The sequence below is a fragment of the Paroedura picta genome, chromosome 7 (genome assembly GCF_049243985.1).
Source record: "Paroedura picta isolate Pp20150507F chromosome 7, Ppicta_v3.0, whole genome shotgun sequence".
Lineage (NCBI taxonomy): Eukaryota > Metazoa > Chordata > Lepidosauria > Squamata > Gekkonidae > Paroedura > Paroedura picta.
The window spans coordinates 47,425,325-47,713,682 of NC_135375.1; the positions used below are offsets into that span (position 1 = coordinate 47,425,325).

General features: G+C 41.0%; 1 long non-coding RNA gene and 1 pseudogene across 1 annotated transcript; one reads left to right on the forward strand and one right to left on the reverse strand.

Annotated features, from left to right (window-relative positions):
* Positions 1-11,646: 11,646 nt before the first annotated feature.
* On the forward strand, positions 11,647-11,818 carry LOC143842507 (U2 spliceosomal RNA; annotated as a pseudogene).
* A 28,132-nt stretch (positions 11,819-39,950) lies between these two features.
* On the reverse strand, positions 39,951-241,012 carry LOC143841782 (uncharacterized). Its single transcript, XR_013232823.1, has 6 exons — positions 240,872-241,012; positions 212,867-212,973; positions 198,240-198,373; positions 180,545-180,571; positions 42,240-42,313; positions 39,951-40,922 (listed from the first exon to the last, which is right to left on the reverse strand). It is a non-coding gene; the product is annotated as an uncharacterized LOC143841782 (long non-coding RNA).
* Between the last annotated feature and the right edge of the window lie 47,346 nt (positions 241,013-288,358).

The window sequence follows — 288,358 nt, forward strand, 5'->3', positions numbered from 1 at the left end:
GGCCGGTCTCCTTAACAAGACCCCCTACTCCAGGGAGTCCTGTACGCAGACGGGCTCCCCGCCAACAGGCTCCCTACCTTGCATGACACGCCCCGTGACTGCAACGAACAAGAAAACAACAGGGAGGGACGGGAGGGTAGCTGTCCAGGCGTGAGGTCCGAGGGGAAAAAGGGCGGGCCCGCCTGCTCGCGGCCTCTTAAGGCCAGCAGCCCCGCCCTTCCCCAGTGCGCCACAGCGCGGCCCACTGACGCAGGTGGGTTGCCGTCGCTCCCGGGCACCCCCGCCGCGTCAACGGCAGCCGCACTCAATCGCGGCCGCTATCTATCAGAAATGGAGTATATTTTTTCTACTTTGTATTTTACTTTTTTTGGAAGTGTTAGTAGACTATTTCCCTACAAACACAGTGCATTTTCTGGTGCCAGGGTATGGATGCCCAATAGGAAGGCAGTTTTGGGCCAGCAAGGAGGACACAGATACACAAGCCCCTTATTAACACCCCAGCAGGAGCATCGACACAGCCTGGGAAGAAACCTGTGCCACCTCACCATCAGCAGATCATGAGGAAGCGCAGACCCCAGTGGCGTGACAGGAGTTGCTGAACACTTGGCTCCCCAAAACAACTGGGACCAGAATAGGGGAAAGCAACCTTATACAGGGGGACCCAATGGGCCTGGGCCTCTGTTTGCTTCCCCCCAGTTGCCCAGTAATGTGAGCTTGCATCTATGCATCCTCTTATGGAAGCCCCCACCCAGCCCCGCTGATGGAGAGTCTGGTTTGCAGATGCGTACTCCTCCAAAAAGGAACCTCTATGGGCCAAAATCACAATCTGTGACAAAATTATAGCAAGTAATAACAATACACAAAAAATGGTAACAATTTGGTATCCATCAACACTAACATAGACCACTAATTTTGCATTGCATATATAGTAACAGTTTAAGAATGAATGACTTTAACAAACTGAACACTTGCAACAGGATGGGTGGCTTAACCTCACACTAGCTGGTCGAGGGGCAGAGAGGCCAGCCAACAGGTGGTCCACCTCTTTAAAGAGTCGGCCCTGCCCCTGTACAGCACGTGCAGCAATGCTCCTTGCAAGTCATGCCAATAGTTGTGGTTCTTATCACCTTCTATCTCTGAGCATGTGAGAACATTATCAGTGCACATTGTTATGTGTAGTGGACATTGTTCATCTGACCATGGTGGCACGGTCTGTCAATGTTGCTTCATTCTTTTGTATTTCATCTGGCATTGTTTCCCTTCTCTTCTGATAATGCTTCTTCTCAAAGCAAGCCATGTACCAGGAATACAGCCATGTCAACGATTTGGTAGTGTTAAAAACAGGAGGGTTAAAATGTTAATCCCAGTTGGGAAACTGTTAGGGCCTTTTTGCACGGCTTCAAAATAGCACAATGGTTGCTAATTGAAAACGCTACTGATTTGGAATAACGCACGACGTCGTAGACAATCTGCAACACTCCTGAAACCGATCAGCAAAAAGCGCTTCGTTGTAGCGCTTTCAGGGGAATCCCAAAAAGTGGATTCACCCTCCGGAAAGCGCTACACTCTTGCAAACAATCTGCAACACTAGCGATAAAGACCTGTGCGTTAACTTTGTTGCGGTTTCTTCAAAGTCCCTCCTCCTGAGCCTGTCCTCCAAACTTCCGGCAAAGCGATCGCCATTTTTTTTTCTCCGAGCGAGCGGGGATAAACGCACCAGCAAGCCTCTTTCTGTTTAGAGGCTTCCCTGGCTTCAGTCCTTCACCTTTAGTCACTAAGCACAAACCACATAAAAGCCCGTTTGCTGAAATAAAGTCCCTTTATTTTTTACACATTAATTCAGCCGAAAATCGGGCCCGTGAGAGGGGGGGGGGATTTTTTTTTTATCACTCGAGGCAGCGTGGCAACGATCATACGATCAAACGACAGCTCACATTAGGCAGCTGGATGGGTCTCTCCGTTGCAACGAATCTACCCAGATTCGTTGCTATGGGTCTGTTTTTTTTTAAAAAAACTTTTCTTAAAGGGAAAGGGGCTGTTTGGGAGCATGCTAACGGCTGCCCATTGGCTGCTTGATGGCCAGGGGCGGGACGAGCTTGGCAATAGCGCTTCCTTTTCTGCCGAGACCGGAAGCTGTGGGAAACGCTACAAAACGCAACTGGATTCCACTACAAAGGCAGGTATGCATAACGACGAATTCCACTATTTTAAATGGCGATTTTTCATTCAGTGACCAATTTGCAACAAAGATCCTGGTGCGTAAAGCCCCTTAGTGTGTTGCCACAAGATTAAACAGAAGCCCTTGGTACCTTTAAAGACTTTCAGAATTTTAACAGATCAAAAGAGGTTTCATAATCAGCTCACTTCATCACATCCAGTAAATGTACATCATTAGACAAAAATATTTATGCATGGTTACACTCTTGATTGGATATTACTTTAAACTGGCGTCTCTGTAACATCCTGCTATCATACCGTCTGCAGCTTTGAAGAAAAATACTTTTTTATGGTTAATACGGTATTGGTCATAACAGTAATCTTTCACATCGCCATGACTTGACGGCATATAAGACAGCCACATGACATGTTTTAAGTGTTCAGAATTCTTCAGACACATTTCAGTAAGTCTTATGAAGCCCTGCAGTGCCAGTTGATAATACGGACTCAAGCTAAATGAACTGTGGCTTTCCTAACATCCTCTAGAATGAGATGAGAGTTGAACTGAGGACATTCTTGGCCCTACCCTGAGCTACCATCCTATACCAGTTCTCACTTAATGGATGACAACCACTTTAGAGCAGCCTGCTGAATCTGATTCTGACTTATCTCCACTGACATAAAGAGTCAATAGCTGTGATCCGCAAGCCACCTGGACCATAATATTTGTATTTCAGCTACTTTAAATACCGTTCGAGCATATCAGCTTAAGCAGGCTTGCGGATCTCACTGAATAAAACTGTATAGATCAATTATCAGTCCTCCGTGTAATGTGGTCTACCGTATTTACTTAGCAAGTTCTACCACATAAGAAATGCTTGAGGGGTTTTATCTGTAGGCTGGAGAAGTGGAGCATTAACTCTGTTGGACAATTTAAAGTATTTTAAAGATACCTTCAAGGCAGAATATTCTAACTGTGTCAATTCAGTGTTCATTTGCCTTTCAGTGACATCCTGAGCAAAGCTATGTTTTCTGGTAAAATTCCCTAGCAATTACTGTATATTTATGATAGCATAAGAGTTACTTATATTTTGACAGCTCTTATAAGAATCATCATTTTGAAAGCTACAGCTAGGAGAAAAAGTGATGCATGTAACTTTGGCTACTTGCTATATTTCTTTATGGCTTTGTGAAAGCATGATAACAAATAATTGTAATAATTTTAAGTGCCAGCAGTGCTAGGTTGTTGTTGTTGTTTTTTTTGGGGGGGGGGGGGAAGTAATCAACAGCATGTCTCCAGCATCCAGTCCTACTCACATGAGGGCACTTGTCCATTTGGAGCACTGGAACAGGTTGATGCAGAAACCACTGAGTAGATCAGAGATTTCTAGTAACCTGTTCTGCTTACCACCATCTCCATTGCCATAGTACAGATGAATAATTGGTATTATTCATACAGCTCAGATCTTCAGTTTTCTTGTTCTAAACATCAGTGCTCAGGCTGAGTTCAAAAAATGGGTTTCATCCTGTGATCCATCAACAGAAGATGCATTTGTCATTGGTAGCTCCTATTACTGCAATTTCATGAAGAAGAAAATCAAACTGAACAAGAAACATCAGAAGGTAGTTGAGCTGGTCTGCAGTTGAGCTAGATTCCAGTGCAGGAGCACCATAAGAGAACAAGAATATTTTGGAGCTGAGAGAGGCTTTTGAAGTCAAAGGTGACATCAGGTATCTGAAAAGGGAGATTTGACTTGAAAGCTTATATTCCCCGCCCCAAGTCTTGTTGGTCTCTTAAGGTGCTGGTAGGATGCTGTTTTTCCCCTAGGCCCATTACAAAGGGAAGATGAATTGCTAATTAAGGGTGAGCAATTGGACAATTGTCTCATGCAGACTGTTAAAGAAAAATTTCAGAAAATGGGGAAAATGTCTATTTTTGATCTGGCCCCTTGGAGTCAGTTCTCTCCCCCCCCTCCATAAAGTAATAAAGTTTATTTAGGAATTTCTATCTTGCACCTTTACCCAAAGATCCCAGGGTGGGACGTAACAATACAGAATGAAATACAGAATTTATAAAATCTAAACTCCTTTCCTCACACCCTGGCAGGACAGTATCAAAAGGAAAAGATCTAGATAAAGAGGTGCTTCACCAAGAAAAACCAAATAATGTAGGCAACTGGCATATCACCATAGGACAGTTGTTCTTAAGTCTTGAAGCCACCACAGAGAAGAACCTCCTGCACAAGATTCTGTGAACTAAGGCAGATGGTGAGTAGGTGGGCAGAAGGGATTGTATTGGTACTTGGCTCTTGTGGCCCTTTCTTGCATGCCCAGGGAAATGCCAACCACCACTTCGGGATTGGGAAGCAAATTTCTTTCAGGTCAAAGTGGCCAGGGATTCTAGTAGTGGGGGGAGGGCATCATCTGGGCATGGAATTGGGATCATTGTTGGTGGTAGGTAGTGAATTTCCTACATTCTGCAAGGGGTTGGACTAGATGACCCTGAAAGTACCTTGAACCTCTAAGAGAAGCAGAACTACAAGAAGGCTATTCTGTCAGTCTTATCGAGACCAAGGAAAAATTGGAGGTCCTTCTCAAATTGGCTCACAGTCCCTTTTACAGGTCCTGCACACTTGCTGCCTGATTGGCCCTCTGGAATGTCACTCACACAGGAGAACCAATTAGGTAAGGGACACCCTGTCCCAACTGCCTTTGCCTTCCCTGTCCATCAGCAGGTCTACCTGCAGGAAGAGCCAGCAGGAGTGGTACCTATGGTAAGACAGGTGAGCAGGGTGGCAGCAGGGGAGGAGGGAGAGGCTGCAGGGTGACTGGGGGTGGGAGAAAGGCTGCATCACCCACTGGCAGGACAGGGCCCTCAGCCCTTCAGTACCTCTGCCACCCTTGTGCCTGAGATGAGGTGGGGGAAAGGGTTGGGGGAAGGGGGTGGAGGGAAGGAGAAAATGCCTGATCCACAGCACAGCAAAGCCAGCAGGCCTGCCACATCTGCCTTTCCTATCTGGGAAGGGGGCAAATTGAGGGCATACATGCCCGATTCTCTATGTGGCAAGGCCAGCAGGCCTGCTGTGCCTGACTTTCCATATTCCCGGAAGACCGGGAGTCAAAGGGGGCTGTGAAAGGGCCTGGAAAGGCTTCTCCTGTGGCACCTATTGTCCCAGGAGTGGCCTGGGCAGGCATCAGCATAGCATCCCCAGGCCATTGTGCAGGGCCTGGAAAACCATCTCCCCAGGGACCTATGGCCTCCCTCCCTTCCTCCCCTTTTCTTTCTGTCTGTGTGTCTTTTGTTCTTCCTGCCTTTTTTTGTCTTTCTTTTTTGTCTTTCTTGTTGCCTGCCTGCCTGCCTCTCTACCTCCCGCCCTTCCTCCCTCCCTCCCTCCTGGGTACAACCGGTTTTGTATTCCTGGGTACCACAGTCTTTGCCCCTAGTGAATAATATTTTAGGATGGCCTTTCAAAAACTGTTTGTTTGAATGTGTGCAAATGAGATTTCTACCAGCATACCCTTAAAAACTCAGACAAATAAATCAATACAGTTGATAATGCAAAGCACTAGAATCTTCTAGTCTCATAGTATGCGGTATTCCAGTACCAAGGATGCAATTTGAAATCAGGTGGTTCTGAAGTTAATAATGTATTTATAGGACTCTGTATTTTAATAAAAGTCCCAGAATACCAAATCCTTTAAGCAAGCTAGCACTAGCTGAAGGACAGGGTTCATAGGCAACTCAGATTCCTTTTGAGACAAATGTGACATTTTCTGTTGATTATTGTTCCCCTTTTGCAATGTCCTTAGGACCATACTTAGAATATTCTATTCCTGCTAGCTTAACAGCTCAACAGAACTAGGGACAAGGTCATCTCTGACAGTCTCTTTGTTATATACCAAGATTGTTTAAAGTTTTTAAAGGGCTTTCTGACCAAGAGCTATGGATATTACATGACTCAACAGAGACTTTAGTGAAATGATAGCTGAGATTCAAGAGCTATTTTAATGGGATTTAAAAGGGGGGGTGAAACCCCTTTATTTAACTTTAACTACTATTTTAAATGCTTTGGAAAGTCCTTTACATTTTCAAAAGAGATTTGCCAGATTACATGTGAAAGTACTGTTGGAGAAATATAGCACTGAAGACCCCTTGGTTACATGGAGCAAACTGTTTTGAAACCCAAAATGTTACACTAGTAAATTCAGAGTCTTTAGATTAGCCATCATTTCACTTTGTCAAAACTGGCAACTTGGTCACTATGATCTATGCATTCTAAATAAGAACATTGGGATTGAATAAAAATTCTCCTGAAAGTCTGACTCTCAAAGGCTATGTGGGACACATACCTGCTCTGGGGCTACTTGGTCAGGGCCCCTTCCCTCCCTCACAGATACACATGCACACACATGCAGACTCCATTCTCTTCCTCCCTCCAACCTTACCTGTTGGTTTCCTAACTTCTTCCTTGGTTCCTCCTCTCTCCCTCACAAATACACATATACACAGACACACAAACATATTGAGACCCCTTTCTTTGCCCTCCCATTTCCCACCTTACCTGTTGATTGCTCAAGTTCCCCTTCCCCCTCCCTCCTCCCACCATCCCTCCCTCCAAGCAAACATACACATATAGAGACACACAGAGATTCCCTTCCCTTCTCCTGTTTCCACCTTACCTGCTGGCTTCCCACATCAATAAAATATACAACACCTATTGTATCATATATTTTAGGTCACAATCCATAACCATAACGAAGTGAAATAATAAAAAGAAAATGGAATTTATTTATTTAATTATGCTGCTGCTAAGTTCCCATCAAGAGCCATATCGCGTGACAGATGCATGGTGTCAGTTTTCCTAAAGACTACAAACGTCCAGAGCTCCTGGCTTACTGTACTTAATGCTTGTTTATAATTGCATTAGCAAACATGAACATCAAAGGCTTCTGCTGTTTTCTAATTGCTAATTTGCAGACAGCATCAAGTTTATACATATGATTTAATAGCAGCAATATATTAAGTGATGGCACTTTAAATGTACAGTTTTGAAAGATTAACAGTGAATTATAACACAGCTTGTACATTAAACAACAGGTTGTGCAGCAAATGTTACAGACAATCTGCAACCTGAAATATTAATATCTTGATGCTTTGGAGAATATATTAATTACAGTCACTTGATGAATGCAATAATTATGCTGTTTTACAGGAACCATGGAGGTCAGTTTATAACACAGGCACACTCACCTGCTACAAAGCTTCAGAAAGACATTAACACATCATCACGCTGTGTTCTCTTTTCAAAGCAGTATGTTGTGAATGGGAAGCAGTAGGGACTATAGCCCTAGATTACCTGGCATCGAATTTTATCAGGTGACAGATCTGAAGACCTGCATACAAATGGAGTTGCCTTGTGGCTATAAAGTCAGCCTTGTATGCCCAAGAGCTACTGTGCTAACAGCATTACTGGAAGGCATCCAGATATAGATGGAATGTTGTTAGCAAGCTGCAAAGTGCCTCTGCATGTACTATAAAAGCTTGGTTATGCATTCAAACAGCAGAAGGAGATCAAGTTAACCAAGCAGCTGTATTGACATGGTTGTTAATAGCCAGAGACAAACAAGGAAGCAACAAAAGAATCAGGGTCAGGGTGCTTTGGAATAGGAGAGTCAGGTATCAGATCACAGTGCTTTGCTCTTGCATCCTGGAATGAAGATACAAAATGCCAAGGCATGAGTTAAACCAGGCTAATGAATGGCTTATTAGCACTTCACTCCATTTTAGTGTTGCTTGCTATGTGCAAGAAGCTACTGATGGTCAACCAGCACTGGATCAATCCCACCATTACCCTCAAAACAGCTGGCATTGCTTCTTCTCTTGCTTATTCTAGACTACATGAAAACCTGTGACAAAAGGTCCCAAATTCTTCCCCCATGCCATACAGCGATTATGATTTGGCTGAGGTTTCTTGTATTCTGTCCAACTACTAGAAACACAACCAAGGTGTCTGCCTTGAGAAAACCTCTCTTCATCCTTACTTGCTCTGGGTTTTTTTCCCAATTATTTTTACCTATTACAGGTGGGACCTTGAGATCTGAAGTTACAACTAATCTCCAGTTTATTTATCTGTTCCTCTTTATAAAACAGTAAGGCCACTGGAGGCCGTCACTGTCTGGGATCGGGGCCATCAGCAATTGGCCCCTCACCCAGACTGACAGCCATTCCAGCCAGCCAGTCAAGTTAGGGACCTATCGGCAGCCGCAAAGCGCCTGCCGATGGGTCCCTCACTTGAGTGGCAGGAGCTCCAGCCAGTCTCCAACCCACTAAGGAGATCCAACCCACTAAGTCCCACCCCTCCTCAAACTCTACCTCCCCCAGGGCCTAACCCCAAATCTCTAGCATATTTCCAATCCAGTTTGACACCCTTATTACCTATGTCCCAGCAACCTCCACTACATTATGTCCATGGTATACCTGGATGTCTTCTTCAGGACTACTCTGGGTTTGAGCTTTGGTGTTGACAAGACAGGACAGACCCTTCTTGAGTTCTTATCAGGGATCTCAGAATCTGTATGTTCTGTTCAGTGTGTGACAATTGTTTTTTAGCTAGCAACTGAACTTCATTTGAGATAAACCTTAAAGTCTTGCTTGCCTGCATTAAAGATTTCTGATACTCTGTTTCTGAAAGAGAGACAGAGAGAAACAGACAGCCACAGACACCCATACACACATACGGAGAGGGAGAGGGAGAGGGAGAGGGAGAGGGAGAGGGAGAGGGAGAGGGAGAGGGAGAGGGAGAGGGAGAGGGAGAGGGAGAGGGAGAGGGAGAGGGAGAGGGAGAGGGAGAGGGAGAGGGAGATGCTTTGCTTTCTTCAAAAGAAAAAGCCAGTGAAGCTAAGGTGGCTCCACTTTGGACAAAGAAAAGGTCTAGGAAATAGCAGGGCAGATTAGAAGAGTCTTTCCGCATGCCATAAATTTAGTGTCATGCCCCCCCACAGGCACTATATTCTGGGTGCTCCGCATGACATCGCCAGCCTCTCCCATCCAACAAACTACTCATGATATCCATCATTTTAAAGCGCAAATTAGTGAATTCCAAAAAGTGGATTCACCAACATAAAAAGCACTTTCCCCCAGCAAACAACCAGCAGACTACATGCAAAAGAAATACATGGAGGCGAATAAGTGCTCTCTCCACCTCCAACATGCTGGAAAATTGGGCAAATGAGAACAAGATTCAATTCAATAAGAAGAGCAAAGCTCTACATCTGGGTCACAAAAATGAAAAGCATGCATATTGGAGGAGAGATAAACTTCTGGGTAGCAGTGTATGTGAATATGATCTTAGGGTGTTTGTGAATTGTAAGCTAAATTTGAGGAGACAGTGTGACTCAATAGCAAAGAAGGCAAATGCAGTCTTGGTCTGTATCAACAGAGACATAACATAAGAATCACAAGATGCCGTAGTCCCACTGTATACTGCATTGGTCAGACACCACTTGGAGTACTGTATGCACTTCTGGAGGCCTTACTTCAAAAAGGACATGGACAAAATTGAGAGAGTTCAGAGGAGAGAAATGAGAATTATAAGTGATCTGGGGACCAAGCCCTATGAGGAAAGGCTAAGGGATTTGGGAATGTTCAGTCTGGAAAATAGGAGGTTGAGAGGGGACATGATTGCTGTCTTTATTTATTTATTTATTTATCACCCTCCCTGAAGTCTCAGGGCGGTTCACATAAAACAGAACAGAAATCATACAGATAACTTAGATTAACAATAATGAATGAAGTGAAACAACAAGCATCATGGAACAGTAGCAAAATGTGGGAAACATTAAATTAATTCATACTGATAGTCCAGTGGGTTGGGTGGAGTTATGGTGGGTGCCATAGGAGAAAGCTCAGGAGGAGGGCCCTTGGGAAGTGATGGCATGGGTCGACCTCAACCAAATGTCTGGTGGAGGAGCTCCCGTTTGCAGGCCCTGCAGAACTGTAAGTTCCGTTAGGGCCCTGATCTCCTCTGGGAGCTCATTCCACCAGGTGTGGGCCAGGATGGACAAAGCTCTGGCCCTGGTTGAGGCCAAGCGAACTTCCCTGGGGCCAGGGATCACCAGAAAGTTGGAAGTGCTTGAGTGTAAGGCTCTTTGGGGGATGTAAGCAGAGAGGCGCTCCCTCAGGTACACTGAGCCCAGACCGCGTGTGGCCTTAAAGGTGATAACCAGAACTTTATGTCTGATCTGGAACTCAACTGGAAGCCAGCACAGCTGCTGGAAGATGAGCTGAATGTGAGACCTCTGAGGTGTTGCTGGGAGGACCCTTGCCGCATTCTGGACTAGTTGCAGTTTCCGGATTAAAGTCAAGGGCAGGCCTCTGTAGATCGAGTTTGAGAAGTCCAGACTAGAGTTGCATGGATCACTATGGCTAGGTGTTCCGTAGCCAAGTAGGGCACTAGTACTTTGGCTTGGCAAAGGGGGTAGAATGCCAGCCATGCTACCATTGCAACATGAGCCTCCATTGAGAGGGAGGCATCAAGAATCATGCCCAGATTCCTGTTGGAGTGAGTTATTGATAGCTGCACTCCATCTAGGGTGGGTAAGTGCACTTCATTGCTTGGGCCCTTCCTGCCCAGCCACAGGACCTCCGTCTTTGAAGGGTTGAGCTTCAGATGACTCTACTTGAGCCATCTCATCACTGCTTCCAGGCAGCTGACTAATGTTTCTGGGGGAGAGTCAGGGCAGCCATCCATCAGGAGGAAGAGCTGGGTGTCATCCACATATTGGTGGCAACCCAGCCCATACCTCCATACCAGTTGAGCAAGAGGGTGCATAAAGGTAAAAGAATTGGAGAGAGAACTGCCCCTTGAGGGACTTCACATGCCAGTTGGTGATGGTTTGATGTGCTCTCTCCTAGTGCTACCCTCTGCCCGTGATCCCAGAGGAAGGAGATCAGCCATTGAAGGGCAATTCCTCTGATTCTGGCACCAGCAAGGTGGTGAGCTAGAAGCTCATGATCAACCATGTTGAACGCTGCTGAGAGGTCTAATAATACAAGCAGCGCCGACCCGCCCTGGTCCAACTGGAGGCAGAGGTCGTCCGTCAGAGCAACTAGCACTGTCTCTATCCCATGGCCAGGCTGGAAGGGAGTTTGTGGCAGAGTGTCGAGATTTTGTCTGCAAAGTGACTTGCAAAAGCCTCACAGCTGATGTACAATTGGTTGTTATTTTGGCACCCTTCCTCTAGGGTGGTAAGAGATCAAACTATCCTAAATAATTGGGCCGGGCATGAGTTAGCAGACATGATTTCGGTCAAGTAAAATTTGCATCTTACTGACTTCGACTGCATAGAAGAAGAAGAAGAAGAAGAAGAAGAAGAAGAAGAAGAAGAAGAAGAAGAAGAAGAAGAAGAAGAAGAAGAAGAAGAAGAAGAAGAAGAAGAAGAAGAAGAGTTGGTTCTTATATGCTGCTTTTCTCTATCCAAAGGAGGCTCAAAGCTTCTCGGCCTTTTGGCTAAGATCAAGTGTAGTATCAGAACCCTGATATCACTGCTCGGTCAGAACAGTTTTATCAGCGCTGTAGTGAGCCCAAGGTCACCCAGCTGGCTGCATGTGAGGGAGTGCAGAATTGAACCTGGCATGCCAGATTAGAAGTCTGCACTCCTAACCACTACACCAAACTGGGTCTCTATAAGATGTTCTTGGAACTTCGTCCCGAATCTTCCTCCAAACTTGCTCTAGTCGTTTCAGTTCCTATTTATTTTCATGGAGCTTCTCAGTGTACCAAGGAACCCACTTGAGATAGGGGCAGAAAGGACATTGAGGGGCTATCTTGTCAATGGTGGCCAGCATTCTGTCATGCCAGTCACTAACCAGACCATTTAGAGAAGTGCCGGGAAGCTTTGGGTCCTGCAGAGCGTTCAGGAATCCAGTCAGATCCATAATTCTCTGCCGGTGAGCTAAAATGTACTCGGCACCCAACTGAGCAGGGGGTGGAAACCTTAGCCAGGCCTTTAGGGCATAGTGGTCTGATGATGGTACAGGCTCAGCTGAAACCAGATCCACATTCAAACCCGTGCTGGAAATAAGGTCCAGGTTGTGGCTTGCCTGATGGGTAGGACCAACAAAAAACTTTTAGTATTTGAAAGGTTGTCACTTAGAGGAGGACAGTGAATGGGTCATCCTCTTGGTAGCAGAGGATAGGACCTGCAGTAATGAGTTTAAACTATGTGGAGAATGATATCAGCTAGATATCAGGAAAACAATTTCACAGTCAGAGTAGTTCATCAATGGAATTGACTGCCTAAGGAGGTGGGCTCCCCCTCACTGACAGTCTAAGTGGCAGCTGGACAGATATCCTGGATGCTTTAGGCTGATCCTGCATTGAGCAGAGGTCAGACTCAATGGCCCCCTTCCAACTATGATTCTATGAAGCCAATGGACAAGCAGAAGTTCCCCAGCACCACTTTCTGATACATACTTTCCAGAAAAGACTGGGCTGAAAGTCAGACTACTGATGTTTTGTCCAGAAATATGTGGAACTGCAAGGTTATCACTTTCAAAACCTTGATCAAAAAGATCAGACTCAGTTCTGGCCTATAGCTAGTCAAGTCAACTGGTTCAAAAATTGCTGCCCCCCCTCCCAGTAAAGGTCTGTTTTAATTGAGTTTTCAAATCTTTTTCAGGAAGGACCTGGAGTGTCCGTTTAGGGTTGTACATCAACACTATCGTCTCAAGATGTCAAAGCATTTGCAATTAGTTTACTCTGGTAAGTATAAGTACTTGATATTGCCCTTTAATTTATATGTAGGTATCATTGTGTTCAATGCAATTTTTTTTGCTGGTATTTATAGTGATGTTGACATCTGTTGCCATTTACCAATAAAAATCCAATCCCCTAGGCATATTGGTATTACATCTTTTCTTTAATAAAGGACAGTGTGACACCTGATCGATAGGACAATTGAGTAACTGCCCATCACTATGAGTAAACGCTTTATAATTTGGCCCTAGACACTTATTCTATACTACATGTGCTTTTTAAAAAGAGTACAGAATTCTCCCCTAATGGTACCATTTGGGTCAGTTTTTCTATCATGCTCTCATTATGGGTCTACAGAAATCTATGTATCACCAGGATAAAACAAAAACCTTCGTTTTCAAACTACAAACCTTTTGAATTAAGGGTAAAGCAGCTGTCCTAGTTTTACTTTCTTAAGCTATTATTTTATTTCCTTATGGTGTTATAGGACCCTGATCAGTACAGAATAAAAACTAAAGACCCAGGCATATACTCACAGTGTACACGGATAAGCTCACAGAACAGGGCTTTGGAACTAGGATTGCCAGATCCCTCCTGGGGATAGGGTTGCCAGATACAGGCTAGGGAACTCCTGGAGATTTGTGGATGGAACCTGGGGAGGACAGGGGCTTCAGTGGCATATAATGTTCCCACAAGCTTTAATTTACCCCAGGGGGACTTGTCTCTGTGTCTGGAGATGAGCTGTAATTCCAGGGCTTCCTCAGGTCCTGGCTGGAGGCTGTTATCCCTATTTGGAATTTTGGGATGGAGCAGTTCTCTTTAGGTTGTTTACCTGAAGCAGAATCTCTCTCAATGCTTGTAAGATAAAAGTTCATCCTTGATACTGTAGATTAATGCCACAGTGGGAGGGGATCCAGCCATGTATCAGTTATAGACCTTCTGCTTTGCATACTGAAGATCTTGGTTCAATCCTCACCATCTCAATTTAGAAAAAAAAATAAGGTGACAAGAAATACCTTTATTTGAAACTTAGAAAGATGCTGCGAGTCAGGCAGACAGGAATAACACTGACAAAGGGTCCAACTTAGCAGAAAACAATATAATTTGTTTAGGAAATGAACATCTTGACTTGTCCCTGTTTCAGAATGAGGACACCTACAGGCCCAGAGACACCTCAGCAAAACTAATAAAACAACAGTCCCATGAATGCTTAATCCTGAAGATATTTTAACATATGTCTGTCTAATTCTAAGGGCACAAAACATAATTTTTACCACAGAAAAAGTAACTCACCTATCATTACCAGCAAAAAGAAACCAAGATAAAAATCATTTGAACAATGAAGAAACCTGCTAAATAACGGTAAAGGCTAGACCACTAGAGAAAATGACCTGCAGTCTGACAATTACTGTAGCATCCATCAGCTAGCTGGTTTGGCTGTACAATATTTTCAGCAAGTTTGCTTCAGTCTGGAGCAAGGGAAGTCTTGCTTATCCTAGTATGCTTTTTTCTGTGTTGGGAGTTCCCTGCGCCCCTACTGGCTGCAGCTACAACTGTACCTTGAAAATTAGAGGAAAGTTATTCAGCTGGACCATGCATGACACTGGCTGCAAGGGCCCCTTCAAAGGCCTTCCTCAAGCTGCACTTACGGTGGAACCCCAACACATCCCACCTTTGGTATGTAATTGCTTTACTTCATTTTGCATTCAGTGGTTTTGTATTAATCTATAAAAGCTAAATATGTATTCTTCCCCCCCCCTTTCCTTGCACCCAGCTCAGCCAGGTCTTGCAAATCAGTAGTAAGTGTGTTGCAGTAAGATAAACCTTTCTCTCTCTTAATTTCTCTCCATCTTTTCCACATGTTTCTCATTCCTTTCTGTTTCCCTTCACCTAATTTTTCTGTGTCCCTTCCCTTTGTTATCCTTTATTGGCCTCATCCCTCTCCGTCTAATCCCTGTGCCCCACCTGGTGGAGTGAGTTCCCAAAGGAGATCAGGGCCTGACGGAACTTGAGCAGTTCCGGAGGGCCTACAAAAGGGAGCTCCTCCTCCAGGCACTTGGTTGAGGTCAACCTAAACCACCGCTTCCCATTGCCCCCCAAGTCCTATGACGACTATGCCTACTGGATGGGGGATACGCTTCTAGGTAACACTGTGTGTGAACAAGATCTTGGGGTACTTGTGGGTTGTAAACTAAACATGAGCAGGCAGTGTGATGCAGTGGTAAAAAAGGCAAATGCCAAGTTGGGCTGTATCAACAGGGGCATCACATCAAAATCACAAGATGTCATAGTCCCATTGTATATGGCATGGGTCAGACCACACCTGGAGTACTGTGTGCAGTTCTGGAGGCCTCACTTCAAGAAGGACGTAGATAAAATTGAAAGGGTACAGAGGAGAGCGACAAAGATGATCTGGGGCCAAGGGACCAAGCCCCATGAAGATCGGTTGAGGGATTTGGGAATGTTCAGCCTAGAGAAAAGGAAGTTGAGAGGGGACATGATAGCCCTCTTTAAGTATTTGAAAGGTTGTCACTTGGAGGAGGGCAGGATGCTGTTTCTGTTGGCTGCAGGGGAAAGGACATGCAGTAATGGGTTTACAAGTACAACGATATTACCTTTTTTGAACTGTTCCTAACCTGTGTGCATACAAGTTTTATCTCTCCTTCCAAAGAACAAGAATAATTTTACTGTCCATTTGCCTGGATTTTAATGAGCTATGTTCTGCTTCCAAAGTTTAAAATATCCAGTGGATAGAAATTTCAGTGCTCATACGTGCCTACTTTTCTAGATAGATATCCTTTATGCACTGCAGACTATTGATTCTGTAAAAGAACAACATCTCCTATATCAAAAGCAGTCTCTTCTAAAGCAATTTCAGTTCTTGTTTGGAGTTACACTATTAGCATTTTGTTCGGTTTTCTTTGACAGAAAGGTTAGATTAGCATTAACATAACCCTGAAACTCTGCAAATAATTATTTCGTGCTTAGCTGAAGCAATGAATATGCAGCAGTCAATTACTGTAATCTTTATTTATTCCCAATCTCAAGAGAAGTGTGATGTGGCAGGGTTAGTCTGAATGACAAGTCAATAAAGAATGAACTTGATACTTGTGCAGCCTGATCCACAACCCTGTTAAGCCCATGTACTTGGATTTTAATTGCTTTAGCCCTGTGAATGCCAATCAACTAAAATCACCTAAACAGTTTTTCTTCATTCCAAGTACATTCCAAATGGGTCTACCTGTGAGGATCATGTGTCTTTCAGAAGATGCTTAGGACTGTGTTTATAATGTGCGTGCACCCAGCTTTACACTTTGTCATTTTAGAACACTAAATGGACCTTTACCAAACTCAGTCGTCCATATAAATTTGCCTTTAATCCACATCCAAGTTACTGCATTTATGCTTGTTATTAAAATGTAACCAAGTATTATTCTGCTGTCAACCACAACAAAGATTTGTTACTCTTTTAAAAATCCTTGGCTGTGTTATGGAAGCTATAAAATGGCTAATAGGAAAGCAATAACCAGAATACATCTTGCTCAGGACACATTGCTATTTCCAAGTATAATTTACTTTACAAAGAAACATTAGAAAAATGATGAAATACTGAAACTTCTGTAATAGTTTCCAAGCTTTTCTTCATGCATTAATCCAGTCATTTGAAACCAATAAGTCTGATGACATTGTTGAATTTTTGATATCTGAAATATCCCATATCCAATAAAATCTAGCTTTCATCAGGTAGTTCAGATTTTCTCCACAGCAGTACTTCTGTGATTTTAATATATTAGTGGATGAGCAAGTAATTCACAATGCAGTCTTAGGCAGGGTTCTAGTCATGCTCAATGCTTCTCCTACTGGCTGTTTAGACATGTAATCAAAATTCTACCACTCACTGGCTACCCTATCAACTTTCTTTCTTTAAATGCAAGTCCAGTGATGTTTCTTCAGTAGAGGGTGACAGTTCTTCAGACTGTCTGGGAATGCCTCAGTGATAAGGGACTAAATTATCATCTCCTGGAGTGGTCCTCCCATCCTCTCATCACCTGTTTTAAGAAACCAGTAATCTTCATTCTTCTAGATCAATGCTCTTATTCTAGACCCCAAAACCTCCACCCTCAAATCAGGAGTGGCTTCATAACCATGGTATTTTTCCCAAGAACCTTTTCAAAACCACCCTCTTCCCCACCAAGTTTCCTTTGAAATCTCATTCAAAAGTACTCAAATTACACAAAAGGAACAGCAGCAAATCCTCATCAGCCAGGACACAGGCCTCTAAATGAAGGTGACAAGATTGTCCCACTTTTGGAGAATCACAAATTGTTGGAAGGACCATGTACTTTTCATGTGGTGTGATTAAGTCAGTTGCAAGCCCACTTGATTAAAGTCCAGAAAATGAAGTAATTAAATTTGCTAATAACAACAAAAACTAGAATGCAGAACTCATGACACTTCAACCACACACAATAACTCCTAATTTAAAGAGATAAACAAACCATGAGGAAATTTGAAGTTTCCTCTGCCACAAAGCCATGGGAGGGATTATCTCCTTTATCATAAATAAAAAAAACCTTCTCATGACACTTCACTGACTCTTCAGCCCCAATTCCCCTTGAACTCAAAATTCAAATGTATTCTGTAAACCCCAATGTTGCCCTTTCAGCTGGTCTAATTGAAAACACCATATCTGATAGTCAATTATAATATTCTTACAATAATATGAAAATAATAAATTGGAATACATCTGACTGTAAGACTAAATGCCTCTCTCTAGAGGTCAATCTCTTCTTATCCACATTTGATATTAGGTTATTACAAGAGACTTGGCTAAGCAACATAAGAATTTTCCCAGGACAATTGATTGAATTTTGTTTTACAGTAACATCAGCTTATATCCCCCCCCCCAACTGAAAATCAACATGCTTTAATCTGTTACTCATCTTCCCTCTTATAAATGTATTATAACTTGACTTGCCAGTTCCCTAACTTTCTAATCTTTATTGCAGATGATCTCAATGCTAGAACTGGTCAAGTGATGAGCACTTGATTAGAAATGGTTAAGCTGTGAGCAAAAGGAAAATATCTTCTCCTATACTTGTATAACTGATTCTCAAAACATAAAACAGTTAATGCTGCAGGCCTTAAACTGTCTGACCTCTCTACGCAAAGAGGGCTGCTTATGAAAGTAAACAGCAGCACATTATCCAAAATGATGGAAAGGTATGGACATGACCTACCGGACAGTACAACTGAACTACAGTGATGTGTGTGAGAGCACTAAATGAAAATGAGTCACAGCACTGCAGAAAAAACAGACCTAACTGCATTCTTCAAGTGATAGCACCTCTCTTGCAATTGGGCTCTCACTTATATAACCTGCTGATGGCAGAGCGAGAGGAAGAGATATCATAAATGGAGCTTTTAAGTAACAAAATTGTCTTTTGGTGTCTTGCTTAGCGCATAAGTAGGGAACTAACTGCTGTTAGCAACATCTGCAGAACTTGTGTCTCCACAACCATGAATTATACACTTTGCAAGCTTTTCCTTCTATCAAGCATATTTTGAAATGTAAGTTAAAGCATATTGTATAATTCTGTGGGTGTATGCCATGGGAAACAGCAATAAAGTGACAGTATGTGACAGAAAATGATCATGTAACGATAAAATACAGGGAAAGAGGCAAATTATCCAAACACAGAAACAACCAGTGTTAATGTACAGAGGTTATCAGTTTAGCAAAATGTTCCATGTGGTTCTAGGAAATTTCCTGGTGCAAAACATGTTGAATGTGGGTGTGGCCAAATTTCCTATGTATTTTCCTGAAAACCAATTATTTAAGGATTAGTTCTTCAAAAATAATTGCAATTTCACTTATCCTTTAAAGCAGGAGTAGTCAACCTGTGGTCCTCCAGATGTCCATGGGCTACAATTCCCATGAGCCCCTGCCAGCATTTGCTACTCCTGCTTTAAACTATTATCTGAATCAATATCACACATGCCTCCCTAAAGACCAGGGATCCTTCATGATCAACCTGAAACATTTTTAAATCCTTTCATGTCCCCCCAAATAGAAAACTATCCATAAATAGAAAACTAAACACAACATACTAAGAGGTAGCTAGAAGATTTCCCTCTGAAACTTCCTAATGATGTGCTAAGCAGTTTTATCAGCTGGACTACAGCATTAAGCAGAAGGGACACCTTTATTTTGTTACCATTTTGACTATCTTAAACAAGGTTTTGATGGATGAGGACTGCCAGAAGGAAACTGACAGATTATAGACCCAGATACTGAGCAACAAGGATCTTTGTCTGGCTCTGTGTTACCATGAAGGTTATAATGACAGTGTGGGCTGCTTCCTTTCAGCCACACATAATATCCTGATTAGCATCACCAGAATACCTGATCCATAAAGGAAGAAGAGTAAACTGGCAAAAATGCTAAGGGTGATGGATCCTCTGAGCTTAATATTAAATTTTGAATCTGGAATTAAATAGTTGTGTCTACGCAAGAGTCATATGTCCATAAACTGATGTAATGTATGAATTTAGTCCATTTTGGATAGTCCATATATATTACTATAGTTATGTGATCAAATGTCATAGGGATATAATCATTCATTCATGAGAATTGAACTTTGACTGTTTGGTGGAACTATGTTTCAGGGATTCTAGCCCTGATAAGCTAATTGATACCAGAAAATTGTGCTGAGGAACATGTGCTTGACCATGTCGCAACTTTGCTGTGGTTTACAGTAAGTTTCAGCCTTTTTCCATGTTATCTAACATCTACATGGAACCGCTAGAAGAATCTGTCTGTGCTTGCAAGGATAGAAGTTCTATCCATATGCCAATGATGACACCCAGAGCTACAAATGTTAAACAGAAACTGGAAGTTTGATGGATGTCAGGAGGCAGTGGGCCAATTAACTGAATCTTATGCTTTTGGTCAGGAACGGTTCAAAACAAAACAAAAAATAGTACTTTGTAGTATATAGCAGTTTTTACCAATTTCAGTTGGTGAGCCAGCTGTGGTCTTTCCTTTAAAAGTGAGATTTGCCACAGCTTGGTTCGATGCTCTCATCACAGCTTGGTTAGATTATCCTAATACATTACAAATGGGGCTTCTTTTGAAAACTGTCCAGAAATTTTAATTAGTACTGAAAGTAGCAGTCAGATCAGAAAACTTGCTACATCATGTGCATTTCCATAAACCAGGTCTATGATTTTCAGTCCAATGCAATCATTGAAAGTTATTGTTTGCTTGCAAACAGGAATGACTTAATAAAGCAGATCTATTCTTATTAGGAATGCTAACAAAACTCTACTATCAATCTGAGTACAATGTCATTTTTTTAAACAAAAAATTATTCAAGGTGTAGGCTTTTGTGTGCACAGCACACTCTATTTTCTTACAAAAAACTTCACTTCTCCCTTGTGCCTATTTAATTAATTAATCACAAGAAAACTGGAATTTGGAGTCTAGAGTCACAAATTTTATCACTGGTGCGGGCAATGAAGGAAAGGGAGGATAAGACAAACAGAAAGAAGATGACAATAAAGAGGGTAAAAGGATGGTTCGCAGCTCTGGTGATACTCTAAGTCCCACCATGATTGACTGGTTCTATTTACAAGATCCCAGATCTTTCTTCCATAAGCAGTGGGGTGGATCCAAGTTAAAAATCCCTTTATTTGTATGAAGGCAGTCTGTAATTGGCAGTCTGCAAGGTCATATTGACCTTGCCTACTTTGCTGATGTGTATGGTGGGTGTCTAAGGGCATTATTGGTAGCATGTTGACCAAGCTTGCTTTAGCAGACTTCCTTCAGTCCTGGGAAAATGAAATGTGTGAATCTGTTAAGGGTGTGTGTTCTACAGAACAGTATAATAATCAATATGGAGAAAATAACTCTGTAGATTCTCTCTGTTTTCTGTAAAAGAGAGAAAGCCATTCTGCTGATGTGTTTAATACCTTCTCTTGCCCCTCTAATTGTAACAGAAGTTCAGACACAATACTGAAAATCTTTTTAGGAGCTTTTTGTTTGTTTTTACCACAGCTGGGCACTTTGCATACTGCAGCAAGCAGCTGCAGGTATATGTCCCTTTAAAAACAGCTAGCCCAGACTTACTGAATTGCCATTCTGCATCAGTCACATAACTCATTAAGCTCTGTGAACTGTTCAGAGATGACTGTTCCAGTGGTGTTTCAAATCATTTTAACAGCCCTCCCACCCTTGATTTGAGAGATTATTTATTATTTATATTTGTACTTGTTGACCACCACTCCCAGGGCTAACCTTCTCATGGCAGTTTACATAAAAATCTAAAAAACCCACATAAAAACAATACACAACAAGATTATAATCTTGCCTCTTGAGTAGGCAGATCTGAATCACTCTCAATGTTCTCTTAGCAGTTCTGTCAGCTTCTTATTTTTACCCCCTCCAGCTCCACAGAGAAGAAAGGAGTCCTTCCAACACTTGATATTATTCATATCCTGTTTTTTTATTGCATAGAGGATGGTATATATTGTAGCACTGCCTGCTACTGCTGATATATTTAGGGCCGTGTCAGTATTTCCATTATAACCCCCTATTTTCATGGGTTTATGACTTAGCTGTAAAATTTTATACTAGGTTTAAACTTGGAAGACAAGGTTTCAGCCTTGAAGTGTATTTTTTTTTACAAGTTTTATATTTTTAAAAAACCCATTTGGTAATTTTTAAGATAGAGAAAAGAACAAAACATATAAAAGTTGAAGTTCACTGTGACATATTTTAAAGTTCTTCTAGATTAAAAAAGGAAAGCTTTCCTGCACACACACCCTGCCTATATGTATATCTTTACTTGTCTAAATATATGGACAAAATGCGTGTTAAAAGTATGCGTGTTTATTATGAGGGCATCTATGAAATAAATACTATGGGTTTATGCAATTTTTAAAAGATTATATAATATTGTTTGACTACTTAATTTGATCTGTGTAAGTTTCTCTGGAGGAACTATAGCCAGCAGTCCAAATTTCTGGAAAGCCTCAAACAAAATTCCATTTTGTACAAACCACCACATTAAAAAATCAATGTTTTCCCTTTTCTGTATATCTCCCCTAGGGTGATATTTTGCCAAAATATTAGGTTGCTGTGAGCCTGATATCCCAGGTAACCATATGTGCTAGCAAGGGGAGCTTTGTACATGTGGAAAATATGTATTTTCCTGAAACTAAAACCCTTGTCCATATTTGCTGCTCTCATCACAATATTTGAACTGGCTGAGGTAATTTCAAACTGCTTCTAAAAATGACACTGTGCTTTTTTCTTCCTTTAAACTCTTGGTTTATAGACTTACAGAGCTCTTTTTTTGCAAGGCAGGGAATACAATCAAGGCTCATTATCATAAAAATAGTATTGAGATAGACAGTGCAGTCAGAGAAGAAAAAGGCTCTTTTGCCAGAAGACAATTTCAACCCATGTCAGAGCCTTGTCAATACCTCCTGTCCAAAATCTGCCTATTTGTTGATTCTCTTGTTTGAAAAAAATCCAACTGAAACAAGCAGGTGCTTGCCTAAGGGCTGGTTTGTGTATACATATACATTGGTTGATATCTCTAATCACTCAGCTGACAGCAAAATGGATTAACAGCCTCTCCTTAGAGAGCTGCATTTGAAGTGATATAGAAATTCTGTTGTTGTTGGGGTTTTTTTTTAGTAGACTGAGATTTATATACTCTGTTTAAATTCCCTAGCTGGGAACCTGCATATAGCAATTTTTATCTATCTAGATAATACATTTTTATCCTTCGCTTCTCTCTAAGGAGCTCAGGGAGGTGGGCATGGGTCCCTCCTACATTTTAACCTCACAACAGCACTGCTAGGTATATTACAATGAAAGAAAGTGACTAGGCCAAGCTTTGGCGGAGAAAAAATAAATTGAACTCTGAATTTCATAATCCATGTCTGATACAATTACAGCACACTGGTTCTCCAGCTGGGCTTGCAAATGCTTAACTTGATTTCTAACTCTGGATCCAACACAGGATACGGTTGCTGTGCAGATTACATGTGCATGCAAATCTGGCACATGTAATCTGCACTGGTAGAAGAGCACTAGAGTTTGGGCCAGGGGGCCATTTGCCATGGTGGGGGGGACATGGCAAAGAAAAACGCTGCGGGGTGAGCCAGGACTACATTTCCCAGCTTCCCTAGTGCTGTGTGGCAGCGACAGCAGCGAGGGGAGGAGCTGGGAGCAGCTGTGTAAGAAGAGCCGCGTGAAGTGCCCAGCCTCTTTTCCCTCTCGGAGCCTGAAGCGGCACCCTCCCTCCCTCCCTCCCTTGATGTTATGTTACAAAAGTTACTGTTATTTGATTGTTGGATTTAGTATTTTAAAAACTGTCACAGCCGGCGGATGGTGCGCTGAAAGCAGAGTTTTCAGAAGGGGTCAAGCTTGCACGCTGACCTACTGGTTTAATGGGGACCCCCATAAGGGGCCGTGTGGATGCGGAGCTGGTTAAAGGGCTCGCATTTCTGGGTGGCAGGCAAAACCCACCAGAGGCAAAACGCCCAGCGGGTTTCACACTAAGAGGCTACCTCCCGCAGGTTAGCAGGATGTCCAGGTGAAGGTGTTTTTAGCCAGAATCACCTGTTGAGGGATCTGCTATCAATTGGGGCTGCTTTGTGGTCGCTTCCATGTTTCCATGCTTGGTCACCTCTCACAACGGATAAATGGCTGTGGCCATTTTCCATGCCAAAGAAATAAAGTTTCAACGTTTTATTGAGGTGTGTCTATTTCCCCCTGCAAGGCAAATGAAACAATATAAATAAGGGTATTATGGTAAAGGAAAGTATAGCACTACTTGCTGCTGTGAGGATCTGCTATGCATGATTCCTATCCCATAACGTATTGTGCACAAATATAGAACTCACGCATGAGGGAAGGGGAACGGATACATTTTATTGATATCTATGAGAGGCTTGGCCCAGGCTGCAACCCCATTATTCTTATGTTGTCTGTTTACATCATTTTTCCATCATGATTCATAAGACTATATGTATGGGTTCCTGTTATAAATTGGTATGAGGGTCCCAGAATAATTATGTTTCAGCCTATATTATTGTGTCAGAAGGATTAGGGCATCAAGGATACAACAGTTGTGGAAATTTTAACAACTTTAATTTGAGAGTCATTTTGCTGTAGTGGTTAAGAGTGCCAGCCTCTAATCTGGAGAACCAGGTTTGATTACCCACTCCTCCACATGCAGCTGGTTGGTGACCTTGGCCCAGTCACAGTTCTCTCAAAGTTCTGTCAACCTCACCTACCTCAAAGGGTATCTATTGTGGGGAGAGGAACGTGTAAACTGCTTTGAGATATCTTTGGGAAGAGAAAAGTGGGGGTACAAAAGGCAGCTCTTCTTCATTAGAAAGATGCAATACTAGGATTCAGTATCTGGTATATCTCAGCTATCTTTTTACAGAGCAACAAATTATTTTGAGGTAAGCCCTATGCAATATGGTAATTTTGTATCTTTCATATATTTCATAGGATTGCCAGCCTCCAAGTGTGTTTGGAGAACTCCTGAAATTACAGCTCCGTAGCAGACTTCTTCCTTTCCTGGAAAGTTAGTGGGCAAAAATAGCGCCAGCACTATGTGTGTGTGAATCAAGCAATAAAATAATCATATCCAGATAAGAACAAAGCATGTTCTCAGTTGCTTTCAGTTCATTTATCCAATGATCATTTCAACTGGTTACAGCTACTAATATATATTTGCATCACATTTTTTGTTGTTGTATGTAATGAAATTCTGGGAAAGACATATTAATCATCAAGACAATAAATTATCAAGATGATCATCACAAAGATAAATCTTTCCAGGATCATCTTTAAAATGGTGCCTATTAGAAAATTCTATATAAATAATTTGCAAATGTTAGTATTAATGGATGCCATCAATGAACTATTAGAAAACTGGATTAGTAATAATTTAATCTTATTCTTATTTTATCCTAATTTCAAAATATCGTTTTTATTGGATTTCTGGTTAGCAAATGTCTTAAATATCATAAGCATCAACAAAGTTTGCTTTAGCCAGTACTGACTTAATTAATTCTTCAATGAAAAGCTTTTTGTGTGTGTGTGTGTGATGGTATTCACAGGAAGTGAGTTTCAATGCCTTGCGGGGGGGGGGGAGGCTCTTTCAGGTCCTGTGGTAGGGCTGGGGAAATGGTTGGAAATTGATGCAATTTTATATAAGTTCTTTTTTGGAGGGGGGAATCACTGATTTGATATATAAACTGTGTAGTGTATAATCTTTGTTCTGTGTATGACCACATACATAGTCTTCCTCCTATTTCCACGTGTAGGTAGTCCCCAAAACAATTGACCAATTCCTCCCAGAGGGATCATCACTGATGGTGGTCTGTTGGCACATGTTGCCCAGACAGACTCTCTATTACTCCTACTAACATCTCCAGAACAGAGTATATTATGGAAGCTGCTATTTAAAAAAACACCACCACAACATCAGCTCTCACATTAACTTCTAGATATATGTAAAAGTGTTAACAGTCAATAGACTGAAGTCTTGAACTTGCTGTACTTGAAGACATAAAGCAAGAAGTTCTCTTTTAATGAGATGCATTCAGGAGTCTGCAAAGAATAAAAATGAATATTGCAGCCCACAGAGCCTTCAGGCAGTCTAGAAAATGAAGAATCATGTTTTGATGCTCCTCATTTATGATTACTATTCCAGGGTTGCTTTTCAGAAGAAATCTGCCTGTAACAAAAACTACATTTGTGTCATGGATTTGCTGGGAGTTATATTGATTTTAAAGTGTGTCTGCTTCTTCCTTGTTAGCCTGATAAATATTCTTCAAGTAGGTTCCAGTATTTGGTACACTTACGGGCATTTCTTTACCCTAATCAGTCAGAAAGCTGCCGACAATATGATTTGAGATGTCTCCCGTTCTTAGATAATCTTCAGAAAATATGCTGTATAGCAAGAAAATATATTTCTTCTTAAGCAGCAGTCCAAGTACAATATAGAGAATTTAGAGCATGTCAAGTACAATTTCTCAAGTTCAGTTGTTTTAAAATGAATGCAACTTAACCTAGATCATAGATGTAACCAAGCCTAGTAGAGGTATTTACAGAATGCTTTTTGGAATTCAGAAAGTCGGCAATAGCTCAGAATGTCAGGTGGTGGCCTACTACTTTTACCACATCAGCCACAAACATACTGAACCAGTTTTGACATCAATGTTATTCTCATTCCCACACACTTTCTGTGTTTGAAGTAATTTTCTTTTCTCGTTTAAAGAGAAGTAAACGTACTCAACCACATTATAGCTTTGGGTTGTTTGTTTACTGGCTGATTTTTCAGCCAGGAACATATTATCAGTGCTTTGTTGCTAATAAGCAAAACAAGGGACATGGGAAAATATACCAATAAATGAGAGGAAAACACAAATAACAAATAAATCCATGACTGTTTTAGAATAATCTCTTGGTCTTTGATTTAATTTGTTGATGTGCTTAGAATTAACTTGCTTGATGGTTGCATTACTATAATAATGCTTAGCATTTATATAGCAGATTTCAAACATCTAAAAAGATTTGCATATATTTATAGCCCATTTTTCCTGTAAGGTAAGCCAGTATAGAGACTTATTGCAGATCTATCTTGTATTATGAGTTTAGTGTTTTATTTTAGAAATATCTTCTCTGTTTGTCAGAAGAGCCTCTGCATATCACATTTCAACCTATTAGGAAACATTATAATTTATTCTAATGAAGACTTAATGCAGCACCATGCATAACTGGCTTTTTATTTTTAGTGGTATCTTCTCCAATAAATCAGCATTTTCATGCAATTACTGACTTCTGTTTTTTGATGACTGTGAGGGAAACCTAATTATTAGACTTCATGTTAGCATGTGAGTTATACAAACTTACCGGTGGGCACCTATGCTGTTCATACCTATGTCATGAACTATGGAAATCATAGCTCATACTTTAAAGGGTCAAGATGTGTATTATGTGAAAAGTCATTAAAAAAGATGAAAAAGTACTTTTGTGAAGGTAGAAAATGTTGAGAAATGGTACTGAGAAGAAAATATTTTAACTCATACCTACATTACTTTCCTGGTTTAAATTGCCCTATGGGAGAAGTCACATAGATGCCATATTAGCATGGGTATGCTTCGTTTTGCAAGGCCAATATCAACCCCGATATTAAACATTATAATATTTTCAGGCAAACCTGTTTATGGTTGAATTTTCAACAGCATTTTGTGGTAGTTATAAAATAGTATTTGCCAATTTATGAGCACATCTGCCCCAAAAAAGGACAGGCATAAATCTGAGGTTTATTAACACTGCAGAATGATATATCAGCAGTAAGAATGAGATGGTATTCCCATCTTAAAGAGATGGGAGTACCAGAGCATCTTATCTGTCTCTTGAGAAACCTATATACAGGTCAAGAAGCAACCGGACATGAAATCACTGATTGATTCAAAATTGAGAAAGGAGTTTGGCAAGACTGTATACTGTCGCCTTGCCTATTTAAGAAAGGCAGGGTTAGATGAGTTGCAAATTGGGATCAAGATTGCAGGGAGAAATACCAACAATATCAACCTCAGATATGCAGATGATACCACTCTAATGGCAGAAAGCGAAGAGGAACTAAAGAGCCTTTTTATGCGGGTGAAGGAGGAGAGTGCAAAAGTTGGCTTGAAACTCAACATCAAGAAAACATCCGGCCCTCTCAATTCCTGGCAAATAGATGGGGAAGAAATGGAGGTAGTGACAGATTGTATTTTCCTGGGCTGCAAGATCACTGCAGATGGGGACTGCAGCAAAGAAATTAAAAGACCTTTGCTCCTGGGGAGGAAAGCTATGGCAAATCTAGACAGCATCCTAAAAAGCAGAGACATCACCCTGCCAACGAAAGTGCGTCTAGTCAAGGCTATGGTCTTCCCGTTGCAATGTATGGCTGTGAAATTTGGACCATGGGGAAGGCCGAGCGTCAAAGAATTGAGGATTTGAACTCTGGTGTTGGAGAAGACTCTTGCGAGTCCCTTGGACTGCAAGGCAAACAAACCGGTCAGTCCTAGAGGAGATCAGCCCTGACTGCTCCTTAGAAGGCCAGATCCTGAAGATGAAACTTCAGCCACCTCATGAGAAGGAAGGACTCCCTGGAGAAGAGCCTAATGCTGGGAGCGATTGAGGGCAAAAGAAGAAGGGGATGACAGAGAATGAGGTGGCTGAATGGAGTCACTGAAACAGTCGGTGCAAACTTAAATGAATTTGGCGGAATGGTAGAGGACAGGAAGGCCTGGAGGATCATTGTCCATGGGTTCACGATTGGGTTGGACATGACTTCGTACCTAAGAACAACAACAAAGTAAGAATGAGTAAGAACAACAACAAAGTAAGACTCTGTGTGATTTTCTTCCTCATCAATATGGATGGTAAAAGAAACTTCAGGAAAAAAACCCATCTGAAATACATTTACCACATGAAATGTAATGTACAGTATATCATAGATAACCATATGGGGTGACTTGCCAGGGTCCTAGATAATAAGGGAGTTAACTGGTACACAGTTGAGGGAGGTTAATTTTCTTAAAATTCTTCTTAAACAATTTTGACCATCCTGTGAAAGAGGTAAATTTTGCTTCACCACCTTTTTGAAAAATCAATATATAACAATCAACATTGTAAAAAAGAGACAATGAAAAAGCCTTATGGTGTGTATCATCTTTTTAAGTTGCTATCATCTTTTTAAGTTGGTCTCTGTTCCACAATAACTTCAGATCCCAAATGGTCACCAAAATAGTTCTAATTGTCCTCTTTGGAGCTCCCAAAACATTGGCACAATAATAATGTAAGCAATATGCAGAAAAGGAGTTAGCAAATGTCTATGTGACAAAGTATATCATATCACAGATGGCAAATAAAATTGCAGTCACGTGCCACTAAAGGAAGATAAATGAAGAAATATCTCCTGCTATTTCCCTCCCCTTTTCTCCTGAGGTATTTTCCTAGAGTCAGAGTACTTAAATTATTTGCCTTCATGGTTGACATGACTTGGAAATTTTCACTGTTAAAACCTGTTTTCAGGAAGGATAACATCTATTTTCTATTCCAGCCTTTAGACTGTTCCCATTTTCCTTTTTATCTGGAGTGACTCAGCATTAATTTTCACGCATATAAGAACATAGAACCGAAATGACCTCTAATGTCATCTAGTACAATCACCTGCACAATGCAGGAAGTGCAAAACTACCTTTTCTACCTTCCCTCCAGTGTATGGTTTTCTGGCCATTCTGGCCTTGAGGAAAACTCCTGGGGTCCCAAACTCATGCACTGTGCTAGACACTATGTCCCATAAAGTAGACCATTATATTCCTGTTCGTCTCAGCCAACAGATGGCAATGTGGTCTCCAAGGTCAAGATGCAGTGTCCAACCAGAACTGGCAGCCTAACGGCTTACCCAGAAAACAAAGCTGTGAGCCACGATCATCACTGGATGGACTGGTGAAAATGGCCCTGAAACAAGTTAGAGGTTACTTTCCGAGAAATGGATGCACATAACCTTTGTAAGCATGTGAACGCCACCCGCCCAATCATAATCTGCTGTGGTGATGCACCTTGCTGATAAGTATGCATGGCAGCCCTAATCCAAAATGAATGAGAGCTGTATGAGCTCACATCCATGCCCAACCTGTGTAAGCAAGCATGTAAAATTTCTGTAAATTGATAGTGGGATAAACTGGACCCATCCCTATGGATCAAAAAGTGGCCAGGCAGTTGGGGGCGAATTGCCAAGTAAGCTCTAGTGCTCCACACAGGGCAAAGCTCCTTGACCCAGGACCTGAACAAGGTAATATGCATACCCTCACCCAGCTGATCCATCTTGGACCAGCACAGTGGAATACATAAAAGGCCCTTGGAGGCTTGTATGTCCAAAATGTCTAGGGCTGGGCCCTTTACAGCTGCCCTGGTATGCACAAGGTGTTCGCCACTTCTAAATGCCCCCAAAAGGCCAATGCAAATGCCTCAAACTTGTCATGGTATACTGCAGGAAGTTGCCTAACTAATAGAAACAACAGCTTGAACGTGATGGGGTGCCTGGAATCAATCCTGGCAGGGGCCATATGCTTCCAACCTTCTACTGCTCTGCAGGCCAAGAATGGTCCCATTTTCCAAAGGCCCTGCTATAAAATGAAAGATTGGCTAAATGAACTCGCATAGGACAATGTCCACCATTCAATCAAAGGAGGCACAGATTTCAGTGGCAATGTGATCATTGACAGATGACCCTTTGGGGTATGGCAGGTTGTGGATGAGCCTGAATTGTCCAGCTGCCTTTTTTGGCACAACACCCAAAGGGGAAACCTGCAAATTACACAGAGGGTGACATGATGCTGCCTGCGCCATAAATTGGTACCACATGCTCGCGTCTGTTGCATTCTGCCCATGCACACAATCCCTCCACCCACTCCCTTCCCATGAGTGGCAACAGCGTGCGTCCTTCTCCAGCCCACCCAGAAGCTTCATCAATAGTGGCCTGGGGGAGGTAAGTCCCCAGCCACATTTATTTCTATTGAAATTCATTGTTAGTTTTGCCCAGTTTACAGGCCTGTCAAGGTCATTATGTATCTTGATATTGTTTTTTGATGTATTAGTAACCTCTTGCTATTTAGTATCATCTGCAAGATGAATGAGTTTCCTCTTTATTCCTTCATCCAAGTCATGCTCTCATGCTCTCAATGCCTCTAGTTGGGATGGGAAAGTAGGTTGGGAAATTATCCACCATGTTATGGGTTTTTAAGTCTATGTTACCCACCACAAGCCCATTGGGGAGTGACGGGATACAAATGGAATAAATAAATAAATAAATAAATAAATTTATAATGATGTTGAACAACACAGGACCCAGGATTGAGGTTCTCTAATTGTCATTCTTCTTAATGGAGTCCAGACATCTCAATGGTGCCACAATAACACTTAAATGCTATATTGGCTTAGCACTATAGGGCTCAGCTTAGAATGGGGAAAGAAAGTTTGCAAAAAACTGCACTGTGAAAAAGGCCAGAAAGCAGCATTGTAGGGAGCACTTGGGATATTCTAAACAGCACATCATAACAATTCAGAAGCACAATGAAGGGGCAGAAAACAGAAGTAATAAGTTTACCTCAAAAGCAACTCAACCTTGTTAACCTAATGCAAGTTGGTTTCTATGAACAGGTAAATAAATTCCACTAGCAGCTGGTTACTAAAATGGATCTATCTGAAATGACAGGGAAAACTCCATTAGTAACCAATTACTAAAATGGAATACAGTTTAAAAATGGCCAGATTTAAAACAGAGTCATTTGCCAGTTAAGAAATAAATGCTTCTCTGAATTTTCTTTTTATCTGGCATATCCTGACAGCTTTCATTTGTACAGACTTTTCATCAGAAATTTAAAATTGCTTTATTGTTCTAATTTTCTGTTGTTTCTTGTTTATAGTTGAATTTTGAAACGCGAGAGGGCTTTTTAAGATTCAGAAATGTTTAAATATTTTATTCATCCATATAACATGAGCACTCAACAAACCAGAAACAGCTGTTCAGTAAAGACCAAGCAATTAACACCAAAAACCCAAACAAAGGCAATGTAACATTCCTCAGTGAAAGAGCACCATTTCACTGTTCCTTTTGTGTGTTTTTTAATTGTATTCCTTTATTACATTCTCTGCCAGAAAGATGTCCGGATATAACAGTCATTTTCTCTTGCACTTTTGTCAGTGGCAAAGAGTACTTCCTCTCAAGACGTTGTGCTCCCTTTTCACTTGCATACAACATGAATTCATGAAATTCAAATGGTTTTGTTATTTTTTTAAAAAAACACTGTTCCCTGAGGTAACCAAGCCTTCATGATGGCCATACCTATTTTGATGCACAACATCCTCACTTGAAAATAGGTGTCATCATGAAGGCTTGGTTCAAAATGCTTTTACCATTCAAAAATGTCTAACTTCAAGCAGTTTGTGGTTGTTGTTTGTTGTCAAGTCGCAGCTGAATTATGGCCACCCCATAGGGCTTTCAAGGCAAGACACATGCAGAGATGGTTTTGTCGTTGCCTGGCTCTGCATCACAAACCTGGTATTCCTTGGAGGTCCAAATGCTCGCATCCAAATACTAGCCAGGATCAATCTTCTTGACTTCTGAGATCTGAGGAGATCAAGCCAGCCTGGGTTATCTAGATCAGGGGCAGTCAAACAGCAGCCTCCAGATGTCCATGGACTACAATTCCCATGAGCCCCTGCCAGCGAATGCTACAGTTTGACTACCCCTGATTTAGATTATGGTCAAGTGGCACTACTGAAAAAGTAATTTTAATTAATTGATTTTATTTGTAATTGACTGTGACGTAAACAATCCTGAGGTGTTTCTTTTTTAGCTGACAACAGTCTATACATTGTTGTCGTTGTTAGGTGCGAAGTCGTGTCTGACCCATCGCGACCCCATGGACAATGATCCTTCAGGCCTTCCTGTCCTTTACCATTGCCCGGAGTCCATTTAAGTTTGCACCTACTGCTTCAGTGACTCTATCCAGCCACCTCATTCTCTGTCATCCCCTTCTTCTTTTGCCCTCGATCGCTCCCAGCATTAGGCTCTTCTCCAGGGAGTCCTTCCTTCTCATGAGGTGGCCAAAGTATTTGAGTTTCATCTTCAGGATCTGGCCTTCTAAAGAGCAGTCAGGGCTGATCTCCTCTAGGACTGACCGGTTTGTTCGCCTTGCAGTCCAAGGGACTTGCAAGAGTCTTCTCCAGCACCAGAGTTCAAAAGCCTCAATTCTTTGACGCTCGGCCTTCCTTATGGTCCAATTTTTGCAGCCATACATTGCAATTGGGAATACCATAGCCTTGACTAAACGCACTTTTGTTGGCAGGGTGATGTCTCTGCTTTTTAGGATACTGTCTAGATTTGCCATAGCTTTCCTCCCCAGGAGCAAGCGTCTTTTAATTTCTTTGCTGCAGTCCCCATCTGCAGTGATCTTGGAGCCCAGGAAAATAAAATCTGTCACTATCTCCATTTCTTCCCCATCTATTTGCCAGGAATTAAGAGGGCCAGATGCCATGATCTTTGTTTTCTTGATGTTGAGTTTCAAGCCAACTTTTGCACTCTCCTCCTTCACTCCCATCAACAGGCTCTTTAGTTCCTCTTCACTTTCTGCCATTAGAGTGGTATCATCTGCACATCTGAGGTTGTTGATATTTCTCCCTGCAATCTTGATCCCAATTTGTGACTCCTCTAATCCCGCCTTTCTCATGGTATGCTCCGCATACAAGTTAAATAGGCAAGGCGACAGTATACAGCCTTGCCAAACTCCTTTCTCGATTCTGAACCAATCAGTGATTCCATGTTCAGTTCTCACTGTTGCTTCTTGACCTGCATATAAATTTCTCAAAAGACAAATAAGATGCTCTGGTATTCCCATCTCTTTAAGAACTTGCCACAATTTGTTGTGCTCCACACAATAAAAGGCTTTAGCATAGTCAATGAAGCAGAAGTAGATGTTCTTCTGGAACTCCCCAGCTTTCTCCATGATCCAGCATATGTTGGCAATTTGATCTCTAGTTCCTCTGCCTCTTCGAAATCCTGACTGTACTTCTGGAAGTTCTCGGTCCACATATTGCTGGAGCCTAGCTTGTAGGATTTTGAGCATAACTTTGCTAGCATGAGAAATGAGTGCAATGGTGCGGTAGTTTGAACATTCTTTGGCATTGCCTTTCTTTGGGATTGGAATGTAAACTGACCTTTTCCAATCCTGTGGCCATTGTTGAGTTTTCCAAATTTGCTGGCATATTGAGTGTAGCACTTTTACTGCATCGTCCTTTAAGATTTTGAATAGTTCAACTGGAATGCTGTCACCACCACTAGCTTTATTGTTGCTCAGACTTCCTAAGGCCCATTTGACTTCACATTCCAGGATGTCTGGCTCCAGGTCAGTAACTACCCCATTGTGGTCATCAGGGATGTTAAGCTCGCTCTTGTATAGTTCTTCTGTATAATTTTGCCACCTTTGTTTAATCTCTTCTGCTTCTGTGAGGTCCCTACCATTTTGGTCCCTTATCATACCCACCTTTGCATGAAATGTTCTATACATACATAATGATAATATGGTAAGCTCTGGAAACCTAAGCATTTAGATGCTCATTGTTTTTCACATGAAGTCCAAATGAATATGTAATGTGGTGCTGGGAAAATGTTAGCATACAGTGAGAAGGGTTATGTTGCCATTTCTCTTTTTACATATGTATGTATATTTTTGCTCAATATACATTTTAACTTGAAATGTATTCAATATTTATGGATATGGTGCAAGCATGTAAAATATACTGTACATATTGTGGCTTGAGAACAAAGAATCCTAGGATTGAATGGAAAATGGACAAGCATAAGTAAAATATGTTTTTTTCCCCCACAGGGATGAGGAATTTTTAAAATATGCACCTATGCTACATTCATATTATCCAAATCAGTCCCCATGTCAGGATATGCATGCTATATCTTCTCTACATACAACTAGACACAAGTTCCAGAGGATCATTTGAGTTTATTGTATATACTATTCCCTGACTGTCTTAATAAGCAACTCAAGGAAAGAAGACAAGTGCAGAACAGATGCTTAACCAGAAAGTAACTTTACTGACCTAACTGATGCAAAAAGGATGCTGCCTCTCCAGGGAACCTACTCAAGTGTGATACCTTGCAGTATGCTCTATAATTTCTAGCACGGCTCTCCTTATAAAGAGAACAATGACATAGCAACAAGCTGAAATATTTACAGTTGCATTATACTCATATATATGTATATCTCTCATATATTTCTCATTTTTATTTAATTGCAATGGAGATAAAAACATAAACATAATAAAAATCAATGTTATAAGGAGGGGAAAACCTCAGTAAGCCCATGCCCTTAGCTTTCCCAGCTGGATCGGTCAGATCTAGACAGCACCAACAGAAAATGGCAGCAAGGAGCTGGAACACAAGCTTGCACTGAGTGGTCCGGTTGATCCAGCAAGGTAGCCTTTTCAAGCCTCAGTCTAAATAGACTGGGAAGTAATCAGACTCAGCAGTCCTGTTGGCAGGTGCTGAGCTCCTGCAGCCACACTGCTTTGGACAGGCTCCTGTGAAAAATTATCATTTTCATGCCTGGCTCTGAGATGGAGTTCTGTGTAGCCAGTTAACCACCTTGCTTCCTTTGAGCCACCTTGGCCTGGGCCTTCTTCCATCACTGTTCTAGTAGATGAAGAGTAACCCTTTGGGGGGGGGGGGCTATGGGCTAGGTTTGCCAGCTCTGGGAAAACCTGGAAACTTTGGGGCTGGAGACAACAAAGGGCAAAGTTTTGAGAGGGGAGGGACTTCAGTTGGGTATAATCTACTTTCTAAGCAGCCACTTTACCCAGGGGAAGTGATCTCTGTTGCCTGGAGATGAGCTGTAATGCCAGGGGAATCCCAGGTCCCACCTAGGGACTGGAATCCCTACTATGGGCCTGGGTTCACATCCTACCCAGTAGGGGCCTGGTGATTATTTCAGGGGCTGGTGGCATGGCCTCCCTTGCAAGTTCTAACAGGATGGCCTCTGGTGTTGCTGGACCATTGTCAGCTGGTATCTCAGTGGTGCTGGTCCTTCTCCTATCTCCCCTGATCTTCCTATTCATCCCTTGAAGACTCCAAGCTTGAGTTACGGGACTAGTCAGAGGGGAACACGACAACCCATTAGTTTTCAGCTTTGTGGCATTGCAAGTATAAGGCAGGCAGTGAAGATAATGCCCAAGTAGTGCCTTCATTATTATAAAGACTAATATACAGCCATGCAGCTACAACAGTCCAGGAGAATTCCAGGATCTGGTCTGGGTAGTCCTTTTTGCAAATACCATTATAAATAAGTAGCAGTAGAAAAAGCTGAAAAGGGACATGCTATGCCTTTCTCTTGACAACAAAATATCTGGGTTCATTAACACCCTGCCTGAGATAGTGAAGGTGACCTTGGATGTTCAGTACACAAGAGACAGCTGAGCCCATTTTAGCTCAACTTTTGTGGGCAGTATTCTTTTAATGCCCATATGTGGTAACACCAGCCCCACCCTCAAACTTTCCTGGGCTGGTGGAGAGGGATCTGGGCAGGCAGCACAGGCCTCACTGGAGAGCCCTCAGTAGAATCCCCCCCCCTCAGACCATGCTAAGAAAGTTTTGGTGGGTAAAGTGCAGAGGAGAAACAATGCTCTGCAGCTGAGTCATGCCTGCAAGTAATTACACAGATTGGGCCAGCACAGGCCAAAGAAAAGTAGCAGAGGAAGACCAAGTCATCAAAGAAAGACCTAGGCTGAAAATCCCAACCGCCTGTCATTCAAATCCAGCTGGACTGCACCCTTTTTCATTGAGCTTTAAGGAAACCCAGGGCTGCCACATCCACATGAAATCCTTTAAAAGGCAGGAATCAGGGCAGGTAGAGAGAATGAGCGGTACCTCTGTACAGGAGATGAGGTCACACACACCGATAGGGTGGAGTTTAAGGAAATGATAACCTTCTTATTTCCAGTTTGGTGAAGTCGTTAGGAGTGCCAACCTCTAATCTGGTAAACTGGCTTTGATTCCCTGCTCCTCCTCCACATGCAACCAGCTGGGTGACCTTGGCCTTGCCACAGCACTGATAAAGCTGTTCTGATCAAGCAGTAATATCAGGGATCTTTCAGCCTCACCTACCTTACAGGGTGTCTGTTGTGGGGAGAGGAAAGGAAAGGTGAATGAAAGGTGCTTTGACCCCCCTGGTAAAGAAAAGCAGCATATACGAACCAACTCTTCTTCTTCATATTGATCATTCAGTTATTGGAAATTGGTTTCAATTCCATATTGGAGACCAAGAGCTGATCTTTCTTTCTCTGTGTGTATTAAGAACATTTTCTGTTTGTTATGTGCAACCTTTTACACTACTGCTGATACACCAGAAGATAGTCCAAATTGCAGCATATTACTTGTATGCCACAAAAAATTTTCTGTCTAAACTCCTGTGGTTAATTTAATGCTAATGTAAAAGGATTTCTCATAAAACCATTGCCAACTATCAATAAAATGGCATAATTCAATTAGATCCTCCCACTCAAGGCCATCAAGGTCAGTGAGTTGTTTCAGGGATACTGGAATCCATTTTGTACACTCAGACCCTGAATTGTGAGCTGTGCATTTGCTGTTTGTTACAAGGTTAGTCACATTTCTAATACATTATAGTTAGATATTACGAATGATCAACCAATTACAAAGCATCCAAAGGTTTTAGAATTGAAATTGTTCTTTCATTCCATTATTCCCAGATCCTTCACTATACCCCTTCAATTTCCCATATTCAACATGATAATAGAATGTGGCAGCCAGGCTACTGTTGTATCACCCATGTTACGCACCTGACCCTCCTCAACTCAGATCCATAACATACTATGGAGTAGGAGGAAAAAGCCTCATTTGGAAATGTAATATGGAATGTTGCTGGATAATTTAGAAGATGGTGCATCTCTCTGAACATAAAATTTAAATGATCCAGTTATGAAAATTTAAATCTTGATTTTAGCAAAACACCAGGAAATTCTATGGAAAAGTTCTCATGAGCTAGCATAAATCAGAATAATCTTTCAGAAGAACTCCAGGAATAAATTCTTGGCTGCCTAATCTCCATATACTTTGTTTTATTTTATTGTATGGCGTATGTAATATAGCCAGGAGATCCTAAGATGCCAGGAAAGAGACAGTTGGAGGTGGCTTGCCATTGCCTGCCCCCTTGCCATGACCCTGATACTCCTGGCATCCCCTCCAAGTGCTAGCTAGGGCCAACCCTCATTATCTGACAGGATCAGGTTTATCTAGGTAATCCAGAGTTTGTAACTTTATAAAGCACCCTGAAGGAACACAAAAAGTAATATTCTCAAACAATGAAGAAAGCATCATCTATACATCTGCAGAGTTGTTCAAGATTGTCATCTCTTAGCCCCTGAAATCCCAAGGCCAGAAATGGTGCATGCAGAAAAATATCCATTCCAGACTGGTCTTGGTTTCCATTCCTGCCCCTCTCAGAAACTTGCCAGACTACTGGAAGATCATCTTTTTCCCCGAGAGTCATGCAAAGTATGCCCTCTTGTTTTCCTGTCTCCACTTTACCCTTTCTTTAATACCCCCACATACTTACAAACTAAGACCACTCCCTCCTATTCACCCCCTCCTCCAACTCTGAACTTTTACAAATACAGCTGGTTTTGTCCACTATCTCCTCAAGGCCCAGAACTCTTTCTCATGCACTATACACATGTGCATAGGTGAGTTCTTTCTAAAACCAACTGAATAATACACTTAGAACATAAACCAAGACAGGCGTGTACATAGTACATAATACATAGTGGCCTTTGTAAAAAGATATTGTTTTTACAAATCGCTTTTTAGGAATAAAGTCTTTTAAATAAGACCCTTGCCTTTTCATCTCCTTTTATTGTCTTCTCCTTTTTTGTGTTTCTGCTTTTTGGTAGTTGAATAAAAAATCTAATTTCTTTATGAAAAGAGCTGTCTTATTTATATTACACCAAGAATACATTTTTAAAATATACAGACATAAAGGATCCCTCATCCAGGAGAGGGGTGGTTTAGATGGTAAATGCCTGTACCTGTCACCTCAGTTCCCTGGATAGCATCCTTGTGCTGAAAGATCTCTACTGGCTGCTTGTCTATTTCTGGGTGTATTGGTTCTTGCATTTCAAGGCCCTAAATGGCTTCAGGCCACAGTACTCAAAAGGTATCCTTCTCCCATGCTTTCCATCCCCTCAGTGAAGATTCTACTCACCCCACCTGTAGAAGTGGAGAAAGGACTTTGTCAGTTGTGGTGGTGCCTTGCCTATGGAATGCCCTTACTCTTGAGGTTTTACTGGCATCTACCCTACTGTCATTTGAATGATAGACAGAATTGCCTGGTGCATGCCTGGAATCCTTAGAAGACCTGGAGGGGGGGGTCACGGGGAAAAGATGTGATACTCCTTATGTTGATGACATCTTTCCCCACATTTCCTCCTAGGATGTCCCTGAGTGGCATTCAAGCAGCACTGGGAGATAGGTGGAGGCAGTGGTGGGATAGCCCGTTCTAGTGGGTAAGTTGGCAGCTCTAGTGCCAGATGAAATAAGGCTTTTAATTATGGTGTTTCATCTTCATAGTAGTAATAAAGGAATAGAAAGAAACTTACATTAGCTGACAATAACAACAGTATTTTATTGCTGTTTGGTGCTTTGTTCCCCTAGCCGCTGTTGCTTCTCCTGTAATTTTCCTTCATTTTCCCCTATCATTTAACCAGATGGTTGAAGTGACTTACATGAAGCTGGAATATTATAATATCAGAGTTAGTGACATAATGTCATTTGTAAAATCATGTGACTTTCCACAGCTAACAATTCCAGTGTAAACAGAATTAAGAACATAAAAACTTAAAAGCCCTGCTGGATCAGACCTTTGGTCCATGTAGTCCAGCATCCTGTCTCACACAGTGGCCAACCACGTCCTCTGGATGGCCAGCAACAGAGCATAGAGCTCAAGGCCTTCCCATATTTTTGCTTCCTGGCTCTGGGATTCAAAGGTTTAGTTCCTCTGAACATGGGGTTCCCCTCCATTGCAATGGCTAGTAGCCACAGATAGACCTACCTTCCCTGTACCTATCTAAAGTTTTAAAACTGTTTATTCCTGTTGCTTTCACTACATACTCTGGCAGCAAATTCCACATTTTAATCACTCTCTGTATAGAGAAGTATTTTTGGTCTGCCCTAAAGAGTTACACCTTTCTATCCTTATTGTATCCAGTGGATCGACAAGGGTGTAACTCGGTTTAGGAGGGTCCTGTAAATTGCAAATAAGGCTGAGGTCAAAAAAATAAAGAAATAATTTCCACAAAATAGTATCAAAGAAATATTAATGTGTTCACAATGAGTGAATAAAACCACCAACAAAGGGAAGCACTTTTTCACATTTAATAGAAACTAAATGATGTACTTTTAGCTCTAGTCTGCAAGAAACATTTCTCTAGAGAATGCTGGGACTATGCCATTTAATCTATCAGAATGTGATCTCTATTCTAAAGGAATTTATATCTTGAACATTTAATTTCTCTATTTAATTTCTCAAAATATTAAAAAAAAACAAATTTCCCAGTTACATGAGGTTATTTATCTGGATTAAGAGTGGGTGGTTGGTGGGATGTGCTGTACAAGACTAAAATGTATTATTTATGCCAAGTGAAGAATACTGATAGAGGTATAAGTATATCCATGAAAGAAAGAGATTCTCTTCAGCCCCCTTAGGGGTGTCAGAATAAGTAGACAACCCACTTTAAATAAGAATGCAGAAATGATAAGAAGCCATTGTTGAAGAAAATAATGCTGATTTGCCTTTTTCCCTTTCATAGATAACCATTTTACAACCTCAGCTAGGCAGGCAATATTGCATATAGTTTTACATGCTGAAATGATTATATCAATTGTATCTGTCTGGATGGAAAATTGCAACTTTTCCAGCAACCAGACGAGAATCAAATGAAGAAAAATAGAAGTTCACTTATTGGAGAAAAATGTTGTAAATTAGATAGAGGAGAGTCAAATATATAGAGAGGTAATAAAAAATTGGAGATACTTAGTTGAAACTCTTGGCATTATTTTACTGTACCAAGCCCAGGTATAAGCAGTCTTCCCTTCCATAAAACATGAACATTCTATCATTCCTTTTCCTAAGATACATTTATGTTTTCTGAAAATTTAATGTACTCAACTTTTAAGCAAATCAACCTTTTTTTCAATGTAAAAAGGAAAGATTTTAAAATAAGGCTATCCAAGGGTGGGGTGGGCAGATTTCTTCCCAATCCAGTTTGAGAGATGGAGCCAGATAGAGTCCTCTTCCATGCATTGATTTTTCTATCCCAAACTCTGCCTCTTTCTGCAAAAAGAAAGACAGAAAGTTTGGCTGGTATTAATTAATCTGACTTATATGTGGTTAAGATTTTCATAGTAGATCAAGTTAAGATTTTAAGGAGGCTCATTTAGTCACACGTTAATGGATAAACAGGCTGATACCATTACTAGGGGCACCTTCTTTCCATTATGTCTAGTACATAAACTGCCTAGATTCTGCTGACACAGCTTTGTGGATGATATCAACCCCAGATTGGACTATGGCAACAAGCTGTATGTGGAACTGCCTTTGAAGATGTCTCAGAAGCTCCATTTGGTACAATGTGCAGAAGTTTCCTCTCTGGGACAAGTCATTAGGGATACAGTCCCATGACTAGGAAAGAAAAAAGATGGAAATCCTACAGATGTTAATACATTTGCCCTTACGTTCTTTAGTCCCCTGTGCATAAAACTGTTTTAATTTCCTAGAAATAATCACCATGAAGTCAAGCATCAATACTATTTGAATGTGCATTTTTTGCAAACAAAATCCAGGCAAGTGTCATCACCTTATATCCATCTATTGGCATGGTTTGGTTGTCATACGCCTTCCTTAGCTGCCCGGCTGATAGTTGGGGTTGTTAAGAGATATTATTATTTGATTTCTGTGGTTTTTGTAATTTACAAGGGTTTTAATTGAGGTTTTAATTGGGATTGTTTTGAATCTGTTATGTATTCTACCAGGAGCCAGCATGCCAAGAGTGGTGGGTAATAAATCAAACAACAACAATATTCTGTGATAGCAAATTGTCTAGCAGCAGAAATAGATGTTTTACAGAATTTAGGCAACAGAGAATAATGGAACTATGGAGAACATACAATATGAGTCTGGGGAAAAACATGTCAGACCCCCTTTATTTTTTGCAATTCAGAAATCAGGGTGTGAAACTGGTGTATGACATGGTCACTTATGAAATCTTATTTGGACTAATGAATGGAAATGGACTTGAATAGGTTTCATCATTTGATATGCCTTTTCCATCCAGGTTAATAAGGAAAGACCAGTTATGAATATTTGTTCAGAGACATGTAGAGTTATCAGAGCCCATCATGTTTTCCTCTAACAAAACATGTCAAGGTGGGGGTGATACCTGCAGCAGTCGAAAGCCAAAAGTTGATCCTAGAAGCCCAGCCAGCATTGGTGTCACTATAGTAGATGTACAAAACCATTTTGGGCACTTATTTGTGTACTTCTTATCAGTACTGATGAGTAACATATTTCCTTGTCCATTATATCTAGAACAATTTATTCATACATCCATACAAATAATAAGGAATATGTGTTTGGACAAGATAAACTTACTTCAAGAAATATGACATTAGGTTTTTTTCAGTACTCCCAGTGGTGAGTTGCATTATATTAGTTGTGGTGCAGTCCTGAAAAAGAAAAGGAAATAAATTCAGCCAAAGTGGGATGCATTTAATGAAGAAGAAAGAAATAGGGTCTCCTTTATGGTACTATCTGTCTTGCAGAAAAAATAAGAAGCATAGACCCTGGACTTACCCAGGGTCCTGCTGGGAGGCACTGTGGGGAGAAGCTGGAGGTGTGGCAATTTTTCTATCAAAGCTTCAGGAAATTGCCATGATATTATGGCTTCCTTTCTTCCCCCTGGGTTCGCAAGGCCAATCAGGCAAGACATGAGATGGCCAGGGGCCCAGCCAGTATCTGGGATATAGCAGCTTCTGCCATGCCACACAACCCCTCCTTTTCTGTATGACTTTCTACCACCTTTAGGGAACCCCCTTAATGTATTTTGGGGAGATTGCTTAAAGGTGATGCATCCAGCTTAAGGGCTGTCAAGGTGCTCTCACTACAAGTGGCCTCTGCTCAGACCAAATCCTACAAAAAACTGCGCAGGCACCTTTATAAAGCACCTTTAATAGTGAAAATAATGATGTACACGTTCATTTTAACCAATAAATACATGGTGACAGCATGTTTTGGAGCACTTCTTCACATGGTTTGAGATACAAGATGACCATGAAATAAGAAACTGAGTTTTCATGAACTTCAATGATCTAGAACCAGAGTGGTATGTGCTCTAAAAATAATCTTATTGATTGCAAGAATGTAGAGTTGCTTTTGCACTACTACAGTATAATAGATCAGGTCAATATGAATTTACTAACACAGACATATTATGATCTCAGGATTTTTTTTTCACATGCTGACCCATTTTATCTAATCAGCCCAAAAGAGGTTTACTGTTTCATAGGTACCTGGTCCTGAAAGGAGCTTTCAGAATATCAGTCTTAAAAGCTTTTTTTAACAGATGTATAGTGACATCCTAAGCAGAGCAAAATTGAGTCCAATAGCACCTTTAAGACCAACAAAGATTTACTCAAGGTTTGAGCTTTCGAGTGCATTGAATCCTTTGAACCCACTTGAATCCTAAGCACAGTTATACCTTCTGGTTCTATTAAGTTCAATTGACACAAATAGGTATAACTCTGCTTCAAATTGTATGTGCAAATCTAGCAAAAAACAAAACAAAACCCACTTTAAAAGTTAAAGTATCCTCAAACTGTTGCTGTCTTTTTATAACATTTCTGACTTTTGAGAGGGTTTAAAAAAATAGACAACATGACAGAAGCAGCACAACAGTGATGCCTTCAGCAGTGGAGGAATCACTTCTTAACAGATATTGGTCCCCAATGAGTGTTGGTGAAGCATAGGCATATCTATTGTCTGAGATTGGAAAGACATTTTTGGTGAGGCAATAGAAGCAGGAGTAACGTCTGGTGTATTAAATATGTCCATCATTCATTTGCCCCCTAAATATATTGTTTATATGCTAAGAAGTGAAGATGTGAAGCTGGTGAAACGTGTCATCCAATGAATATAACTTCAAGCTGTCTTTGTCCCTTTTCTCTTAAGGTGACTTGTATTCTCAGAAGCAATTCTGAAACTCTTGGCTGTTTCTTGAGCAGTTTGGATATACTTTTGTACCACAGAGTGACTATGAATTAATGATGAATATTTTGAAAATTCAAGATTAAACATTGCATGTACGAAAACAAGTTTTGAACAGTGTTTATGTGGAAATCAAAGCATTCATGTTTTTCTTCTCTGCATATATATTTATTCATCCAGAGTACAGGATCATGTAGTGTATTTTTACTATTACTGTACCAAGAAAATTAGATTTATTACACAATTAAGCAGATCAATATTTTTGAACATTGACAGCTGCTGAAAAGCAATTTTTTTACAAGGTGACCATTTTATGTCTTATTTCCTTTACAGATAATTTTACCTGAGGTTTCTGAGAGTATTTTAATCACTTAATATATTATCTTAAAGAAACTATGGATTAACCATTAAGGAAAACTTTTCAATCCCTACTTTTAAAATCTATATGAGCACTCAAGTTTTCAAAACTAGATTTATCTGATGCCTTAAACACAATAGACCATGGTATCTTGATGAAGAGCCTGGCAACAGAAATAGGCACCAGGAGTTGTGCATTCGACGGGTTCAATACATTCTTCATGGAGCAGACCCAAAGAATTGCCATGAGAAACTACAGAGTGAAAACTTCCTCATGTTCTTCAATGCTTATATAACTTCTTAGGTCAAATCATTCATAATTTTGGGATTGGCTGTCATCAATATGTTGATGATAGCAGTCTCTCACTTACTCTTCTTATCCAATCTCTTTCTAGTGCTGTAGAGATCCTAAACCACTACTTTGTTACTGTGATTAATTGCTAAGAGTAAGGGTGTCCATAGGGTGGCAAGGGAGGGGACTTGCTACCCCAGAATCTTAATTTTGGTATTTAATTTACATTTAAACACACTTTAACTACAGACCTATTGAGAGTAATCTCTGAGAATACTCTTGGTGAAAGACTTGTAGGCTTCAGCTTTGAGACCAAAAGACACTTTTGAGAGCAGTGTGGACCAATAGGAAGCTTAGTCCTGATCAAATGATGTTACTGGTTCTGCAAGCTTCACAAGATATAGTCTATAAATATTAAAGTTACTCAAGTCCCATTGGTATCATGTAAAGGCTTTGTTCCCCCTCCCTCCCTCCCTCCCTCCCTCCCTCCCACCCAAATTAATTTCTAGGGGTGCCTATGACTAAAAGTGAACAAACTGAAACACAACTCTGGAAGGACTGAAGTAATGTTGGTGGGAAAGGTGGAGGTCTTGAAGGATATTATGCTCCCCACTTTCAATGGTGTTCAGCTGACCCTTGACACTTAGCCTTTGGTTTGTACTGGGCCCAGCATTATTGCAGGAGAGGCAAGTTAATGCTGTTGCAAAAAAGGTTTTTTCCACTCAAGCCAGCAAGTAAAATAATGACCCCTTACCTTAATATGAGTGACACCTGGATACAATGAATGAAGACTATCACAATCCATTGTACATTGTTCTTCCTTCATAATCAGTTTGAAAACTTCAGTTAATATAGAATGCTACTGTTTGCTAGATGGAGCATTGGCTGCATATTAGTTACTAGTTAGTTACTAGGCTCAACATAAAGTACTAGCTGTCACTAAGCATGATAAAATTGAAGTTCCATGCAGCCATCTAACTACTTATTTCATTGGTCCTGGGGTGTGTGGTGCCAATGGGGAGATACCACTGCCAATTACAGCAAAGCAGGGCAAATTGGACTCTGTTAACGAGGGCCAATCAGTTCAAATTATATGGAGACAACTCAATCCCTACCTGATTGGCCCTCCCTGGGAGTGTGCACCCATTAGGGAGATACTACTTTGCAAGTGAGGGCCAATCAGTTCAAATTACACTCTGTCAATTAGGGCCAAGCAGTTCAAATCTGCCAGTGAGAGCCAATTAGTTTAAGTTGTAAATGGACAATGATCTCCCTACCTGATTGCCCTTTTGTGGTGGTGTGCTGCCAATCATGGGGTTTATCTGGGTGGAAGTGGTGCTGGCTCCTCTGAAAGGCCCTGCTGTTGGTAAGTTCCTTCATTCTCAGCCTCTTCTTGCTATGGGTTGGATCCTGTTGTGAAATTTTGTATCATCTAATGTGCTACGTTAATGCTTATGCTTTGTTTCTGTTTTGATAATTCTGGTTGGTTCTACACCCTAAATCCTATTTCATTGTTTATTGAATATGCCATCCTGTTAATTATACTGACTTACTCTGTGTAATCTACCTTAAGTCCGATCGAGAATGGGGGACCATAAATAACATAAATAAATCACAATATAACAAAATGTTAAAAAATGGAGCAAAAATGCATTGCCATTAGGTTTCAAAGCCATGAGGACTTGAATTCCAAACTAGGGCTAGCTGCTCTGTAAGGATGCTCTGAACACCTATTAAGTATCATTATTATTTTTACTTGCCTTCACAGAGATCTTCTGGCTCACCCCCTATTGTGTTACAGCACTCTTCTAAAGATGGTTAGTAGAAGTACGCTGTGTCTGGAGAAATTCAATGAATGCTGCCTAGACTATCTGAATAATTAAATATAGCCTAGCTTTCTGCTATAAAGGGCTGGTAGGTTCTTCGGTCTGAGCAATATGTCCTTACTTAGAATGTGCTAGCTCTGGCCGATTTGTGAATATTTGGCCTTGTTTATTTATTTTATTTATTATTTGATTTCTATACCACCACTTGCAGTAGCCTCATGGCGGTTTACACATAGAATTCTAAAATAATAAAACTCCAATAAAATCCCCATTAAAATAACAATCACAATAATGACCATAGTCTCTAGTGATCCCTCCTTGTTCAGGGTGGGGCACTAGATGTAATCTAATGTAGTAAGAGCTGTGGCTGAGATGAATTTGGGAACCAGTTGGAAAACCCCTCCCCCAGGTTTCTGCCCTGGCCTCAACCGTATGCTTGGTGGAAGAGCTCCATCTTGCAGGCCCTGCGGAAAGCTGGTAACTCTGGCAGGGCCCTTAGTTCTTCCGGGAGCTCATTCCACCTGGTTGGGGCCAGGACCAAAAAGGCTCTGGCCCTGGTTGAGGCCAGGCATACATCCTGTGGGCCTGGGACAACCAGTAAATTCATACCTGCAGAGCAAAGGGCCCTGCAGGGGGCATGAGCAAGCAGTCCCACAGGTAGGCAGGGCCCAGACCATGTATGGCCTTAAAGGTTAAAACCAATACCTTGAACCTTACCCGGAAACAGACAAGTAACTAGTGCAGTTGACGAAGCACCGACTGAATATGGGCCCTCCAAGATGCCCCAGTGAGGACCCTCGCAGCCGCATTTTGTACAAGCTGTAACTTCTGGCTCAAGGACAAGGTTAGGCCAGTGTAGAACAAGTTACAGTAGTCTAATCTGGAAGTGACCATTGCATGGATCACAGTGCCTCATCTCTGGCACGGATTGCCATTGGGTACATCCCCTCATCCTAACCTACTCCAAAGGGGTGTTGTGAAGGTAAAATGGAAACAAAGAAGTGTGTACACAGTTCTGAAGTTCTTGAAAGAAGGGTGGGTTAAAAATGCTAACTTGACAGATGGGTACATATTGTGCAGCTGGTTTGATAATTGGTTTCCTGAGTGATATTTGAAGTGCAAGAAAATAATATCATTGATACACAAATAGAGAAACCCACAACATCTTAATACCAAGCTTTTAGGCTTCTGTATTTTGAATGTGATTTTTTACTTTTAGGTTTTATGATTGTGTCTTGTATTATATATTATAAGTTTCCTTGAGCCTAGGAAGTGGTAGGCTCTTGGCTTATGGAAGTGGTAGGCTCTTGGCTCTTGGAAGTGGTATGCCATGGCTTATTCTTCCAGGTTAATCTAGAAAACAGGAAAAGAGCATGCCCAGCTGGCTTCACTGATGCAATTCCTCTGGAAATCCCATATGGCGCCACAGTCGGATCATGTGCAGTGTTGCCAGTCCTGGGTTCAGGAAATCCGTGGATATTTTGGAGGTAGAGATGGAGAGGGTGGGGTTGGAGAGGGACCTCAGCTGTGTACAGTACATTCTACCCTTCAAAGCAGCCATTTTCTCTGTTGTTTGACCAGCTGTAAGAGTGGGAGATCTCCAGGTGCCACCTGCAGGCTGGCAATCCTTGTCCTACTTTAGTTTTACTTTTCTCTGATGAAGTTAGTATTACCAATCCAATGGGTTGTACTCCAAAGCTGGGGACAACTAAAGTAAATATAGCAATTTCTAAAATACGTTAAAGCTATAATTTCTACAAACTAATAAAATAAATTGTGAGGCTTCAAGAACATGGAGTCATTTTCAAGCTGGCAGACATTTCTGACTGTTCAGGTAGTAGAGTTATAAGCTGAATGGATTATTGTTTATGCCTCTTTGGAACAGTGCAAAACTAATGGATAGCAACTGGGTACATACAAATGTATTTAAGGCACAGATTTTATTGTGGTAAGAAGGCATATGAAGAACTGAATTATACTGCTTTTTCAAAGGCATTTGTAAGTCATTGTGTGCTTGCACATATACCAAATGGAGGCCCCTGAAGTTGATGTGTCTAGAATATTTATTTTGAAAATAATTCTCCATTATCTTCAGAGTCAACCAGTTTTCTTACAAACTTGCTAAGGTTAATAAAGTTTATGGCAATGCTTTACTTTGCAAAGAGTGCTCCAAGCTACCATCTATAGCAATTTATTCTTAATGGAGCACTTATTCTCACTTAGTTCCCAAATAATTCAGTTTAATAAGTATTTGATAGGATTAATGTAAGTGTTTTCTAAGTAAAAATAATTTCAGAAAACACCACAATGCACTAGGGAATCTTTCTCAATTGGATGAATTAGCAGAATGTGTATGGATGGATAATGTATAGTAAATCGTTCCATATGAATAACAATTGGGCAGTATAATATTTTGAACATGGAGGTCCAGCCCATAGTGGCTTTTCCTCATAGATAGCATTACTGCATGATTTAACATATTACCTAGAGTCATTTCAAATATCACAGGGGATCTGGTGTACTGTTCTGGTACTGTATACTATACCTACCCTACTTGTAAGGGTTCCTTAAGCAGCCAAACCACCCATGAAAATAAACTACACTAAATTATTCATCTCAAATAATTGCAGTAAAATAGCTTGGAAATATTCCTAAGTATGTCTACTTAGAAGTAATATCCCTATAGTTCAATGGAGTTACTTCCAAAAAAGTGTCCTTAACATTAGAAAAAAAATTGTTCATTATACTGCTTCCTAGTCTTTTCTAAACCAAATGCAAGGACTTCTGCAAACATGCATATCCCTGAAAGATATACGTTTATGCTTTGTTCAAGCCATATTTAGGCACATCAAGGTTGATATGGGAGAACCTTGTAAACTATATTCCTCTGTTGTCTAAGTCACAAACTGGCATAAAGAATAGCATATTTTTGAAAATCTTATATACATTTGTTTGCCCAGAATAAAACTTTGTCTTAAAGATGTCACTGGACTCAAACTTTGCATATACTCAGTTTATTTTTGGAATAGTGATTGTCTCCAAAAGGCAGGTAATTTGCAAAAACAAAAAATCTATGCTTTCTCTGGAGGAGGACTATAGATGTAAATAGGAGTCCTTCAACATTAAACTATTCTGTATTATACCCTTCTCAATTTTAAGACTGAAACCTATTGCTAATTTAAAGGCATTTTTTAAATCTCCATAGTAAAGCCCAATGGTTGGCTTCAATATTGTGCCTAGGATTGCCAACTCCAGCTTCATGTAATTTTGGGGAAGGTGCCTATGGAGGAGAGGGTGATCAGTGGGCGCTTTGGGAAGGAGATGGTGACCAGCAGGGAAATGCTGTCATGGTGCCCATCTTCTGAAGCTGCCATATCCTGCAGAGGAACTGCTCTCAATTGTCTAGAGATCAGTTGTAAATCCAGGAGAACTCCAGGCCCCACATATCCAGGAAGCCTAATTCTGTTAAATTTTGTTGTTGTCATTTTTTCAATAATGTATTTGTGGTGTTGGCTATAAGTACAATAGGTGACTGTGCTATCTTTTAAAAAAAAACTAGTTATAGAGTGAAATTGCATGAGACAAAAGCTGACGGGTATTCTTTGATTCTGCCCCCCCCCCTTACTTCAGGGTCACACATTTAAATCATAATATTGAGAATGCCAAACACTTATCTTCATGTATATAGACAAAACAACAGCTATTTCCGCTACTTTAATAAGGTACTACCAGCAGAAAAGATGTATTGGATAAAATATATAATGATTAAAGAAATAACAAATGGAGCAAGAAGACAGTAGAATATTAGTGCCACCCCCATACCTCCATTCAATATCTAATGTGTATTGTTAGGTCATTTAATTGGCAATATGACTTAGTGTTGTCAGGGGCAGGTGGTCCATTCTTGTGAAAGGGCAGTCCCCTACCAACCTCAATCCTTGTTCCCTTTACAGTCTTATGAAATTATACCAGACCAGGGCTTGCAGACTGGCAGCACTCTCCTTGATCAGTCAGTCTTCTTGCCTTTCTGTACCACAATCAAAGACTCACAGGGGCAAAGTAATCAGATACTTGACATCTAATACATGCAGTGGATAGAACCTAAAGGCTAAGTTATTGGCCAGTTATTTCTCTCAAAATGAATTGACCAAGGTCAGTCTTTTTAAAAAAAACATAGCTTGCCTTCTCTTTCCATATTTTTCTGCATAGGCAGCCATAAAAGGAAGTGGCAGGATATTCCCTTAAGACTCCACCCTTCCCAGCCACTGCCCTCCCTGTTGGGCACCCTAATAATCTCCATGGAGCCCAACAGGACCTACCTGTGAGTCAACAACCTGATTAGGATTAGACTACAAATCTCCCCCTCCCACCCCCATGCCTGAGAGCTACTCCACTTCTTTCTACCTTCCAGTCTGATGGAGAAATCTAAAGATCTTAAAAGCTTGCATAACATCCAGCATGATTTTAGTTGGCATTACAAATATTCATAAAATATATTGCATGGCTTTCTTTTTTATTGTTTTAAAAACCCAATATTTTTCTCACGCAAACATTGAAATCTGAACTCTTTTCCATATGCTATTGAGTCCCTATTCAAGACTCCATATTTCTGAAAATGCATCTGAGGGTGCTTTATTGTAATATAATATTTGGCAATAGTTTTGATGCAACAGTTTAATTGCATCCAAAAAGCCCATGAACAGGAGCTCAGGTTTCAAGAAAAGCCAAGAATTACTAATCTAAAATCCTAAATATTAATTGGCTCATACTGTTGCTCAGATTATAAGGGTTTTTGGAGGGCATGATTTTTTCCCCAGTATAGCCCTCCCTGTAGCTTTTTTTGTTGTTCTCTTTTTCACTGCCTAAGCTTAAATCTTAAGCTTCTTGGGGCAGAGACCTTTAAGTTTTTCTGTTGATATTTGCTCTGCAAAGTGCCCTCTATGTTTATGGTGCAGTAGTCATAGTTTATTATCAGGAAGGTAAAGGTATCCCCTGTGCAAGCACTGGGTCATGTCTGACCCTTGGGGTGATGCCCTCTAGCGTTTTCATGGCAGACTCAATACAGGGTGGTTTGCCAGTGCCTTCCCCAGTCATTACTGTTTACCCCCCAGCAAGCTGGGTACTCATTTTACCGACCTCGGAAGGATGGAAGGCTGAGTCAACCTTGAGCCGGCTGCTGGGATTGAACTCCCAGCTTTCAGACTGCATATCTGCTGCATTACGACTCTGCACAACAAGAGGCTCTTATTTGCAGGAAACATGTACACAAAACTGCAGTCTGCAGTTTTATCAACAAAGCTTATTTTGAGTCCAGTAGCACCTTTAAGAAAACAAAGCTTTCGTGTACATGCACACTTCTTCATATACAATGAAATAAACTTTCCTCAAGCCACTAGACTCAAAGTTTAAGAAGATGCATAATGAAGAATTCCAGTGACTGGAAAGTAGTTGGAAAAGAAGCGAAGGCCATGCCATTTTCCCCTTAAGAGAATCAAGTGTGAAGCCTACTGAATCAAGGTAAGTGGTGCTTCTTACGTTCATTTAGATGCTGTCTGCTAAGAAACCAATCACTGTGGTTGAGTGTTCTTAATGTTTCAAGGGGCAAAGATGGGGACAAAATCAGAGTTAATTTGCTCTAAAGTCTGCCTGTCACTTGCTCTGGCTCTGCTCACTGTTTGCTGCCCTCTTGTCTGCCCTAAGTGTTTCACTGGGGACCAGTCACCACTTAATGTTGCCAGCTTTCAGGCCATTTTTTGAGGCAATGGAATTTAATCCTGAAGTTGAAGAAGATACACTGTTTGCTAAGCCTACTGTCAAATATTTATTTACCTCATTTATAGTCTGCCTTTCTTGCATAGACTCAATGTGGATTACAAAGTTTAAATCAAAAGACGCCTACTGATTGGTGTTTCTATACACAATGCTTTCACTTTCCACCAATTGTTACAGTATCCTAGTGGCTTGGAAGGACTCCCTTTCTGATTGTCTAAAAGCAGTGGGCAGTATTAGTGGGAGCCATTTTGTTTTCTGTGGCTCTGCATGCTTAGCAGGAACAAAGACTGTACATTTCCTTGCACACAAGGCAGGTTAGAAGGGGACAAAGAAAGAGGCTATGCCTCATCTTAAACAGCTCATCTGCAGACTGAGGGTGATTACGGCAGAGGCTGAGGTTCTCTCACAGTTATCTGTCTGTCTATCATCGTTGCAAGGAATAGAGTAAAGGTTTTGCTTGCAGACAGGCAGGACTGCAGAGAAGGCAACAGAATGGTACTCTGTGGCTCAGAGAGAACTGCATTCTCAATTGCTATCAAATAAAAGAGAAATACTACTATATAATTTGTGCACCATCCAAATGCACACATAGAGTGGTATAAAGATATCATTATTTAAAATACAAGTATAATCTTTTTAATTGCTAGAGTTTATCTGAGCTTGCAAGATGGTAACTGCCTACCACTGTTGAATCTTAGTGATCTCTTTTCTTCCTGTCCCTACAATGTTGGCTATTTCAAGGTGGCAACCATCTGCTGACCATAAGTTCTACCAGGCAATGGCCTTGCTGATTTTTCCTGGAACTTGGAATGGGTGTCATAATGGGGTAATGTGATGAAGGCCACCCTGGAGGAGGTGTAAAGTCTGGGAACAGGCCCAGTTGGTCAGGAGTGGACTAAATCCTTTGCCAGGGTATGGCTAGAGGAACATTGTCTAGTCTGAGAGACTGGTTAATAGGACTAGTAGCAACCCTAACAGGGGAAGGCACTTCAATGGGATAAAGAGAATGCTGGGGGCAGAAGAGGTTGGGACCCCTTCCACAATCCACTGGACAATGGTTGTACTTGGGGGAGGATTTAAGAGGGGAGCTGAAAATAGGAAGAGTGGGCACACAGAAGTTGAGGGAACAAGCCAGCTAATGAGGTAAGTAGTACAACTTTTATTCTAGCAAAGGACTAGGTGTGCATGCCATTAAAGTTTCTGAGTGGAAACTACTTACCTGCCTCATGTTCTTTGAAGGGTGCCATGGACAGGAGTCCATTGTTAGCGACCATACCCCCTCCCCTCACACTGAGGGGTAGTTTATGGGAAGCCATCAAGAAATGCTACTATTTGATACTGTATGCTAAATATTAACTTGCAGCACATTCCTGGCTGAAGTTGACATTGGAATAAATGTCAGTTGCATCTCAAACACTGTCTGCTCTGAAGCAGAAATAGAAGCATGGACAACAGCCAGATGTCAATTCTCAGGACATACCTGGAGACATAGATTAGATTTTGTAGGAATGTAGGGGCTGAGTCACTAATAGGATCCTCCCCACTCAAAAGTGATGCATACCTTTGAAAATATAGGCTCTCCGAGAATGGTCACTAATCTTGTTAATTACTCATTTTCTCCTTTCCTTCATACCCACAAACCTCAATTAGCAATTCTTAACAAATCTCCACCTTAACTGCCTCTCATCCAGTACTCAAAGGCTCATCAGGAAACATTAGCACCTTTAGTTCTACTCAGATAGAACAACCATCATTATAACTTGTGGGACCACAACAAGGTTTCTCCAAGAACATTGTCCATACTTGGGCATGCCATCACATGTCTTCTATGGCAGTGGTCCCAACCTTTTTATCACCGGGGGACCACTCAACGCCTTTTACTGAGGCCCGGTTTGTGGGGGGTAGTTTACTCCTCTACTCTCAACCACTGCCCTAACGCTCTCTGATCACTATGGTAATGTTTAAACATCCCTTCAAAATAAGATACGGACACGCCACAACAATGAACATAAGGAACAATTTATTTTCATGGAAATTTTAACTCATGACAATGACAAATCAATGGGAACCCTGAGCTTGTTTCTCTGCAACGAGATAGTCCCATCTGGGAGTGATGGGAGACAACGACAATGTTGTAAAGGGTCGGGGGGGGGGGAGAAGGCGTCCTTCGGGGCCCACCTCCAATTAGTCTACGGACCACATGTGGTCCACAGTCCACAGGTTGGGGATCGCTATTCTGTGGTCATTGTCACATACAGGAAATCTTAGTAGTGCATTGCTTTAAGGGCGAGCATATCAGTATAACCCAAGGTATCATTTTTCCCCCTATAAAATAGAACACCCAGCACTAATCTGTGTGTGTTCTGGGACTCTCCATGTCCTCACTTGTGTGTGGGTCTTCTGTCCTTTTTTGTTTATTATTGGATCCAATAAACACATCACTACTTGCATGTAGGTCTTTTCTTTTTTCCCTACAAAACACTGGATGTTTTGCTGAATCTATGGGCTTCCCTTTTCACATTGTGATGGTAAATATTACCTTTTCCCCCCAAATGCTATTCCTTTTCACCCCTTGTTTTCCTTCGATAATCATATATTTATGCTTTATGTGTTTTTTGTGTGTTTGCTTTTACCACTTTAACTCTCCCTAATAAACTTCCAGTTCACCCCAACTGGTTTATTTGGAGTTTTTTAAGGGAACATCCTGGTAGACATAGGTGGAGATCCTGTAGTTACTCCTCAGTAAGTCTCCAATAAAAATGCTAATTTCCCCAATTAAATTCAAGAGACCTCCAATTTTGGCAACACCACTCTCCAGCATACTATGTACCTCTACCCTGCTCCCCCTGTTCCTTATGGGCCCCAGAAAGACCTGTTGACTACAGGGAATATTATTCTAAAGAGATATAGGTGGCATGTCTGAGAGCACCGTGTGGCTCTCAGGACACCTGACAAATATCATTGGTATAGGCAATAGATGAAAAGAGCCAACAATAGTTAGGTCGTCTGTCTTATTGAAAGAGAGTGAGAACAGCTCTTTCCCATGGTTGATGTTCTGTTTCATACTGGTGTTTTTAGTAAGTTGAAAGTCACAAATTGGAAGACAGAGTATGGGAGAAGAAATTAATCATTCCTGCACTATGTCAAAACCATGTTAATCACAGCTTTTGCCATGTCTTTTCATCCCTGCCTAGTTGGCCCTTTGATCTGGGCCTGCCATTTGTTTACATGTCTTCCTGATAATGTCTCTTGCTTTGTTGTGATTGATTGGTGAGGTGTTAATGTAGCTAGCTTTCGGGCCTCCAGCTTTCCAGCCTCTGATGTTGTGGGAATATGTTATCTCTCACTTGTCCTTGGGATGCTGGGAAGGAGACAACTTTCAGTTTTGCAGGAAAGGGTATGCCACCTGGAATTTCATGTCCAACCCAGCATCCATGGAGAGTTATGGGTCGATAAGGTGTCAGTTTTAGCAAAAATGTAGATATGTGAGATCTGTTGCACATTTAATAAAGGATTTTCTACAAGAAAAATTGGTTTATTGAAGACAGTCATCTGGACTCTCAAACATGTGCTATAGCCCTTATCCCTCTCAGTTTCATTTAATTAAAATAAGTTTTAAAAGGCTGGTCATGGATCTCCAGCAGGACATTTAGTTATGCATGAGGATAGGCTCTCCCAACAAAATATGCAGACATGACTTATATATTATGCAGCATGACCCATGTTAAAGATTGTTTGATAATTCTTATTCTATTTTTTTCTGAATCTCACTGTTTAGTTTTACTGTCTTGCATATTATATCTGTCATTTATAAGCAAAGGAAAGACCCGAGAACATAAATTCCCTTTTCCCAGTCCTGACTAAAAAGCATTCAATTTATTTCGCAGCAAATCTTCAGTTTAACTAATAGAGATATACAAATGTAGAGAGGGGGCTGTTGTTGTCATGTAAATTTATAAATAGCTCACAAATGCATTTTAGATAGCTATTTGACCTGTTATAATCTCCCTTCCTATTTTGAAATAGCATATTACTTCATATTCAATATCCTGACACTTTCCCCCATCATACTGTGGTGGTTTTTTTTAACCACAAAGAGTGAGTGTGTGTGTGTGTGAGGGAGAGAGTATAAAAATGACAAATTGTCTTCTTGAGAGCAGAATGCATACTAACGGCTAAAGTTGAAAAATGAACGAAAATGAGTTCACTAGTCAAGGCTGCCTCCTGCTGCAATGCAGCTTTAGTTTTGTATGAAGAGGATATAAGAGAGTAAGAAGTGACAGGAATCAATTTTACTTCAGACAACTTGAAATATTTATGCTAACAAATATTACTAGTATCTTAGAATCTAAATAAGGCCTAAATACAAATGTAATGTTCATTTTAAACTTTTGGTATGGAGATATGTCCCTCGTTCCATAGGAATGAGGGGTGTTATTTGAAAATGATTACTCTATATCTCACTTTTCCTCTTGACTCACAACGACACTTACTGATTACAATGCGTTCTCCCCAAGAAGAATGAAGTGCAAATCTCTGGGTGAAAGAGTGAGCCAGACTAGGAACAGCTACTTAAGCCTTTTCAGCTTCCAGACACAAGCCTTTGGCATGGCTGTTGTTTTCATCAGCCCTCTCTTCAACCGACTGTATGAGACCAAGTAACAATATGGGGAGGATGCATTCAATTAACTTAGAAAGTAATCTTTTGGGGTCTCTCCTATATTTTTTTGAAGGGTAGAAAATGTTGAGTAGTCCTGGCTCTTAGGACAAATTTGTAACCCACCATGAGCCAGAAATGAGAGTTGCGGGCAACAAGCCCAACATAATAATAATAATAATAATAATAATAATAATAATAATAATAATAATAATAATAATAATAATAATAATAATAATAATAATAATAATAATAATAAACCAGAAATATTTCTAGACAAAAGCCTCACCTGGCCCCACCCACTTTCTAAAAACACTTGGTGAGGGCCAGGAAAGGTCTCGGGGGCGCCATGTAAGAATCCCCTGTTGAAAAGCAAGGAGGGAGAGAGATAAGATTTGACATGGTTCAGGCTTGCATGTAGGCTTGGATTGTTGTTGTTGTTGTTATGTGCGAAGTCGTGTCCGACCAATCGCGACCCCATGGACAATGATCCTCCAGGCCTTCCTGTCCTCTACCATTCCCTGGAGTCCATTTAAGTTTGCACCTACTGCTTCAGTGACTCCATCCAGCCACCTCATTCTCTGTCGTCCCCTTCTTCTTTTGCCCTCGATCGCTCCCAGCATTAGGCTCTTCTCCAGGGAGTCCTTCCTTCTCATGAGGTGGCCAAAGTATTTGAGTTTCATCTTCAGGATCTGGCCTTCTAAAGAGCAGTCAGGGCTGATCTCCTCTAGGACTGACCGGTTTGTTCGCCTTGCAGTCCAAGGGACTCGCAAGAGTCTTCTCCAGCACCAGAGTTCAAAAGCCTCAATTCTTTGACGCTCTGCCTTCCTTATGGTCCAACTTTCGCAGCCATACATTGCAACTGGGAAGACCATAGCCTTGACTAAACGCACTTTTGTTGGCAGGGTGATGTCTCTGCTTTTTAGGATGCTGTCTAGATTTGCCATAGCTTTCCTCCCCAGGAGCAAGCGTCTTTTAATTTCTTTGCTGCAGTCCCCATCTGCAGTGATCTTGGAGCCCAGGAAAATAAAATCTGTCACTATCTCCATTTCTTCCCCATCTATTTGCCAGGAATTGAGAGGGCCGGATAAACAAAGCCAATTGAGCTTAGTTTGAAATTAGGGTTTTTCCAAATAAAGGCAACCAGATGAAGCTGTCCAGAAGTGATAACATATTAAGGGAACAGAAGTATTTCAGATAGTTAGGCAGACATGTTCTGGTACTTCCTGGCTCCAATCTGGGGTGTCAAGACAATTGCTAGAATAAACAGCTAATTAATGCCAGATATTTAAAATAACTCAGTTCCAAGGGACCTACAAAATGGAGCTCTTCCATCAGGTGTTTGGTTGAGACCAGTGAGCTGCTACAACAACCTCAAAAGGGCTCTCCTCCATGACTCTCATCCTTGACCAAGAAGGTAGTAATTGTTGTTATTGATTAGATTTCTTATCCACAGCTGCCAGCAAGCTGGCTCGTGGCAGGTTAGAGCATTAAAACTCCACAATAAAATATAAACAATACTTGCATTAAAACCCATTCTTTCTTCCATGACAACATTAACCCTCCCCCCAACTGCTCTAAAATCTCCCCCTCCAGTGACTCAGGGGTATTAAGGTGTAATAAGGGGAAGAGGCCTGATGTTCCAGTCAATCTGAAGAGGGGCCCCTGATCTTAGCTGTCACCTGGGCTCAGCCAAATGCCCAGTGGAAGAGCTGCAGGCCCTGTGGAACTGTGCAAGTTCCATCAAGACCCTTGGCTCTTCTGGAAGCTCATTCCAAAGGCCCTGGCTCTGGTCAAGGCCAGGCATACTTGTCTTGGGCCAGGGTCTACCAGCAGATTTGTACACACTGAGAGCAAGACCCTGAGGGGGGGGTATAGAGCAATAGGCATTCCCTCAGTTATGTGGGGCCCAATCTATGGATGCCACTAAAGGTTAATACCAAAACTTTGAACCTGATCTGGAATCCAACTATCAACCAATGCAGTTGTCTCAGCACCAACAGTTTTTTAATCTAACAACCTGGCAGCTACAGTGATCAGGTATATTTTAATGGTGAAGTTGTTAGGAGTGCCGACTTCTAATCTGGCGAGCCAGGTTTGATTCCCCAGTCCTCCACATGCAGCCAGCTGGGTGACCTTGGGCTCACCACAGCACTGAGAAAGCTGTTCTGACTGAGTAGTAATATCAAGGCTCTTTCAGCCTCACCTACCTTGTCTGTTGTGGGGAGAGGAAAGGAAAGGTGATTGTAAGCCACTTTGAGACTCTTTCTGGTAGAGAAAAGTGGCATATAAGCTTCAACTCTTCTTATTCTAAATGTTAAATACTGCAGTGGCCAAAAGGCTGCAGTGGCCACTGAGGGGAGAGCAGGGGTGTCCAGAGCACAGTGGGAGTGCATGCTCTGGGCTGGGGATCACACATGGCACACACTGGTTGAATAGCCAAAAGTGGGCAGGGCATGCAGCAGCAGGTAAAAGGGAGCCATCACACACACATGGCCTCTTGCTGCGATGCTTTCTGGCATTTGTCACACCCTTCCGCCCTTGTTTTATATATCCCATACCAGAAAACATGTACATATGTATGTTTTCTGGTATGGGATCCTTCCTTATTGTGTCCTGTTTTGGTTTTCACAGCTGGTGGTTACTTTGAGGGGCAGATCTGAGAACATGTGTCTGCGAGCTGGGTTGAGGCCCATTTGTGGGAGCCTCTTTAGAGAGGCTGCTCATGTGAACAGGGCAACTTCCCAGTCAGGGAGTTGGCCTCTGTACATGGTGGGGCAGCTTGAGAAGCTTCAATCAAGGTTGACGTCCATGGGACATCCATAGGCTAGCTTTCCCAGGGGCCTAGATAGCCTTATGGTTAGGGGATCTGACAAAAGGTCACTAAGTCCTGCTGGCAGACCTGGTATGTCTGCCATGAGATAAATAGCATATGGGCTTCATATGCATAGGGAAACTGCAGTTGTTATTTCAAAAAGCTGAAAATGCCAGGAGAGAGGATAAATATAAGATGGAAATTAGGGTGCACAGAAAATTCATAGGACACTGTCATTAACTATTAAACCTAAATTCAGGATTTAACAGTAATTAATCTGAGCATAATATGCATTTTTTAAAAGGAAACAGAATGGTTTTGTTCATCATTTCCAAAGCTCTTCAAAAATGAGAAACATATGTGTCAGTTATATCTTTTTATCTATTAGATAGTAACCACAGAATGTTACATGTGATTCCATTGTGTAGGGGGAAGATTAAAACTAATTAAAATAGTAAAACAGTTTGACATTTAATTTCAATCTGAGGATTTCGCTCAAGTACCTCAACCCCAAGGGCCAAACTGTAATCAGTTTGTTCACAGGAAGAGTCAAGAAAGGTGATCTCTGTAGGGATACAAGCATTTTACCCCCATTGTTTCAGCTAATAGGGCTGTGAATTGCTTTGCTAGCCCAGAGAGGAATAAATACAAAATGGGAGAAAGGAGATCATGAGCAGAGGTGGTGCACAAAGAACAAATCATATTTATTTAGCAATCACTTTAAATTGATATTTAAATAAATACATCTTTCTAACTCTACACATTTAAACTTTTATTCAGTACAATGTGGTGTGGGTGGAAATTAAGGAAATTAAGGAAGGATCTGTTAAAAATACATCAGCGAGAAATGTATGTGTGGGTCCTATATTATAAATGTACATTGACGCTGCTGATTATTATCCCTCTGTGACCCTTATATTATATTGGAGGTGTTAAATTGTTTTGGGGGATCAAACGAGAAAAACATTTTTTACATTTCTTGGGGTCCCAGTCTCCTTACTGATTAGTTTGAACAACTGATTCCCATTACAGTCCGCAAACTCCTTTTATACACATTGCTGACTTTCAACACTCTTTTGCCATGGACCATTAGGTCCTGCTCAAAACAGGGCCTGCACATGGAAGTCTTAAGTGGATTTATTTTATTTTTTGGAGGGGGGTAATCTGGCTGTAACATCTAATTTGTTCTTATTTGCTTAAGTCTGTTTTTGCAATTAAATATTTACTATTTATTATATGTTTGCCTTGCTTTTCAGTTCAATATACTCTCATTTATGATCCCCTATACCTATTCCTTTGACTCTTGGTGCATCCCAGTAACACAAGAAGCTAGTGGAAGCAACATTATTAAGCAAAATGCTCTTAATTCATTTTTTTTTTAAATATGTCTTCATGAAACCCAACAACCAATTTCTTCTCTTTAGAGGTTTAGAATGTGTTTTGAATCAATTCTGTTTTGATTAAAAGGGAGAAGGGAGCAGGAAGGGAGGTTCCACGAGATCACTGAATTTCATTCTACAGGTGCTCAAGCAATGTCTTTTTAAACGTTCCTGCTAGAGAACCCCTTTATATGTAAGATAAGAAAAGGGGAGAAAAGCAGCCTTCCAAGGTCTGAAGGTATTCAGAACTTAATTCCACAGTACCTGAAAATCTGATTTAGATTGGTAAGCAGGGAAAGGGATACAGATATATCCCAGAGAGCAAAATCACTCATCCAGACAAGACCATGGTGCTAATCTGAAAGCCCTTTCCAAACCAATCGAGACTGGTCAATCTTATTCGAGTGAAGAAGATAGGCTTCTGAAGAAGGTTGTGGGAAGAAAGGAACATGAAAATGCACAACCAGATTGAACTCTCTGGTATTGTACTTAAATATAGCCATTGAGTTCTCTTACTCTGTTTTTTTTCTCTTTCAAAAGAGGGAATCCCCTTTCATTTTTTTTTCACAGAACAATCAATATACTTTTTGTAATTTCAGCCCTTGCACTTGTTTTCAGACTATACAGCACAGAGTTGTGCTCTGACACAAGAAAAGGGAAGATCCAGGAAGATACTGCGCAATTCTCAGCACCCCCAGAACAAAATTGTGAAATTTTGCATAGCTTCTCTTCTTGCCCTTACTTGGTCTGAATTTCAATTTGAACAAAAGAGAATTTATTAGAAACTTCCAAATTCCTCAAATAGAAAGAGATGAATTATTGGAGTTCAGGGAGAAATTAGATAAAGTGGAATTAAAACAATTTCTCTCAACAATGTAATTTCTATAATAGAAGCAGTGCAATTATCCCATAGTCCTTAATCCCCTAGTATTGCAGTCACAGGGCAAGTAGCAATTGGATCACAGTTGTTTCTGGCAAAATCAGGCTTCCACACTACCCCTTTTCCTAGTGTACTTTATCTAATGTGCTGATATCAAATGTATGTATATTCGCTTCATGCTGTCATGAACATTAGTGATGGTTCCCCCTTTTGCCTTAAAGTTGGTAGATAAGGAAGAAGATAATTTTAATTTGTACTGGGTCTAAACTTTTTCAGGTAAAAATAGCATTTTGTAAATTGCTCAGAAGATAACTGGGAATCAACCAAATGAAATGTTGGAACACTGGAGCCGACTAGCTGACAAACTACAGCAGCCTTTTTCTATAACTTCTTAAACAGCACTGTTCTTTCCAAAACAACCATTTTTCTCTCGTAACTTTTGATATCTGATGTTACATTGATTGCATGAATTTGTGAGGGATGCTTAGAGTTTCTTAAACGTAGCCAAGCATAAAATACTTCCAGTAATTATAGAGATGTCTGACTATAAACTTGTACACATGGATTTCTGGGACCAAGACTATTTATTCCAACAAATATCATGAGAGCAATATTACTGGGAGCACAAGCCTGGTGACACAAAGCCATTAGGTAGCATAATGCTTTTTCTGTCTTTGATTTTACTTAATGGAATAATTAATATAGTGCTGTATAGCCTTCCTTTAACTTGACCTATTTTTTTTATGGAAAAGACTGACTAATTTTGCAAGCAAATACTTTCTGTGTGGGGAAGGAAAGAACAGTTAACTAAGTGACGTAAAATGTAACTACTCATTCTTTCATCTGAGTAAGTAGACACCATTTTTGTATAGATTCAAATCATTAAGGATCCTTTGGCCATTCCAAATATACTAAAATATGATATAAAACAAAGTCTCTTCAGCAGGTCTTACTTTAGAATGCTCTAGTCACATTTCAACTGCCTTAGACTAACTAGTGAAATCATTGGTCTATGTAGCTCAGTATTGTCTGCCATAACGGGCAGAAGTTCTCCAGGACCTCAAAGGAAAGAAAAGACTTTCTCCAAACTTGATTTAAGATTCTATGATGCATTCTATGATGACGGATGCCGGGAAAAAAATCTCTTTCACTTGGCATGTGAGCATGTTTAAATCTCCCCCTCACATCCACTAAAGTCAGAAATTGCTATGTTCTGGCAGCCATAAAAAGTCTTGCAATATTGTATATTTTTGTTGGTGCCATCCTATATATTTTAGAGTGGTGGTGGTTTGGAGTGCTTTTTACCCAGCTTTGGCACTTGTGATCATTCATGGTTCAGTCAGATCTTGCCTCAGTGATCTATGTTTTAGTTACATCTTACATGGACTATTTTATTGTGCTGTACTTGGGGCCACCTTTGAAGAATGATTGTACACTGCCCCAAGTGAAGAACCACTGAGCCAGCTTGCTGGGAGGGCAGTTTAAAAACCTAGACTGATGGTCCCGGCCAGCTGTTGAAAGTTTGTGACCCCAATATTATAGCAATTACACTGGCTGGTTATCTGCTCCCAACCCCAATTCAATCCCAATGAAAGTCCTACATGCCATTTGTTCCTTTCTGAAGAGGCCCCCTCCCTACTGCCCTTTCATCAGTAACAGCAATAACAAAGGGCCATTTGATTGGGGACATAAGAGAATTATGGAATATTCTCCATCGTGAGGTGTACTGCCCTCCTCTCAGTATTTAGGAGGCAGTTTTATTGAAGATAGATAGTTTTATTGAGGACTGAATTTAATTAAATTGGTGACACTCTTAAATTTTTGTTTTACATTCTGGTTTATATTATTTTTATATTGTAAGCTATCTTGAGTTCCATAATGTGGAAAGGCAGATGATAAATATTTTAAATACATTTAACAATAAACATTCTGGCTGCAATGGGTTTTAGTTATCAAGATTTGATTAAATAGAAGCTAATCCAGAAGAAATTCTCTGAACTGGACATTTCTATAAGGAATCTACCTACCTGGTAAAATTGCCACAAGAAAACTGTATTTGCTGAAAAAACAGTAAGAAAAAATATGTTCTAACGAAGAAAGAGAAAAAATATCTAACCTGCACTGTAATAAGCAAAGCAATTACAACTCCTCCAAAGCTCAACTTTTCACAGGACAGATTCATCCCAGCAGAGGGAATCACTTTTCACATGTTGTTCTGTCCCACCAAACCACCCAGATAATCCAGTTCTGTAGTGACCAAGAAGTCTTTCTCCACCAACTATACTTAATGGAGTACTTTCAAAACACCCAAGAACAGGGCAAGAAAGACATATTTACAACATACCAAAACACAATTTACAGGAAAACCATTACCACCCCTTCAACCCACCAATGAACAAGATACTAACCATCAACTGCCAACAAACAACACTACCAAAAAGAGTCTCCCTAGGGTCCCGTCCTGATAGTTGCAATACCACTCTGAATCGCAGCATATCTTTTTGCCGTAGAGTCCAGATCGATGTGATTAACAAACACCAATATATACAACCAAATTTCAACAATGCTGAAAGGAAGGCCGGTAGACATTCTCAGAAACAACCCATAATTAAGGAAACAGACAAATGCAGAGCCACTGTCATCAGGGATAGATTGGACTGCATCCACGAGGTTCAAAGGCAACTTACAAATAGCGTTTTACAAACAACTAACCTCAGATCCCACACAGAAATACAAAAACTAACATAACAAGATTATGAAGGACGCATATCCCATCTTAGATAAGCAAGAGGAGCCAGCTTGCAACCTCCCTGTCAACAGCACAGCTGGTCTGTCTCATGCCTCCAAAGCCCAGATGGTAAAGCAGTTCAGTACCTCTGCTTAAAATGGCACTATAAATCTTACAACAATAGCTAATATGCTATGGCAGTGTATGGACCGAGAGCAGTTACAGGAGTTATGAAATTGGATGGATGGAGTAGAATTGTTTGTATGTGTGTGGTGATAATTTGGTATCAGGTTCCTATTAATGATGTCTGAGCTATACATTTAATAGAAAGGTAATTAGAACACAAATAATTAAAATCTATAAACTGTGTAATGATAATAGACCTTATAAAATTTTAAATGTAATAATCTAAACTTTTATAATAAAATTAAAATGTATAGTAGTTTTAATAATAAAAATGAAATCATTGCAGTGTACCATTTCCTGCACATATTTGCTCATGTCATGTCTAGGTTTGTGTGCTGAAATAAAACATTTGTTTCTGTGTTGATGGTGGGTTTTTTAAAAACATTGTCTGGAAATATACTGCTTACACTAACCCTCTCCGAATACCAGTTTGCTGCCCTTCAGCTTTTTTCAGTCAAGGTTTCCTGTAAGATTCTCATTGAAAGGGCAAATCCAAACTTTATCTCATGGCTGACAACACAAATTAATAGGACCATAACTAGCAAGGAGAATGAACAGCTTAATTTGTTTACTTGGAGATCATTTGCTGTGCAAAATCACAGTTTACCAAACCACTTAGAACGCATAAACAGCTCTATAAAGCATTCTGTAAGCAAAACACAACTTATTTTTAAAATGTTTCAACAAATAAATTCCTTTCATTGAGTGAAGGAGATGGGATCTGAATGAGTCCATCTTCCATGTAAGCATTTAGAGATATTAGAAATAAAAGTAAGCAGATGAAGGATAAAGAAAAGTGAAAGGAAAGAGATGACAGACCAACATGTGGAGTATAGTTCTAAAACTCATTTATGAAACCTGCTAGACAGCATCCTTCAACACAATGATGGTTGCAATTGACTTGTCATATAACAATGTAAAACTGAAATGAAGACTTTCATGACCAGATTTTGAAGGGCACTATCATAAATAAGTCAGGATTAAGGTGGCAAGTAATATGGTTTTTAAAATGTTGTCTTATTTTGCAATAGAATACTTCCCTTTTCCTGTTCCTACTCATAACTATCCCTGTTGTACATCCAGTAAATTAAAACTGGATGTAAGGTATTTCTGATGAGATCACATGAATAGTATTGGGGGAGAGGGGGAGAGAGAAGAAACATGAGCAATATCTAAAGAGAGAAAAGTAATAGCAATAAAAGTTCAGGCAGCTGCAATCCAACAGAAAGGATATGAATAAGAAAAAGAAAAAGAACCTTACTTTCTTTTTATCTAGGGCTTGTTAAAGCTCTGGCAGGTGTAATCCAACAGAAAGGAATGGATGAGGAAAAAGAAATCTTGCCCTTGGTTTATATCTAGATTTGTAAATGGGCTATCTAGTTTAGAATCAGGGAAATATGGTTGTATCTATCTGTCCTCCGATTTCACCTTTAGGTTCTCACATTAAATATGTCATTCAAAATCACAGAAATGTTGTTAATAAAATCAACTGAATAATCAAGCTAGTAATCATAAACTTAAGGAGGTTCATTGACTTCAATTGCATTTCAGTAGGAGTACAGCAATCCAGGTAGTCAGGAAATGGATATGCATCCTTAACACGCCCGCGGCGCCGCGGGACTCGCAGACTAAATAATTCGTTAAGCCCTTGGGGGGAGGGCTTTGTCCGTGATGAGGAAGGGGTCTGATTGGCCCCTTCCTCTGGACAGACGATCGGTCGGGCCAATCGGCAGCTTTGCGCCTGCCGATTGGCCTGGCCGATTCCCACCCTGCCGACAAGGAAGCAACTGCGAGCCGCACAGAGTGTGGCTTGCAGTTGCTCCCTTGATGGTGGCCTGACGCGTTGGGAGGCGCAAAGCGCCTCTGACGCATCAGGCCGCCGGCAAGGGAGCCCCCGGCAGCCACGCTCTGCGCGGCTGCCGGGGGCTCCCTGCCCGGCGGCCTGGTGTGGTGAGAGGCACAAAGCGCCTCTCGCCGCATCAGTCTGCTGCCTCCGAGAGAGCCGCTGCTGCGAGCATGCAGCCCGGGGAGGCCCCGCCGCCCGACAGAGCCCCCGCCATCAGGACGCCGCGACAAACAGAAAATGTAAGCATCTAGCGCCCGCTGTATTCGAGATACAGCGGGCTTGATTACTAGTCCAGATATAAAGACAAAATACTCTCCAAATTAGTCATTTTGGCTTGTCTTGGGTATGTCTGGATAAAAACAAATACTCCAGTAGTAAAGAAAAGGTATCTCCCAGAACTTTGGGATTCTGGGGGATTTCAGGGAATAAAGAACAGCCGCGAGTTAACGGAGGCCACAGTTGGCATGGCAGGGGGATGGGCCAGGAAGACATGGCAGCATCAGGCCCGGCAGGAATATAGGCATGCACCAGCAGTGGCATAAGGTGCAGGGCTCCAGGGTGCTTATTATAAGCTCTGTGTGTTGAAGCTTGCCCCTTTGTCTGCTGCGGAGAGCCCCTTTGTCTCCTGCCCTGTTGGAATGTTCTGGGGGTTGTTAATTTAATCTTACACCTGCAGAATAGGGGCACAAGTTGGAGTATTTTGGTCAGGGACCAGTCTGCATACTGGGACCCTGGGGTTGGGATTCTCAATAAGTGACCGGCTAACACTGAGCATGGCCTTGCCCAGCTGGGAAGGTCAGGGGCTTGGAGCCAGGAGGTAGGGATGGTTGGATGAAGTGGATGCCTGACAACCATTTAACCCTGAGGAGGGTATCAAGGGGCAAGGGATCTCCCTCCTGGCTAGGAGGGAGGGGGACCGAGGGTGCCCCTTGAGCTCATGTTAGCAGCTGGACAGCTGAGCAGGGGGTTACTCTACACCTCGTACCAGGCCAACCCTCAGTTTTGATTAGTTAATAAAGTTGTGGCCTTTTTGATGCCAAAGAAACTGACTTGTGTCTTGATTGACCATATACCACCCCAATGGCAGTTTAATTTTTGAAAGATAAAGAAGGAAGGAATGATTTACTAGGGCTGATTCTGCACTTACTTTGTTTATTCCTGTTGAATACAGATCGATTTGAGCTCTGGTCTTCCTGATTACTTTCCCCTGACTTGAAACAGAGAAAGTGCTCTGCGCTTGATTCGGGGAGAGTGGAGGATTTCTCCTCCTTTTGACTGCTGGTGGAGAATCAGCAGGAGGCTCTGCATCGAGGAAGGGTTAAATGCCAGGGAGGGGGGAAAGGCCAGGATTAATGACTTACAGTCATTTAAACCTAGAAACTGATGAATAGACCCGCCCTGCTGTTAGGCTGAAATGGGTGGCAGCCATTACAGACTAACAATACAATCACAGAATCATAGAGTTGGAAGGGGCCATACAGGCCATCTAGTCCAACCCCCTGCTCAATGCAGGATCAGCCCAAACCATCCTAAAGCATCCAAGAAAAGACTGCCAGTGAGGGGGAGCTCACCACCTCCTTAGGCAGCCTATTCCACTGCTGAACTACTCTGACTGTGAAATTTTTTCCCATGATATCTAGCCTATAGACTATGACATCTTGTGATTTTGATGTGATGCCCCTGTTGATACAGTCCAAAATGGCATTTGCCTTTTTTACCGCTGCATCACACTGCTTGCTCATGTTTAGCGTACAATCCACAAGTACCCCAAGGTCTGGTTCACACACAGTGTTACCCAGAAGTGTATCCCCCATCCAGTAGGCATGCTTTTCATTTGTCTGACCCAGATGCAGAACTTTACACTTATCTTTATTAAATTGCATCTTGTTCTCATTTGCCCATTTTTCCATTGTGTTCAGATCTCGTTGAACTCTGTTTCTATCTTCTGGAGTATTTTCCAGTCCTCCCAAATTGGTGTCATCTGCAAACTTGATGAGTAGTCCTTCCACCCCCTCATCTAGATCATTAATAAATATGTTAAAAAGTACCAGACCGGGCACCGAGCCTTGAGGTACCCCACTACTCACCTCCCTCCAGTCTGATGAAACACCATTGACAACAACTCTTTGAATGCGGTTCTCTAACCAATTTCCTATCCACCTAGCTATCTGAAAATCCAGTCCTTCAATTTATCCATCAGAACATCATAGAGAATCTTATCAAAAGCTTTACTAAAATCCAAGTAAACGACATCAACTGAATAGGTTGAGTGTGGCCATCAGCTGTTATGCTGATAGACATTTCATCAGTCTGTTTTGTTTCCCCTGCTTGGAAAATAAATATGAACAAATAAAACACATTAAAATGAGGCAGTTAAAAGAGAATTTGCTTGACAACCCTTCTGCGAACTGACTTGTTGTGGGGAGAGGGAAGGTGACTGTAAGCCACTTTGAGCCTCATTCAGGTAGAGAAAAATGGCATATAAGAACCAACTCCACTTCCACCTGATCTTTGGACTTAACCTTTATCTCACTGACTCTGGAATATTTAGTAGACTGTGTTCTTGCATTCAATCTTGTTACATCTTGTTGCATTAATACATCCTGGAAAGTCTGGATAGAGTAAAAGCACCAGGCTCTGCCCTGAACATGACAACAGTCATCCTGTTAATGATTAAGTAAGTAGTTTAACCTAATTAAATACAACAATTATTATAATAGGTAGATTGTGCAGGAAAGGAAGCTTTTCCAGTTGCAGGTACTCCTAAAATATCCAGCCTCCTGCACAGTCTCTGTGAATAGCTAATGTGCTTTTAGTGACAGAGAGCATATTTTGCTTTCATTGAAGCACTAGCCCAAGTGACTTGCTTTACATTGTCCTGTAGGACTGAATGCAGATTCTTGTAACGAAAGTGGAACACTTGGGAGTACAAACAGTTCAGGGATTAATCCTGCTTTACTTTAATGATTTTTCCAGCTCCTGAAAATCAAGCCTCCTCTTATCTATAGTAGTCCCACGCTGGTTTCTCTTTCAGGTAGCACTAGAATATGATAGATTGTTGAGAAATGGATGCTATATACTGATATATTACATAGAATACATGCTCTAATTGTTTGTATTCCCTACAGGCCTATCAAACTACGATCTTTAAAGTACTGGGGATAAATAATGAAACCGTGCATGCTATAAACGTAACCATTGTATTCAGTTGCACATTACACAGAACTGTCATGCAACCCCAAAAGTAGGTATAAAATAAGCAATAGAGAACACTTCTTCATACAGTTCACAGTTACCCAATAGGATTTACTGCTGCATATCCGATGATACATGCTTGGCTGTAAAATAAATACATTATTAGTGATTTGGTATTGACTAGCAGGTGGCGACTGTTCCAGAAATGACGCGACCCAGCTTTTTTGGCAACAAATTTGGCTGTAGCCGTTTATTAACCAAGACCCCCCCCCCCAGCAGAGGGTTGGCCCGAATGCTGGTAAGGGAGCCTATCCTCATCAGCCATCTGACTGATCACCAAAACTCACGGCGCTCCGGCTCCACGCCTCGCTCCCAGCCGGGAGGATGGGACGCCTTCCGCTGCGGGATCCCTGGGAAGCAACATTGGAGGACTCAACAGGCGTCCGCCTCCATTAGGCCCCCTATCCGCTTGGCCCCGGGCCCCTGGCCTCCCAGCCGGGTAGGCCGCACCCAGTTAACGGCCGGTCTCATTAGTGAGACCCCCTACTCCGGGGAGTCCCGTGCGCAGACGGGCTCCCCGCCAACAAGCTCCCTACCTGGCATAACCTGACTGCGACAAACTTTAACCAAATAACACATTCAGGGTGGGATGGGAGGGTAGCTGTCCGGGCGGCGTCGCGGGAACAAAAGGGGGCTGGCTGCCTGCTCCAGGCCTATTTAAGGCCGGTAGCCCCGCCCCTCGCGCACCGCGCCTAGGCCGATGACGCAGCTGGTTTGCGCCATTCGCAGGCGCCCCTGCTGCGTCAATGGCGGCCACGCTTATTTGCGGCCGCTCTTTATTCATCACAGGAAGCAACAATCACATGTCTATAAGACTACTAGCTGATGAATATAAGGATATAAACAAAACCATTTCTTGATAAGCTAACCTTCAAAAAAAGGCATATTCAGCCCTATTGGCCATTGATCTGAATTAACACTGTAGTCTTTATGCATAACTATTTTCAGTATCTGAGTAGATTTTGTCTCTGCAGATTAAGTGATAGGCAGACAGAAGAACTCCAAAAATGCTGAGAGAGTTGTGCAATACTTTTGCAATGCAGGATAGACAAAGGGTTTAGGGTAGTAGTTCTAAGGAAAGTTGAGGGCAGCAGGAAAAGAACAAGACCCAACATGAGATGGATTGAGTCAATAAAGGAAGTCATGGCCCACAATCTCAGGTCTTACAGCTTGTGGGCTGCTAATGTTGGGACATTTTGGAAGACACTAACTCATAGGGTCTCTGTAAGTTGGAAGCAACTTGACAGCATTAGCACACACATGTATTTGTTTAAACCCATAGGTTATAGCAAACATAAAACAAAATCCACTTGTCTTTCTATGGTGCTCTCAGTGCTCCCACAAGCCATGGCACTACTGTTGAAGCCCACTAGAAAAGCCAAAGAAGCTCCATGTGATGGTAAATTATAGGGAATGTGTGTAGAAGGGTCAAAACCATTTTTGGAGTTCAGCAACCCACTCTGTTGTTTTAATATAGTTGCTTTCAATGTATTTCATTCCTGAAATGTGAATGTGTGCCCCATTAGGGGGTTGTAGTCTGTGGCTGGGCAAATGAGGCCCCTCTATACTGAAAGAGAAAGCAGAGAAAGGAGGGGGAAATGGAGGAACAGAATCTAGTAAGAATCCTTCTGTTATCACCTTGCCCGCAATAAGCTACAAAACATTCCTTAGTCTCTTGCCCTGAGGCAGCCTTACATTTGGTAAAGATATAGCAAAAATGAGATTGTCTTACATTTATGGACCACTGTGGCAGAACTGTCCAACTTTTTGCCATTAAGTCACACATGCAGAGGTGATATAATCACTGCAGTTCAATCCTGCTAGGGATAAGATTGGTCTCATCTCACCCCAATTATTCAATAAAGTTTTTTAAAAGATTGTTTAAATAATATTGATTCTTCAGTATTTGTTTATCTCTTTTGCCTGCAGTGCAAGATAATGAAAAGACACAAAAATGTCAGCAAGGTCCATATTTTGTTTTCTTCTATTAAGAGTACTCAGTATTATTAATTGCTCAAGGACATAACCTTTGCAATTTCAACCTCTACTTCAGCCAAGAGTATTCTAATTTCATCCCCAGGTGTGCATTTTTTTCTGGTAACTTTGAAAGCTGTTTGATGTTATTTATGTTAAATCTTGAGATTTTCTGTGCAATAATTTTCTACTTTATATCATCGATGCAACTATAAATTGTGTAGGTTTGCCTGCTGCCAAAAAGAACATTGTGTATTTAAAACACATTCCAGTTCCAGATTTTTGTGCAGTAACCCAGACAAAAATTTTAGTGATATTAGATGCTGTAATCTGGGTGGGTTATTAAACATGCCCATGCTTTATGCATTTATGTTTGGTATGTCTAACTTGCATAATTTGTGCCCTGTAGGATAAGATCCCTAATGGTGGCTTGGATATAAAAGTTACCGCTTATTGGTGAAGGTTCAACACTTCACCCATAAAGCATGTGGGCGGTAACTCAGTAGAGATGTGCTAATGCAGGAGAATTATTCTGTAAACCATAATTTCTCTCAGTGAATGTTATATTTTGAAACGATAATTTATTTTCCAATATAACTTAACAAAAGCAGTTAACATCTAACTTGTGCATAAAGACAGAGGTCTCATTAAAATCATTCCGAACTAAACTCCAACGACTAGAATAAAAGGTTATGACTATTTTCCATTAGTTGTTTCATTGTTATTCACGCAACCATCCCTCTGAAGGTCTTTACTTTGTATCAGTACTGCTGACCACAGGGGTCAGCCTGAGATCAAGAGCAATTAAATTATCTGACACAGTCACTGCAATTTGAATTGACCCTTTTCTCTTACCCTTATGAACCGCTAGCCTTATGAACCACTGAAGGTTTGAAATGCCACTGGGCAAGAAACTGCTGTTTCTGATCCTGATGTTCTAACTCCTTTCTATCTGACTTTGAGTATAGAAAGCTATATCAGATAACATTGGCTAACATAGAATTATAGTTGAGCTTAATTTTTTTCCTCAAAGGAGGAGGGAATTATCATATCAGAATCTATCCTATCTCTGTTTCACTATATAGCTTCAACTATATAGAGGAAGCACCATTAGACCTGTTTTGCAGGATGGGGCAGATATCCCTGCTACTTCCCAGGTCCAGACAGGGGAAGATTTCCTCCACTAGACGCGGTCTGCCCCAGACCAATCCATCTGCATGAGGCAGCTGGGATGGAAGGGTTCTGCTGTGCTTTGTGGAGGCAGTGGAGTTATTTTCATAATAAAATTTTAAAATATATCCCAGTTGGCTCTGCACTACCATGAAGCACTGCAGATCTTACTGGGACATTTTTGTCCTTTCCGGGATGCCATAGGTGGAGGAGGAGCCCGGCCTGGAAGGCCAAACTCTTTTCCTCCCACACAGGCATGGCCTGGGATAGGCCCCATTGTTGCCTATGGCAGCAAAAGGAACATGCTGCAGGCCGGGGCTCAGCCAAGGCCAAATGGAAATCCAGAGGATGGTGGAAGGAACAGAACATTTTGATGGTAAATTGATGGTTGAGACAGTGTTCTCAGACTTTGCTTTGTTTTTTGAAATTGTTGATTTAAATTTCTTGAGGATGGTTTACTTGCACTTGATGGGCTCCATCTTACAAGAATGTGTTTGGTTGGAGTTTGGCTAGATTCATTGAGAGGGCTTTGAATTGACATTCAAGAGGAATGGAGATGTGTCTGCTGGGGCTTTTGTACTTAACGGGGGATTTCATAATAGGGAGGAATTGGGAAATGGATGGAGACTTCAAAGTAATGAGATGTCACCAATATGCGGATGACACCCAGCTCTTCTTCCCTGAGTCTCCCCCAGAATCCTTAACCAGATGCCTGGAAGCAGTGATGAAATGTATAAAGCAGAGTCGTCTGAAGCTGCAGGGAAGGGCGGTATAGAAATATAAATAAATAAATAAGAAGGAAGTTAAGCCCCGGGATGTTATGCTTGCAATGTTTGTCCACTAATGTCAAAAGTAAGGGGAATAAGCAAAGAGGAGCTTGAATTTGTAATCTTGATGGAGGGGATATGATTTAATAGGATTTAAAGTTGGTGGATGATTGTCATTATTGGTGTGTAGCAGTTGAGAGATATTTAAAAAGAACCACAAGGGTCAGTGAGGAGGAAGTGTGATGTGGCTTTGCACATTAGGAAAGGGTATCATAGGAAATATTGGATGATGAATGTGATGGTCCTGTGGAAAAAATATAGGTGAGAACAAGGAATGGATAGACCAGTGGTATTGTGCTTGCAGTTTCTTACAGACTGCCTAATTGGAGAGAAAATGAGGGTGCTCTTTTCTTGAGACAACTGCCCAATGTGTCCAAATAGTGTGCTGTAGTGTCTACAGATTATTTTAATTTCCATTGTATGTATTGGGAGACTTATTCTGTCAAGACCCTAGGGTCATAATATCTTGTTTTGTTTGCAGGATAACTTCTAATTCCCAAAGGTAGAAGAGGCAACCGGAGGACAGCCACAATTTTAGATTTGATTATAACCAATAGGGAAGAGCTGGTAGATATTATAAGAGTGATGGGCACATTAGGGAGAAGCATAATATGAGATAGTAAATGTATTTGTAGCTGGACACATGTTGGATTTTAGTAGGGCAGATTTTAATAAATTCAAAGAGAAAATTGGTAAGATTTCATGGGTTTGGAATGGAAAGAGGCAAGTGAAATTGCATGAGTTGTCACAGACTCTAGTTATTGCGGTTCTGACAAGAAGGAAACATGGCAGGGGATCTAAGAACACAGTGTGGATGGAGAGATCTGTGGTGAGGAGAAGAAAAAAGGATTATGTTTAAGAAATGAAAGAAAGGGCAAATGACCAAGGAACATTTTCTAAGGCTTGCTGAATACTGTAGGATAATTGTTAGGAGAGACAAAGCTCAGAATATGCTAACATTGGCCAGAGAAGCTCATAGTAATAAGGTGTTTTTTTTAACGTTATGTGACAAGAAAGCAGAAGGTTTGCCATTGAGTGAAAATAGAAATATAAAACAAAGAGTCTGTCTATTTTACTTCAGCATTCTCTCTGAAGGAGAGTAAAGGCCCATTTGAAGACAGGGCATTATTTCCAGGCCATACCTGTATTTGCAAAAGGACTCTTTTGAATCACACTCTAAGAATAACACTTCCAGGAAAGGAAGAACTTGGACACCAGTTCATAAATTGTATGGAATGTTATTAGTGAATAAATTTAAACAATGGTTTTCTCTTTTAATCACATTCAGAATTTCCAGACCATACCCCAACATTGGAAAATATTGAGAGCATGTAGCGTAACTTTATCTGAGTTATCCCTACCTAGAACAAAGCATAACTTCTCTGGAAACAGCATAATGCATAAACAGCATGGAGCATATCAAGCAGAATATAAATCTCACCAGTCCTCCAGAGAAAAGAGTAATGGAGTACGTTCAAAGCTGACCCCAATCTAGATAATGGTGTTAAGGGACAACTTATTAAATTTGCAAATGACACCAAAGTAGCTGGGAGAGCAAACATTCCAGAAAATATAGATCAAATATAATCAGGCTTGAATACATTGGAGAAATGGGCAGATGTGAACAAGATGTGATTTAATAGAGGTTTTGCATTTGAGTAGCAAAAATGTTATAGTCACATACCAGATAGGGGATACTTTTCTGGGTACTGGTGTGTGTGGATGATATTGGAGAACTGGGTTGCAGTTCAATAAAATATAAAAAAATAGCCAGTGTGAAGTGGCAGCAAAGAAGGCAAATTCAACTTTAAGGCGTATCAACAGGTGCATAGTGTCTAGGACACATGATGTGATAGTACCGCTGTATATTGCACTGGTCAGACCAGTGCATCTTGTTCTGGAGGCCCGTTATCTTCACGCAAAGTGGCTGCAGAGGAGAGTGATAAGGATGTTTATTGGGTGGAGTCTAAACCTCATGAAGAAAAACTGCCGGAACTGAGAAGAGCAGTTGGTGGGGATAGGGTTACTCTTTTTAAGTATTTGAAGAGATTGGGTGATAGGATTCATAACAATGGGTTTAAATTATGGATGGGGAGATATCAACAGGATATTAGGGGGGAAAGCTTTTAAATAATAAGAACAGTTCACTGATGGAATCAGTTATCAGATGAAACGTGTTCTTTTAAGCAGGGATTGGATGATTATTTGTCAGAGATGCTTTAGATCATCTTGCATAATGCAGGGATTTGGGCTAGATGGTCTTTGGGCCCTTCCAACTTTTTGATTGTATGGTTCTATGATTCAGTGGTATTTCTTGGAGCTAGAAAAAAACATACTAAATGCTATTGCAGATTATTCATCAAGATAAGTCATATATTTCACAGGTTTTGCAAATTTTTGAATACTTTTGAATGTAAACCAAATGCTTGTGCTGATTTAAAAGACTATTCACACATCTATAGAATATTTGGAAAATATGCATCATCAGAATTAGGAGCTGAGAATGTTTTAAGAAAAAGTTGCTTCCATTGCTTTTCAAAATGGCACCTAGTTGGTAAAATAGTGTGAACAATTATGACATACGTTTGTATTCTGATCTCCCATCTCCTTCTCCCCACCATTATGTATCATTAAAAGCTGTAGAGAAAACACAACATGAGAATGTTAGGGTGTGAGGGCAATTTTGTTGTTTAGATTTGCACTAGTTCTGTTGTCAGGGGAAAGGTAGGACAATTAAATGATCTTATCACTTTCTATACTGCTTAGATTTTCTTCCTTTTGTTGGTGATACTTATCTTTAGCTAAACATTATATTAAAACTACTTAGGTAAAGGTAAAGGTATCCCCTGTGCAAGCACCGAGTCATGTCTGACCCTTGGGGTGACACCCTCCAGCGTTTTCATGGCAGACTCAATACGGGGTGGTTTGCCAGTGCCTTCCCCAGTCATTACCGTTTACCCCCCAGCAAGCTGGGTACTCATTTTACCGACCTCGGAAGGATGGAAGGCTGAGTCAACCTTGAGCCGGCTGCTGGGATTGAACTCCCAGCCTCATGGGCAAAGCTTTCAGACGGCTGCCTTATCACTCTGCGCCACAAGAGGCTCATTAAAACTACTTAGATGTGCATAATAAGAATAATCAAAATTTAATATCTGGCATGTACAGAATACATCACAAAAGTTAGTGCTTACAGGCTGAAGAAAAAATTAGATATCTGGCAAACATTTGTGTTCATTAGTTCAGGTTACTTTGTACAGAAAACATAGCTGGTGGCCACATAATTCCACAAAGATTATTTAATTACAGTCAAAGAGCACTACAGGGCAAAGATTAACTTGGGGCTCACCTCAAGGGCTTTCTTATTTACAGTGGCTATTTGTTTATTCCCTAGTACACACCTCTAAATCCCTCATTAATTATCTGTAAGCTTCAATTTGAAGTAGAGTTCCAAGAGCCCTAGAGTCATCACAAGTTCTTCTCTGCCTAAGGGGGCACTGCAATTTTAATATCTTATACAGTACCCCAAGGCTATACGCCACTATTATTCTGCACATTATACAATACAGCTAAAACACATGATAAAGCAAGTTAGACACTAATCAAATATTTAAATAATTGCATTTCTGTGCTCTGCAAGGAAGCCACTATGTTTGCTTAGCTAGGGAAAGTGTTGAGTAAATCAACACATTATTTTAATAGAATTGTTTGATGGCTGTACTAATTCCAAGACAATTTCCTAAATGGTCCATTTTAGACAGTACAAACAATCGTAAAGTAGAAGGAGGGCTTTCCGATGGGATTATCAAAAAAGTTTGCTTACTGAGAACTTTTAAAGGGAAACAGTGACTCATAGTAACACCTGAATAAAGCAACTGTGACAGCTGTTAAAGTATTAACACAGCTGATTTAGACAGGAGGTGATGCGACATTGCTAGCAATTAATGTCCCTACATTTTCAAGGGATACCACTCACTATGTCTGTTTTCTTGTTTGTGCACATCATACACACAGTCATAGTATTTGCTTTCCATATGAAAAGATAAGGAATTTGAATTTATTTGCATTTTCTTAGCTGTAGCAGTCATAGAGATCAGGGGTAGTCAAACTGCGGCCTACCAGATGTCCATGGACTACAATTCCCATGAGCCCCTGCCAGCGAATACAAATTGTAGTCCATGGACAGCTGGAGGGCCGCAGTTTGACTATAGACAGTTGGCCAATGGTCAGTCCTTATAGACTTGCTGGGGTTGCAGTTCAATAAAATATAAAACTAGCCAGCTGGGGGCAGTGGTGAAGAGTGGTAAACTCTGATATGGAGAACCAGGTTTGATTCCCCACTCCTCCACATGAAGTATTTGGCTAATCACAGTTCTCTTATACCAGTTCTCATAAAGCTCTCTCAGCCCAGCTTACCTCACAAGGTGTCTATTGTAGGCAGATGAAAGGACAGATGTTTGTAAGCTGTTTTGGAACTCCTTTGGGTAGTGAAAAGTGGAGTCTTAGGTCCATTCCGCATGAGTTAAAAGTAGCAGAAGTCTTACAAATGGTAAAAGCTACAAATTTGATGTTCCGCATGACGTCACACAAAATCTGCAACACTCCTACAACACTAGCGCTAAAATCGCTTCATTGTAGCAATTTTCAGGGAATCCAGAAAAGTGTATTCACCCTCAGAAAATCGCTACACTCCTGACAACAACCTGCAACACTTGCGAAAAATACCTGTGCGTTCTCAATGTGGCGTTTGCAACAAAGTCCCTCCCCCTGGCTCTCTCCTCCAAACTTCCGATGAAGCGATCGCCATTTTTTTTTCCTCGGAGTGAGCGGGGAAAGCAAAGAACCAGCGAGGCTTGATTCACCCAGCGAGGCTTCTCCAGCTGCAGTCCCTAAACAGAAGTGCTTTAAAGCTTCCCTAAGTCACCAAGCACAACACAGCTCCCTGTTAGCCAGTTCCCTTTAATTTTGGCCGAAAATCGTGCCCGTGCGGGGGGGGGGGGATTTTTTTTCACTCGGGGGAGCATGGTATCGATGACTCGCCAGCTAGATGGGTCTCTACATTAGTAAGAATCAAGGCATATTGGTGTGTTTGTTTGTTTTTAACCTGTGCTTAAAGGGAAAGGGGCTTTTTGGGAGCATGATAATAACTGCCCATTGGCTGTTCATTTGATTGACGTCCAGGGGTGGGAACAAGCACAGAAAAAAATTGCTTCCTTTCTAGCGATTCCTGCGAGACCGGAAACCTGTGGGGAACGAATGAAACGCTACTGGATTCCACTACAAATGCAGGTATGCGGAACGCCGAGATTCCACTATTTAAAATACCGTTATTGCTTTGTGAAAGCAATTGGCAACATTGGTCCTTGTGCGGAATAAGCCTTATTCTTCTACTACTTCTTTTCTTCTATTCTACTTCCTCCTTCTAAATGTGATGTCACTTTAGGACTTCTGTTTCTCCTGGGCATATCTACTATAGTATACCATAAAGTCCACCCTCTCGAACTGCCATTTAACCCTAAAGAATCAATTTCTGTAATCTCTATACTGTGGTTGTCACTTGTAATTACTGGGAAACTGAAGACTCCATCTTGAGGCTAGTCATTCTTATTGAAACCTGTCTTCTCCATTCTCTTCAGAATGACAAGGTTTGACCCTTGAGAGAACATTGAATTGGCAGAGAAGGAACTATGCGAGGTTTAGATTTGGGGTAGGACCTGTGGGTGCATGCACACGTAGGTGCATTTTGCTAAGGTGCCACTGAACTTTCACAAATCTCTATTAGTCATGTTTGCGGTTAACATCAGTGAGTTAACATCAGTTTTGTGAGGCATGAGAGGGGGGTTTCATTCTCTGTACATTACACAGGCATCCACAAAACTGCACAGTTCTCAGAGTTTAGAATGATCTGCTACATTAATAGAAGAAACTACCTGATTGCCAATTTGTTAAACTACAGCATTTTAATTTATGTAAATTCTGTTATTTAAATCAGTCTCATTGCTGTTAAACCAGATTAATTTATTTGTGGTCTGGAGGCATGAAAGAACACCTTCACTTTTCCCCATTCTGTTCAGTGTTATCCAAATGTTTTTATATGCAGCGATTGAAAGTCCTTTTGGATATGCTAGCAGGATAGAAGATTCTCTCTCTGTCTCTCTCCTATAACCTGTCTTTTCACATCCCTTCATCTGCGATGCCATGATCACAGTGGGAAAATGTATTCATCATAGATTGTTCAATGCTAATACTGATGGGAAACTCCCTGAACTAGTAATATTAATGCCTCAAATGCATAGACAAAAGAAAAAGAAAAAAAGAAAGACTGATTTTTTTCCCAATATCCCACAATCATAACCAAAGACTTGTGTTGTTATGGGGAATGGGACATCTTTTTTCCAAATAGATAGTCTTATTTCTCTTTAATTTCTTTTATTTATCTTTAGAGTGCTCTGTATTTTGTAAATTCTTCTCTCTGTTTTGAAATTTTAAATTAACAACATATTTTATTCAGCATAGGAGGGAAAGGACAGGTGTCATTATGAGTTGAAAGTTCTGAGGTATAACTCCATATAGATAAGTCTGAGATAAAATCAGTACATGCACAGAATTTAGTTCTTACATTTCAGACTAATGAGAGTATTTGAAGTTTTCACAATTACTTAAAAGTCTTAAGTCGACAGGCTTTCCCCCCAGTGTTTTCCAAACACTCCGGTACACTTCCTTTGAGTATTCACTGACATTTTTAGTTTTCAGAAGACTGGTGCAGTCTTTCCAGTACCCAAACCTCTTTTCTTGTAACGCCAATATCATCTTGTGCTTTTAACAGACTCTTTTTAAAAATAATATATATTTTTATTTTCAGAATAGTTATACATGTTTGCAATTCCCTTTTATATTTCATTCAATGAAATTCATCCCTTGCAGTTATTATTTCAGACCGATGTTGTTCTCATACCTCCTTCATTAAATTAAAAAAGAAAGTCACAGGGAGACTAATTGTCAAAAGCTCATGTGCAAAGAATAAAGGGTTACATAGGGCTTCATACATCTACCTCATGTGCCTGGCTCAGATGCCTGAATGAATCATAGAATCATAGAGTTGGAAGGGGCCATACAGGCCATCTAGTCCAATCCCCTGCTCAACGCAGGATCAGCCCTAAGCATCCTAAAGCATCCAAGAAAAGTGTGTATCCAACCTTTGCTTGAAGACTGCCAGTGAGGGGGAGCTCATCACCTCCTTAGGCAGATCATCTTTGTCGCTCTCCTCTGTACACTTTCAATTTTATCTACTTCCTTGAAGTGAGGCCTCCAGAACTGCACACAGTACTCCAGGTGTGGTCTGACCAATGCCGTATACAATGGGACCATGACATCTTGTGATTTTGATGTGATGCCTCTGTTGATACAGCCCAAAATGGCATTTGCCTTTTTTACCGCTGCATCACACTGCCTGCTCATGTTTAGTTTACAATCCACAAGTACCCCAAGGTCTCGTTCACACACAGTGTTACCTAGAAGCGTATCCCCATCCAGTAGGTATGCTTTTCATTTTTCTGACCCAGATGCAGAACTTTACACTTATCTTTATTAAATTGCATCTTGTTCTCATTTGCCCATTTTTCCATTGTGTTCAGTTCTCGTTGAACTCTGTCTTTATCTTCCGGAGGATTTGCCAGTCCTCCCAATTTGGTGTCATCTGCAAACTTGATGAGTAGTCCTTCCACCCCCTCATCTAGATCATTACTAAATATGTTAAAAAGTACCGGACCGATCACCGAGCCCTGAGGTACTCCACTACTCACCTCTCTCCAGTCTGATGAATCACCATTGACAACAACTCTTTGAGTGTGGTTCTCTAACCAATTCCCTATCCACCTATAACAATTCCACTCTTCCAGTGTCATTTTAACAGTACCTCCCCCAAAGTTTCCAGGCTGGCTCTGGAGCCCCTGACATAGCATGTGGTCACTGGGTTAGAACATTCATCCACCTCCCTCTTTCCCAAGGCACTGAGGCTATCCAGAAGGTTTTGTCAAGGCAACCCCTATGTTGTCTATATGGTGTCTTTGGTTCAATGTTAAAACTTACCTGATCCACATTCCAGCCTAGCACTGGCTATTCTTCCCATTTGCTAAATGTCAAAAGTTAGATATATAAATGCATCTCTCTCCTTCAGTGAATAACAGAATAACTGGAGGACAATTAAAAGCAAACTAGTATTAAAAACCATAATCTATTTCCAATAAGCAAGTAATAAATAATAATAATTTCAGAAACCTGTTCTCACCTCCCCATCAGAGTGAATGCTTTTTCTCCAGTTATCCTTTCTCTTTTATGAATGGGAAGAACAATAATATTTGAATGTGTGCCTTGAGCTTAGAGTTTACCTGCAAATAATTTGGTCCCAATGGTCTCAGTTCCAGCATTCATTGAGCCCTTACTGCAAGTTTAGTAGAAAGTAAAAAAGGCAAAAATGAAAATTGTGAGGTCTGATAAAACTGGGATGAAAACTGTAAGCCTTATGCTTAATTATATATTTGGTGTTACTAATTAAATATCACTAAGCTTTCATGTGTTCCTTTATTTTTCTGTTAATTGTTCAGGAAGCAAAATATAATCCTTAGCAAAATTATGGTTTTGACAGTAGAAGTATCAAATACTTGTAGCTCATAACCTCTCTCTATGGCACCCTGAGAGAACAACAAATGTTTGCAGCTTGTCTCCAAAGCATTGGGAGAATAATTCTCCTTCATAATATATACCCCAACCCTAGAATCATAGAATCATAAAATAATAGAGTTGGAAGGGACCTCATGGGTCATCTAGTCCAATCCCCTGCACTATGCAGGACACTCACAACCCTATTGCTCATCCATTGTAACCTACCACCCCCTTGAGCCTTCATAGAATCAGCCTCTCCATCAGATGGCTATCCAGCCTCTGTTTAAAAAATTTCAAAGATGGAGAATTCACCACCTCCCAAGGAAGCCTGTTCCACTGAGAAACTGCTCTAACTGTCAGGAATTTCTTCCGGATGTTGAGACGGAATTTATTTTGAATTAATTTCATCCCATTGGTTCTGGTCCGTCCCTCTGGGGCAAGAGAGAACAACTCTGTTCCATCCTCTATATTGTACCCTTTTAAATACTTGAAGGTGGTTATCAGATCCCCTCTCAGTCATATAAATCTGTCATGTAGTCTACAATGTTTCCAACAACCCAAGAGATGACTCTACACATGAACATCACCAGACTATCAACACAGAAATCAGATTGACTATGTGCTCTACAGCCAAAGATGGAGAAGTTCTATACAGTCAGTAAAAACAAGACCAGGAGCTGATTGTGGTTCAGATCATCAGCTTCTTGTTGCAAAATTTAGGCTTAAAATGAAGAAAGTAGGGAAAAGTACTAGGCCACTCAGGTATGAACTAAATTATATCCCCAACCAATATACAGTAGAGGTGACAAATAGATTTAAGGAATTAGATCTGATAGACAGAGTGCCTGAAGAACTATGGACGGAGTTTCGCAGCATTGTACAAGAGGTAGCAACTAAAAACATCCCAAAGAAAAAGAAATGCAAGAAATCAAAACAGCAGTCTGAGGAAGCTTTACAAATAGCTAAGGAGAGAAGGGAAGTGAAAGGCAAGCGAGAAAGAGAAAGATACACCCAATTGAATGCAGAATTCCAGAGAAAAGATAGAAGAGATAAGAATGCCTTCTTAAATAAACAGTGCAAACAAATAGAAGAAAACAATAGAATGGGGAGGACCACAGATCTTTTCAAGAAAATTGGAGATATGAAGAGAATGTTTCATGCAAAGATGGGTATGATAAGGGACCAAAATGGTAGGGACCTCACAGAAGTAGAAGAGATTTTTTAAAAGTGGCAAAATTATACAGAAGAACTATACAAGAGCGAGCTTAACATCCCTGATAACCACAAAGGGGTAGTTACTGACCTGGAGCCAGACATCCTGGAATGTGACGTCAAATGGTCCTTAGGAAGTCTGAGCTACAATAAAGATAGTGGTGGTGATAGCATTACAGTTGAACTATTCAAGATCTTAAAAGACGATGCAGTAAAAGTGCTACACTCAATATGCCAGCAAATTTGGAAAACTCAACAATGGCCACAGGATTGGAAAAGGTCAATTTACATTCCAATCCCAAAGAAGGGCAATGCCAAAGAATGTTCAAACTACCGCACCATTGCAGTCATTTCTCACGCTAGCAAAGTTATGCTCAAAATTTTACAAGCTAGGCTCCAGCAATATGTGGACCGAGAACTTCCAGAAGTACAGGCAGGATTTCGAAGAGGCAGAGGAACTAGAGATCAAATTGCCAACATACGCTGGATCATGGAGAAAGCTAGGGAGTTCCAGAAGAACATCTACTTCTGCTTCATTGACTATGCTAAAGCCTTTGATTGTGTTGAGCACAACAAATTGTGGCAAGTTCTTAAAGAGATGGGAATACCAGAGCATCTTATTTGTCTCTTGAGAAACTTATATGCAGGTCAAGAAGCAACAGTGAGAACTGAACATGGAATCACTGATTGGTTCAAAATTGAGAAAGGAGTTCGGCAAGGCTGTATACTGTCGCCTTGTCTATTTAACTTGTATGTGGAGTGCATCATGAGAAAGGTGGGATTAGAGGAGTCACAAATTGGGATCAAGATTGCTGGGAGAAATATCAACAACCTCAGATATGCAGATGATACCACTCTAATGGCAGAAAGCGAAGAGGAACTAAAGAGCCTGTTGATGTGGGTGACAGAGGAGAGCGTAAAAGTTGGCTTGAAACTCAACACCAAGAAAACAAAGATCATGGCATCCAGCCCTCTCAATTCCTAGCAAATAGATGGGGAAGAAATTGAGATAGTGACAGATTTTATTTTCCTGGGCTCCAAGATCACTGCAGATGGGGACTGCAGCAAAGAAATTAAAAGACACTTGCTCCTGGGGAGGAAAGCTATGGCAAATCTAGACAGCATCCTAAAAAGCAGAGACATCACCCTGCCAACACAAGTGAGTTTAGTCAAGGCTATGGTATTCCCAGTTTCAATGTATGGCTGCGAAAGTTGGACCATAAGGAAGGCCAAGCATCAAAGAATTGAGGCTTTTAAACTCTGGTGCTGGAGAAGACTCTTGCGAGTCCCTTGGACTGCAAAGCGAGCAAACTGGTCAGTCCTAGAGGAGATCAGCCCTGACTGCTCCTTAGAAGGCCAGGTCCTGAAGATGAAACTCAAATACCTCATGAGAAGGAAGGACTCCCTGGAGAAGAGCCTAATGGTGGGAGTGATTGAGGGCAAAAGAAGAGGGGGACGACAGAGAATGAGGTGGCAGGATGGTGTAACTAAAGCAGTAGGTGCAAACTTAAATGGACTCCGGGGAATGGTAGAGGACAGGAAGGCCTGGAGGATCATTGTCCATGGGGTCGCGATGGGTCGGACATGACTTTGCACCTAACAACAACAGTCTACAATGATAGTCTACCCTATACTTGGATGTGGAAGTGATAAAGACAGATTGATTACCCACAGCTATTGTGCTTTGGGTGGCCTTCTGTGGAATTACACCATTGAGCGGAGTCTACTTTCAGAACTTCATAGAGTGGTGAACACTGGAGCATGGAACCCACCTCATTCATGCTTACCATTTGCAGTGAGTGTGGGCTACCAGGTGAGGGCAGGCTTATTCTAATATATTTTTTGTAGCCGATTCCAATGTTCAATTCTATGCCTGCACAAGATTTCCATTGGTTTAACGCACAGAGACCAATTCGAAGAAGGCACCTTGCCTATGGTACATGGAAGTTCATGGCTGGGGTGGCTGGAAGAAGAGACACCTCAGAGTCCACACTCTAAACCAATATTACACCACAGTTCCAGGTAAATGTATACTGTAGTATTTATTTCTGATAAGCATATCTGTATGAAGAAGCTTCTGTTTAGATCCCTCTCAGCAACAATAGACACAAACTTTCCACTGCTTAAAAGAATTAGTTTTTAACAAAAAAAACAGATGTGCTCTTCTGCAGCTCCCATTCATTATAAAAGGCTTGTATAGAAGTTCTCAATAGATCATGCCCCTTGTGGATAAGGTTTCCTTTCCAAACATACAGACTTAAGCAGTTTGTAACAGAGCTGGATATTTATGACAAACTCATGAAATTTTACAACTCCTTGTAGAGGCAGCTAAATTACCTTCAGACCTTGTGCTGAATTAGTTCTGTTGTTTTATGCTTACAGATTCATTATATTTCTTTTGGCCAGGTACATGCTGAAACTAAAATTTCAGCAAGCCCCAGATTAAGTAGGCATCTTGCATTGATTTCTTTATTTTGTGTGTGAATCATTATATTTAAATTACAAGAAGAGGTTATTTTCATTTTTAAAGACTTTGGAATTGAAACAGGAGAATTGTGTGTATGTGTGCATGTGTTTGAATATGCTTGCTTATAGGTATATGGTAGGAGTAGACCAGTCTGGTTTCATTTCTGTGTCCTATCCTACACCTTCATGTGCAGTTGGTGCATGAGATTAAGAGAGATTATTCTTCACACATTATTCAAATCACTTACAGTTCTTACACATGTGATAGGATTGTTTATCCCATAAGGCAGACAGAAACCATTTCCACACTAGCAATATTGTTCGGATTTCCATATTTAAAAGGCTGTCTTTTCTGTCCATTTACATACTAAAGACTACCCTTCCAGGAGCAGACCTGTTTTGTCCTCACACTTACCATGGGGTTAAGGAATTCTTGGTAACAGTGATTTCATTTTTTTTAAGGCCAAATCTATTTCAGGACTGCCCAGTGGAGAAATACTTGCATTTGGGTTCTTTCCTGCAACTACCATTTTGAGATGTTCGTGCACACCCCTTTCCTTGTTGCCAAATTTTCTGTTTGGCTCCAAAGAGCAACCAGCTAATCCTATACTGTCGATACTCAAGAGAGGGAAAAAAGGAAAATGCTGAGAAAAACCCTGGCTACTATAGATGGAGCCAAAAATAGAACTCCAATACTCCTCCATCATTGTGCAGAATGTACTGATGCTCTGTGGCTCAATATCATGCTTGATCCTTCCTTTCATTCAGAAATGTTACGGCCAAAGCTACCCCCTGGTCCAATTATGAGCAGAAAGTATAATTGCAAAATGTGTGATTAAATGATGTAGAAATCTATAAGCAGTTCTACAAAGCCTAAGCAAAGTTAATATGACCAAACTTTAAAACACATACCAAAGAATAAGGTATGTTTCAAACTTGAAGTATTCATAACTATCCATAAGGTAAAGTTGTATGGAGAACTAACATGGAAAGGTAGGTATGAAGAAGGGTTGATGGTGAATAAAACCATGGTCATACAGACAGCAACAGTAACTGAGCGGTTCCTTAGTGCAGTGGTCCCCAACCTTTATGAGGCTGGGGACCGGCAGGGCATTGGGCCGCGCCCGCGGGGACCACGGCCGCACGGGCCACGCCCACGTGGCGGGCTGTGTCCGCGGGCCGCACCCGCGAGCCACGCCCGCGGATCGGGCCGCACCCGCGGGCGCGGCCTGCACGGGCGCAGCCCGGCCCGGCCCTGATTCCCTCTCCTCGCCCTCTCGCAGTAAGAAGCTTCCTGGGCCGCAAGCTTGTGACCTGGGAAGTTTTTTACTGCGGGGGGGCGGTGAGAGGGAGCCGCGGCCCGGCGCCATGGCCTTTGCGGCCCGGCACCGGGCCGCAGCCCGCAGGTTGGGGACCACTGCCTTAGTGGAACAGGCTTCCTTGGGAGGTTCTCCTTCCTTGGAAATTTTAAAGCAGAGGTTAGATAGCCACATCACAGAAATGCTGATTCTGTTAGCCAAATTGTAAGCCCGTGCATGGCTCTTGTGGTCCTTTCTTGAATGCCCACGGAAAGCCAATGACCACTTTGGCATTGGGAGGTGTATTTCCTCCAGGCCAGACTGGCCATGGATTCTGGGGTGTTTCTTGGGGGGTCATAATCTTGTGCACCCAGGAATATGGGTGCTAGCACATACACCTGTACTGGGTTCTGGCCCTCCTCCTCCCTCTCCTCATTCAGTCTTGAGATCCAGTGTAGTGTTTAGCAAACTCTAATCTCAAGATTTGATACCTGACTGCACCTCCATATGCAGCCAGCTAGATTGCCAAATTCCAGGTGGGGGGCTGGAAACCTTCAGGAAGATGAAAGAGACAAAGAAAGAGGGGGAAGGGAGAAAGGAAGGAAGGAACTTATCAGTTCTCAAGAAGAAAACAGTGTTGCAGAGCTGCCTAGAGCATTTTGTGTCCCTTCCAGGACACTATAGTTGGCCTAGGGTGGGGTAGGAGCTGGCTGTGGAAGGCCCAATTCTTCCCTGCCACACGGGACTGCCCTGGCATAGGCCCTACTAGTGCCTAGAGCAGAAAAGGGACTGCAGACATATATGTGTTCCTTTGCCATGAGGCAATGGAGGACCTGAATCTGGACATGCCCAGGACATGCCTGGGCCAGTGCTGGTGTCATGTGGAAGAGGGGATTACCCCACAACCAAACGAACACCGGCACAGGCATGATTTCCTGTGTGGAAAAGGTACATGTGTTTTTACCTTCAAATGGCATGAAACTAACCTGAAATGTAGAGAGGTCCCTTGAAAATTTTCAGAAAAAATACATGTAGAGATAAAGAAATTATCCATAAATAATTTTAGAAATTTGAAGTGATATACTTATTTTAATTCCACCTGATTTGCATTGTGAATACAGGAAATGCAGAGCTAACTGCAGAAATGTTCCTGCAAAATTTCAAAAACATAAGATTGTTCATTACCACCACCCCCTTCATATTGAGTGGGAAATGTGTCAAACCTCTATGGCAGCCTTTCTCAACATTTTTACTGTTGAGAAACCCCTGAAACATACTTCAGGCTTAAAGAAACACCAGAAGTGGTGCAATCATGCAGAATATGGTTGGAAACCATAGCTTTATATATATATACACACACAGGGCCCATCCCCTTCCCACCCAGGCCCATCATTGGCATTTGGGGATTGGGTTGACATGACCATATATGGTCATATGTTTAACAAATTTTAAGCATATATGAAGAAGAAGAAGAGTTGGTTCTTATATGCCGCTTTTCCCTACCCGAAGGAGGCTCAAAGCGGCTTACAGTTGCCTTCCCATTCCTCTCCCCACAACAGACACCCTGTGGGGTGAGTGAGGCTGAGAGATCCCTGATATCACTGCCCGGTCAGAACAGTTTTATCAGTACCGTGGCGAGCCCAAGGTCACCCAGTTGGCTGCATGTGGGAGAGTGCAGAATCGAACCCGGCATGCCAGATTAGAAGTCCACACTCCTAACCACTACACCAAACTGGCTCTCCATTCATTTACACTTACCCATTAGGGAAAGCCAAGGCCATCACTGATTTGGAAATCTAATTTAAAAACATGATCACATGCACACAAGACATGTATCAAAGTCACAGCACATTTTTACAAGACAGGTTAGCCGCTATTGTTCTCTTTAAGCAATTTTGTAAATTGGAAGTACTTTTGAGACCATATCCTATTGAAGAAATTTGAAGACTGGGTTTCAAATACTTTAGAAACATTATATTTTGGAAATTAATCCTTGTTGACCTGTCACACAAATAAGCATGCTTTCAAAAAGGTGCCACGTGGCACAATATTGCAAGACTTCTTTCTGTGAACAATTCTGAAAGTTCTGAAATGATATATTTTTATATTTCATCACCTACCTGGTTAGGTGTTTATAGACAATCGTAATATACTGGTGAATTTTAAATAGCATGGAATAAATATGGTGTAATTTCAAAATACAAGTTTTGAAATACTTATCTCTTTGTGGGTATATACCCTGTTCTAATAGCTTCAAGTTCATTTATGCAGTAATCCCTAAAACATTTTCCTGAGCAGAAAACTGTAGGATTTTACCAAAGAAAACTCAATGTACTTTTGGTTCAGTGCTCTTGGACTTATTATTTCACATTTGAATGTATTGAAATGCTTTTCCCTCCCAATCTAATGGGAATGACCTCTAAAGGATGTGAATCACATAATAATAACCATAATAGTAATATCATGCCTTTATAGAGTTGCTTTGATCCTAATGAAATTCCAAATAGCTTTAGAAACAGCATGGAGTAGGGTGACCATGGTGATTTAGAGCGATCATAATATTCTTCCTAGCCCTATTTCCACCAAGACCACAACAAAACTAAAAACTGAAGAGGACATTTGGGGGGGGGGATCTCCAGAAGAATAAACAGGGCATATGAAATGTAGTTAATTAATTTATTCTGTGAATGAATCTTATTCTATTATTGGTATTCTTAATTGCAGAGGTAACTTTGCATCATCAAACACAGCTGTCAATAAATGTTATACTTTTGTGATGTGATAAAAGCAATAGGGTGGCATTTTAGTAAGTTTAACTCCAGGGCAAGCATTTCACATGCCAATTCTTAAGATTTTCTTAGGTTAGGAATGAGAGGCAATTGCCTATCATAAGGATTTTGGGTTGGAGACAGATCATTTTCTACCATTACTTCCCCCCCCCCCCCATTCTCAGCATCTTCCTAAAAACCCTACAGATCTAATATTGAATTTATACGGAAGGCCATTGATAAAATTCTATGAATTCCGGGAGGTGTGGGGTGTGGAAGAAGAGGAATCAGACATATTGTTTCTTGTGTCAAAATAATTTTACTTCTTCAGGATCATTCCATCAGAAGAAAGAGTTTGCATTTCACTTAATTCCCTCTCCTCACTGCAGCCCTTCATGTCTCATAATATGTTGTTCTCGAGATTCCTAAACCCTCAGCTTTAGTTTACGGAACACTGGTGTTAGTAGGCTGACCCCTCCACACATTGAGGGGTAGTTTATAAGCAACATACACAGAAACACCTCACGCTCATCCCCCATCAGATATTAATTTGTAGCACACTGACTAGCTAGAATGGACACTGGAATATTTTTATTTAATTGATTGATTTGATTTCTATAACACTCTATCCCGCAGGCTGGCTCAGGGTGGTATACAACACTGAAGTCTAATACAGTAAGTTAAGACAAATAAAATTTAAGTTTAAAATTAACTTAAAATATTATTGGCACAAATAGATTAAAATCCCTCAGAGCAGGCAAGAATTTCACAATAATTTAGGGCTCATTCCAATCTTATTCCAGTCTGCTCCCAAGCAGGGCACAAAAAACATAGATACCAACCAGATGTCAATCTCCAGGACCCAACTAGACAATGTATTCAGTTTCTTGGGATTGTGGGGTCTGACTCACTAATGTCTTTCTTTCCCAACCCAAAAGAGATGCATACCTTTGGGACAATAGGTTCTCCAAGGAACTGATACTAATTCATCAGTTTCCTAATCTCTCCTTCCCCTCACACTCATGGAACTCAATTAGGAATTCCTGACAACTTTCCACACCTTGGAAATTTCCTGTCTAGCTGTAATACTGAATATATAGTAAAGCTAAAACCAGTAATATAGATGTAAAACAGATTAGTTACAAAATATGAAATCGAAAATGTAGTGGAAGTACCATTGTTGGGGAATAAAATCAGAGTCCAGTAGCACCTTTAAGACCAACAAAGATTTAATCAAGGTGTGAGCTTTCAAGTGCAAGCACCCTTTGTCAGACTATGATCTTCTTACATGAGAAATGCTTTTTGTTTCATAAATTCTGTGATAAATAATTATTTTTGATATGCACAATTGTGTTATGCAGCTCCTTTTTTCCCCTGTATTCCCTTTATGCCTTTACTTTGCTTTCCAAAATAAAAATATATATTATAGAAAAACAAACATTTCATCTAATGAGACACTTAATTCATATGTAAATAAACAATTTGATCATGATAAGTTTGAATGTTGTCATTGATTAGAAGGACAAACATGTCAAGAAGGACAAACATGTCAATTACATTCTCCTTGGCCATCAAGTCGAATAAGCAACTTTCTGGACAGCTGCATACTTTCAAGTTGTTTTGAAAATGTAACTTGAAATTAATTAGGTATGAGACCATGTAGAGGAATAAAAATCAGTCCAATGGAAGATACATTAACAGTATTTTAGATAAAAAGCATAATCAGGGATTGTGCAGAATCATAACTAATAACATTTCCTGCTTCTTATAAAGTAATACACATGACAGCTTTATGATTAATTTTTTTCAGTAAGCTACAGTGGGAATTAAAAAAGAATTATTGTGAAGTGAACCAAGTGGCTATATTAAACATTTCTACTCATAGCCATAATCTTTAATATTTGTAAAAATTTTAATTAGCATTATGCTCCCATGTAATATATTGAAACCTTATTTTCTGGTGCTTGTTGTAGACTTTTGCACTGTGTTTGGAGCCATTTAATTTTTGAGAAATATTATCAAGCTTTACTTTTTTCTCCTTGCATATATATAAATAAAAAAATATATAGATTTATTGCACAGGGATAATTACTATACCCATATACATTATATTTAGCACTGAATTATTTCAGCAATTCTAATATGAAATACAGCTAAATTAATTTTATAAAATTAATGTATATTGCATGCAGTGTACTTGAACATGTCTGACCCTTGGGGTAACGCCCTCTAGCATTTTCATGGCAGACTCAATACGGGGTGGTTTGCCAGTGCCTTCCTCAGTCATTACCGTTTACCCCCCAGCAAGCTGGGTACTCATTTTACCGACCTCGGAAGGATGGAAGGCTGAGTCAACCTTGAGCCAGCTGCTGGGATTGAACTCCCAGCCTCATGGGCAGAGCTATCAGACTGCATGACTGCGCCACAAGAGGCTCTTACAATCTGTGCTTATTTGCATTCATATAGGCCATGAGCCAATGAGTCCTTTTAGGTACATGCAAAGGTTTGTCCTGTGTTGTGTGGGTCCCTCCCCTTTCCTTCATCTCCCACCTCTTTGCTAACTGGCTTCTTGGGATTATGTTGCAATTTTGTACACATGTATTTACTTTATTTCAATTATGAGAAGAGGAGGATAAATTTCAGTCTATGGCAGCTATGAATACACGTATATGGAGTCTACGCATAAGCAGACAGCCTGCTCCATGGACACATCTGAAGGTTGCGATTGTGAACTTGATGTGTATCACTCATTCTGTTCCATACTTACTTCATGTTTTGTTGTATCATGTTTTCCATTATATATCCTCCCAATAATTAATTATGAATTTCTGTGAAATTTGTCTGGATACACATGCAATTCATAATTGGGTATGCATTTTATATGAATTGTACATAATTGTACATGTGCTTGTGCTATACTTCCATACTAATAACACATATGCTTGTGTGCATTCAAATGTATATCTAATGTACTTCATTCCCACCTAAACTGGTATACACCAATATAAAGTAGGTAAATGCATAACATTGGATCAAATTGTCAAATTCTTAGTAATGTATGCATATGGCCCCATTTCATTTCTTTTCACATGTTATTATTATTTTCTCTCTTAATTTGATTCAAGTTGATTTAGAGGACAGCTCTTGAACCTTTTCAGTTTGATTTCCACCCTGGCCATGTGGTGAAGACAGCTCTCGTCAGCCTCTCAGACAACCTCCAGAAATAGATGGATTTAGGTGGGATGGTACCGATGTTCCTGCTAAACTTGACAGCAGCATTTAACACAGTCAATCATGGGATACTAGCCCAATGCCTAGCCTTAAAATGGCTACAGTCTTTTCCCAAGGTCAGGGATAGATGGTAGCATTAGAGGAGAGAATTTCCCAGTGGAGAGCCCTAACATGTGGAGTCCCATAAGGAGCTATTCTTTCCACAGTGATATTTATTTATTTTTATTTATGTGGCTGTATGTCCACCACCACAACTTTTTAAAAAGTCATTGCCTCAATCGTCTCATAGACTGTTTATGCACTGGAGGTTTCATGTTGGCAAGTAGCCCTACCTCTTCCTGCACCCACATGGGGGAGCATTTGGCCCGGTGCACCTCATCTGCCCCTGATTTGTGTTCCTGCATGGGAGCTGGGGCAGTGAAGTTCCCAGTGCATAAATGGTCTTAGAGACAACCATGGAACATCATTCACATCAATAAATCATGTTTTAAATGATTGGTTTATGGTTACCAATCAAGTTGATTGTTCATTGTTCCTGACATGTACTACAACATAAACATATGTGCATACATAGAATCACAGAATCATAGACTTGGAAGGTACCTCCAGGGTCATCTAGTCCAACCCCCTGCACAATGTAGGAACTCAGAACGACCTGCCTAACTACAGTGACCCCAATTTCATGCCCAAATGAACCCCCTCCCACCAAAAATTTCCATAATCCAGCCTGGCCTGGAGGAAATTCACCTAATGTCCCATAGTGGCAATCAGTAATTCCCTGAGTATGCATGGAAGGGCCACAAGAGACAAACACTGACACTTCCCTTCCTGCCCACCCACTCACAATCTGCCTAAGTTCATACCTATGTATACAAATATTGTACAGAAAAAAAAATCTGTGTTTCATGATTCTATCTACTGGGATGGATATGTAAGTCCTAAGTATCTCTTTCTTAATTATGTTTCAATTTATATAACACCCCCTCTCGTTCAGGTCATCTCAGGGCAGTGTTTATAAATCTACAGGTTAGACAATAAAATGATAAAATCCACTGAATTTAAATTGTCTCAACATTACAATTCCAGCATTAATGTCATCCAGTTCAATCAAGAAATAAAGCAACCCCAAAATAAAATGGGATGGGAAGGGATGGTAGGAGATTCAAGCTAGATGGTAGATCTGAAAGTGTTTCTCTTGCTGCCAAAATCCTATGCTTCAAACTCTACTGTCTTTTTTCAGTATTTCAGGGTAGATACTTTGTGCAAAAAGAGAGGGGAAATCTTTAATAAACTGAAAAACTGGAAATAAAATTATATGTCTCAGAACTGTTGCACTGGGGATAAAACATACCTGCTCTGGTGCTATTTTTAAAATACAATTTTACCCACTTTTATCAGTCCAGTAAATTTTCCCTCAGTCCCCAAAACAAGAGTTGGAACAGTGATTGCTGACAACACTACTCCATTACATTCAAGTCTGTTATATACAGAAGCCATGAAAAGGTATTTGTTCTTCAGTTTGAGTCATGGAAGGGTTTGTGGATGCTGAGCTGTACCAGAAACTTGTCAAGAAGCATTGGCCAAAACCACAGGGCTTTTAAGTCTTGCTGACCAAAGAATCTGAAGTTATAATTTATAGACACCAAATATAACCGATTCATTCGAGGCTCAACATGATATTAATTCTGCATGTCTGACACAAATATTCTGAAAATCATCCACCAAAAATACATAAGTGATAATTCATCCAGACATCCTGAAGACAATGATTACAGCCAGATGGTAGCTTAGAAAACATTGGGCATCATTATACAGAACGAAAGGTTCTACTTTCTGCTGATGATTAGAGAAATAATGCAGTAAATGCTTCAAGCACCTGTTATTTGTGCCACAATTAGATTTTTCATTAAAAGGCACAAAGTGAACAAAAAGCCTTAGTTTATGGTTTCATTATAACTAAGTGGCCCTCAGTGAATTGTAGTCCAATATGCTTTTTAATTTCTAACACTTAGTCTTTGCTTTCATAGGTGCTTTTAACTGCTCTGTCAGTTAGTACAATGTCTGATAGCTGGGTGTTTTAATAATTAGCCAAGTATTTTCTTATAATAGCTGCATCAAACAAAAGTATCTTCTCAGCCTGTTGAGAACTGACTATAAGGGAAGATCTCCTCTTTATACAAGTCATGCAATCTTAATATAAGCGAGAACAGAACAAGAAACCTATTCTGAGGCAAACAATAAACTTTATGAAATAAAAAATGAGAGCATTCTCTTCTTGTGTATTCTTTCTTTGCTATCTTTACTTGTTCTTTATTTGTCAGGATCTCTACCAGAACAGCATCATGGTAATGTCCGTTTTCAATGGAAAACAACTTTCCTCAGTGGGAAGTCCTCCAATTAGTCAGTTGTCTTAATGTAATGGATCATTATCCAACAGCTTGTCTTAAACCTTATTAGTAATCATATGGGGAGAACGTGTAAATTATTACATAGTAATTTATACATTCTCTCTGTACTGTCAAGAGCCCTTGGCCATTTGTATTCGATTACTAAGAAGGTTTAGTGGCCTAGATAAAAAAAAAGGAAATGTGGCAGAGAAGACAAATTTGCTCAGATGTTTATGCAGAGATGGTCTCTGCATTTCCTTCCCAAGTAGGAGTGTGGATTCAGCATAAACAGAGGCAAACCCCCCCCCTGGAAAATACCTTACTGGCGTTCGTCTTTTGTTTGGTTTGGTTTGGTTTTTTTGGAGTAATATTTAAGCAGAATACTGATCAGAGAATCTGATTGTCTACTGGTATAAAGGTAAAGGTATTCCCTGTGCAAGCACTGGGTCATGTCTGACCCTTGGCCTCCAGCATTTTCATGGCAGACTCAATACGGGGTGGTTTGCCAGTGCCTTCCCCAGTCATTACCGTTTACCCCCCAGCAAGCTGGATACTCATTTTACCGATGGAAGGCTGAGTCAACCTTGAGCCAGCTGATGGGATTGAACTCCCAGCCTCATGGGCACAGCTTTCAGACTGCATGTCTGCTGCCTTACCACTGTGCCACAAGAGGCTCTCGTCTACTGGTATAGCTGAGCCCAAATAAAGCAATTTTTTTCAATGTTCATGTTTTATTTGCATATATTCAGCTATACTGAAGATCTGCTGGAGTGGCAGGAGCTTAGAACTCTGCTGTACCTCAGATGCATTGAGCTCCACTTCTAGCTCAGTTTAAACCAAGCTGCAAGAAGAGTCAGCCCGGGATCAGCTCGGGAAACAGGAGCTTAGAGCTCCCAGCTAGGTCTGAGGATTCTCAGGCCAGTTTCTCCTGCAATGTGGTTTAAACTTCACTATGGCCCATTATGCACGGGGGGGAATAGCGCACATTCGGGGCGGAATGGCAGTGACTAAAATATTGGATAACGCACGGTGCTGGCTGCAACCGGCCACAGATTCGGTGCATGGGTGACCGGGGCGTAACCAGAAGCAGCGCCAGGGTCGCCGCGTGCATAATCGGTTACTCTGGGTTTTGCCGCCATTGCATCCCGTCCCATGCATAAGCGGTCTGCTTCGCTTCTTTCCCCTCCGCGTTTTCCATGTGACCCAAAATCGCTGTTTCGACGGCCATACATAATGGGCCTGTAAGAGAAGAGAAGCCAACCTCAGGGTCAGACTGGCTTTTTTATTGATATTTTTCTTCTTGGGTCCATTGGACCTGAAAAAAATTAGAATTTCTGAAAAATCCTGGATCTGAATACCATACTATTCATATCCAGTAGCTCCACACTGAAAATACCATTTTCTCCCACTCCCCTATTCACAAGGTTTTCTTCAGTGAAAAAGCTCATATAGGTTTTCTAGTCCCAACCATGATGCAGCTTTAGAATATTAAACTAATTTCATGTTATAGTAAGTAGGAAAAGGCAAGTCTTAGACTACTTCCACAAGGCACTTAAACAAGATTTTGAAATCCCTGAATATACAAAATGTGTCATACCAACATTTATTTGGTCTTGTGCTCTTTGAAATGCTGCACTTTGTATCTTCAGGAGTTATTCCACTTCCAGCAATATCTGGTCTTATGATTATATGTGTGCATTGGTATGACAATATGTGTCAGTTTACAAGATACTCATCGATAGCCATATATATAGGGGCTCAACTTAACAATAATGGAATTTATCTTTTTTTGCCCAGCATTTACCACATCAACACAATCAGCAAATAGAAACAGGATAAAAGTAGCATAAATCATGAAAGAAAATGTAATTGAAAATAGTTTTAAAAAAATATTTGTTTCATCTTTGATTTTTGCAACAAGGAGCAGAAATGGTGGGCCAGAGAACCATGGCAGCTTAGCTGCTACATTAGATTCTGAAGTTATTTTATCTTTCAGACAAGTGATGTCTTCTCCCCAGACAGGTGATAACAAATCCTTAACCTTTAGCTTTTTCCTAGTCTTTTCTTTTGTCCCTCAGTGTAAGGATAGGTGATAATAACTTTATTGCTCTGCCATGTGTTATAAGGTGCACAGTTGCTTGATTAGTATTGCTTTTTACCTAATGCCCACTAAAAATGAAGACAGAATTGAGTTCAAGATTGTATTTCAGAGGTGAAAAGACCACATCCCCCCCCAAAAAAAACTCCATGTGTTCCAATATGTTTCCATCACAAGCACCTGTTTCAAGGCCTATAAAGCTGATTTGTGGTTTTTTTGAAGTAGCTTTTTAAAAGAAATAAAGAAAAAGATATTAAGAAGTACTCCATTTTGTGAATAAAATATTCAAATATTTAATTCTATTTTACAGATGGCTTTTTACGTTCAACACTATTTGAAATATATAGAATCATATTATCGTAGAATCATAAAATCATAAAGATGGAAGGGACCTCCCGTGTTATCTAGTCCCAAACCACTGCAGAACGCAGGAAGTTCACAGTTACCTGCCTACCAGAGTGACCCCAATTCTATGCCCAGATGATGCCCCCCCAAAAAAAAATAGAATCTGTGACCAGTTTGGCCTTGAGGAAATTTGCCATTTGGCATTTCTCTGGGCATGCGAGAAAGGGCCACAAGAGCCAAGCATGGACACAGTCCCTTCTGCCCAACCACTTACAATCTGCCTAAATTCACATAATTAGCATTTCTTTGAGATGGCTATCTAGCCTCTGCTTTAAAAACTTCCAAGGAAGGAGAACCCACCACCTCCTGAGGAAGTCTGTTCCACTGAGGAATCACTCTGTCAGAAACTTTTCCTGGATGTTTAGCCTAAAGTTCTTTATAATTAATTTCATGCCATTGGTTCTGGTCCTACTTTCTGGAGCAACAGAAAACAACTCTCCTCCATCCTTTATGTGATGGCCCTTCAAGTACTGAAGTACCTCTTAGTTGCCTTCTCTCCAGATAAACTATATCCATAGCATTTCCCTGATCCAGCAAGATATAATTGGTATAACAGCTTTTTTTCCTTCTGAATTGTTGCAGAGAACTAAGCCTTGTCTTTCTAAAAGCAGTATTGTTCATGTGAATAGAAAACTAACAATGTTTATATTTGAAATAGTTGGACATAATTTCAAATGATAATTCTTGGCTGAATGTAATTTGAATTGAGCAGATGCCAAATTAATGAGGACAAATGTAGCTTTATAGTAAGGTGAATTCTACAATGGAGTTCCTAGAATAATATTTTAACAGAATTTCCTCTTTTTACCTCTCCTTGATATCAGTAAAAGGAAGAATCCCCCCATGCATATCTTATATACCTTTTATTCAGATACTCAATGTAATTGAGGGTACATGTTTCACTAAAAGGTGTCACTGTATATTGAAATTAACATCAGCATTTGAGCCAAAGATTCCATTTCTCTAATGGTGGAGCTAAAAGTCGAAGACTTGTTGAAGAAGTACATACTCATTAATCAAACATTTCTGAGCACATTGTCTCAACTGATAAAATAGAATTTAACTAATATTTTCACTTAACTAATACATCTAGATTGTCAGCCCTAGCGTTACCAACAACCTGAGAGGGGGGCAATGCCCTATTCCTTTAACAGAAACTTAATGGAATGCTGTTTACCATTGATGTTATTTACCTCCATGCCATGAAAAGCTTCATCTGTCCATTTCCATGCATGAAACCTTTATTTAAAGGGACAGACTTTTATGCCAGATAGTTTGCAATCTGAGTCATAGCATATATGGAAATTACTGAATCTGAACTTGATATCTAAATGGACCCAAAGGTTTGAGTTCAGACAGCTTTCCACTCAATCTCAGAACTCTCATCCATACTAAAATCTCCTTGCAGATGGGAATATGGCAGTGAAGGCAAGGATCCCCTTTTGCAATTCCCACTCCCATCCCCAGAACACAGTCATTCACAACCTTTTGGATTAAAAATGGCCATAATTTTAATTGGCTACAGGTGTAAGAAGCCTTGCCATAGCATGGGGCCATTGGATCCTGGCATCGACTGGACTGCCTGTTAGTCAATATGCCAGATACACCAGCCCACCTGCTGGGGTGGAGGAGAATTGTGGAATGGCAGGATGTTAGATTCCACAAGGATGCTCACAATTAAGTGGCCTCTCCTGCCATCTGAGGGTCACCCATTGACAGCCCCTCTGCTTGGCATGCTCCTTCAAAGCCTTCACACCAAGATATCTTAAGGAGATTCCCACACTCAGGGAAAATGGGCACTCAGACCAGTTTTTCCTAAAATGAATTTGGCCCCATGGTGATACTGCCCTGGATTGTGATAGTAAATGAACCAAAAGCAAAACTCCTTTTAAACCAAGAATCCCCTTTTGAGAAAACCGCTTCCACTCCCACCACCTATGCTCTCCATACATAATAATTACCAAACCATTGCATGAATATTAGCCTATAAATGTTCTAGAACACAAGAGGGATAGTTGGGAAAATTATTTCACAAGGCCAGGTGAGCTGGCCAGGCAGCACAGTGCATCCTCTTTCAATGACCCCTCTCCATTCCCATACCCTTGGTACTGTTCCCAGGCCATTCATAGGCCTGCTTTGGATGGGGTGGGCCTTCTTTTTTGCACCTCCCATGCAGTCAGCCCTCCCTACTGGCCCTGGCTACCATTGCCTCAGCTGCCAGGAGCACAACTGGAGCCTTGGATAAGTCAGGACCCCCTGCATTTAGCATGTCTTCTGTACACACCCTTCCCAGGATTATCAGCATAGCCTTTCAAAGAAGAAGCCACCTTACTTTTTCACAATCAGAAAAAAAGGCACTCTCTTGGGCTGTGGCTACTTACAAAACCTGAGCTTATTAAATACAAAAAAAACAAGAACACTGATTGTGTAACTCATCAAGGTTATAATGAGGTATTTAAGTCTTCTCCCCCACATCCTTAACCTTCAAGTAATCTCATTCCCAATGAGGCTTGAAGCTGGAAGTTAACAAATAAAGAGAACCTCAGATAGAAGACAGCTATAGAGTCAGATTCTACCAACTTGAAGATTCTACAGAAAACTCTGCAAGAAAACAATTGAAGCAACTATGGAGATGTTAATGACATTTCTCACTCATTGTAGTGGAGGTGGTAAACAAACAATTTTCTACCTTTGGAGACAGGTGTGAGGAAGACTCAGGAATAGAGTTGCTCAATCCATCCCAAAATCCCCATTTCAATTTTGCTTCTCCCATGTGTGAATCAAACCCAAGAATGCTTTATTTTCTCACCATTTTATATTTTTCACTACTTTTTTCTATTAAAACCAGTCCATTTTTGAGTTGATTTGAGTCCTTCTTCTGCTTAGTTAGGAGAATTAGCCTGCCTCATAACGAGGTGGCTTCGGGCAGAGCAGAGTAAGAGGAGGGGGGAAACAAAGGGCTTTGATACAGGAAGAGAGACGGAGGAAAAAAAACCAAGAGATACTTGCAGTAAATAATGTTTTGGAACTCAGCCGATGTCCTCCCCTCAGTTCACAACGTTCATTTGTAGTAAATCGTCATGTAGGGTTGAAGCAGATACTTTAAGATTAAAGAGAGAAAAGAAAGTCCGAGATAGAAAATGGCAGTCGTCCTCTGGACCTGGAACACTGACAGCCTATAATCCAGGGAGATATACTCCCTAAAGGATTGGAGACGGCCCCAAGAACTTCCTGGGTAGAAAGGTGAGGTGGGGTTTGCGTACCCCTCCTCTTTTCTGCCAATTGCTTGCGCAATTGACCCCTGTCAGGCTTCAGAGATAGCAGAGCAGATGCCCTGCCATCCTCTCAGAACAACATCTTTAGCCACCATCTCCTTAGGCAGCCTATTCCACTGCTGAACTACTCTGACTGTGAAATTCTTTTCCAGATATCTAGCCTATATCGTGACAACCTTTCAAATACTTAAAGAGGGCTATCATGTCCCCTCTCAATCTCCTTTTCTCCAGGCTGAACATTCCCAAATCCCTCAACCTATTTTCATAGGGTTTGGTCCCTTGGCCCCAGATCATCCTCGTCGCTCTTCTCTGTACCCTTTCAATTTTATCTACGTCCTTCTTGAAGTGAGGCCTCCAGAACTGCACACAGTATTCCAGGTGTGGTCTGACCAGTGCCGTATACCAGGGGTAGTCAAACTGTGACCCTCCAGATGCCTATGGACTACATTTCCCATGAACCCCTGCCAACGTTCGCTGGCAGGGGCTCATGGGAATTGTAGTCCATGGACATCTGGAGGGCCGCAGTTTGACTACCCCTGCCATATACAATGGGACTATGACATCTTGTGAATTTGATTTGATGCCCCTGTTGATACAGCCCAAAATGGCATTCGCCTTTTTTACCACTGCATCACACTGCCTGTTCATGTTTAGTTTACAATCCACAAGTACCCCAAGGTCTCGTTCACACACAGTGTTACCTAGAAACATATCCCCCATCCAGTAGGCATGCTTTTCATTTTTCTGACCCCGATGCAGAACTTTACACATCTTTATTAAATTGCATCTTGTTCTCATTTGCCCATTTTTCTATTGTGTTCAGATCTCGTTGAACCCTGTCTCGATCTTCTGGAGTAGAGACAATACTATAAAATGAACAAACCAACCAGGAACATGAAGGGCAATATCTATATATTCTCCATACAGAAACGAGGCTTGGTCCTTGGCAAATGTCATTACTGCAGCTTTAATTTTTTGGGTTTTTTTTCCAGATGTCCCTTTGGATTTTCTGCATAATTTTATGTTAAAGGTGCACTGGGCCACAGCTGGTTTACTTCCTTCAATCCTCTGTGACAATTTTAAATCCCAGTGGCTGTTGGCCACTGAGAGGGAAATTATAAAATTAGGCTTTTCTTCACTTTCACTACTTGGGCTAGGTTGTAGTGAAACAAAGGATTGAGGACACAAAGCATCAAACTGATCTTTCTCGCTCCCCTAGGTATGGTTTACCACTGTGTTCCAGATATATTCAAGCCTCAGCAGACAATCTCTCCTGTTTGGAAACAAAATACTATAGGAGAGCATTCACACTAGCTAGAAGCTCTGTATTACCTTCTGCCATGCTGGTGGGCCACTTCAAGAAAACCCTAGTAGCTGAATGACTCTGCCCCTGTAATTCTGGGGAGATAGAGTCAATCGAACACATCCTCTTTAGGTGCCCTACCTTCAATTCTGTAAGAAATAAATTTATCCTCCCATTACTCATGGATTCCTCCAACAGCTCAAACAAAGAAAAAGTTAAATTTCTCCTGTGGAATAGTAGGGGCCATATTATTAAGCAGGTTGCCAAATTTTGTACACATGTGCTTAGCACATGGGAAAGACAACTTAAGCTTAAGTAAAGATTTTTAGAGGAATTTTACCATGCATTTTTTATAAAGTACCCATGAATTATACAATTTTATATATTTTAAATTTTGTACTGGCTCCCTGATTATGCAATTTTCTGCTGTGAAATGTTGTTTTTTTCTTGCTATCTGTTTTATCTGGCCACAGTGCTGTATTAAAATACATTTGATTTTATTTGGATAATTTTGTGCAAATTAACTGATGCATTTTGTGATTATAATTTAGCAAAAAGAGAATCAAGTGTTTGGAGGACCTCCCAGATGGCAAATCCAGATATATATGTTTATATATATATACACACATACATATATAACCTGTTCTCAAGAGAAGAACTATGGCTTTGCTTCCATAGGAGCATCTCACAAGCAGGGTGGGAATAACCTATATATTCTCTCTCTCTAAGTGGCTCAATTTAGCATCACAATAAGATAGTAGGATAAATTTGGCTAAAGAGTGAATCGTCCAAGGGTTCACAGAACATGGGTCAATCTGAGTTTCTTTTCCTGGTTCTACTATATTGAAAACTAGCATTTTCCCATCTATCCTTCCACTTAGTTTGTTCTTATATTTGTCACAACTGTGTTGGGTGGTATCATCAGGGTATCAGATCCATTCTGAGAAAAAGGTGGCCCAGGTGCCCATTTTCCCCACATTGAGGATCCTCTTAAGGAATGTTGGGACATGAGCTTGCAGTTGACATGTCCTGCTCAGCGGTTCTCATATTACCCTCACTCACAAGTGACAGGGGAGACCATGCCGCCCATGTGGAATCCACCATACTGCCCACCCATGGTTAATTCCCAGCAACCTGACTGGGATGGGCAGGGGTTCATCAACCAGCAGGTGGCTCAATCAGTGTCTGGATCTGTTTGCTCCATGCTGTGCCAAGGTTTCTTCCAGATGTAACAAAAAGTTGTGGCCAATTTCTATCCCAAACTGGTACTGTGTCTGTTATTTATAAAATATCAGCATGATATTTCACCTTTTCACTTTTCCCTGCCTCGCCCTGCCCAAGTGCTGGGCATACAAACAATGCAATTGTGCATATTGCACATTAGATTTCTCAAAAGAAGGGGACAAAATTTCCTGGACGGAATATCCCCCCAAAAAACACAGATTAAAAAGAGACATGAAAAATACAATAAAAAAAGGGGGGGGGAATACAAAGAACAGACATAGGAACTTCATTACAATATATTTTTAAAGTTTCCAGCCAGATATAATATAATCTATGATTCAAAGTTATCATTTTATACCAAAATTACTTCTTTGCATTAAAACTAAACTTATTTTTTATTTTAAAAAATCTCTAAAGCTGTAAATAATGAAATATTTCTCTCTTTCCTGCAAGAAGTCAGTATATTTTCAAAGAGTCATAAAGGAAATTGTGTTTAGCCATTTCTGCAAATTTAGTCATCTCCAACTGCCAACCTCAGTTCTAGGTATTCTTGTAGTGTTCCAGTTCTGAACATATAAGAGACTTGCAACTGTTATCATTTACAAAAAATGAAGCCCGATGGCTATTTTCCAAGTTTTGATCTATCAGTCCTATGGCTGGGGATGCTTGAGGAGGGGGGAGTGCTGGTGAGGGCTGCCTCCTTCTCCCTCTCCAGGCCCATAGTCCCAGGCCCTCCCCACTCCCTCCCAGCTCCTGCTCTCTGCCTGTCTTACCTTGGGCTGGCACCACGTGGAAGCAGTTGGACAGGGATGCAGCCAGGGGTGGGACAGCCTACCTTATTGGCCATTTGTTGTATGGACTACCAATCAGCTAGGCAATGAGTCCCAACTTCTCCCACCACCCCTTTCAGGCTTTATTTAAGTTACAGATCTTTGAGGTTTTTTGTATACATGCATGTATTTGTGTACAAAATTTCATTCTCTGAAACATGCTGGTCACAATACTTCTGACTGGAAGACAGGTGTATCTCCAAAATTATATAGTCATTGCCCAGACAGCTGAGCCATAAAGTATTTTTGTTCCTCTTGAAAATTTCATAAGGTGAAAAGTAGAACACCTTTTTAGATGCCCTCCAGAACATTTCAGGGTAGGGGAAAAGCCTAGTTTATTTTTTTAGCTTCAGTTTCTTAATAGCCTCAAGTAATCCAGAGGCAAAATTATAGAAACAAACATGTAGATGTCAAAATTAGTGTTATTTTCTTTTTTAAAAAGGTATTTATGAGGACATTCAAAAGAAATATTTTATTCTCCCCATTTTTATTTTTGAAAAATCATACATAATCCATTGGAATTTAATTTACATAAATTACAGTTATACAAAACAATATTCAGATTAACAAATCTGAGTTCAATAGCATCTTTAAAATGAATAATGTGTACACATATGTCTTCATACCAACACAGCTGTCCTGTTGAATCAATATTCAGATTGAACATCAGCTGATTTTATTCTTTAGTGAATTACTCAGATGAATCCACATATTTGCAGCTTTTCTACAGGAAAAGAGAAGGTTTGGGATAGCTCCTCCAGATAATTTAAGATAGTTATAGCCCACCCATGGATCTTTTGACTTTTTATTCTAAGCTATAAATAAACATCCTATCATGATCTTCAAGATACTGGATTTGCTCACACACAAATTCAACCTTTCATTAAGAAGTTGCATCTCATATAATATTGCAGAACAATATAAACCTTGCAGAGCCATTTGCCCAAGGGTCAAACTATTAAGTATGTCCATGGAGAAAAATGTGTCTTCTTGTTTCTCCATTTCTTTTTAATTATTCCAATTTTTAAAAATATAATTCATAGAATTTTTATTTATGCCACTTGTTTACGTTTGTGAAATCCAGCCAATTACTACAGCCTATAACTTTAAGTGTTATTATTTCCAGGCCTCAGATCCCCATCATTTCACCAAGGTGGGATAGAATGTGCATGTTACAGCAGTTTTTAAAAGCTGTGCATTGTATGGTCTTCCGATGAACTCAGCCGAGGTTGTTGAAAATGTTGCTCAAATGTGCCTTTACTACACACTGAAGAACATTCTAGTCTTCCAGTTACAATGTTCTTACTCTTCCTCCTACTTACAACATTTATCTGAACTCTGTACGCCTTTCTAGTTAATGTATCCATTGCAAAATGCTTCCACTGCATTGGCCATTTTAAAGTAATAAAAATGATAAAAAATGAATAAGACTTTTCATTAGTTTATCATTTGTTTATAGTTTTGTTTTTACTCTTTAAAAACCTAATGAAACAAGTCTGATTCATTTGTTTCATTTTCCATTTGTTTTTAGAAAGAATGCAGATTCTTGCAAGCTATACAGGATGTTGGAAAATCTCTGCACGTATCTCCTAACATGCGAATTTTGATGGAAAATCAACCAGAAGGGCTTTGCAATGGGTTAAGCATTGACACTGGGACATTATTTAACTCATCAGCAACTCCCTGCAGATCCATCAGTTTCAAGGGTAGTGAGTTCAGGAAATCAGTGAGAGGTGAAAGGTGTGAACCTTTTTCAGTGCTTTAAATAAAAATTAATTAAAATGGCAGGAAATAGCATTTGATCCAATGAAGCACAACTGTTCCCCCCCCTACTTTCTCTCTTTCCCCAACAACCTACTAGCAGTTCTAAAAAGTTAATGCTAAAGGAAGAACCTGCTTAAATTCTCCCCATTTTGTTTTCTACCAACAGTGCTTCTGTTGGGTCTAGAGGCCTTAATGGAACAAAAGCAAAGATATTATTGTACATGTCTTCATTATTGTCTTCTTCTTTAGCCTTCTTTAGCCTTTCTGTGACAGTCCTCTGATTCAAATATCAGTTTTTCAGAGGTCTTATGGCTTGCTGGGAGACGGGGGAGGCATATATTCATATCATTGATTTGACATTTGCTGGATCCATCCTGGATTTTCATATGTAGTTTATCCCTGAATGGATCTCAGTTTCATCTTGTGGTCTTCATGCCCTGGGATTACTAGCACTCAGAACTAGTTCTCCCAGCCTTTTTCAAAGGAATTCATTATTGTATATATTTTTATTCCTTCTGCAGTGTGACAGGGTAGGATTTCCTCAGGAATATCTAGTGAGTTTCATGGTTCAGGAAGGATTTGAAATTGCATTTCTCCATGATAAAATCTGACCTACAAATCTCCATACAATATTGTTTTCATTGTTCTCAATGTTTTGTGGGTATGCCTAGTTTCAGGACATGTGAAATAATGATAAGCTGTCCATAGATATCTGGAAGTGGGCCTTGTCACTTTTTAAAAGAATGTAAACTCTATTGCTGGAACAAGACAGTAGCCAGTATGACTGGGATTTGCCCATGTCATCTCCATATTCAGCGCTAGTACACAATTCAAGATCAATTGCTATAATCAGTAACCTGTATATCCTGGTTTTGTTCTTATCAGGATCAACGACTGTTACTACAGGAAACAAGATACTAGACTTGATAGACAATTAGGTTCATTCAATAGGATTGTTCTATAGGGTTATGTAAAACTGTCCCAATCATCATGCATGCAAGAGATGCCCTTGGATCCTTTCCTAGGCCACCCAATAAGCTCCACTGAAAATCCAGCCTTTACCAATATCCTTTAAAGATATATTCTTAGTTTAAAAATTATGACATGGCTTGAGGTACAAGCACACATCCTTGCATGTTACCCTTTTTATCCCCACCAATGTTGTTAGGCTCATCAATCCCACTCTAAATCTAAAGTTGATAAAGGGTGGTTTTAAATTTCCAAACAAGTCAATTTAGTAGTTGTAGTTCTTATCCATATAACAAGCCACAGTTCATCTGAAACATTTTGAAAAGAATGAACAAGGTCATTGAAGCAGCCATTAAACAAAACAGAAAAAGAGAGTGAGAGAACTATTACTATTTGGAAATGGATGGGCTGGCAGGTTGAACTTAAACTACTCTGCTGGCTGACACTCAGGTTTGGGAAATCGGCCATTAGAGAAATATGGTTTGCCAAACAGGGACTAGAAAAATTGGCTCCTCAGCCAGCTGTTACTACTGACTCACCTTATTAAAACAGCTTGCTTGGCTTCCACATCGCATGACACCTATAATTCTTTTCAAGGTCCTTTTCATCAACTACTGCAGATATATAACTTCACTGGATGCAAGAAGCTAAATCACATCTCATAAAGTGAAAACCATTTAAAATAAAGCCAGATGAAAACAGAACAACCCCCCCCCCCCTAGAAAACATCAAATTGCATAAGCAGAAATTTTTATTCTCTCTGGGAAACCCTGAAATATACAACTACAAGAGCAGGAGTATCCTGAATGGTAGCAGCTAAAGTCATCTGTGTCCTAATAACCACATCCCTTAATTACTGAAATCTTCTCTTAGTTGGCTTTCCCTCCTATCATCTGTCTGGTTAATTCAAATTTCCTACATTGACATAACCTCTTCCTTTTTTTACAATGAGATCATTGTCTTCTGAAAACTGGAGTAGTCCTTTGACATTCAATATACCCTTTGAGGGCTATTCCTTACCCCAGTTGTACTTTTCTGGCAGAATGTAGAACTTAAAGCTTTTATACCATTGTCACTTGTACAGTCAAAAACAAACAAAACAAGCAACCAGGCTGAAATACAAACTTGGAAATCTGAACAGTTTGCCATTAACACCAAATCCATCCAACATATTGTAGTAAAACATGCCCCAAGAGTTCATTAACTCTGATCCCAGGAACCATTTTAAGTGATCTTGGAGAGCTACTTTATGATAACTTAAACACTGTTTTCTGACAAGGTGAGCAGAGAAACATACTGTATTTCTTGGAGTAGTTCCCTCCTGATTATTTTGAGATGCTTCAGGCCAGATGAGCCATTAAAAGGAAACATGTTTCTAAGACTTTCAATGAGTTTATCAAGTGTTAGTTACTATCTCTTGTCCTTGAGTAGCAACTAGATTTTCTCCTAGTCAAGCTTACTTCCATACGAACTTGTGAAGAAAAACCTTGTGCAAGATTTCTTCCACTCTCAACCATCCGCATATTGCTTCAATTGGCAGTTTCCATTCTGATTAATATTTTGCATAAACTATGCCCAATTTTTCCAGATGTTCATAGGCAAGAGACCACCTCAAGAGACCCCTCAAGAATAAATTCTGAACTCTGGCCAGTTTAACCACAAATTGTTTAACCCCTCTTCTTCTTCCAGATATGTTCCAGAGGGCATGCTAGTAGCTGGCTCTCCCTGTTACAACAAAATTTTAGCAAAACATCTCAATTCTAAAGGAAACCTTCCTTTGTCTCAGCAATAAACTCTTAGCTCTTAATATATTAGCCATGTTCTGATTTGTTTGTGAGATAATACTAAAGATTTTGGTGTCCCTATGTTAGACCTGGAAAGAAGGGGGACAACCTGCCCTAGCTCAAACACCAGGCGGCAGCCCAGCACGGCATCACCAGTCTGGAATGGGTCTGGGCAATAAATCTTAGGTGGAATGGGGAACATTCATTATCCTACACATAAAAGGAAATAGAGGATGGTCAAATGATTTTACTGAAATCCAAATAGCGACTCCATATACTGGGGTCTTATTTTAGAATTGCATATCTGATTTGCACCAGGGATATACCTTTCCCAGTAAAAAACTGGGATATTGCTCCAGTATCTGCTTATTCAGAGTATGTTTACACTGATGAAACCAAGAGAGATTTGAAGAAAAAAACAATCCCCAAATAGCAGACATTCCTGACTTATTTAATATCTGAATCTATTATAAAGGTAAAGGTAAAGGTATTCCCTGTGCAAGCACCAAATCATGTCTGACCCTTGGGGTAACACCCTCTAGCGTCTTCATGGCAGACTCAATATGGGATGGTTTGCCAGTGCCTTCCCCAGTCATTACCGTTTTACCCCCAGCAAGCTGGGTACTCATTTTACTGACCTTGGAAGGATGGAAGGATAAGTCAACCTTGAGCCGGCTGCTGGGATCAAATTCCCAGCCTCATGGTCAGAGCTTCAGCCTGTGCCACAAGAGGCTCTCTGAATCTACTATAGTCCATTAAAAAACAACAACAAGATTTTAGATTTGTTATATTTGCAACTCCTCATTTAGGCAATAGCTTAAAAAAACATCTCAGGAGTCTCTCCAGGCCAATTTGGAAAAGATAAGAGCTGAATAATTGGCATACAGTTGCAAAGGTCTTTCTATCAAAGCTAATCTGGGGAAATGAAACTCTGGAGAAGAAAAACTTGACATCAAGTCATTTCAATATAAATTAAAAAGAAGAGAAGCAAGCAGATGACTTTGCCTCTACCCCCCCAATCGAGGGTTAAACTTTGTGACAGTTGTCCCTTGCCCCCACAATAGACCCAATCAGTAGTACTGGTATATAGGGTCTTAATTAGCCATAGTAACTATCAATTAATAGGCCCACCAGTCTCACATTTTGCTTTGGCTGACTGAATCAAATGCTTCATAAAGGCCATGTAAAGCTTCCCACTGAACTAGCTGTATATTTTTTTTGTTAGAGGAAAGAGAGTTAAACTATGATCAATAGTGGGAAAGTCTAAAACCAATTTGTTTCAAGCCCATGATTTTATTGGTCTCGATCAATTTCCCTAATCTTTGGTGAAAAATGGAAAAATTAATTTTCCAACAGCTGATATGAGACTAATTGTCCAAAAGTTGGCAAGATTGAGCCTATTCCTCTCTTTTTTTTTTCTTAAAGAAAAGCTATGATTATAGAATGCTTGCAGACTTGGAGGATTTCTACCATTTAATTTATCTGATAGAAAACAGGTACCAGAATTCTTCCCTACCACCATAGATTTAGTTTGAGAAGTTCAACTGATACCTTATATCAGGCTAGTGGCCTGATATTTCTCATTTGATTGATCATATTACATACATCTTTTTGCAGGGGGATATTTTAGGAAGAATTAGAGTAAAACAGTTCCTTAAAATATCTTGTTCATTTGGAAACAGAGATACATGTTGGCAAGTTAGAACTCAAATTAATGGCCATAGAAATAGCTTTCCAAAAACTTGATAAATCATTGTTGTTAAATGATATAATAAGAAGATGACAGCCCTTATACTTTTTCCCTCTCTTTTTATCCTGAATTTTTGTATCTGTTTTGAGGTTCAGGAATTTCCCTCCAACATATAAAGTATTATCTGTTTTATTTTTATTTAGATACAGTCATGCAGATAAGCAGAGTCCAAGCTGCATATAGCCTTATAGGTCAAACCCAATACCTTGAACTTGACCTGGAAACAGACTGGTAACCAATGAAGATGATGCAGTACTGGCTGAATATGGGCCCTCCAAGGTGTCCCCTTATCTCTTTAAAATCTCATCCTTGGTACAGCTGACTTCAGCATACTATGAATATTCCCTTCCTATTGCTGAGGCCAGGAGACTCAACATATTTCATTGCCCTACTCTAGCAATTGCCTTTAAAGTTATCTTAGAATGTTGGCCTGAAGCAGCAGGACTAAGTTTGAAGCCAGTGACACTTTTAAGACCAACAAAGTTTTATTCAAGGCATAAGCTTTTATTTGCAAGCACACTTGAATATACATTGAAGAAAACTTCATTGATCTTAAAGGTGCCTCTGGATTCAAACTTTGTCAAGTTTATCCTGTTTGAAAGATGGTGTATGTGTGTAGGGGGGGGCCTTGAAAGGACAACCTCTTTACTATAAGTTAATAATAAGTTAGATAGGTGAGAAATTAGTAGATGGGTGAGTAGCTGTGACTCATATACAAGCTGTGCTACTGGACAATAGGGAGGAGATAGAGGAAACAAACCAAGGCAAAAACAATAACAGGGGTAAATGAAATCTTCTCCTTTTCCTGGTATCGCCCTCCACCCTAAAAGTGGAGGTAAGATAATGTTATAAAATAGAATAAAGGTAGAATATAAATATGGATTAAAAGAGGATTTTGTGTGGTACTCCTCCCAACCACTTAGCAAGGGAGGGAAATAAGAAAAGGGGAGCTGTTGCCCCAAACAGCCTAGCAAAGCTAGTCAGAGCTAAAAAGACACAAATCAGATGAACACTTCAGATGGTAAAGAGCAGGGAAGCAAAACCAAGCCAATGATGCTGACATTTTATGCACGGTAGCTGCTCCACCATTGTGGTGGGGCAAGATGCCCCACCATTCCCTGTGTATGCACAGGGGTAGGGCTCCCTGGCATACATCAATGCCCCAGCATAGCATGCACACACATGCTGCGCGCCGTGGCTGGGAATCCCAGGATGCTGCTTGGCCGTGGCTGTGGGCGCGACCGTGGGTGAGTGGGGAGGGGCCGGGCCCCCACCACATGCTACGGCGAGGGCAGGTGGACACCCCTGCTGGCTCTGCAACTCCACAGAGCTTGCAGAGGCATGCGGTGTCCCTACAATTATGCACAGCGCCGGCCTGCCCCAGACACTGGTGGAACCTGCAGTGTCCTGGGGACTGCAGAAGTTCCTGTGTGCTGATAATGTGGGCCTTCCATGGCTCTGGGCCGGGCCATGCCCACACTGGCGGCGGGGGCATGCATAATCAGGGAATTTCCCCGATGCCCTGCCGCTGCCAGTGCGGGCATTCTGGCCTGTGCATAATGGGTCTGAGAATCAAATCAGGGTAGGCTGTTGCCTTCATGAGTTTTCCATTGGCATCTGGCTTACAGTGTAAGAAATTGGATGTTCAGTTAGATGGACAATTCTCTTCCATTCTTAATGCATTTTGTCATTGGTTAAACATCTTATCGTTCTCTGGTGTCTGTAAATAGATGCTCTTCTAGGGCAGTGAAACTGAAGGAAATAAATCCAAGAGCAATCTGTAATACCTTTTCATCAACTTAGTTCTTGCCCTTCCATTGTTTGAAATGAGAGGAGACTTATAGAGTTATTGGTCATTTGAAATTCCTTTGGTGCAATAGTCCTTCAGACTGGGTAAAAACACTGAATTGCTTAATATTTTTCTAGGTCTGTATTGACCTAAGAATGTTTGAATAAGCAAAATGAAACATGGGCTAGGAACCGAGCTCATTGCTCTCTATCTGATGTGAAGTATATATTACCCAGGCACCTTGTCACCTGAGGAATACATTTTGCTAAATAAGTCTAGCTCACAGATGAGGAAGATGACACTAATGTAAGGGATGTGCCAAGATTTTTACCTTTCTTTGCTAGCCTGTGATATTAAATGCAGAACAAAGATGACTTTTTATCTCAAAGAGCAAAGTTTTAAAAGGATAGGGAATCAATACAATCTATGAACAGGGCAGCACATAAAAAGCAAAGAAGTCCGTGTGGGAAAGGATAACTGGGGGAACAGATTGGTTTATTAACCAGAAAAAAAACAAAGCCCACAAACAATATTTCTCTGCGTTAAGGAACTAACTTTATCAAGACAATCAGTATAAAAATAGCTGGTCACAACTCTATTCAAAGCTGCTAGAGATTGAAGAAAATTAATATATTTCCTTTATTAAAGAATGTTTGTTGTAGTTTTAGCATCCCCATGTGCATGCTTAAACCATCATTCAAACAGCTGGCATGATCTCTCACAAGAATACCTGCTGGATGATCAGGAGGATGTACCATCAGAGCACGATTTATTGACAGGGTTATTCATAGAGACATTGGTTTGCATGACTTAGAGATTTAAAAATGCTGCTGTTGTGCACATTGTAGCGTACACTAGTATAGTCCATACATGGAAGCAAGTAATCCAGGTAGTTTATGTATTCAATCCATCCTTATTTGATAATCCTGATTCTTACTCCCCACTCTAGTGGCCAACTGTAGGCTTCTGTATTAAGCAAGTGTGCTTTGGATAATTTTGGCTGAAAATAGTCCAAATCAGGCACAAAACAATCCAAGCTGGTCTGAAATGCCAACTGCCATAGATTATTGTGGCCAGAACACAGCTGTAAGAATTGGCTGAAATGCAATTTGGGCATCTCCAAACATTTCGGCCTTTAAAGTCCATGGCAGAAATAAAGCCATTCGGAGGGGCTTTTCGCACCGGGATCTTTGTAGCAAATTGGTTGCTGAATGAAAAATCGCCATTTAAAATAGTGGAATTCGTCGTTATGCATACCTGCCTTTGTAGTGGAATCCAGTTGCGTTTTGTAGCGTTTCCCACAGGCTTCCGGTCTCGGCAAAAATCGCTAGAAAGGAAGCGCTCTTGCCAAGCTCGTCCCGCCCCTGGCTGTCAAGCAGCCAATGGGCAGCCGTTAGCATGCTCCCAAACAGCCCCTTTCCCTTTTAGAAAGTTTTTTTTAAAAAAAAAACCAGACCCATTGCAACAAATCTGTGTTGATTCGTTGCAACGGAGAGACCCATCCAGCTGCCTGGTGTGTTTGAGCTGTCATTTATTCGTTGCCACGCTCCCTCCGAGTGAAACCCCCCCCTCTCACGGGCCCGATTTTCGGCTGAATGAATGTGTAAAAAATAAAGGGAAAATACATCAGCAAACGGGCTTCTCTTGTTTGTGCTTAGTGACTGAAGGGGAGGGACTGAAGCCGGGGAAGCCTCTAAACAGAGGCTCGCTGGTGCGTTTATCCCCGCTCGCTCGGAGAAAAAAAAATGGCGATCGCTTCACCGGAAGATCAGAGGAGAGAACCAGGGGGAGGGACTTTGTAGAAACCGCAACAATGTTAACGCACAGGTCTTTTTCGCTAGTGTTGCAGATTGGTTGCAGGAGTGTATCGCTTTCCGGAGGGTGAATCCACTTTTGGGGATTTCCCTGAAAGCGCTACAAGGAAGCGCTTTTTGCAGATCGTTTTCAGGTGTGTGGCAGATTGTCAACGACGTTGTGCATAACGGCAAATCAGTAGCGTTTTCAATTGGCAACCATTGTGCGATTTTGAAGGCGTGCGAAAAGCCCCGGAATGTTCCTGTTTCTGTCTTCTTCAAGGCTGGGGGTGGGGGAGTTTGAGGTAGAGGCTCTAAAATTCCAGTGTAGCTTCAGTACCATCTTCTCTAAAGACCCCTCATGTTTCAAGAAGATTTGACGACAGGAACCAATTCTATGGGCACCCAAAGAGTATGTTCCCTTACTTCCCTATTATATGCTATGGAGCTAAGAGAATCTTTCCCCATCATAGGATATAATGGGGCTGAATTAGGGACACTCTCTTTGGGTGCCCCTAGAATTTGATCCCCTGGTCCATTCTTCTTGGAACTTTGGAGATCTTTAGAGAAAAGGGTCCTGAAGCTACATGGAATGTTTGGAGCCTATAACTCAAACCCCTCCCCACCCCCATGCCTCAGATTTTCCTGGAAACAGCAAATTCCCTTTGATTTTAATGGCACCATTGACTTTAATGGGCCAAATGTTTTGGAGAGTTCTAAAGCAATTTGGCCAGCCCCAAATACAAAACAGCTGTTTCAGATGTGTTTTAAATGGTCCAAATTGGGTCCCTCTGAACCTGAAATTATCCAATTTTTTGGGTGGGTGCAGAGGTCTATTCTGTTTCAATTGAAGCTCTATATAAATTCCATTGCATTGTTATCAAGGTAAGGAGCACAGTGGCCAGATCTTTTCTGCCCAGGAAAAACCACAGCTACCAACCAGTCAAAGTTGGTAAAAGGCACTCATGGTCACAGCTTCAACTTGCTTATCAAGGAGCCTTCCCCAGGTATGGACCTATTCCTTCAAGGGCAGTGGGACCTCATCCAAAAATAGAAAAAGTATCTTAAATTGTGAGTTAGACTGTCCATATACTAGTAGTACCCCGGTCTTGTTAGGATAAGCTTTACTTTTATTAGCCTACATCCATTCAAAAACTGTCCAAGGGCAGTCTCCCAACACCAGTTGCTGAAACCTAACCTTTAGTTAGGACTGGAACCACTGTAAAATGGTTCCTCCCAGTTCAAAACCTGAAAGGTAGTCCAGAAGGCTGCCATGATTGATTGCACTGAAAACTATTGAAAAGTCCAGCAAAGAGACACTCTATCTTCCATAGGCAACCAACTAGTATAACCTCCAGGGATCCTAGAAATGTGGGGAAATTGCACATCAATATTTTATATAAATAAATGTGTCAAGAACTTGCTTCAAATAACCTACCCCTTGAAAAAATAATAACAGAAATCCAATCAAAACAGAAATGCTAAATATGTTTATGTGCTATCATGCTGAGGTGGTTCATCCCAGATAAACCAATTGTTGCTTCATAATGCTGCACATAGCATACACTTAGAAACATCAATGTTTCTCTTGCATTGTTTAAGATTAACAGGAGTGTGGCTTTAATGGGTTGTAGTCTGTGTTTTAAAATCCCTCAAAATGACTTGGAGATCATTAGCTGAATGAGCTCTAATGTAAGTTTCTTCACATAAGCAGCAGTAGTTATCCTTACAAGACAATTCCATTATTTTTAAGTTGGAAAAGATATATAGCAGAGGTCCAATCTGATTTGCAAAACTAAAGAACCAGCATGTTTTCCAGCCTCCTGACCCAGATAAAAGTCACTGGGCTTAGTTTTTTAAGTGACTGTGTCTAATGAGTGATTTTTGTTTGAATTCCTGATACATAATATTTTGTTGATAAAGGCCATTTAAGATTATATTAATCAGAACCAATAAGAGTTCAAATTATTCATTATAAAAGCTGGATGCATCTGATGAAGAGAGCTCTGACTCATGACAGCTTACACAGGAATAAATCTTGTTGGTGTTGAAAGTGCCCCTAAATATGTTTGTTCTTTTGTTATAGACTAACATAGCTACCCATTTGAAATCATCACTATAAATCTATTTCCCCATTTTAAGAACCTAGTACAAGCCATAGGTTATGGGTGAGATAAGTATTTCTCATCCGAATAAACCAGGTCAACATAAAGAATGGGTCCCAGCTTACCAGGGAGCCCCATTTGTGCCCTCAGGGGGCAGCTGGTTGGCATCCTTCAGCCCTATGTGGCTTGCATGGATCCCTTGCTTTCAGGCAGCTACCCAGGCAGCCCTTGAGGGTAAGTGGATAGAACTGTGACAGCGGTTTTTCATTTTGGTCTGCCTGCATGGCTTAAAAGAAGCCCATGTAGGGCCTGGTCCAAATACCTCTTCAGTGGCTTTCTTACTCAACTGTCCCTCACATTGATTGCATGGATTTACGCTCTCAGTTATATGGTTTTTTCATTGCCTTTTTCACAATTGTATGACTATTATTATCAGTCCTTACATTTTAAATTCATTTGTCCATAAAATAGCTTAAATAACTATTTTAATGGACTCTGATGTAAGTTTTTCTGGACCCCCCTTTTTTCTGAAATATGTAAATGATTAATTAACTATAATTTAGTTAAAACGGTATTATTCTTACAAGATCATTTTGTCCTATAGAACTGCTTTTTAATGAGGTGGAAAGACAGAATTCAGAAATGGCAATAATTTCATATTTATTGGTCAGCTTTCACTGGTTATTTATACTCAGCCACCACATTTTCCTTTCCTTTCCTTTCCTTTCCTTTCCTTTCCTTTCCTTTCCTTTCCTTTCCTTTCCTTTCCTTTCCTTTCCTTTCCTTTCCTTTCCTTTCCTTTCCTTTTATGAATGGCCTGTATAATCACTGTCAAGAATATTTTCCATTTCCTTAGTTAATCTTTCAGTCCTCATTTCATTTAAATATAGCCTGGTATCCATGTGTAACTGGACAGCATTTTCTATGGTCAGGATGCAGAACATTCTCAAGAGTAATTTCAGTTGTTTCTATGTGGTACCTACAAACCAAATTTGGTGTAAACAGTATAATGTGGTACACTGCTGGGTGGAAGGGGGGGGGGGGGAAACAGCCCCAGTGTTGCCCGCTCCACCTTCAAGCCTCCCACCTCTTTTTCTCCTCCTTTCCCCCTCCTGTCTTTTAACCCATTTCTTCCATGCTTCGTCCCTTATTTTCCCCCTTTCCTGCCTGCCTGCCTGCCTGCCTGCCTGCCTGCCTGCCTGCCTGCCTTCCTTCCTTCCTTCCTTCCTTCCTTCCTTCCTTCCTTCCTTCCTTCCTTCCTTCATTCATTCATTCATTCATTCATTCATTCACCTGAAGATCCTAGCGCCCACTGTATTCTTGGGTACAATGGGCTTTACCCCTAGTATTTAATAATAGCTACTTAATTAATACAAGAGCAATAAACAGAGGCAAAAGCTTTTTGCATTAAATTCATCAACATAAAAAATAATTTTATGTTGGAGTTAAATGACTAAAAACAAACACAGGAATCCCCATACCATGGCTGATCTTATTATGAAGAGGGATATTTGCAGATAACTAGCGTACATAAGGGAATACTTGGTCTCCTCTCATGCATTTCTGCCACTCCTCAGTCCTGCTGTTTTCCCCAGCCTGATAAATACCTAGAACTTACTGGCTGGAAGGAAAGCAGCAGTCTATGAGAAATGGATAGAATTTTCTTGTCCGTTCCCACAATTTATGCACACTTGTGTTAAACATGAGTTGGGAGTCCTGTGCATGCTGGTAAATATGAAGTCCTTGCACATAGGTGGGGATGTTTCCAAATTTCTCTTCATCAGAATTTGTCCCGAGAGTTTGGAATTCTATTACCTTTTATAGAAAGTACTGTGAATGCATGGCTGTCATGATTGCAGTTTATTTATGTTTTCCCCCTCTTCAGAAAAAAAAAGAGATAAACAATCATTTTTAAAACCCAGGGAAGAAGGGGGGGAAGAGAAATCTTCATATGTCTGTATGTGAAGAGTAGCAAAAAGCTCAGTTCAGAGTAAAGAATGACCAGGCATTTGTAAAAAAAACAAAACAGGAAACAGGAAAAACATGGGCTTCATCTGAGCACTATTTTGAACTCAATGTTCAATTGAGTCACTCAATGTGACTTTAGAGTTCTGCCTCCTCCTCTCTTGTTCTACCCTCAGCTATTTCTATTGATATTGGTAGTACTTTGTTGTCCAGCTCAATCATCCATCCAGTTCTAGGCACCTCATTTTAGTGACTGGACTGAGGCTGAAAGTACAATGGGCCAGAGAGAAGAGACCCATTGTTCAGCATGCTTTGACAGTAAATTTTCTCACAGTCTTTGTTCCATTATCCTTAAACACCATAACAAAGATTAACCACATTTCTGAAGAACTGCCACCTCAAGTTATGCTCCACCAAATCTGTTGTGGGCCATGTGCCATAGGAGGTGCCTGTGCCATAAGCAAACCATCATTGGGAGCCAGATGCTGTTGTGCTACAGCTACCCATCCCCCCTTAGCACCTTGATTCTCAGCACCACTGCTCTTTTTCTCGCTTCCCTGGTCCCATATGGGGAGGCGGCAGTGGTGACTGCTGACACAACAGGGCACCTCTCCTTCTGGCCCACCCTTGCTCCCTGTGTTGCCTGTTTCCAACCCTTTTTCCTGGTCACCTTGCTTCTGCCTGTGCAGCCCTCCTTTGGACCATGTCCAACCCAAATGCCTAGTGGGCTTCTGCTCCTCTCTGCAAATAGATTGTATTACCTTTCACTTTTTCTCTGATTTTTTTTTTTACTTTAAATCTCCATGCACCAAGAGGTTGGGTCGGGGGGGGGGGGGGTTATTCCCAGCAAGTCTCCATCCCAGTTATTTTAAAAGGGGTTAATATGGGTAGGGATGCAATTGGCTCCTACCTCCTCATAGGCTCCATTGTTGCAGGCCCCAAAAGAGCATCCCAGAAGTCTTTGCCACTCCCAATGGTTGTCTCTTCCCCACAAGCCACACCAAGGCAAAGCCCTCAATAGACCTGCTGGGTAAGGAAGGCAGCATTCTGCCAGGCACTCCTTTATAAAGGTGAGCCCTGCCCCTTGTTTGCATGCCAATGCATGCCCGTCTGCTGCCTCACCCAGGGGTTGCTACATCTGGTAGCTCCCAGCACGTGCGCTGAGTCCTCTTCCGAATGTGCATCTCCTGTGGCAGCAAAAGCCACACTGGGTGAGGCCGTGTGGCTCTTCTGTAAACAGAAGGGAAGTGTTTAGTTGCAACTGCAGCACTATCTTAGAATACAAGACACATGTTATCCTGTATGTCTTCACAACAAGGGGAAATAACAACCCATGTACCATTTTGCATCAGGAAAAATGCATGGTGAGACGATATACCTCTCTCCTTTTTGTCTAGTAATGATCTTATATTAAATTGCCTTCCTTGGCTGTCATTAATAATATAAAATAAATACAAGTTCAAAAATGTGTGAGATCTGACCATGGATTTCTCCTTGCCTTCATTGTCTGATTATGAATCCTCTATATGCAAGATAGAACACAGTTCATTGGTATATGGACAACCACTGATAAATAAAGGGAGAGATGGAGTTCTGAGGAAGCTAGCCTTCCAACAAAGAGCCTCTCGTGGCAAGATAGCCTTGAGGCTGATATTCATCACTCTTCAAAGCTATCAACATCATTCACCTTTTTAAATTTTCTCTCTTAACCTGCCTTAACCTCCACTTCAAATGAATAGCACCATGTGTTACAACAGCATTGCATGCTGGAAATGCTTGTTGGAACAGAGGGAAAATGTTTTTTCCGCTCTTAGTGTACTTTAGGTTAATACCCCACTGAAAACAGATACAATACCAGATAGAAAATCATAATCGCTGTGTTTCAAAGGTAGAGTCTATTCTTCCTTGTCTACAGTGAGAAAAAATATAGCTGTGAAAAATTGTTGTCAGAAGTTCTAGTTGGTCCATCTTATTTATCCTGATGATTGTGAACATTTGTATGGGTGGAAGGTAAGACATACAGACCCAGTGTGAAGCTTTTTCATTGAATTTTGTGGCTAAAATTGCTTGCATCAGTGTCATCAATGATAAAGCTTCTTGAGGACTGAGGAGCTAGCTTCTCTTGGAAGGGGTTGTACTCCCAAAAAAGATCATTGGTTCATCCAATATACAGTAGCTGGTCTATGGGCTAAGGCAGGTTACAGAGATTATATATGTTAACATAGCCCTCTGCCATCCAAGGGCAGCCATTCCATTATGGGGAAGGACTGTTTTCTACCATATTGGGTTTTTTCCTATTGTTGTTTTAATGAGGTTTTATCGGGATGGGTTTTTTTGTCTTGTAACCTGCCATGAGCTGGCATGCTGAGAGTGGTGGGTAAAAAATATAACAATAACAACAACAACAACAACAATAACAATAACAGCCTCCAATGAAATCTCCACTGTCTGTCCATTTGATTCAGGTGGTGGTTTCTACCCTTAAAACTTTCATTGGCTTGGGATCAGTGTACTTGAAGGATTGACTCCTATATTATGTTACCCTCTGATTAAGGCCTGTATAATGAGCCCTGCTCTTGATGCCCTCCACCCCCTCATCTAGATCATTAATAAATACGTTAAAAAGTACCGGGCCGAGCACCGAGTCCTGAGGTACCCCACTACTCACCTCTCTCCAGTCTGATGAAACACCATTGACAACAACTCTTTGAGTGCGGTTCTCTAACCAATGCCCTATCTAGCTGACTATCTGAAAATCCAGATTGCAGTCCTTCAACTTATCCATCAAAACATCCTGGGGAACCTTGTCAAAAGCTTTACTAAAATCCAAGTAAATGACATCAACCGAATTTCCACAATCCAGCAAACCTGTTCCTTGGTCAAAAAAGGAAACCAGGTTGGTCTGGAAAGACCTGTTGGAGACAAATCCATGCTGACTAACTTGGATCACCAAATTGTCCTCCAGATGTTAGCAGATCGCTCCCTTTAATATCTGCTCCATTATCTTCCCCACAACAGAGGTCAGACTCACTGGTGTGTAGTTTCCCGGGTCATCCTTCCTCCCTTTTTTGAAGATCGGAATAACGTTTGCTCTTTCTAGTCCTCCGTGACATCTCCAGTCCTTAAAGAGGTCCCGAAGATGATGGACAAGGGCTGTGCAAGTTCTCTGGAAAGTTCTTTGAGCACTCTCGGGTGCATGTCATCCGGCCCAGAGGATTTGAACTCATCCAGTGCAGCTAAATGCCTCTCGACAACCTCTCTATCCATGTTAACCTGCCACCCAGACACTATCCTTTGGCTACTGCATCTTCCGTTAGAGTTTGTCCATCCGCACCCAACAGTGGACCTATTGCCTCCTTTACTTTACGTTTGCTCCTCACATAACTGAAAAATCTTTTCTTATTACAGTGGGCTTCCCTGGCCAATCTTAGCTCACTCTCAGCTTTGGCCTTTTTGATGATTGATCTATAGTGCCTAGTATCCTGTAGGTACTCTTCTTTAGAGCTCTGTCCTTCCCTCCATTTCCTGAACATTTTCCTTTTCTTTCTTAGTTCATCTTGAAGTTCTCTGTTCATCCAAATAGGCTTCTTAGAGGTCCTGCAGTGTTTTTATCTTTCTGGGATAGTCATTGATTGAGCATGCAATAGCTCTTGTTTGAGTAGCGCCCACCCTTCACATGCTCCCTTCCCTTCCAGCATTCTCGTCCATGGTATGACACTCATCATGTCTTTGAATTTATTAAAGTTTGCCCTACGAAAATGCAACATCCACGTCTGGCTACAAGCTTCCTTGTCTCCCCATCTCAAAAGGAATTCTATGAGGACATGGTCACTTTCCCCTAGGGTCCCCACCTCCTTCACCTCATCCACCAACTCTTGCCTGTTGGTCAGTATTAAGTCCAGTATGGCTGAACCTCTTGTGGGTTCATCTACCATTTGATAAATGAAATTGTCAGCCAGGCAGGTCAGAAAGTTGCATGACTGAGGACGCTTCGCAGTGTTTGTTTCCCAGCACACATCTGGGAAATTGAAGTCACCCATGATGACAAGGTCCTGCCGCTTGGATATTTTCTCAAGCTGCTCACAAAGTGCAGCATCCACATCCTCTAGTTGGTCAGGCGGTCGGTAGCAGACACCAACCACCACACTGTTTGTTTTCCCCTCGCTTATTTTCACCCAGATGCTTTCCACTGTAGATATGCTCTCCTTCACTAGAATTTCCTGACAGGTAAGCCCTTTCCTCACATACAGTGCCACTCCTCCACCTCTTCGATCTATTCTGTTTTTTCTGAACAGTTCATATCCATCCACCATTACATTCCAGTCATGAGAATCATTCCACCAAGTTTCTGTGATGCCTACTAGATCATACCTTTCCATCAGCATGAGAAGTTCCAGCTCTTCCTTCTTATTGCCCATGGTTCGGGCATTAGTATAAAGACATCTGAATCCTTTTACTTTTGGTTCCCTATGAGCTGGCCTCCATTTTATTATGCTTTTAGTTTGAAAACTTTTAAGGTGCTCACTGGTATATGCTTTTATCATCTGTGTTTTTATGGACTTTTAATGCTGAATTTTAATTAATGACATTTAACTGCAATTTTTTATCATATAAACTAACTTGGACAGGCTCCCAATAAACACATAAATTAAAAACACAGCAGTTGTGCTGTTCTGACATTACGGCGACTGGTTGTTATGTTAGATTGCAAAGCATTGTCCCTAGACAGCACTTCAGTCTGAGTAAACAGTAAAATAAAAAATATATGAAGGATGACTACAAGAACATTAAGATTAATTTTTCTAAGTGTATTTAGGCAACCAAGGCATAACCTTCAGTGTCTCAATAAGGTCTGTATAAAGAAAAGTTGGCTCAAAGATTTGTGAAAGACAGAATGTTGCCTGCAGCAATTAGTTTGCCAGAGAAGTTTTTAAAAAATGACCTGAAACACTCTTTGTGCATCTATTAATGTACTACTTCTAAGTGATGATACAAAAAGAGCACAACCCCAAATGGGATGTTTATAAGAGGATAAAGGAGATGTTGTTTTTAATCCTTACTATTCAAGGTTTATTCTTATTTTAATTGGATAATAAATCACTCTTTAAAAATTGAATGTAATTTTTTTTTAAGATCTTACTAGCGGGAAAGTAAGAGCAAAGTAAGAGAGTTGAGCATGAAGATATCAAATGGCAACTGGTTCACAAGCAAAATAGCTACAATGAATTGTACATGGTTCAAGCCTTAATCAATTCAGAACATGTTGTTCAATCTTCTGGATTGCTATAAATGATAGCGATCTGTACATACAACTGAAATAGAATAACAAAAGACATAAAGAATCAGTTTTGAATAATGCCCAAGGACAAGTGTACTTGTAACCTGCAAATAATGGCCAAGGACAGCTATTCTTGAAACAAGAGTAGGTTTCATTCTTGTTTACAGGCAATCAGGTACATTAGAAGCAATATGTGGGACTTCTAACAAACAATAGCATAGGATAAACATTGCTACACTTCCAAAAAAGGATGACAGTATTCAGTTTGTTTGAGTTTGGTGTTTTGACCATTTATGTTGCTTTGTGGAATCCATATGAACTGTCCAGTGCAGAGCAAGGAATTGTACAATGTTATGAAATCTTGTCATTCTATGAATGAAGGCTGAAAGATTGTTCTCTTCATCCCTAATACTGAAATACAATTGTTTTGGGTAATTTCTTTGTTTTTATCAGATATGTAATATTATAGTTTTCATTATGATAACAGATAAGCCTGTAGTGAGTATTGATAAATTACACTTTAAGTGGTAAAAAGATCCTGAAGGGAGACAAAAGAGCATACGATACATGAAAAGAGCTAGCTCACCCAAGATGCAGAAAGAAAAAAATATCTAAATTATCTAAATCTTTGTCAAAGTAGTAGGCTAAATTTTTTGAAAGTGGTAGACTAAATTTCTGTTCTCAATGAATTTGGGGTGACAGCTTGCAATATAAAGAGAAAGTCTAACATCAACAGTTGAATTTGGGTTTCCGTTGAAAAAAACATAAGAGAAGTCATGCTGGCTAGTCCAATGGCTAGTCCAATGTGCTATGTGACACAGTAGCCAAAACACAGGTATTATCCAGAATTCCACCTGTGGAGCAAGAACTCTAGAAACCCTCTCGCTGTGGTCCCTCAAGCACCAAGAATACAGAGCATAACTGCACTGTGCAATGTTTATTCCATAGCTTGTGGCTAATAACCGTTGATGGACCTCTGCTCCATATGTTTATGCAATCCCCTCTTGAAGATATTTATACATGTAGCTGCCACCTTGGGAGAAGAAAATTGCCTTCTCCCATGCATAATTTTATAAACCTTTTTCATGTCACCCTCAGACAGCCAGATTGGTGTGACAGCGAGGTTGGTATAGTGGTTAATAGTGCTGTAGTTCTAATCTGGCAAGCCAGGTTTGATTCTCCACTCCTTCACATGCAGCCAGCAGGGTGACCTTGGGCTCACCACAGCACTGATAAAGTTGTTTTGACCGAGCAGTAATATCAGGGCTCTCTCAGCCTCACCTACGTCACAGGGTGTCTCTTTTGGGAGGGGAAAGGGAAGGTAAGCCACTTTGAGAGTTCTGGTAGAAAAAAGCAACATATAATAACCAACTACTACTACTGCTCTTCCTACTCCTCCTACTCCTTCTCCTCCAAATTCAAGAGCCCTAACACCTTTGACTTTCTTTCATAGGGAAAATTGTATATCCCCTTAATCATTATAGTTGCCCTTCTCTGCACATTTTTCAAGACTATAATTTCTTTTTTGAGGCATGGTGATCAGAATTCTACACAGTATTCCAAATGAGGCCTCACCATTGTTTTATACAGGGGCATTAGGATACTGGGTGATTTGTTTTCAGCCCCAATAAACCCCAACATAGAATTTGCTTTTTTATTTCAGTCATGCACTAAGTCAACTTTTTCAGTGATCTATCTACCATGACTCCAAGATCTCTCTCCTAGTAAGTTACTGCCAGTTCATATCCCATCAATGTGTATTTATACCTGGGATTCTTAGCTCCATTGTGCATTACTTTGTACTTTGCCACATTGAAGGCCACTCATCCAACTGCAGCAGATATCTCTCTTGCAGCAGATATCTCTAGTATAGGCTTCTAGTACAAGGTTAGTGGTTCGTGTCCATAGGGAAAAACCATGATAGCTGCATTCAGCAGTATATGTATAATGTTCAAAGGAAATACCCCCAAAAAAGTGAACTTTGGAGTTTACTATGTTGCTGTGGGGACAAATATACTGGCAGTCTCATGCTGGGTTGTTGGCACAATCCCTTTCTAGACTAACCCTTATCTCTCAGGTGAGGTATAAGGAAATACTGAGGTTTGAGATTGGCTGGCACCTGCCCCCCATGTCTGTGGATCTGCTGGCCAAGCAACCATGACACTTCTTGCTTTGCCACATTAGAGCCCTGTGCAGCAACAGAAGCAGATGGAATAGACACAGTTGAGGTTCAACCCACATAGATAGGTATGTTTTGTTATGATCACTAAAACATGAGTCACATGATGGGTATCCTGAAGAATACAGCCCTCTTCTATGGGGGGTGACATTGCAGGAACTGGGCCCCAACAGCATGACTGCTGTGGTCAGGACCATTGTACTATTTGTCATTACTGCATATGGAGCTTCCAGGCATTCCCCTGAGACTGACCAACCCAATAACATCTACAAACCCCCCCCCCAGACACCTCTGTCGAGAACGACTAGTTTGGGCAGCGCGGGGGGTCCGGAGAAGGAGCATGCTGACAGGAGCGGAAACCTAAGAAAGGAAGATACAGAGGAAGAGATCCCGACAGACCCTCTTTGGATACGAAACTTACATAAAGGGATGTGGGGAATCAGTTCGCCAGGGGTGGGGGAAACGGTAGCACAGGGGCAGTCAGTACAAGCGGGGAGAGCAAGGGAGAAACCCAGGGCGGGGTGGTGGCGGAGAGACGCGGAGTCCCGGAAGGGCGAGGTCCGCCTGAGAAGCCCGGAGGGTGGAGACAGGGGCTAGAGAGGCTACTTAAGGAAGCGTCAATGAGGAGATGGGGTTGGAGGCGTAGTGAAAAAACTACCCTGAACCCAGGAGCGGGAGAGAGAATACCGACTCCATTCTGAGATGCTGTTTCCTACAGATAAAGCCTTCTAGTCCCGGGTCTCCCTCACCGAACAACGTGGCGGACCCGAAGCGTGGCAAAGACCCAGCGGACCCTGACAAATTGGTGGCCCGTATGGGGATTCCCGGGGGTTTGCCTCGGCTTGTTCCAGTAATTCCCCGCATTCCCCCCAGGCATTCGTTTGCAACTCCTGGCTCCCTATTACGACCGGCGACGTTTCAAGCCTCGGCACGGGAGGCTGCAGGAAGGGGGCACCTTACGAAGGCAGTAGAAACTCCTGGGGGGGGGGCAGAAAGTACAGACGCGGCCATGGAACAGGGCACGCAAGGTACTCGCCCTGGAATGGACTTTGAGGCTTTCGGGCATTGGATGACCGAGCACCAGACTCAGGTAATGGAACGAATGACTAGACAAAACCAAGAAGCACAGGAGGCTTTAATGCAGAGATTCCATCAAGCTATAACTACCTTAGCTCCACCAGCAGGCAGTATCGCCCCAGGTGCAGCTGGTATGGCCCCATTGCCCAAACCTCCAACCTTTTCTTTAACTAAAATGTCGGGAGAGGATGACATTGAAGCTTTTTTAGAAGCTTTTGAGAGGACTGCGGAGGCAGCGAAGTGGCCGAAATAACAATGGCAATGGTGTTGGGTCCTTATCTGATTGTAGAGGCTCAGGCCGCATTGAAAGCGTTAAGCCGCGAAGATGCTGCCTCCTATGAAGCCTTGAAATCGGCTATATTGGATAGATATCAAATCACACCTGAGACTCAACGACAGAAGTTCAGGGCTGTGACCTATCAAGTCACTGAACGACCCAGAACGCTAGTAACAAGGCTTCGGGACCTAGCGTCTCGGTGGCTGTTGCCCACCTCGGAAGAGAGTAGGAGAATTGTGGAGGCTATAGTAATGGAACAATTACTAACCATACTTCCTTCCCGAATAAGACATTGGGTAACTTGCTGGAAGCCTCTTACTCTAAAGGAGGGCACGGAGTATTTGGAGAATATTGTGGCGTCCGATCAAAGGAGTACCCCGCGAGAAGGGAATAGACCAGGAGGGCACTTGCGGGATGGGGTTCCCAACAGAGGAGTTGAGTTTGCCACTCGGGGTAGAGTGAAGACCGGGGCCCCGGGCCGAGGAAGTGTGGGCTCGAGTGACGGACGCTGTGCCAGTATGGAAGGGCGAGCCCGGAAGCCAGGACCGGAGAGTGGGAGGGGACGAGAAATGTCCATGCCTCCTCTTTCCTTAACCCCGGGTTCCTCTAGAGGTCCTTGTTATACATGCGGGTAGTGGGGGCATTTCCGTAAGGAATGCCCCCTCATGGAATGTGATCTAGGATGGGGTGAAACCTTGCAGGCAGCGACAACAAAGAGTCTGGTGAAACCCGCAGCCCTGATAGTGCCGGTAGCCTTGGAGGGGGTGCTGCTCCAAGCCTTACTGGATAGTGGCAGCTCAGTTTCTATGATTCGCAAGGACCTAGTACCAGAAGGGATTCCCATACATAGATGGACAAGAGTGGCCTGTTTCCATGGGCACCTGGAGAAATGCCCCATTCGGTGGATGACCTTGCACTACTTGGGAAAGGAGCAAACTATAGAATTGGCCCAGGTATCTAAATTACCCTATGACCTGCTGTTCGGGAGGGATGCTCCGGATTTCCAGCGGCTGCTGGTGAGAAGTCTCGCACATAGTCCCAAGGAGACCTGCATCGCCCAGGAGGGAGAGGATCCTGGAGAGTGACCTTCCGGGCAGGGATCAAGGAGGCTTCAACCTGCCCTCCACCCTCAGGAAGAGGACAGTGAAGAAGAAGGTGAGGGAGGCATGCACGGGTCAGATAATCGGAGACGGACGTGCAACAAATCTGGGCCAGAGATCCGGATTTTGTGGAAGCTCAGAATCACTATCCAGCTTTAGAAGACCTCAGACAGGCGATGGCTGTACAAGACGGCCAGGTAAGAGATAGTAGACGAGCAGAAAGATATCCAAGGGTGATAGTGGAACAAGGGGTATGGTATCGGTTACAGAAAGATCGGGGGGTGGAGAGAAGACAGTTGTTGGTTCCCTTAGCATACCGGAGAGAGGTATTGGAGAGTGCCCACGAACATAACTGGGCAGGGCATCAAGGCTCTCGGGGTACACTGCTCAGAGTTCTACAGCGATTTTTCTGGACAGCAGTGTCGAGTGATGTCCGGGATTATTGTAGATCATGTGACATCTGCCAACAAACTTCAAATCGGGGGCCCCCAAAGGCTCCTCTGCATCCGTTGCCAGTCATCCAGGTTCCGTTTGAACGGATCGCAATGGATTTCATGGGACCTCTGCCGCGGACGCCAAGAGGTAATCGGTACCTGTTAGTGATAGTAGACTATCCCACCCGGTACCCTGAAGCGGTGCCTTTGAAGACTATGAGCAGTGCCGGGGTGGCTCGCACTTTAATGCTCTTGTTTTCTCAAGTAGGATTACCGCGTGAAATCCTGACAGATAGGGGTTCCCCGTTCACAGCCCAACTTATGCGGAGAGTGTGCCAGACCCTTGGGATACAACAGATCTTCACGTCAGTTCATCATCCTCAAACCGACGGGCTGGTGGAGCGGATGAATGGGACGATAAAAGGCATGTTACGGCAGCTCGCCTATCAAAAGGCCGGAACGTGGGATCTGTATTTAGATCCGCTTTTGTTTGCCATCCGAGAAACCCCACAAGCTTCTATGGGCTTCTCACCATTTGAGTTGCTGTACGGCCGCAACCCCCGAGGTATTTTGGAGGTGGTAGAAGATCAATGGGCTCCCACAGAGAGGTCCCCGGGCCGAGAGCCCAAGGACTATGTCAGTCAGTTGAGGCAGCGACTACACAAGGTACAGCAACGAGCCAAAGACAATCTGCTCAAAGCCCAGACGGCTCAAAAGCAGAAATATGACAGGGGGGCGAAGCCGCGAACTTTTACAGTGGGGGAGGAAGTGTTAGTACACAGAGACAGCTTGGGGACGTCTGCGGGAGACTATTGGAGAGGACCGTATACGATCACGAAGATATTGGGTCCTGTGACATGTGAGGTACAGTGTGGCCCACACCCCCGTAATAGAAGACCGTTACATGTTAATAGTTTGAAACACTGGTATGAGAGACAACCGGATCAAGTCCATCTCGCAGAGAATCCGGGAGAGTTATCAGATGGTGCCGGGCCCTGGACTAACTCCGCTCCAAATTCACTACCCGTAATAGATATCACGCTGGATCCCCGGCAGGTTCAGGAAGCTCAGATAGTAGTCCAGAAATGGAAAGATGTGTTTAGTAACGTGCCAGGACGAACGCACCTAGCTACACACAGAATTCGGACGCCTGAGGGGGTAACCGTACGGGCCCCCTGGAGACCTATACACCGGAAGCGGTGGCCGATAGTACAATCTGAGGTCGAAGACATGCTCCAGATGGGGGTGATTGAGCCTTCTCAGAGCCCCTGGAGGAGCCCTATTGTGCTCGTCCCCAAACCTGATGGCAGTACAAGATTCTGCGTGGACTTCAGAGAGGTAAACCAAGTTGCACAATTTGACGCCTATCCGATGCCCAGGGCTGAGATCCTAATTGAACAACTAGGGGAGGCCAGATATTTGTCTGCTTTGGATCTGACAAAAGGATACTGGCAGGTCCCTGTGGCCCCGGAAGATAAGGAGAAAACGGCATTCACCACTCTGCAAGGACTCTTTCAGTTCCGGATGATGCCTTTTGGGCTCCATGGAGCAGCAGCTACCTTTCAGCGGCTGGTGGATCGGGCTTTGGCCAATTGTGGAACTTTTGCGTGCACCTATATCGATGACATTTTGATATGCAGCCCAGATTGGACCACACATTTGGAACATTTAGAGAGAGTCCTAGAGGCTTTACAGCAAGCTGGTCTTCGAGTAAATCCGAAGAAAAGTCATATTGGGTTTCAGGAGTTGCAGTACTTAGGCTACATTGTAGGGAAGAGAATCCTGAGACCCGTACCGGACAAAATCACACAGATTCAACAACTGCCACGCCCTGGCACAAAAAAGCATCTTAAGAGATTTTTAGGCATGATTTTTAGGCTCTCTGGGGGGTTATCTGAGTTGTTGTTCCTGTTATTATTGTTGATCAAAATCATTGATATTATGAGCCGTATGGGAGGATGATATAAAAATCTAATAAATAAATAAGTCTGTTTGGCATTTGTGCAAGCAACTAAGCAGCTGAGGAGCTCTAGAAGGATGACATTGCTGATACACTATGGAAAAGCTGCAGTGATCAGTGATGATCCTGTTACTTTGACCTGGGACTGCCATCTCACTGGTTGCTCAGCTCCTACAGCATCCTGATTCAAGAAGCCAAGCATCTCACAAGTCTTCCCAACATTCCCTGCCCCTTTTTGTTATTTTCTCATAGCGCTTCCCAGAAAGATATATCCTTAACACATTGATGGGGGTAGGCTCTGAGGCAGGGAAGATAAAGCTGGGATCAATATGGTCAGTCTTCCTGGTGCCATGTGACCTGAAAAATTTAACACAGTCTAATGGCACCTTAAGAGCCTCTTGTGGCGCAGAGTGGTAAGGCAGCAAGAAATGTTGTCTGAAAGCTCTGCCCATGAGGCTGGGAGTTCGATCCCAGCAGCTGGCTCAAGGTTGGCTCAGCCTTCCATCCTTCTGAGGTCGGTAAAATGAGTACCCAGCTTGCTGCTGGGGGGTAAACGGTAATGACTGGGGAAGGCACTGGCAAACCACCCCGTATTGAGTCTGCCATGAAAACGCTGGAGGGTGTCACCCCAAGGGTCAGACATGACCCGGTGCTTGCACAGGGGGTACCTTTATCTTTACCTAATGGCACCTTAAAGACCAGTGACAAGTAGGTTATGAAGAGTTTTCATGTGTTGCATCCAACTGTCTTCAACCAACTTACAATGCTACCCCTCTACTGACTGCACCAGCTTTTGCATTTTAGCTCCAAAACATTTGCCTGCCTCTGACTTCTTCCCATGTAGGACTTGAACCTTCAGCTCTGGGTATGCTATCTTGGTTCCTTGCCCTTGAGTCATGCCTATCCTTGTGGTTCTGTCTGCCTGGTCCAATATAGCTGGGAGTAGTGTTAGGGCTGCCACAGAATGACTAATGATCAAAGTCATGATTTTCTGCCCATCCTCTTTAGGAATCATGCCAGCCTCTCCCCCCCCCCCCATCCTGCTGTTTTGTCACTTTTTCCTGAGGAGGTGATGTGTGACTTAGAAAATGTATGGTTTTTGTGTGGCCAGTGCTTTTACTGCCAGTCACGCCCATATTGGTGGATAGATGATCAGGCTGTTCTCTGCACTGGCACCCTTCCTTGTAGACTTTGGGGGGACATTAAGGCCACATGCCTCTGTTAAGGTCATAATATCAATGATTCTTTACTCCCTTTGAGGAGTGTTCCATGGGGGAAGAGGGCAGTGGCTGCATCTGCATGTGCTACTGAAAGGAATATTTTGAACACCACAGTCTGATTGGTGGGTGTTGCTAGGATTGCTGTGGGCTCCAGTATGCTCACTTTGCAGTCTGAGCCTTGAATAAGGGAATGCAGTACCCTGCTGCCCCACAAAATATCCATAGCAATCCCACCAGTGCCTATACTATTATGTGGGTGGCTGGTAGGTACCCCTGTGGTGTCTTCTGGGATTGGACTCCCTAGTTAAAAAGAACAGAGATTCTTTTGGGATGGAGGAAACAAATTCTTCTTTCCCCTGATGACTGTAGTTTGAGAATCACCAGTAGTATATCCTGGGTTCTGTTTTTTTCACAAAAACTGTAGACCATGACAGAATGTTTGCAGGTAGATTTGAGAGAGATAAATATATGCTTTATGGAATGCCTGCAATGCATTATTGAGATTTTCCCCCAATAAATAGCTGCACTTTGACATAGAAAAAGCAGCCCTTCTCTGATGGTAATAACAGAATTTACATGTTCTTTTACTTTGAAGGTCTTTTTTAAAGCTAAAGGGCTGCCATTCTTTGTTAGATTGCAGTAAATTGTGCTATTTTCTTAACTGAACTGTCTGTTCAGCTTGACACTTAACTGCAGTCAGAGGTTATCATTTGATTTGTGACCCTACCGAAGAATTGCAGCTTGATCCTATAATAAGGATTTTATCAATTGCTTCAAGTACGGAAAAAAAAACCTTTGCTACTGAGAATAACTGTGTTTTCCTGATGTGAGGACATTTTACAGAATGTTAGGATGGTCACCTTCCTAGATGGCAGTGTAACTCTCATTTGAATAGCTGCATGGCAGACAGGAATTCTACAGATGCAACTTTCTCTAGCTTCATCCACTGATGCCTGCAGGCTCAAAAAGGTTAGGGACCCCAGATCTACTGGCCATTATTTAGAGTGTCTCCAGCTATTCACTGGGGATTCAGCCCTTTAAACTTAAAAAAAAACTATTGTGCCAGAGACCAGTGAAAGAACTGTGAAAGGTTTCCCAACCAGTTTCCAGATAGTTACTATATTTATCAGGAGAAGAATATCAAATATTGGGAAAGCCTTTTGTGGTATCACATATTGTCGATCTGATATCAGACTTTGTATCAGGGACAATTGTCAGCCATTGCAAGTATCAGACATTGTATCTAACTATATCTGTATGGTTGATTAATTTTACGCATTGCAGATTCATTCTACTTAATAAAGTTGTTGTTCATATTTTATATCCAAAGCCTGTGCCATATCGCTGAATTCCATGTCCATCTGCAACCTGTCTTTTTTATAAGACCAAAAGAAGAGAAAGAAACCATATTTAAAGAACATTGTTAAAAATGTGTGTGTGATATTGTTCCTAAGTTCTCCAAGCACTGTCCAAAGTACTTCAAAAAAATACAACTTTGCCTGCAGGTTTAAAATATATATTGTTGTATTTGTCTGCCTGCAGGGATATGTTGCTGTATATCAGATAGGATGGATTGCCTGACTTGTAATATATATTCCTTTCTACATCATTTGTTTTCTGCATAAGATAAATAAAAGAAAGCTCATTCAATTTTTGATTTAAAATCAAACCTTAGGAGTTTTTGATGGGAAAGGCACATCACACCAAATAAATAGCATCATTGGAATGTAGCTAGAGTAGTTATGCCTTCCTTTAGAACAATATAAGCCCCTAAGCCTGTCTACTACATCTGCATCTGCATCTGCATCTGCTTAGGTTGTATCATGTTATTCTTACCATTGATTTTAGACATAGGTGCGATCTCCCTTTTGCTGCACAGAACCTAAATCAGGTAACTACGTTATGATGGGTTTGTAGACACTGCAGCTGATGACACATCCAAAGTTTTTTCGCAGGACCTAAGGGTGTGAGCCTCTGCTTAAGAACCAAAGGGCAAAGAGCCCTTCAGCTCATATCTCAGCCCAAATTGGGGCAACTGTGAAGATATTCAAAAAGCAGTGAGTAAGTAAGTACAGTCCTTAAAGGTCAAGATAGTAGAAACCAGGCTGCGTAAGGAGATTAATTTAAAATACCATTCTTCCTTTTGTTAACATAGATCTGAATACCACATATAACTTTTAGCCAACTTATATATTCATAGATCACATCCTCATATACTAAAAGCATTTTGAGAGCTCTCTAAAGTAACTGGAGCTCGGGTATTTGATTCTGCTCTCTAAAAAAATTGAGTTAATTTCCTATAGTATGGTAGCGGTTCATTCATAACTGTCAGAAGCAAAAGCCCTTGACTGTTAGACACTTTAATCGGAGATTTTTCAGTATAGTATAGGAAATATTCCCTTACATAAAGGAAGTGTTTAGGAAGCCTTTTTAGCTGGTACTATTTTACCATCTTGACAGCAAGCTTTGGTTTGTTAGAACAAACAGAGGACTCATTAAGTACTCTCCTTGTGTACTGTACTGAACAATTTAGAAAACTAAATTGTATGTCGAAACTGTGTCTCTTTTAGAGTCACCAAGTTTTCCTTCTCTGCTTGTGGATCTTCTGGGGTATCTAGCTGGCTATAATGAGAAACAAGAAACTGGACTAGATGGACCATTGGTTTTATCCAGTAGGAGTCTTCTTATGTCCTACATACCAAGCTGATGTTAAAGTCATAGGAAAGCCAGTGTGGTATTGACATAATGGCTAAATGTTGGATGAGGAGAATGGATCTTGAGGTTCACATTTTCACTTTATCACAAGCTTCATCTGAATTGCCTATTATGTCCCTAGTATATACCAAAGGTTACCAACAAAATAGTTTTAGAGAGAAGCAAACCAACTATGTCATTAGAAGGGAAGATAGTACAGCTAAACCTCATTTACTTTGGACACATCATGCGATCAAACTCGCTAGAAAAATCATTAATGCTCAGCATGGTCAGCGGCAAAAGGAAACGTGGTCGCCAAAGGATCCGCTGGCTCGACACAAGCAAAACTAATACAGAGATGACCATGAACCAACTAAAAAAATCAGTCAGATACAGGGACACATGGTGAAGACTTTCCTATAGAATCACTGAAGGTCGGACACAACTGAATGGATGGCATCATCATCATCATATACCAAAGGATAGTTGTGGGAATAAAATGAGAAAGGAAGAAAGTTATATGCAACTCTGAGCTTCTTGGAGGCAGGGTGTGTTGAAAAGGGAGCGGGTGCCAAGATTGCAGTCTCCATAAATAGCTATTGATGATGGACTGCTAAATAGATCAACATTTTTATGTTTACCATGAAGACATAGACAATGAATCAGCTAGCCAGCCATGTTTAAAATAGAACTTCCTAATGTAAAGATCCATAAGCTACACTGAAAAAGGGACCTTCTTCCATTAATGCATCTGCCTGACAAAACAATTGAATCAATTGTCTGAAGCAGCCTTTTTTCATGCCTAACAGTCCAAATTTCTACTCAGAATCCTATTCAGGTCTACTCAATGATGTTTACTCCCAGAACATGTTCTTTGCAATGCAAGGGCAGAATACTGCATTCTCACAGGAGCTCTATGTATAGGTCACAAGTACATCTGGTGTCATGTGACTGCTTTGAAGAACCAGATTCTGGAGTATTTATGATTTACCTATGGCTGTCTACTAAGGGTCCACATTCAGCTAATCCAAGCCATCTCCCCAGAAAAAAAGAAATCCTGAATAATACCTTATCGTTATTTTCTGGGTATTATTAAAGCTGATTACACATCAGAGCAGCTGATCGACTACCAATATAGCTGAATTTTTTTTGGCTTTTATTCAGGGCATCTATATCAATCAACTGGGGTGACCGAGGCTGCAGGAGCTGAGAGCTCCCAGGTAGTTCTGCATACAGTAGACTTTCCCACCACATACAGATCCTGGGGCCAGCTTCTCCCCAGCTGAGGCCACATGATGAGTTCTTTCTGCAGGATCAGATCCTTGGCAGGCTTTTTTGGACAGTCCAGTTTATACTGAGCTACCAATCTGAACCTGTGAGGAAAACTCTTGCTGCAGGATCAGCTGCTTGGTAGACTCTGTGGGCAGTCCCTTTAAACCAATCCGCACAGTAGAGCCTGCAGGGAGAACTGTTCCTGCGGAATCAGAAGCTTGGTAGGCTCTTTGGGGAGGTACCTTTACTGGGCTGCCCAACAGAGCCCAGTACAGCCTGCAGGGAGCTGTTTTTAGCAGCTTTGCTGCTGCTCTTTTATTTTTCAGCATTTTGGGGTTCAGGTCAATTGGACCCCCCAAAAATCAGAATTTCCTGTATAAAATCTTCTACTGGTATTGATAATTTAGATTTTCTTTTTAATGGGGGATTTTGAAATTTTTGAAATTTGGCAGCACATATACTAAAATTGGAATGATTCGCAGAAGATTAACATGGGAATCCTGAAATGTTTTCAGGTCCAATAGCAAATTGTGTGGTCATCACATGTACATACATACAATCAAAATGGAGGCAATCAGAGAGTCAGTTGAGAAAGAGAAATTATGTTTATGATTAGTGGACAACAGAGGAGTTGCTCTGATTTAGAGATGTATATTTACTATCTCTGCTTGTCTGATGAAGAGTGCTTGCACTCGAAAGCTCAAGCCCTGAATAAATCTTTGTTGGTCTTAAAGGTGCTGCTGCACTCTGATTTTATTGTGCTTTTCATCTAGTTATTCAATTTCAAGATTTTATTTTTCATTTCAAATAATGCGGTTATCAATCCTTAGGAAGCTGCATGAGAATGGATAAATCCTGTGTCACAGTTTAGAATGTGAGGCAGCATATGCCATTCAAATGACAGCTACCAAGAAAAAATATAAGGTCTGCTCAAATGAAATTCAGATTCTTCCACCAATTCAGGTAGTCTTTTTGCTTATATCACCGAAGTCCAGGACCTTTTCTTTTCAAATGCTGCAATATATGTTTGGACCACTTTAAGAACAGCTGACTTCGGCCAGATGTACTTAGCTTCCTTTTGTTTTGTTCTTTATTTTGTTAAATCAATTAGCTTTTGGCAAGTGGAATTATTTGATTACATTTTTTTTTAGCAATCAGCACTCAGGGGGAGCTCTTGTTACATTGCAAACAAACAGAGCATTTATACATCTTGAATTGAATACTATAAGTAAAATTGACAAGAGATGTTAGCAACATTAGTGTTTGGTGAGTAAAATAGGTTCACTAAGTGCCTTGCAGTAATGTCAGTTATACGAGTGATTGGATCTCCCACTTTCTTCTGCAGAGGTCTGTGCTTTGTGTTCTGTTCCACTTATCTTTGGCATTAAAAAACAATCCATAATTATTTTTGAAACTGCGCATTCACTGTAACTCAGCTTCCTTTGCCTTCATGGGAATTGTTCCATTTGTGTAAAGTGTGCTACCAAGAAATCATGTACATTGAAATACTGCACCATCTTTTTATTATTATTACTATTCTGAGCATCCAATTATATATATGCTTGTGTCAGGATTTCCTTCTTTTGATGAGCAAAAATGGATATGCATGTAAAAATTTACAACTCATAATGGGTGACCCTGCCTGTGACAAATTTCTCCCACCACTCCTGTCCAGCAAACTCAGACCTATGACAATATGGAGGTCAGACAGGTGGCATGATTAAAGCAAGGAACTCTGCTGGTATATTGCCTTTGGAAAAATGCTCATGGATCTGTTGCTGGGAATTATTAACTTGTCACAGTTTCCAGAAAGATAGGGATGCTCATCCACAAAATATTGATGGAGATATGTTACTGACTGATTCCGCAAGTGGAATTTGCCCCTGGATAGTTTCTGGTTGTTGGCAGGTTTTAGAGCTTCCTTCACAAGATGTTGTCTGCATCCTGAGGCTGTCCAGGGGCTGGCTTGAGTTTTGGCAGATTTGCCTTGAGATGAGGGAAATCACTAAAACAGGATTTGCCATGTTATCTTGCTTCATATCAGGGAACAACCAGGGGCAAGCCTGTGTGGAGGAAGAAATGCACAACAGTCCCTGCAATGTTTTGTCCACCCTCCCCTCTCAATTTTCTGCTCCAACATTTCCTTAGCATGACCACAGTATATTTGGGATCAGGCAGGCAAAACAGAGTCCTGTTTGTGTTTTCTGGTGGAAGTGAATAAATGGGAAAGGGGGGGGGGGCATTATGAAGCAGCTCTCCTCTGATCAGCTAGGCATCCATGCTCTTTGTTTTTAAAAATACTGTTTTAAAAATACAATCAATCTTTAGGGTTCAGTTACCATGGCCAGCCTCTCACAACTCTACCCAAACATTAATGGAATTCAAAACACTACAAATCCCAAAAAGGTGTGCGGAATGCTTTATTCTTGTGGTGTATCTCCATAGCAACATAAAAGTGTTGTTTTTTGTTAAAAATGGATTTATGTTGTGGCGTTACTCTACAGCAACATGGAAGTTCACTTAAAAAAATTGGGGGGCTTGGAGGAGATAGAGGTTTGAGTCCTTGAGACAACTGCTGTGCTTTGATTGGTGGCTTGCTGTGATTGACAAGCCAGGGGGGAAGAAGTTCAACTTGTTTTTCCTTGCTGCTTTGTTGGGAGCCAAAAAGCATGATGAAGTGGAGGGAAAATGGGAGAGGGAAGAGGAATTAGTAATTGACTCAGAGTAATATTTTGTCCCATTTCTAATACTGATACTTGTGGGCTAATGTTCATATTGTCTCCAGAAATTATTTCCTTATTCCATGGTAGCTGAAGGTTGATTAGGCTGAGATATCAGAGAATAATGCTCCCTGGCACAAGGATGAGACACATAATTGTTACTTGCTATATTTTTTGTTCATCAGGAAGGAAGGGCAGTGCAGATGGAGATGGGGTGAGTTGAATATGTTCCTTGGGGGAGACTGCCTGCTGTATTTGGGCATTTGTTCCCTCATAGATTCCTCTCTACTATCATGATATGTATACGATTGTGGATTGGGGTTTTGTTTCTGTCTTCACCTACATGAACATCTGTCTTCTGCCATAATCCTGTGGCAAACCTGCCAACTAATCATAGTCAGAGAGGTTTAGACTGTGCTTCAAGCAGAAGGCTGGCTACAGAAAGAGGCACAGATGAGTTCTTTTCTAAATCCATCCATCCATCATGAAATATTCAATTATGCAGTGGTCCAAGCTGGAAGCTTCCTGTCGTTAAGGTGTATGGCCTTTTTTAGTCAATGTTGACCTTCACCACTGAATCCTTTGCACAGCAATATCTGCACATTTCAGGCTGCTGGCCCTTTGCCTTAGTGATGTATGTGCATATAACACAAACTACCTTACATATACAGCTTTGTTTTTTGTTTTTGTTTTGATCCTCTTGTGATGTATGGGAAGCCACAAACTAACTATCCAGTAAGTGTTTTATGTAGTCTAGCTTGTGTTATCAAACCTTTTGGAAAACTGTTCCCGGAAATTTTAATTTCAAACTGAAAAGTGATTTTGCCTATAAACTTCACACAGGAATAAAACAGTGAAAGAGTTTAATAGGAGAGTTTTGAAACCTGAAAATGAGATGGGTGGATATTTTAATGCCTTCAACCAAGATATATGCAAGTGCCATCAAGTTGTAAGCAACCTATGATGAACCTAACAAGGGACTTCCAAGGAAGCAAATGTGGTTTGGTGTTGCATTCTTCAGCAGAGCCTTCCTTGGAAGTCTCTCATTCAACTACTAACCCTGCTTAATTTTTGAGCTCTAACAAGATCACGATATACTATTCTGCCTTTCTTTCCCTCCAAGCAATGTACATTTATTTGTTTATATATTCAGTCTACTAGATTTGTATTCTGCCCTTCCCCAAAATGGGGCTTGGGGTGGCTCACAATGTGATGTTACAATAACAAAAATAAAACTAATAAAATCCAATCCAATTAAATTAAAAACCAATTAATTTAACAAGCAGCTTGGGACATAAAAATCTACCACACTGACAGCAGAATGCTGTTAAGTTGCAACTGACTTATGGTGATCCCAGCAAGGGTTTCCAAAACAAGTGAGATATAGAGGTGGTTTGTCATTACTTTTCTCTACAGAGTGTTTCTTGGAGGCTTCTCTTCCAAATAACTACCTGGGTTAGCTTTCAAGATCTGATGAGATCAGGCTATATCATTCTGTTCCCCCCTCCTTTTGAGCAATACCACTCTTCTTTAATCGAAAAGTAGTTTTCTTAAGGTGTACCATAGTGTTTAGTGGAATACTGTTGTCTTCTACTTGCATAATTATTACAGTGTCCAACTAGGACATAAAAGCTGGCTAGGTGACCTTGAGCCAGTACAAGTTTCTAAACTCTCTCACTGAGTCAGGATGAAATGGGATAGGTGGTTTCTGACACTGTGAAAAGGCTATTGTGAGTATAAAATGAGAACATATGCACATGGTTTTTAAAAGGAGAACAGGTTATCAATATAATACAGATATAGTTCCCAACATCTCAGAAAGTCCATGAATCATAGAATCATAGAGTTGGAAGGCACCTCCTGAGTCATCTAGTCCAACCCCCTGCACTATGCAGGACACTCACATCCCAATCGCTCATCTACTGTAACTTGCCACCCCTTTGCCTTCACAAAATCAGCCTCTCCGTCAGATAGCTATCTAGCCTCTGTTTAAAGATTTCCAAAGTTGGAGAGCCCACCACCTCCCGAGTAAGCCTCTTCCACTGAGAAACCGCTCTGTCAGGAACTTCTTCCGGATGTTTAGATGGAATTTCTTTTGAATTAATTTCATCCCATGAGTTCTGGTCTGTCCCTCTGGGGCAAGAGAGAATTCTGCTCCATCCTCCATATGGCACCCTTTTAAATACTTGAAGATGGTTATCAGATCCCCTCTCATTCGTCTACTCTCCAGGATAACAGACCAAGCTCCCCAACCTTTCCTCATACGTCTATGTCTCCAAACCCCTCACCATCTTTGTTGCCCTCCTCTGGACATCCTCCAGTTTGTCTACATCCCTCTTTAACTGTGGTGCTCAAAACTGAACACAGTACTCCAAATGAGGCCAAACCAGAGCAGAGAAAAGCGCTACCATCACCTTCTGTGATTTTGACACGATACTCCGTTTGATACAGGCCAAAATCTCATTTGCCTTTTCAGCCACCGAGTCTCATTGCTGACTCATGTTCAATGTATAATCTACTAAGATTCCTAGATCCTTTTCACACATACTACTGCCAAGACAAGTCTCCCTCATCCTATGGTTTTTCCTACCTAAATGCAGAACTTGACATTTGTCCCTATTGAATTTCATTTTATTCAGTTTAGACCAGTTTTTGAGCCTATCAAGATCATCCTATATTCTGATTCTGTCTTTGGTTGTGTTAGCTACCTCTCCCAGTTTAATAACTATCCCCGCTAATCCTTCATCCAAATAATTTATAAATATGTTGAATAACACAGGTCCCAGGACACCAGGCCCTGGGGCACTTCACCAGGCTCTGGGACACTCCACTTGTCACTCCATTCCAAGAGGATGCTGAACCATTAATAGTACCCTTTGGGTATGATTAGTCAACCAGTTATCGATCCACCTGACAGAAATAGGATCCATTCCCCTGATCCAGCAAGGTAGTTACTTTCTCAAAAAAAGAGATAAGGTTGGTCTGACATGACTTGTTCTTGCAAAACCCATGCTGAGTCTTAGAAATCTGTGTGTGTGAACGAGACCTTGGGGTACTTGTGGATTGTAAACTAAACATGAGCAGGCAGTGCGATGCAAAGGTTAAAAAAGGCAAATGCCCTTTTGGGCTGTATCAACGGGGGCATCACATCAAAATCACAATATGTCATAGTCCCATTGTATAGGGCACTGGTCAGACCACACCTGGAGTACTGTGTGCAGTTCTGGAGGCCTCACTTCAAGAAGGATGTAGATAAAATTGAAAGGGTACAGAGGAGAGCAACGAGGATGATCTGGGGTGAAGGGACCAAACCCTATGAAGATAGGTTGAGGGACTTGGGAATGTTCAGCCTGGAGAAAAGGAGGTTGAGAGGGGACATTAGCCCTCTTTAAGTATTTGAAAGGTTGTCACTTGGAGGAGGGCAGGATGCTGTTTCCGTTGGTTGCAGAGGAAAGGACGTGCAGTAATGGGTTTAAACTACAAGTACAATGATATAGGCTATATATCAGGAAAAAAATCACAGAGTAGTTCAGCAGTGGAATAGGCTGCCTAAGGAGGTGGTGAGCTCCCCCTCACTGGCAGTCTTCAAGCAAAGGCTGGATACACACTTTTCTTGGATGCTTTAGGATGCTTTGGGTTGATCCTGCATTGAGCAGGGGGTTGGACTAGATGGCCTGTATGGCCCCTTCCAACTCTATGATTCTGTGATTCTGTGAAATCCAGATGTTCAAGGACTATGAATGTATGGGAATATCAAAACTTCTATTCAATGTTAATTCTCCAAGCCATGTTTTCTTCACTACTCTGTAGATATAACTAAATTCCAAAGTCTGCCACAAGAACATCTCCATGATTTTAGGGATTTAGGGAAATTTCCTCTTTTCTAAGAAGCCTAAGGGGTACCTGATCAGGACTGTATGTGGTGGGAGGAGCCCTGTTCCCCCTACCCACACATCATTGTCAAGAGCCAAATAACAGGGCTGGGGGACGGGGAGATTTCTATCATGTTTAGTTTAGCCCTAGGAGAACAATCCTAAACAGATCAATTCAAAATTCTACTAATTTTAGGAGGGTTCTTTGGACTGCATTGTAAACAAATTAAAGTTTGCTTATGGTGAATACTATCATGGGGTGAGAAACACTCCCCCTGGAGTTTGTCAGTGATGTGTATACCTCAATACTAAGGGAACCTGCCCCAATTGTAGCCCATCACACACAGGCAAAATATAGTAATAACTAGATTTTTGCCAGAATAGCACAAAAACAGATGTATACCAGAGTCTGGTGGCACATCCACTTTTCATTTCAAAAGTGAGGAAAGTATTTTCTATTTGGGTTAGATGGAACTGATTTCATTTGGAAAACAGAAATTTGCATTTCTAAAAAGCTACCACCTTCCAAAGTAACCATTTTACAGAGTCTACATTTTAAACATTTTTATTATGTTCACTATTGTATTCTTTTTAGAAAAAAAGATGCTAGAGGAACAATATTGATCTCTTTTCCCTGCTTTCTTACACTAAGAACAGTTTGTAAAGTAAGTAAATGTCAATGGAATTGGGGAAAATAATCTTCAAAGTAAGAAACAGGTATGAAATGCATATTTAATTTTTCCAGGCTGGTTGGAAATAATGCAATTGAGCTTCCAAGAGTGGGAGGTACCTTATCTGGTTGCCATGGCATTTCTATGGTCATTTTGAATACTATCAATATGTTGGAGATTTTTCTCTGATGAAATTCAAGAATTTCCTGGATAGGATGCCATCTGCAGATAAGCAGTTGTCATAATTCTAATAAAAGCTTAACAGAACTTTAAAACTATCTCATATGTCCAGATGGACTGAGACTGCATTTTTGTGCTTACTGTTGCTGTAGTAACCTCATCCCATGCTGTTGGCTTACGCAGAAACAATATGTCAGTGTGACATGCCCTCTAGCAATGTTAGGTTTCTCTGAAAATGAGAGAATGCTTACCAAAGCATCACTGGGGATGCTCAAATAGAAATACGGATAATTACTCAAAGTGATTAATATTCCTCACGAAAATACTTCTCTCACATAGCATTCCTTATACAGAGACTGCTAACAGAGATATAGGGAACTGGCATTTAACTTTTTACATGGATCCTCGGGCAAAATTTCACAGTGAGGTTGCCCAGAATTTTTTTCTCAAAGGGTTCCCTCTTTACTGATTTTCTGAAGGAGGACCTTGAGATATTTGTTTTGGACTATTGAATAACAATTATTCTACAATTAACCTGCTACTTGTAAACAAACTATATATTCATAAAAATACTGAACTTGATAGCAAGAATTTCTGTGTTTCACACAATTGCTTTTTAACTTTGGCCTAAGAGATAATTAATTCAAATTTCAGGGGAACAAGGCACATATTTTTGATTTTGACATATTCCATGCTGGGAAAGAGGTTGCAACTTGAGGGCTTAACCTCTTTAAAAACTTAATACATGGGTAGCAGATTGCTTTCAAGAGGTGGCAGTATAGAAATCTAATAATAAATAGTAATAAAATAAAAGACAAAACTAAACCTGACAACAGCAAATTTTAATAATGTTGCATGCAGCAATATCTAATACATAGGTCCAAATTTATTAACTCAAATATTAACAGAAGTAGTTTTAGTCAAGAGAAATACATCTGTTGTATTTTGAAAAGCATGTAGAATTATTATAAATTTCTAACCAAAGACTATGATCACATGATTGTTTACAATACATATATAATTAGCAGCTGGGACTTACTGAGGCCACCATTGATGAAGCAAGCAGTAGCCGGAAGACCTTGGAAAATGCTAGGGCACTGGCACGCACACTGCTGTGCTGCATGATTAGGAGGTGGGAGCAGAAGTGCCTTTATAGGCATGACGTGCACCCACCGTGACCTCTTTCATGCCCAGGCAGCCAAACTGCTTCCCTCCCTCCCACCCATTGTGTTCACGAGTTTTTGATTAATTGTTTTCTTCATTGCAGTTGGTTTAGGCATGGTATGAGCCTGTTGGCAGGGAGTCTGGTTTGCACACTGGACTTCCTGAAGGTTGGTGGTCCTCCTTAAAGAGACTGCCAGTATGCAAGCATAGCCTACCCAGCTGGGAGGCCTGGGGCTCATAGCCAAACAACCAATGGGGCACCAAAGTGAAGTGGATGTCTGGTGGGCCCCAATAGGAGCACTTCCTGGTGAGGGATTCCAGTCACTGAGGACCTGCTCTCCTGACTGGGATGGAGTGAGTCCCAAAGCATCCAAGGACCCTTAGGATAAGCAGCTGGATGGCTGGGAGGGTCAGGCTTTTACTGTGCAGGGCCAACCCTTTGGAGGGTGGCATTATAATAAATAGCTGCAGCCATATTTATGCCAAAAAGGAGCCACATCTTCATTGGCAGAACTGCTGCCCTGCTAATCAATTCTCAACATGGCTAAATCTGTGGATACTTAAATCCAGAGACTGGAGACTGATTGAGGAAGGAAAGAAGAAAACAGGGCCATGGTTTTCCAAGGAAAGGCTGCTGGGAAGTGAAAAGAGAAAACTGAAGACAGGGGACAAATAAAGAAGGTTGGCTAGTGGATACGAAGCAGAGAAGGAAGCAGGATTAGGGAAAAGGCTATGGGAGCCTTCAGGCAAGGAAAGAAGAAACAGTGGAGTAGAAGAAAATGAGACGGCCTCTACCAGTTGTTCTATATGCATGTCTTTTAAGGTAAGTGAGACATGAAAGGATGTATTATGCAACATTACTAGGAAACAATGCTATAAGATGAACAAGAAGAAATCTTACTAGCACTTGTATGATGACAAATGAAAGAATTACTCATGGGAAATTAGCCTTCTTCAGCCACACCCTTTTAAATTCTCAGTAGCTACGTCTTATTGGCTGTATTGGACAACTAGCCTGTCTGATTGTTTAGTAAGGACTTGGAGAAGCTGCTTTAGTGCTAAATCTTGTGAGGCATAAATATTATAATTTATGAAGATAATCTGACAAATGCATGTCCTTGTTCTTATGAAAACCTATACCCTAAGCCTGAGTGGCACTATATTTCTCCAAAGAAAATTTCTTCTGTTAAAAATGTATTTGCAGAACAGTCACCATTTTGTTTTCTAATCCCAAAGCTTTAATTAGTTGCTTATAGGCTTTTTTGAGCACCTAATGAAAACTCTGTTTCATAACCTATTGTAAGCATGCCCTTATTAAAGATATTATCCAGTGTCGTCTCCTTCTTATGTTGTTGTTGTTTCAGAAAATGAATGTAGTAATGAATAAAAGCATCTTTATCACTTCACAGTCTTTTCAATGTCTCTAACACTTTCTATTTCAATTTCTATTCAATTTCCATTTCTATTCAGCTAGCTAATAACTGTCTTTTGTTAAGCATGAATGTATTTTCAATCTATACTCAGCCAGCAAGATTACTTTTTTTTTGTTAATTTGCATGTAAAGCAGTCCTAGAGTTTTGAAAATCCCATTTTAAAAGAAATCACAGTATCTACATGTTGCACTCTGGCTGGGAGGGATGTACAGGTACAGAAACGATTACTCAAGGAATGGAAATGAACATTACAGCAATAATACTCAGTCACTTTCAATTAGCCCTGTTAACATTCAGACTTACTTTGCAGCTTAACTTCTCTCAGCAGGACTTTTCTCCTTGTTTTGAGCACTTTGTATTTCATTCATTGAGCAATTATTATAGTTGATAAAAGTGAAATTTCTTCCAATTAAACTGAATGCGTCTCGTCTCATACTATAGTTGTTACTAAGGATGAGTAGATTCCTGCAGTTCAATCTCATTTAGAGTTCAATCTCTCTCCATACCCAGGGATTCAATCCAAAGATTTTATATTGAAGTTCAAAAACTTTGTCAAATTAGAACTTCCTTGTGTTTACCAAAATTATATTACTCGGCACAGAATTCTGAGCTAGGCATCTGGAGAGGCATTATTCTATGTTGCTCAGTACCTCTCCACCTCCAGAAGAGCTGGGGTCTGAGAGGTAATCCAGGCACTTAGAAACCCATTTCTAAATGTGTGGATTACTTAGGTCACTTGAGCTTTCACAAAGAAGCATGAACTTCTGACCTGAGAGAAGGAATTCAGTCTTTTACAGGTCCATCTCTTGGTGCCAGGATCAAGACTCAAACATGGTCTCTCCTGCTGTTTGCTGTGGAGAAAAGATTTATGATTTGTCTGTAGCAGTCCAAAATCAAAACCACCAAACCAACCAACCACAATCCACACAATAGTTTTTATAAGGACAAACTGCAGTGAAATAAAACATTGCAAGATTTTTGCTCTCCAGAACTTTCTCTTAGGCTGGATGTTACACAATACAGAAGGAGGAAGGAGGGGAGGAAAAGGTCATAATTTTCAAAGTCCTTTTCTTACCAGCATCTCTGAGCCAGTGGGCAAACAGATTTACATTCATGTCTTTGGATTTAGGAATCACCTTAGTGACTCTGAGCAAGAAAAAAGGTGCTTCTCCATTAAAATTACAAGGTCTTCCTTGGATCTCACTGACACCAAAGGAGGTTCATAGATAAATTATATGCAGAGAGTAAATGAATCTTTTGATATTCATTGATTAACAATTATGGAGGTAAATTTAAGGTGACACACAAAGTATAAAGTCAAATACAGCCCCAATACCTCATGCTATGGATACATTTCCCATATGCACAGTCTTGCTGGCTAATTTTCTTCAGGTGATACATTTCCCTCATCTAAATTTAGATATTCCCAAATTAGGTAGAAGTTATTTACAATCATACTAGTCCAAAATTAAAATCCAGAAACAAAACAGAGACCATGCAGTACATTTTATTGGGATCAGTGAACAGAAGTGAACAGAAAATATCAAGCAAGTTTTTGGTAAAGGTATTTCCTGATAGACTAATTAATGCTACCAGTTGTTCAGATACAAAAGCATCACAATCACTCTTTTCCTACCATCTCCAAAAGAAAAATGCCACACAAAATGAATGAGTTCGACTGGGATTCCTTTATTAAACTGATCTGAGCATTTTTTAAATATCCAGCCTTCAGGTATGGGCACCCTACCAACTAGATCAATAGACTCATGCCAGCATTATTGGGCAATCCTATCCTGCACAAAGTGATGTTCCAGGCATCTGCTGCTCTAAGAATTCTATGTATTGATTAAATATAGAAATCTGGGGTAATCATAGAATGACTGTTTATGCACTGGAGGTTTCATGTCGAGCTGCAGGCTGTAGTTTTAGTCATGGCAGGTTGCACCACCTCTTCCTGCACCCACGCAGGGCAGCATTTGGCCTGGTGTGCCTCATCCGCCCCTAATTTCTGCTCCTGCACAGGAGCTGGGGCAGCGAAGTTCCCAGTGCGTAAACGGTCAATGTGGTGATGTTGTTTCCTTTTTGACCAGAAATGATGTTGCATCATTGTGCGATGCCATTTCTGCCTCTCCATTTGAGCAGTAGTAAGTGGTTGGGATGCTTTGCAGGAACCCTCCCTCGGGAAGCTGATAAGCGGCAGCCCTATATAAAATTCTGATTTCCTGTAGAACAAAATGGTTGCTGCAGGAAGTGGAGTCAGTCACTCAATAGTTGCTGCAGCTTACCTTCATGCACACAGTGAGCTTCCTTGCATTGTGGTGGCAACTGCCAGTCAAATGTCCAGCAGGCAAACTACCTTGATAGTCACAAGTTCCAGCAACAAAACAACAACAAAACAAAAACAAAAAAAACAGTTGGAGAGTACCAGGAAAGGAGAGTACCAGGAAAGGTGGGCTTATGGCACTCTTGAACACCATGCTGAGGACACCTGACGTAATAAAGAGTTATAATGGGAAATGTTGGAAATAAAAGGATTTAAATGCATAATTTTATCATATGTAGTGGCCTTGTCAAAAAGCGAGGAAATATTGGGTTATGATTAATAATGATAGAAAATTAAATTTATATTAGATCCAGAATTTGTATTTTTAAATATGGTACAATATTAGAATGTATAGTGAACTGGGTAAGTATATGGCAACAGCTGTAAGAATTTTGTATGCATCAAGATGGAAAAAAGAAACTACCCCAGATCTTATAGACTGATCAAACAAAATGGCAGAATATGTGACAATGGCAAATATATATTTGATGTACAAGAGACTAACATCAGACTTCAGAAGAAAATGGACTCCTATCTTAACCTATATTGATCAGTAAAATGAGATGGAAAGGAATAACTGAAATGCAAATTGCAGTATTATGGGTTTTTTCTTCCCTTTCCTCTCTTCTTAAAAGCTGTCTTCTAGAAAAAGATTTGGGTTTGTTTTGTATTACAAAGTTTGTAGCTTAATATTTTAAAGAAATAATAGTTCTGTAAGATGCAGTGTATTACTTTTAAATAAAACTGTATAGATGTTTCATTGAATGGCAGCAGATATGTGGAATGGCAGCAGACTGAATGGCAGCAGATATGCCCCCCCCCAGCCCTCTTCAGCTTTTTGCTGTCTCGCCTTTGACTGCCTTCTGTTTGCATGTTCTATCCTCCTCACTTGCTGTTGGAAGAGGTGGAAGAGAGCAATGTACCTTATACGTGTCTCACTTCTGCCTATCAATCAATTCAGGCAACCAATGCCCTATCTCCAACAGTTTAAAGGTCTTGCGATGCCCACAATTTTTTTAAATCATACTTCTCAGTTGCAATGCCTATGCATATAATCATAGGTGCATAGTGTTTTTGAATGCCACCCCTTATGCATGAAGGCCATGAAGTCCACCCAAAGAGGGTGCCCCCATGCCTCTATTATATCCAATGTAGAGTCCATCCCATAGGACAGGGGTAGTCAACCTGTGGTCCTCCAGATGTCCAGCATTTGCTGGCATGGGCTCATGGGAATTGTAGTCCATGAAGATCTGGAGGACCACAGGTTGACCACCCCTGCCATAGGATATAATGGAGCAGAGGCGGCACCCTCTTAGGGAACCCCTAGATGTAGACCACTTTGACCAATCATTTGGAGAGGAGTCAGGGAACAGCCTTCCAGAGCTACTCTGAAAGTTTGAAGGCTGCACCTCAAATTTCTACCCTCTCAGACCCCAGGAAAGGCGGGTATTTGAAAATTCCCATTATAGTCTATGGCGCCACTGACTTCCATGGGTGCAAAAGCTGAGGCAGCTAAGTCCTTTGCTAAATGAGTAAATTAATATCATTTGGGGGGGGGGGTACTTTTGAGAGGCAAACTTATTTGAATGAAATATTCTTTTATTTCTAGCATCGCCTACATACATGTCCACTTGTTTGTTGTTCCAGGAAGTTAGCCATTTTTTTAAAAGTAATCCTCCTTCCTGGGAACATGGGAGAGGGCAGTGGGAGCAATGGCGGGATGCTGTGGATAACTTTAGTGCATTTGTACCTCCATACCTTCCTTCTGCTGGTTTCCTGCTGGTTGCTCTCCAGTTGCTAGAACTTTTTAGGATGGTGAATCAACTTTTTGGGATTCCCAGAGAAGCACTTTAAAATGGAGGATGTAGCAAGCAGTTTGCTGCCCAGATCCTGGATGTGTGTGACATCATGTGGGGGGGGGGGCAGAATATAGTGTCTTCATTGGGTAAGCATTAAGCTACATTTATGATGTGTGGAAATGCCCAAAGAGCTGTAACTCACCTAAACTTCTGCTGGAATAAAACTTGTTGGTCTTTAAATTACTATTGCTGCTTTATATAGCCTACATGAATAACATTCCTCATCCTATATATATTTATGCTGACATAAATGTATTGACTAGAAGAGGGATTGCTCAAAACAATTCACTGGGAAGTTTGCAAGATAATTGCTAGGGTCAGGAAATACAAAAACAGGTTAAGATTCTCTAAACATAGAATGAAGAAAAAAGGAAAATAGGAGCGTAGCAACAGAATCCACCTCAGACCTTTGAGCATTCTGTTTACTTTCTGCATGTAACAGGAACCCCTGGGGGTGTGTGGAATGGAGCTCTGGAGTAGAACAAGCCTAAACATATACATTTTAGGTGTTATGTGGCATGTGTGCAGATAGTAATTAAATGGATAATGGCTCAACACTATGAAGACTCTTCTGCCCCTTAAATGTATGGGGGGGGAAAGGGGGGGGAGGTTTGCATTTATGGATCTCATAAACTCAACCATTAAGATGATCTTATTATTGTTGTAATAAGTGACTCAACATGCCTAGACAATAGGGACACTATGTCATGCTAAGCATGCCAAGGTGTTATCTCCTTGAATGGGATGTCTCTCTTAGTCTTAATTTGAGAGCTTCCCTCTGATCACACTCTCTTTTTGTGCTCTCACACTTCCCACATGGCTTTCCATGGAGTCACAGGTACCTTCATATTCCCACACACAGATTTTGCTGGAAAAGCAGATCATTTGTAATAGGGAAAGTACTCCTTAAATTAGGCATCTGTTTCTTCTTTTGCAACTTGAATGTGAACTGGATCTACTTGAATAAATGTAAATTTACCTTCTTCTTTTGCAATATACTTCTTGGAAGATTTATTTACTGCACTCACTATCACACTTTTATGACTGGACAAAACTCTGCTGTATAGCCAAATAGCCTAGTAATTATATAGATATTAGTGTGCTATTAAATGTGGAAGGGAGGAAAAACAGCGTCTCTTGGAAAGAAGTGTAATGTTGCTGGAAATCATTCAGAGAAATGGCCCAACTTATATGATACAACTTTAATTTTGTTTAGCATCTTTCATGCAATTATCCCCAAATGCTTTGCTGACTTAAATAGTGCAGTTGCAGAGGTTAAGATGGGAACTGCTATGTAATGTAGGCAAAATAATGGTATGTGAATATAAAATATGAGAAATACTATCCACTACTGGAATCAAAGAGATGTAAGTTTTGATGTGAGCACAGGGAGTTTTCAGGCTCCACTTTTTACAGACCACTCCTCCCAAAAAAGAGGGCTCTGGATTCAATACAATGTGAGTGTTTGCAGCTAGAAGTAAAAATTAGCCATTTTTTTAACAAGATCTTTATGCAGGGCCTTTAGATCCTAGGCCAAAGACATTAAGAACCTGAAAAAGAGCTGAGTTGCGTAACTTGAGGACTAAACTTGTAATAACCTCAAAACAGGTTTAAATGTAGTAACTGAAATGCAGAATCCATTTTTCTTACCCACCTTGCAAGATCTATCTAAGGGTCATAGGCATGAAAATTAGGGCATCTGAAGTATGAAGCATTTTAGTAAATCAGACCCAGGAGAATGGCAATTTCAGGTCTTTAAAACAAACCTCAGAATGTTTTCTTCTGTCAAGCAGTTCACCTTCAGTATAGAAAGCCCACTGTGGCAGCTCTCTGGCTGCTTCCCACATTAAGGACTTTGTCAACAGTTATCTGCTTGTCGTGAAAATTGTGTTGAAATATTATGAAAATAAAGAGTTGTTCTGCAACCTGCAGAGAAAGCAATCAGTAATAATGTTAAGAATAGAAAGAAATAGTACATCATTCCATAAGACCAATTATGTATGGCAGCCGCTGCTCTGGGCTGCTGCCATGTGTTGCAGCAGCGGAGCACACTCTGCCATTTCTTGTGTCCCCACAGGGGATACATTTCAGCAGTGGAGTGTTCAGAAGTGTCCAGAATGGACACTGTACAAGAGGCATCAAACTCACAGAGAATTTCCAGATGACTCTCCTATACATGTCATCCAATTTATGTGCAGATTGGACTGAATTGTAGCCCTCCCCCATAAGATACCTCTAGGAAACATGTCAGGAGCAAGTTCAAAAGTGTATAGAATGAACCTCCTGCAAGCTACATACACCAAACACACATGAAACCTTACTCTACTGCCAACTCTTCAAACCTAAGGCAGATTACATGTCTGGGGTCCTTGCTATGGAGTCCTCAAAAAAGTCTCCTCTGAAAAAGACAGCTGCAGTTATAAGATTCTATGGGAACACTCAGGAACCAGCTTATGACCTCAAACTCATAGGTCACCTTCTCTCAGGTAGCTCCACCGCAGCCAGACACTGGAAGCCATGCAACATCCCCCCATGTTGCAGTCCCCCCTCAAGTCTCCAAAGATAGATTGTGAAGGACAGAAAGGCAGACATCTGTTATGGATGGCAGGACACATGAGTTGGCATGCTGTTATGAATAACCAGTGGCACTCATCAATAGTCTTGGTTTATGCGAAGCCAAGCACTGTTAAAGTCTGCCACAACCAGATTCCATCTTCTCTGTCACAGGTTCACATAGCAACTTCAATCCAAGACATGTCCAGCTCATCTCTCACTGACCCCTGTACACCATTCTGTTTTCTGAGGAATGGGTCCAGCAGAGTTCTGTTTGCCTAAAAGCTTCCTGGGCAAGATTCTCAATCTCTCATCTATAATCCACTCTGCACCTATCTGCCAAGGGCAATTACTTCCCAACATCTAGACACAGCCAGATAAGATAGGTTACCAATTAAATGCCTATCTACTGACCAAGCTGAGGCATTTTTCTAATATCCTGCCTCCTGGATAATCCCATCATATTTCAGCAATGTCCACAGTGCAGCCCTCCCTCCCAAAAACACACATATAAACAGGGGTTTCACCAAGCCCAAATCATGCATCTGGTTTGGATTCATCCAGATCACCCAACATGCTAGCCGTGTTGTCTCCTCTGCAAGACTGGCAAATATATTTACAAATCTTATCCCATTTTAGTTTCCTATCCATTAGACTGCTGGTGTGCTAGAGATATTTTTGTCTATTCCTGTTTATTGTTTTCCTTCCAATAAAGATTGTTATTATTTTACTATAACTATCTGTTGTCTGCCTTGAGTTCTTAAGGGTGTAATCACCTAGTAAACATTGGCAAACAATCCTTAATGCTAAGTTACCACTTCTTGCAAAGCAAATTCCCCATTACTGAATATACACTTGTCACAGGACATGTGTGTGTACTTTTCTGGTAACAAATCTTCAGAGTTCCAACAGGAGCTCCCAGACTAACCGCACACCAACTTAGTCGGCATCCTAGCCATACCAGACAAGTGAAGTATGCCCACAGCCCTCACATTCCCCTGTAGGGCTGAAACAGTCCAGAGTCCACCCAGAAACCAGGGTACATTCTTCCACTTTGCAGAGGAATGGAAATGCATGTTGAACTGGCTTGGTAACCCCAATTCTCCAGATGCAAATCTTGAATGACAGAAAGGAAGACATGATAGCAGTTCTGACAGGGACCTTCCAGTGTAACCCCACAAGAGCTTGGCAGGTACCTCAGCTACACCAGAAAAATAAGGGAAACATGCTCACAACTCTCATGGCCCCACAAAGGGCTGAAACATGCAGGACTGTAGCAGAATACATCCATTAACCATGCTGAATTCTTCTACTCTACCAAAGAAAGGAACCATATGTTGAACTGATTGCACCCAATTCCCCAAAGGCAGATTTGGAATGAGAGAAATGCAGACTTGACAACAGTTTTACTGTGCAGAAAAAAATTGAAATATATGTCAACCTGGCCAGATCACCTTCAAGTCTCCAAAGGCTTCTAAAGGACGGAAAGGCAGAAATCCCTATAGTTTTGACAAGAGCTCCCCAAAGTAACCCCACAACAATTTGGCAAGCATCCCTGGAAAGCATTGTAACCCAGTGAAATATAGCCACAATTCTCCCAGGCCCTATCAGACCCAAACACATTGATCCCAGTGGTTCAATGGCCAGTCACAGTTCACCTCTAGGGGAAATTTCTGGTTATTCACCATTAGTTTAACACATTGTACAAATAAGAGATCACCTGTTCTGAATTGTACAAATACAAAGGTACTCAAATAGGTAGTACAGGTAGATGTTTGTTGATTTACATATTTGCTGAGGTTGATGTTGTTCCAGTATATAGGTGCTGTGTTATGAGGTAAATGTTGTTTCATGAGGTAGGTGTTTGACCTTCATGAAGGCCCACTTGTCCATTCTGGATGGGTCCAAGTAGGAATGAAGGGGGCTAAGAATGTCTTCTGGGTGGAAGTACACCCACTCACTCTGGACATTGGTGAGAGGGTGGGAAAGGAGATTCATAGTCACACAATGGAAGGGGCAGACATTCAGAGGCAATCTGTGCCAAACAAATGGCAAGCCTAGTTATAATAGGAGGGACTTTTAAAATGAATTGGGAGGTTCCTGACTTCTTCAATAACAGCACAATTCTAGGATTGTACTTGAAATCTCGACTAAAACTGTGTCTCACTTCAACCCAAATAGGGCACCCAAAGTTGAGAACATCAAAACATTTTTTCAACATTAATAATATGCAAAGTAAAAGTGTATATAAAATATTAAAATATTTCAATAAAACATGCAATCAAACAAACATTAAATGTTTCAATTAAATGAAACTAGAATAAGTTCTATCATATTAATTAATATATAAAATGACATTACAAAACAAATATTTTTATAGATAACCTTATATATCTTTAACAACAGCTAATTTAGCTCCTTACAATGACAGCTAAAAGCAGATCCAAAAAGTCTAGCACTGAATTTCTGTGGAGTCACCTCTACCTTCATTTGTTTGGAAGCCAGATTGTGTTACAGCCAATATGCATTATGTTCCATATGCTGCTGAGTATCATTTGATCAGAACAGCTGAAAGTATATCTGCTGATCTGACATTTCGTAACCATTTCTCTAAATGGAAAAAAAAAATCAGTGCAAGAAAATACAATGAGCTTTGAGAGTTGAATGGATATCACTGTGTTCCAAACAGGGAGAAGTGCACAGCAGGACTCTACATGTTTCCCCATAAAGCTAGGCTAGTGCTACCCTGGCGCCTACTCTATATGAACTGGAAGATAAGGATTTGAACATCAGCAGCTTGTTCATGACACTCGAACTAGGTGACTGGCTTTTATTTCCTGCATCCCCTATGTCATCAGCCTCACAGCAAAGTTAGGTAATATTGATAAGGACACAAAGAGGTCTATGAAAGAAAGAAACCACTACCTTTCAGAAAACAGTTGTGTTCAATAGGAAAACAGAGATATTAGTTCATATAGAAAGATAAAAGTTAATTCCTTCCCAGTGGTAGAAAATAAATTATATTCATTTATTTATTCTTGGGTATAACTGAAGGTTAGTAAAGGCTTACTAAAGCAACAATTTTAAAAGATTTGCCCACCCACTCCACTCCAGCTCCTGCTCAGCTTAAGGCACCCTTTTGTGGCAGCTTCTTCTGAATAGTCATGGATCTCCTCAGCCCTAACAATGTATACGTAGATTTATTATTATTATTGTTGTTGTTGTTGTTGTTATTGACTATATAGTACACCTTTTTCAGTGAAATTCAAAGTGAATTACACAGCGTAAATCAATGCAACTGACAGGAAGAGACATTTTAAAAATTCATCAGGTTAAGGACTGCAGAAATCTGAAAACACAGCATAAGTATTTAAACATTATATGGTTAAAAGATGTAGAAAATGAAGTCACATAAGTAGAAAATGTTTTTAGGCTTGCACCATTGGGTTTGTCTTATATCCAGATCAAGTTTCCTGCTTTGAAAACATTCCCATTTGATTTGATAAACCTTGTCATATCTACAGATTATAGTCTTAATCTTAGCATATTGTACTTTTTTCCCCTCTGAAGTTTAGCTTGTGCAAACTGATTACTTTAAAATACCTTTAAAGGGATAACCAGAGATTACACTGTTAACATTCATCTTATTGACTACCCATCATAAGAGTCTGCCAATTCCTTGTAGAGAATGTCATCAATATTGCCTGGATTAATTTTAGACATCAAATATTGATGTGTCTAAATTTGGTGCAATCACTGCCTTTTATGTCCTTTTATTTCTTGAGTTTTGAACTGAATCACGCAGTCTAACTGATTTGTAAAGGTAAACAATGCGTATCTGCTGGCTTCAGGTTCGAGTCAGACATTTGATACCAAAAGAAAAATAAGCAGGAAGGTGAATCAAGCAGTAGTCACATTTCTGAGGAATGAAGTCAGTAGATTGCAAGTGACAGGTTCAATTACTAGCCCGTGGACCAATGACACATCTGCCTTAAACTCTGAGAAATGGGCAGTGGGAAAAGGATGAATAACTCTTAAGAATTGGAGAAAATATGTAACTGCTCAGGCAGAAAATTAGCAATTACATTCCGTGCCATCAGTAATAAGTATTTCAACAAAGATCTTAGGTTAATGTCAGACTGTGTGACAGTATATCAACCATTACACCTGCGTTCAATCAGCAACCACATCCCTCAATGTGATACCAGGCTGTTTAGTTCAAATGTGGCTTGTTCTGCGATAAGCAAGATGGCTGACATCTGTTACAAAAGTATTCAAAAGTAATTTATTTTTCAGACTTGATGCTGACTGTCGAAAGGAGAACATTTCTGAGATATTTGAACTACAGCAATTTGTCTTTATGTGCTTTTGTTTTGACATCCCCCTGTGAGAGATCTCATAACCTGATATAACTGGCAAAAAAATAATCAGCGGAGATATAATGGAGTACTAAAGACTGTTAAGTTAGTGAACCATGATATTGTGTGTTATCATGTTAACACAAAACTTTTATTTCATGTAGTGTGTTGTACAAATGAGAATTAGGTTTAAATACAGAACCCTGAGAGTGAGCTGAATGACATACAGCTTGAATGCTGACTAAATTTAAGTGTATGGTAAAGAAGTCACATGACAACCCATGCTGAAAATGTTAAATTCTATTGTACCGTGAAGCGATAACACAATTGCTCCTGTGTACTCTCATATTCAATTCATACTTTGCCAGACTGTATTTCACTCAACCCACTTTCAAACGTATATGAATCTGCCCTTAGAGGAAGATAAATAACCTGTATTTAAAAATGCAAATTCCCAAGTACAATTTTTGAATACTTTGTGTGTAATTATAGCTCATCTCAAGACTAATAAGATCAGTTCTCCTGGAGAAAATAGCTGCTTTGGACCTTTTATGCACTGTGGCAGCTACCCTGCACTGTCGCTGTGCCATTGTGGTGGGGCACGATGCCCCGCCATTCCCTGTGTATGCACAGGGACGGGGTATGCTGGGCGGTCTCAGTATTGGGCGTGTGCGCGCGCTTTACACCGGTGCCAGGAGGGCTGGATCGCTGCCGGCCGAGGTAAGCTGAAGCAGCGGAGGGGAAGTGGGGAGGGGCCGTGGGGGAGTGGGGGTGCCAGGCCCCCTCCACATGCATTGGTGGGGGCAGGGGGTTGCCTCTGCCAGCTCCATGGCTCCATGGCTCCATGGAGCCTGGAGGGGTGTGCAGTGTACCTACAGGGACACAAGAGGTCAGGGCTGGGTGGGCTGAAAGACCCGGCGCTGGCGATTATGCACAGTGCCAGCCCGCCTCAGCCCCTGCTGGCCCCTGGCATACCCAGGAAGCTATGGACATTCCCGCGTTCACTTAACAGGGGCCTTCCGTAGCCCTGGGCCGGGATGCACCCTCGCTGGAGGCCACGGTGAGCATTATCGGGGATTTTCCCCGAAGCGTTGCCACCGCCAGCATGGGTGTTATGGCCCGTGCATAATGGGCTTTGGAGGGTAGACTTCATAGCATTATAGTCCATTGAAGTCTCTCCCCAATCTAAATCCCACCCACTCCCAGCTCTACCCCTAAAGTCTCCAGGTATTTTGCAACCCAGAGCTGACAATCCTAAACCTGAGATAAGTTATAAGAATTTTAATTTATTTTAATTTATTTATTTATATTTCAATTTTTATACCGGCGCTTCCAAGTTGGCTCGTGGTGGTTCACAAGACAGTTTCCCTACATTAAAATACCATAATGATCATAAAATCTCCCAGTAAAAATAATTAAAACACCCAGTTACAACCATCCCCTGGTGGCGACCTCTCCCTCCCACCTCCAGCTCAACAGTCCTACTGGAATAAATAACTCAGGGGGACTATTTCAGGGGAAGTCGAGATCTCACATATTTATGGGGGGCCCAGATCTTCCTTGCCCTGGCCTGCACCCAAAACCCAGTGGAAGAGCTCCATTTTGCAGGCCCTGCAGAACTGCCAAAGTTCTGACAGGACCCGTAGCTGTCCCAGGAGCTCATTCCACCAGGTAGGGGGCAGGACCAAAAAATGCCCTGGCCCTGGTCGAGGCCAGGTGAACTTCTCTTCGGCTGGGAACCTCCAACAGATTCAAACACAGAGAATGCAAGGCCCTGCAAGGGCATAAGAGGACAGGTGGTCCAGCATATACAAGAGGCCCAGACCATTGATGGTCTTAAAGGTTAGTAACAGAACTTTGAACTTGATGTGGGCCACAATTGGTAACCAATGCAGGTACTTCAGCATAGTCTGCATATGGGTCTTTCATGATGTTCCCGTGAGGACCCTAGCAGCTACAGTTTGCACCAGCTGCAATTTCTGGGTCAAGGACAAGGGTAGGCCCTCATAGAACAAGTTGCAGAAATCTAATTTGGGACAACAGCATTTTTATATGTGGGTCTTTAGGCAGTTTTCCTTAAATTGGCTTGTAACAAAATAAAAAGCCATAATGAGGGCCATTTCACACGGCTTCAAAGTAGCACAATGGTTGCTAATTGGAAACGCTACTAATTTGCCATAACCCACGACGTCGTAGACAATCTGCAACAATCCTGAAACCAATCAGCAAAAAGCGCTTCGTTGTGGCGCTTTCAGGGGAATCCAGAAAAGTGGATTCACCCTCCGGATAGCGATACACTCCTGCAACCAATCTGCAACAGTAGCGCTAAAGACCTGTGCGTTACCATTGTTGCTGGTTCTTCAAAGTCCCTCCCCCTGGCTCTCTCCTCCAAACTTCCGGCGAAGCGATCGCCATTTTTTTTTCTCCGAGCGAGCGGGGATAAATGCACCGGCGAGCCTCTTTCTGTTTAGAGGCTTCCCTGGCTTCAGTCCTTCACCTTTAGTCACTAAGCACAAACCACTGAAAAGCCCGTTTGCTGAAATAAAGTCCCTTTATTTTTTACAAATAAATTCAGCCGAAAATCGGGACCGTGAGAGGGGGGGGGGATTTTTTTTTTATCACTCGAGGCAGCGTGTAAACGATCATACAATCAAACGACAGCTCACATTAGGCAGCTGGATGGGTCTCTCCGTAGCAACGAATCTACCTAGATTCGTTGCTATGGGTCGTTTTTTTTTTAAAAAACCTTTCTTAAAGGGAAAGGGGCTGTTTGGGAGCATGCTAACGGCTGCCCATTGGCTGCTTGACGGCCAGGGGCGGGACGAGCTTGGCAATAGCGCTTCCTTTCTAGCGATTTCTGCCGAGACCGGAAGCCTGTGGGAAACGCTAAAAAACGCAACTGATTCCACTACAAAGGCAGGTATGCATAACGACGAATTCCACTATTTTAAATGGCGATTTTTCATTCCGCAAACAATTTGCAACAAAGATCCCTGTGCGAAAAGGCCCTGAATGTTCAGTTTACAGCCAACATTCAGTTCACTTTCTATTCAACATCAACAATTGTATATTCATATAAACAACACAGGAAAGGATTGAAGAAAATGTAATCCTCGCTTCCAACAGTGGACAGCCAAATCCATATGCCTTCACCTTGACTGTATTGGTCATCTGTTAGGTGGGTACATATGCTCATATCTGGTTTTGCATCATCAACATGTCTTACATGTTCCAGTATGCCAAAAACCTTGTGGAATCAAGTATAAGACCTTTTCTTGCATGACAATTTATAATGTGAGCAATAACAGAACAGGTAGGCCAGGAAGCAAGAAAGGAAGCAATTACTCATCTTAAACCAACATATGAAAACACATCATTCATAAATACAGGGTAGTGCAAACAGCAGCACATATATCTAAGGAGACCCCACGGGGAAATTAGGGAATGAATTATTTTATCTCTTATAGTATTTCGAAAGGCTTTCTAAATTTATGTGCATTTAATGACACATTGAAAAGCTTCCTTTTTTTTTGAAAATAAGGCAGCCTCAGGAATGCTAGGGTTTGATATTTTAAAAAGGCTGTGAATGCAAGCCTCACAATGTTCATCACATAGAATATCAGTTGCCAGACGGGACATGGCACACACTACAAGAAAGGCAACAAGATGGGAGCATATCGCTACTCAGCCATTAAGCTCACTATGCCACCTTGGGAGAGTCCCTCGGTCTCCATATAATCTACCTCACAGGGTTGTTGTTAAAAAGTGAGGGAAGAATAATGTCCACTACCCTGAGCTGGTTGGAGAAACTGCAAATAAAAAATGTAACTGATATAAAACAGAGTTAGATTACCATGTAATAGACATTATCATATATAGTTTTCAAAGTAAACTACACTCACAGAAAAAACCTTGGCAAAAAGAATGATATGAGTCACAAAAAAATAAGATATTTGACAGCTGAAATTAGATATAACCATATATCATCATTATATACAATGACATAGGATTATATCAGTTCAATATCTGTCCCTCTTAATAAAACAGTAAGGGTGGGGTGGGGTGGGCTGAGTCCGTGATCAAAACTCCTGGATTGGCCCCTTGGCCCTGGACTGACAAGCGGAGGAACCAACTGGAAGGTGTGAAGCTCCTTCCAATTAGGCCCTCACCAGGACAGACCAGAGTTTCAGCCAGTTGGGAGGCGCAAAGCCAAAGTTCTGACAGGGCCTGCCCACCCAGCTCAGCCAGGGGCAATCTGGAGACATCATTGCTCCTGACCACCACAAGGAGAGGAGGTAAGTAGGGCTGACAAGCCAGATGAGAACAGAGGCTTGGACAGGCTGTGCCAGTCCTTTTCACCCCAAGGCTGTCCTAACTGTCATGTCCAACTGCAAATTGCCTCAGAACCCTGACAGAGCTGGCAGGAGGCTGGTGAGTGCTCCCCCTCCTCCCCCCTTCAGGCCTGCTGGGAAGGAGCCTCTGACAGGCCCTGACTGAGGGGAGGCAGGCCTTTCCAAGAGCAACACAAGGGAGCCTGAGGGCCTTCCTTTTGAGCGTGGGGAGCTTTCCTCTTCTGCCAAACAGTTGGCTGACAGGGAGGCCACAGAAAAGTCCCTCCTCACTTAAAATACTGCTCTGGCTGGGGGTTAGGCACAGCCAAGCCAGGTGTCTTTCTTCTTTGCAACTCTCTGCAGATTTGAGGCCACTGCACAGCGTTATTCTGCTGGATGCTGATGCAGCGGTTCTTTTGTCTCCTGTTTCATCTGCACAACAACTCTGTGCAGTAGGCCTCAAGTCTTTCAATTCAACAACAACTTTTGTGGGAGGCCTTAAATGTTTCTTCTCTACCACAATCCTGTCCAAAGTAGCCCTTTCTGTCTGGGGAGCTGATCTTTATACTCTGCAGATGAGCTGTAATTCTAGGAGCTCTCCAGGCCTCACCTGGATGTTGGCTACCCCTGGGTTGGAAATATTCCTGGAGGTTTGGAGGTGGGACTTTAAAATCATACAATGCCTCAGAGACCAGCCTTCAAATGAGCCATTTTTGCCTGCAGTTGGGAGGGAGTGGCCTCTCAGACCCCCCTCCCCCCAATCATGAAAAAAATTACTTGTCTTAAGCTTTAAGGCTGGGGGATAGCATTAAAATAAGCACTATGCATCTATGATTAGATGTAGAAACATATCAATTGAGAAGTTTCACTTGTAAAAAAATTGCTTGCATTTCAGTCCCATTAAAGCAGGGGGAAAAGGTGACTGGCTGCCTGGCAGAAGGAGAGATGCGTATATATGTCCCTTTCAACCACCATTTCAGGTAGCTATGTGGATTGCCAGGAAGCACCAAAAAGTGGAAGAAGAAATTGGGAGATCAAGAAGGTGAAAAATAGCAGGGGGCACAATTTTTATAGCGTCATGCAATTTCATTGGTGTGACACTGGTTTTTTTAGATGTGTGGAATGGCCCTGGTGTTTTTGGGGGGAAGTATCATCTGGGCATGCAATTGAGGTCACTGTGAGTCAGCAGGTAGTTGTGAGTTTCCTGAATTCTGCAGGGGTTAGACTAGATGACCCTGGAGGTTGGGGCATCAGGTGGCACACCCCTCCTTCTTTTGCCACTCTCAGCCATCTTGACTACCTTCATGCCAATCAAAGAGGCAGCAGTTAGTGCTAAATAGTTCCTTGTCATTAATTTTTGTGCTCTCCCATTACATTCCTTCCCTTTTATATTCCCCTTAAAATTCTACCCCACCCTCTTAGATGGGCATTCCTGCCCCCTCCACGTGTCCCACTTGATCCAGGGCACCACCCAATTCTGAGTTGGCTATTCTTCCAGGTAAGTCTTCTCTTTTCACAGGTCCTATTTGCTCTTTGCCTCTCGCGTCCTTCTGCTGCTCGCATGCCCTTTGTGGGTAGAATAGGTGAGGGGTGATACCCAAGAACTCCTCCACATATACTCCCCACAGCCAGGTGCGCATAGCACGCTTCACTGTCAGGAATGCAGCATCACAGCTCTTCCCATGGCTCCCCCTCTCCTCCTGGTGAGTCCTGTCTCCCTCCCTTTTGTGTACTCTTATCCCTTTCCGCCTTACTCCATCCCACATCTGCCCATTTCTGGGATGGCTCTGGGAAGTCCGGGACCTATACCTCTCCCAGGCATGTTTTTCCCCTGCTGTCTCCCCTGCCTTCCACCCCCTCCTTCTGGCTTCCTACTCCGGGGACATGAGTAGTTTGAGAGTCACCACTCTCAGGGTTCTGGTCCATTCCTGGACAGAGATCCCTTCCAACTCTGATTCTATGAAATATGCATAAATACTAAGGAAGGTGCTTTTAATATTAGAGGGAGAGGAGTTCAATTTTCTTGACATGTATTTCTCTTCATGTTTTAATTTGAAAAGTTTTTTATACACCACTTTTCACTACTCGAAGGAGTCTCAAAGTGGTTTCAATCACCTTCCCTTCCTCTCTCCACAACAGATACCCTGTGAAGAAGGTGGGGCTGAGAGTACTATGAGAGAACTGACTCAAGATCAGGTAGCTGGCTTCATGTGGAGGAGTGGAATCAGTCGCAATTCTCCAGATTAGTCTGCCACTCTTTAAACATTACACTACACTGGCTTTTGTGTCAATTCCATCCTGTATGCCAACCCATTGGCATATATACTTATACTATAGCCTTTCCACTACAAACTTTACCTCATTATATACACCCACACATACAGGACTTTTCCACATTTTCATTGCCCTTGCTTGGGCATTCCTGCTGCTTTGTCAGTGGACCGAAGCCAACATCAGTAGCATTAAGCTGTTTTTCCATTCTTTCCACCATCATACTGCAGATTTTTCCAAGATCAGATTTGTTTTGATTCTGCTGTGAAACAGAAACACAATCTCTGTGTTTTGAGAGTGGTAACCATGCAACTATTTTGTAGTTGTTCCTGCTCACTGTCTGTATTGTTTCAAATAACACAAACTGGGTCCATGCTTGTGGTATCACAAAGCCTTCCCCAAGCCTAATTGCAATGTTTGGTATAAAATAGAAATCTTTGGATATTCTTGTTTGATGGGAAGTGATAGGAACATTAGCACCTTCTGATTAGCTGACACTGTTATTAGGCATGTATTTCAAATGCGGGGGGGGGGGGGAGGGAAGAGACAGGAGGAAGTTCACTTGCTAATTTGAAGACACTGGGGAAACTCATATTTGCCTAGGAAAGGGGACTTTAATAATTTCCCTAATCAGAATTTCAACTGCTGCTTCTGTCTTCCTTGCATTCCTTGGTTAAGACATTATTAGCTCAAAATATCGAGGCCACTGAATTTATCCAACGACCTCCTTTTGGCCCATAAATGAATGGAAACCAGGTGTTAAATGATACATATGTCAGGATATGGATGCCTGATTTGACTCACTACCACATGTATGAACTGTGGAACTTACCTTGAAAGCACTCCAGGAGCATGGTGAGAGGGGAAGTAAGGCTTCCAGTTTGTTTATAATAGCTTTTGTTAACTCCTAGGCACTGCAGATCCCATTCACATCCTCTCCCTCCTAACTGTAACCGGCAACAAACCCCTGCCACCATCCCAGCCACTGTCCTGAGGGGTAACTCCTGCTCAGATGTTCAGCATCCAGGGCCTATATAGGAAGTATATACAAATATATCTTCCTTGTACTGAATCAGATCATTAATCCATCAAGTTCCGTACTGTCTACTCTGACTGGCTTTCCAGAGTATTTCATATCACCAACTATCCCATGTTTTCTTTTTTCCATCTGGGGACCCAGACATAGTAGTGCTCTGCTTGCTCCCATTCTGTGGTTCAGCAGAGTAGAGGTGGACACACATGTCCCACCTTGTACCATGAATATTTGCTATTATTTTGGCCTGAAATCTTCTGTGAGCTAAACCATGGTCTCTTGTTTCTTCAGTATTTCCAGTTCCATCACATTATCTTCCCCCCCCCCCGTAAAACATACTTTAAATGTTAGCTTTATTTTATAACCTGATAACTCTATTTCCCCCCTCAAAAATGGCGCAAAAGGGAAAGGTTGGGAAGATGAAACCAGCAGTTTGATATGATGGCATTCCATTATGATCTCCCACCAACTGTTTACCAGGCAGGCTATCGGATTCCCTTTGCTAAATGAAGTCAATTTTTAAGTAACAGTCCTTTTATGTATATTCTTATCAATTTACACTTCCCTGAAAACAGGTGTGCCCATTTAAATCCACAAGACAGTAAACATCTAGCAAGAAATGGAAATATTTTAAAATCTATAACAACTTTAAACTGTAGCTAGCAACTCTAGTTTTGTTTTGTTTTTTTCTCCTGGCTGGAACTCTTCCTTTAAACTAATCTGTTTTTCAATTTGTCAGCAGGAGAATCATATTGCCTTAAATTACATTTTGAATATGTATTTTAGGTACCAGTACTACCCAAAGAGGCTTAATCTTTAAAGCAGTTTTTTTTAAATGTTGGCACAGTAACCCTTTGATACAAGCCACAACAATATGCCTCCTCGATAAAACATTTGAAACTGATCTTACAGAGGAGTTTTAGAGATTCACTATTGCCCAGGATGTAATCCATAACAAACATGGAAGATAAATCTAGCTTCTAATGGGAGATAATTAGTATGTTTCATATGTGATAGTCAAAAATTGAAAAGTCTTATATCAGACAATCTATATGAAAGCAAATTATGTCTTAGGCAGTTTGGTGTAGTGGTTAGGAGTGCGGACTTCTAATCTGGCATGCTGGGTTCGATTCTGCACTCACCCACATGCAACCAGCTGGGTGACCTTGGGCTCGCCACGGCACTGATAAAACTGTTCTGACCGAGCAGTGATATCAGGGCTCTCTCAGCCTCACCCACCCCACAGGGTGTCTGTTGTGGGGAGAGGAATGTGAAGGCGACTGTAAGCCGCTTTGAGCCTCCTTCGGGTAGGGAAAAGCGGCATATAAGAACCAACTCTTCTTCTTCTTCTTCAGAGGAATCTAGTCACTCCTTTTAGTTTATAATATAATGAAATACATATCTAGTAATACATAGTATATTTAAAATCCCTTTGTGTTCTTCTTATTGCAAATATGACATAAAATTGCAAATTTTCTATTTCTGTTTAATACTCCAAAGAGATTACTAAGTGTCTGGGAACTTTTGGGAATTTGGTTAAGCATTTTTTCTCATCAATGTGTAAAGCTGATTTAGTCACCCTAGAAGGAACTATCTGTCCCATTATAACACATTTCCATCAAAGGTCCTAAGAGAGTTACCACTAATTTAGTTAAGAGCAATAATATATCAAAATGTATGTGAAGGAATTATTCAAGGAACATAGTGGACTTGGATAATGATAATTTTAATCTGTAAAATCTTAATACAAAACTAATGAATACAGACTCTAGTCCAAGTTGCACTTTTATATATGTGCTTTTTTGAAGATGCCAGGTTTTGGAGAAAAAATATAACACATTTAAAGTTCCTGGAGTGGGGGGGAGATTCTCTGAGTGCTTAGACACTAACCTCTCTGACCTGAAAAGCATGAGATTCAGGGACAATCCATAATCTGATCTTATGTACAGAGTACACTTTCATATATATCTGTTGAGTACTTCTCGTGTTATATTTAACACGTGTACAACTGAAAGTCTGACTGAAACCACATATATAAAAAGGAAAAGAACACACATTTGGATCTTTCTTACAGATAGAAGGACACTGTCATATGCATAAATCATATAGTATAAACCGGCTTCATGTGCATGTGAGGAAGTGTGACGCCTACTATACCACTGACCAGTATGATAGTAGTAAAGCATGCTGATACAGCCTTACCTTACCAGTAGGAGGTACAAGCCAATATTTTCATTGCCTCTCACTCTTCTGCCAATCACTAGATTGAATAGTGGACTTTTTCATCCCACTACCTCATTAGTTGACTTGGTTGAGCCTCTCAGATAAACTTACATTCCTTTTAGTTTTTATTTGGAACTGGACCATTGTGAACGCTCCAAAACTGGTTCCAAGATATACAGCACTAAAAGCAAGGATTGAAATCTCCAGGCAAACACAACACAATTTCACTTGGCTTGTAGAACTGTTAAAACACATAAATGGAATGGAGTCATGTGGGTTTTTTGATCTTTTTACTTTGGCCTGCTTTATAATCTTTTGCTTTGATTTAGCCTTGCAGGAATGCAGAAACCTTGACTCTCTTAGAGTAACACTGCTTGGTACAAGTGGTTTCTCTTTATCCTTCCAAAGAGGAAAAAAGATGAGAACAATAGAAGCCTAGTTCCATAATGTGCTGATGAAATGTCTAGCTCTTTTCCTCTCTTCTTTCTCCTCTGAACTCTACCTATGCTAAACCTTATTTACTTTGGATTGAGTCCCCTCACCCACCCACATGCTACATGAATGTTTGGAAAAATGTGCTCTTAAATGGTATATGCAAAAAGTGCTACTACAATTTAGCATTAGCAGCAGCGGAGGAACATGAACAGAGATTTGCCAGTTTGTTGCTTATAGAAGATTAAGGTAAACTTGGGAATTTGTTAATGGTCAGACCCACCCACCACTCCCCACTTGAAAGGTAATTTGCCTGCAAGCACTTTTTGTCAATGATTCCTGTATCCCACCATTATAGTGCTTTGCAATTGCATATCTGCGCTGGAAATATACAAATGTATGCCAGTTTCCCTAAATAATTGACCAGCAATATCTGCACTCATACAGAAAGCAGAAAATGTACTATCCAACCAGATGCCATGCTATCCTGAAGCTTTCTGGTTTCCTAAGGTTACATTATAATGGACCCTCAGGGTACTCAACTGCTGCCTTTTCTCTCCCCAAATTAGAAACATCTGCAGGTCAATTGCATACCTAAGAATGTTACTAATATTATCACCCCTCAAGTACTTCTTCCTTCTCACCATACCCACAGAACTCCATTACTCTCGATCAACTTACCTTCCACACCTAAACGTATTTCCCATCCACTTATCCCAGGGTTGTCGACATTATTTGTATTTTTGCATAATTCAGTCAATGTAACCATCAGCGGTCCACCCAGGGAAATCACAGGTATTATCTCTGTCCTAGGAAACTTCCAGGACCTTTCCCCATTTTTGTCTACCCCAGACAAGAATATCACTTACCATCTAGAGTTCTTTATTATACACATGCAATCTCATGTAGCCTGTTGTTCTAGGGGCTACAGTGCCCAGTCTTAGCCTCCAGATATGAATCTGACTACTGAAGGCACATGCCAGAGCTCCTCTGTTTGTATGTCCTCCACGTGTGGGCCTGATTTCATCTTTTTCTGGATATCTCATAGATACCTGATACACTAGTCATTTTCACTGTTTCTTCATGTTATGAAAGTAGATATAGTTTTCTTTCTTCCTTATATTCCATTATCGCACCATCTCACCTCTGTTTTTCCTTTTGTGTATATGCTTATCTTAATTTATGTGAAAGTGTGCTAGTTTTATTTCTAATTTGTTTTTCAATAAATATCATTTTCCTTTTATTTCAAATTGGTCTCTGTGAGAGTTTCTAAGGGCCCTGGCATGCATAGGTAGAGATCCCATAGTTACCTGTCTTTTGCTAAGTCCCCAAGAATTCACTAATTCTCCCATCTAAATTCAGGAGACACTAATTATGGTAACAAATTAGCAAAGTAATATAAAAGTTTGGGTGGGAGAAGAGTCAAATGGCACTACACATATGTAAATGCTGGTGAACCACTGGTTTTGACTTAATAGAGAAAGTGGAATTCATATCCTGATTTCTAGAGAGGAAGAGGTTGTTCCATGCATGTAGAATGTGCCAAGTATGTGTAAGAAAAAATACAAGGGTGATTAAGAATAAGCCTGTACAGAGTGGTGGTGGGAACAAGAACAGTAAAGAGGGGTGAAGTAATGGACAGAACTAATTCATATGTTCTCACAGCAGTGTAAGAGATGTTGATCTAAACTTCTTTGGTAAAAGAATCTGATAGACAAAATATCCAGTTCTTTTCCATCACACAATATGGGGGGGGGGGGGGATCAAATAATTTTGGTTCAACTGATGTGTTCTAGAAGAGAAACAGCATGGTGTAGTGGTTTGATTACCTACTCCTCCAAGTGTAGCCAGCTGGGTAACCTTGGGTAACAGCTCTCAGAACTGTTCTCACAGAACAGTTGTCTTAGAACTCTCTCAGACCCACCTATCGCACATGGTGTCTGTTGTGGGCAGAAGAAGGGAATGGTGATTGTAGACTGCTGGGAATCCTTAGGGCTGTGAAAAGTGGGACATAAAAGAACAGTTCTTCTTCTTAGCAATCACTATAAACTAGGAACCCAAAAATGGGTTCCATTTCTATGTCTCAGTTATGAGAAACAAATATTTTCTTATTCCTGACAGTGATTTGGATCCAAAACAGAGTAACAGAACCATCACATTTCAAATCCTTTCTTCCCTATCCTTCCAATATAATTTATATGCAGGAATCACAATATCCCACTGATTATCCTCATCCCACCAAGTTTCTGAAATGCCCACCATGTCTATGTTCTCCTCTTACACTAAGCATTCCAGCTCCCCATTTTATTTCAGACAATTCCAACATTTGTATATACATTTCTATCATTTCCCATAGACATTAGGCCTGCAACCCTCCTCCTATGGCCTCTAAACCATGTCAGGCAGTCAGTATTGTTTGTCACCATCTCAATAGCCAATTCTAATCCTCTTCATCTCTTAGACCATTTATGCACTGGGAACTTCACTATCCCAGCTCCCGTGCAGGAGCACAAATCAGGGCACCAGATAAGGAGCACCGGACCAAATGCTCCCCCGTGTGGGTGCAGGAAGAGATATGACAACCTGCCACAACTAAAGCTCCAGCTTGCAGCTCAGCATGAAACCTCCAGTGCATAAACGGTCTTAGAGATGAGCCAACTTGAACCAGTGAATTTCATCTCCTGCTGGTTCTTCTGTACCATTTTTGACCTTAAACATCAGCAGCCTGGTTCCTTCTCAGGACAAGTGAAGACATTCTCTTTTTTACAGGTCTGGCTTCTCTCCAGCTTTGTCTACCAGCAAAATGTCTGCTATGTTTGCACAAGCCAGACAAGTCACCATGCAGTCAGTACAAAGGTTTATAACCAAAGGATCAAGCTACCAACCACCAGGAGACTCTTTCCTTCCCTACCTATTGATAGTTCCTTGATTGATAAGGATATCTGTTCACCAACTGAAGAATAGGTCTCTTCTGAAAGAGCATTTCCCTTTTCATCACCACAGTGCCCCGTTTCACTTTCACCCTCAGGCTCCCTGACCACAGCTAGGCTACCATTATAGGTTTAGATTGATTTGATTTGATTTGATTGATTGCTTTGATATTGGACCCCTATTTTGAGTTTAAGCCCTCACTGTATTTAAATGCTAGTTGCAGTTTATTTTGTCCTTTGCTCTCCTTTTTCTGTTACAAAAACCTGCCTAAGGTTTAGCCTTATCTGTGAACTCACTATTTCTATTCTCTGGTACCAGTACTTTAATATATAGGTGTAGTCATGTTCCAAAGTGATATTAGAACTTAAGATAGCCTTTTGTCCTCAGTTTTAACCCTTGTCCTTTGTTTGACCCTATGCTTAACCTTTTCTGTACAGCAATAATATGCATCAAGAACTTCTTAGCCTGTTCAGAGTTAAAATTAGCTACACCTGAGCAGCTACAACCAAACTAAAATTAGAACCAGAATTGAAACAGAGCTAAAATTAGAACTTGATGTGGAAAGACTTCAAATGTGCAGTTGGTGTTTTTTTTTATTTTAGAGGGACTTGGATAGTCACCTTCAGAGGGCAGCCATGCTGGTCAATTTGAGTCCACTAGCAGCCAGCCTATCCCCAACATGTTAATCAATGATACGGTCAGTTCCCTGTCACTAGAGGATCTTGAATTTGCTCCAATGTCAGGGAATTGTACCAGTACCAAACTATAATTAGTCTAATGTGATATTATACTGGCATAATCATCATGTCAGTACCACCCTGCTGCTGTAAGAGCACCAAATAAGTGACATTGAGTGTACAGAGGGAGCAAAATGGCTTTGGCAGGACTCTGTGCTGACTTAGAGTGTACTCTTGTTCTGCCAATGGTGTTCTATTAGCAAACTAGGTAGTGTAAGTTAAAGCATGCCTATTAAGCTCAGTGGAAAGTCCAAGGACTGGTGATAGGTGAACTCCCTGGAGCTCATTTAGGAAGGAGAATTCATAAATTAAGCCATTTAAAAAGAAACTGAAAAGTGACTGATTTTTTATGAACGTTGACTAAGAGTAGTCAAGTTGGATCAGACCAATAGACTCGTATCTTGTTCCCAACAATGGTCTGATTTAAAACGTGATTGGCTAATAGCAATATCCTATCCTCTCCTCTACAGGTTGATGTGAAAGGAATGCAACATTCTTTGCATGTCACCTAGCAGGAGGTTATATAGCTGCTACATATTAGGATGGGTACAAGCGAAGCACAAAGTTAAATTTCTCTTGAATTTTGCCTTGTTTGTGGTTCATGAACGAAAGTTTCTGATGGGACACAGAGGTGTGCTACTGTGCTTTCTGTTCTTCACAAAAGCTACAAAAACTGCCAAGCAGAGGTGAGGCAGTACCTGCCTTGCAACGTTACTTTGGGTTTTCTATAAAACCTATTTGAAAGAACTGCAGTCCCTTTCAAAGGGGTTTGTGGAACTATGAACTACAAATCATTATGGTTCATAAAAGAATCTCCCTGTTCGGTCCATAGTTCAGTTTGTAGTTTTTCTGGTTCATGCCCATTTGTAGCTACATATTCTAACTTTGTCTGCACCATGCAGGTTTTGCTACAAATAGACCATCATGCCCTCCCTAATAAATAATGAAGGTGTGGGATTAGCTGGTAATCTTGGCAGTGATTTTTTTTTGGGGGGGGTCATCCTAATTAACTACAAGAGGGCTGCTTTTTTGTGTTTTTCTTTTCACATTCTCCTCAAGGACAAATAAGGTTTAACATTAGGGCTGTTATCGACTAGCTAGATCAGAGGTGTCTTAATTTATTGCATCTGAAGCCATTACTATAATTGTAACAACAGATTGTGAGTACATCCACCAAGTAGCTTGGGGAGGACTGAGCTAATTGCAAAATATTGGTAGACCCCATGGTAAGTATCCTCCTATGACTGAGGTAATTGTTTCAGAATGGGTCTTCCCTAGTCACAAAAACATGATGCCATTTCTGAAGCCCCTCCTACTCCAATATAGAGGAAAGCCAGGACTGGCTCTTTGATATGGAGAGACAATACCTTGCAGAAGCAGCAAGTGGCCACTAGGACACAATGGTGAGTGCCATGCTGTCCATGGGCACCACATAAGAGTTCACTTTTTAGGCTGCAACTAGGATTTGGCATGAAGAGTAGTGAAGAATACTGCAATATATCTAGGGATAATTGGCAAGCACTATGTGTCATCTAATATGCAGCTGGACAGCTGGATAGATTGAAGACACATCCTCTTAGTATACTGCTAAGATAAGCCAGCAATAATACTGGCTAAGTTTAGAACTCAGGTGCTTTCCCCTGTAACCTTAGTACCTGACGGGTTACCTGTTAGCAGCAACTCATATCTTCTAAATATGAGAAGAAAAGGGATTATGCAGGTAAAATCCTAGATTAATCCAAATATTGGTGTCTTGTGTATACATTTTGGGTGAGAGGATAAAAATATGTGTCAGTCCATGGAGAGTTCCATTGCTTCTTAAAAAAAAAAACAGTCTCCATATTAAATCTGGACTGTTTTTGTAGAAGGTGGAATCTTTTAAAAGATGACTTGAGGCTTCAACATTTTTAGGCAGTAATAGAGTCCAGCAGTGGCCATATTTAAATAGGTGGTGGGAGTATAAGGCATTTTGAGCATCAGATATTTCACAGTGAGAGAGGTGCATCCCTAAAAAGACCTTCTTGGTAGCAGCACAACAGTTTTGGAATTTTCACCCCAGGAAGATTTGTTGGTCTTCCTATGTCATTATCGGCAGTCCCAGCAGGTGAACACACTTTTATTTCACTTGGGGGCTTTACGCACCGGGATCTTTCTTGCAAATTGGTCACTGAATGAAAAATCGCCATTTAAAATAGTGGAATTCGTCGTTATGCATACCTGCCTTTGTAGTGGAATCCAGTTGCGTTTTGTAGCGTTTCCCACAGCTTCCGGTCTAATGTGTAAAAAATAAAGGGACTTTATTTCAGCAAACGGGCTTTTCTGTGGTTTGTGCTTAGTGACTAAAGGTGAAGGACTGAAGCCAGGGAAGCCTCTAAACAGAAAGAGGCTCGCTGGTGCGTTTATCCCCGCTCGCTCAGAGAAAAAAAAATGGCGATCGCTTCGCCGGAAGTTTGGAGGACAGGCTCAGGAGGAGGGACTTTGAAGAAACCGCAACAATGTTAACGCACAGGTCTTTTTCGCTAGTGTTGCAGATTGGTTGCAAGAGTGTAGTGCTTTCCGGAGGGTGAATCCACTTTTTGGGATTCCCCTGAAAGCGCTACAAGGAAGCGCTTTTTGCAGATTGGTTTCAGGTGTGTGGCAGATTGTCTACGACGTCGTGCGTTATGGCAAATCAATAGCGTTTCCAATTGGCAACCATTGTGCGATTTTGAAGGCGTGCAAAAAGCCCCTTGATATTTCCTTGTTGACCCTGGTTCCTGTTTATTATCCATTTGTTACAGTGTCAAATAGGAATGAGTGTTGTTTCTTATGTCCTCCTTGTCTATCACTTCCAAGATGTTTGTGTGCTAGGAAAAGTTCCTGGACATTATTTAGCAGGTTATTTTTGTTTGGTTGCTTTAGAAAAATGTATCTCAACATACATTGTTGAGATTGATTTACATGAAATGAAAAGGGTTAATGCTGGATTCACAGCTCTCAGCCACCAGGCCTGCTAACCCCCCTATCAATGGCAGCTTGACTGCTGCAGTGGAGCTCCCCAGCAGCCCCTCATCTTCTGCCCACCAGTCCCTTTTCTGGCTCAATGGCAGTGGCAACTCCTTCCTCCAGCTGCCTGTAACATCTCTGCCTCAGGACGTGAGCTGTGCAGGCAATACTTTTCTCCTGGGAGGATTTAACCCTTTCATGAATCTGAGGAATCCCCCAAGTTTGGAGTAAAATCTCTTTTCTTTCAGTGTGGATCCAAGCCACATATCTGCCTGTACTTGAGAAATAGATGTATAGAGACTTGTCATGGTTATAAGGAAATTACTAATTATTTTTCTTAAAATCCCACTGGGATCTGTAGCTGACTCTTCTAATGCAAAAGGCTGGTTATAGGCCTGACAAGAGGAGTAGAAAATGGAGTGGAAAATGGAGTGGAAAATGTTGCCACTACATTACTGTCTTTCTGGCTCTGCTCTGATAGATTTGTATCTGGAAACCATAACTAGAGTCGTTTGCTTATTAAAAAATAAAAAGCTATCTTGCAGTGAAAGTAAGGTATTTAAAATATGTATCAATAAAATTATTTTTGGTTACTGTTATAAAGCAAAGGAGTAAAGCCAATCTATTAGATGATTTATAACATGACTTGAAATAACAGGTAAGTTATTCTGGGTGAGGGTCGGGGAGAAGACACCCAAAATAACTTTTAAAGTTCTATGATTTCTCCCCTACAAAATGGAGTGGCATTATGACTCACAATACAGTGTCCTTGTATAGAACAGTGATGTAACTGTACAATTGTACACCACATGATTATGTAAACTTTTTCTCATGGGAAAGCAAAAGGATACAGTTCAGCTTAAAAAAAGAATGGTTTGATTTGCTGGTTGCATATCTATTTGTGGAAGAAAATATCAAGGTGAATATAGATGTTTATATTAGTGAAACTGGCCTTGTGAGCATTATGAACAAATCAGTATAGCAATTCAGTAATAGCAGTATAGTTCAGTATTTTTTTCTTTAAAAGTCAATGCATCAGTCTTGTTGATGGAGTCAGTTGCTTGCATGAAGAATCAGCTTTTCTCTCTACTTACTCTGACTCCTATAATGTACATATTTTGCATTTTGTAGGCCTACAATTAGACTCTTTACTTTCTCTTTAATCTGATCAGCGCAATGAATTGGATTTTTGTTTTCTTTACTTTTGAGAATTGAAATGATGCCAGGTTATATTTCTTTGTGTCTGATTTAGAAATGGCAGTAGTTTGGTATCACATGAATGAACAAGGAAATGATTAGATTATGTAGCATGTGTGCCTGGTTTTGGCAGCTAAAGTAGATATGATGATGGCAATGCCACATATATAAACATGGAACTCCACAAATTCCATAAAAAGAGACCAGGCCTCTGTAGCAGAGTAGACACATTCTGTGCAAAGGATCTCAGGTAAATCTGCAAAATTCTCCATTCGTAACAATATTTTTGACTGAGACTCCAGAGTGCCACTGCAAATTAACACAGTGAATCCCGTGTTAGATAGATCAGTGAATATGAACTCACATCAATAAGAACTCATACATTAATAAAGACTGGGGTAAAGGTTTCCTTTGAATATAAAGGACCCATGAATGTGGGTTGCTGAATTTTTCCCATCTTCATTCCTTCCCTTTCTTCCTAAGCCCTTTTACCAAATGATATCACTTCCAGAGTCCTACCCTCTTTGAACTAACTTATTTATTATTATTATATTATATTCCCGCCACGAGCCTACAATAGTCTTTGTCCCCATTAAAATACCCATTAAAAAACTTTAAAACAACTCAACACGGCGGAAAAAACACCCAGTATTCCCACCCCCTGCTATCAGAGCGGCAGGGAGGATGGGGAGAAGATATGACCTATTAGACCCGGGGGGGGGGGGGATGTTGGCTCTCATTCGCTGAGCACGGCCTCAACCAAAAACCTGGCGGAAGAGCTCCGTCTTGCAGGCCCTGCAGAAAGCTGGTAAATTCTGCAGGGATTTATTTATTTGGATTTTATACCACCCTTCCATATGGCTCTGGGCGGTTTACATAGAACATTGTAAAAATAGTTACATAGAACATTCTAACAATCTAACAATCATAACATAACATAGCATGTCAACCCAAACAGTATTTCAACAGAAAAACAACACTCACATATCCCTGGGGAGGTCAGATTGTTCAATCATGGAAGGGGCATCTGGGAGGGAGGAGAACCAGCAGATGTTTTAAATCAGTCGGCCTCAAGCAAGTGCCTGGTGGAGGAGCTCCCTTTTGCAGGCGCTGCAGAATTGTGGAAGTTTGGGCAGGACTCTGATATCCTTAGGGAGGTTGTTCCACCAGGCGGGGGCCAGGACCAATAAGGCTCTGGCCCTTGTTGAGGTCCAGTTGGAGCCAGTGATCCACAGCAAGTTGGAGGTGGCAGAATGTAAGGCTCTTTTGGGGTTAGAGGCAAGGTGGTGGTCTTTCAAATACATTGGGCTCAAACCATGTATGGCCTTAACGGTGATTACCAAAACCTTAAACTTAATCCAAAATTCAACTGGGAACCAGCCAAGTTGTTGGAGTACTTGCCAGATGTAGGACCTCCATGATGTTTGAGTGAGAATCCTGGTTGCAGCATTCTGCACCAGTTGTAGTTTCCAGATCAAGGATAAGGGTAGGCCTGTGTAGAGTGAGTTGCAGAAGTCTAGTCTAGAGATGATCGTCACATGGATCACTGTGGCTAGGTATTCTGGGGTCAGGTAGAGTGCTAGTAACTTGGCTTGATGGAGGTGGTAAAATGCCAGCTGCGCTACCTTTGTGACTTGGGCTTCCATTGTAAGGGAAACATCCAGGATCATGCCCAGGTTCCTGCTGGAGTGAGTCGCTGAGAGCTGCACACTATCCAGGGTGGGCATTTCCTCCCATGTTTCCTTCCTACCCAACCACCATCCTCCATCTTTGCAGGGTTGATCCATTTCATCACTGCTTCCAAACATCTGGCTAAGGATTCTGGGGGAATGTCAAGGCGTTCATCCATCAGGAGGAAGAGCTGGGTATCATCTGCATATGGATAGCAATCTGCATATTGGTGGCAAAGTTATGAAATGTTATATTGAATCTGGCCAGGGGTACATCTACACCAGTATTGTAACTATACTGATGGACAAGAGTTCCCCAAAATCTTCCAGTAGCAGATGGCCACAGTTTACTTTTTCATTCTTCATCCTTCTTCATCCTTGCTATTTGGATCTAACAATTCTTATTTCAGTTGTCAATTTCAAATGTGAAACCAGTGTAACTTTCCCCGTCATTTTCTGTTTCCTTATCCCAAATTATTACCATAAAATGTATATATTTTTCTACTTTTTTGTGCATGTATTAATCAACATTATATAAGAGGCTCATTAGAAGTATGGGTTCAGGAAAGTCCTGTTTCTTGTTAATATGAATCTAAATCCAAACCCTAGAGATCCCTTCCAACTATATGATTCTATTAATCCAAATATGTATATATAAACACATTTTCAAGTATGAATATTAAACAGATTATCAAGAAAGTACAACATGATTATATAGTACAAAAATATTCAGGACCAACGGGGGAAAGTGAAAAACTGAAACCACTGACAAATATGGTAATTAATATAAAAAGAAATAAAATATGGAATGTTTGCTCATCCTTAGCTATCGAGTTAGGACAAGCAAGAATCCCTTCTGAAATAAACAGAAGTTCTTTCTCACAGAGATATATGAATTTCAAATGCTTTGTAATTTGTTTCCTTTTTGTGTGGGGGCTGGCATTCCCTATAGGGATTGGCACTGCACATTACCGTAGAAAACACACATTTTGTCCTCATCTATCTTCAATATGTTGAAAAGTTAATTCAAAGACAAAAAGTGAGGTCATTTTTTTTAAAGATATGTAAAGTATAAACATTAATATCTTTCCTCTCCTTTTACAGTTCAAATATACAAATTGTTAATGGTCCTACTGTATCTCTAGGCTGAAGAAATAGAGATTTTAATATCTTTTTTCTTTACAGTTCTAATTATGTGCATTAATGAAACCATCATATTATTCAAAAGACTTGCTGAGTTACACATATTGAAAGTGGGTTTATAGAGTTTCCTGACAGGTTTACAAATTGTGACATTTTGAAAAATATATTAAAATTGTAACTTACTGTACTCTGATATTTAAAAAAAGATATTGCATGAAATTAAATGTTTTATAGGCCATTTATTATGGTGACATTTAGTGAGATATATTAGTGATACATAGTCATTATAACCGTTGGAGAAAAAAAGGAAATTACAGAAGATTATAATAATTTCCATTATACATTAGAAGAATGCATGGCCTACTGGTGAGACAATGTAATAATGTGCATTTATATGAAAATGGAAACATCTCGACCCATCCTATCCATTGTTTCTGTTCAAAGTAAACAGCAAATTGAGTACATTTTAATGCTTTAATTTACAAAATACTGAAATACATAGTGCATTTATATCAAACTTCCAAGTTGTTCTTGGCAGCATTATGAACAAAGTTCAGAGGTTTCATGGTGATACGTGCACAGAAAGCTGTCCCGTACTAAATTAGACCCTTAGTCCATCAAAGGCAGTGTTGTCTACTCAGGCTGGCAGCAGCTTGGAGACTGCGGGGGGGGGTTATCAGCAGGAGCCACTGTGTGTTTCAAAAGGCTTGCTATAAGTGGCAGCATTCCAGCCCCTCTCCCCGCAGAAATCATTCTCCTCTGCTAGCCACAAAGACACGCGCTTTCTTTGAAATAGGACTGGTCCAAGCATGCCCAGACTCTCACAGGTATTCATCTTCCTGAGCGCCATTCAATCATGTAGTGTTTCTGTACATCAAGCAGCATCTTATGTTTCACTGAATACCCTGAACGAGACTTTCCCAACCACTGCTGAGCAATACCAAGCTAGAAAGCCAGTATCATGGGTGGTGCGTCAGGACAAGTGCAAGACATCTGCTGGCGGCTGTTATAGTCTGATTTTGCAAGTGTAAATCTTGTGACAGTCCACAGCCTTTTGAATGACACCCTGTATCTCTGGAAATATTACTGCCTTTACCCCTCTGAAGTGTACTATTTCTCTTTGAGAGTGGATTAAAGTTCCTCTCAAAGAATGGGGATATGTCCATGGGTGGCAATGAATAAAAAAAGGAGACTGTGTAAAAAATATTGGAATGTATAGTTAAGTTTATACTTCTTCTTCTCAAAGGGGTCTTGGAATGACCTTTCATGTTCATGCACAGCATCAATGGAAGTCCTCAGAGTTAAAGCAACACCTTTAAGGAATAATTTCCCCCCATAATCAATTAAACACTGTGATGTGCTCCCATACATTCATTGCTGTAGAGTTAGTTGTGCTCCCTGTTGTTCTAATGTTGTAATAGCAGAGTTGGGAGGGACAGCACCAAACAAGGGGCACATCAACTTCCCATTAGTGAATGATGGCCTGCAAACAGAAAGTGGCTGTCCATTCAACCATTGGAGGACAATATCACAGGGGAGGAGAAAGAAAACACAAAATGTTTATGCATGCACTGAGCATGCTGCCAAACCTCAGGAATCATGCTGGGCATGCTAATGTCAGAGGCACAGCCCAGGAAATACATATGGGCTGGTGACAGCAGAAACACATGCCCAGGATTTCTACTTGGCAGGAGCCTATCAGCAAAATGGGGGAAACAGAGCCCGCTCCTTTTGCAAGTATTATGGGCCTACACCTGTTCCTTATCATAAGCATAGAACATAATCTGGTACAGGTTGCTGACACAAAGATTGTGTCCTTACATTGTAGCAAAACCCAGGTTCAGAGCCTGTATACTTGACTTAACTTCCTTTCTACATACATTTTCTGAAATAATACAGGTAGTAGATATGATCCAGATGTCATAGCAACTGTTGGAAACAGAATAAGACAATAAGACTGACACTTATAACTGACAGCCAGTGACAGCAGGAGATCATAGACAAGCCCCTGAAAAAGGAAAACACATTCTGGGAAGCTGTCTTGAATTAAAAGGCAATAATATAATTAATGGTTCTTACCTTCATCACAGAGGTGGCAGAAGGAAACTATAGGAAGAAGACACAAGAAACCAACATTATGATATGCTATGGCAAGGCTAGCTTTGTTAAAGATCAGAAATAGTCACTGAGAGGCAGTATTCCAGGCCCTTAAAGCCCCTCCCCTCACAGCAGGTTATTAAGAGTCACTGACTCCTTGTAAATTACTTTGTGGTCTACTGATGACTTCAGAGAACTTTGTAGAATTGGATTCCACAGGAAACTGCTTTATTAATCTGCAGCCATCTGCCTGCAAGCAATTTAAGTTCCTGCTTTCAGCTGGCAGCACGTTTGAATATAAATTGTGTTGGCCCTAGAAATGCTGCAGATTATGTGGCAAACATGTTCCACAGGAGAACGTCTTGTTTTTGACAGCCATGATCATTTGTAAGCTGAACTCAAATCTCCTCACTTCACTGCTGTCTGACTTGAGCAGCTGCCAAACAGCTTTGTGACTGTGCAGTGGTGGTGGTGGTGGTGATGGTGGCCCATTTCTTTCTGCTTTGCAGCCACTTTTGCATTGCCGTATTAGGTAAAATATATTCTTCCCTAAGATCATGCATGGTTGGGTCAAAAAAGGAGACAGGACTCATTTCCCAGAAGCTGTGCCACAACTTTGGAAAATAATCTTGATAACAGACAGATGAACGGCAAATTGCAAAACTACTGAAAAAAATCTCAATGTTTATTTATAATTACTAGCTGACTGGTTTGCTCATCCTTTATTTAAATGATGGGCTGTTGAGTGGAGTACAGAAATGACAGGTCTGTGGGTTCCCATCTGGCTGTGTGACAGTGTGCATACATGAACTGCTACTGATTAGGAGTGTGCACTATAAGGTTGATGATTTTAATTTCAGTTAATAATTTCTGAAGGGGCACAGTTCTTCCTTTATTAAATTTTTGGAGTACGTTTATAACTTTGTTTCAAGAAAAGTGTTGATTGCAATATTTCTGATTACATATCTGTCCCATTATTCGTATGGAGAAATAGGCTTTCTGGACCAGTTATCGTTTGACCAAATATTGGTGGCAAAAGTTTCCTTCGGGTAATTCCAATTGAACTGTCCAACCCACTGATCTCAACACTAGAGTAAATGTCATCTACCCTCCCTTCTATAGATCTTCCAATTGTTCAGAAACTTCTACAAAAGGGTCCCACCCCACTTGAGTGGCTACTCAATAAGATGTTCTTAGTTGCCTTTCTCTCCTTTGACAAAAAATTACTGTCAAGCCAGAGATGCTGCAATTATTGATAATAGTCTGGTCAGAGAGAAAGAATAAATCTTAAAGCCCAGAATTTGCATGTATTTCAGAAATTCTGCAAAACCTGGTGGGCCTTGTTTTGGTATTTCTTGTCCAAAACAAAATAAGACATTTCAGAATGTATTTCATATTGGATTTTTTTAATATCCAAATGCACACCCCAAGTACTGATTGCATTGTGCTGTACCATTAAAATAAGCAATCATCTACCATACAGGCTCAAGCTCACAGACAGCCAAACCGCTGAATGAAAAATTGTCCCACTAAAAAAGAATATGGGCCAAACCACTGTGATTTTTTTTAGCACCCTAAATTCAAGCATTTATGTGTCAAGCATTTATCTGTAAAACTTTGGAGGACTTGCTGCTAGATATGCATTTGGTGAGCAGCTTTGTGGAATGCTACAGAACCCACTTCTTAAAGTTACTGGAAAAGGTGGTGCAAGCAAAGGACTCAGTCACTGGAAGCATCTCCTGGTTTTCTCAAAAGCACCTCCATCAGCAAAACATGCTGTTTAACTTTTTTACATGCTTCCCTTTACAGGTAATAATGATATAAACTCTAAAAATGTACTTTTCTAAATGCCCACCATTCACCCAAATTCCTTCAAGTGTCACCATGACACAACATTTTTAATTTTATTATATTTCATCATTTGTAGTAATTTTAGTCAGCATAAAATCAACTGAAGTCAGTGATTCTTTCAGGAAAAAAGGGACTCTTTCTCCCAAGTGACTACTTTAGGATCATTGATAACCCACTTTTTCCAAAGAGGAAACAGATAGTTTTATGATCACTTAGATCAGAATAGTTGCTTAGCAAAATATAATTAGGCACAGGACTAATTAGCAGATCTTTCATTTTGCTTTAGCAACTCACAGCAGCATGTTTTCTCCAACTGCAGAGGTATTGTCTCAAGGATCTTCAGGACATAAATGCTTCCAAATCTGATGGCATTTTAATGGTGTTCCACAGAAACACTCTTTATTTACAGGACTAAATAATCTGTCAGAGCATTTGGAAAGTGCCTAAACCTTCCTTTACACTCTGGGATATATGAAGTGATAATGAATCGAAGTATGCCTCTAAGCTCATTCAGAGTGAATTCCTAACATTCTGTTTATTTATTCCTCACAAGTATAGCCTACTAGGCAATGAACATGTATGTTTTAATTGTTCCTACCACTTGTTTGAAAAAATGGGTGCATATTCTATGCTGCTATTAAGTGTTTTTTCTACTAGTTTTATATCAGATTTATATATGTATATATGTATATATGTGTTGGGGGTATGATATCTTTGTATGTATATATATATTGGGGGTATGATATCTTTAACAAAATTTAAATGAATTTCTTTATGTTAATTTTTGTAAGCTTCACTTCCCAAGTTTTTGAATGGGTTACATCAGTGGTCCCCAACCTTTTTATCACCGGGGACCGGTCAACGCTTGACAATTTTACTGATGCCCGGGGGGGGGAGGTAGTCTTTTGCTGAGGGACGTCACCGCTGCCACCTGAGCCCCTGCTCCACTTGCTTTCCCGCCGGCACCCCTGACTTCCCATTGCCCGCAGCAGCTGCACAGTGCCATGCCAAGGGGGAGCCCCAGCAATGGTGGCCACTGGAGAGCACCAAAGGTGAGCCGGCAGCAGAGTGGCAGGGAAACCCCTGAGGCAGGAGTTGGGGAGGAGGATGAGGAGGAGCCGCAGCCCAGTACCAACTGGTCCACAGACCGCTACCGGTCCCCGGACCAGGGGTTGGGGACCACTGGGTTACATTATGGTATTTTATGCTTATTTCCCACTCTATGGCCAAACTGGAAGATTGACTCTAAATCTATGGACTTAAAAGTATACTTCCTTTTCTCCACTCTGTGTGTATGTCAAGTGCTGCCAAGACAAAGCTTCTGAGCTCTGACATGATCGATCTCTACTAGACCATTCCACATCCACCCATTCTAGCTATGTGTGGATATTACTATAGAGTCCCTGCTGCCCACTCTGAATGAAAACCATTCTTTTAAAAAAGAAAGAAAACAATGCATTAAAGTTTGTCAACATGACCTGATTAAATTGATAAATGTGATACAACTTTGTTTTAATAAACATAATTTTATCTTAATCTTTTTTCACCCCTTTAAGCCAGGAGGTGTCATCTCAGCCAATTTCCCAATACTGAAGAACAAGAAAAATTAGTAATGAATGACATCCAGCCTTTCTGAACCGTTAACCCAGTTACAAAGGTTTATAAAAATATGAATGGGGTGCAGAGAGCTGACATAGGGATTTCCTCTCCCTCTTTCAAAATGCTAGAATTTGAGGGATAGATAAGCAAAGAAGGGGGAAGGTGTAGCAATATATGTTAGGAATCTTTATACTTGTGAAGAAATATGAAAGTTCAGTTGAGTGTATTTGGATAAATATAAAAGGAGTAGGAAATGAGAGTGGTATTATTGTGGGGGTCTGCTATAGACCACCAAGCCAGTCAGAGGACTTGAATGAGATACTGCTAGACAAAATTACACAATTTTCAAAAAAGGGGGAAACAGTGGTCACATGGGTGACTTCAATTACCCAGATATCTGTTGGAAGACCAACTCTGCTAAAAAATAGAAACTCCATTAAATTCTTAACTTGTCTTGCCAACAGCTTCATTTCCCAGAAAGTAGAGAGGGGAACCAGGGGCTCTGCTATTTTAGACTTAATTCTCAGCAATAGGGAAGAACTGGTAGATGAGGTGCAAGTAGTGGGCACACTTGGTAGCAGTGACCATGTGCTTTTGGAATTTTCAATCGTGGGAAACCTTTAGGTAGTTGTACGTATAGACTGGACTTCAGGAAAGCAGATTTTCAGAGACTTAAAGGTATGTTGCATAGAGTCCCGTCGTCGGAAAGACTTAAAGAGATGGGAGTCCAAGAGGGCTGGGAGTTTCTTAAAAGTAAATACTGAAGGCTCAAGTATAAACAATTCCCTTGAGAAGAAAAGATGAGAGGAGCCTAAGGAATCCAAGTTGGCTCTATAAGCAGTTGTCAAAAGATTTGAGGAATAAAAAAGAATAATTTAGGAAATGGATGGAAGGCCTTATTACCAAGGATGAGTATAAACAAATAACCAATAATTGTAGGGGGAGCATTAGAAAACCTAAATCAAATACTCGGTCCTTGAGCAGCTGGAACTGAGAGCTGTGATTTCTAAGGCTCAGCATGGGTTTTGCAAGAACAAGTCCTGTCAGAACAACCTTATCTCTTTCTTTGAGAAAGTAGCTACCTTGCTAGATCAGGGGAATGCCATGGACATAGTTTATCTGGATTTCAGTAAAGTTTTTGATAAGGTTCCACATGATATTCTTGCTCACAAGTTGGTCAAATGCAGTATGGATCCTAATTCTGTCAGGTGGATCAATAACAGTTGTGAGATCGTACCCAGAGGGTACCTGTTAATGGTTCAGCATCTTTTTGGAAAAGAGTGACAAGTGGAGTACCCCAAGGATCTGTCCTGGGGCTTGTGTTGTTCAACATATTTATAAATGATTTGGATGAAGGATTAGAGGGATACATTAAATTTGCAGACGATACTAAACAGGGAGGGGTAGCAAACACAACAGAAGACAGAATCAGAATACAGAATGATCTTGATAGGCTCGAGAAGTGGGCTAAATGGAATAAAATTAAGTTCAATAGGGACTTCATTTAGTTCTTCATTTAGATAGGAAAAACCAAATACATCAATATAAGATGGGGGAGATTTGTCTTGGCAGTAGCATGTGCGAAAAGGATATAGGATTCTTAGTAAAACATACATTGAACATGAGTCAGAACTGTGACTTGGTGGCTAAATCTTTCTTTTTCAGAAATCTGCTAGGAGTCCCAAACTGTGGGGCCAATCATACACTTGTAGCAGAACTTGGCCAACAGAGTCTAGAAGCCCGGGCTTGGTCTCAGTCCTTTAAATACTGGTTAAAAATTCATTTCCATGCTCAAACGGGTAGTTTGTTAATTAACCTTTTGAGTGACCCTTATTCTTTCAGCTGGCTGGGCAAAATGTCAAAAAAACTTCAAATTATGGGTCTGGACATCTCATCTTACAAATCCATGCCCATGTATCTCCAAATTTTGGAAACACACCAGTTAAGAAGAGCATTTCTAGTAGCTCGCTTAAACATCTTTCCTTCAAATGTCACCCGAGGTAGATTTTTGAAGATCCCTCCTCAGGAGAGATACTGTTTACATGGATGTAGTGTCCCTGACACGTTGCATCATATACTTCTGGTGTGTCCTAAGTTTGAAATATTTCGTCGCCCGTTAGCTAACCATCTGAAGAAATTGAAATTCAGCTGTGTTAATGAGAAACACTGTATTAAAATGATATTAAATGTGAGGGACAGAGCAACTATTATAAAAGTAGCAAAGTTTTTACTGGCAATTTTAAATGAAAATCTTTTACGATAGATTTTACATCTGAAACTGTTTGAAAATTTCATTTTATGCTTTGCAATTTTATGCCAATAAAGGTATTCTGATTCTGATTCTGGTGGCTAATTAGGCAAATGGGATTTTGGGCTGTATCAATCATAGTATAGTGTCCAGATCACGGGAGGTGATGGTACTGCTGTACTCTGCTCTGGTTTGGCCTCACTTGGAGTACTGCGTTCAGTTTTGGGCACCCCAGTTGAAGAGGGATGTAGACAAACTGGAGCATGTCCAGAGGAGGGCAACAAAGATGGTGAGGGGTTTGGAGACCAAGAAGTTTGAAGAAAGGTTGGGGGAGCTTGGTCTGTTTAGCCTGAAGAGGAGACAACTGAGAGGGGATCTGATAACCATCTTCAAATATTTAAAAGGCTGCCATATAGAGGATGGAGAAGAGTTGTTCTCTCTTGCCCAAGAGGGACAGACCAGAACCAATGGGATGGAATTAATTCAAAAGAAATTCCATCTAAACATCCAGAAAAATTTCTGACAGTTAGAGGGGTTTCTCAGTGGAACAGGCTTCCTCAGGAGGTGGTGGGTTCTCCGTCTTTGGAAATTTTTAAGCAGAGGCTGAATGGCCATCTGACAGAGAGGATGTGAAATTCTGTGAAAGCTTAAGGGGGTGGCAGGCTACAGTTCATGAGCGATAGGATTGTGAGTGTTCTGCATAGTGCAGGGGGGTTAGACTAGATGACCCATTAGGTCCCTTCCAACTGTATTATTCTATGACTAGTAAATAGGCCCACTGCAGTTGGAATGCAGCGGGCACTAGTGGGGCTGGGGAGGCTCGGCCTGGGGCCGGCGGGGCGTCGTCGTGGGCAACCGCTTACCCAGAGCAGGAGGCAAGCTGGAAGGCTGCGGGTCCATGGCTGCTAGCGTTGGCGGGAAAGTGAGCAGCTTCAGCGGTGGGCGCAGCGCTGGCCGAAGTGGTGCAAGTGCGAGCGGCGGGCCCAAGGCCGGGCGGGCCGTATGTGTGCGGAGGAAGGACTGGTGCCACAGTCGGGGGCACCTCCACAGCCAGCCACAGCTACGGTGGGTGGCGGCGCAATCCGGACGCGGGCGTGTGGGCCGGGTTGAGGTGGCAGAGAGGTGGCGGCAGGGCATTGCTGGGCCTCCTGATTAGTGAGTCCGACGCGCAGCGCGGCTTGCAATTGGTCCCTTGCCACCCGACTGACAATCGGAGGGCCCAAGAGGTTCCTGACATAGGGGTTTCTCAGTGGAACAGGCTTCCTCAGGAGGTGGTGGGTTCTCCATCTTTGGAAATTTTTAAGCAGAGGCTAGATAGCCATCTGATGGAGAAGCTGATTCTGTGAAGGCAAAGGTGTGGCAGGTTACAATAGATGAGCAATTGGGATGTGAGTGTCCTGCATAGTGCAGGGGGTTGGACTAGATGACCCATGAGATCCCTTCCAACTCTATGATTCTATGATTCTATGAGAGGATCCAATGAAGCTGATAGCTGGTAGGTTCAGGATGCTACTTACACTGAGTGATTAAAATGTGGATTTCACTGCCTAAGGATTTATACAGCTATAGCAATAAACAGCTTTCAAATGGAGGATAAATCTATCAATGGCTACTAGACATGGTGGGGGAGTCAGAGGTTAAGCCTCAGCCTCAATACCCTATTGCTGGCCATCCAGAAGAATTGGTTGGTCCCTGTGTGATGTGGGATGTTGCACTGGATGGATCATTGATCTGATCCATCAGGGTTTTCTAATATTCTTATGGCCTTATGTAATAAGGACACAGCCAAAATTCACAACATTATGATAGATCATCCTGGAATATTTGGTACAAGCCCCCAATGGAACACACCAAGCAATGTACCATATTAACACTCAAAGTCACAAAAGTAATAATGAAGAAAACAAATATATATTTTTTAAAAGCTCTGATATACAGATTAGGTTTTCTCTCTTTAAGAGCTGGGAGGGACAGTTGAAAAATACTATTAGTTCAGTTTAGAGAGCGTGAGACCCTTTCTGGACCAGCACCACCACACCAGTTTGCTGCCAGGTATTTGTAATGGGGTGGTTTACCCCACCTCTCCCAGTTACAAGTGGTAAAAATTTTCTCCTGGATTTGTTCCTCCAGATTAGGCAGCTAGGGTGAAGAGATTCCATTGTGCTTCGTGGTGGTGTGGGACATTTTTATTTATGTTCAAGAAGGTGGTATTGATTTACAACAGAATCCTACCTTCTTGAACATAAAAAATGCCCCAGGTGGCTCTGTGGTGCTGCCCAGGACTGTGGAACTCATTAGGGCATTTTTTTTTGTCCCTTCCAGGGTGCTGTAGTTGGGTAAGGAGCCAGGCCTGATCAGCCTGACTCTGCCCTGCCAAACAGGCCTGACCTGATGTAGGCCCTGATGGTGCTCATGGCAAGGAAGAGAATGCGGAAGAATCCATGTTCTGTTGATGCGGTGCAACCAAGGGTCTGAGTTGGGCCAGCCCTGGGCTGGCCCTGGGCCGGTGCCAACATAATCTGGAAGTGTGGATTATCCCTGCAACTAGATGAGTGCTGATCCATGGTGAATTCCCCATGCGTAAAAGGTATGAGACTGGTGGAGTGAATCATCTGGCAGAAGAGCAACTAAAAACTGATGGGGAAAAGATCAGCTTGTAATGAAGAATCCCAAATGCCTGAATAAAGGAAACAGTTCTTCAATAAAACGTCAATTAAAAGGCAACTTTGAAACTTCTACCTGATGTATATTAGGACATGTCTATGTATATTAGGACATGAATAAGCGATGGCATCATGTGAATAAAGCAGAGTTTGAGTCTCCAGCCCCAACAGCTCTATACAGTGACTCATTGGGGGTGATTATTAAAGGGGGTTGAGCTACCTGTCTAGTAATAGTTTGGGCACATCCCCAGCTTTTCCAAAGAAGGCAGACCTCTCGAGGAGGCATGTTGTGAGACTGTGCATTCCACTAATAGTCACTGAAGAATAAGCAAATCTGATAGACTTTCTCCTTCTGAGTAATGGCAGTTCCCATTCACAGCTGCCAACCCATCCATACATTTCAGCAAAGTGGGGATAACTGGTTGCTTTAGGGACAAACAGGGAATATTTGAACTGTTTAAAATGTCCTGAGAAAAAAAAATTGTCTGATTTACTTTAATCACTTAATCTGGGTGGGTTGTTCTAATTGAGCCTAGTTGCCAGAAATGGCGTGCGCTTTTGTTTAAGTTAGGGATCTATGATAAACAATTTAAGGTATCTTACAATGGGAGTTTGTCAATCTCTCCTCACTGCCGTGACTTCACCAGCTAGTGTTGAGCACTTTGGCCACCGAAGCGGCCGTTCACGCCCGAAGCAGCCAGCACTGTAGCATGGGGGGGGGGAGGGGACGGTGCACCAGTCGGCACCCATGTGCAGACATGCGCCAACTGGTGTGCCAGCACCACCCCTCCTCCTGTGCCACAATGCTGGCACTTTGGTGGCCGAAGTGCCCTACTCTAGACCCTAATGTTTGCCTGTGGGGTAAGGGTGATAGAGCAACAGCTCCCTTTGGCATACTTTTTCTAAGAAGAGTAGCTGTCAAATCAAGGTTATCTCACACTTGGAGACAGGGTTGGATTGACTATTAATTGACTATTAATGCTAGGATACCTCTGGCAGCCTGTTAAGTAGAGAATCTATAGTGAGGGCTGGGTATTAATAAAGGGCAGATCAGGTTAAGTTTGAAACTATTTATTGTGTGTGGCATCTTTATTTGGGGATGGTGAGACAAAGCTTTATCCATCTATCAGTCTCTTCTGGGGTTTGTCATTCATAGATCAGATAATGGTCAAGGAGTTTTAAGGTATTAACTTCATTGGAACAGAAAGATACTTTAATTATTGGCAGGTTTAATAATTATGCTAATTACAATAGCAAATTAGGTGTTATTGTGAAAAGAATGAAATTACACTGTTAACGTATAATCATAAATTGGTTCAACTTATAACAATGATAAGTATTGTTTCTATAAGTGTGAATAATTCACCAAACAATTATTTTGACTGGCTTTTCTCGTGGAGCATTCATCTCTAGTTATTTTTATAAAAGGAATTTAGATAAAACCAAAGAAAAGCAAGAACTAGTATTTAAAACAAAAAAAGGTATCTATTAATGGCATTGTTGCTAGCGGTCCAATTGTTCTGTACTTCAGCATAGTCCTTCATAGGAACTTTACAGTGTAAACAAATCCTACAGCATGGGTGTTCTATAGTTCCTGCAGCAAGCAGGTAAAACCAGGGCAGTCCTCCTAAGCAATAATCACTGATGAGACTTTCTGTTCCAGTTCCTGATTGGATATGTCTGCAGTTATAACTATCTTTTGTACACTTTGTTGCCCCTGATTGAAGCAGGAGTACAGGGTGGGCAACCATCATTATTGCTCTTATTAACAAATGACATAATTACATTAAAAAAAAGAGTGGGAATTTTGGATTATTTCCCCTGAATTGAGAGGGAACACTGGAGGAAAAACCTCCGCCCATCCAGAGCTTCTCCATCTTTAGCCATGTGTTAGATCACTGGTGACTTTCCCACTCATGTCCCCTACCCCTCCCACCCTCTGTGCATCTACCTGGCAGCCCAATGAAACTTTTCTGGGCTGCTGCCCATAACCTATGGTTTTAATTCACAGTCATCCTCCTCCCAGGCCAGCACCCCTTGAATCCCAGATGTTTCCTTTCAGGGAAGACTTGCAGGGCAGTGATTCATCTGCATTGGAGATAGGTGGGTGCTGTTGCCTATCAGCTGGTCTTGGGATGGGAGAGGGAAGGTCTTAGTTCTCCTGGAAACTCATGAGAGAGGATTCTTTGCCCAGGGGAAGGTTTCCATTTGAACAGAAGGCTTCACAAAACCTCTTCTGTGATACTCAGTTCTTGCTTTGAACTGCTTCTGATGTCTGGCCAAACTTTTCTCCCTAGACTATATCCCACCAACACGTCTGAGGGTGCAGCCTGTGGCTATGGCCAGGAGGAATATTGTCCCAGCATGCCAAGAGATGCCTGGTGGTAAGCATCCCTTTCTCTGTATCCAACAACACAGTGTTGGTCATTCCATTGGATCCTGCATGTTGTCACACTATGTATGACCATGGCCACTGATCCTGCCCTGCCATGGAAGAACTAGTCTCAGCAGCAGGAAGAGGCCTGCTGATGGTCAGAGGTAAGTGCTGAGTGGCAACACAAAGAGCACTGGTTGGGAGAATTCCATGCATTTACCCTCCCCTCTCCTCCCCCAAAAACCCTTTTCCTTTTTTCCAGGTGCAAACTCAGGAGAGGAGGCAGAGGAGAAGGAGGCTGAATTGCATCTCTTAGTGGGCAGTCAGCTGAGGAGTGGCTGTAAAGGGACAGTAGGAGGCAGAAGCATGTACCCTGGGGCACAGCCTCCTGGAACAGGGGGAAGAAGACATGCACCAAGCCAGGGCACTGGGTAAGGGGATACTGCAACAGGAAAGGGAGTTCTTTACCAGCTGGCAGGAGGATAACAGGGGGGAAGCAAGGCTGAACCGGGACGATTCCAGGTGGTCCTGGAAGAAGGCAAAGCTGAACAGGGAAGTCTTCAGTTCCTCCATGGAGAGGAGCAATCTTGTCCTCATGGAGGCAGCCAAGTCCCTCAACAGGATGGGGAACCTGACGGAGAAGACGGTGAACCATGTGGAGGGCAGCGGGAGAAACCCAAACCAGCCACTCTGGAATGCACAACAGCATCTGCAGGCACACCCCCCCACACACACACACGCAGTCCATCTCAACCTTTTCTCCCTAGACTACATCCCACTTCAGGAACAAGCCAAGGCTCTCCAGGAGTGGGGCGGGTGTACCATTTGGAGGGCTGCAAACACAAGGTCTATAGCTCTATTAAACTGTAGCTTTGTGTTTCATCCTTTCACAGTGTGGGGTGTATAGAATGATCAGGGCTGAAATTAAATTAATATCTAGTCAGAATCTTTCTGGGTAAGGAACAAGGGTTTCCTTATGCACCAATTTTGCAATAAAATATATAGAGTAGGTTGTGTAGTGATAGTTCAACAACTCGGCACTGGTCTTGTTAGATTTTTGACCCACGCATAAGCAATTTTAAGTGAGAAACAGAAGCATTTTTAAAGTATTTGGCTCCTGATTTTGTCTAGTGAAAGCAACAGCTTTGCTAATCTTCTGGAAAGTGCTCGCAGGCATTGCTTGTTATCACCATGCAAGAGGTCAAATCCAGTTCAACCCACTTATCAAATGCTGAAGTATTTCCTAATCACTTTAAAAGGCTCTAATCCACAAGTACACCTTCTCTGTGGTTCTCTGGCCAACATTACATATTAAATAGTAGATGGAAAAAACAAACAAGCTGTTCTGAAAAGAAATTCTGAAGAAGGATGACTTCTACCTTATTCAGCTGCAATTCTTTTTAAAACTGAAGTGCTTTCTTTTTTTTTTTACAGCTTTTAGTCAGCTAAGAATGTTATGCAGGGCAAAAAAATGCCCAAAACTAACAAGAGCAAAATTGCCAAGTATTTATATATTGCATTATGCTCAAGTCTAATAGTGTGCGTGATTTTATAAAGGTTTGGTAAAGGTCTAAATTAAATTATTATATTTTTAGATTTCAAATTGATCATTACATTAGCATTTTAACAAGATTCCTGTCTCATATCTATACCCATCTTACCCATGGCAGCTTTTACCCATGGCAGCTTTTTGCCCAAGAGTGGTTTTCCCATGTGGACCATCCTCCATATTTGCTTTTAAAACAGCTACAATCTGGCCACCTCCTTTAGTGAATGACTTTAGTCTTGGATGGCCTGCTTTAAAAAAAAAAAAACCTAGGATATCTGTAGTCTACTATTTTGGTTTAAATGTACAAAGTTTAGTGAATTTGCATTTAATCTTCTGTTTAAGAATGTATATGCCTTGTTGTATGAGACCATCATAAGATCACTAATGTTTCTTAAATCCTCACCCAATAGCACCTTTAAGACCAACAAAGATTTATTCAAGGTGTGAGCTTTTGAGTGCATGCACTCTTCCTCAGACTTATGAACTACCATCATAACAGTGGAAATATGAGGCAAACGCTAATTATGGTATATTAGTAATCTGTCCGGAACTCAAAAGTTGAGCTATAAAACAATATAAAATTTAAACAATTATTTATTAAAGTGCACCAATATTAGCCCCCATTCCACACAGCTGGTAGAAATCCGTAACCAACACTGAATATTCCATTGTTGTATATTGTAGCATTCCATTGTCATTTCTCACCTGGCCAAAAACTCTGTTTTCCTAGCAGGACTGTTTCTCCTCCAGCATTCCTCACCTTGCCGAGGAGCAATGAAAATGCCACAAACTTCCCTCTCCCACCTTGAGCCTGCCAATCAACCGGACAACCAATCAGCCTTGGCTAGCCACGCAAATCCCGCCTCCATACCTCCTTAAAAAACAAACAAACACCGAAGTAATCATTGCAACGCAATTTAATTTGTTCACAGAGGCATTAGTTATCTGTCGCAGCTCTGTCTTCAAGTTTTGATAGTTTCATAGCACAAACTTATATTTAGAGACTGCTGTGCAAATCTTCCCAAATGGCAGCCCCTTCTCAGAAGCAAAGAAGTGAGGCTTTGGGGCCAAAAGATTTGTCAGTGATAGTGAAAATTTATGCCTTGGAGAGTTGATTCCAATTGTGGTCTCTGCTCTTCCCAGGCAGTTGTCTGGATTTGGCAACCTCCAGGTCAGCCCCTCCAGCAGCAGGGGGGGGGGGGACCTGGACTTTCCAGTCATTCACAAACAAAAAAAGGGAGGTGTTTTACTGGAGTTCTACATGCACACCACAATGAAAAAGAACAAAAAATACAATGTGACACACTCGCTCACGTATAGAGCAAGGGGGCAGCCAGATAATTGAAAGGGCTCTAAAGAGACTTGCGATTATGCATTGCTACTCAACATTCTCTGTTTTTAGAAAACACCCGCCTCCCATTCCCTTGAATCCATGTAGGCAGGACCAGGGGAGGGACATCTTCATGGCAAAATGAGTACTGATGACACCTCCTCACTGAAACTTAATGGGTGATTGCGCCATCTGTCAGGTTTTGACCAGGGGAATGCAGTTTAACCAATTTCCCAGCTTCCGCTACAAATCGGCAGATGGAGCAAAACTGACACTCGGGGGGGGGGGGGAGGCTGACAGCGTCATCTGAAACCATGATTTTAAAGCGTCAGCATCTGATAAGGATTTTGCTGAAATTCCCTTGTGTAAAATGGCCCTAGATTTAAAAACAAGTTACAAACCATATTTTAAAAATGATACAGTTCTAACTGCACACAAATAGACCAAACACATTTCGACCCTACTAGGTCTTCCTCAGTGGTCAATATTATTGAATAATGCACTCTTATATAAAACCAATTATGAAGTATAGCTGTGTGGTGAAGGGAAATCTGTTAGGTGTAGCCCCAACAAACACTGGTATAATATTTCTTTTTGTAGCACCACCTTCTAAGATATGTGATATCTAAGAACACCACTCTCAGCTACTGTTTTACTCTGCAGTGAGAGTGCATCACATGTGTGTCAGAAAAGTAAAACAAAGTGTTGTAATAAATTGCATTTCTGCAATCTCTCTTTCTAGTCTGTTCTTGAAGTTCCTTTGCAATAAAACAGCTACTCTGAGGTCCCTTATTGAATGTTCTGGAAGGTTGAAGTGTTCCCCTACAGGTTTTTCTGTTTTGTGGTTTTTAATGTCAGACCTGTGTCCATTGATCCTTTGGCGGAAGGTTTGACCTGTTTGCCTTATGTAGAGAACAGAGGGGCATTGTTGGCACTTGATGGCATATACAATGTTTGAGGATGAATAAGTGTATAAGCCTTTGATGGTGTAGGTGATGTTGTTAGGTTCAGTAATTGTGTCATTGAAGTGATTGTGGCAGCAAAGTTGGCATCTGGGTTTGTTGCAAGCTCTAATACCAGTATCCATGTTCACATTAGATGTTGCATTGTTGTGGGTGAGGAGTTGTTTGAGATTGGGGGGTTGTCAGTGTGAAAGAACAGGTTTACCCCCCCCAGTGATTGGGAAAGAGAACTGTCATTATCCAGTAGAGGTTGTAAGTCACTGATGATGCGTTGTACTGTCTTGAGTTGAGAACTATATGTAACTACTAGTACCCACTTGAATCTATTCTTAAAATCCTGTTAGTCTTCAAGTGCTCAATGGTTTATGAAAAATCGGTCAGTGTTTTGCCTGTGGACCATGGTCTACCTTCTGTCTTCTACTGTGCTAGATAATATGATAGTGCTGCAGAATTAATTTCACTTAGTTCTAGTTAAAACTGTAGGATTCATACCAATCACCATTGTCTGTGTACCCAGACTAGGCAGTTCAGTCCTTAACACAGCTGCACCATTCTAAGTCCATTAAGTCAATGGGTTTAGAAGGCTGTAACTTAGTTTAAAGTTGAGTGCCATACTTGCTGGCCCTTACACACCTCTCATTCCTAATTTTAAATGGTGATTTTAATGTAGATTAGATGTTATTATACAGAATCAGGGTGAAACTTATCCTCTTTGACTTCATTGCTATGTAATATTGGGTGGCATTTCCCCTAATGACTCTCTTGGCTTGCATGGAAGGCTGAATTGACTTAACCCAATTAACAAGGCTGAAGAGCCTCTCACTCCATTACTTTTTATAAAACTGAATTGCAATTCATCTAACTTATTAAAAATGGAGCCACTTTTTGACTTTTGCATAATGGATCTAAAAATGAAATGATTTATGTCGAGGTGAAACAGAAAGGGAGAAGTAAGGTTTGTCAGGCTACTTAAAATTCTCTAAGACAAATGCATGTCAATGGAACTAAGAATTCAGAGTGCATTACTTGGTTCATTATAGCTAAGAACATTATTTCACTGTCTCAAAAAAAGGAAAGCAAGGTAATTGTGGGATCAATTTTTAGCTTTTTTAACGTATTTTATAATGATCATAAGCAGAATCTATTTTCTCCTCTGTGTTCCTTTCCATTCCATATTGATTGAGCAGTTAAAAGAATGATTTGGGGTTAGAACAGGTTTTGACATGGTCCATGATGCAACTCAGTACCTGAACAAATGGTGATGTCTCAGTTTCTTCCAAGATAACATACATTGTGGGCATATCTAAGTACATGTAGATCCTTGAACCAAGGAAACAGACACAAATTCTGATCAGGCATGTGCAGAATCCTACTCAAGTCTACTCACTAGGGCTGACCCTCAGGAAAGTGTACGTAACATTGTACTGATCATGTATTGGAATGATGTAACATAAGCACAGACTACTTGGTGACCCTGAATGGACTATTGTTTGTGCAAGGGAAGTTTCAGTCATAACCAATATTCTCTTACTCCAGCATGCCACACCATATCCTATTCCATTTAGGATAGTCTGCTGAACATAAGGATTTTTTTTTTGGGGGGGGGGACAGAAAAGTAGATAGTAGTTGCCTTCAATTTCTCCTTCCTTTGTGGGAACATAGAAGAAGTCTTGGTGGATGCAGAGGCCATGTAGGGGAAGGTGGGCAAGGTAACAAGCTGCTGCAGTCCCAGACAGACAAGAACCACTGCTGTCCTCAGAACCATGCTGGCATGGAGTCCAGTAGAGGAGGTGTTGGAGGAAAAGGCTGGACAAGAGAAGGGCATGGGAGGAAAGCTCAGTGATGTTCAGAAACCTGGTCTCCTGTTCTTTCTCCTCTCCCCTGCAGGGAAGGACTAGTGATATATCTTGTTCCAAAAGAAAAAGTTTAATGTTTTAATTAAAATTTTCAGCTTCTTCTCAAAGTACCCTTTGCAAACAGGAATGCTAATTTTTCTATAGAGCTAGGTCTTGAGCAGCTTGCTCTGCAAACTTTAATAGTAATGTCCACATTGTAGAAAGACTTTGCCTGCCTTCTGCAGATCAACCTTTTCAGTTGTCAACACTGCCAGTAGATAAACAATAGAGGAGTTTAGTGCACATCTGGAAAGGTGAACAGAAATAAAACCACATTGTCTCCAGATCCACTCTCAATATTCTATGTCAAGATAAGTTACTTGCACCCTACCTGGCTCCACAATACCTAGCTACAGTAATCCAGGTGATGGACACCTCTAGGCTGGATTTCTGCAACTTGCTGTAGGTGGACCTACCCTCATCCCTCTGGAAACTTCGACTGGTACAGAATGCAGAAGCCAGGGTTCTTACAGGTACATCTTAGAGGGCTCATATCCAACCCAAAATCCAACAATCCAACCCACAATCCAACACCTTGGAGGGCCCATATCCAACCCACAATCCAACAGCAGCACTAGCTACTACCTGACTACCTGATCAGGCTTAAGGTTTTCATAATCACCTTCAAGGCCATATGTGATCTGCACCCTGAGTATCTGAGAAACTGCCTCTACCTATGCCGTCTGAAGAGCACTATGCTCCATCAACACTAACAAATTGGTGATCCCTGGCCTCAGGGAAGTTCATCTGCCATTGACTAGAACTAAGTCTTTCTTAGTCTTGGCCCCCACCTGATGGAATGAGCTCCCAGAAACATCAGGGCCACCAGGCTTTCGGTCAAGACAAGCCACCAACCACCATCCAAAGCCCAGAGGCCACTCCCACCATCAGCTGCACCAATAGGAAAAAAATGGAATGACAGCGCAGTAAAAACTGAGTTGCCAATTGTTAAATGTTGAATGTTAAATTATAAACTGCTTTATTCCAATATAAGTTATTATTGTTAAAGATGAGTCAAAATGTTTATGAATGAATGAATGTGTGTGTGTGTATAGACACACACATATATAGACACACACATATAGACACACATACACACACACACACATTGCTTTGAACCAACAAAGAGTCTTAGATTCGGCTTCTCAGTCATATAATATGTATCTACTTTACCATATTGTTGTAAGGATTACCAGGTGCCATTACCTGTATCCAACTGATCAACTGCCATCTTTTTAAGAGGGGGTAGCAGTGATGCCCCACTTCTGTGGCAGCCTACTGAGCCCTCCAAAATACTGTTCTTGCAGATTAGTGGATGTTCTGAAAGAGACTAGGGGAATCTGAAAGATAAGGAAAATTGGTAGAAATTGATACAACCTTATGTATGAATAATGACACCCTTAGTTTACAAAAAAAAAAAAAAGCTTTGGGAATACTTATAATATTTTGAGTTATTAATAATTTGAAGGTATGGAACTAAAATCCTTGCGGTCTAGAACATTTCTAGACTACTTTTGTGGTAAAAATCCACAAAGCAGCTTTCATTAAAAACAGACAAAACATTAATGGACCAGTAAGAAGCAAAACAATAAGTAAAACCATCATAATGCCACAAATAAGAGAATATCAGAATCTTAATAAAATGTCCATAATAAGCAAACCATAAAATCAAATAACCATATAAATCATATATAAACCAAAAATCATCTGAACTATAGGAAGTCTAAATTGGCACCTAAATGCAATCACTGATGCCATCCTCATAGCACTTTTGGGAAGTATGCATTATCAACTAGACCCGAGTAGAATTCTCAGTAGACTTGCTTAGGATTGCTTTCTAAATCACAGATCTATCTGCTCTTTGTGACACCATTGAAAAAGGTCTTTCTCCAGTCATCACCCAGTTCATCAAACGATTATATTGCAGGTCTCAAATATCAGGTAGGTCTATATAGAAGAAATGACAGCAACAAAGGGGAAGCATGTGATAAGTGCAGTGAAAGTTTTTTGATACAAATCTCCCCTTTCGTATCTGTTTGACATTTAGGGACATTTTTTATTGGTCAGAGAAAGGTTTGCCTAGATACATTTTAACACCATCCAGGTGTCTGCATTTCTGTATCTGCCTGTACCAGATGTCTCCCATCTGGTACTATTGCTATTCAAACTCTGTATAAAACTTGTTCATGATAGCCATGCTTGAAAATTAATATTCCCAAGTACTTCACCCTCCATTTACATTCATAGTTTCCCTATCCTTGTAAGAAAATGCCGTGTTCCCTTTTTAATTTGTTGCCACAGGACTCCCATTCACAGGTGACCTCTGTTTTGGATCTCTGTACAATTGTACATCTTAGCATGGACCTAGTGATGAAAAATGGAGTCTAGGTCAAACTGATATCAATATGACAATGAGTCATGCTGAGAGTGTGAAAGGAATGCAAAAACAACTACTCCATTAATCATATGAAAGCCATATCTAGGAAAAGTCAACTGAAGGTCCTTTTCCTCAAGGACCTAAGAGGTATGCTCCCTGACAATCTGGCCTCAATGATCCAAATAACCGACAATGAGGATGGGACCAGGCCCAGCCATTTCTTCCTTCTATTAAAGGCTGAAACGGAAGATTTCTCCCCCTACTCCATCATGTAATGTACTCTAAATTTCATAAAGAAATACTTCTCCTTGATATTTTGACCTATAATGTAAAAAGATTAAAACCTTCCTTCCACTATGTATGTATGTATGTATGTATGTATGTATGTATGTATGTATGTATGTATGTATGTATGTATGTATGTATGTATGTATGTATGTATGTATTTATGTACGTATACATATACATACACACACACACGGACACAAATTAGCTGATCTCTAGAGAGGTGGACTTTGATGAAAAGTCCATCTGTACCACATTCCAAAGTGGTACAAACCTTTCTCCAATCTTAGCAAAAATGTATAAAAGATTATCCCTCAGCCCATCCAATTTGTAGCAGATTTTGGGTCCCAATCTGCTACCTTAAATGTATGTTTGGCATGACTCCTTTTCTATCTCGTTGAGCTGTGCTTCTCCAGGGCTGTCCAGGAGGTATTCTGCACGGAGCCAAATAAAACAGTTTAAAAAACAACCAGTTTAGACTGCTTTATTATATTACAATCGTTAATCTGCATTGAATATAGTCTGTTGAAAAACTACAGTTGCAATGCTCTCTTCATGAAACAATTCAAAGCCCTGCCCCCTGTAGTTTTGCCAACTCTGCTTTGTTCTCTAATGCAGTCAGTAATCTGCATAACTAAGGACCTTCTCTGCATGACTAATAGAGTGTCTCTGGCAGGCAGGAGAGAAATTAATAGGTAAAAAGCATCTTTCAGAAACAACACTTAAAAGAAACTTAAAGCACCGAACAGGCAGTTCACCATGGAGAGCAAAATCAGTTTTGCGCAGTAAATTCACTCTTCTGTGCAGAGATCAGAAAAACAATGATCTATTTAGTGAGTTTTCATCAGCTTATCCATCATACAGAAGAGGCCCTGGTGTTGTCAGGAAGAAGACCTGTCTGTCTGATTATCTCTTTTATTGTCATCTTTAGTAGCAGGGAGTTTGTTAGAGAAATTGCTTAAACTGTTTGTACTTCTCTTCTGTAGTGCCTGTATTGGTGGTAATTTAGGTAACAAATATGTGTGAGTCAGTAAATGCATTGCCCGCATTGTTCTCCATATGGTGCAGTAGACAGTCATTTCATACTATTGGTGGATGGGGGGAACGAGAATACACAATACTAGGATGCCATGACATGTTTAATACACTCACAGGTTTTCTGCAGAATGTGTTTTCACTATGACCCATTATGCATGGGGGGAATAATGCACATTCGGGGTGGAATGGCAGCGACTAAAATCACCGATAACGCACGGTGCCGGCTGCAACCAGCCGCAGCTTTGGTGCATGCCGCCGAAAAAGCCGCGTTAATGAAACGCGGAAGAAAGCGCAGATTCGGGGTGACTGGGGCACAACCAGAAATGGTGCCGGGATTGCCGCGTGTATAATCGGTTACTCTGGGTTTTGCCGCCGTCGCGCCCCGTCCCGTGCATAACCGGTGTGCTTCACGTCTTCCCCCTCCGCGTTTTCCATGTGACCTAAAATCACCATTTTGGCGGCCGTGCATAATGGGCCTGAGAGAAACATAGTGAAATTAGACCATTTATGCACTGGGAACTTCACTGCCCCAGCTCCCATGCAGGAGCACAAATCGGAGGCGGATGAGGTGCACCAGGCCAAATGCTCCCTCAGGGCCCATTATGCACGGCCGCCGAAATGGCGATTTCGGGTCACATAGAAAATGCGGAGGGGGAAGACGCAAAGCACACCGGTTATACACGGGACGGAATACAACAGCGGCAAAACCTAGAGTAACCGATTATGCACGCGGCGATCCCAGCGCCGCTTCTAGTTGCGCCCCGGTCACCCGGAAGCTGTGCTTTCTTCCACGTTTCTTCCGGTTGCAGCCGGCACCGTGTGTTATCACTGATTTTAGTTGCCGCCATTCCACCCCACATGTGCGTTATTCCCCCCGTGCATAATGGGTCCATGTGGGTGCAGGAAGAGGCGGGACAACCTGCCACGACTAAAACTCCAGCCTGCAGCCCGGCATGAAACCTCCAGTGCATAAACGGTCAATATGATACCTTTAAAAAAATGCTCAGCAAGTAGGTCAAAACAGCACAGATGAGAAATTCAAATTCATCCCTAGTATAGCATGTATTTTGTTGATAAATGCCTGGCCTTTTATTGCATGATATTGACTTCAAGGGAGGAAAGGCTTTTTCTTCCTTCTGACAAAACACCTGAGGCTGAAGTAATACCAAGAAGTCTAGAACCAATTTTTTAAACTAACAATTCAGGGATGGCAAATCATACAACTCACTTGGAGTAAATCTGGTTTACCATAGGATTCTTGAGAAACTGGAAAGATTTGACATCATTTCCAGCAAGCCAAAATTTAGAATATCTTATATATGTTCCTATCTTTAGACACATTCGAGGTTTCCAAACACATTCTATTATTTGATGGTATAAATATTTCATAAGACACTTTGCTCTCTAATGCAACATCATCTATTTCTCCACTTCCACTAGACACTCAGCTTTTTTACAGCTAGTATAACTAGTAATGGATGCCTTAGCAGCAGCAGCAGCTTCATATGACCTAAAACTTAAAGGGTACAAGTCTACCTCCAACATAAAGAAAAGCATTCTGTTTTCAAGAAAACTTCAGTACCTTATACTCGGGAAGCAGAGTGAGTGACAGTGAGTGTTCTGTTCTGCACTACAATGCAAATTGAACATGGTGCATGGGAGTCAGTGGGCAGAGGCAAATGGAGCATGACAGAACTAATTATAGGCATAAGGAGGGTGCTAGAAAGGTTGTAAAAGCTGTCTAAATTGGGACAGTCTATAGGAATATAGGAGAGAAATAATCAGCCAACAAATTTCCCAAGTGTTACAGCCAAAAGCAAACAGATGGTTACTAGCCAGTCATGTTAAGCCTCTAAGCAGCGGAGAGGGAAGAAGCATGTGTCAAAAGTTTTCACCAAGCAACTACATAGCTCTCTACAATGACATTCTTTGAATTTTTTTGTCACTTTTAATGGACAAGGAGGTATTTACAGCTGTAAAGCAAAGGATCAATCTGCTTCAGCCACTCTTCAAACATGGTAATGGGTTGGCTGATTTATGGCTGTAAATGTCATCCCTTCCTAGCAGGCTATCTGCAAAATTAGCTCTTTGCCTTTTGGAACCAAGCATCAATGGGTAGGGGGTTGTCCCCTGGCGGGCTGGATGGTGGACCTTTCTTCTCTTGTGTTGTGATGTTTGGAGAATGCAGGTATAAACTTAAATTTATTAGGCCTGATTACTTACTGTTTAGCCTATAACTAGTTTTGGAGGGATAGAAGAAATTGCTTATGATAGATATAGTTGAGTGACAAGAACCCTGAGCCATCAGGATGGATGGAAGGTGAACAGACTTCCACTAGCTTTATAGCAGGATGGAACTTGGGAAGGAGTAGCCTTGGTGCTGAGCAACATCTTTTTGAACATGGAAGTGGCTTTACAGTGCATCAGGGAAAGCGGTGAGGGTTGGCACTTCTTTAGTACATTATGTAGAGGTAATGATAACAAGGTTGGAAGATGCCACTGAATGAGTTTGGATTTGCCAAACAAAAGTCACCCAAAGATAGGTTATCTAGCACAGACCACTCCATTAAATTTTAGCATATTTAATGGTAATGATGTAGATCAACTAATTTTTATTAACTAGTTAAACCCATTATATGGTCTCTTGTATTTGGGGTATTGGGGTGCCCCCCATGTCTGAAGTGTCTAAAATGCCCCCAAACATTTGAGGAATATACACCAGGAGCATGAAAAAGATAAGGAGAAAACATTCTGAGGTGCCTAATGATGTGAGGACCCATAGACACACAATGCAAATCATTTTTAGATGACATTTAGGTTTGATATGGATGATATCAAGGAAGGTCCTGAGTAAACCATTGTCTTGAGGGATCATAATGGCTTTTGGCAGCCAGACAATGTCATATTGTAAAATATCTACACTAGACTGCTCATCTTGTTCACTTACTAAGAAGGTGTCATTTCCCTTCACTGATTTATAAACTTTTCTTTATAATCTTCAAAAAGGATACATCAAATAGCAAACTTGTTCTGAACAGCTAATTGGAGACACTGTCGCTACAGACCTCCCTAATTCTTAATCAAAACCTACCTTTAAGCATCTAACATGATTTCAATTGAGGTATGTCAGCAACAACACCTTAAAAGGATTAATGTAAAAAAAAAGTAACTGAAATCAATCATTGCAAAAAAAGAAAAACAAAAAACCAAACCTTCCATTTCAGAATCTCTAAAATTCCAAGCAGAAACTCGATAATCTTTCAATGCCTCTTAGACTCAGTTCATACACAGTTAGAACCAATTTACACAAGGGTTGTCACAGCTTATGGATGAGAAAGATTTACTTTGATAATCTGTAGAAATGTCACTTTGTGTGACAGTATTTTATTGTACGTTTTGTGCATAAACATAGATCTAATAGGCATTAGAAATGGGACTGTCAATGGTAGAAAAGGGAAATCTGAAAAGCAGGATTTCAATAAACAGTGTAAAGATTCTGGGGTTGTTTGAAATTCAGTTCAGCTTGTCAAGCAGTGCTAAGCATCCTTTATATCGGTGTTACTTAAAAATGGCTAAGAGTTCAGACAGGTCTCCCTCTTTTTTCCAGGCCGAAAATTTCCATGTGCCTAAAGGAACAAAATCTCCCACCTTGGATTAATTCAAATATGGGTGATTTAGTATGAGATGGTATATTGAAATAATGAGGGAGAAAGCAATAAGCAACACAGATGGTCTGCCTTGTTCTCTTCACCTTGTTTACTGTGTAGGCCTTAATTTGGTTATCAAAACAGATGTGTCCACTGTACAGACTGTAACCCCCATTTCCCCTTTTCCCATTAAGGCTGTCAAATGGATAGATGAATAACAGATTCCTGATATGATCTCTAGAATTGTTGGGTAGCAGAAAACTATAATTAATTATTGCTACTGGGTTGCCCACATGATTTTCATGCAAAGAATCCTATTTGATATGGTTTGAATAGCTGCCTGACTTGTAACGCAGGAAGGAGTTCCACTGGGTACATGTATATTTATTTTATTTATAGCCAGCCGTTCTAGTTGAAACTCAGGATGAATTACAGAATATAAAACAATGCAATCAGACACCATAAAGCATATCCAGTGAACATGGCAACAGGACTGGGATTACAGAATGAGAAAACAATATAAACAACCAACATTCTAAGGTAAGGTTTATTATGCTCGTGATCACAAATGAAGAAGACAATGCACTAAAGTAAGATGATGATGATACTTGCAATAATTGTTGCAGTAGACTATAATTAAGGTTGCCAGGATCTTGAGGTGGTAGTGGTGGTGTGCACAGTCTGGAAGTGACATCACATCATTCTAGGAATTGGCTTAAACTCTATGATCAGACCATAACATTCCAGTGATTACTAGAACTATGTGACATCATTTCTGGGTTCCTCCCTGCTGGATTTTCCCTTCCACTGCTCAGCACATAAGTGAGCAATCAGGGTTGCCAGTGGGAGATCGTTTTTCATTATAAAAGTTTCAGTTTGAACTCCTATGCATGGAAGGACTTGGACGGTGACTTATTTGTTCATATCACAGCTATGCTTGTAGAACTGCCTCCTTTATAGAAAGCTCTGGTGCTCACACCGTCATGTGTTCATTTCATATGTACATCATGGGCCTTTGCACCAGACCTAATAAAACTGTTTAAGATATGGATTGCTGGAGGAAAAGTCCCCTGGTGAAGAAACACTTTGCTGTATATTACCTGAAAGTGCCTTTCAGCTAGTAATTGAACTGTGTCCCCATAATTTCACAGTTTCAGTTCCTATCACCTCTGCTTCTTTGGTATTCTTCAAGTTGTTTGAACAGAGCAATAAGAAAGACCACAAAGGCAAATCGATGCTAATGATTTATATGCAACTGTACATGGTTCTCTAAAATTCAGTATACTGCTGAAAAGTTCACCATGCATAAAAATAGTTCAAGGGAATTTACCAGTACATCTGCCTGAATATTTTTTCCAGAATAATTTTATGCCACTACTTTTCTCCTTTCCTTTAAATCTCTCCCCACCCCCACCCCCTTTCCTGTGAAACCTTTGGCAAAACCACATTCTTTATTTAGCATACCCTCCTTCCCTTCCCACAAGTGAGTTGAATGGCTGTTCTTGCTGTTTATTCTCTACCCCACCCAGTTGTTTCGAGTTTTAGCTTGTTAGCATCTCAGAGCAGGGAACTTGAGGTCAACCTTTTGTCAATCTGTAAAATCCATGCACATTGATGACCTGACAAATTCATAAATCCTGAACAAAGACAGCTTTAAAAATCATGTTATCCATATGCTCCCCTCTCTACCTCTACTTGGAGACTGAAATTCCAGCACTAACCCAGATTGATTCTCATGCAAGAGAGATCATGAGAGACAGCATTTTTTCTTTATTTACAAGAGCACAAGGGGAGGCAAAGAAGCTTGCTGGATGATCTTGTGTCAGTCATACACACTCCACCTAATCTTCTTCCCAGGGTTGTTCTAAGGATAAAACTGAGGTGAGAAGAACAATGTAAGCTGTCTTGGCTCTCCATTGGGGAAAATGTCAGGATATACATAAATTAAATGAAGAAATACAATGCAGCAGGCCACATTAGACTCCTGGAAACAGACATCCTGCATCCTAGGTAATTCACCAATTCTTCACTTGGGATAGTTTACTTTCCCCAATCTCCAATGGGTACTTGTCAAAACTGTCAGGTGACCATACCCTAGAAATCCATTAGTCTTTGAGGCATGTGAGCATTCTTTTCCATAGACTCCCACCAGGGGTGTCATTTTCAGCCAAGCCCAGTAATAGTGATCAAACACAAGCTGATGATGCTATTCAGTACTGGACTTCAAAACATCGCATAAGTGATGCTTGCTTCCTGCTGCCTTTGAATTGGCCTTTATAAAGGGGTGAATCTCACCCCAGGGGAACCTCACAATGAATTAAAATCCTCCGTGATAATTCAAAATGTTGGCCCAAGAAATTACTTATTTGGACTGACGTGCCTTGGGAGCATATGATATGGATATACTTGCATACCATATACGCAGCAAATCTGTTCTTCTGTCTGATTTAATTTGATCAATCAGAAAGAAAAAGAGCACAAAAGGAACCTGGAAGGATTGATTGGGCAGCAAGAACAAGGTCTAGAGTGACAGACATCTTACTGTTGCCTCTGGGTCTTTGTGGTTTGCTTACATTAACTTTCATGAAAAATAAAAGCCATACCCACAGTAATTAAAATATTTTTTAGTCTGCCTACACAGACCCCGGTCGATACATTTTCCCATCCTTCTATCACTATTCTGTTCTCCAGCCCCAGATGCTTAGCCAATCAATCTCTTTACTGGTATGATTGATCAAAGAAATGCACAGAGTGAAGCAAGGGAGATGCATAAAATGGGGCATTATTAAAACTTGGGCTAATGATACATTGTGCTGCCTTGGCAATTATTTATGCTAGGATTAAAATGCATTTAAACAAAAGAAATGTGTACACCAAGGATCTTCGATAATCAGTATTTTCAAATATATTCAGATATATTCATTATTTCAAGGATTTTCTGCTGGTGGCATGGCATGCTTATGTCATTCATTCTGTTATAGAATCACATAGTAAATATGGTCCATGCTGTTAGTCCATCCCTAATATCTTTTGCAGTTGTCTGCTAGTTCTCATATGTAATTAATATTCCTTTGGTGTACTTCATCATATCCATAGTTCCCCAGTGGCGCAGTGAGATGCACATCTGGATGAGCAGATCTGGCTGAAAGATTAAATCTGTCTAGATTACACAATGACTATCCTTATATGATAAAACAGACTGATTTGAGCACAGAAACATTAATTATAGCCATCCGTATTGTACTGGGAGCCAAAGTAGCCTCTGGCTCTGGTAATGGGCTCAGATTTACTGGAAAACACATTTTATTCAAGTTACACCAGAGACTTGATTCCAAGAACAAACACTTTACAGTAAGAATTTAAAGCTGATGTCTCAAAGACCTATTCAAAGACCTATTTTGATGTGTATCATATTCCTATAGAATTTCATATTATATATATAGAGAACTCAGTAGAAATGTTTATTCTAATTAGGTGTTTGTAAATTTATTTCTTTATATGTGTCATCTCAGGACCAAGTCCCACAAACAATGTAGATGTATACATGGAATCTGTCTTTCCAAATGCATTCTCCTGAGGGCATAGAATAGAGGTGACAAAGATCACGGGTATCTGTCAATCCGTGGAAGGTAAATTGTTCATGTGCACAACAATGGCTTGGTGCAAGTCCAGGTAGGAGAGGGAGAAAGGATAATCTTTCCAACTCCATTTGGTTTTGATAAAGAAAATTGTGTATCCAGTGCTGTTATTAGAATGTTTGTTTTTCAATCATATAACCCTTTAACACTGTGTTTTGTTTTTCTATTTAAGACCAATAATAGCATGGAGCTTTCGGAGTTTGCACAAAGAATATATGCAAGTTTGTGTGTAGCACAGAGGTACAGGTACACTATGCTGGTCACAAATTAACTCTTTGTTGTTGGTAACCAAATAAGACATTTGAGAGAAAAAAATTTAATGGAGGCAGATTAAGAGAGTTGGTTCTCCCTTTCCAGCTTTGGAATAGTTGCTATATTCTTACTGACCATCCACATGTTCATGCATTTTAGCCAGACTTTAACTTAGGTGCTCTTATTAAAAAAAATTTTTTTCCAAAAAAGGTGGGGCATTCTGGATTGCATAGAAAAGCAGGTGTGATATATATATATATATATATATATATATATTTAGACAGCCCAGCAAAACTAGTTTTATTATCGTTGCTAAGGCTTAATGGATTTTCTTCTTGTTTCCCACACTTAACTTTGATATATCAGATAATATCTTTCAAGCACATTCTTTTACAATTATATAAGAACTGAAGAATGGGTCAGTTAAAGTTTCATTTTCCCTTAATATAATAATAAAATTTTATATGTCAGGTTTATTAACAATTTTTATAGACCAAATATCTTTTACATTTAATCAGGACAGTTTTTCAATTTCATATTTCTAACCAAGCATTTTGAAAATGTAGCACTTTTTGTTATATTCCTGCCAATATTTAATCAAAACTTAGTTTATATTTCTGATGTTCTCTGGAAATCCAGTGCCAGTTTTAGAAATAAAGTCATTAATTTCTGGAAGGTTATGTCAGCAATTTGGTAGAAGTTTCACCCACACCAGCATTTTCTGGTTGGGTATTTTAGGTCTTCCAAAGGTGCCTACATTATTGGTCTGCTCATTGTTACTGCTGCTTTTAAATGACACTAGGCTTTAGTAAATTATGCTCACTTTGATCCATTTTATAAACATGGTAGAGGCAATGCAATAATGTGTAACCCACAAGGATTGCCATCTCTGGGTTGTGAAATATCTAGAGATATTGGGGTGGAGCCAGGAGTGGGCAGGATTTGGTGTGGGGAGGAACCTCAGTGTAGAACAATGCCATAGAGTCCAGCACCAAAACTACAATTTTCTCCAGGGGAACTGTTGTCTGTCACCTGGGTATAGTCTGCTTGGGGCTTTTTACCCACTCCCAGCTTGAATAAATCCCTCCCCTCTACACTGAATTCAATTTCCATTTTGATTTTGAGTGATTTAAAATTTCCCTCTGAAACATGCATAATTGATCTGGAGTGACCCTACTTTTCCCCCGTGATATCCAGAAGTGCATATAACCTCAATATTTGAAAAATCACCATCAGTAAGTGTGCAGATTTCTGCTTTTTTACGAATTAACTTTCTTCCTACACACCTTGTAGCAAAGCACTCTTCCCTGATTGGCCAGGGCAGCAGTTCAAAGACTTCCTGGTTCCCAGTTGCAAGGCTTGTGTGTGCTCCAGAAGCCCTAACTTCTTTCAGTATAGATTTGCCTCTTGGATTTATTCCACCCACCTCTGCTGTCTCCAATCCTCTCCCCCCCACACACACACCATTCAAGAAAAAAAAAGAGAATTCTGCTGCACTTGGCTCCCCTCCCCACTCTGAGCTTCCCCAATCAAGTGAAGAACACTTTCTATTTCAATTGGAGGGATAGAGAAAGACCCGAGTTCAAATCAATCTCAATTCAGCAGGATCCCCAGTGGAAAAAAGAAAGTGATTGCAGAATCAGCCCTGGAGAGAGAAGCCATCAAGCAGAACTCTGACTACATACATCCCTCTCCCAAATGAGGGAGGGCATTTTCATTTTTTTAATAGCACAAAAAAGGGCATCCCTCCCTCCCAAAAAAGGACATCTGGTAGGCTTAGTTAAAGAGAAAATGCCATGGGTTGCATGTGCATACTCTGAAAGAAAAAAATAATACTGAAATGTTCTCCCAAAACTGTCATAACTTTATCCTTTTCACATCAACTTGTTGTTGTTTCACATCAATTCTCTGCAATTTTGGTACCCTTTTTTCTTTCTTTCAAAAATAGACACTTTTTCTACTGGTAGTTTCTTATCATGTAGACAATCATATTTGGATATTCAATGATCATACAAAAGACAAAACTAAGTGCAAGAATAGATATGAAAGCCTCCGTTTCTGTCATGTTTTCTTTCCTCTCTCTTGTTGTCTGAACCCACTCCTGCTTGCATGTCACATTAGACAAGTAAACAGGGTTTTCTAACCATTTTCAAGAGAAAGGCAGAAATTCATCAGAAGGAGAAGCTGTGTGCCAACACTTATCATGCTAACAAGAATGGAAAATGCTGTCTGAAGGAGAAGCCCCAAATGGTATCTGGCCTCTAGACTCTTAATCAAGAATTCTCTGTTATTAATCAGTGTGCCTTTAGCCACAAGCAAGAGCTCTCCACATCAGCATCTGTCAAAGGATTAATTTTCTTCACATCAGCATTTTTCACTGAAGGGTTTACCTGCCTTAAACTTGCCACCCTAATAACCTAATCAAATTGCTTGAATTGCTCATCAAAGTAACACAGCTCCAATCTGACAAGACTGGCTCCCCCAACATACTTTCTCCTTTCACCTAATCTACACATTTTCCTAGGACTGTTTTCTTAGGAATCTGAACATTTCCCCTTTATTCAGGCATATTGCATACCCTAATCTAGGTTGTTGGGAAATACTTGTTGTTTGGGAAATACTTGGAGATTTCGTGGGGGGTGGAGCCTAGAGTGCGCTGGATTGGGGTCTTCAGCATGGCACATTACCCACTAAAGCAGCTAATTTATCCAGGGAAACTGATCTCTATAGTCTGGAGATGTAATGCAATTCCAGGAGACCTCCAGGCTTCACATGGCATTTGGCAAACCTACCATAATCCTATACCTTGTTCTCTCCTTCATTCTAAGCTTTAAAAAAGAAAGAAAAGAATATCTTGTTTTTGAACTAAGCAACATGCCCTCTATCAGGGGCTGGATGATGTCCCCAAAACATATTTTTGACAGAACCTAATCCACCACTTGTGGCACAGAGTGGTAAGGCAGCAGAAATGTTATCTGAAAGCTCTGCCCATGAGGCTGGGAGCTCATTCCCAGCAGCCGGCTCAAGGTTGACTCAGCCTTCCATCCTCCCGAGGTTGGTAAAGTGAGTACCCAGCTTGCTGGGGGGGGGGGGGGAAAGGTAATGACTGGGGAAGGCACTGGCAAACCACCCCGTATTGAGTCTGCCATGAAAACGCTAGAGGGCATTACCCCAAGCGTCAGACATGACCCAGTGTTTGCACAGGGGATACCTTTACCTTTACCTTAATCCACCCATGTTGGTGCAGCTTTGGCCAATTCTGCACTCTGGGCTGCCACCGGTGCATTGTGGTAGAGCTGGATGCTCTGCCACTTCCTTTTTCCCCTCAGCAGTGGATGCTGCCTTTCACAGATTTCTGTGAAATCTGTGGACACAGCCATGGTGGAAAGGTCCTGCCACACAGAGCAGTGGCTTTTTTTTTGGGGGGGGGGGGCAGGAAGGTGGGATTGTGCAAAAAAAAAAAAAGTCCTATTCTGTCCTGTGGTGCCGCCAAGTACCATGAAGCCAAGTGGAGTATTTTCAGTCCTCTCTGGGCTTCTGTGGGACAGGGAGGAGCTGGGCCTGGAAGGGCTGACTCTTCTGTTTCCACACAGGCCTGCTACGGGACTAGGCATTCCCTTTGTGTAGGGAATATGGATGGCCCAGCCTGACAGCAAGGCCATGTGGAAGTGGGGATTATCACTGCTTCCATATGAACACCCTCCCAGCCTTTTCTGCCCAAGCAGAATTGGTCCTTATATGGCTTTGTATGGGTTTTGCTTCTTATATTTTGAAGGAGTTGCTGGCCAGAAGCTTGGGTTCCTGCCTCATTGTTTAAAATGCTGCCTGGACTATCAAGATATAGCCTACCCTTACTCTTCTATTACTCTCCATTGAACCCTTGCCAATACTCAAGAACAGAGTAAGATGCATCATGACTAGATGTCTGGAATGACTGGTGTCAACATCTAAATATTTGTTGTTATTCTCACTCCTTGTGATTTGCTAAATACCCAACCCAGAGAGTTAGAGTATGTGGAAGACTAGAAAACTGCCCTTTCTTTTATATATGCCCGGGACCTCTTAACTGTCACCCTTTTACCTAACTTCTCTCTGTGTGTACTTGGCAATAATTTGTCTACCCTGTTTGTTTCTTGATATTTGACTATTTTTTCATGGCTTTTCTCCTTGACTTTATTTAAATAATTGTTTAATTGATTAAAATATTATTATGATTTGTTATGTTTTAGGGCATTGTTTTGTGTTCTTTTTCTTTAATTCCTATTGCTTTAGAAGGCTGTAACATTTTTAAAAAGCAGAGTAGCTTTAAAAAAAAAAGGTAGATGAGAAATAGGTGTATCATGTTTGTGGTGGGTACCCGGGTTGCTGTTTTACTCTTCACTCTCTTTGTATATATCCACAGCTATAATCTTAATAAAGACCCAAATGCTATTTTATAAGTACCATACATTTGGAGGAAGAAAATGTCTAAATATCAATTATAGCTTCCTAGAGATCTTCCATACACTTCTATATACTTCTATGGAGTATAGATCCCTACAAATTCTGACACATCAATGTGTTGGGGCTGGGGTTAATGTTATTTTAAGTACCTACCTTGTACATTTGCAGAAAATCAGCTGGGTCTCTGTAGGCACACAGCTTCAGGCAAAGTCTTGTTATCATCACTTTACTCATCTCCCCATTGAAAAAAAGAAGAAACCCTTAAATAATAGCAAGAGAGAGAAAGAGAGTTTTACAGTAATTTAAGATTCCTTCATGCATTCCACATAACTTCTACTATTTATTTGTTTGTTGTTCTTATTATGAGAACATTTGCTAGACAGATAATCTATGTATTCTATTACAGAATTCCATACTTTATGAAAAGGGAGGTTTCAGAATAATACTAGATGAAAAACAATTGCTATGTTTGTGGAGGCCTTTACATTACTACATAAAAATTAAAGGAAAGCAAAGCAAACTTCCATATATGTTGCATTAAATGAACAGATAAAACTGTTGTTTGTTTTTCTGTGTGGAATTCGTTAGTTATAAAGTGAAAGCAGCATGTGTCTGCTGGCAACTCTGATTCTCTTAGTAAGATAAAAGTGACTGATCTAGACTGATTTAGTCCAGCACAGTTAATCCAGACTGGATGTTGAAATAGCAGTTTGGGGAAACAGTTCCAAAGCAGCATACCAACCACAAGCCTTCAATTCCAGCACTTTTGGAAAGTCAATGTAGGAAGAGTGAGGCATGGGAATCCACCTCAGTAAATCCACGCTTCTTCCCACCCCTGGCCGTCAATCCAACAGAACAGCCAATGAACTGCTGTGTTCATGCTCCCGAAAAGCCCCTTTCCCTTTAAGAACTGTTTTTTAAAAAGCCGAAAACACCAGTAGCAATGAATATGTGTTCATTCGTAGCAACGAATATGTGTTCATTCATTGTCTCAGAAAGACCTTTTTTGCTGGCATAGGAGCTGGCACTTAATCATTTATACGCTCTTAAAGTAAAACAACCCCCCCCCCCATGGGCACAATTTGTGGCCAAAATTATGTGCAGTATCAAGCAGGGGGCTGTATTGTGCTTGGGAACTTTAAAGACACTTGCAGTAGGGAGCTTTGTTTTACTCTTAAGCACTTCTGTGGACGGACTTTAGCTGGAGAAGCCTCGCTCGTTCGTTGCTTTCCCCGGTCTAAGGGGGAAAAAATGGCGATCGCTTCTCCGGAAGTTCGGGGGCGAGAGCGGGGGAGGGACATTCTTTTTACCACTACATTGAGAACGCACATGTATTTTGCTGATGTGTTGCAGCTTGTGCTCAGAAGTGTAGCGGGTTTTTTAGGGGAAATCTACTTTTCCCGATTTCCCGAAAAGCCCTACAACGAAGCAATTTTTGCGGGAGTGTTGCAGGAGTGTTGCAGATTGTGTACGACGTCATGTGGAACATTGAACTAGTAGTGTTTACCAAAGGTAAGACTTCTGCTACATTTAAGTCATGTGGAATGGCCCTTAGGCTAAACAGCCTGTCGGGATTCCCCTCTATATCTCTTTTAAAAATCAATACAATATTTCTTATTTTCTAGTCCTGTACTACAGAAGCTGATTTCAGAGACCAGTTACCTATACTGATTAGCAGAGCAAAATTTCACATTTGACCTGATTTTTAAAAATTTGCCCAGTAGTCTTAGAACTTTGTTAACTGTACTGTATATGTGTGCTTATTATATGTGCACAAGCACAGCGTCCCTGTGGAGATCTGAAGGGGAAAGGACATTCTTTTCTCCCCTCCCTTTCTTGCCTTTTGAGGACTCATGTTGTTAAAAACAGTGGTTTGGATTCCCGCCCTGCCGACAAGGGAGCCCCTGGCAGTCGCATGGAGCGCGGCTGCTGGGGGCTCCCTTACCTAGCACCCGCTGTATTTTTCGTACAGCGGGCTTGATTACTAGTATTTCAATAATCCTAGTGCATACTTGCAATACTTTTAAGCCAAATGTCCAATTTACTGCCACATGTCTAACCTAGAGTGAACTAATTCAGAGGAAGAAGATTCAGATAAGCAGGAAGGGAGTCCAGGTGAGGAGACTATGGCTAGCTGTAAGGTAAATGGCACAGATGTGAGATGGAGGAGCTAAGTGGTGGAGCAGGTAGAAGGAAGTAGAGGGTTAGATGTAAGAATGAAAATAGAATGGGAGAGAGAAAAACATACTCTACCTGTTGTGGTGATTTCAGACTTGTAGTAATGGAGAAAGCTTTTAAAGGGAAACCAGATACTAAGCTTGAGAGGCTTGTCTGGGCTTCATTGGGGGATTCCCTCCATTGACCAAAATACTTAAAGATTTAGGTCTGTAATGGTACTATGCTAAGAGTTCAGGATCTTGTTAACTTTTGCTGGATTTGAATTTTTGATGAATGGAGGATGAAGGGACATGGAAGTCTAAATGTGATCATGCCAGACTGGACAATCGGAGACAGCAGTATGCTCTAATTGTAATGAGCGAATTACCTAAGTGTCAACAAAGGCTGAGCAGTAATTTAATTGCCTTCCTGAGGCCTGTGATTGATTTATTGGCAAAGGATGCATGTTGAAGGACCCCTGGTTATTGATTATTTGCTTATTTCCAATTTCAAGATACTTGTTTGGGACCATTGATTATTTCAGGACATCTTCCTGTGACCTGGCAGGAGGATATAGTGATTTTTATTTTTATTTTTTTTAAAGAAGATAAACATAATCCAAAAAATTATAGATACATAAGCCTGTTTTCATCTTTTAGCAAAATTTATGCAAGCCATTTATTCACTAAGCTAAAAACTTGAATAGACAAACATATGTTGTGAATCGAACAAGCTGGATTTCAATGGGGGTATGTTTACAACCAATTATTGTATGGTCCTTGTGCACATGGCTGAGAAATATACTAGAACCAAACAGGGTATGTTAAATGTTGTTTTCTTTGGTCTAAAAACTATCTTCAATATGGTACTTTGGGATAGACTCTGGAAGAAGTTATACAGGATAACTAAATCAGTTAGGTTACTTTACTAAAACCTAGATGTATTTATTCTAATTAGATTAGAATCGGTTATGGTGTAAATGATTGTTTATGTGCTCCCATAGAAGTCAGGAGAGGTGAAAGAACAGGTTGTGTTCTTGCCCCTACCTTGTTTTATCTCTACATTGATTTAGCCCCTAGATGGAACATGCTGTCTTTGCACACACACAGACACAATGGCTAAGGATTCATCTGATTTAGTCATCCTATCTGTGCAGATAGGACACAACTTGGATATCAGTTACCAGAGTGGGACTGTGTTGATCAACTGAGATCATCATTCAATAGTGTGCTGATTGATTGATTGATTGATGGATTGATATTTCGACTTCTATACTGCCACTCCCGAATGGCTCATGGAGGTTCACAATGGAAAAATATCTCTAGAATAAAATCCCTATGAAACAATCATTAAACCCCCAGTCATAACATTAAAAACCCTGATTATAATCACCCATCCTCCAGCTCACAGACCTTCTGATAACAAATGTCTCAGGGGAGCCATCTTGGGGGAGCCATGATCTCATACATGTGATGAACACCTGGTAACTAGTTTAAAAAAAAATCCAAGGTTTTGTTTTTTGCTAGATTTTGTATGCTGCAATTATTATGCTGGAATATCTCAGGTCACATAATGGAAGAAGACCAACCTTATAGACATCTAAGAGTTACATTCCTATGCTCACTAAAGATATATATATGGGAGCCAAGAGCAGTGCTGCAAACTTGAGGGTTTTTGTTTTTGTTTTGCCACCAGAGGTGCTCAGTCTGTCCCTGCAGCATTCCAAAAAAAAAAAAAAAACCTTCACTGTTTTTGTATAATATTCCGGTTTGGATTAGTAGCCTGGGTATGTGCCCAAATATAAACTGGATTTTAGCATGACCAAGGTGGATCTCCTCATGTTCCTTGTTAACAGAACTGGGCAGAAGAAAGTGTTGTTGTTGTTGTTGTTGTTGTTTTTAATAGCCTGGCTAATAGTTGTGTGTTTTTTTTATATTGGCATAATCTAAATTAATGAATCACTCGTTTCACTTTCAGTATTAGATTTTTTAAAACCTGGTTGGGTTCACCTGGTTGGGTTCACCATAGATAAACTGAACTCACTCTTCTGGCCTTAGGGAAGACTAGTACTTCTAGTTTGATTAGTAGCCACCGTGTGGCAGAAGAATGGCATCGTCTTCAGGAGGGAACGTGGTGCATATGTTCACCCTTGTATTTTGGATATTCATACTTTAATCAATACTAGTTACCATATTATTTCTTTAGCTTGCAACCACTTAGGTTCAACAGTAGATTATCAGACCTGTCAAGTTGTTAGGTTTAAGTAGCTGCAAGCCATTTCAGCAGTCCCCTTCGCTTCCCTCTGTTTGGAAGAGGGAAGCAAAATGTATCAGTCTGAATTGCCTGGTTCATTTCAGGACTTTTGGGTTTATTGGGTTTTGGGGTCCAGTTCAGGAGCACCCTGGACTGCAAACAGAACTGGAATTTTCTGGTTAATGCCTATCTAATCAATATTTATATTGTATCACCTAAGAACCTTCTGAATGAATGACCACCCAAATATTCTGTCATTAGCAGTCTTGCTCAGGTCATGCAAACTGAAAGTCATGGCTTCTTTTCAATCCACCTCATATTGGTTCTCTTTTCCTACTGCCTTCAACTTTTCCTAGCGCTGTTATCTTTTCCAGTGAGTCTCGTCATCTTATAATGTGATCAAAGAACAAAAACTTCAGTTTAGTTATTTTAATTACTAGAGGGAATTCAGCCTTGATTTGACTTATAACACATTTATTTGTTTGTTTGTTTTTGGTGATTTATGGTATCCCTTTCTGTACCTGTCCCATCACATAGTTGTTTTTTTAATCCATACTCTGAGGCCAAGTTCAGAATCATATGAATTAACATTTCTCTGTAACAATTTCCTACTATGCTCAGTCTCAGTGGCATATGTATAATAAGTCCTAAGGCCATGAAATATTCAACAATATTACCATCTTCCTTAATAGTCCATTTGCAATTTCATGTTAATAGTGAAAAGGAAACACAATTCATTCTAATAACAGACACAATTGACACTTCCAACTGTGTTTTATGTGTCTATAAGAGAAAGTCTGTCTCCTTTTCAAGCTATCTCTTGTAGATCTCACCAGGAAAAAAACATTTTATTGCTTCTAATGCTGATGATGACTCTTTAAATGGTATTTGGCTTGTGATGTTTAAAGGAAAGCTGATAGGAAACCTTGACTGCCCTCTTCATCCAAAGAAACTTGTTAGAAAAACAAGCTGCAGAACAACAGGATTATTATTCTGTTTTATTTTTCAAAAATACTAATCCTGAAAGCCAATGACAAATCGAACACTAACAATAAATATGGTTCCTCTTTGATTTTCCTTAATGACCTCAGTGATATTGCTTTGAAAAATAATGCTGAAAAATATTTTTCAAAGTATTTTTTGTCCAAATAAATCAATGAAGCTGCCTATATAAATTTTAAGAACTGTGGAAAAATAGCTGTAATAAAGAGTAAAAGATATGCAGTGGTAATATCATACTAAAAAAATGAATACAACATTAATCATGTGAAAGAGAAATTGTCCCTAACTTTTTTTTTCCATTTAAAAACCTCTGGCACAAAGTTAATTTCAAGTAAACGCATCATGCCAATCCTAAGCAATAAGAAACATAGAAAAGGTAAAGGCGGAGATGAATGTGCTGTGTCTGATCATGGGAAAGATTAAAATGAATAACATTCAGTATTTGTACATGTCTACCTCCATTTCCACTTGATTATTTTGAGAATAGAAGTGTGTGAGTGTGAATGTGATGTCAAGTGCAGGCAAGTAATATTTGTTTTGCCAAAGAAGAAAATAGCTGATGTTCTTGGTTTCATTTTTTTCCCCAGAACAGTCTTACAAAGCAAATATAGCAATGTCTGGGTTATCTCTCTTCTTTTCTTCAATTCATTCTGAGTTTCACAGAGCCCTAGTGCAGCAGATAATGTTTAAGGTAAACTAGAATGTGCCACCACATTAACTGTTCAAGATATTCACAGAAGAAAAGATTATTAAGTTACTGGCTGGACTCCAAGGAGTCATGCACAAGAGTCTCTGTGTGTATGTGTGTGTGTGTATGTATGTATGTATGTATGTATGTATGTATGTATTCACACATCTAAACTTTTCAAGGTCTGAGAAGGAAGAGCTGGGGAGGGGCAAATTTCCAGGTACCCTGGTCATCATGCTGGCCTAAAGAGCTTGCAGTCATCTTGTTTGCATTCATGCAATGCTTTCATTGGAACTCAATAATGTGAGAAAGGGCACAGGGAATGTTTAAATGGTGACTTTCAGCAGCCCTGCCCATTAGCAGTTCCTTGTATCTTTCAGAAGGACAGAGTTTTGAGAATAGCAAAAACAGAAGTTGAAAACAGAAAAGGTAAAGAAGTAAATTCCTATCCACATGCATAAAAGTAAGTAATATCAAATACTGTTAAGCCAGCATGGTATATGGTTAAGATCTGGTGAGTTGTGTTAGATTCCTCACTCCTCCACATGCAGCCAGCAGAGAAACCTTAGGCTCATCACAGACTTGATAGTGCTGTTCTGACCAAACAGGCCTGTTAGAGCTCACTTAGTCCCACCTACATCACAGGGTCTCTGTTGTGGAGTTAGGAAGGGAAGACGATTGTAAGCCACTTTGACACTCCTTCAGGTAATGAAAAACAAGATATAAAAACTAACTCTTCTTCTTCTTCTTACCTTTGGCAGCAGCAAATGTCTAGTTTTTCTTTCATTCTGATTTCTCAGGCAGCATTGCTTCTTTCAACTGGATCCTTACATTGGATAATGGCCAGACCCAGCCAGTCATCACTAGAGATAAGCCTCACAAAAAGAATTTCAAATCTCCACTGTACCTTCTGCTCTGGCTCAATGGTATTTTCAAAGGAATTAAATCCCCAGTCAAAAACTCCTTAAATTGTAGTAGTAATTAAGATACCCTTGGGTGTTCAGCATGAAGATGCATCTCATAGTACTGGATGACTGATTCATCACATGCAAACACATTCCTTTTTTAAAGAAACAACCCATTTTCAAGCACTGTAATGATGGGGAAAGAGTAGCAGTTTTCAGCAAAAGAGACTTTTAAAAAATGGTTGTTGTGGGTTTTCTGGGTTGTGTGTCTGTGGTCTGGTAGTTTTAGTTCCACAGTGTGGAGTGTGTGAACAATTGCTGTTGTTAAAACAATGGTTGCCAAAACTGATACCATTCCCCTCCAAAGGAAACAATGGAGAGAAGTGCACTTAGGAGGGCACTTGCTTCAGTAATCTGCAAAATGAATCCCTTCTGTACTACTTGAAACTTAGGGGTCTTTAGGAAACTGGGAGGACTGCAAATTTGGTGCCACTGTCTTTAAAAACAGCTGTACCAGACCACTGAATTGGTTTCCCCACTGAAAATAATGGTCCTGAAATTCTGGAATTGGAACAAAAAAATCACAGGCTCAAATCCCCAATGAGTAGTGTCCTACCTGAAAATCAGAAATAAACAGTGAAGATATCCTCCCCAAATCCCAGATCCAAAATTATAATAATATATTGGGTGGAGCATACCCATAATAAAGAACAATGAGTGACTTTCTGCTGGTTACGTATTGCTAGCTTAAATTCTCTCCCAAAGATGTTAGAATGAAACGAGAAAGAAGGAACCAATCTATGCTACCTTGAGCTGCTTGAGGAAAAGGTGAGAGAAACATACACCAGACACAGAGAGCAAATTTTGCATTTTTATTGCCAGGTCAGAATGGTTGTGACATCCAGATCGTGAGCAATATTCTTTATTAGCCCTCTAGCTTTGTGATCTTTTAAAAAATGTTTTATATATAATTAATCAACACAGTTTGTTCAAAATACTCACCTGGCACCGTAGTCTTAGTAAGTCTATTCTTTTTTCTTCTTAAGAATCATTTATTACTTTCATTCTGGAATCTGATCTGCTGATGTGGAGCTTGGGGCCTGTGTACTTTTTCATCAGAATCAAAGGAACATACGTGCAAATTCAAACTGGCATGTATTACTTCACAAATATTATTTTGCCTAATACCATCAAGTTAATCAAAATAATGTATTTTTGAGTCACGTCAACATTTCTTATTAGTCTATAGGTAGGATAAAGTTCCCCTTAAAGGGCTGGAACATGTTTCCATCCCTTCAGATGAATGTGAGTCCTCTGGATCACTTTGCAATATAAAACCAGGCATCTCTTCAAGTTTCATTCTGATTTATATGAGGAAGGGGCTTGGCACTAGATTTTTCTGCTTTAGTGAGTTTGAAGTTGCAACATCCCACATTAACTAGAAAGAAGAATGGCTTTAAATATTTCAAATGGCATTTTGAAACACACCTATAGATAATGGATACCTATGAGGGCAAATGCTACTAGGGGTAATAAAGTTGCTCTCTCTCTGCTTCTGTTCAGTTTGTGAGTTCCTTGATGGAGTCTTAAAATAAGTGACATTGTAACAAGAGGTCATTCTCCAGACAGCCGATTCATTGTTTCAATTATTTTACTAGCTTGTACAACAATTGACTCTCAGGACTTAGATTCTTATCCTATGCAGGTGGTTTGAATCTCCTCACCTCTGTTGTACTGTTGAACTACTCAAGCACTTAGAGATAAATATTTTTTCCCAGCAGAACACGTAACTCCTAGTGGGGTGTGAGTGTTCCTTCAAGACCTGATAAGAATCACTAAATTGTCATGTGGTGGCAAAGAATAACAGGTGAAGAATCCATTCTTATGTATGCACAGGGCAGTCTACAAACTTGATAAGACAATGCTACACATACTCACCCATTAATATTATTTTATTACCAGAAGCTTGAAATGGAGTTTGCAAAGAAAATTCAATAAATGACCACTTCCTTTCCCATTTGAGGACATAGTCCTTAATAACAAGGGTAGTTGAAACAGATACAATTTTCAGACCTAAACTAGGAATCCAGGCTGGCAGTAACAGTGCCAAGTAGAAAGAAAAAATGTGACAAGGGTTGTAGTCTGAGATTGAGTTTTAGATTGGGATTGGGCTGTATTTTACAGAATTTTTGCAGGTATGACTGACTTCAACTTCACATTCGCTTTGCTCTACAAATTCAGCAGTAGCTACTGGAATACTATGACCATGTAATAATTTCAAGGTCCCAGGCTTCACGTAGGCTCAAAGGCAATATTTTCATATTTGATGTATACCAGTATAACCTTTGCATGGGTCTTCCAGATAAGTTTTACAAATAAATTGTTTTTCATTGTTATGGTTGGCCATGGGCTGGATGAATCCTACAAACTGCGTGCAAGATGGAAGTGAATCAGCCTCCACTTTCCGTTTCTCCAGCAGACCCCCAAGGTCCACAACAAGGGAGTGATAGGGAACTGAGGTGGCATTATGTGTAAAATGTCATACAGCATTGTCAGGAGGCAATATCAAGTGAACTTATCCCCAGATGCCTCTTCTAAAAATATAGGAAGGACAATGGAAAAAGCTTTATTTTAAAATATTTTTATGTTTCGTGACATTTTTATCTACAACGCCCAGTTGATTTCAGCACTGAATTTTCATGGGTTGAAGTGTTACTGGGAGAAGGGGATAGTAGGGAAAATATGCTTTCATGGGTATTTTTTGCAAGATTAGTCTCAAAAGGTTTCAAGTAAGAATTTTGGGTTCCACATGTGCATTTCTTGAAAGCAACCTTGAATTTTGTTCTTAGGTACTTGAATAATTTAATTTAAATATATAATTTCGAGTAGCCCATTCTAGTAAAGCTGTGCTCCCCTTTCAATCCACATAGTATCTAATGTCTTCTTTCAGAATGCCCCAGCAAACAAAGTATCAGAAGTTTAAAGGGAATTTATTTCTGCATTGCATTCTATTTCTGAACAAAACAATACGTATAATTGCCTGCCATTATTCATCCAATGATATTTCTGCTAATTTGTGTGCCAAGTGAAACAATACAGCACAATAATTGCTCCAGGGTCCTTAATATTATTGTGTGTTCAATTAAAAACATGGAATTAAGACACTGAAATCTGATCACGGTTGACCTTACTTTTTTAAAAGAACATTTTCTGCATTTGGGCTTTACTTATAAACATCTGCTAATTATTCTATATAAATGCAGAACATAATTCTGTAGATGCACTAATAGTGGAATAACATTTGCAATTATTAGCATATTTTAACCTGCATTTAGAAGAATGACTGTCTCATGCTGTGCTAGCAGTTCTTTTGCTCATAAAGCTATGCTAAAGTGTGCATTTTTGCCAGAAAGAAGCTGAGCTTCTTGAACGTCGATATCTATTTAAAAATAAATGGTTTATACATAGTAATAAATCTACTAAATAAATGGACCCCAAAAGTTAATGTTTCATTTCTACATACCATTCCTTTCAAAAGCCAAATAACAGCAGGACAGTCTAATGTGATTTTTTTCCTTCCTGTCAAATTGTCCAATCCACTATACTTCCCATATGGCATCCTGCAAACCTAAATCATGGAAAGACAAATCATTATTTGAACTAAAAATCTCATTTGAGCTCCCTTTAAAAGCAATTCTTAGCTCAAAACCATACTGATTGAGCAATAAAGATAATAATAAACCATGTTCTTATACTGATAGCACTGAGATATTTTTAAGATTGCTTTTTCCCACAAGTGGCAATTAAAATAATCCTAATGCACAAATGGGAGGCAATACAAAATGGTAATATTCTCTCAATAAATATTAATTGCTGCTGATAGACAAAGACAAGATAATAATGGCAATGATGATGATGATGATGATGATGATGATGCTGACAATGTGGAAGAGAGTTTAAGCCATGGAAATGTCTTAACACAGATTTCTTTTTTTCAGCATGTCTTTCTAAAGCAACCTAATTTTAGTTCACTGATTCCTAAAATGTCGATGTTCAGTCTTGTCATCTTTTGTTTAGCCACGTCCAGCTTGCCTTGATTTATGGATCTGATGTTCCAGGTTCCTATGGAATAAAAATCTTTACCGCATCGGACTGTCTTTTTGCCACCAGTTACTTCCACAACTGAGCATCCTTTCGGCTTTGGCCCAGCCGCTTCATTCATTCTGGCACTACTCGTACTAGCCGTCTGCTCATCCCCAGTAGCATATTGGACACCTTCCAACCTGAGGGGCTCATCTTCTGGCGTCATATCACTTTGCCTTTTGAACTTGTCCATTGGGTTTTCATGGCAAAGATACTGGAGTGGTTTGCCATTTCCTTCTCCAGTGGATCACCTTTTGTCAGAGCTCTCAGCTATGACCTGTCCATCTTGGGTGGCCCTGCACGGCATAGCTCATAGCTTCACTGAGCTACGCAAGCCCCCTTGCCACGGCAAGGCAGCGATCCTTGAAGGGGGGAGTAATAGATATAGGTTGTAATTCTAACCCACCAAATAATGGATGTTACAAAATTTCCTTTGTGTTACAATGTGGGTAAGGCCTAGAAGCTAAGCCATGACCATGAGTCTTGCCTGCTCAGTAATGAATGGTGAAGCTCTTCAACTACATTTAAGTCACAATTCAAAGGTTTTTCCAGCAGCACACTAAGGATTAAAAGCAATCTAATTCTACCTTGTCTTCTAATACAGATAGAGACTTGAAAGTGTCCGAGATCAGAGAGGCAGGGAGGGGCAACTACCAAGAAGGGGTGGACCTTCTGGTGCCTTAGAGTCTGTTCCTTTCCACTTCATGGTAGGCCAGGAGTGTCAGATGAGGAATAGAGATTGCAGTTGTCACAGATAGTAAATAAACCAGGTATCTAGTGAGTGGTTAGTTCAGCAATCAACATGCCACTACCACCCCAGACCACCTAGATTGCATCCATACAGCAAAAGATACCACATAGAGATCCAATGCCTGGGGAGAAATATGAAACATAAACCTTTGAGAAACTTGGTGGAAACTGAGGTTCTGTTCAGCAAATTCAATGTCTTTCCTCTTTCCTTAGACTTTCTTTGTTGGACAATGTCCACATTTTCCTCTTTCTGATATAGAATAAACTGGTTTAATTAGATGTCATATTGTGATGTTAGAGAAGAAATGCACAGCAAGAGATCATGACAGGTTGAACCACACATGCCGATTGCTATAAACCCCGTGTAATATACACAGAGAACAAATGCATATGCAGATATGTCCAAATATGTAATTTTGTAGAAGTTATTTGTATACTTATGATTTTGTTTCCCATGTACCAGAGAATTGTAAATCAAACATACTGTTGTCTTTGTGTTTCACATCCACATTGGCTAAAAGTTTTTAAGAGTACACCATCATCGAAATTGGTGAGAAAAGATCAAGAGATAAAAATGCAATTTTTTTCAAGTGAACTTTCAAACTAAAGTTCATGAGCATCTGTATTCTTACCTCCTCATCCTCATACATGCACAGTCATAAGTTTCATTTTCTGGTTGACTTGCAGGAGGGCATTTTGGTCTGGAATAAGACGCCACGCACCAATGTTGGGATAAACAAATCCACAGCTTTTATTACCTTCCCACAGGAGGGTTGGTGCAGCATGGGAGAGGGAGCCTGATCTAGCAGTCAGTGGACTGCACCACAACTCGCAGAGTCCAGAGGCACCCTGGGGACCCACACCATTCCCAGCTGGGACAGCAGATCCCCTTGCCTACTGAAGTCTGCCCTAAGGGAAGCAACCTATGTGGGAGAGCCAATGGACATCCACCTAATTTGGCTATCCCCAGGCCACCTAGCAAAAAGAGCCCCTGGCCTCCCAGCCGAGTAAGCCGCACTCATTCATATGCCCCTTTCTATGAAGGTCCCAAACCCCAGGGAGTCCGATCGCACACCGGACTCCGTGCCAACAGGCTCTATCCAATGTGATCCCATAACTGTGATGAAATATTAACAGAGATTAATAGATCCCGTATTCAGCTAGTTGTGCCCATGTGGTCAATGCTGTATAGAATCAATTACACACGTTTTCTTCCATTGTCCATTTTATTCTTCGATCTGAGCTAAATTTCTTAACTCACTGCTGTGTAAAAGAGAACTGCATTCGGATGAACGAAAGACTCAGTTTCTTTTGACATCCCAGAACCCTGATATAACTGAACCAGTTGCAAAGTTTTTATATCTTGCCATGAGAAATCGTGAATGTATTATGTCCTACCTTAAAGCATGATCTTTGCCTTTGTTTTCACTAGCAGTGGATCCTTTTGCACTTTCCCTTCTTATATTGTACTTTTACATGCTATTAAAAGCTTGTTGTTGTTAAAATTAACAGAGAACATCCACCTCGGAAGGGAAGTTGCTCCATGGCATCCTGTAGAAGAGACTGGGACCTGCACATGGGGCACCTTTATAGGAGCCATGGTCCCGCCTCTCCTTTTTATGCTGTGTGCGCTGCAAGCATGGAGCGGGCCAGGGCTGCTGGGGCAGTCGTGTCCACCTCCAGCCAGCCTTCCTCAGCATCAAGTGGCGGCTGCAGTGAGTCTTTGCCATTCTTTAGCCCAAACCATGGTTTGTCATGGCACTGAAACTTGCAAATTATGTCTTGTGTTTGCTCTTCAAACCAGAATCATGCATATTAATTGTTATACTGGTAAGAATTTCCCTTTTCATTATTGCTTCCTTTTTTATAGCTACTTTTTATCTGTCTCTGTGGTATTGTGGTCAAAATACTGATCTGAATGATCCAGGAAGGGTTGACCTTGGACCAGTCACACATCCTCAGCTTCCCATACCTCACAGGTTTAAATTAATTATTTTTGTCACCTTTCCATCCAATCTAGGTCCACAAGATAGCAAACTTGATTATTTTTAAAAATACAGTTAAAAATACAGTTAAAAATACAATTAAACACAAAATCCAGTTAAAAACAAAAACAAACCAGAAGGAGGGACAGTTACCATAATGGGGGCATGCCAGACCAAAAAATAAAATAAAATAAAATATTCACCTGCTGGTGAAAGATAACAATTGTTGTCTTTCAATGTTCTGCAGAGCCTGCAAGATGGAGCTCTTCTGCCAAGTCTATGGTTGAGACTGGGGCTGCCGTGGTACATCGACTGCTCTCCCCTGGGCTTCGAACACCGCTGACCTCCTTCTCCTCCACCCCCCCCCCTTTTAAGAAGGGGGATAGGAAGGGGATCTTGTTATTGCGCCGCCATGTTGTGATGGTTTTTAAGTCTTTTAATGGGAGTTTTAATGGGGTTTTAAGACACTGTAACCCGCCATGAGCCATTTGGGAGTGGCGGGAAATAAATTGAAATAATAATAATAACAACAACAACAATAATTGAGGGAGATAAGTGAATCGCCTTAAGGAGGGAGTTCCAAAATTTTGGTGCCCTTTCTAGGTTTGCCACCTTCTAATCTCTGATGGCACAGATGACCAAGCAGGGACTCATTGGGGGATCAATATGAGTAAGCTTGTATTGGAGAGGGCTATCTGTAAGGTCCCAAGCTGTACAGGGTATTTATGAGCATGAAATGAGAGAGAGGTCATTGTTATAAGATTTATAATAATTATAAATGAATATGAGTCCTTTCACCTCAACAAAGCTTTTTCTTTTTTTAAAGCTTCAGGCACCAAGGAAAACAAAGCTGAGAAACTAGCTTCCCTCAGCTTAGGCTGTGGTTCTCCCTTCTAGCAGCTGCTGGATCTTGGAGGCACTTGTTCTTACAGTATTCCAAGAGGTCAGGACTAAGGAACTGATCTCCTTCAGTCCTTACTCTCCTCTCTCCTCTCTTCACTTTCCACTTGCATCTAATATATATATTATGCACAAGGTCTACTATATATCCATTTTTCCACTGGGGGGGAAACCACACCAAATGAATACATCTTCTATTATGAGACGTAAATGTTGTTTAAAAGTTTAGAGAACATTAAAATTCAAATCCTTACTGCTATAGAGAAAATGTATTGCCTTTTCACAACCCCAATTGGTTCATATTTTATCTAAAGTACTGCTAATTTTCCTACTGCATAAAGGTAATTGTTCTAGAATCCACAATGTCTTTTCTCAGAGTAATATACAACAGACTCCTGATTAGGTTTAATCATCACCTTTCCCCCTAATTAGAATGAAACTTCAACATTTAATGACAAAAACCCACTGGTCTTATTTACAAATACAACCAATCCCTCTAAATCTATGCAAAATCCATTTCTTCGTTACAGTAACTATATGTGAATTGTGGATTAATAATTACTTTTGTATTTAAAGGCTTATCTTGGAAAACTGGCAGAATCTGAAATCAGGAGTTTCACTAAGCAAGTATACTATGTCCCATTGTCTGTTTACCCAAAGGTTGTATTGAACTGGGGCTCTGTTTTCTAATTACAGATTACTCTTGCTTTGCTTGCGAAAGCTCTCCTTCATGTGTACAGATGCTCTAGTTAACACTGGGAACATTCAAGGATCATTGTTCAAAGTTATCTTGATATCTGGTTCTGGAGATGCCCAAAGTGATAGAGTAGGATCATTAGCCTGCTTATAGGCAAATTTTAACTCTGGCCCTCATCAAAAGTGCTAAATGTTATCGAAAACCTGTACAACAGTAACATTTATGACATGGAATAATATTTATACTTGTAAAATATTTGAATCTGAATTGAAAACATGATATAAATTTCAGAGATGTGACAAGTAATGTAAAAAGTAAGACTGAAATCCTCAGTAACGAGCTTTATTTGCCCAAACAGGAGGAACAGCCTCCTTACTAGGTGAGGAGTTCCAAGAAATAAATCACCAATTGATTATTCTCTATTCCTATCACCAGCACTGAGTGTCACATAAACAGTTATGTCTATGATTCATTGGTATCTTAAATTTATAATTTCAGTAAGGATAGATTTTTTTAAATCCAGAATATTTTATGTACTGTATTTATATTTAATGGCTACCCAAAATAAACATTTAAAAGAGGATTATGAATGTGATGATGTTACAAATGTATGAACTATATGAAAGTTAAGTGTGATTAGTAAACTAAACAGACTTATTTTGTGTGTATTTAGGATGAGAATATCTATCTATCTATCTATCTATCTATCTATCTATCTATCTATCTATCTATCTATCTATCTATCTATCTATCATCTATCTATCATCTATCTATCTATTTATTTTATTCATTTCATTTATAGCCTGCCACTTCCATGCAGTGGCTCTTGGCGGGTAACAATACAGATAAAACCCACGATAAAGTTCCCTTAAAATTCCTCAAGATAAAACCAATTAACCCACCCATAGCAGTGACAGTGACCCTCCTCCCACTCCACAGCCTTTGGACTGGTGCCTCAGGGCATATAGGGAGCCTGATGATCTGGCTTCATGGAGGGGCCGAGATCTAACGTGACCTGGCCTCAATCAAGGACCTAGTGGAAGAGCTCCATATTACATGCCCCATGGAACTCTGAAAGCCCAGTCAGGCCCTTCAGCTCTCCAAGATGCTCATTCTACCAGGTTGGGGCTCAGGGACCTCCAACAGATTTGTACCCACAGTGCAAAGTGTCCTGTGGGGGACATAAGAAGATAGGTAGTCATAGAATCATAGAATCATAGAATCATAGAATCATAGAATCATAGAATCATAGAATCATAGAGTTGGAAGGGGCCATACAGGCCATCTAGTCCAACCCCCTGCTCAACGCAGGATTAGCCCTAAGCATCCTAAAGCATCCAAGAAAAGTGTGTATCCAACCTTTGCTTGAAGACTGCCAGTGAGGGGGAGCTCACCACCTCCCTAGGCAGCCTATTCTACTGCTGAACTACTCTGACTGTGAAAAACTTTTTCCTGATATCTAGCCTATATTGTTGTACTTGAAGTTTAAACCCATTACTGTGTGTCCTCTCCTCTGCAGCCAGCAGAAACAGCATCCTGCCCTCCTCCAAGTGACAACCTTTCAAATACTTAAAGAGGGCTATCATGTCCCCTCTCAACCTCCTTTTCTCCAGGCTGAACATTCCCAAGTCCCTCAACCTATCTTCATAGGGCTTGGTCCCTTGGCCCCAGATCATCCTTGTCGCTCTCCTCTGTACCCTTTCAATTTTATCTACGTCCTTCTTGAAGTGAGGCCTCCAGAACTGCACACAGTACTCCAGGTGTGGTCTGACCAGTGCCGTATACAATGGGACTATGACATCTTGTGATTTTGATGTGATGCCCCTGTTGATACAGCCCAAAATGGCATTTGCCTTTTTTACCGCTGCATCACACTGCCTGCTCATGTTTAGTTTACAATCCACAAGTACCCCAAGGTCTCGTTCACACACAGTGCTACCTAGAAGCGTATCCCCCATCCAGTAGGCATGCTTTTCATTTTTCTGACCCAGATGCAGAACTTTACACTTATCTTTATTAAATTGCATCTTGTTCTCATTTGCCCATTTTTCCATTGTGTTCAGATCTCGTTGAACTCTGTCTCTATCTTCCGGAGTATTTGCCAGTCCTCCCAATTTGGTGTCATCTGCAAACTTGATGAGTAGTCCCTCCACCCCCTCATCTAGATCATTAATAAATATGTTAAAAAGTACCGGGCCGAGCACCGAGCCCTGAGGTACCCCGCTACTTACCTCTCTCCAGTCTGATGAAACACCATTGACAACAACTCTTTGAGTGCGGTTCTCCAACCAATTCCCCATCCACCTAACTATCTGAAAATCCAGATTGCAGTCCTTCAGCTTATCCATCAGAACATCATGGGGAACCCTGTCAAAAGCCCAACTAAAATCCAAGTAAATGACATCAACCGAATTTCCCCGATCCAGCAAACCTGTTACTTGGTCAAAAAAGGAAACTAGGTTGGTCTGGCAGGACCTGTTGGAGACAAATCCATGCTGACTTCCTTGGATCACCAAATTGTCCTCCAGATGTTTGCAGATCACTCCCTTTAATATCTGCTCATTATCTTCCCCACAACAGAGGTCAGACTCACTGGTCTGTAGTTTCCTGGGTCATCCTTCCTCCCTTTTTTGAAGATCGGAATAACGTTTGCTCTTTTCCAGTCCTCCGGGACATCTCCAGTCCTTAAAGAGGTTCCGAAGATGATGGACAAGGGCTGTGCAAGTTCTCTGGAAAGTTCTTTGAGTACTCTTGGGTGCATTTCATCTGGACCAGGGGATTTGAACTCATCCAGTGCAGCTAAATGCCTTTCGACAACCTCTCTATCCATGTTAACCTGCCACCCAGACACTATCCTTTGGCTACGGCCATCACTAGATGTGCCTAAACACTTTGACCTGTGGGAAAAAACAGATGTAAAATAGGCACTAAGCCTTTCTGCTTTCTCTGCATCTTTCGTTAGAGTTTGTCCATCTGCACCCAACAGTGGACCTATTGCCTCCTTTACTTCACGTTTGCTCCTCACATAACTGAAAAATATTTTCTTGTTACAATGGACTTCCCTGGCCAATCTTAGCTCACTCTCAGCTGCAGATATCTGGGGCCCAAGCCATCGATGGCCTTAAAGGTTAATACCCAAACCTTGAACCTGATCCAGGCAGCAACCAACAACCAATACAACTGCCTCAGGACAGGTAGGATATGGAACCTCCAAGATGTTCCTGTGGGACCCTCACAGCCATGTTCTGCACTAGCTGCAATTTCCAAGCCAGAGACAAGGGCAGGACTGCATAGAGTGAATTACAGAAGTCCAATCTGGAAGTGACCATTGCATGGATGACTGTGACTAAGTAGTTCGAGGACAGATAGGGTGCTAGTAGCCTGGCAAACATGGGAAAATGCTAAACGGGTTTCTCCTGTGACCTGGGACTCCACAGACAAAGAAGCATCCAGGATCACTCCCAGGTTGCTGGCCAAAGGTGAGATGGCAAGGTGCACCCCAGCCAGGATGGTAGGCATGCTTTCAAATCTGTCATCATCCTGCCCAGTCACAGGACCTGTCTTGGAGAGTTGAGTTTCAGCTCATTCTACTCTAACCATTCAGCTATGGCTTCCAAACAACTGGTAAATGTATTTGGGAAGGGTGTCTGGGCAGCTGTCCATCAGGAGATAGAACTCAGTGTCATCCGCATACTGGCGATAACCCAGCCCATAATTCCATCTAGGCCATAATTCCAACTAGGTGCATAAAGATATTTAACAGAGTGGGGGAGAGGACCACCCCTGAGGAACTCCACAAAGCAGTGGGTAGGGGCATGACAACTCCTCCCCAACAGCCACCCTCTGTGTTCAATTCTGGAGAAAGGAGCACAGCCACTGAAGGGCTGTTCCCCAGATTCTGGCCCCATTATGGTGGTGGGCTAAGAGCTCATGGCTGACCACGTCAAATGTGGCCGACAGATCGAGCATCACAAGTATAGCAGAACTGCTTCAATCCAGCTGGTGGTCATCCATCAAGGTGATGAACATTGCTTCCACCCTGTGGCCTGAAGGGAAGCCCAACTGGCATGGGTCAAGCACTGGAGCTTCTTTCTAGAATGCCAGGAGCTGGTCTGCAGTGGCCCTTTCAACCACCTTACCCAGAAATTGAAGATGTGAGACTGGGCAGTAGTTGACCAGATTCCACAGATCCAGCTATGGTTTCTTCAATAAGGGATGAACCACCACCTCCTTCAGCATTTCTAGGAACTCCCCAGTAGTCAGGGAGAGGCTGACAATCTTCCTTAGAGGGCCTCGTATTCACTGATCACTCATCCTGAGCAACTTGGCCTCTTCTGTTACTGAGAGCCATCTGAAGACACCTAACATATTCCCCCAGGACAGCTAAGGGGCTTCCAGTTCCCTTCTGTCTCTAAGGTATCTCTAAGGTGGAAGGAAGCTTCCAGCGGAACATCAAGACATTATCCATGAAAAAGCTCAGTAATGCCTCATAGCCTATTTCCCATTAACTATAATTTTGGTGCCCTCCATCGAGGATGGTAATAGACCGAACTACCTAAACAATTGTGCCGGGTGAGAGCTCATGGACGCAATAGTGGTGGCATAAAACTCTCATTTAGCCACCCTCACCACCATTTCATACGCCTTTATAAGCATGCAATAAGATGTCCTAGCCATCTCATTGTGAGTATTCCTCCACATTTGCTCTAGCCATCTCACTTCCATCTACCCCTCCTACAGCTCCACCATATAACATGGAACCAGTTTGAGGTGAGGGTGGAGAGAGCATCTAGGAGCAATCTCATCAATGGCAGCCAATAGGTGGGACTGCCAGTCCTCCACCAGCACTACCAATGAGGTGCCAGGAAGCACTGGGATCTACAGAGCATTCAAGAATTTGGTTGGATCCCTAAGTCTCCACAGGTGGGCTACAATATACCCACTGCCAAAGCAGGGGGGGTGTACCCTAAGCCGGGCCTTCAGGGTTTAGGAATTTGGCCATGGAATGACATCTGTTGCCATCAGATCCACCTCTACCCCAGCTCCAAATATCACATTGAGGGTGTGGCCAGCCTGATGGGCGGGGACAGTAACAAAATGGGAGAACCGTAGCATCCCCATAGCTGAAACTAGGTCTGAGACAAAACTTGAGGACAGCAAATCAGCATGAACCAATGAATCAGATTATATGTCTTGGGTACTGCAATATCCAAGCCATCATTGCCTGGATATTGCCTCAGAATGATTCTGTAATCTTGATTTGCTCCATAGGTGCATATAGGGGAAAGGATAGAGAAGCAGGATGAAGAAGCAGAGATGAATTGAAAGTGGAACAATTGATTGAAATGGTTGCTGGATGTGAAAGGCTGTCCACCAGGGTTATTTGCAAAGGAAAGAGCTGTTTCTGCTGTTTGCCAGGGGATGGGGGTGGGGAGATAGCTAAAAGTAAGGAGTCTGAGTCATTTGCAAGCACTAACCATTTTAGGGTTTGACATGTTGGCTGTGTGTCCTTTTTAAGGGATCTAATAAAAAAATTCTCAAGATAATATCCAGACTGGGTTAAAATGGTGTCAAGCACTGTTTAAAACACTTCCCCCCCCCTCGTGTCAATGAGCCCCATAGTTTAACTGTTATCACACCTCTTGTTACAGCTGAAAAGCCTCTTGGTATTCATCAAATAACCTTTACAGTTCCTGCTTTAAATAAGAGCCATACCAATCTAGTACAACAGTATTTTCAATTTCAGTACTGTGGACCGATTATTGACTCAGCATTATTTATAGACAACCCAGGGATTACTCGCTAATGAAAGACAGCTACGCCTGTATATGTTTAAAATCTATATGGCCTTTATAGCTCACTTTACAATCTGTTTTTTCCCCCTTTTGGCTTGGTTTCTTGTTTATTTGTTTTGTCTGTTTTGAATGTGTCTCGCCCCCCCCCTCCGGCTTTGGTTGAATGAAACCTAGAAAAGGTTCAGTTACTTATCAAGGATTATCAAAGTGGAGCTATATTTTCTCACATTAGACTGGCAATTCAAAATATTATTTTGATTTAGAATCTGGTTGCTCAGTGTGAGTTAAACATTTGCTAACTTCTTTCAAAACAACTTGAAAAACTGTTCACTTGCTGGATCAATTTCACGTAGTATCAGGAATACAAAGCATTCACCAAATTGCATCCCTGCTATCTTTCATTAAATCAACCCAAAAGTCCTCTTGAATTATCTCCTTTTTCATGCCTTTATACCTCATTTGCTTGGTATAATACTCTTATTTGCTAGATTTACATGTCTGTTCCTTCTTACGTTCAAGTTTCTCTGGCAACAAATTTGTTTCTTTGCAGCAATCCTTTTTCTTTATATATATAAAAAAAAGGTTTTTCCTCTTTCATGTGGAAAAACTTCATATGATTGATATGTCCATAAACATATTAAGCAATCTAGCATACAGCAATCCAGAGTCACTTAAGTCATTTAGTTCAGCCAAAGAAAGATGAAACAGTTCTTTCAATCCTTAACTTACATATCAGCACCTTTTTGCTATCTTTTCAGTTATGATTCTGAAATCATTTCTTTCAACTTCTGATACGTCCATGTCTGCAATTCTTTCCAAGCAGCAAAAGTTAGGTTTTTTCTGACTGGATTTCATTTCAGCTTTCATTTCACATAGTTCTATTTAACTACTCGGGGAAAATCCTGTTGTATCGAGGAATACAACGGGCGCTAGAGCTTGGTGGTGGGAAGAGTCTAAGGTCATGGGGTTGAATGTGTGTGTTGTGTGGGAGGTTGTGGTGTTATGGTGACAAATGAGGGCATGGGTGTGGAGAGATGAGTGTCAAGAACCTGTGGTTTGGAATGTTCATTTAGTGTGGGAGAGGACTGACCTTTGGGAATTGTGGCGTAGTGGTTACAGATGAGCTTTCCATTGCCAAGTCTTCAGATATGTGAAGGGAAAATCAGACTGGAGACTCTTCTTAGGGGGAGATTACATGGCAACCAATTCCTCTCAGTTATGCATTCAACATTATTTCCTTTCTTGTGTTAATTAGGCAACAGAAACCAAAATGTCCCCCTGCCCTAATACACACAGGGTAGTCACAGTACACAGGTGTCTGCCTGTTCCTTCTGTCTCCATTATTTTACTGTTGATAAAATGTTGTGTCCACAAAACTGGTTGGATTTTATCCAAATATTTATGTAACAACAGCTAGAGTTGATATCTTAAAACAGAGATTCTCAGCCAGGGGTCTGTAGACCCCCAGGGGTCTATAGGAGCTCTGATAGGGGTCCATATTCTTTCCCCTCCTGCTTTAATGGACTTGGCCCCAAGTTAGGGAACCAGTCACTTCCATTGCTCCCTCTCCTGTGTGGGAGATCTCTTGTGATTTATGCACCTGTATGCCTATTCCTGCATTAAATCACTTCCTGTCTCTCCTTGAGCATGCCTATTAATATGGGTGATGATGTCACTTCCAAAGGGGGAGGGTATGACAGGGAGGCATGGCCAGCTGGCATCACTTCCAGGGCTCCTTGGAGTATAAAAATCATTTCAGGAGCTCTTCTATCCTCAAAAAGTTGAAAAAAGCTGCTGTAAATGGACTGTAATCCTAAACAGATCTACATTCTTCTAAACTGATTGATTTCGATGGATTAGGACTGCAGTGGAAATTTAGGAAATATAAGAAATTAGAACTACTATCGAGGAAAGCAACAACTAATGTACTGCCACTGCAAAAAATATATTGTCAGACTCCAACTGATTTTTTGTCAGAGCCAGATACTGGTGCCCCCTCCTGTATCCCTTCAAACTGGGCTGCAGGAAAGTATAAGACATATGAAAGTTGGCAAAAGTTCACTGCTATACCAATACATGCTTGTCCACTCTGTGTGAATTTCAACTGCCTGTGGGTCAGGAAACTGTTTGAACTTTAACAGGATCATTTTCTTGGTTCTCTAATATACAGTACTGTACTGACCTGGACAGTCTAAGTAAGTCTGATCTTAATTGATCTTGGAAACCAAGCAGGCTTGACCCTGGTTAATATTTGGATGAAAGACCACCAGATAATGCAAAGGAAGGCAATAGTACCCCCTCCCCCCCTTAGACTCCCCCCCTTAGACTCTTGAAACCCTATAGGGTCACCATGAATCACCATGTGACTTGACAGCATTTTAAACACACATATAAAACACTACTAGATCAACTGATGCCCTATAGTGAAATATAATAGTCCAGTAACTGTAATAAAAACTAATAACTAATTGTCCTTTTTGTTGCTTCCCAAGTAAGGCTGCTGAAATGCATAACAGTATTTCACTATGAAGATATTAAGAAATCCATTACAATGTTTGAAACAACTAGGTTTTGGGTTCTATTTAAAGCTTATCCTGATTAAACACATTCAACACAGCCTCACACAAAAGGCTTTTATTCACTTTGCTAATGCAGGTTTAAATATTAGATAGTAATGAAACCTAGAGCATGATGCAATTATTATATGCTAATTGTAATCAAGTATTTTGTACCCATGTGAGGACTGTATATTTGCATTCATACAAGATTTTATGATAAATTGCTTTTGCATACTCCATATCCCCATATGACAGTCCTTTTAACATATATTATTAGAAGACAAATAACACATTTTAGTTGTCCCACAGAATAGAGAAAATGGGTTTTGCTCAACAAAGCTGGACTTTGATTTTATATTTATATGTTGGATCAAAGTCCAACAAAGCTGGACTTTGATTTTATATACCAGCAGGGTAGGCCATGCTCGTATTCTGCAGGTCTCCTTAAGGAGACCCCAACCCCCAGGGATCCCAGTGCACAAACTGGGATCCCTGCCAACAGGCTCCAACTGTGCCTAATCCACAGCTGTGACACAAACCAACAAACCACGTTTGAACAGTACTCTAACCAAGCCAAGGAGGGAAGGGAGGGAAGCAGTTCAGGCTGTGGAGCTGAAGAAGACAAAAGGCAGAGGCACATGGTACCTATATAGGCCCTTGTGACCCACCTCCTCTGCAGGATGTGAGACCACGCATGTTCCAGCAACTCCCACTTGTTGATGTCCTCTTCAGCCGCCCCCCGCAACATCAATAGGGGCTGCAGTGAGTCCTGGCCGCTTATTGCTGAGCACACTGAAATATCTCACAATGAGAGGAGTGATCCCAAGATAGCCATTCAAGAGCTTGTGTAGCCAGGATGAATAGGGAGGAAGGATTTCCTTGGTGCTAAGCAGCATAAAGAAAACCAAAACCTTCATTGGTTACGCAAAATAGGCAGCATGTCGGTGGGGAACACCTCTTGGTAGTTTTACAAGCAAAAACAAAAAGATTTATAAGATTTTCTCCCCCATCAGACAACCACTTCACTCATTGCAATACATGCACTAATAAGAGAACACACCATTGAAAAATTTGGCAGCCTTTGGAAGAAAGCTAATGAGTGATAAAAAGGCATCTTCATTAGTTGATTGACATTGATACTTTACAGCTCTTACTTTGGAGCTGTTATTGGCTGCTATACATATTTCATATGTGTAATGAGTTTGTGTGTGTTACAACCAGACTTTTGAAGAAGGTCTTACTAAGGCTGAAATACATCTCTCTGTTGGTTCATATAGTGCATAATGCACTGTTTTGCAATAGCCTATGGGATGTATATAAGTTTTTAATTCTTAAAAGTTTTTAAATTGTACACAATAAAAGTTATATAATGTTAGGAGTAACCCTATATGAATTCAGGAGAAGTATTATGATACATACAATCCATTAAACATTAGTTAATCCATATTTCTCTTTCTTTTGTCTTGCACATATTAGTTCAGGAACTGCGCATATTAGTTCAGGAAGTTCATAAAGGTTTATACACAATAATTATGTTTTTTTTCTAGTACCCTAAATATATTCAAAAATACAAATAAAGCATTTTCCAAGTATATATTCAGAGTAGAAATATCCAAACACACATCTCTATGAACATATTCAACTTCTGAAATTCCCAGTTCAGCTTTCTACATTTCTGAAAAGTATACCTGTGTTCAACTGAAAAGCAGTGAAAATAGAAGAGTTAGTTTTTAAACCCCATTTTTCTCTACCTGAAGGAATCTCAAAGTGGCTTACATTTGATTTCCCTAACTCTCACAACAACAGACACCCTGTGAGGTAGGTGGGGCTGAGAGATCTCTGACAGAAATTGCTCTGTGAGACCAGCACTATCATCAGGGCTGTGATGAGCCTGAGGTTACCCAGCTAGATGCATATAGGAGCAGTGAACCAAACTCAGTTCACCAGATTAGAAGCCACCACTCTTAACTACTACACCAAGCTAGCTTCATGAATAGTATGTTTTCTCAGTTTGCATGCACAGTCTACTACATTTGGGTTCATAGCAGAGGCACCATTTCAACACCAGACACAGAGGGTAGAAATGGGGAAAGAGTTGTCAAGCTCCTTTGCACTCCCTTGTGGGGTGCAGCAGGGGGCAGTACTCTCCCTCACACATCTCAACATCTAGCCTTCGGGGAGGGTGGTATATAAATCTAAATAAATAAATAAATATATGCACCTCCTGGCACAGCTGGAGTGGAACTTTGGGCTGGGTTGTCATCAGTACACTAATGCCACCCAACTCTATTTTCTCATGGATGGCCAGCTGGACTCTCCCCGGAAACATTATCAAGTTGTTTGGAAGCAGTATCTGGATGGCTCATGCAGAGTAGCCTGAAACTTAATCCCTCCAAGATGTAGGCCCTGTTGCTAGGTAAGAAGGGGCAGGATCGGGAAGTGCACCTCCCCTGCTTGGATGGGGGACAGCTTGTGGTTGTGACTGTGGCCAAGAATTTGATCTTTGATGCTTTCTTATCTATGGAGGCTCAGATAACAAAGGTAGCCCAAATGGTGTTTTACCATCTTCGACAGGCTACTAGTGCCTTAGTTGTCCCCTGAACATTTGGCCACAGTGATCCATGCAATGGTTACTTCTGCAACTCGTTCTACGTGGGTCTTCCCCTGTCCCTGAACCAGAATTGCAGTTGGTATTAAATGCTGCTGCTAGGGTCCTCACAAGATCATCTTGGAAAGCACATGTCTAGCCTATGCTGAGCCAACTGCATTGGCTGCTAATTGGATTCCAGATCAGGTTCAAGGTTTAGGTTCTTACCTTTAAGGCCCCACTTATCTGAGGGGCTGCTTGTCTCCTTATGCCCCCCTGCAGGCCTCTCCACTTTGCAGGTATGAAACTGCTGGTGGTTCCTGGCCCCCAGGAGGCTCAACTGGCCTTGACCAGGGACAAGGCCTTTTTGGTTCTGACCCCAGCCTGGTGGGATGAGGTCCCAGTAGAGCTGAGGTCCCTGAAGGAACTGTCAATGTTCTACAGGGCCTGCAAGATGGAGCTCTTCCACCAGGCATTTGCTTGAGGCCTGGCCAGGAATATCAGAACCCTCCCTATATAGGCCCTTTAGAGGCCTGAAGAGATATTGCCTTTGACAACTGGGCATGGATTCTTCTCCTGAGGATAATGGTGGCTATTAGGGATTGATTGGGGGACAGGGTAGTGTTTGTTTGTTTTTTAGATTGTTTCCCCAACTTCAAAGTTTATTGTTGAGATTTACTGTTGTTTTATCATATTGTATTGTATTTTTGTTTTTTACTGTAAACTGCAGACTGGCTTCGGGAGTGGCATGGATAAATATCAATAAATGCAAATAAATAAAGAAATAACTTCCATTATGCATGTTTTTGAGGACCTATGTATGCACTGTAGGGTTGCTTTCTAAAATGTCTACTGAAATTTCCTATGAAAATGTTTTAGTTATGCCCTCCTGTTTCAGTATTCCAGAAAGACGAATTCTAGCCATACAGAAACACTTAACTGGGAGATCATGTGATTTCTCCCCATACTGACCATGCCACCTATATTTTTGTTTCATTGATCAATCTTAAGTTTCTTTAAAAAGATAGTGGTCAAAAACTTTAAAATGTATTCTATTACAGGTGTTCCAAATATGACTGGTTCTACAGCATTAGATTCATTTTATCGAATTGCTCTTATTGCTCTTGAACTTTATTAAAACCTTTTTGCAATTGTCATTTTATGATCAATTGTTCATAAGAATAAAGGATTTTTCTCCTCTCATCTTCATAATTATTTTTGTAAACTCTCTCTATCTTTGTTTCTATCTGCAATTTAGTCCAGGGTTATAAGCAGTTCCTTATATCTAATTCTATTGTTACTGTACGGATTACTCAGGTATTGTAATTGCTCTGAAAGTGGTATTGATTAGTTTTCACAAGACACAGAACAACTGTAGTTTGATTAGAATAATAAAACTTAGCTTCAATCGAGAACATTTAGCTGTTCTATACATTATTGGAAGTAAAAGAAACTGACATACTACTTATTTTTGCATACATTTATCATCATCCTGGTATAGCAACCAAAGGGGTAATTAGCATTGTAATATGTGAGTGGAGAGATATAACATGAATCACATTTTGAAAGAGACATATATATTTTCCCTTCAAATATAATTACAGAGCTGTGGACAGTACTATATCAATGCTCTGATATCTGAAAGTTTTAGGACCAAGCTATGGTTCATCCTGGCTCAGGAAAGGAATTTTTAAAATGCTTCTTATAACTAGACATGGATGAGGTCTCATTGGCTTACCTTTCTTTATTCTTCTTCATTTTTTCATTTCTCCCCATTATATGTTGATAACTGCAGTTCCTGGAATGTTGTGATGGCTAATGTCAAGCATTCTGGGAACTAAATTCTCAAAATCCACCATGTGAAGGATTAGTCTACATTGCTACATTGTACTAGATTAACTTTCTTGTATCTAGATTAACCTTCATGTAATTCTCAAAATGCACCATGTGATGGATCATTTATTAATCTAAATTACTACATGGTACTATATTAACTTTCCTGTAACTTTCATGTCTATTGCCCTGGTTGACCTCTGGAGTGGGGAAATAACCTGGGCAACTGACACAATATAGAATCCAAGTCAGAAACATGCAAGATTTTATCCATAGTAAGCTTCACAAAATCATCATAGCAGGCTGCATAACCCCGTAGCCCCCTGACCACTCCGAAGACATCAGCAGGTTTATATTGTGACAATGTAATATTGCTTCTTTGCTGCCATCACCACCATGTAGCAGAATTTCAAATGAGATCCAGCCTCTGACTTGTCAGATTCATTCCAACTATTTCTCCACTGTTGCTATCTCCCCTGCCTTTTGATCGTCTGTAGCCCCTTAGTAAACAAAAGGGCTGTCTGGACCCTTTGACAAGAGTAAGGGTGCTTAAGTGCAATTAACAGAAACAGAGTCAGATGGCACTGATTTGTCCAGTTCTGTGGGGTACCTTTCAGCATGTGCATTCTGAGGATGTGGACAGGATTCTTGGAAATTTTATACCTATCACCTGTTTGTACTACACTTGCACCTTTTGGCTGGTTCAATCTGTCTGGGGGATGAGCTGGCAGACAGGGGTCTGGAAGACAGTAAATGCCTTTTCAAGAGATGGATGGTTAACTAAAACCAAAATAATGTACATGCACCTGCCATTTGCATATTGATTGTAGATGTTGATTGAAAATAGGCATGCATACGTAACTTATTTATTGTATTTATATACTGCCCACCCCTGAGGCTCAGGGTGGTTTAAACTTCACTGCTTAAAGAATGTGTATGTGTTCTGTGGCCTGGAGGTGTCATTATGTTCGTGCAGTTATATACACTATAGGTGTACAATACAGAGGAATGGAATTCCGGGAGCATTTAAATTTGCTGTGTTTGACAATCTTCCAAAATGTTGTATAAATGTCTACTTAGCAAGGTGGTACAACTCACTGGCTGGGCCATCCTGCTCTACGGGAGTCCCCTGTCTCCCAGCCTCCCACATATACCTTGATATGGGTGGCCCATGTGAATCATTGTGACTGAACATTTGACCACTTCAAATGGTTACTAAGACTAATTTGAGGACAATGATTGTTCCAAAAAGCATCTGGTAAAGCTAAAATCACATACATAGTTGTTGTTGTTATGTGCGAAGTCGTGTCCGAACCATCGCGACCCCATGGACAATGATCCTCCAGGCCTTCCTGTCCTCTACCATTCCCCGGAGTCCATTTAAGTTTGCACCTAACATACATAGTGGGAATGCCTAATTCAGAGTATTTTAAAACTATGGGTGCTTCCATACAGGAGGTTCTGGTCTTGTTTATAGTGTTTTCTTCCCAGCCATTTGTAGATCTGTACTTGCTCACAGTTATACTATACAGATGCAATTATTCCAAAGAAAGCTCCACGGTAAGTGGTTCAAAAATTGCTGTTTATTTCAGAGGCTGTCAGCAGAAATATTACTTTACTTTTTCAGATTCAGTCAAATTTGTGGACCTGTGAAAACTTCTGACCATTCATTCTTTTATGTTTGGCTTTTATAATCCCAGTAGGCAAATCTAATTACATCTAATTATCAGTTTAAAATTGAGTAAATAAAAGTATTATTTTATGCATATTACTCTCAAGCAAGTCCCACTTTATTCGATGTAACTTCACAGTCTTGATTTTCAGCACATTTATTATGAAACAAACAAATATCCAGTTCTGGGCTGCCATTCTAATCCTACTTACTACAGTGAGTGTGGGAGAGATAGAATGGGTTTGTTTGAGGCCTACCAATGAGTGTTATGACAATGATTCAGAATCACTTCAGAATCACAACTGATAGAAGAGGGGAATGGGTAAAAATCATTTTTCAAATTCTGCACTGTAGCTGAGGGAATTGCTGTTTATTTTATTCACTTCTCAGGGCAGAATAAAGGTTATTGCTTCTGGGAAACTATTAATCTCTTCTGAGAAATGAATAATTTCAGAATTATCCATAATTTCACTTATTTCACAGAGAAATATATCAGAAGAGACTTCATATTTCAATGCAATTTATTTTACCTTTTCAGCTACTTCACAAGTTATATTTTCCGTATAATAGAACAGTTGTACGTTCTTAAGAAAATTCTTTCTATTACTTTTCATTGAACCTAAACCCCACAGTAGTTTCATTAATATATCGGTAAGTGGGTCCCAGGCGTCTTTTCCAGCTTATTATCTTCTGCTCAGTGTAGCAGTGAACATCATAGAGTGGCATTTCTCTACTTTCATGGCACAGTTAATTGCTTTATTCACAGTATTATTTTAACCTCTTCACCCATGTTAATATTTTGGGCAAAATAGTATTTGAAAGGAGGAGTTTTAAAAAAGAAAATTAAAGATCACTCTTTGTTAATCATGTGTCAGATGGTAGAGCAAGGATACCATGTAATGCTCACTGGGAATGTACTCTGAGACTTTAGAAGAGATAATTAAAATGTAAATGAATGTAGTGGGAAAGGGATATTGGTCAATGGTACCAACAAAGGGCTGCACAAAAATACTGCACACACATTTTGGTTGAAGTGTAAATATTTAATTTAAGGTGACATTTCTTCATACATTCCCTCCGCCCCAATGAAGTTAAAAAGAAACTAAAAAGAAAAGCTAAAATGGTTAATATAAGCGATAACTTAAATAATTAGCAAATCAGCAGCTATTGTGAAATTGCTTCACAATTTGTTTCTGCTGCTGTTTTGTTCTACAACTTTTAATGACTGTTTTTTGTTTGCAGTTTTTCAAATGAACTGTAATGTTCTCCTAAAATGAGTCAAGCAATTTGGAGACGCAGAGAGAACAGAGTTTATTAGCTTTGAAAACAAACAATACTCAAAGATAAATATTTTCTTCTATTTGTTAGCAAGTTTTTGTCTTTTCTAAATAATAATATAAACATTAGGTATGTGCACACAAAATAATTGTACCATTTTGGAACCAATTCAGGCTGAATCTGAATTGCATGAATGACGCGTTACTTATTCAGATTCAGCCAAATCAATTCACTTCTAGGGGCACTCATAGAGGGTGCCACCATCTGATCATTATTTCCTACGATTGATGCAGTTGCATTGGTTGCCAGTTGCAACCCAGATCAAGTTCAAGGTTCTGGGACCCAGAGGGGGAGGCCAGTATTAGACTGGCCTGGTTCCCCAGAATGTTCCACCCTATGCCCAATTATCCATCCACTCCCTTCTGTTCATCCAGTAGGCCTGTATGGGAATGGTTTTTTCTTAATCACCATCATTGTGACTGAGTCATTGTTTTAATGGGGTTTTAATGGGGAATTTTAATGGTTTTTAATGTACTGTATTTGTATTGAAATATTGTGAACTGCCGCGAGACGGTTTCCGAGAGCAGCAGTCATACAAATCAATCAAACAAACAAACAAATAAATAATAATAATATCTTAGGGACGGCCTGTTACGCTATGCCCTCTGCAGGGCCCTGCACTCTGCAGGCACAAACTTGTTGGAGGTTCACCTGACCTTGACCAGGGCCAGGGCCTTTTTGGTTCTGGCCCCGACCTGGTAGAATGAGCTCCCAGAAGAGCTGAGGGCCTTGCAGGAGCTTTCCCAGTTGTGCAGGACCTATAGGAGCTCTTCCACTAGGTCTTTGGTTGAGGCCAGGGTGCAGAAGATCTAAATTTGACATCCAAGACTTAGTTAGACTACAATAAGACAAGCAATGGCAACCCTGGATTCTCCCTGAGGCACTGGGGAGAGGTGGTTGAAAAATGGAGTGGGGCTGGGGAGTTTCTTTTCTTCTTTTTGTCCCCTTTTCTTTTGCACTGGGATTTGACTGTAATGGGAGGGGCGTTGATAATGTTTTTAATTTTGATGTGGGTTTTTCTCTTTTATGTAATCCACCACAAGATAGCTCGCTGATAGTGGCAGGGAAGAAATCCCTAACTAACTAACTAACAACTTTCACTCCCTTCAGTATAGTTAAATATGCCTGAATAAAAGTCAGGACAAAAAGGCTTTTTTTGGTCCAGCTATACTAATATCCAAAAAAGATTAGAGAATATATATTGGGCTTATAAATACCAAAATACCATTTTTTTTCCAGTTTGGTAGAACTGAATGCATATTAATCATTAGAACATACAACTGCATGCAGATGGAGACAATGTACAATAAACAGATATACCTACAAATACACAGCTTAATACAGAAGTGGTTGTGAGTATTGCATTGTTTTTATTGGAATGCACATCAACATCTGCATCAGGATATGTATTTGATACACATTCCAGCATACATTCCACTAAAAGCAATATAGTAGGGATAGAATATATTACCACTTGTATGTGCATTCCAGTGTACATTTGTGGTTTGTGGTGTAGTGAATTACATGTCTACAGAAGTTTGCCTTCATGGTTTGGTCTCCTTATATGAATTGGAAGAGAGAGCATAGAAAGATTTTTGTTTTGTTTTTGTTTTTTAAAGGAGGAATCCTTCTCTTTGACCTGCCTCTCTTCTTCTTTGGGAGTAGGCTGTAACAACAATAACAAAAGGCAGAAACACAAACTATGGACATTTTTAAAAATCTTGTTTCAGTGGGTAGCATAAAAACTATAGAAACCTACATTTTAAAAACCTATTCTTAATTTTTGATGTGGAACACATCTTCTGGTGTGCTCGGTGAAATGAAAACACAGTCCATAAGTCCTGCCTTCCACTGAGCATGCCTGAAGATGGAGGCAGCTAGCAGTGGTGTCAGAGACTGAAGAGGCCAGCCCAGCTGTGGTGACACTACCTGTGGATGCAGCCACAGTGGTGCAGACTGGCCCATCTGTGGAGCAAGCGCTTGCAGAGGGCTGGCAGCTGTAGTGGCGAAGGCTGCCCTAGCTTAGGAGGTGGTACCTGCAGAGACCAGGGCAGCCCCAGTGGCTCCACCTGAAGAGACCAGCCCAGCCCAGCCACGGGGCTCTCAAATGAGCCCTGTAGCAGAGAGCCATGGGCCACCCAGCTGAGGTTGTGGAGGACCACCAAACATGGCAGCCCACCTGCTGCCAAAGGTAAGGAGGAAAAGGGGAGGGGGAGGAAATCTGGGTAGGTTTGTCTGAGGGGGGAGCAATATGTAAAGGGGGAGAGGGCAGGGAATGAAGATTCTAGCCCCTTATATGGATGTGTTCCATATAAGGGGCAAGAAGCCTTGCCAGCAGTTTTTTTTATTGTTCAAATAGAAGGTAACACAGTTCAAGGAATGTTTATTGGTGTGTCAGTATATTACACTCACAGTTGTATGTATTAAATCATATTTAATCAGAGGGAAGCCAGGCTGTGATTCTGATTATTAGAATTTTTGGTCAGATTTAATTCAGAAAGGGAAAACATTATTTTCTATATTGTGAAAAATATGTATACTAGGAGCTGAAGAAAATGGTTGGCAAAAGAAAAATCTTTAGATTCATAATGAAAATATTTTTCAAGCGCTAGATGAGTCAGAGCTTTGGTAATTGGATAGTGAGTCCTTCACCTCTAAGTTTCCACTTGCAATCTGTCCCTTGTGGGCACTTTCAGCAAGAACTGAATAGTCATGGATTCTGAATTATGGTCTCTCACTAAAAGCTTCGTCTCCAAAAGACAAAGCACAATGGCAAAGTATTAGATGAAATTTTCCCAAGTATTCTCAATACACTCAGGTCCAATGAATGAATATAAGACCAAAGTTAGAAGCCTGAGTCACTTAGCCTTACCAAAAATAATTAAATCTTGGACACAGATAATAAAATCTAAGAGGTAGAAAAATACACTTCCAGTAGACCTGCAACTTTGACACATTTGTTTGCTTCTCTGCACTAGATCATTAACCACTGGGGAAAGGGCAGCAAAAATGGGATTTCTGAAAAACTTTTGTATTACTCATGAATGAGAAAGGAATACATCCTTTCTTACTGAGTTGTCTTTCTTTAGTTCCCCTGCACTGCAGTTTATTTCTGTCTGTGCTGATTGTTCTTAAACTGGACTGGAGATTTCAAAATATATTTTCATTTGGGACCAAAATAAGATTTACTGGAACATGCTAAAAAGCTGGATATGTTGTCATGGGTAGTCTTAGTGATTTGGGGCCCAAGGGCAAAAATCCAGGATGGGATCCTAGAATCAGTGCCGCCCCCCTCTAGTACATGGCAGACAGGAGCTGCCATAGCTGGAAGCAACTACACAGGTCCCAGATGGGATGGATTTGAGCAATGGCAGGAGGCTATTATTTCTTGTGTTTTGTTTTGTCTGGTATTTCCTTAATGATCCTTCCATCCTGACCAATGCTTTTATGCTTTGTATGTATTTTAACTCTGTTGCTGATTGTTTTAATTGTGTGTGTGTAGTTTGGGGAGGTTGATTTTCACAGAATCATAGAATCATAGAGTTGGAAGGGACCGAATGGATCATCTAGTCTAACCACCTGCACTATGCAGGACACTCACAACTCTATTGCTCATGCACTATAGCCTGCCACCCCCTTAAGCTTCCACAGAATTTCACAGCCTCTCCATCAGATGGCTATCCAGTCTCTGCTTAAAAATTTCCAAAGAAGGAGAACCCACCACCTCCCGAGGAAGCCTGTTCCACTGAGAAACCCCTCTGTCAGGAACTTCTTCCTGATGTTTAGACGGAATTTCATCCCATTGGTTCTGATCCGTCCTTCTGGGGCAAGAGAGAACAACTCTGCTTCATCCTCTATTTGGCAGCCTTTAAAATATTTGAAGATGCTTATCATCCCCTCTCAGTTGTCTCTTCACCAGGCAAAGCAGACCAAGCTCCCCCAACCTTTCTTCATACGTCTTAGTCTCCAAACCCCTCAACATCTTTGTTGCTCTCCTCTGGACATGCTCCAGTTTGTCTACATCCCTCTTCAACTGGGGTGCCCAAAACTGAACACAGTATCCAAGTGAGGCTGAAACAGAGCAAAGTGGTACTATCACCTCCTGTGATCTGGACATGATACTCCGTTTGATACAGCTCAAAATTTTAATGGTTTTAAAATGTGATCATGTGCATTTTAGATTGTTAGCCATCTTTGTGACCCATATATGGATAAAAAGGTGGGATATTAATTTTATAAATCAATAAATATTATAATAACAAGTATTTATTTAAAACCAGTAGTCTATGCTAACTATAATGAATAATAAGATGCATGCTTTTCACTTGCAATATATACTTGCAGAACAATTTGGATGTTCTTGGTTGAAGTTTAGACTCATGTTAATAGGGCTGAGGGATGGCTTTGTACAATTTTAAATAAATGGGAGTGCCATGTGTTGCTGCATGTGAAGTAATCAGTCAGAAGGTGGCTTGAGAAGGTAGTTGAGCTCTGTATTTGCTATAGTGCAGTGGTCCCCAACCTTTTTATCACCGGGGACCACTCAACGCAGGGGACCACTCACCGGGGACCACTCAATGCCTTTTACTGAGGCCTGGTGGGGGGGTAGTTTACTCCTCTACTCTCAACCACTGCCCTAACGCTCTCTGATCGCTACGGTAATGTTTAAACATCCCTTCAAAATAAGATACAGACTCTCCACAACAATGAAGTGTGTTGTAAAGGGCCGGGGGGGGGGGGATGAAGTAAAGGGCCGGGGAGGGGGTAGAAGGCGTCCTTCGGGGCCCACCTCCAATTAGTCGAAGGACCACACCTGAACCCTTCCTTACTGGAGCACCATGTTGAAGAAGACAAATGATGCCTAACACCTCTCAGCACCATTTTATGTGCAGGCAAATTTAAACAATGCCAGCTGGGAGCCAGGGTGAAGGTGACCACAACACTGGTAGCAGTATTAGGCTCCTTGGGAGCAAATGGTGGGGGAGAATGGAGCAACGGCTCCTCCTGTGATCACTGAAAAAAATCTGAGGAGCCAGCCCACCGCAAAAAAACAGGGGGCAGTATGGCATAATGGATGGGTGAGTCCTCCTCGTGGAAGAGGTCTGGGACTCCTTCAGTTAGTTCTCTCCTCCTCAACCTTCTCACTGTGCTCCCTTCCTAGTCCTTCTCAGTCCTTGAGGGCCTGCTCTGATGGTCACAAGTACAATGAAGAAATTACATTAAACATGAAGGAGAATAATGGGGAACAGTGGGTTATTATGAATTATTTTTCTGCTATACTTGTCAATCTTTTAGGTAAATTTCAGTCTGAGTGTTTAAGTAACATTTCACATTCCTTTAAAAATTATACTTGTTGGTAGTCTAGGCAATTTTTAAATCTTAAAAACTTTATACTGCCATATAAAAAAACATGATCATGGCTTTAGGTCATAATGGTCTAAATATGCAAATTATTAATTTCACTATTATTCAAACGTTTTATTGCCTGAATTCCAAGAAACATATGATTGCAGACTTTTTTTTTTGCTGTCATACTAAACCAACTGTGTTTTTACAGTGATCATGACCTGTATGATTTTTTCAGTAGTCAGAATATGGTTGAATGCCATTTTTTATTTTCAGCTATTTCAGTTGCTTTAGCAAGCCTGGAAATATCTGATGCACAGGAAAAGCAATTTACTATAAAGTCAACCAAAAACAAGATAGCCTCATAACTACTGATGTGTGAACCTAAAAAGGCTCCATACTACTATTCATTTTGGATAAACATCCTGAAATTTGGATGCTTATCTTGAGCTTACATAAATTTATCTTACTAGACCTCCTTGATTGAGAAATCAAGCTGGCAATCTTTCAAAAATGTTAGTTTTCTAGTGAGATTTCTAATACTTTCTTGGTTCAGCCATGTTAAAAATAAACCATGAGAACAGTTTATCTTGAGTTATCTTAATAATCCTATATCAACTTTTGGAAACTATTAGAAAGTTCAAGTAATTTAATTTTAAGTTTTAATTGGTTACAGTTAGGCTTTCATTTGTTTCTGGACACAGGCCTGACTTGAGTCTTATTTGGGTTTACTTATGTTCACAGATCTGTAATGTTGGATGTTTGAAATTTGTGCAGTTTTGTAGACTTGTCAACAGTCTGGCTTACATTAATAATACTAGGGTTTTTTCATCACTTTGTACTTCATTAACAACAGTAAGTTTGCCTAAAAGCCAATAGTCCACATGATTTATCTTGCATCCCCAAAGGACTATTTTTCTCTGTATCATCTTCTGTGCTAAATGACAACCTGCTTGTAAAGCAGAGAGAAGCTTCAAATCAAGTTTTTAATAAGATCTTTTGTTAAAACAGAAGGGTTTTTTTAAGTAGATGCATTCAGTCCTCAGCATGCTTATGCTGAGGATCCTGGAAGAAAATATGTTTTCTATACTTTTCCTGAGATTCTTTCTACACTCCCAGTTGTATGCTACAGAACCCATACACGGAACCAATGAGAAATTTCTGTGTTACACAGTCAGTAGCTGTTAAACAGACATGCACATTGATCTGACTTGTTACTGTTGTTTTTCTTAAAACCAAATTCATCCCCCCAAATTCCAGATGCAACACAAATAATCTTACACTCTCCAAAGATGCCAGTATAAATATTGCATTATACCAATACGCTTACCTTAAGAAGGAAGAGAATTTTCCTTCCATGCAACTACAGCAGCAGGATTCCAAATTGCTGCAGGATGGAAGAGGCACATGGATATGTGGGTGGGGAAAATAAGAGACTGTGATGATGAAACTGACTAATCAGGTCAACTGGAGACCTCCAGAAGAGTTTGAAGATTGTTGGGAGGGGTACCTAAAAGCTTTGTAATTTTTTTCTTGTTTCTGTCTTTGTAATTTTTCTTATAATGGGGAAAATTTATATCAAAATAGATGCCAGCATAAATGAAATAAAACCATAAAAGTATTCAACATCACCACAACACCCTGTATTTCCAGTTGCTTATTGGTAGAACCATCTTTAAAAGTAAAAATGACAACTGGTAAGACAAAGAGTAAGAGAAATATTTGTTGGGGACTTTCCCAGTATTGCCATGTTACTCTATTGTAGAACTAGAAATTAAGCCCGCTGTACAAAAAATGCATCAGGCACTAGCAAGGTGGGGGATGGATGGATGGATGGATGGATGGATGGATGGATGGATGGAAGGAAGGAAGGAAGGAAGGAAGGAAGGAAGGAAGGAAGGAAGGAAGGAAGGAAGGAAGGAAGGAGAAATTGAATTCTGGGAGGGAGGGAGGGAGGGAGGTGCCATGAAAGGGGACAGGGCAGGGGTGGAAGGAAGGGGGGGAAGAGTCTGCTTTGTGGGTGGGGGTGGGCTGAGTTGCGAGGGAGTGGGGGAAGAGTTGGGGGTTGAGAAGGGTAGGTGGCTGGGTGTTTGGGGTGAGGAAACAGTGGTGGCGGAGCACGGGGTTGAGTGGTGAGGAGGGCGGGGGAAGAGTTGGGGGTTGAGAAGGGTGAGTGGCTGGGTGTTTGGAGTGGGGAAGCAGCGGCAGCAGAGCATGGGGTTGAGTGGTGATGGGGTAGCCACTTAATGGTGGCTATTGGCCGAAGGTGACACAGCTTGGGGGGTGGGCGGGTTGGGAGGCACTTTGCACCACCTGACTCCTCAATCCAGGGGCAAGGGGCCAATCGTTGCTCCCCCATACCCCTTACTGCTTTATTTGTACCACTCCCGTGGAACAGTGTAAAGATGAAAGACAAAATATTTTAAAATCTTCATTCTTTTTTTTTTAGCATAATTTTATTTTATTTTTCAAAATTAAAGATGATACAGTACAAATAATCTACATTATTATTACAGAAAAAAATAGGTTATGCTCTTCATTTGATACACTTAATTCCCCGTTTCAGTCCCCTTTTAGATTATTTTCTTAAGTAATTCAGATAAGGGCCCCATTGTTCTTGAAAGGCCTCTTCTGTTCTTCCATTGACTATCAGTGTCAGTTTGGCCATCTTGGCAAAGTCAGCTAGTTTGTTCAACCAGTCTTCCATCGAAGGTAGTTCTTGCGTTTTCCATTTCTTGGCCAATTCTAGTCTTGCTGCCGTCGTCGTGTAGAAGAATAAACTTTGTGTGTGAGTTGGGAGGCACTGCGGAGGTATACTTAGTAACATAGATTCAGCTTTCATAGGAAATCTAAGACCCCACATTTTCTGCATAATGGTGTGTATTTTTCCCCAGAACTTGTAAACTTTTTCACATCTCCACCACATATGAAAGAAAGAACCTAGTTTATTATCACATTTCCAGCATTTGTTATCACAGTTTTTAGCAATTTTGGCGATCACTTTTGGTGTCACATACCACCTGTAAAACATTTTATACCAATTTTCTTTAAGTATTTGACCATTAGTATACTTAGGTATTCTAGACCATACTAGCTCCCATTGTTCCATTGTCACATTTGTCTCAATATTTTGCATCCATTTAAGCATACATGGCTTAACTCGTTCCGTTTCCGTCTCATACCTTAATAGCAGTTTATATATTTGGTCCTGCAAGTGAGGCTTGTCTTGGATTACGAAGTTTTCAAATTCTGGTATTGGAGCCTAAAGATAAAATCTTCATTCTTAATAAATAAGAGCCTTTTATTTTTAATATATAAAAGTCCCTTAATATTTGGTAACATGCATATTTATTTAAATGCAAATATAATTTCTGTTTGATTATAATAATGTGTTTTTTTATTTTATAAATATATTCTAAAGGTATTTTTAATCAATGAATAAGTTTAATATTTTTCAGACGATTAACTGGCAAGATAACATCATTGGCCTTTTATGCATGGGTATTGTCCTTAATTTTCACTGTGAATCCCTCAGGTGTTCTTTTTCATTCTGTGTTTCACCTCATTTTCACAGTACATGTGTATCAGCCTTTCTTTTGTGTACAGCATGGATTTTTCTTCTTTCTATGGTCAGTTAACTTTCTGTTTGCTGTTTCCCCACATTTTGTGAGTGTGGTTTTGTGCTTTCCCCCTCTTATTTCACCCCAAGTTAACAATATTTCAAAAGCATAACGATTCCCTTGGACCCCCCCCCCTGCTTTCCCTCCTCTCACTCCTCAGAGGCTGTTCCTCCACCACCCATATTGTGTGGTATAATTGGTCAGTTTCTCACTAGACATGTTTTGTTTTGTTTTTTGAAATTGTAAGAAGAGCTTCTTCAAACTGCATTTACTGTATGGTAGCCATCTTAGCAGAACGTTCTTACCCCTTCAGTAGTGTACAAGTTCTGGCATTGCTTATTTTTACCCATCTTATTAATTTCATTTTTTAAAGCAAAGGAATACATCTCATGATGCAGGTTTGCCTCACAATACTTGGATACCTGGTGAAGAAGAAAGCTTTACGAAGAGGGTGCACATATGTGTGTCTTCTGTTTAGTGTGTCTTCTGTTGAGAATCCTTATAATAAGAGGGGTGATATACAAGAGGGAGAGGGTATTTCTCTAGCAAGTGTCTTGGCGTAAGTGGGGAGAGGCACATTGGATGCAATTGGATGTTTGTATGATGGCCCCCGAGTTTGGGGCATATTCACTTATTTGCTTGATTTATATCTCACCTTTCTAATGGAGACCCAAAGTGACTTGCATCATTCTCCTCTGCTCCATTTCCCTCTCAAAGCAACCCTGGGAGTTAGGCTAGTTTGAGAGCTTGTGCCTTACACAAGGGGAGCCAAGCAAACTTCCATGGCAGAATGGGGATTCAAAACTGTGTCTTGCAGATCTAGTACAACACTCTAACTACAACACTTCACTGGCTACAGCATCTCTCTGGTGTATTGACATCCGTTTGTACTATGATACTAGAGGACTCTCCCACAGGTTGTTTGACAACACTAGCATAGGGCTCTATTGACCTTCTCAGTTCCTGATTGGTTAAGAGTAAGAATCCATTAACCAGGCCTGCCACCTTTTCTCCTCCCAAGACATATAATCTTCCACTGTTTCTTTATCAACTTCCACTATTTCTATTCATGAAAACTTCCTTTCCCATGTCATCCTATAAAATAAAAGCTGAACATGTGAATCTTGATAGGACAGAACTCGCCTAGCAGACCTCACAATAACAAGAGGGAGACTTACTAAAAAGTACACTTGCAGACTGCCACCCCTAAATTGCTGGCAAGGGTGGAAGTAGACAGGAGGGGATTTGTGAAATAGTATGCCATCACCCTAATGCAGGGGTAGTCAACCTGTGGTCCTCCAGATGTTCATGGACTACAATTCTCACGAGCCCCTGCCAGCAAACGCTGGCAGGGGCTTGTGGGAATTGTAGTCCATGAACATCTGGAGGACCACAGGTTGATGGACCAGCTTCCCTTAAGCATGATTAAGGCATAGCAACTACAAGTATAGTAGGTCCCACATGATCAAGCCCATATTGACAATTTGCTCTCAAAATGCAAAATCCCTGCTACAGCACCTTTAGATGTCAAGACTCATACTTAAACTGAAATAGTATCATATGGAAAATATATGTGTAATCTCAAACAAATTGGAAATTTATTGAAATAATTCTGCAGTGACGTTAAGCAGCTCATTCACTATATTTCATGATGTCACCACAGGCAGATGTTCCATAAGCAAAGAGAAAAAAAAAAACAGACAAATCACCTATGTTAGTGGGCAAAAGGCAGTAGGTGACATAAGAACAAGAAACATCAGAGACATATCTTGGCTGTATTAGATTATCCATTATTGATAGTAAAGTGTAATATACAATTCATATCAGAAATCTGAGTTTGCATTCTTCCATTTTTGTAGACTTAACTGAATTGAATTGTATTGTCTACACTTGAGCGAGGCATGATCAAGGAATCCAAAACAGGAAAATGCTAACTGTAATTTCAAAGACTACAGGAAAGAACAATAAGCTCTAATGTAGACTATTCATAACTGTGAACAGGGACATTTTGAAAATGCCTTATCTTCAGCTGCAGTAGGAGAATAAAAACATCCAGGAATTCAAGCTCAGCATTTGCAAACATAACCTTTCAGCCTATACAAGGCAAGATATAGGCCTATCCCAAAATATCAGCCACATGAACCAAGAGTGGTTTGCCATAAGGTGGAAATGGGAATGCATGCTATCTTTATAAAGGGACAGTGTGAGTTGGGCAAATTTTGATTGATGTTTGATTAAAGTTATTCCCAAATTAAGACTCATCTCAGATTTTATGATGACTCAGCCACAAATACCAAAGTCTGGCATACATAAGACATATTTGGCTGTCCTCAGAGCAACATTTTAACATTATGAAAGCATGAAGCTGCATATATTGCATACAAAGATTCATATAAAACTGGGAACCATGATGAGATCAGATTTCTTGACATAAAATTTGGCCACAGAAACAGTTGAATACTCCAATATTGGGTCGGTGCTGTTTCAGTGGGAAAAAGAGGTTAGCAATTCCTTCACTGGGCTACTCTTAGTCTTAGTGTGTGAAAAGACAGGCACAGCAAAAGTAGTTTTTCTCTAACAGATCAAAAACAGCTGGGGGGTATTTTCAACTGGATAAAGGGCCAGGTTGGGAGCTGCATCCCAGTGCCCCAGCCTGATTCATAGTGGGACTTCTCAGGGTTGTTTTTGCACAGCATGCACTGGCAGTAGCATTTTCCAGATTGCCTTTATGTTCCATTTTCATTTCCTAATATTACTGCTGTTTTTTCTTGTGCCCAGACAACTTCATTAACATTCCCATGTTGTGCTGGTCTTTCCCCAATTTTTTTCTTGTTCTTTCAAAAGGAGTCTCTCATTTAAAATTTGGTGCTGATTTTAGCAGCATCATTTTCAATAGGATTGACACATCTTCCATTCTATGGCATTCTTTGTGGTTCTAAGAACTACAGCTCCTGGTGTTTTGCAGACTGAGAAGTATTGTCACAAAATCCAGGAAGCGGGTAGTTAGGAAGAAGACCAACAAAGCCTACACAGCCATTAGCATCCACACTATCGCTATTCATTCAATCTTCTTTACACAAATAAACTTTGTTGGACATTACCTGCTGTGCTTCAGCAACTTGACACAACAAGCAGATGCTGCTTTCCCCCCTCCAGAGCAGTGTGTAAGCTTATTTTCTTTTTTCCAAGGGCTGTTATTAATTGCAAATGCATCCAATCTTTTCCAAGCACTGAAGTGATTGGGGCTCATCCATACTTTTTCTTGGAAAAGGATATGCATAAGGGCTTTTTGTTATTATGTAATATTCCTGATAACTTAGAGCCCTTCCAAAGATCTTTTGATGAGATTCAGTTGAGATGTACAATGGTTGGGGGGAAAGATGAAATGTTTGTTGCAAATTCTTCTGGTTTTGTTTTTTATCCTTTCATTCTAAATCACCCTTACTGAGGTCTTCTAGACCAGCCTAGTGCTTTTTATGTATTTTTAATTAAAGCTCTTTGCTAATCTGCCCATGTACATATCAGTCAAAAGGGAAATATGTACATGAACTCAAAGCTAATCAACCTATGCTAGTTCTGCAGTTTATACAAAATCCAGGTGCTGCCAGGAGTGAGGAGGGAGGAGGGTCTACCGATTAATTCCTGTGGACTGTGGAAGGAAAGAAGACCTGTTTTTTGTACCCTACTTTTCACTTCCTAAAGAAGTCCCGAAGCATTTTACAAACACTTTTCCTTTCCTCTTCCCACAATAGACACCTTGTGATATAGGTTGGGCTGAGAGAACTCTGAGATCTATGACTAGCCAACAATCACCTAAGCTGGCTACATGTGGAGGAGTGGAGAATCAAACCTGGTTTTCCAGATTAGAGAATGCTGCTGTTAACCACTATACCATGCTGGCTCTGTATTTTAAAAAGGAAGGGAGAACAGAACCCCCTCAGAGCATTCAGAGGAATGCTGAGCAACTGAGCAGTTTTTAAGGTGAATTCATGAGTGAAAGAACTCTGTACTCAGGGTTGATTGAGATGTGTTGTCTATGTTCCTCTGTTTGGGATGGGTGGTTCACCCCTCATGTTTCCTAAGCTTTGAGCTTTTTCTGTAAATTCGGGAGTGTCTCCTAAATTTGGAGGACAATCTCCCTTGTCTCAGAGTGCCCCAATCAATGGATTAAAGTTTTTAGAGACCAGGCTCTGTTGACAATTAGATATATTAATTAAAAAAATAACAGTGAAAGATAATGAGAAATGAGAATGTTTCTGCCTTAGAATATTATTAACAAACACTACTACATCAACAGTTTTCTAGGTGTTAACACATTTCCAATAAAAACAATAATTAGCGTCTGAGACTTACCTCAACTGCCTTTGATGCAGCGGGTGGCAGCCATTAAGCTGTGACGAGAGGCTGAGTGGGCACACACACTGTTCTGTGGCATGTGTGAGAAGTGGGGCATGAGTGGCTATATTAGGCACCATGTACGCTGCCTGGCCCCTCTCGCCCATGCTGCCAAATACTGACCCACCCTCTCACCCTGTAGTTGGTTTTCATGTTGTTGATGGTTTTGTGTGGTTATGTTTTCCTGTTGCAGCTGCGGTTTAGGCACAATAATAAAGTGGCTATGACCATGCTAATGCCAGAAGCGAGTCGTGTCTTCATTGGCATACTGCCACTCTGCTAATCAATAAGAAAGTGGCTAGCATGGCTTTACAAGAATGTTGCCATAAACAGAGGGGAACACACTGATGGACAGTTATTGTGAGATTGCTAGAGCACAAGTTATTCAGTTATATTGGTATAGTTTACTGGAAGGGTATTGGAAAGGGAAGGTAAACAATTCCATAGAGGAATTAGAAGATATCTATGCTGTCTAAAGTTCTTTGAGATAATGACTGCATAGAAAATACATAGAGCTATATTTGGACCCCACAAAGAACTTCAAATATTAGATAGAAAGTAATTTATTCAAAACATATAATATAAAAACTATATATATAAAATAATCATTTATTTCTGGATGCCTGGATATCTGAGGGCTGTAAAATTAAAACACACACACACATACACTAGTTTATTCAATTTCTCTGCATCTTGGATTATACAATGAATTTCACTGTAACATTGGCAGCAAATTCTCAGCCTGAAATACTTATTATGAAAAGATACTCAGCTTCCTGCCCACCATCTTTCTTTGACTACAATGCCTTAGTGATATATAACCAAAAATACAGATGTTCAGCATTTTCACCATCTGTATTATATTCTTAAGCACAATCTGACCCATTCTCCAATCAGTTAGAAACAAGTCAACTCCATATAGAGTTATGTCTGGTGAAATATATTTTCTCTCATACTTCTAAATGCCATGTATGGTCACTGTGTAGACACAATGACACTTCACAGTGGAATTAGTTTGTAACTTTAACTATACTTACCAATTAAAATGCTTTGTAACCATAGAGTATAAAATATTGTTAGGGAAAATATATCCTAGATTCTCAGTTATAATATATTCATAGTATAAATAAAAGAATCATTGTGTTGCTTTATGTCTATTTATTCTCATAACAGGTATGCCCCAGAATCCTAATATCTCCATTTCTATCCCCCATTGTGTTTTCCCATCACTGGCCTGCTGGGTTCCTAAATCAACTACCAATCTCACAAGTAAACCAAATAGCAACCTTTGAATTTTTAATTTTACAGTCCCTAAAGCTTTGAAGAACCAATGCACATGTAATCAATTTTAATTTAACTCTAAGCCTACTGCTGTGTTTACTGTAAATGGCTTTTATAAGAGCTGAATCTGATATAATATCAGTACTATCTTTTTAATGAGGAAAACTAGGTATTTTGACCAATCAGTTAAAAAAAATTGAGATTAGTTGTAGACTTATTATGTGAAATGGGAAATCACTACTAGCAGGTAGGAATTAAAATTCATAGGACATTAGGAAGTCAGATGTGTTTCATTGGCTGACAATATAATGTTCGTGCTAACTTGCTGATTTGCATGGCACTATACATTTCTTTTAGTTTTTACCACCAAAGCAGACCTTGACACAACGTAGTAACTAGAAAGTTCCACAGAACTGGTTACAATCCATGCCTCCCCCAAGGTTGTATGATACTACTCATAACAGGTAGAAAGAAGGTAAAAGTTAAGAAGCAGATGTCTGAAATGACCCTGTGTCATATTCTTATAAACGTCAGGTGCTTTAAGTTCAACATACAAGTATTTAAGTCCAACATACAAGTATGAACATGAAAGATGTTGCCATTGAATTTTGATGATGTAATTGTCAGGATTAAGGAGGGGCATAAACCAGGAAAATGTGGTTCAGGTTGGCTCATGGTTTGTAGCCAAAGTCGCTTGAACAGGGGAAAATATGCCTATGTTCTAGTTGTTAGAAAAGTAAAATCACACAAAATTCAAGAACAGAGATCCCCAACGTCTTTCAGCTTGTGGGCACCTTTAGATTTCTGGCACAGGACGATGGGCAGCACTTAAAATGGTTGTTACAGGGAACCAAACCAGCCACAGTCTGGCTGCCACAGAGATGGAACCATCCACAAAATATAAGAGTAAGATTGTGCATATTTTATTTATTTAATTTTTATACCACCAGCTCCCAAACCAGTCCGCTCATGGCAGTTCACAACAAAAAAATCATAAAACGTAAGACGGCAAGCTCACCATCTTTAATCCGATCCTGCGGAATGGATTAAATAAAAGGCTAAGGGCAAAGCAGCTCCTGATTCGCTCCTCCGAGTGGCACTTCAGGGCCAATTGGCCAATTGGGAGGCGCGCGAAGAGCAGGATGGCCTCCAGGGAAGACCCTCGCCCCACACCGCTGGACTCCGGGAAAGCTCCTTTCCCTGCGCGCAGCGACTGCCCTTGCCAACGTCCGGACTTGCCTATTATCCCCCTCCACTTCCCCGTCCGCCGCTGCCCACATCCTCCTGAACCCCCGCCAACAGCACCTCGCCGCTTGTGCCTGGGCTTCACCGCCGCTGCCGCCGCTGCCACCACCGCTGCCATATTGTCAAGAGGCCCGCACCAACGCCCAGATCTCCGACGTTCCGCTGGCGAACACCTCCGCCACCGACCCGATCCGCCACGCCCGGAACGTGAATGGACAGATTCCCGGCCAGCCACTCCGCTGCCCACCCGATCCTCCGCGGCCACTACGCCCAAGCCCTTGCTGCCTGTGTGCCGCCACATAGCCACGCGGCGCCAGGACCGTGTACCTCCAGCCAAGATGGCCAACTCACCTCCCGGACCATGGCAACCTCCTCCACAGATGACCCGCTACGCTGCCAGCCCCAGCACATGGCCGCCCACCTGCAGGATCGCCGCCGTTGCCCCGCCGCGCGCCCGGACCACTCCCGCTCCCAGCCAGCCTACTGCCGGTGAGTCTGCCCACTCACGAACCCAGCCTCCAGCAGCTAGCGCCCGCTGTATTCAACCTACAGCTGGCTTAATTTCTTGTATTGCCAACATTACAATAAAATTACAGTAAAACAACACCCTTTAAAATGTTTATCATTTCCCACCTTGCATACCTTTTCTAACAAGTTCTTTGCACATCACGAAGTGGAAAAGAGTAGGCTTACAGAGGTTGCCTGTCATCATCCCCATTTGGTACTAGTTGTATCCACATGGGATATAAATGCTACACTTCCAATCTGATCAGGCCACCCTTTGCTACATTTTCTATTAAAATAAAACTCAGGAAGACCAAGTCATGTATCCTTCAAGCGTCTCATCAGATTTGACCCAGAATATTTTGTATTTATTTCAACCCATACAATACGTGTGTTGTATAAGCAGGCATTGGCATATAGATCACCGCAATATATTCCCTTTGCACAGAGTAAAGGTGATTGTTAAAGGATCTTGATAGTATCATTATGCAAAATGATATTTTACAAGTAAATTGATTTTCTTCTGCCAAGGCTCTAGTATAGCTTAACAGATGAAATAGCTTGTTTATATTTGCAGATGATAACTTCTAGCCACTGAAGTTGATGACAACCTAACCTACATACTTCGTGCAGGAAAACGTGCAGTGCGACGCATGCTACAGAAAAGAGGTAATGCCTGACTTTGTAGATAGTTGGTAAGAAAGAGGGTTTGGATGGTAGGTAATGTCTTTTGAAAGCTGATGCTATTTCCGAACTGGTATTACCTGGTCTCTTTGCCTTTTTGCTCCATTGTGTTCACTGAATATTTGTAAATGATCAGTTTATTATAAAAGACACTGTCCTCTTCATAAGGAAATCAAACCAGGAATTAATTTTCTACACACTGAAAATCTGGGAAATGCATAATACTAGTCCTAAAAATCTCAGTGTGTAAGATCTGAATTTATCAGTACTTCCAGGATGGTACTGATTGTGATACTACTGTCAAAATAGATCTCAGTAAATCAATACAGTGGCATACAAACTTAATCCGTAATCATACCTTGATACTATTTTTCCCCCTCCCAGGTACAATCCACACTGTAGTTCAATTATCAGCCAACATTAAAAAACAACATTTGTCTAAAACCAAGGCTCACTAAAGGTAGCTAAATGTGGCAGACAACACAGTTGAAATAAACAGGCTGAAATAATTCTCCTTTGTTGTGAAGAAACATGATTTAAATGGATTTTTGACATATTAATACTAGAATATTAATTAATTCACAAATGCACTTTCAAGTGCTTTAATCATTATCTTCCATTTCAGGTAATATGCAATTAACACTGTTCATGAATTATTATTTTTTCATTTCAAATGTCATATGTAATGACCAGATACTATGGGAGAACACACACATGCACATACAAGTTTACTGCTATAGATATTGGCCCATACTACCTATGATAAGGCACAGAAGCAGTTATATGTGGTTGGCAATAGTCTGTCAATAAGTATTTGTTGACTGGCAGGGTGGCATAGGGCCAATCAATATGTGACTCAGATCAATATTTGACAGTAACAAGGACACTTTTATTGATGCCAACCATAAGGTCTAAGGGTTGGCCTGGCACAAGAAAAAGCAATCTTCCCCGCAGGTGTCCAGCTGCTACATTGGCTCCAAGGGCTCCCTGGGTTCCCCATTCTCCCAGCCAGGAGGGTAGGTCCCCTTGCCCCCAGAGACCCTCCATGGGGAGGAGGCTTACAAATGATTGCCAGGCACCCACCTCATTCAATCATTGCATCCTAGTGGCCCCTGACCTTCCCAGCTGGGTAAGGCCATGCCTGGCTGTGGCCAATCTCTTACTGGGACCTCCCATTCCTCAGGGTCCCAGTGAGCAAACTGGTCCCTGGACCAAAAGCTCTGACTCGTGCCCCTTCCTGACGCAGATGTAACAAAACAGAAAGAACCAAGCAGCAACATGATAACAGGGTGGGTGGGTAGCTCTCTATCCGGCAACCTGTGGCATAGTGCCATAAATAGGTGCCCGTGACCCATCCCTCATGTTCCCCGTGTTCTGGCACAGCCACATCTTCTTGACCCGCCCCCCCCCCCCCCATGGCATCAACAGCCAGGGCCGGGTATATCATGGCTGGTCTTTCTTTTTACATTATTTATTCACCTACCCCACTGCCTGCCTCCTTAACTTTATCCCTTTCTAGTGCCCAAGGAAGTGGACCAAGTGATGGCCAATGGGCCAAGCCTTGTCAATTTCACTCTTTTAGATTTTCTTCACCTTAGGCTCTTGTTACTCTCCAAGGTTAAATCAAAGAAGAAAACCTCACCAGAGTCACCAATCATGGATCCACTAGCCCAAGGCCCATAGGACTATAACCGTTTGGCTTCCACCTCTGGTGATGCAGAGATTTAAATATCTATAAAAAGGATATTACAAAAGTTCAGACTAGATCTCACTCAGCAGGCAGAGATGTTTTCAAGATTCCTTTCACCTGATATGCTGGTAAAAAATATTGTGGGCTAGTACATTTTATGGATTTATTTTTCAGGCTAATAAATTGGCATTAGCAGATCAAAACTGTAATTGATTGCATCCTAATTTCAATGTAGGGTATTAAACACCTAAATGTGCAACAAAATGACATTCTTACTAGGCAATTGGATCAGGGCTTTGAACGGTAGGGAAACAGTTCTTCCGAGGCTATCTATATGTTTCATCTCAGCTTGCCGCTATTATATCCCATTTACAAAAGCAGGGAAGAAACCCAGCTCCCCATCTCTAATACTGTGTCATAACAAGATGCAAAAAATAGACGCGAAACAATTGGAACTTCATTTCAAAACAGATCAGCATGTCACAGAGCCCAAGAAAAAAATCAACACATTCCCAACTGGGAAAACTTGTAATTGCAACCAGGCAGAACACTGATAGAGAGATAGCTAAGACACTAAACAAGGGGGGAAAGAAAATGCAAGAAGCAAATAAAGGAAACATTGTCATATGAAAGACAGGCATGCCAGTTAATATGCTCATCAGACACTAAATGTTAAGCAAGCATGAAGGAAACTGATTAGTACATGATATCTGTGCTAGAAAATAGACCAAGAAGCATTAGTTCAAAATTAAGGAGGAAGGTAAATTAAGAAAGTAAAATCCCCTGAAGCGGTGGCTCTAGAATCTGACCATTCAACGAAGCAATAAAGACTAACAGGAATATTAATACTGCAAGAAAAGGAAACACAGAGCTCCAGGGAGATACACATATTGTTCCCTGTACACAAAGACTGTCTTTCCCTTCAATCACCTTGTGTGGCACCTAGAAAACCACAATCGAGAAGTTATTATTTCTTAAGGAATGATGGGATAGGCACAGACTGCAAATTCTTTCCTTGGGACCTGTTTGCATTTATAAAATCAAAATTAAGTCCATAAAGGTTAATGTAATAGGACAGAGATATATTTATTTATTATTTAAAACATTTTAAAACACAAATATAAATGAAAGAAAATAATAAGATACCCAAAATGAGGTCATTAAATGATATTGAGGATACGTTTCCCTTCCTCATCTCATAATCCCCACATCTCATTCATTACCTTGCGGGCTCTGAAGGAGCAAGAGGAGCAGGCAGCAAGAGAGGAAAGCACACAAAAAGAAAGTGAAGCCTTGAGGAAGATAACTAAAGAAATGATGGTGGAAGGGAACCAAGCAAATGTGGTCCCCTCTACTCAAAATTCCATATTAAATTTTGTAGCCTAGCAACTTTGACTGCAGATCAGAGCTGTATTGTATTTGAGGAAGTGTGCATGTACACGAAAGCTCACACCTTGAATAAAAATGTGTTGGTCTTAAAGGTGCCACTGGACTCTGAATTTGTTGTGGTCTACCTGGTTCCTATGGAGTATAAGAGTTTTGAAAAGGATCCTGACCTCTTGTTCGAGAACATCTTATGCAAAAATAAAAATAGATAAGTCCCATTCCCAGTGCTGAATTGTTCTCAGGAGAATAGAGTAGCCTTTGGTAATAATACAGAAGCCACTCATCCTTCCTCTGGATTCCAGGAATCCTCCTAACTTTTGCTTTTTTTTTTCAACACAGTTCTAGATCTCACAAATAATAATATTATAAATAGTTTTCCAAGTAGTCAGAGCTATAATAGTCAAGGTAGGAGTCACCAAACCTCTAGCCACTGCCATCATTAAGAAATGGCAATACTCTTGTTTGTCTGCCACTATATGTTTTGGGAGGAGAAAAGCATATATATACACATTCTGTATGAATATTTTAGTCACAAGTGACATGGAGAAGGGTCCCTTCCATTGTTGATATTCATAATATGGAAAGTGATTCATAAGCACAGTAAATATTCCTATTTACTCATCTGAAGAGGATAGATCTGCACATGATGGTTCAAGTATAGTATTGCAGTAGATGGAGGATTCCTTGTGTGATGCCCAAATATCCACTAGTGATAACTTAAGAGAAGTATAAGGATTCAAAATAACTCATGGCTTCTGGCATGGTGGTGGAGCGAGACTGGACTAGATGGGTCAGGCATAGTTTGATCCACTAAGGCAGCTTATATGTTTTAAAAAAGACAATATTTGATTGCAGGGCTATAGCAACCGTAGACATAATTCCTACTCTATTATTGCAGCTGCTTGTTATTACCCTATTAATTTATGCCTGTGCTCAAGCGATAGAAATAAAATATATATGAAAAGCCAGATTTTTGTCATACTTTGTTTTCTTTCCTCTCAGGATCAGAATTCAGTCATTCAATACAGCTCTTAGTCTGACCGAAAGTACTGTCGATTTAAATTATTATTGGGCGAACCTCAGAGTTCAGATGTTCAGCTCAGATAAGCAAGGAGAAGTATGGGCCACTTATCCAAATCAAACCAGCTTCTCATCTTTCTGAACTTCCTTATGTTGCTAACCTCTGGGCAATAACCATGAAAATAACCCTTGTTGTGTTTTTATAAACAATTTTTTTTCATATGAAAGAATATGTCAGTGCTAATCTGTACATTTTGTCTTCTCCCCTGCATCACCAAATTGCACAGCTGACAGTAAAACTCCCACTGATGAACCAAAAAGACTGACAGCCAGCATTACATTTTGGGAAGATGACTTTGTGGCCACTGATAATTGTTCATATACATGCAGCAAAGAGTTAGGAAACAGTGAACTGTACTCGAATGATAATATCTAGAATAAAATTACAATCAAGGATTGCAATAATAGATTAAAACTGATGAGAAGAGCTAACCGGAAAACCTAAAGACAGAAATAAAAGCACTATGATTATGGAGATCCTGCCCAGGGAAGCTAAGTGCGGTTGAGTCCTTTTGCGTGTCAATAGGGCATGCAATGGGTAGGTGCTGAAGATGGGAAATGACAGAATGGAAGTATCATAAGCAATTATTTATAAATGGCACACTCAGTGAAGAAGGTTGGAGGTGAAAAGAAGAGATTTAAGCTGACAATTAAGCAGGATGAAAAGGTGAAGTGTTGACCTCCCATTTTGGGATATACTAAACTTTTCCTGTGAACGCAGTGAAAAGTATAGCAGCAAGAAAAAAGTGAACTATAGATACAAACAAAAAAAGGAGTGATACAGAATGAAGTTTAGCTTTAAGCAGTCAGAGCTTAAGCTCCAAAACTCTTAAACATTGCATTGGTACTCAGTGATCAAGTGTGCGCATGTATTAAATCACCACACAATTAAGTTGAGCTGCACAACCCATGAGGTTCCATTCCTGGAAGCCATACTGTTCAACATCAAAGTGGTTTGGACAAGTGGGTTTGAAACACCACCAGTGAAGGGTGAAGTGCTTAGTGCCCTCTGGAAATATTCTGTGAAGAGCTAAAATATTTCACCTAAATATTAACTTTGAACCAGTGGCAGAAAAATCTATTATGATAAATATTACTACAGAAATGGGATCTTCCAGCAATGTATCATCCAGGCCATATGTTGAGGGAGACAACATAGGGAGAGATCTTGGTGTTGCTCTGAAACTGTTTGAATAGGAGCAGGACAACAGTCCTGACACCAATAACCACACTAATAGTATAATTGTATGTATTCTTTTCTGGAACAATAAAATCAGAAATAGCATTAAACACATCACATCTCTGCAAGGATTTGAGCTATTAGACACTGACACCTGCTTCAGTATGCTCAAAGTAAAAATGTCATCCTAAACCAAGCTGTTAATACCATCACTTATTTGACATTTGGAAAGTTTGTAGTGCAGAAAAATAAAGCATTCACCCTATATACAATGGCCATGTGAATCAGTCCTTTGTAAATCAATGGTCGGCCCAGATATGTGATATCTTTGCCAAATCGGTGGGTTTTGTATATTACATTATCTAAAAGGCATAGCTTAAAAAATAAAATGGTGCATACCACACACAGCCATATTTCAAATAACACAAATTATAAGGCAATTTGAAATGTCAAAAAATATTGATCGCTTATGACTGATCATAATAAGCTCAGATCTTGTTCTTGCATTGGGAAGTACAAAGGAGGCAACCTTCTGTAAGATTTTTAGATCTTTATCTTATTACATAAAAATAATCTTCTGTGGAAATTTTGTCTACTATATCAGCCTATGTAGCCCTGCATTTATTATATAAGGAAAAAAACCAAGAAGCATGATAAATCTCAAATGACATCAATACTACCTACACAACATACAATAGCATAGCTCAAAGCTGTTTTTTGCATGAAGATTACCAAGCACACAAGATACCCCTGATGCAAATCTCACTTCAACACATTTATTTATTTAAACTTGAGGCAAAGCACATGCACTAGGGAATTCAATGGGCATTAGCACATAGACCTCCACTGTGACCTTTCTGAATTCTGGCTCCCCCCCCCCCCCCCATTTGATCTTGAGATCCAGTGTGGTGAAGTGGTGAAAGAGTAGCAGACCCTAATCTCAAGATCTGGGTTTAATTAATATGCAGCCAGCTGGGCTGCAAACTTCCAGGTGGTGGCCTGGAAACCTACAGGAACATAAAAGAGAGAAAGGATGAAAGAGCGAGAAAGAGATAGAGAAAAGAGAGAGAAAGTAAGAAAGGGGGGAGGGAGGGAAGGCATCAGTTCTCCTTGAAAAAACAGCTGCTTTGGAGGGGCACTGGCCGTCCTACCCCTACCCCCATACAACAGTGTCTACACAAGATGCCACTGTCCCCACCTTCCTATCAAACCACACATCTTTCAAAGGCCAGGCCAGGCAGGCCTTTGACTGCCAACTTCCTGCCCCAAATATCTTCCAAAGGCCGGGCTGGGAAGGCTACAGGGGGATGGGTTGGCAGCCTTCTTGTATTTGAGCTTCATCTTCAGGATCTGGCTTTCTAAGGAGCAGTCAGGACTGATCTCCTCTAGGACTGACCAGTTTGTTCACCTTGCAGTCCAAGGGACTCACAAGAGTCTTCTTCAGCACCAGAGTTCAAAAGCCTCACTTCTTTGACGCTCAGCCTTCCTTATGGTCCAAATTTCACAGCCATACATTGCAATTGGGAAGACCATAGCCTTGACTAGATACACTTTTGTTGGCAGGGTGATGTTTATGCTTTTTAGGATGCTGTCTAGATTTGCCATAGCTTTCCTCCCCAGGAGCAAGCGTCTTTTAATTTCTTTGCTGCAGTCCCCATCTGCAGTGATCTTGTAGCTTGGGAAAATAAAATCTGTCACTACCTCCTTTTCTTCTCCATCTATTTGCCAGGAATTGAGAGGGCCGGATGCCATGATCTTTGTTTTCTTGATATTGAGTTTCAAGCCAACTTTTGCACTCTCCTCCTTCACCCGCATCAACAGGCTCTTCAGTTCCTCTTTGCTTTCTGCCATTAGAGTGGTATCTGCATATCTGAGGATGTTGATATTTCTCCCTGCAACCTTGATCCCAATTTGTGACTCCTCTAATCCCGCCTTTCTCATGATGTGCTCCGCACACAAGTTAAATAGGCAAGGCGACAGTATACAGCATTGCCGAACTCCTTTTTCAATTTTGAACCAATCAGTGATTCCATGCCCGGTTTTCACTGTTGCTTCTTGACCTGCATATAGGTTTCTCAAGAGACAGATAAGATGCTCTGGTATTCCCATCTCTTTAAGAACTTGCCACAATTTGTTGTGCTCCACACAATCAAAGGCTTTAGCATAGTCAATGAAGCAGAAGTAGATGTTCTTCTGGAACTCCCTAGCTTTCTCCATGATCCAGCGTATGTTGGCAATTTGATCTCTAGTTCCTCTGCCTCTTCAAAATCCTGCCTGTACTTCTGGAGTTCTCGGTCCACATATTGCTGCAGCCTAGTTTGTAGGATTTTGAGCATAACTTTGCTAGCATGAGAAATTAGTGCAATGGTGCGATAGTTTGAACATTCAAACTATCTTAACACAGCTCGCGGCGCCACAGGCGCCGTGGACTAAATAAAGCTGTAAGGGCTTTGTGGGAGGAGTTAGGGCGGGCTCTGTCCGGGATGAGGAAGGGTGCCGATTGGCCCCTTCCTCCAGACAGACCATCGGCCGGGCCAATCCGCAGGCACGAAGTGCCTGCCGATTGGCCCGGCTGATTCCCGCCCTGCCCAAGGGAGCAACTGCGAGCTGCACAGAGCGTGGCTCACAGTTGCTCTCTTGCCGGCGGCCTGACATGGTGAGAGGCGCTTTGCGCCTCTCGCCGCGTCAGCCCGCTGCCCGAGGACACAATGGCTGCATGATCCACTCCTCACCTTCACGCTGCTGCTACCCCGCCGCGCCGCTCCGGCCCCAGCGGGGCACGCGGCCCTCGCTGCCAGCCCGGGAAAAAATCGCGGACCGATCCACTGCTCTCCTCCTTCAAGCTGCCGCTGTCCACAAAAACATGCGAGGAGCCTGCCCAGGGTGAGTTCGCCCCCACTAGGCTGCCCCACCAGCCCGGTCCGTCCCCGTCTTCTGCCTGCCTCCCCGCCCACACAGACAACCCCGCGGGAGCCTTTGCGGGTTGGGAGGAGGGTTCCATATGCCTGCTAGTGCCCATTTAATTTGAAGGTGAAATGGGCTTTAAATCTAGTATAATATAAGGCTATAATGAACCAAAGTTATTTAAAGGTGTTATAGCACCCAGAATTGTGTTTAAAGGAAATGCACACTCTTTAAACTCTGTTTAAATATAACTATTCCCTCCCCCCAAATAATCCCATGGGGGGGGATTATCCAGGATTGACTATCCTTGATAGCTGAAAATACCCGCCTTTCATATTCCACTTAAATAATAGCTTATAAATACCAATAATGTTTTGTTCATAAAGTCAGTATATAGAGGTTGCTAGATCCATGGGCTCAGAGACCAGAACCAGGATTCTGGGAGTTCATTTCAGTTTAAAGAGGAATGGCACAAGGGGGCAGGGTCCTCAGAAAACTAGAATTGAAAAGTTATATGTATGTTTATTCAGGCAAGGAGAAAGTGCATAAATATCCATGTTTCAAGCATTTCATGAGCAGAACTGCTCCATTTTAAAGCCCAACAAAGATAACCTAGGTCATAAAAAGAGATGTCCAATCAAAAGGGAATGTTTTGGTTTCTTGTCTTTGTCTGAAAAGGATGTTGCAGCCAAGAAGGCAAACATTCTTATTTTTATATTCGAAAAAAAATGTAAGATCTGAAAAATCTTCAGCCTCTTGGTCAAGCTGAGACTTGATAAGTGTGGAGTTATTTCTTGTATGTGCTGCCAGTTCCTTTAAGCACTCCTTGACCAAATGCACATTATTCTCTATGATACAGATGTTAGGCTTGTGACACAGATGTGTTACCATAGTCCAGCAAAATAATGAAAACATTGGAAGACTTGCCTCGGTGCCAGCTGTAGGGCAATGTCCATGACAACAATGATGTGGAGTTGCCAACATGTGAAAAATGCAAGTGGAGAGGGTCTTGTACTTCCTTCCATCCTGCAGACAAAATTGCTGTGCAGTTGGCATGGAAATACTAACCCTAATTGAATCAAGGTAAGCAGTGCCAGGCCTCCATTCATTGCTGGTTTTAAGATAAGAAAACATTCCTGTCTTTGCACTCCATTAAAAACACATTGCATGCTGTAATACTAGATACAAAACTAGCTGAATGAGACCCAGTTGAGACTGCAGGAAAAAAGGGAGGCATTTTTGTCTCAAAGATTTAACAAAAACAGTTTATGTTGAAGTTTGTACTTTTTCTTTTCATTTCATTTTACGTGAAGGAGACCAAAGTGGGAGAAAAGAGCTGGGGTGTATAGACAAAATATGTTGCAGACAAGGAATCTGTTGTACTGTTACTGTGTATGCTGCTTGTGGCTATTTGCAAGGAAACCTACCAGCTCTCAATAATGTGAAAATCTTCTTGAGAAGAGCAGCACCACAGCAGAGTCACTGAACCAGAGAAATTCAATTTGCCTACTGTAAAGTCTGTTTTGTCTGTCACAGCAAACTCTAATTCAATTCAAAATTGCTTTTTAGACTCAACCAAACCAGCATCTGACTCAGATTTGAAGACCCAGCTAAAAGTGGTCAGCAGGACTCTGTCCTGTTACTTTATCGAGAGATCTCTTTTTCCCCCTCAGGAAGAGCACTTGCTGGGTTGCATTAGATCAGTTGTTCCCACTAATAATACTTGGCAGCTGTTTGTTGTGAAATAACCTCAGTATTCATTCATTCATTCATTCATTCATTCATTCATTCACCGCCCTCCCCTGAGGCTCAGGGCAGTTCACACTGAACTGGACTCTAGCCTCTTTGCTCTCAGACGCCTCAGTGCCTGGAGCCAGCAGCAGGTGAGAGGGCCCTGGCCAAAGGGTCATGGTGGAGGGCTTGCTAACAAGGGCCTCCTGGCCTGCTAGGCTGGGCCTGCTCACGAGGGCCTCCCAGCCTGCTGACTGCCTGCTAAGGAGCTCTGTCTCAGCCCTGCTAAGGAGCTGCTCAGCCCCCACCAACTCCACTTGATTTGGCTGCGAGCCGCAGCCTAAAGCCACCTTAAGCTGCCTGGCCAGGGGCCAGGGGAGGGGACCCTTTCAGTGCCCGTTCTTAGGAACGGGCTTTGAAGCTAGTAACAAATAAGTGCTTAGCCAACAAAATGATATTTAAAATAATCAATTGCATGTAGAAGAAGAAGAAGAAGAAGAGTTGGTTCTTATATGCCGCTTTTCCCTACCCGAAGGAGGCTCAAAGCGGCTTACAGTCGCCTTCCCATTCCTCTCCCCACAACAGACACCCTGTGGGGTGGGTGAGGCTGAGAGAGCCCTGATATCACTGCCCGGTCAGAACAGTTTTATCAGTGCCGTGGCGAGCCCAAGGTCAACCAGCTGGTTGCATGTGGGGGAGTGCAGAATCGAACCCGGCATGCCAGATTAGAAGTCCGCACTCCTAACCACTACACCAAAATGTAGTTATCACATTTATATTATCTCTTTAACCCTCACAACCCCCCCTGTGATATGTTAGGATGAATGAATTAGATTATAATTTTAATGTCATATATATGTTATAAGTTCATGAATACTTGTGTATTGTACCCAAAAATTATATTGTACCTCCGTTTTTTCCATTTTTCATTTGAAGCCGCCCTGAGCCGCAAGGGAGGGCGGTATATAAATACCCTTCCCACAGTTCCTCTAAATAATTCTGAAATGGCCATCTGGGCGGCACTGTCCGGGCCCTGTCCAGGACACCAGAACCACCTGTCTGGGCAGCAGTTCTACTCCAGCCGGCCAATCTGGACATGCCCAGCTGGAGCACCTGCCTCCAGGAGCCAGGCCGGCTTGGTGGCATGAGCCTGGCAGCCCAGAGCTGAAGCTCCGCACTGGCCGCCAGCAGCATTGCCCTTTCCCTTACCCCTTCCGCCCCTTTCAAAGCCCATTTTTAAAATGGGTGTTGATGCTAGTAATATAATACAAAAATAAATAAATAAAAATCCAGTGGGACTCATGGATAGCGGTGTATGTGTGGGGGATCAGTCTGTTATTTACCTCTCAAGGTATGACTACATTGGCTGTCAACAAACAAATAACAGCAGATAGGTACTGAAATGAACAAAATATTACAATTTAAATGAGCATACTAGCATTTTCACCTCCAGGAGGGGGAGCACTCTGAAAAATACGCAGAGCTGAACCCAACATTTCATCAGACTGTGTTTCATCAGACTGGAGAGAGGTGAGTAGCGGGGTACATCAGGGCTCGGTGCTCGGTCCAGTACTTTTTATTAATGATCTAGATGAGGGGGTGGAGGGACTACTCATCAAGTTTGCAGATGACACCAAATTGGGAGGACTGGCAAATACTCCGGAAGATAGAGACAGAGTTCAACGAGATCTGAACACAATGGAAAAATGGGCAAATGAGAACAAGATGCAATTTAATAAAGCTAAGTGTAAAGTTCTGCATCTGGGTCAGAAAAATGAAAAGCATGCCTACTGGATGGGGGATACGCTTCTAGGTAACACTGTGTGTGAACGAGACCTTGGGGTACTTGTGGATTGTAAACTAAACATGAGCAGGCAGTGTGATGCAGTGGTAAAAAAGGTGAATGCCATTTTGGGCTGTATCAACAGGGGCATCACATCAAAATCACAAGATGTCATAGTCCCATTATATATAGCACTGGTCAGACCACACCTGGAGTACTGTGTGCAGTTCTGGAGGCCTCACTTCAAGAAGGACGTAGATAAAATTGAAAGGGTACAGAGGAGAGCGACGAGGATGATCTGGAGCCAAGGGACCAAGCCCTATGAGGATAGGTTGAGGGACTTGGGAATGTTCAACCTGGAGAAAAGGAGGTTGAGAGGGGACATGATAGCCCTCTTTAAGTATTTGAAAGGTTGTCACTTGGAGGAGGGCAGGATGCTGTTTCCGTTGGCTGCAGAGGAAAGGACACGCAGTAATGGGTTTAAACTACAAGTACGATATAGGCTAGATATCAGGAAAAAGATTTTCACAGTCAGAGTAGTTCAGCAGTGGAATAGGCTGCCTAAGGAGGTGGTGAGCACTGGCAGTCTTCAAGCAAAGGTTGGATACACACTTTTTTTGGATGCTTTAGGATAGTGGTCCCCAACCTTCTTATAATTGGGGACCGCCTCCGAGGGTGGGAGAGAGCCGGCGGCCCGTCCACAGCAGCTGCACGTAAACGCTCACGCGCATTTGCCACGCATGCGCGTTTCCGCCACTAGGTGGCGCTAACGCACATGCACAGAACAGCTGCACATGCGTGTTTTCGCCAGCAGGGGGCGCAAACACATGCGCGTGACTCCGCGCATGCGTGTTTGCGTCCCTGGCATGCCAGCAGCCGCGCCTGCCTCTTCCCCCCTCTCGCTGCGGGGGGGAGGCAGGCGCGGCCGCTTGCGGCCCGGTACCATGGCCTTAGCGGCCCGGTACCGGGCCGCAGACTGGGGGTTGAAGACCCCTGCTTTAGGATGCTCTGGGCTGATCCTGCATTGAGCAGGGGGTTGGACTAGATGGCCTGTATGGCCCCTTCCAACTCTATGATTCTATGATTCTATGATTTCAACCTGTGGGATTTACATGGGGTCAAAGAAAGTACTCTAAACCTCTCAAGGGGAGTCTAAAACTATGCATTACAGCTGCCTGACCCTATATCACGCACAATAATATACTTCTTGCTGCAAAGCATTCTCTGTAACCTTCCTGGTCGTTACCCTTTTTAACTTTCAGAATGTATAGGCCAAAACTGTTTAGATAAATGCCCAGATATCTTTTTTATGCATTTAAACATTTTATGTTCTAACATTTGAGAAAGGTCAACTCAGATGAAGGCCATAGTTTCATTTTTCTTCTTTGTATTCCTACATTATTTATTTGATTATTCCTTTGTGGTTTCTAAGTTCAATACTGGCTTTTTTATGTGCATGTGAATATTTTTTCCTGCAGTACACAGACTCATTTTTAAAACACTTCAGTTCCATGATTTTCTTTCCATATGAGAAATAATCTCCATGCAAACTTCTAAATACACAGATTTCCCTTTTAAAATGTGAATGTACAGTTAATTCTCCTGTGCATGGCATAGAATGAAGTGAATGATGGAACTTCATTATTGTAAATATTTTTTGAACAGAAAGGGGATATAAAATTTCCCTTGTGAAGGATGGAAAATTCCAATCAGCCGCACATTCATCTTGAAAAAAATACATGTGAAATGTACATTTTGGGGTTCTGATGATTTCCTTCTAATATTGAGAGAATTTTGGAAACATATCATGTTGAGGTTCATTGATCTGGTTCTGGACATTTTCCATAAAGTTTCCAGGTGAATAGCTTGGGTTGGGAAGAAACTGGGCAAGGTGCAAAAAGCTTTCTCCATTGTCCTCCCAATTTCCAGCAAGTACAAGCTGAGCATTTAGCCACACCTTCAATATAAGCCAGTACCCAATAGCTAGAATAGCTAGAATAGCAAAGTTTAAATAGAAAGTGAGTGGTGGAAGAAACAGTATAATCAGGGAAGACAATCCAGAATAATATTGTGGGCACTAACATGTTCTAGCAGAGCCTCTTGTGGCGTAGGGTGGTAAGGCAGCAGAAATGCTGTCTGAAGCTGTCTGTTGGGAGTTCGATCCCAGCAGCCGGCTCAAGGTTGACTCAGCCTTCCATCCTTCCGAGGTCCAGCTGGGGAAGGCACTGGCAAACCACCCCGTATTGAGTCTGCCATGGATACCTTTACCTTTAACTTGTTCTAAGGTTATGATCCTAAAATTATTTTCCCAGGAGAAAGTTGTATTGAATAACATGGAACTTACTTCAGAGTATAATTGTTAATTGCTCTGGATTCACTCACTTAACTGCTGTTTTGCTATGCTTGGTTATTTCCAGAAACAAGAAAGAAAAAATCCCAGTACAGAGAATCTTCCTCCTATGCACTGCCTCACTACTCAGAGTGAGAGAACAGGCATCAGTGCATGGCCCTTGCCCCAGACCCTGAATGTCTGCCTGGATATCAACAAAGTGTGACTGCATGGAAGAAGTGACCCATGATCAGTAACATTGATTTTAGAACAATTCTGATCACCGGAGGGAAGGGGGTATGTGAATCTGCATGGCCACTTCCTATACAAGGTTTCATTCTGGAGATTCGTTCTAGAGGCAAGAATGGGGCAAGAATGCTTACGCCCAATCTCCCTGCTCATGAAATGCATCAACATGTGGACAGGGGGTCATCTGTACTGACCTTAAAAAATCCCAATGGAAACAAATGGCAAAGAACAGCCACAGATATTTTTTGGCCTATTCCATTCAGATCTGGAAAATCAGAGAAAATTCATTTGGATTCTTTTCTCTTAACTGACAGGAACTATTCAACTTGGATTCTGATTAGCCATTTTCCAAATATACATCTCTGCTGATAACCCCATGACCACTCTCATGACAGAAAATAAATGAAAGAGGAGCCAGACAGACGGACACCTAAGTCTTGTGAGACCAAGCAGTGAATCTGGAAACCATCCTTAACTACATAGAAGTGGATTTCCTTCATGGCAGGGATTCTCATTTTCATCCAATTGCCCTGTATTGTTTGATGCATTAAAAGGTAGGTTATTTTGGATGCTCTTAGAAGGCAAATCCCAGCAGGCACATTTTACATCATTTGGATTAGTCACAGTGGTTTAATGGCACAAAATTTGAGCTGTTATACTTTTTTTCCCAAAAAAAGGAAGGAAAAGGCTCTTGTACAGGAATAAAATTGTGATAATATTATCTGGCAGATGCTACCTAAATGTATCTGCTTCAAAATGTTGCATGATCACAGCTACTTCATAATGGTAAATAATCATTTTCGATGTGTGCATGCTAATGAGCTGTGTATTGACTGTTTCCACCCTAATGTACAATATTCGCTTCGTTTGATGATGATGATGCTTCATTTTAATGGTTAGTGATAGCATCATTAGGTATGTTGTGTGTATAGTGAAATCTTGCTTTTAATCATTTAGCAATTATTTTGCTGGTTTCAGCTTCCATAAGTAGAATAAATGGAGGTCTCCCAGCCCCAAACCGTAGCAGTATGTTGTGATCAAACAGTGTACAACAGAGGGCATGATCCAACCATCTGCTTCTGTGGATCTCTTCCCATTAAAATGGTCCGATTTTGGCTCATTGCTTTTGCTTGCTAACTACAAAGAGAGAGAAAGTGGGGAAAGGGATAGCAGTACATATTGGGATGAAACAAATAAGGTGCACAAGAGGGGATCCTTTAATTAACACATTTTTGAGACTAGGAAAGTGTATGATCACTTTGAAACAGCCAAAGCTCACTAATGCAAGATGCTTCCCTGTACAGCTGCAATATCACTAACGGCCAGGCCAAAGTTCCTTCAATGGACCTCCTTGTTTTTGAAAAGGGAGAATTGCTACAAGGCTGACACACTTATATATTTATTTCCCAGCTGACAAATTGATTTCAGTCAATGCAATTAACAGCACTAACATGTGCAAATCACTCTAAAACCAATATACACAATAACAAAATAAGGCATCCTAAAACCAGCGACCATAAGATATTATATGCAGTCCTCCCAGACCGCAGATTTGAGGCAGAATTGCTCTAAAATTCATAGGGAAAACCTAATTAGGCCCAACTAAATCTTGGGCAGGAAGGTAAGCTCCAAACTTTCTGTTCCATCTTGTGCCCAAACTCACCCCAGTGATTTATACTAAAAGAAGCCAAAGAAGCACTGGCAAAGTGAGGTGGTGCTGAGAAGAGATTATCTGGCACATGGGTTCTTAATAGAATATGTAGAGCTATAGCCCAACTAGTGTTTCTATGGGTGTAAGGATTTCCACACACACAGCATATTTGTTTGTTTGTTTTCATTTTCCCTGTTCTGGGAATAGGGTCTCAGGATGGGGAGGGATCACACTCCATGAAAAGAAATCCTTCCACCTGCACAATTACTAATCATGATCCAAGTCCTTTAGTTATGAGAGTCTCAAGAGGTCAAGAGGTTTTGTTTGTTTGTTTGTTTGTTTGTTTACAAAAGACTATGCCACAACAAACTTGTTCAGATTTAAAGTATCTCAGCAATGATATCATTTTGCTTTAGCCCTCTCTAGGGTAGATGGACGAGTAGTAGATATTTTGCCATATTTCTCGTATGGGTCTTAACGTTTGCAAATTGTACGTCTATAAAATCCTAGAACAGCCTCACCATATTTTTCTCAGAAAAAAAGCAAAATAATTGCAAAGGATAGAGTAAGTATATGCAAACTTAGAAGTGCTTTTTTGTGCAAATGCAGATAGAAAATTCCTAGAAGAGAATTCTTGTTATTTAAATCCCTTTCTTTTGTGGGAAGCACTCATGGCCGTCTTTCACTGTACTGTGTCAAGTATGTCTTGTAACAACCGGATAGCCATTTGTACTTTTCCTTAAGAAACCACTTTCAGGTAAGAGCCTGAGCACTCAGGGTGAGTACATATATAAATAAAATGACATTTGCTTTGGCATTTATTTTTTTTCCTTTAGCCTTCTAAAGAGGAAGTTTTATTCTTTCAATATGTGGTATTCTTCAGACATATTTGAAATAGTGAGGTATTCTAAAGGTGAATTATATATAGCTTCCTGTGTTGCTAGCAGCTCCTGTACCTTACATCTTTATGAATTCAAAAGTTCAAATATGTTCTGTTCCAAGAAAGGGTTTGGCAAACAAGAATTGGCAAGAATAGTTCTCTACCGATAATGATTTAATATGCAAAAAGCTGGAAAAGCAGATCTAACTTCAAAATTGAGTTATGACTTAAGCATTTAAAGACCAGGCACAGACAAGCTAACAATTAATTCATTAGAAAAAGGAGGATGTTCCAGCTTTCTCTGCCCCAGTCTAAGAGCTAAAACCTGTTCAGTTTCACCTTGCAGTTGTGTTACTGACTCATCACAGACCCTGAGTTGTAACCTTGAACATTAAACTCCCCACCATGTTTTAGATAAATGTTCAAAATGAGATCACAAATACGTTTCACAGTGTTGTTACACTCTTCAAGAACTTTCTATGAAGAACATTTTGTTGTATTTCCCCCATTTCATGCCTGTCGTCTCTCGAAAGAGTCTGAGGGAAAATACTTCCCTCCCAAAGCTGGTCAGTGATTCAGTAAGGTAGAGCTTGAACATAAAGGCTTGGGGGGGGGGGGAGGCTTTAGATTCTAATGTACACTTCATGTTTCACCTAATTTGGCCTTCCAGTTTGGTGCAGTGGTGAAGAGCAGTGGTTTCTAAAGTGGAGAGCTAGGTGTGATTTCCCACTCTTCCACATGAAGCCTGGTGGGTGACCATGGGCTAGTCATAGTCCTGTTAGATCTATTTGTTGGTGCTCTCTTAGCCTCACCTACCTCACAGGATGTCTGTTGTGGCTCTTCTTCTCCTCACTTACTGTGGGGGGAAAAGCATGTATCCTACCATCTATGACACTAGCTCATTTATCTTGCAAAAATAGTGCCTATCAGTGGAGTGCCAGGATGCATTTCCAGTTTTTTATGTTTACTGCCTAACAGCTAAAACAACTTCCATGGCAAAATGACTCAAACAAAGCTCTTGAACTGCAAACATGACCCTTCTTCTTATATGATAAGTATGGAGTGAGGGGAATCAATATTTTTTTGGCTTGCAAATATTGGACATGAAAAATATAGGTATTTGCCAATATTTCTGAATACTAAAACCAGAACTGGTATTTGGATTCAGCAAATATTTGGGAGCACTGAATATTTTCAGCTCCATTATAACCTATGGAACCATTAAAGTGAATGCAAATCTAGGCTGAGTCTATTCAGTAGTCTGGTGGTGGTGGTGGTGGGGTTTGATATAGAAACACCACATTTGCAGCATAGCTGCTGGAGCCTCTCCTCAAAAGAATCCCAAAACTTTTGCACTATTTATATCATTTAGATTCAGATTTTTAAATGGTTGAGTTTTTCATCCATTTCTGCACTCAGTTTCACATTTTCAGATGCAAACCTAAATTGCCCCCTCATTTGCCCCACATTGTTCCCAGAAGCAGGCATCACCTGGATGGGCTTTCACTGTCCCTAAAAATTTTCAAAACAACGGTCTTCACACTGCAGCAGCATTGCAATGTGATAACCTTGTTTGTTTGTTTTTAAAAAGCACCTACGAGGGAAGGCAGGAGGTGATTTTTGGCATGGAATGGTAATATGAAGGGGCACCATTTTGCAAAAACAACAACAACACCTTTTTGGAGCAAAGCATCATGGGAGGCAGCCTCCTTCTGAGGACGCAGAAACCATATGGCAAATTGCAGCCTGGAAAAGGAGGGGAGGAAAAGCCCAAATGTGGAAAACAAATTTCAACTCACAGTATCCTAATGTGGAAACAGTCCTAGTATAACACCCTTCTAAATCCAACGAAGTTAGTGAGTTTTGAAGGGTCTAATGTTTTACGATTGCATCATTGTTCTCCTTCTGCCCTAGAATTACCCCCAAATGCTCACAACCATAAGATTTCTGCGTCCAGAATTTGTTGGGCACCAGAGTCCTCCTTTCTCCTAGAGACTTACCACAGACCAATATTAACATATTTTCCTCGATCTCAGCAACACTTCTATATTTAGAATGCCCTTTGGTGACCAGGTAAATTCTCCTTGACAGTGTGTCTTGTGCTGCTCCTGAAATGAAAGATTACAAAGCTTTGAGAACAATATGAAAGCTAGAAGGAGAGTGGAAAGCAGATCAGTAAATGATAGTCATGTCTTATAATCTAGCTACTCTATTCACTCTCACGAGCACAATCCCCTTTCTCTCAAGCCACCTAAGTAACCCAACTGTTCAGAGCTCTAATTGACTATTTGCTGCAGGCCAAAGTAGCCTGCAAACAAATATGAATGGAGAAAAGCAGTACGGACATCTTTATGCATTACATGAATGCTATTATGCAAGCGTTATTAACAAGGGAACTATTGCTGACCAGTAATAATGAAGGTGTTTCATGATGGTAGCATGTATAGCACTGATTGGGGAAGAACACGTCATAGGAAAAACTAAAACAATGATGGTAGAGCTGCAAGGAAGGGTAAAAATTACTGTAATGTTGTGTCAAAACAAATGGTTTTTACTTGCTTAAAAACATATGGAGGCTTCTTCAAATATCATCAGGGATAAGTCATTGCATGTTGCAGGTTCATACATCACTGCTCTTTTCTGTCACTATGACAAATAGGACTTTTTGTTTACTTAAAATTTTGAAATGTCATGAAACTGTGCTGGAAAAATAAGATTTTTTTGGAGGGGGAAGGGAATTGAGTGTTCTTCTCTTCTGAATTTTTTTTATTGTTATTATAGTACAAAATACAGAGGAGGTAAAGGAGATCATATGCACCCATGGGGGGGGGAGACCAATTAATGTTTACACAGGCACAATCCTAATAATCAAAGGGGATAAAAAATCAGTAATGGTAGAGGCAACTGATGACAATAGGAACCAAAAATAAGGGGCTAGACCTTCAGATGACCCACTGTAATGTCCCAACAGATATCTAATGAATAAAAGAAAGGTGAAACAAAGATCATATTTCATGAAAAATGAAAGCCCCCAGTAGGAATCCATCTGTTTATAATAAAAATGTACCCTCAGGAATAGGTGTTTAATAGTTCTAGTTCATGATTTAAGGAGTAGATTGCAACAATAAATCAGTGCTATGATTCAGGGAGTTCTGTTTATGAAATATTATACATTTTTCTGGCAATTTATTTGGTACAAGATTGTTTTTAAATGCTCAGAAATATTTATCTGTGACGGGACATTATTCCTCATTCCTTAAATGCATGTTTATGAATCTAATTTGCTCCAAGTGATGATCACAACAGAGATTATTCTGATGAATGGATTAAAACAACTCTAAGGAATAGTAGATGTACGGACTACATTCACCTTCAAAGTCCACCCTGTAACTGTAGACTATATAACCTTGTGTACTTTCCTACTACAAAGAATATATATATTAACATTTTGGTCTTATCTAGATGCACATTATATTACTAAATTGTGAATCACTAATAATCTTTTTAGGATTAATATTCTTATGGGGTTGGATATAGAGGTATCTTCCATAAGCATAACACTTTCCATAAAAAGAGTGGCACCTTCAGCTGTAACACATATAATCTAGTAAACCTACATGAGGTACCAAAAGGCATATAAATCAACCTCCTATCTTCAATAAGGTAACCAGACTTTACCATTGGTAAAGCAGGACACCATTGACTGGCAGGGGGGGGGGGTTCTTGATTAAAAATTTGGTCTATATGGAGCAATAAAAAGTTTCATAGAATGCAAAAATAGTATTGTAAAATATATTTTAAAATTTCAACATAAATACAATTTGCCAGGTACACCCCAGATGTCCCTCCAAAAGTGGGGCAATCTGGTCACCTTAATAAACATTATAAAGTTGAAGTTGCATGAAACCAACTAATTCCCTGCCTGATTGGTCCTGGGGGTGTGCTGCCAACAGGGAGATAGCACTCTACCAGTCAGGGCCTATCAGTTCATATTGCATTCTGCCAATTAAGGCCAATTAGTTCAAATTGCATGCAGATGACTCTATCCCTACTTGATTAGCCCTCCCTGGGAGTGCACTGCCAATAGAGAGATACCACTTTGCCAATTAGGGCCAAGCAGTTCAAATCTGCCAATAAGAGCAAGTTATTTTAAATTGCATCTAGACACTGCACTCCCTACCTGCTTGGCCCTTCATGGTGGTATGCTGCCAATAGGGAGAAAGCACTCATACTATCAGGGCCAATTATGGGGCTTATCTGTCCTCTTCTTCTGGCTGTGGAAGTGGTGCTAGCCTTTCCTAATGACCCTGCTGTTGGTAAGTTGCTGTATTATAAGCCTCTTCCCACCCTTCAGCTCCCCCAAGCAAGGGAGGGAAGCCATCTGCTTCCTTTGCCTCCTGTATTGGTGTCAGTTCTATGCTGGAAGGAAGCACAGATGCAAGAGAAGCAGAGGTAATCAACATTTCAAAAACAGAATGCCCAGGGACAGACAGAATGCAATGAATGTCTTCACTCAGTCCAGTGAGTCAAGGGTTCATTTTGGCAGTCCAAGGGCATCAGCAGAAGGAACAAGTCACAGGTTGTATTCACAACCCAGGCCTCCCAGCCTCAAACAGTCAGCAGGCTCTCAGTCTTCACTCCATGATCACTCCCAATTTTCTACAGTCAGCAACTGTTTTGCTAACATGGAGTTGTGCCTTCCAGATGGTATTGCTTAACTGGCTCAGGTAAGTCAGGTAAGCTGACAAGGCAGAGAGCTGCAACTGGAGGATGGGCAGAATAATGAGGAGCACCTCCAACAACTTTGGAATTTAAGCCCTAGTTTGTCTGCAGCTCTATTTTCTCCTGCTGGTTAGAGATTTCTGCCTTTTGAACATCTGGCTGGGCTAAGCTCTTGTCCAGCTGAGGCTTGGGTGAAGCTGGGAGCTCCTGGCAAGGCTTTAACTTTAAGGAGTCCTCCCTAGCAGGTCCTGGGCTCACAACAGCTCCCTGTGGCCCTGCAGCTGACCATTGGAGTACTCTTTGCTTTCCATATTCCTCTGTCTCCTCAAAGGGGCTGGTGGGATCCAGCAGACTTCCTGACACTTGGGATATATGGGAGGAAGGGAAGGAGGTAGCTCCCCACAGCCTAACCCAGGGGTGGTCAAACTGCAGCCCTCCAGATGTCCATAGACTACAATTCCCATGAGCCCCTGCCAGCAAACACTGGCAGGGGCTCATGGGAATTGTAGTCCATGGACATCTGGAGGGCCGCAGTTTGACTGCCCCTAGCCTAACCTGTCCAGTCTGTTCTTTGGAAGATGTGGAGGCTGGGAAGGAGACATCCCTCCATGGCCTTTCCTACCCATCCTGGCCCAGCCTTTAGGAGATGGGGATGGGTGGGAAGGATGCATCCCATCAGTGGTTTTCTTGGAGCAGCCTGGTGTTTGGGAGAGGTGGGGGTGGGAAAGTGGCATCCCTCCCTCAAGGTTTTGCCCACCCATCCTGGCCTTTGGGAGATGTGGAGAAATGGGCAGGAAGGAGGCAGTCCCCCTGTGTCCTTCCCTGCCTGGCCCAGCCTTCGCAAATTATGGGGGTAAAGGAACGTGGCAGCCCCTCCCCCCCACCTGCAGCATTTCTGGCCTGGTCTTTGGAAGATGTGGGAAGGTGGCAGCCCACCCCTCCATGGCCTGCCCAACTGGCCTTTTGAATATGTGCGTTTGGATGGGAAGGTGGAGACAGTGGTTACCGATATAAACATTGTCATATGGGGTGGGGTAGGAGGGTCAGTGCAAGTTATATATGATCTTGGGCAAATTGTGAGATAAGTTCCAAGCATCATGTTAGCTACCAAGGCATCACAGATGAATTTTCAGTGCTTCCATAACAGGACCCAAATTTAACCCAGATCACTGGGCCCTACAGCTAATGCATATAAACTGGACCACTTATTCAGATGGCATAAATCAGTATAATGGATGTCAGAAGTTATCTAGATGTATACCATATGAACATTTTACTTCTTCCATCAGAATCAGTTAGACAATAAATAATGTATTGAGTCATCTGTTAAAAACAGATTTTTGAGAAAAGGTTGACTTCAGAGTACTAAAAAAAATCAAATAAATTGCACATAATGAATTCATAAAGAATGTGTCAAGGAAATACTTGTGTTTTTTAAAGCTCTTGATATCCATTTTGTGATTGTGAACTGTAGCTGAAATCCTGACCAAATGATCTATGTGAAAAATATTCCACTGATTTGTGAGAAGACATGGTTTCCCTAAAACTCTGCTCTAGTAACAGCCATAGTCACCCAGAGCTTTGTTAGCTCTGCCCCCCACCTGGTGGAATGAGCATCCAGAGAGCATCAGGGCCCTGACAGAGCTAGCACACCAAGATGGAGATCTTCTGCCAGGCACATAGTGGAGGCCAGCATGCCCAGAAGATCAGAACACCATATGCCCCCCCCCCCACACACCAGTTCTGGGTCTCCTCCTACATCTTCCCTCCTATGGGAAATCAACAGCAATAACTCTTTGCAGGATACTTGTTGTTAGCTTTCTAGTGTTTTTAATTGTATTTATATCTTTTGATGTTTTATTCTATAGTGTTGATGGGTTTGAGACAGATGGCCTATAAATCTAAGTAATAAATAAATATGGCCTGCATAATGGTCATTTCTGTCCTGTTGTATTATTTATTGATTATGTTAGTACTTTTATCATTTCCCCAGCAAGCTCAGGGTAGAACACAGGGCTATAACTAAGTTCATAGAAGTCAACTCTTCTTAGGTTTGGTTCGTGAGTTACACATGTCACATCTGCAGTCACATTATTATGTAAGCTTATTATGGGATACCCACCTCCAGGGAGGATCTGGAGACCCTTGGAATTATAGCTCAGCTCCAGGCAATAGAGATCACTTCCCCTGAAGAAAATGGCCTCTTAGAAAGTGGGTGGTGTGACATTTTACTCCACTGAAGTCCCCTCCCCTCTCCAAACCTCTCCCTTTGCAGGCTGCACCCACAAAACGTCCAGGTTTTTTACAACCCAGATCTGGCAACCATATACAATGTTTTTGCAGATGTGGATGATTGATGACTGATTACCAAAAGCTTGGATAGTTTGTGAGTCAACTTAGTTCCTTCCAAACATTTTCTTCTATCATTACTGTTCTTTTTATGTTGCTGTTATTATTATTAGTCTTAGTCTTTGTCATAAATCTTGCACTTAAGACCAAAGAGGAAGATTTGTTTTTATACCTCACTTTTCAGTACATGAACAAGTCTCAAACAAACGGTTTTTATTATTAGCGTGATAAAAGGGATAAGAGAATTAATAAATATGAACAAGTCTCAAAGCAGCTTATGATCACCTTCCCTGCATCTCCCCACAACAAACACCCTGTGAGGTAGATGGTGCTGAGGGAGCTCTGACAGATCTGCTCTATGAGAACAGCTCTCCGGACTGTGATAGATGGCTTCATGTGTAGGACTGGGGAATCAAATCTAGTTCTCCAGATTAGAAGCTGTTGTTCCTAACCACTATACCTTCCAAAGTATTTTTGATCCTAAAAAGGCAGGTGCACAGGTTTGTTTGACCTGTGGCTACAGTGATTTGATCTTTCTGCATATTTTTTTCTTGCTCACCTCCCTGGGTGGCAGTAGCCTCAGTGGGAAGACAGGGACAGTGTTTTATCTGGGTTTTGTTTTGTTTTGTTTGGTACAGGGCTAATTGAAGTCCGTTTGATTATAAAAACAGCACGGAAGAAAGAATTAACCTCACCCCAGCTCTACAGTCTGATCAATATTGTCCCACCTGTCTACTTTATAATGGCCTTTACTTGCTGATCCATTTGGCTGATAAGTTCAGCAAACAGAAATCCTGGAGCTCCATAGCATTGAGTTAAAAATCCATCTGTAATATGCTGCCAATTATGTTAATTACAATAGAAGAAATACACTTGATAGATTCCCTTAATTTGATTTTATGGGAAACATTTTAAATGCAGCAAATGCATTATATCCAAAATCTTTGGACACAGTTGTGAAAATGTTAACTACTTCAGATTACTGAGACTTTTTAAAACTTGGAATAGCTTTACATTGGTAAAATTAATATATCAGTTTCCATTCTGGCATTGCCGTGCATAATGCTTCCTAATGATAAGCTGCCATTAGCAGAGATGAATAAATGGTTGTTTATAACCAAAAGATTATCTGAGCCACAGACATCAATTCATAAATTCCATCACATATTGATGTATTATTCTTGAAACTGCTGACCAAGGTCATTGTGCAGTCACCATGAGAACAGGACAGCGTAATGGTTAAATGTATTTTTCCAGCAGTTATAAAGGAAAAGCCATGGAGCTGATATGTGATGCAGATTTTGTGTTTTGTGTGGTGCATTGTTTACCCTGCATTGTATCTTTTAGTATGTCATAAAATCTTTAATTAACCAAATGAAGGCTTCTGCAGTGTACCTCATAAAATGGGTGGAAGCACAAATTTGTTCTAGTGTGCCCCCATCGCAGAGTATCAGGAAGGAACTATATTTAGGAAATAATCAGGCATCCACCTTCAAAGGTGATGTTGGAATGTCAAGTGTATAATAATGATTTCATAAGTTTCTATTTCAAAATAATGAAAAAATGAGATTATGGAGAAAATTGTAATTAAGAACCAATGCCCACTGGTTATATTGTAGATATGAGAAATCTCAAACATAGTTTTGAAAGACCTAGTGGTTAATTGCAGGTTTGGAAGAGACAAATTCCACTCTGGTCTTATGGAAGAGGTAACATAAAAATAATACATATTCATATAAGATCAGTGTCCTGAGCATTGTTCTCAAATAACCCCAGTTTATTTTAAGAGTACTTGTACAAGAATATTAGTTTATGTATAATATTAGCTGATTCATATATATATATTCACAGGAGAGATCGTACACCCCAATTTTCAGTACCCCTTAAGGCTCAGTATCTTATATTACATTTGTCAGGAAGTTCACTTTCCTAATTTTTCTAACTTATTGACTCCATACTCTTATTTGACATGTCCCTCCCTATCCTGCCAGTAGACCTTATACCTATGGAGGATTGTAAGCCACTGATTTTCCTCTTCCCACTATGTCTCTGAGACTCCCACCATATCTAAATTGTCATTTAGCACGAAGCACTCTAGCTCCCCTATCTTGGCTGGGAAACTTCAAGCTTTTGCACATAGACACATATAGAATATTTCCCTCTCCAACTAACCTTGTCTCCCTCAGACCCTTGTCTCAGCACATGATTTTCCTTTGTCACCTTACTCTCATTCCCAAGAAATAATGTATCCTTACCAATATTATCCTGAGTGGTTGCAGTATTGTCTTTTGGAATGAGTTGTCCTAAACCATTGACTTTCCAGCTTCTGTCAGTTTTTCCCCCCTGGCTTTAGTTTAAAAGCTGTTCTGCCACCTTTTTGATATTCCATGCCAGCAACTTGGTTCCCTTTTGGTTCAAGTGAAACCTCTTTTCTTTTGTACAGGTTTGGCTTTTTCTAGAATGACCCCCAGTGCCTAATAAATCTAAACTCTTTCTCCCAGCACCACTTTCTCATTCACACATTGAAACCCCTAATCTGTGTCTGTCTAGTTGGCCTTGCATGTGAAACTGGTACTCAGCCAAATGTCATTCTGTCTCACACTGGAGAAAAAAATGTTTCCAGATGACAAACTTTCTGGGAGGTCCAGTTTTCTTCTGTCTTTACCCAATAGGACTTTGCTGGCTTGGTGCAACCAAAAATGAAAATGTTACCGGGCTTTCAAGGCACTTATGCGAGTTCATGCAACAAATGTAAAAAGTATTGTCCTTTGTAAATCTCTCCAGTATTTGCAAAAGCATTGGTGTGTGTGCTGCTTTGCTGAAGATGCCAATGCTGTCTTTGTCGCTTTCTCTGGCACATTAGTTCTTTGAAAGCAACCCCCTTAATTTGTTCATGATGCTGATCAACCCAAAATCAGCCCAGTGTAACCAACATTCTAATGACTTATGCATTCATTCTAATTAACGGGGGGGGGGGGGTGTTACTGTTTTATATATGCCAGAATCCTCCATCTGTTTGTGTGGGATCCTCTTTAGGCTAGTTAACCCAACCATTGCTTTCTCATCTTTAGTTACCATTGGCCTTCACTGAACCAGCATTACTGTCTATGGTATATAGTATGAAACATCTGTGTTACCAAATGTCTCAGTAGTGCCAGTAATACAGTCTTTCTCAACCTTTTACAATTGAGAACCCCCTGAAACATCCTTCAGGTTTCAAGAAATTCTGGAAGTGATGTCACCAGGCCACACCTTTTTCCATGCCCCTGGAAGTCACATGTCACCAGAAGGGACATCACCCAGATACTCCCACTGGATGTGATATCACCAGGTCACTCCCACAGTACAGGAAAAGATGGCACAGAAATATTTT